Source organism: Helicoverpa zea, chromosome 13 (assembly GCF_022581195.2).
Source record: "Helicoverpa zea isolate HzStark_Cry1AcR chromosome 13, ilHelZeax1.1, whole genome shotgun sequence".
Classification (NCBI taxonomy): Eukaryota; Metazoa; Arthropoda; class Insecta; order Lepidoptera; family Noctuidae; genus Helicoverpa; species Helicoverpa zea.
In genome coordinates this window covers 11,951,461-12,190,312 of record NC_061464.1, presented here as the reverse complement: position 1 = coordinate 12,190,312, position 238,852 = coordinate 11,951,461, and the positions used below count along the sequence as shown (strand labels likewise).

The following is a 238,852-nucleotide window of genomic DNA, read 5'->3' as shown; positions in this document are numbered from 1 at the left end:
AGCCATAGACCCGACTCCCATTCACCCACAGCCAGTAGGCGCGCTCGCTCTGCAGAAGTAATTGACGTATCGATTAAACTTTTCCGTATTACTCTGCAGAGCGGCTCATCCCACTGTCTCTGGGAGGACAGGTTGGCGGGTAAGTCGGTGTTCGGGCATGCGACTTTCCAAGCATTTAAAGCCTCAGTCAGGCTTGGCACCTCAAAATTGGCCAGTGTGGTGGGTAATATTTTCCTGATCAATTTCTCAGTGCCATGGACCGAGGAAATAAAGGCTGGTAAACTTACACTGGAAATTTTACGGACGCCAAGTCCTCCCATACGGATGGGAAGAGTCGCTTGAGACCAAGCTCTGTCGTCCAAGGCCACATTTAAAATGGATGATAGTGTATGTCGTATAATTTCGTCGATTTTGTCCAAAAGGCTGGTGTGCTTCCATAAATGGGAAGCACGCAAGTTATACGTAAATTTTGGTCCAAAACAGCAGTACCGTATGATGGTGATGGCTGCATGCATATTAATTTTGAGTAGCCTTTCCGAAACATTATTAAAATTTTGAATTTTCTTCTCAATAAAATCCGAAAATGAATCTTCCAGTATAGGCGATCCAAGGAGGCAAAGAGAACTTTGGTCTATCGGTTTAATTTCAGGAGCTATTGAGAGGAAATTTTGAAGAATAGTCTGTCTGTCAGTCGAGTCGGGTATAAAAAGTTCACATTTAGAAAAGTTGAGGTCGAGGCCAATGTCGTGGAATTTATCTTTTAGGAAAACTAAGTCATTAAGAACAGTATCTCTGTTGCCTCCCAGGGTCCCGTCGTCGAGATACCACACGTTAAATTCAGAATTTAGCTGCCGAATAATTGGGTTAATCGCCAAACTAAAAATCACAGGCCCGAGTGGATCACCTTGTTGACAGCCCACAGCGGATTCTAATAGGTTGTTCCGATATAATAATTTTGTTGGGTATCTATAGCATTGCCAAAGAAAACTGTAAATTTTGGGTATTTCTTTTTTGACTTCTGCCAGCAAGGTGTCCCTATTCACCGAGTTGAAGGCGTTCTTGATGTCAACCTTCAGGATGACATCTCCTTTCCCATGATTTAGATAGGTCGACAGGGCGTGTACGGCAGCCTCGCAGCCCCCTTTCGAGCCGTAACCTAGCTGCAGGGGCTGAAATTTGTCCGAAACTTCCTCACTACAAAATTTAGAGCAGATTTTGGCTACCATACGACGGTAAGTAGTCCCCACGGCAATTGGACGAATACCGCCATCCCTTTTGCGCAGAGCACATAGATTGGCTCCGTACAAAACGTCGATGACGGTTTCGTCCACCTTGCCGGAGAGCATAAGGTTGGTCAGGGCTGTAAGCTCCTTCAAGAGCGACTCACCTGCTTCCCCGGCGCTTGGGCAGGTGAGATCCTTTAGATGTTGCGGACTCAAGCCGTCGAGGCCGCCTGCAGAGCCGCATCTGAAGGAGCCTATGGCTGTGACCAGGTGTCGACCTGTAACTGTGAGGATATCTGTGTCCGGATCAGGAGGTTCGGGAAAAGAGAGGTCATCGGCAGGGGCAGGGTGTTTACTCTCCAGAGCGGAGAGTGTCTCTGGAGAACACGGCGCCACCACATCACTGCTGAAGAGAATTCTAGCAGCCCCCCGAATGTCACCTTCACTCAACTTTGATTCCACTAGGCGTGAAATATTTGAGCATCTTTGAGTCGGTAATTTAGTATCGAAATCTGTATGCCCTAAAGTTGTACAATTGTCTTTAATTTGTTTTGTTAGTGACTTTTTGTTTGCCAAACTTTTCTGAACATGCAGAATTCTATAGGGGAAGGTGAGCAATTCCTCCCAGGCACGTTGCGAGTTCTCTCGTGCAGCCAGGCGAACACAACCTGCCAAGTGTTGAGCAACCAGAGGCCTGGCTCCACGGGGAACCCGCTTTAATACTGGGACAGAATTTTTGAATTTCGATAGCTTTTGCCAAAAAGGATCGAGAGTTGGTGTAGTTGTGATAAGAGTTGGGTTTGGCGCGGTCACATTGGTAGGCCCTGTGCACTGGGATTTATGGACCTTCCCAATGTGTACGCTCAAACCCCGCTTACCTTTAAAAAAGCGTGCCTGGGGGCATAGGGGACATCTCTTCACGGCATCCAGTGATACCGAAGATTGACCTTCACTTTCTACCACATCATTGTCGTCGTGCATCCGTTAGTTTTATTTATTTACACTTAAAACACTACTATAAACACTACAATAAATAATTATAAAAAACACAAGTAAACAAAATCAAAAGTCAGCCGGCCAGTCTATGATGGTATCACTAAGTTATTGAATGCTCCAATCTTGTTTTGTACATGAAACGTATGTACAAAACAAGATTGGAGCGTAGTACCTTTTTTATTATATTTGATTAGTCAGTATCCCGTAGCTGGTAAACAGGCTACGACATCATAGGCTACATACATTTTATTCAGGCTGTACACATACTAACGCGCGTTAGGCGTTATAAGTGTCGCCGCACACTGGCCACACGCGACCACAAACGCCGCCACATGAAGGAAGAAGCCACTCCTCAGACCAAATTATTTCGATCGAGGAGCCACTTTTACGTATATTTTTAGTTCGACTTTATTTTATACTAGCTGTTGCCCGCAACTTCGTCTGCGTGGGCAATATAGAATAGTCAAAATACTACTTATCCCGTAGGTGCATTCTTTCACGTGACAGTATAATTAGGATTATAGTTCGGCCATTCAGAGAATGCGTTCCTGACACGTCGCGATTGAACTGACGACGTAACTTTGCAATGGCGTTGCAGTTACGATAAAAATATTTTTGCTGGTTGTTTACCGTTTTAACAATTGAGGAGCATTAAAACAACATTATTATATCAATAATCAATGAATGTTATAATTTTGTGCCAAACTGAGTGTCAAATAACTTGGTAAACAATATTTTTCTAAATCTATACTGCGCTATTACAAGGTTATGTCAGCGGTTTATATTTTGTAGTGCTGTGCTAAAAATAACAGGCAAATATCGTAATCTGTTCGTATACAGTTATAATATAAAATAATACGTTTTGATTTTCTTTTTAAGAATTGGAAAATAATGGACTATAAGACTTAATTATAACGTTTATGAAATATAAAAATAAAACTATGACCAAACCGCATTTTTATACTTAGATTAAAAATGGTAACCCCAAATGGCGTTATGGGCCGCCATTTTGTGACGCTAAAACAGTCGTCCGTTGTCGTTTCGTGCGCATAGACCACGTTTTTCAAGTGTTTTCGATCTGTTTTTATTTGATTACCCGGCTTTTGTTAGACCGAGATATCAGGATTGATTCTGTTATTGATAATAATATAATTATACATGTAGGCGAAGATGATGATGAAGACACCACCTCCTCAAGCAAATCGGAGTCTGATTAATATTCTGTTCGCACATTCAATTCAATGTACTTGTAACAAAGAATAAATAAAACAATTTTATTATATGAATATTACCTTTTTTTGGTTTCCACTTAAATAACTAAAATATAAAACAAATGATTCCGCCAATTTAAAACGAAAATAATCTTAAAATAATGCGGCGGTTCATTTTGAAGGAACGGTAACGAACTCAGTGTTATGTTGTGCCCATCACTAGTCGTGACTAACTGATAGGTGTCAGGAACGCATTCTCTGAACGGCCGAAGTAGTTCGGCCATTCAGAGAATGCGTTCCTGACACGTCGCGATTGAACTGACGACGTAACTACATTCATTGATTATTGATATAATAATGTTGTTTTAATGCTCCTCAATTGTTAAAACGGTAAACAACCAGCAAAAATATTTTTATCGTAACTGCAACGCCATTGCAAAGTTACGTCGTCAGTTCAATCGCGACGTGTCAGGAACGCATTCTCTGAATGGCCGAACTATACCACTTAGCAGTCGCATAGATTCAATGATCAAGGTTGTGTTGTGGATGTGACCATTTATCTAAACAAAAGAAGTAAAGTTTGTGACGTTGTGGAAACCTCTGGATCTAGTCAGCCAATTTGGAAAATTATTACGTATGGTGCGTAAGTAATTTTCACAGGAAATAGCTATAATCTATGTCTATATCGCTTGCTTAGTATTAAAGTGACCGAATTCAAAATCAATCAATCATGAGTTAGATACACTGTCATCTTTAAAACAACGCCATCTGTGACAAACTCCAAGAAACTCTTAAAAAGTTAGAGTTATACTGCTCTTACAATGTTTCGGTCTCTTTCACACTTATGAATTTGAAGACGCCATTTTGACATTACACTGACACATTCAGTAATCGTTTAACCGGCTCAAAACGAACATCTGGTCGTTTGTCATAAAAGTGACCTATTAATATTTAGGATTGTGTAACAGTGAAATCGAAGGTAAGTTTTACTGATTATTTTTGTTGTATTTTGACCCAATACGTAATGAGTCTATTTTATATTAAATTTGTTAATTTATTGTACGATATATTACGTTTTAGGACTGTTTAAAACTAAAACTTCTAGATGATTCTACAGCACATTAATGATTAGGTCTCTTTTTGAATAAAAAACTTAGTAAATTTATTCGTACACTCTGTAGAATTCATTGTTAAGTCTGTTTATTACAAATAATGATAATGTATTTTTAGTAACATTCAGTATTTGGTCTGTACTATACTAAAAAAAAAACGGAATTTTGCTATGAATGTGCTAGGTGATTTAAGTTCAGGATTGAGTCACTTTAAAACGAAATATGGAACAAAAAAAGAAGTTTCACTTGTTGACCTATAATTATAATTAAGTATTTTTTTATTAGGATGACGTCGTCTACTTCGCGATCAAGAAAAATTCTAGATTTAATTCAAATTGAAGATAACATTATTCCAACTCAAAATGTTGATGTTCAGGTGTGTAAAAATCGTTGAATTGTCTTTATGGTGTCTTTCTTTATTTACGTCTACCTGCAATTTACTGACTAATACTTCTTTTATTGTTAACAGACGATTTGTTGTGATGCAACTAAAGAGCCCGAAAATGTTACGAATATTATTCCAACTCAAAGTGCTGATGTCCAGGTTTGTAAAAATAATTGTATTGTCAAGGTATTTTATTTATGGCTAGCTGCAATTTACTGACTTACTCACCTTTAATTGTTAACAGACGATGATATGTGACGCATCTAAAGAGCCCGAAAATGATACTGATATTGTTTCAACTCAAAGTGGTGATGTCCAGGTATGTAAAATTACTACTTAGCACTTACTTATTTATTGATACTTTATGTAGGTATGTTTAGTTAAATTTGTTTATTCACCTTTTATGTTTACTTGCAGATGTTATGTGATGTTTATAATAAACCCGAAAATCAACGACATTTGAATGCCTCTGAGTATTTCAAACATACTGAAGGCCGTAACAAGGCAGTTATAGATTATCGTGTGTCACCTGTTAATTCTGGAGAAAGCGACGCAGATTTAAGTGATGGCGATCCTACTTTCGAAACCGTACAAAAGGGCCAACAGGGTAGTCATTTGCTATTTCCCCGTACCCGTAGTTCAAGTTCGAGTAGTAGTTCTTCTTCAACTTCAGACTCAAGTTCATCATCTGATAGCTCTAACGAAGAGACTTTGGAAGAACAGTTAAATGCCAATAACACAGAAAATAGAACACCTGAGCCAACAAGAGAGTTAGACGGAGGAACAATGGAGAATCAAGATAATTTAACAGAAGACACAACTTCCGGAACACCTACAGTTTCTACTAAGCCAAAAGGTAAAAAACGCACTAGACAACCGGAAAACTGGAAGCAAACTAGAGCAAAAAAATTGAGAAATTGTGGTAAGTCATATATTAATAGTAAAAATATTATAACTAAAGCTCGTGAACTTAAACCACCATGTAATGACCAGTGCAGGCTGCAATGTTCTAGCAAGATTGATTCTGTTCAAAGGCAAAGTATTTTCGACGCATACTGGGAACTTGGAGATATTCATAATCAGCGATCTTTCATTTTGTCGTGTTTATCTGATATCACACCCAGATATAAATATACCAATGCATTGACCCCACGGCATTGTAACAAAGCTTTCCATTTTGTTGTTGCTGGTAATTCGATCAGAGTTTGTAAAACCTTTTTTACTAATACTTTGAACATATCCGATCGTATGATTCGTACTGTTAAACATAAGACTGATAAACATGGAATTTTGAAGACGGATTGTAGAGGAATAACCGGTAATCATAAATCAGATGAAGTATTAATTTCTGACATCAAAGAATTTATCAATTCTATTCCAAGAACTGATTCTCATTACACACGACAATCATCGACCCGTGAATACATAGACGGTGGAAAAACGATAGTAGATCTCTTTAAAGACTTTGAAGAAGTCCAAAAACAAAAAAATAAGCCAGCAGGAAAGTATTGCACATTTTATAAGGTTTTTAATACACAATTCAATATATCATTTTTTCGCCCAAGAAAGGATCAATGCGACACATGTTTGCAATACCAGAATTCATCGCCTGAACAAAAACTTATTATTCAAGAAAAATATGATTCCCATTTAGAAGAAAAAACCCTCAGCCGACAGGAAAAATATAATGACCGACTTAAAATTGATGACAGTAATAAAGTAATTTTGTTCGACCTCCAAGCTGTTCTTCAATCACCTAAAGGGGACACTTCAGCTTTCTATTACAAAAGTAAGCTCAATAGCTATAATTTCACTGTTGCCTCCTTAAACAAAAAAGTAGAAGGCAAAGTACAGGAATCGTACAGTAACGTGCATTGTTATTTTTGGAATGAAACTGATGCAAAAAGAGGTGCCAATGAAATAGGCTCTTGTCTACTCCATTATTTCGAACAACTTTGTATCGAATCCAGGGCTACTAATGAGGAAGGCATCAATCTTATACTGTATTCGGACAATTGCGGAGGACAAAATAAAAATAAATATATCGTTACACTTTATCTTTACGCAGTTACACATCTTAATATTAATTCCATCACACATAAATACTTAATCAAAGGGCATACGCAGAATGAAGCCGATAACATACATAGCCTTATAGAAAAAGAGGTAAAAAAGAATTTAAGATCTGGACCTATATATTCACCACACCAATATGTATCAATAATTAAAAATGCACGAAAATCAGGAAACAAATTTATAGTAAATGAGCGTACATTTCATGACTTTTATGACTTGAAAAAGTTACAAGAAGCTTGGGGATACAATTTTAATAAAACAAAGAATGGAGATAATATTGTATGGAATGACGTAAAAATGATTAAGGTGACAAAGAAAAACCCCTTTTCATTTTTTATAAAAAAATCTTATAAACAGGATTTTTTGGAAGTATGTGTAAGAAACAGGCGAACCAAAATGTTGCCTTTAAACGAGTTAACGCTAGTCAAAGCGTACACTGGAAAACAAGAGCTAAGTGAAAATAAAAAAAAAGATTTACGCGAATTATTGTCTAAGAATTTGATCCCTAACTTTTATTCTGACTTTTATAATTCCATTCTTTAATCAGTAAAGGTAAAGATGACTCCTCCGTTTTCATCTTATATTTTTAAATAATTTATGTTTTGTTAACTGATTTATACCTAGACTGCGGACCTACTAAGAATACCATAACGCTGATTAGATTCGCTAAGATCTCTTTTAATTTTGCTACGATGTTATAATTATAGTTTATAATAGTTATCATAGTTTTTTACAATACTATATACTACTTTGTATAAAAAAACTATATTTGCTTTTTGTTAATTTTGAAGGTATATGAAAATGTATACTATTTTTTTTATTATATTTCTCGTAATCATTTAAATAAAGACTTGTAATTTAAAAAGCGATAGTTAGGATAGAAGAGTGATTTTTGTGAACTGATGTAAACCTACTTAGAATACCATGAGACTGATTGATTTATTGCTTAGAAGTTAAGATCTCTTTTAATTATACAAGCTGTTGATTTGCATCCGTGCCATATTCAAGGAGGTAATTATGCTAATGATTCTCGACCCAAATCAATAAAAAAATTGGTACGTAATTTTTTTTCTTTATTTTTTTTTCGGAATTCCGTAAATGTCATCTAGCCTTATTTAAACTTGGCGCGTGTGTTAATGGCCTTAAAACCGTGCTGCACCCTCACACAAACGCAAACACAAAGCATACGCAACGATCACTCATAAATTTCATTCATAAAATTGGATTACTTCTGAAATACCACGACATTACAATGACAAAAAAAGCAGTGCATATTAGTTATTTCCCATCTACTGTAATTCCAATCGATTATATACGTATTGTATGTCCTCCTCCTGAACTATGGCACAAATGCAAATCAACAGCTTGTATTAATAAGTTCGGTATAAAAACATCTAACATCTTCTATTAATAAGTGTTAAAATGAAAATAACAGTTTTTTTATAATTTTAGTTCCTTAATGTTGATCTCTTTTTTTTAATTAAAAACCGTAACTACAAAAATGTATTTTCATTTTTATGTATTTTCGTTTAGTATTATTATGACTTAAACCTTACATATACAACCAAGTAGTATTTGAATTTAATAATAAATCAACTCAAAATTAATTAGGTCTTTATCTTTTTGGCAGACTAACTGTTACTTAGTATTATATAGACCTAAAACTACAAAAGTAATTTTGACAGCCTACAATAAACAAAATAAATAGTATTCAATTGAAATTTAAGTTTCAACCAACTATGTGGTTCATATTCTATCATTAAAAAATAAAAATAACTATGCGAGTAACATCTTGTAACATTTATGTCTAAATAAACAGCCAAAGTCCTAATTGCAAAACGTTTTTTGCGATTTGCCAAAAAACTAGTTTTTTCAATTCGGTCACTTTAATAATAAGCGTGCGATATGCTTTGAGTCTGACAAAGCTGTCATTTGTACATTTTCTGCAGCTGCTGCGACTAATCAGAAGCCAGAAAGTCTGTTAGTCTTACCATGGATATCGTCTTGTGTAGTTGACTGGATTGAAGATAGGTAGATAGGTAGTCGCTCCAAGCAAAATATTGGTACTCAAACAGATTCGGTGACTGGAAGCCCAACACCAACATAGTTGGGGAATAGCTGGATGGATGATAAAATGAGTCATCATCATCAGCAGGCGCATAGGGTAGGATAGTTTCACTACTGGGGAGAAACACTTGTATGACTTGTATGAATTAGGGATTTTCTGTGCACTTACTCACTATGGTAAGGCTGACCCCACATTAGGCGTGCGCGATCCTCGGGCGTGTGAGTAGCGCGGGCGTCGCGAGCGCGCTGCGTGAAAGTCGCGTTTTGCTGCCCTGCGGCATGTGTGAAGAGTGCAAGCGACGCGCTCGCGGCGAGCACGCGGCGCTCGAGTTGCGTTCTCACCCCTTGGCCCGCTATCCCCGCCGCCCGCTAAACGCCTTAACAGTTAAACGTCAAGTCGAGCGCGCTGCAAATGCCGCAGGGCAGCAAAACGCGACGCTCACGCAGCGTGCTCGCGACGCACGCGCTACTCACACGCCCGAGGATCGCGCACGCCTAATGTGGGGTTAGGTCTAAACCGGGAGGGACTCCACCGAAATGTTTGCATTAGTTCACAAATAGGCAAAATTTACGTATCTGTGAGAGTCCACTTCATGTGTTCGTACTTGAAACCTGCAGTTTTGCCAAGATTTTCAAAATGTACGCTCGCAATTTGTCATTTCTTGGTGGAGCCAGCAAATCAAAAGAAACAGAAGTGTTGTATACTGTGCGTCACTACCGCACACCGGGAAAATTTCGCTCTTGCGGAGGACGTTTATATACCATATTTTGTGTCACACGTAAACAGGACGACAGTAAGTATCCACCGAAACACTTTCAAAGATCTGATGAACGAACAAATCAGACCTGAGTTGGTCACCTGGGGCCAATCAGAGCTCTATGAAGCGATCATACGCTTTGGCTCCTACTGTTATTGTGGTTTCTTAAAATGTTTTCACCTCATTCAACGATGAATGTAATTCTGATGGTACTATTAAGAACACTTGCTTAGCGCAAAAGCTGACGTTGGCAGGCCGACTCTTTTGACTTCTCTAATAGGATACCATTGGTTTTTGTGCAATGCATGCTGGATTAGGATAGGATATAGGTGGATAGGATTTGCAGCAGAGAACAATTCTGTCTTTGTAATTGAATGACATCAAACGTAGTTTTATATAAAAGGTGTTTTTTTAGACTTGGCTCGGGTCTTACTGAGACTGTTCGTAATCGTGAACAGTGTATTTGCGATCAGAAGTTGAAAGTAAGCATGTCTGTGGTATGCGACGCGTAATTTGTACGTTTCCAGACGCATAAAGCATTTTACGTGTGTATGGTATTAAATCGAGAAAGCTCCCATTTCTTATCTGCATTTTGTATCTGGGCTTGTTTTTAAAGCTACAGAAGCCTACATTACCTACCTCACGCTTAGCAGCGCTTGCGAGAGATAGATCTTCCGCTCTTCTAGGATTAAGTTTACATATTTTGCATCAGAAAAAATAATTAAGGTCTACTTAATACTACTCACTCAAAGTAATTTGTTTTAAGGCCACCACATTAGTGGAAGATAAGCTAAACTATGTTTATGAAAAAATCCTGATATGAACTCCATCTGTAACTTTAAATGATAATTAATTGTTCCACTAAAGTCATCATTTTTGACATAATGTTCAAAAAATAATTTAGATGGCACCGTTTTTTTGGCTGAGAACTATTAATTTTACTTTCATCAAGGTAATAATTATAGTTGGATTTTGATGTGGTACGGCAAACTGACAAACACTATTGAAATGTCTATCGAAAAATTACACTACGTGTTAAAATATGGTGAATTACGGAAAATACACAACTCCATCTGTTGAAATAATAATCCTCTATAAAGAATGTATGGTAATTAATTGTCATTTACCACCTCGCTCCTTTGACAAATTTGATGTATTTTATTTACCACAGATGGAGCTATTTTAACCTTGGCTAAACAAAATTTTCATATTTTTTTTCTTCCGAAGTTACTTATAAAGGTGTGATTTTCTGTGTAAAGATTAATAATAGGCCGAATAACTAATATAAGTACAACATTCAAATGTACAGTTTTGACAAACAGATTGCGTGTCGTAATATTTTACATCTTGAATTCACAAAATTAATCATATCTTTTGATAGAGTGAATCGATTTCGATGAAACCAAAACTAAGTAATACCCCAAGTTACGTAGAATTTTTGTATATAAGCATTGTCTGCATTGAATTCGTAGATTTTACGTGAATCGCGAACAAACAAACAGATAAACAGACAAACAGACAAACGGACAAACAGACAAACAGACAAAAATGACAAAAATGATGGATATGGGTTCTGTTAGTTATCCTTTAACATGCCGGCTATTTTTTTTGTCAATTTCTTCAATGTACAAAAATTACTTTTCTACAGATTTATTATATGTATAGATATAGATATACGGATTGCAATTGCAATATATATAGTAGGTCTAGGGCCACCTTAACATATTCTATATTTATGGGCCAGCATCATAGCATGTACTATATAGCTAGTCTATGGCTGTCAGATGTCATTCAACCAACCACGCGTTGACATTTGTTTGTTTGCCCGCGCCGCCATCATTGACCATCGTTAATTTTATTTCTCGTTCTCGTCTCGACGCTATTACTCGTTCGTTACGGAAAAGATAGCAGCACAAGCAAATACTGTGAAAGATCAAAAGTGGCGTGGTAATTTTCTCGTTATTGTCGGTCTGTTTTCGAAAGTCAAAATGGTGTCTGTTCGTTTCGTATTGTTGTTGATAGGTGGTTTTGAATCGTATTGCCATTGTTTGCTTTATGATTGCGGGTTGCAGTCTTGAAATATTAATTGCAGTGTAGTGTCAAATTACTTTAAAAATCCTTGTTGTGCAAAATTACAAACTAATTCTCGTCTAGGCCAGTATTAAGTACTTCAGTAATTGTTTTTGAAAAAGTCAAGGTGTGCGCTCATTGTCAGAATAAATTATTTTGGTAATAACACGAGGTGTCTTGAAATTGTTCTACTGTTCTAGTGGAATGTTGCTGTGTAAATGTTGCACCCATTGCATATAAATAAAATCATATTTGTCTGGTCTAAAATGAAATCAATGAATTGTTAAGTATCTGGTCAGAGGTTGTTTTAGTCTTTTATATTGTGGGCTTGGCTGTTCTGATGTTGTATATTTTCTGGGCAATGTTGGTTAATAGTGGGATGAGCAATGCGTTCAGTACAAGCATTTGTGCTCCTCCTCTAAAGGATAACCACCAAACCAAAGACGGGAAAGCTGGAAGCATTGGTTGTCTATGGTTGCTGTGACCACAGAACATATATACCCTAAAGGGAAGAATAACGACTCCGTACAAATTTTATGAGGAAATTTTTCCTTACCGGCCGGCGCCATCTATATTCCGCCCACGAAAACTAGAGAGTAGAAGCTAGGGCGGGAGTTTCAAACTACAGTATATTCTATAGGTCATTTTTATTGCATTTTATGCACAAGTACAGGGGCCCGATTCTCCTAAGTTAATAATGTTAAAATCGAATAGAAATTGAATCGCAATATGATCGCAGTAGCAGTTTTAACCATATCGGGCATTCTGCTACTAATATAAGACCAATCGTATTCCAACGACATTCGATTGGTTTGCGATTGGTCTGCTATTTTGGTGATTTTGGTCTATACGGTAGTTTGCTCTACAATCATATTGCAATCGTAAATCATTTGCAGACAAAATGATTCATTATTGAATGACAGAAAAGGATAAAAACGTTTATTTCAAAGAAAAAATAGCGGAATGCCACATATGCTTCAATCGTAATTGAGTCGGGATTGAATCTCAGTCGAATGTGAATCGACTCGACTGAATCGTAAAATTAGGAGAATCGGGCCCCAGTGCGTTCGTCGATTATGGCTGAGCAAGATTATCACATTTTGCTCAGCAATAATCGACATGAAACACAGTGTACTTGTGCATAAATTGCTAATATTTATCTTTATAGAGCAGTGCAGCAGTGTAATAAAAGGAAGATTACAGTACAAGAGTTTTTTATTTAGCATGTTAATAATTATAATTTATTTCCAGAAATAGGGTACAAAAGGTGTTCATAAATCACAAGTATGTGCACCTATGTAATGAATTTTAAAATACATGAATTTAATCAATTTAGGTAGGTATTTCAGACATTTTCGTCCAAAATAACAAGTATGGATGGGCCTATTGCATACAATTTCAACATCAAAACATAAACAAACAAAAATTCTAGTTAGTTTTAAAGTGTTACTATTATAAAAAACAAGACTATGTTATTATACAATAAAGAATACTATCGATTTGTTTAACAAACAACAAGTTTACAGACATGGTTTAAATTATTCTATCATATTGTGTAATAAACGTTGGTGTTATTTCTTCTTTATTATAGAAATGATTAGGAAGAGAAAGACACTAGACCAATTATATTTTGATATTTACAAACATTTACTACACAACAAAAGCTATATATCAATGTATTTCGTTCCGGGCTGAAACAAATTTTTGAAAAACGATCTTGCCAAGTTTTAACATTTCAAACATTACTGCAGCCAAATCTGTTTTTCTCAAATAACTTTAAAACTGTAATAAAATATGTGTGCGTTCGTGCAGCGGAATGTTGTTGAATTTAAAGATTTTAATTATGCAGATAATTAGTGTATGACGTCCTATAATTGTGTATGGTAAAAAAAAAATTGTGTATGCAGCCATTGTGGAGAAATTCACCAAAAACTGATTCCGCTGGGCGAACGTTGTCCTGGCGAAACTTTTTTTAATCCATAGACTTTAGAAGAAAAGAGATGTGTCCAAAAATTAGTGTGTATTTGGGTGTAATTGTTTATGTATGAATGAAATCAGTGCATGCATAAACTTGGGAGAAATTCAAGTTTCCGCTTCGCGAACGTTTGGCCATTAGCTAGTTTTCATATAAAGCGCTTACATAGAGAGCTGTAGATTTTTACATACGTTGTTTTGAATTTGTTTATATTTGTTTAAAAAACAGATTTAGAAAAAGTCGCAGGGTTTAAAAGATAAAAATATAAACGTAAAATACACTTTAGAATTTTTTACCGAATCATAATTTTTAAACTCTATAAAATTATGCACTTCTTCTGGTGTTTCGGAGACTAAAATATTTTTGCAGTTATTACAAATATTTTTATATTTTTTAATTATGAAGCCACAGACATAAGCACATGCTTGTAGTTCGCTACTTCCTTCCTCCAAATTTTGTTCCAGGGAGGAAATAATATTTTCTTCAATTTCATTTTCTATAACAGACTCCGATTGTTCCGTTTCAGTGTGCATGTCTGTGGCTGGTGTCAATAATTTTTGTATGTTTTAAAGTGTATTTTACGTTTACATTTTTATCTTTTAAACCCTACGACTTTTTCTAAATCTGTTTTTTAAACAAATATAAACAAATTCAAAACAACGTATGTAAAAATCTGCAGCTCTCTATGTAAACGCTTTATATGAAAACTAGCTAATGGCCAAACGTTCGCGAAGCGGAAACTTGAATTTCTCCCAAGTTTATGCATGCACTGATTTCATTCATACATAAACAATTACACACAAATACACACTAATTTGTGGACACATCTTTTTTCTTCTAAAGTCTAAGGATTAAAAAAAGTTCCGACAGGACAACGTTTGCCCAGCGGAATCAGTTTTTAGTTAATTTCTCCACAATGGCTGCATACACAAATTTTTTTTTACCATACACAATTATAGGACGTCATACACTAATTATCTGCATAATTAAAATCTTTAAATTCAACAACATTCCGCTGCGCGAACGCACACATATAATATTAGTTAAGATATTTATTTATGCATAATTATGTTCATTTTTCTTTTTAGTGCAGATTTACATGCATCTTCGGAATAAATTTTGTTTTTTATTATGCAATATCTCTTTATATTAATATGGAAGACACTATTTATTATATAATTTATATTTAATTCTTTGTGCTCCATACAATTTTCGAGGAAGACATAATTTATAGAGTCCTTTAGTAATTGTGTTATTTTTTTTTTTATATTCTCTTTATACGCCTCTTTTTCTAAAAAAATATTAATTATGTTTGCACTTTTTTCTACACAATCTATTAAATTTTTAGAGGCGTATGTAAGAGAATTTTTTACCGAATCATAATTTTTAAACTCTATAAAATTATGCACTTCTTCTGGTGTTTCGGAGACTAAAATATTTTTACAGTTCTTACAAATATTTTTATATTTTTTAATTATGAAGCCACAGACATAAGCACATGCTTGTAGTTCGCTACTTCCTTCCTCCAAATTTTGTTCCAGGGAGGAAATAATATTTTCTTCAATTTCATTTTCTATAACAGACTCCGATTGTTCAGTTTCAGTGTGCATGTCTGTGGCTGGTGTCAATAATTTTTTAAAATTGGTAATTATGGCACTGTTGCTATCCAGCTCACAATTACCTGAGCTAGTATGTGCCATGTTGCTTATTACAGCTGTTTTTAATCCAGCAACGAATTGTGCAACTGTTGGGTTGCTATTGGATCCACAGTTGAATCGAATGCATCCAAATAAATTTTCAAGAGGATCCTGCTGGAATCTTCTCGTGGATAAACTTTTAACTGTAGTATGTTTGGCACTTAGAATTTTCCAAACCATTTCTAACCCATTGAGGGTCCAAATCCAGCCATCTTTTGATGGGGGATTACCCCTGCATCCCAAGAATTCCAGGGTTTTAAAAAAAAATTTCATTTTATCGAACATTTGGAGATGTCCTGTATTGTGTTTTATATTTGTGGAAAATATTTTTCCTCTCCTTAAGTCTGGTGTCGACGCGTTTACACCATCAAACAAATCGTCCATGCTTGAAATTAAATTAGCCGTTGCCAAGGCTTCAGTCGGCATGTCTCCTGAAAATTCACAATAAACAAATCAAATCAATATGAGTAAGCATATTACTAACTAGCTTAATAACTTCGGATATACTGGCAGCAAATGTACACATAATATACATTTATTTTATACTTTACTTTTTATAAATTGTGAAGTTTCGGCTAGTTACTTGCTCAATACAGGATTAAGTAATAATGTTAAAAGCACAATATAATTATTTGTTGGTTTTATCCTTTATCAAAGACACAACCCCAGATAACCATACTGTTGAAACAAATATAAGTATCATGCAACTATGATCTGAGGAATAAATCAGGTTTCTTACCTCCAGCTATTTTAGTATATAGTCCTGCTGCAACTGAGTGGCTTAAAACTTGTGCCGCAAGTTTTACCCTCATTTTTTGTTTGGAATTAGGCTCAAGGTGTTGTTTACTTAGGCATGGTGCAAACACAAAATTGGGATTATTATTGTCCAATTCATAAAATTGCTTGATGTGGCTCCATTTAGCGACTCCTGTAAAGTAATTATTAATAGTGTTATAATTAACTATTTTATTTATTCGTCACAAGTCAATTAAAACATAAAGTACAAAATAAATATCCAAAATTAAATATAAAGTCAACTATTCTAAGAAAATAACCCGCCTCTTATCGTTCCCGGTGTTATAATTACTTGTACAAAAAAATATTATGCTTTAAATGTACATATTTATTATTAAACAATTATTTTTCTAAAACTAAATAACAAATGACTTACCAATTCCTTGTTGGTGGTCTGATGTTATATTGGTCCTAAATCTTACATGATATTTCATGAAAAGATTTCTGAAGCACTTCAGCAGGTGTGGTGTGTCAAATAGAGTGACAATTTTGTGATTGCTCACTTCTATGAAGGGATTCTCAACAGAAGCTCCTAATTGACATAGAGCTCTCTTGTTGACTCCATCCAAGTCACAGACTGAAGCGCATATGTTTATCCCAGCATCAAAGCAACAATTTAAAACCTGAAAGTATTATAAGGGAGATTAGCAACAAATAAACTAACATCATAGTTCAGCAAAGAGTTAAATCAGCATGATCATCATTGAATATGAAGAAGCAATGCATACCTCCTTAATCAAAGCTGAAAGTCTGTCAGCTGTGACAGAACCGCTTGATAAATAATAAGCCACTGGCTGCTTAAAATGTTTCCTGACTCCAACTATCATAAATACAAGGGCATATGAAGCTGGCTGTGGAGATCTACCTTGTGTAGCATGGTCTTGAAACCCTTCAATTAAATCCGTCTTCGAATTGTACCATAAATTTTTTCTTAAGGACATTTCATCCCACAACAATATGTACTCACGTTCAGAGGGGACAAAGTGTTTTGTCGTGTTTTTTAAAATTGTGAGTATTGTTTTGTGTGTCCCCACATTCATCTTAAATTTACTTAAGAGGGATTTTAATGTGCTGGGTGCTGGTAAACAAATCATTCTCCTTAGCAATTTGTAGCTAGTTGGTGACCTCTTGTAGAGCCTCAATGCTATTATTTTAGCCTCCATGTTCCACCTGCGACCAGGCTTCTTCCTCTTATAATTCTGCAGTTCTCCTTGCAGTAACAGTGCAAATGTCGAACTCATTTTTGTATTGAGGATTTCTCGGACTGTCTCATTGTTACAAATAACATTTAAAAAAGATTCGTTTTTTAAATGTTTTACAGTTTTTTGTAATCTATACACCTTGTTCATACTACTTTTCAGTTTCCTCAACATTTTGCTTTTCTGGTCACTTTCTTGTTTTGAAGACTTGCACACAAACATTCCTGAATTGGTCGGAGTGATAATGTTTACATTATGTTCTGTTAAAGGATTCATTCTGGATGGACCGGCAACAGGTTCAAATATGGCAGATTGATCTGGCACATTAGAAGTTGTTGTATCCTGTAAATTGAAAGTTGATTATTTTAAATAAATTTAAAGATAACTCTTTAAATTTATTAGTCATAGATGAGGTAAATGTAAAAAAACATATATACAGTGTTATGGAAAAAACCAACAACCTCTTAAGAGGTCATTGTACTCATCATATATTTAATTTTTTAAATTTATATCTTGCAATTGGTTGGATAACCATTAGCAGATTTTTTGTGGGAATTCATTTATGCGAAAGTTCATTCTTCCAGTAAAGAATCTGCCTTCATATATAATTCTTACTCTGCTCTACTCAAATTCCCAATTTGGTGGCGCATAGAGCCCATGTACCTCCATAATCTTTGGGTCCAGGCCTTGTCTATGTCATTCAGAAATAGCTTTGCATAGTACAATGAACACTGAACATAATGTCTGTATTTCTGTGCTATATAAGACAGGTGTTTTAAATACACTTTCAAAATGATAATGGTACTAACCTTTTGGCATTGAACATCAGGTACAGCTGTTCTGAACAACTTCTTCTCATTAAAGCATGTGCTTTTGAAATGTTTGCTGCATAGCATCTTATGTTGTTTATGGAGTGCGTCCTGGAATTTTGGTGAAGACCAGGCTTCGTTTGGGAAGCAATACTTTGCCCATAATTCACAACTGAAAATTAAAAATATCAAAATTACACACTCATCATCAGCCTTCTAATGTTCCCACTGCTGGGACACAGCCTCCTCTCTAGGAGAGGGCTTGGGCCATAATCCACCCCGCGGGCCCAGTGCGGATTGGTGGATGTCACACGTCTTCGAATTTTTTTTTGGTTCTAGGACATGCTGGTTTCCTCACGATGTTTTCCTTCACCGTTTTGAGAGCAGTAGTGACGAAATAAATTACACAAAGTTATGCGCCAGATCGGGTTTGAACCCGCGACCTACCACTCGTAAGTTGGGGCAGTTACCACTCGGCCACCACTGCTCTCAAATTACACACTATTTTAATCATTTTCCGAGTTAAGATATTATTATATCATGTCAGTGGGTAGTCTTCGCTTTGATTGAAAGAGATGTTATATTAGATACGGGAATGGTGTAAGCAAGAAAACTTTTTATAGTAAGTACCTAATGATTTTTGGCAAGGAAAGTTGGGACTTAAGTATATAGGTATATATGTTACGTGAGTTTGTGGTAGTTAGAAGCGGAATTAACAATAAATGTGGTATTCTATGTCGTCTAAGACGAATAGCATGGAGTGTACATACCGCAGAGCATTTTTAGTGCCAGGCTTTGGAAACCGATGCAAAGTGATGCTGGGATCTTTAGAAGGTGAAGATCCACACAAGCAGCAGATTCTTGTGTTTTCTTTTTGTGAACTCATCGCGAATTAAACACAAAACAAAATCAAACAAGTCACTGTCTCAACACCGAGTCTATATCTCACAAATACACACTTAATTTCACCAAAACACAGCAACGGAGGAGCAAGCTCGACTCAACGTTATCAATGTATGTAGAATTAAATGGAAGTAGTTTATTTATTACAAATAAACATTAGTACAAGATAAAATGGTGCGCAACCGGCCGCAGACATTTTTCTTGTGACGTCAACAATGTCAAAACCAATATGGCGTCCGGACATTAGTGTTGCCACACATAATCCCCCATATATATTTTCTAATAAGTAATATTAAATTTTATATCTAATATTTCTCAACTAAGTATATTTTTTGGCATTAGAATAATAGCTAAAAGTATCTTCAAGGGTAATTTACTTTAAAAATCAATTTATACGCTCATTATTAGGGAGAATACGAAATTGTATTTTTGGTGGCAACATTATATATTTATCTCTTTTACTCTGATGTCGTTGACTCTCTCTTGTTTTCAAGCCCACCTTAATGCAATTCGTAGAACAAACTTGACAGACCCTGGCTGTGACTGTCTGTTCACAGTTCAATTTTGTTGTTCCGGTTCATTATGTTGTCTCAGTCTGTGGGTCATCTTAAGGGTGACAATCGGTTGTCTATCACCTGCATATGTTCAGAAGCCGGTGATAGTTCTTTGTTCCATGAAAAATTGACTTTGCACTGTGTGTTGTAAAAGTAAAAAAAAAGACGCTAAGGAATTGAGAACCACTCTTCCTTTTTGGGAAGTCAGTTGTAAAAATAAATGAATTCATTAAGTAAATATCTCTGATAATGTCCTGTATCAAAAATAATTTTAGATAGATTTCTGTGGATTGGATCATCTCTGTTTTCTGTTGATATCTTGGTATACGGGTGCAAAAAGGAAGAACTTGTGATTTTTGTGTATTTGGCATACAGTGCCAGTTAATTAATTGCAGATGATCCCATTAAAAATAATCAAGTAATATCGATCGGGCGATAGTGGAGTCATTTACTTACACACAATGTGTGGCACATAGGGCCAGTGGCCCTAGCCATAGTAAGGCTATGTGCGGCAGGTCTATGCGAGGCCCTTTGTCCTTCGTAAAAAGTATTTGTTGCGAAAGTAGCATCTTTTTCGATTTAGCTAAACGTCATGTTTGAAGAGAAACTATAAAGATTAATAAAATTTGTTTTCTAATATAATTAATGTTTAAAGAACCACAACATTAATAAACATTAAAATGATAAATTTTAAAACTGATGCTTGTTACTTTTCTTAAGACTAAAATATTTAATTAAAGTAGAATAATCTAATGAGCAACGTCACTTTCGATCGAAAGAATAGCAAGGGCTGAAAGTCCATCTTGTGTCATCGAATTCCTTAAATATATTTTAAGTTGGCAATAATTCTCATGACTATTTCGATAGTGGGGTAAACTTCAGTTAAATTATTTTCTATTATATATTTAAGCACCGAGATAATGTCTTCGTTTCCGTCATACACGCGGATGAACATATTCAGCTCTTCGTATAATTCATGACTGTCATAGATATTTGCAAGTGGTTGCATTGCTTCTTTTTTTTTCTTTTATTGTAATAATTAAATGCTTCTACTTGAATGGAGTCTTCAGAATCAAAGTGTTTACTGACACCGCTTAATGATTTATTTGTGGCCTTACACCAACTGAATGAAAAAAATCTGCACGTAAAGTCAAAAAAGAAGTCTATTAAATCTCTTTTATGACTTGGACAATCAATAAATTTTGTATCTGCTATTACGTGTAACAAAGTTTTAATGTAATTGTTTGTGTTTACAATATGACTTTTATTTTTTAAAACATTATAAATTACATCCTGTAAACATGAAAAAAATATTTTCATATTCACACTAGGGTATGACAAAAATTTTCTATTTTTTACAAATTCTCGACAACTTATGTACATGTTTTCTTTTTCATTATTTTCAAATAATGTTTTCTCACAGGTTTTACAATTTTTAAAGATTTTTCTGCTTTTCCTTAACAAATAACCTGTTACATACTCTAGTTGAGCCTTCAAAGTGGGATTGTTTTGTTTTTCATTATAATCAATTATGTGATCATCTAACATGATATCTTGAAAATCAATTTCATTGAAGTTCACTATCACTGATTTCCTTTCTGTCTCTTCTTTTTATATTATACATAAAACCAAATATGCTCTCATGTTGGTAAAGTGCCTCAAACCTAGGGCGGCAGCTTGCGCGCACCGAGTCGGCAATGTTTATTTTCAAAATCTCTTCTGCATTCCATTCAAGAGCTTCATCTTCCCCTTCATAATTCGTTACGTGCGTCGTCAGTGCTGTGATTATATACGTTTTGGAGTATTCATACGTATTTTAACTGTACCCCTTTTATATATTATTATATTCTTGAAATTTTGATTACCAGGCTGATGGAGAATTTTTTCATTAGTCTCACCCGTGGCTGATATTATCATACTGTTGCGGACTATCGTGGTTTGTGAATTTTCAAATGATTCTGAGGGCACCACCAAGGCATTCAAACTTGGCATTAAAACTTCACAATAAACAAATTAAACCATACAGTATGTTCCTGTCACAAATTATTTTTTTCTTGATTAAAATTCTCAACAAGTATGTGTTAAGAAAGAGGGTATTTTAAGTTTACAATCAAATTCTGACTCCCAACTAAATTGAAACAAAGTAAAAGAAAAAGTTCTTTTTAAATAATGCTTCTGACGGTGGACGGTTAACCATACCTCGGACATGATGTTGACAATGGGACGATAGTGGCGTCATTCACTTACGGCCCGTTCACACATGGGAGTCCGTTTTACTGGTACGTTTTTAACGGATACGTCATAAATTTATGCGCTGTTCACACATAGGCACCGTATAACATTCAACGAATCCGTCATTACTGGATGCGATGTGTGAACAGAAAACAACCTGCAATACTTGCAGTATTGTCTTTGTATTTATCCAGCGTCTTGTCCCAAAGGACTGGCCTATCTTCCACCAAACTAATTAACATTTCCTTGTCTATTAACTTTTCCCACTCCTTGGTTGACATGGTTGATCAGTGATTATAATAATTATTACACACAATGCACGCGCGCGTTCTCTAGGAATCTACAATAAAAAATGTAAGTCAAACAAAACCTGTCGTGTCGCATCACTCCCCCTCCTACACCCCGCACACACCGCCCGCCACGCACACAGTATCGATCTGTTAAAATTCTACGTATCCGTATATTTTTACTGTTCCGTCGTCCAGTATTCGATGACAAAACGGAATGTAATTTTTTTACGGAACGATATTTTTTACTGTATACAGAATACTGTGCCATGTGTGAAGTCACTCATACAACTACATACGCCATCGACGAAAAAAAATAAAATAAGATAAAACGGAACAGTAAAACGGAGACGTGTGAACCGGCCGTTAAGCGTGACTTGGATCTGATACTGTAATGGAGTCGAAGAGTAAAATATTCTTGATGTTTTTATATTGTTTATTTTAATGATACACTGTACTTCAAATGTACTTATTACTAATTAAAAAATAAAATATACAGAAAATGTTGTGCCCGTGCAAGCGAGCGCTGACCAAAGAGAGGGAGGGTCGGTGGAGGCGGAAGCGCTTCACAAAATATTATATAAATGTCAAATGACAGATTTTAATGTTTGGAAACACTCCGCTACAGATACTGAGTCCAAGTGACCAAACTTGCAACACTTGCGGCATTGGATTGTGGGTCTTAATTACTAATAAAAACAAAGCGAGAAAAAATTGCTTACATTAGAAGTATGTAAAGTGTTTTCTATTTCGTCGCTATATTTATTCAATTTCTCATGCTTCGTGCTCTTTTTCTGTTTACCATACCACGGACATGATGGTTATTTGTTTATTTATTATGTACTTAGTTAAGTCAGCCGCGGACTTGCGGTTGATTATTTTCTTCTCACTTGGGGATGCGATCTAATGAAATACTCGGGCACTGATACGAAATTTAATTATTCACTTCAAATTTAATACAAATTACGAAACGCAAGGGTACAATAGTGTTTGTCAGGTGGCGAGAAAGGAATCTCCGTCTGTGACACAACCTGCCTGTTTTATACTAACTTAAGGAATAGTGGCTTGGTGGGGCGGACCGCCCTTTTCGCTAGGCAGCCTGATCTTACATTGTAGTGCAGTAGGGTCGTTTCTTACAAAGTTAAGTAAATTGGAAACCTTGCTTGTTCCTTCGAATCAGACGTGACAAAAATGTTACTAGAAATATTCTTTACTTAAATAATACAATGTTGCACGGTGATTAAGGTCAAGGTGTGGTCCACAAATGTTATTAAGTATATTCTTACTGAAATGATACAATGTTGCACTGATATTACGATCTAGGTGTGGTCGTTACATGACTACTTCAACGACTTGTTCTTTTGCGGCATTGGATTGTGGAGAAAAACTTCTATCTCTTAGCCGATATACTGACTCCACGTGACCAAACTTACAGCACTTGCGGCACTGGATAGTGGGGTCTTGATTGCAATACTACGTATTAAATCGTTTTGAATATCACTCGATAGACCAAAGAACTAGAACGTAGTTTCAAATGTGAGTCCATTACGGTATCATATGTTGCTTAAATATACCAAGGTTTCGACATAGTATTGCCATATATTACGATTGTTGATTGATTGATCGATTGATTGAAACACTAATTTGGTTTACCTAACAAAATAACGGTGTCTACAAACCGTTTCATTCAATTCCTGTTTCGATTTACTTTTGTCTCATGAGTTTCGTGTGAATTAGCGAAAAATCATTCTATTCTACTACACCCGAACTGGCGTAAATCCAAACAGCTGCGAATATGCTTTTCGAATATGCTTTTTTTTAAATAATGCTTCTGACGGTGGACGGTTAACCATACCTCGGATATGATGTTGACAATGGGACGATAGTGGCGTCATTCACTTAAGCGTGACTTGGTTCTGATACTGACTCCACGTGACCAAACTTGCAACACTTGCGGCATTGGATTGTGGGTCTTAAATACTAATAAAAATAAAGCGAGAAAAAATTGCTTACATTAGAAGTATGTAAAGTGTTTTCTATTTCGTCGCTATATTTATTCAATTTCTCATGTTTCGTGCTCTTTTTCTGTTTACCATACCACGGACATGATGGTTATTTGTTATTTTTTTATGTACTTCAACTACTTGTTCACTTGCGGCATTGGATTGTTGAGAAAAACTTGGATCGCTAAGCTGATATACTGACTCCACGTGACCAAACTTGCAACACTTGCGGCATTGGATTGTGGGTCTTAAATACTAATAAAAATAAAGCGAGAAAAAATTGCTTACATTAGAAGTATGTAAAGTGTTTTCTATTTCGTCGCTATATTTATTCAATTTCTCATGTTTCGTGCTCTTTTTCTGTTTACCATACCACGGACATGATGGTTATTTGTTATTTTTTTATGTACTTCAACTACTTGTTCACTTGCGGCATTGGATTGTTGAGAAAAACTTGGATCGCTAAGCTGATATACTGACTCCACGTGACCAAACTTACAGCACTTGCGGCACTGGATAGTGGGGTCTTGATTGCAATACTACGTCTTAAATCGTTTTGAATATCACTAGATAGACCAAAAAACTAGAACGTAGTTTCAAATGTGAGTCCATTACGGTATCATATGTTGCTCAATTATAACAAGGTTTCGACATAGTATTGTCATATATTACGATTGTTGATACCTGTGGCATTGTTATTTTAATATAGTCAAACCAAGTGCCTTTGCCTCGGCTCACTTTGGATTTGGATCGGCATGGCCCTCTATTGCATACAAAAGAGCCCACCGTTTTATTTGTTGAGTATTCAATCGTCATACTTTTTTTGTGATAAAGACGCATTTTTTCTTTTTTTATTATACCTCTTTCCTCTGCAAATGCCACAGCTTGCTCAAGAGTGCCTAGTCTTTATACTTTAACTAAATTCCACATTGCACGCACTTCCGCCATAACTAATCGTCGCTTCAAAGGTGGTTCGTCCTCTGAACTGTTCGAACAGCTTGTAGATGGCCTCGGTTCGTCCTCTGGCACGGAACGGCTCGTGGATGGCCGAAGTTCGTCCTCGATCACGGAATGGGTCGTCGGTTACTGAGCCCTCAGCCTCAGAATGGCTTCATGGAAACTCCGCCATGGTTGGTAGGCAGAAAATCGGTGTCCGGGATATTCACGCGCAAGAGCCAGTCGATAAGGCAGAAAAATCGATGTCCAGTGTACGAGCGTAGGTGAGTCGTGAAGGCATCAATCCAATAAAAAAATCGGTGTACATTTTTTGTAAATTTCTGGGAAAATATCCATTACCATGTAATAAGAGTGGTACAGTCGCCGCCAGATAAGAATAAAATAAGTCATTAACACCCGTCTACCAACATATCCCATATATTTCAAATTAGTACGAAAAAATGTAGGGAATGTGTCGTTAACACGATAAATACGGGATATCGTGGTAAAGGGGCGTGTTCGACCGGTAACTCCGCATGAATCATAAACCTTTTTCCAGCCGTATTTATTTTGGAATGTTACTAGGTACTCAATTAAACTCAAATCAAACTCTCATCATTTATTTTAAATAGGTACAAGACTACAGGCAAAACGATTGTTTTATCATACTGATTCTAAAGTCTACTTAAAGAAAAATACAATTTTAAAAGGATACAATTTTAAAAATTGATTTTTTAAGTGGAGTATTCAGAATCAGTGTCCGTACTACTCGGGAAACTTTCGCTTTCTGAAGTGTCTGTTACATTTATGATAAAGCGGTCGCTTGTTTTATCTATTTGATGATCAAGTCCATTCATTTTAATTTCTTCTTTTTTGACGTCATTTAATTTGAATGTAGTGTTGTGTCGAGCAACATAACCTTTCGTGTTCGCCCATATGAGTTCAATGGGGTTGAGCTCGCAATGATGGGGCAGTAAGCGTAATATTGTTACTCCTAGACATTACATTGAATTTTTCATTGAATTAACTTTCTGCATCAAATGCCTTTTTGTGTCCTGCTCGTTGATGACGATGTCTTTTTGTTGTAGCCATTCCATTATTTGTTTTTTTCTCCACGATGACGTAGGTATTTTTTCCAATAGTCTGAAAATCAGTGTAAAAATTTTTGAATGGTGAAAAAAAGGAAAAAGCTCTAAATATGTATGTGTTCTATAAGTAAGTTGGAGGTACCTAGAATGATAGCTGACGTTATCCATAACAACAACGTCATTTGGTTGCAGCTTACTCAATGCTTTCGTAAACTATTCTTCAAAATGAACGGCATCCATGGCTTCGTGATAGTCACCAGTCTTTTTACAGACAAAGACCCATTGACAATCGTCCAAAAACCATTTTCATTGCCAATATGAACGACAATAAGTCTGCTGCCCTTTCCTGTTGGGTTTTTGGCGCCAGTCGATAGTCCTTCCAGAAATGCTTGGCGTGATAATGAAACCGTAGTTCGGCCCAAGCTTTCGCAACAGAATGACCTAAAACAAATACGGATAAATAAATAAACCAAAATGCAATGAAATAAATTGTAAGTGCCATTTGTGTAAACTAGTGACTCATAGTGTGACAATTGATTTTTACCTGCATTAACCCAAGTTTCATCCAGGTAATATATATTACGATTTTCACGCCGGTACCCTTCAATTTCTGCTAAATATTTTGTTCGCCACAGAATTATTTCGGGACGATCAATTAAGGCACTTTTCCTGTTTCTTTTTTGAAATTTGAATTTTAAATCTTAAAGAACACGCCTTAATGTTGTTTTGCTGAAGTTGGGCAAAGTGTCATCTTCATTTATTTTCTGATGAATTTTATCTATTGTAGGCAGCTCACCATCCATATAAAATTCATGTACCTTTCGCCTTATAGCGTTCTTAATATTTATTTTGTTTTTAGTGGTCCCTTTGGATTTTATTTCATGGGTATCTTTGTATTCTCTCAAAATTCCGTAAATAGAACTTTTACTAACTCCGGTCATCTCTGCAGTTTTGGTAACCATTGCCATGTTGGAGCGGTATTAATTTTCAGGCCATGTATTTTTGGTGTTTAAAAACATTTAGTACGATTGTTTTCTCCCCAACAGATAATATCGTACTTTTTCTCTTTTTAATTGGAGAATGTAATGGTTGCGACGATGATGAACCTAAAAACAAAAATTTAATAATAACACAGTGTAACTGTAAACTACAGTGTTTGAAAATTTGTAAGCAACATGATAACGTAGGTATAGAATAATAGACAGTATAATTATATGCCGTACAGCATAACGACGACAGTCTACAAACATTTTTTTTCAATTACATTAAAGTAAGCTGATAAAATTATACAATGCAACTAAAAGTTAATCAGTAAATCAATACAATCCAAAGTCAAATATTTCACAGACGCGATCAACAGAGCCAGAGCTAATGTCTATTCTATTTTTAAATTACTTTTAGATAAAATTATTGCTTATACCCTCGGCTGAAACTCTGTTAAACACACTGGCAACCACAAAATTATTTACATTAAATGACATTTTATCAGATTTTAACCACGTCTCGCAAAGACCTAATTTTATCAATAGAATATTTATCAATTAATAATTCAATATCTAAAATTTTGCCAGAAAAGCGGTTTATATTCTGATGAAAGAGAAGAAGGTTACTACAATGCTTTTCTGTTGTCTCAGGAGCTAGTTCAAATATTCAATCACCGTATTGTTAGGTAAACTAGAGTACTTGCACTGCAATTTGCGGTTGGATTGCAGTTGAAATGCGGTCCGTCTGTCTAGAGCCTTAGTGACAAAATTTTAAAGATTTTCGACAGTGTGGTAATCAATCCAACATTGACCGAGACAAATGAACTTCTGACATTTCTGGCAAATGGTGTTTACTTCTTTCCGTATTTTTTTTAAGGAGCAACGAACGCAGCGGTTTCTTTGAATTTTATTTCTCTTGCTCCCCGCTCGATCTTCTAAGGAATTTGCATAGATTGGGAAGTGATTTTCACCATCTAAGCGGAGAAGTGCAGGAGGATTTATTACACGGGGTAAGATCAAATTTGGGTATTTCTGAGCGAGTTGATCGGCCAATTTATACCTGAATTGCCTGTGGCTGAGGGGATTTGTGCTGTTCTCACGATGTATGATGAAAATGTTCAAAATGCTAACATTTATTAGCCGTTTGAACACTTTCAAGTACCATTTCATCCCCCTTTTGCGCTCCATTAAGTACATGGACAGCATTTGATCTTTTAAATCTACACCGCCCATGTACTTATTGTAGTCGTGCACAACCACAGGCTTCAGTATTTGTTGTCCTGCTCTTCTTCCAGGCAACATGTCCGCATTGTGATAAGTCGACACTGTGGTTACTAATTTAACGTCTTTCCAAGATAAGACAGATACGTCACCACAGTGTCTACTTACCACTGCTCCTTTTTGAAGTCTCCTTTCGTTGAGGGTTTGTATGTCCCCCGGTGTCGCCATTCTTCGCCTGTTCAGAGTTCCAATGACATCGGTCTTGTTCGACTTTAAAAATCGTGTCAAAGTAATTGAATTATAAAAGTTATCCATTACAAGACAGTGACCTTTGTAAAGAAATCTTTGCATGAGCCTTAGCACCACTTTTGCACTTGCGCTCGTAAAGCCATACAAGGAGTCCTCCCCAGAGTCCCCCGTCTGTGGATATTTTTTGCCCGTGTAAATTTCAAATTTCAGCAGATAGCCTGTAATCGCCTCGCAAAGTTCATAAAACTTTATACCGAATCGTGCTGCTTTTGTACGGATGCACTGGATCCATCTCAAGCGTCCTTTAAATAGAAGCAACGATTCGTCAATGCTTATTTCTCTGCGAGGCGTGTACATGCTATTAAACTTTTTATTACAATGGTCAATGATGGGCTGTATCTTAGCAACTTTACGATTGGAACCATGAATACTGATAGTATTGTTATCGACAAAGTGCAGGAAACGCATGAGGAGCCAGTACCGTTTTATACTCATAAGCCTACGAAAACCTGGCATGGCCAGGGTACCCGTGCTCCAGTATTCACTCACACGTCCTGCGACGATCAGCGACATAAAAATCATCACCGCAAAGAGCTTGTACAGCTCATCAGTAGAGGTTTCTACCCAATCGTTCAATCGAGAATGGGCCGAAATACCGTCCGGAGACTCGGATGCTTGCTATTGTTTGCCAGGCATACTCGTTGGTCTGTGCCACAATACTGTTCATTATATCGTGATCCCAAACATGAGTGAATAACTTCAGAGGATCTGTTTCTTCAATATTGGGACCGCGCTCGCTAGCCTGGGAATAAACCTCCGGTTGACCTCTAAATGTACTATAGTCGCTTGACCAATTGAAAGATTCAGACAGCCTCTCGTGTTCTTCGAAATCTTCCTCAGGATCTTCCACTGTCTCTTCCAGGGTAGCTCGGAAGCTCCTCCAGCGACATAGGATCCTCCTCTTCCTCACTGCCCGAATCCAATCTTAGATCCTCTGCTAATTGCCCACTGAGTATCTAAAAGAGTAAATCGCCATTTATTATAATTCCATTTGATAACGTGACAAATATATTCATATTAATTTATAATTAATCAGAGGGAGAATGTGCGTCTAAAAATAAAAAGTTAAAAAAAATAGTTTATATCTACCTCAGAATAAGACATATCAAGGTCATGAGGTCTCTGATTAGGCTGCCAATCATAATCGCCGTCATCCGGAAAATGCCTGCCGTGGCCCTGCAAAGATAAAAATTAAAAAATATATTTCCAAGTTAGAATTCCCTAACTAACAAAAATATTTGATACAAATATTTATTAGCTACATACCACACTTTTTGAAGTGCTGGCTTCGGGACGCCCGACGTCGTCAATATTTCGGTCTGGCTCCATTACCTGCGGTTATTTAGTATAGATTAGTTTTTTATTTATTTATTTAAATGATGACAGAGTGAAAGTAATAAAAACAGAATTTTTACCAGTTTGTCAATTATGCCATTTAATAGGTTATTGGAGTTAATTTGATTAAGAAATCAATTTTAATTTTGGAAATAAAAACATATTCTTCTGTAATGATCTGATCAATGAATTTGAAAAAAAAGAATCAAATTAAAAATAAGAATTTATGAGCAACATTCGTCTGGAGGATAGTGATCATACACACTATAACCACATTTGCACCAGAAAAATTTTGATAGTAGAAGTCGACGAATCGTACTTCTACTTATGAGGACGCGGAAGTGCCTTATCGAGTTATTATAACTTTCGTGTGGCAAATATGACAAATATTTGCCCGCAAGAAATGCGTATCCTCCCATGGCCACATACTCTCTCCCTTATAGCAGGAAATATAGTCGCGTTTATGCAAAAACCGGTCAAGATCCAGGACCACAACCATGATGATTTCCTAAAAAGAAGAGAAAACCACTTATGATTTATTGATACTTATTGACACTTCCGCTTTTATAATATTATAAAGTTAAGATAGATACTAGGAACGCGAGTGAAACCGTATGCAGAAAAATAGTTCAAACAAATATTAAAAACTTGTATGAAACGCTAGTAGTTTTACGTGAGCGAAATCGAATAACAACACCAGTTATTTTTTTATATCTTGATTGTGTATCGTATCGTTTATTAGTAAATAATATTGAATTAGTAAAATAATATTGTTTTTTCATATCCCAAAAAATGCGCAATCCATTTCATTGTCGCTTTATACATTTTACACTGTAGTTATAATGTATAGTTGAAAATATCAATAAATTCAAACAAAACAACATTCTGTACAAAAACATCAAGACTGACGTAACAAGACGCCAATCGATTGCGTCATACGTTTCACGTAAATGCAAGTCCTAAATATGAGAATGTGTGCGTGCATGACCTTCGAAAATGACAATTGTTTTTCATATTCTGATAAAAGTGTACTAAAAGTTTTACACAATTCGAAAGTTAATGAAATTTCCTTTATAATGATATATAATAACGTTATTTTTTTAAGATAAATACAAATATAAATCGGTATGAAAATCAAAACATTGACAGAAATTTTTTCGAGAGACATTTGATCATAGAAATATCATAAATCAAGTTAAGAATAGTTTGTTTTCGAATTGTTTTATGTTCTACACAATATAAACAAAAGATAAATAGACAGAAATACTTACAGATGTTTATTGTCGTAAGAATCCAGGAGAAGGAATTTCACCGGTCGCACGCGTCACCAAAATGAAATTGTTTATCCTGTCAAACGGGATTGACATGACGTAATACATTCAGTCTAATGGCCGCCCGTGACAGATTCATTCAGTACACTTTCGATGCAAAAAAAAGTCGACTAAAAAGTCCAAAGAATAGTGAACAAAATCGCATTTAAAAAGTTTGTTAGGTTTGGACGTGGATCCACGCTTAGGCACACGAGGGTAAAGATTTTTCGAACGTGGATCCACGTCTTAAACACACGAAAGGTGCGTGACTTGGATCTGATACTGACTCCAAGTGACCAAACTTGCAACACTTGCGGCATTGGATTGTGGGTCTTAAATACTAATAAAAATAAAGCGAGAAAAAATTGCTTACATTAGAAGTATGTAAAGTGTTTTCTATTTCGTCGCTATAATTATTCAATTTCTCATGCTTCGTGCTCTTTTTCTGTTTACCGTACCACGGACATGATGGTTATTTGTTTATTTCTTATGTACTTCAACGACTTGTTCTCTTGCGGCATTGCATTGTGGAGAAAAAAATCGATCGCTAAGCCGATATACTGACTCCACGTGACCAAACTTACAGCACTTGCGGCACTGGATAGTGGGGTCTTGATTGCAATACTACGTATTAAATCGTTTTGAATATCACTAGATAGACCAAAAAACTAGAACGTAGTTTCAAATGTGAGTCCATTACGGTATCATAGTTGCTCAAATATACCAAGGTTTCGACATAGTATTGTCATATATTACGATTGTTGATTGATTGATCGATTGATTGAAAAACTAATTTGGTTTACCTACCAAAATAACGGTGTCTACAAACCGTTTCATTCAAGCCCTATTTCGATTTACTTTTGTCTCATGAGTTTCGTGTGAATTAGCGAAAAATCATTCTATTCTACTACAACCGAACTGGCGTAAATCCAAACAGCTGCGAATATACTTTTCAGTTTGAATTTTTTTTTTTTTGATGTATTCAATGTTTCAGAAATCCGTAGCGACGGTGGTAGTAATTAATTACAGTGGGTTGCCAAATTATTAGGGACAGTTACAAAAACACGGTATTGGTAAAGTGTATGGTTAAAATTAATTATAAAAACACTTTTTGGCATACAAAAAGCTTTAATATGATAATGCTTGCGGTGGCCACCAATAGTTAAGTTTACACTTAGCATAAGATATAAGATTTGGTAATAACATTCATTGTAACTAGTGTAAGATTTGTTGGCTGTCCTAAATAAATAAATCAATAAATAGCACAACTAAGAATGATATAAAAAATTCAGAAAAATAAATTAATATTTTGTGACCTTTCCTTTCGCCTCAACGAGTGCTGCTAAAAGCCTGATACTTTCTATACAGTTTTTGCACTTTCTTTTATTCTTGGTTATGGTGCCACGCATTAATTAGCTTCATTAGCTCAGCAACATGTTTTTGTATGAGTGGCACCAGAATTTCTGTGGAGCGAAGATTTTCTGGGCAGACTTCCAGTCATAGATCTTCGCTCCCATCCAGGATCATTCCCAGGCTCCCGCGGCCTTCAATTCGAAGACCTGTAAGTTAAAAAAACAGATTTAGTATGGTTGCATAATTATGCCATGAACAGAATACAATGTAATTGTTAATTTGTCTAGTCATACCTTTATTATATTTCCGTTTCCCAAATTTACTTTCGTCAATTTCTACAATTTTGCCGGGACCTCCAATCTTCCCGGCAAGTGCTTTTCTCTTTTTTTGGTAGCTAACAACTGCCTCTGCAGTTGTTAAACCAATCATTTATCGTTGCGCTAGAGAGGCAGTGTTCTCCTTCTGTGTAGTCTTCTTTTTAGTGCGATCATAGTTGAATTTGTTTGCATAGGCATACATAAGCTAAAATACCTGTGGCATCGTTATTTTAATATTGTCAAACCAAGTGCCTTTGCCTCGGCTCACTTTTGATTTGGATCGGCATGGCCCTCTATTACATACAAAAGAGCCCACCGTTTTATTTGTTGAGTATTCAATCGTCATACTTTTTTTGTGATAGTGACACATTTTTTCTTTTTTTTTATCATACGTCTTTCCTCTGCAAATGCCACAGCTTGCTCACGAGTGCCTAGTCTTTGATAGACTTTAAGGCTAGCCGCTGATTACAACTTTTCGTCACCGTGTCTTATTGTCACTGTCACCTGGTGTCACCCACCATGCGCTCACTGAATCTGTTCTTGGGTGACAAATAGCGTGTTATCAGGTACTCAATTAAACTCAAATCAAACTCTCATCATTTATTTTAAATAGGTACAAGACTACAGGCAAAACGATTGTTTTATCATACTGATTCTAAAGTCTACTTAAAGAAAAATACAATTTTTAAAATTGTTTTTTTAAGTGGAGTATTCAGAATCAGTGTCCGTACTACTCGAGAAACTCACTTTCTGAAGTGTCTGTTACATTTATGATAAAACGGTTGCATGTTTTATCTATTTGATGATCAAGTCCATTCATTTTAATTTCTTCTTTTTTGACGTCATTTAATTTGAATGTAGTATTGTGTCGAGCAACGTAACCATATTTGCGACATGCTTCCTTAAAGTCGGTAAATTAAATTTAATAGTGCTTTCTTTGCAGTTGACATTTTTTCTTTAATTGTTTTGCGACACTGCTTAGTAGTATTTTTAATTATCACTGGAACTGTTTTTGTGATCCACCTTTCATATAATATAGTATCTTTGGCATCAAAATTGTTAGGTATACTCCAAAGCTTTGTTTTTGCAACCGAAACAATTATTTTTTAAGCAAGTCGCGCTCATTATATTATTACAACACAAATACTTGAGCAAGTCCGTAATACTTTTGTATGGAATGATTTTAGCATTATAAAGTGCTTGAATTATAAAAGTATTATTACAATGAATGGAACATAAACATGTGTTTCTGAGGTTGGCTTTTGGAAATAATACCCAGAATGTGTTTCGTATGATAATTATGTTGACTCCAAACTGATTTACAAAATTTTTATGTAAATTTTTTAATAAGATAATATAAAATTTTGAATAAGATTTTTAATAAGATTAAGATTTTATATTGTGATGAAAGAGAATAAGGTTACTACAATGCTTTTCTATTGTCTCAGGAGCTAGTTCAAATATTCAATCACCGTATTGTTAGGTAAATTAGTGTCAAAACAATAATTTGTCGCTATGACAACATGTCAGAGTGTACATAAAATTGTTCAAACTATGAACATACTTATTTTGTTCGTCTGAAGAGCAATCTGAATATGGTAATGCATAAAGTATGATATTCTTCAGATCTAGTTTTAGTAAGGCATTGATACCATTTGCAATGTCACTTTTCGTTAAATCAAGACTATCACCTATTAAAAGAATTATTTAATCGATAATAATCATTCCATTAATTTCAAATCGATAAGGTAGTCTCCCACCGTGTTGATCGCTCTTCGTTCGTTGCCGTTCGCAACTCTATTAACGAAGTACAAGGACAGTACGGACGAAGAAGTATTTTTGGGTTCACCATCTCCACGACTTAGATTAAACACGTTCACTGTATAAGAATGTTTCAAAATCATTACAAAAATAACACAATTAATACAGCCTCAGTAGGTACCATGGTATAAGTAATGGGTGATTTTTTAAGAGGTATAGGATTTGATTTTCAAAAAACGAATAAATGCTTCAATATTGGCTCCCAGTGCGTCAATCGCAGTCAAGTCAATCTGGTTGCTGGTTTATCCCTGTAGACATGAGCTTTAACATGGCTCCACAAGAAATAGTCCAAAGGCGTTAGATCACACGATCTAGGCGGCCAATTGACGGGCCCAAAACGTGAGATAAACTGTTCACCGAAGGCGGCTCTCAATTGGGCCATTGTTTCGCGTGCCATGTGGCATGTGGCACCGTCTTGTTGAAACCACATGTCAGGCATGTCCAATTCTTCTTGTAAGGTTTTACAACCAAATCCTTTCGCAAAATTTTCCACGTAGTGGAGTAACAGAGGCCCAATTGCTGCGAACGGCGGCGAATCGACATTTTACGGTCATCACGAACACTGGCGGATACAGCCGCAATATTTTCTTCGGTCCTCACTCTACGTATGCGTGTTCGTGGTTTAATGTCCAATAATGTAAACTGGGTTCGAAATTTAGTCACAAGCTTCCGAATAGCTGCTTCAGTAGGCCGACCAAACTGCCCATAAATTGGAAGAAGTGCGCGATGCCCTCTCTTAACCGAGCATGCATTTTGATAGTAAAATTCAATCATTTGCAGCGACAAGACATTGAATTGAAACAAAGCAATAAATTTTCAATAAAATCTTTATTAGTATGGAGTGTTACCCCCTCTAGCTCTAATTACGGCTCTTAAACGGTTTTTCATCGACCGTATTAACTTAATTATGAATTCTTGTGGTATACCGTTCCACTCTTCTTCAATGGCTGATTGCAGCGCTTGGAGATGTGTGGGAGCTGGACTTCTTGCTCGAACACGCGTTTTCAGCTCATCCATACATGCTCCGTATACATGCTCGATAGGATTTAGATCAGGGCTACGAGCTGGCCACTCCATCACGTTAATACTGGCGTCTTCCAAGTAATCGCGAACTGCCCTAGCAACATGTGGCCTGGCATTATAATGCATAAGTAGGAATTCTACCCCATAAGCCACGAAATCGGCCTAACATGATGTTCGAGGACTTCTTCCATGTATCGCTGGACTGTTAATCCTCTCGATCTAGGGCCAGAATTGGCCTCAGTAATGAAGAAAATGTCGATTTTATAATCGAGCATTATGCCACCCCAAAACATACACGATCCATCGCCATATGCGACACGATCGCTAATGCAGCATTGTGAAAATCGCTCTGATGACCTTCTATGGACTCTTGAGCGTCCATCGTGGCCGTGTAAAGTCATTCTACACTCATCGGAAAACATAACTCCATTACTCCACTGATCGAACGTCCAATTTAAATGCTCTCGGGCAAATTGAAGCCGGGCTTGTCGGTGGTCTGTGGTCAATTTCGGACCATTTGCGGGTCGATGTGCAGTCAACCCAGCTTCAGACAATCGTCTTCTGACTGTCCACGGTCTTCTCGAAGCTGTTGTCCTAGCTCAACCGCGTTCAGCTGTCGATTTCGCAAAGATCTTGTCACTAGAAAGCTGTCATCACGGTCTGATGTAGTAGGGTGGCGGCCTGATCCTGGTCGCCGAATATAGCCACCAGTTTCTCGAAACCTCTGGTATACACGTCGAACTGAAAATCGACTTAAATTGAAATGTCGAGCGACTTGACTTTGATTTTGCCCAGCTTCCAACAAGGCTATAACTTGAGCAGCCTCTGCAGGTGTGGTGTCCATGTTTTTCAAAGTTTTCCGTATGTATGCACAAGAGGGGTTGTCACGTCTGATCCTTTTATACCTGCGAGAAGGGGCGCAAGTAGTGCCTACCTAAAAGGAGTTAATTCGAGGAATTTTGTTGTTTTGATGTTTTTTGCGCGTAACTTCCAGGAAAATGATTTTTTTACATGACATTTTAAACAAAGTGTGTATTTTTATTGAAAATACATTTCGTTTACTTAAACCAAAGAGTTTTAAGAATATCCACTGTTTTTGGTCAAAATCTAGGGAGTGCGATTTTTATATATGGCACGAGTTTTATAACATGTTCTTTATTCTCAAAACTTAACCTAAGAAAACTAGGTTCGTAAAGCAAGCTTCTGTGAGATAGCTGTACATCGACTTCCTTCATTCAACCTCAAATTTAAAGCCTTGTACCTCCAGTCACCACCCCGCGATGCGTGGATTTAAATCTCGCTTCGACCAGGTCCAGCGTAGAGCGTTACAGTCCGTGACTAAAGTGAACTTAACACCACTTACATACACCCTAAACTTCTGTAAACTCATTACTACTGGCATGGTCTCGAGTTTGAAACTATGGTAAGATGCAAATCGTCTACTTACTAAAATACCTAATTTCAACGTAGGTATACTCTATTTTCACTACACAATACAAGCACAAACTAATTTCCAATTGATGCATTCACTACTAAATTCTATTAGTAAAACGAACAAATTGCAAATTATTAAAAACAAAACAAAAGCAATTATGTCAATAACATAATACGCAAGAGAGTAATGAGAGTGCATTTATGACTAATTTGTTTGTTTACATTTGAGCGCTGACGTTCACTTGCGTAAAAGTGATTTATTGATCGTTTGAAGTAAGGCGCGTCTGAGACTGGCCCGTAGGCACGTGCAGTGGCGCACCGCGTCATGGCTGTAAAAAAACATGGTGGCAATACGGTTAGTTCTACGGCTATCTTGCCTTGCTGTGTGCTCTTTATCTTGCAGTCATCGTTCCTACATTCCAACTCGCACACCTCAGTCTTTCTTCTCCCACACTGAGCTCGCGTCTTACGTCGCACCGGCCCGTTTTTATGCAACAACCATTGTCCATTTTTCACAGGAACTCACATTGTTAAATACACAATAATATAATAGATACTCATAATATGCTCAATTAAAATATTTACTCGACACATGAAAGTTCAGACTCCGCACACACTGCGGTCAACGGTGGCTGGTGCCTTGTTGCCGCCCTGTGCAACTGTTGATAGCTACGGGTGGTCGAGCTTTCAATTCATCTCGTTTGGCATCCAGCTCAGAGCATGCTTCAAAATCATAGACTTTGGGTTTTACGCGGCTTTGTCAGTTTTTGCGGTTGGATGCCAGATTCTCATTTGTTAAAAAATAATGTCAAGCGCTCACGTCACTGTCACTTAAATACCCTATTCCTGGAATCAATTTAAAATTACTACCTGAGCTGGTGGAAGAAGTCAAGAAGTCACTGACGTAAATCGATTTTTTTACATTTCCGCATAATTTTGACCATTCATTGGTGTTCATCAGTTCCAATTTTCCTGTATTAGGTCCATTATATGGGACAAATTCTATTTTATATTTTTACTGGCTACATAGCTTTTGATTAAGGTCTGGGTGATAGGGCGGCAATCGCAGAACACTCTATGGTTGTATTCTGCCAGTATTTGGTCAATACTAAATTTTTTGTGTTGATTTTTATATAATTGAATTAATTTGTATAATTGGGGTCTGAGCATAGTGTCTTGGAATGCTATGCCCTTTTCCGACGGCCAACTTTGCATGTCGGTTTTATTGGCATTCGATGTAGGTTCTGGAGCTTATTGTGGTACGAAGCGTTGTCGACAATTAACACAGAATTTGGCGGCAGGTTTGGTATCAGCTGGTTGCGAAGCCAATTCGTATAATTATCAAAATTCATGTTGTCTTGATAATCTCCCGACTTTGCTCCAGCCTTAAATAGGAGTAGCGCATTGGGGACGAATCCAGCTTCAAATCCAGCATGCACTATGACTACACGCTGCCCTTTCGAAATTGGCTTTTTAAGCCCCTTCAAAGATCCATCTGACCTTGTTTTAGAACCTGTAATAAGAGGTATGATGAATATTTTTCATTAGTTTATGTCCAGACCATTTTACAGCATACAAACAAGCGAGAAAAAAGGATAATAATGATTACATACCTGAATGAGTCATCTGTGTAAACAATAGGTCTACTTTCTTCTCTATATTTCATCAGAGTCTTAGGAAATTCTATTCTTAGCAACCTGATATTCGTTTTTTCTAATAAAAGTCGCCTATTATTTTCGGCTTTTTTCCACCTGAAACCTAAATTATTTTAAATCCTGCGCAGACTGCGCTCAGAACCATTAAAATGTATGTCTTCTTTTAGTTTTTTTCTCAGTTTTTTAACTGTTGGTAACATAACAGGGTGTTTGGCGCATGGACCGACACAATTTTTCCAGAGATTTGGGAGATCATTAGCTAGGTTCTACCCATGGATCCTTTGTCCCAACTGTCACGGTTGGTTACATGTTTTTTTTTTAATGAAAAAATTGCTCAAAATGTTTCTTTTAATTTGAAATAACTTTTTTGTTTGTGGATGTTAACACACAAAACAAATTTTGTTGCATTTTCAGAAATTAGTAATGTTTTAAATTTATTGTTAGTATCAATTATTAACTATTTTGTCCCCGCCACAGTATTAATTAAACTCCTCTAGCCACACGTCCACTGTCTAAATCACTGATTGAGTTCTGGTTTCCTCGTTGTATTGTCCGTGTCAATGTCACTTCTTGTCACTGTAAATGAGCTGGTAATTCGACTGGAGGAACGCCAGCTCGATTGCATAAATATGTTATGTAACACACAACAGGGGCAACAGGCTTTAATAATTTTTCCCACCATCTCTGGATCATAATGAAGAACACGATGAACCAATAAACACCTAAAACGGTCTTTAAGTATGCCTATGGTTTGTTCTGTTGTATTTCTTGCAGTGGCATGCAGGTTATTGTAATATTCTTCCCTTGATCCGGGCTCAGGGTTGCTACAGGGAACCATCATATATGGTCTTAGAGCGAACCCGGAGTCCCCTAAAATAAATAAGAACTCAATGTGATGCCTCCCACCAACGCGCTCTGCACTAACAATATCGCGGTCGTCTAGGCTGATCCCCAGCTTGTGACCGATGACCTTAATTATATGGGCAGGGTTCTCCGCCTTTCCCTCCGGTAGGTTAGACACCTCGATGTCGTTGGCAAGCAGATCCTTATGTCTGTCGTTGAGCTCTCGCATTAGGTCCTCCACTATCCCAACCACGTTCGAGTTCGAGGGGCTAGAGGTGTCGAGCTTTTCAAGGGCATCCACCCTTGTTTCCAAGCCGTCAATGCGTGTGCCGCAGGTGTTCAAGATGGTTTTCAGCTCAACCATTTCCGCCTCCATTTCCTTTCTAAACACCTGTATCTCCGCACGGACCGCCCTCAGCTCGTCAAGTATGACCTGCAAGTCAGTGCAGGGTGCAGGCGGTTGCTTTTGGATTGTAGTGTAGGCAATAGACTCTTCAGACGCCGGGGAAGTTGGGATGGAACTTATTTGTTGCACTGCCACACTTGCCACTTGCCACACTTGGCGAGCCCGCTATTGACTTGATTGACAATATTCCTGCAACATCACTAGGAGGGCTTTGCATGATGCCTCTGACCGGGGTTTCATTCCTGTTATCCCTAGCAACGTTCTTCTTGCACTCGAGACAACGCCACTTGGAAGAAACTCTGGTATTCGCAGAGATCCCTGAACATATTCTGAAGTACAATAGGTTGCATTTGCCACACTTAGCGCCATCTAGCGCTGAGGCAAAGCGCGCGCACCCTCCGCATTTGACGCCCGGCATCGCTTCAAACTAAGTGCTTACTAGCTTCAAAGGAGGTACCGAAGAAACAAACTAGATGGCGTGTCAGGGGATTCACTGCGCAAATCGATAGTTTTCCTTACACGACGAGATAGATGGCGCTGTGTGGACGTAAGAAGTCCTCAAGATTTATTTTCTTTTATGGCAAGTATGTCAACGATTCTGCCACTGACGTCTAACTTGTTTTATTAACTTTGGCGGGTAGCTGTATAAACAAGTTAAAATACTTATTTTTATATTGTCCTATTACAGCCCACAAACGCACTATTTAGCGCTCACTGCATTGTATGTAATTCCGTGTATCACTTAGTTCACTGATTATACTGTTTCAAACCACTTTGTCTATTATTTCTGTTGTTTTAGAAAAAAACGTAAAAACGTAAAAAGTTGCACATATGACTTGCCAAAACAGACGTCAAACGTCATTTTTATAAGAAGAGAAGTCACAATAATAAGAAAAACTGAATTTATTATTAATATTTCAATACAATTGGAAACAGGTATAATTACAATGGTTGAAGTAAAGAAAAAATATTAAATGCGTAGTTGCCAAGCAAATACACTGTCTCTCCTGTATTATTGAGATGCTCCGAATGCGTTTTTATGACAGAGTTATTAAATACAAAGCTGTTATGTGTTGCACCTCCAAATGTTACATCCACATGCATTATGTTTAAGTCTGGATCATTTATCTGAAAAAACAAAATGAAACATCAAAATATGCTTAAAATAACAGCATTTCGAGCATGATATACCTTTCTACAATAGTACCTTTCCTCATGTTCTTTGGGCCGAACCATTGATACCAAGGTTCCATCAATACAACCAATGGTTCCAGGCAATTTGAACTTTCATAAAATATAATTAAAAGATAAACAATTTCAAAATGTGGGAGCTTGCCTTTCATTAGTATTTTGAGGAAATCTAATGTACTCGTTAACCATATCTAGGTGGTTGATAGATCTATAACATTTATGAGAAATGTTTATGTCCAGACCATTTTACAGCATACAAACAAGCGAGAAAAAAGGATAATAATGATTACATACCTGAATGAGTCATCTGTGTAAACAATAGGTCTGCCTTCTTCTCTATATTTCATCAGAGTCTTAGGAAATTCTATTCTTAGCAACCTGATATTCGTTTTTTCTAATAAAAGTCGCCTATTGTTTTCGGCTTTTTTTCACCTGAAACCTAAATTATTTTAAATCCTGCGCAGACTGCTCTCCGAACCATTAAAATTCGTTTAGTGTTATCTTTTAGTGTTTTTCTCAGTTTTTTAACTGTTGGTAACACTTAATTATACAGGGTGTTTGGCGCATGGACCGTCACAATTTTTCCAGGGATTTGGGAAGTCATTAGCTAGGTTCTACCCATACACCCCTTGTCCCAAGTGTTACGGTTGGTTACATATGTTTTTTTTTTTTTATGAAAAAATTGTTCAAAATGTTTCTTTTAATTTGAAACAAATTTTATTGCATTCTTACAAATTAGTAATGTTTTAAATCTATTGTTAGTATCAATTATTAACTATTTTGTTCCCGCCACAGTATTAATTAAACTACCTCTAGCCACACGTCTACTGTCTAAATCACTGATTTAGTTCTGGTTTCTCGTTGTATTGTCCGTGTCAATGTCACTTCTTGTCTCTGTAAATGAGCTGGTAATTCTACTGGAGGAACGCCAGCTCGATTACATATGTTATGTAACACACAACAGGTTTTAATTATTTTTCCCACCATCTCTGGATCATAATGAAGAACACGATAAACCAATAAGTAGCTATAACGGTCTTTAAGTATGCCTATGGTTTTTTCTGCTGTATTTCTTGCAGTGACATGCAGGTTATTGTAATATTCTTCCCTTGATCCAGGCTCAGGGTTGCTACAGGGAACCATCATAATATATGGCCTTAGAGCGAACCCGGAGTCCCCTAAAATAAATAAGAACTCAATGTGATTTGACAATAATAATAAAAAAAAACTGAATTTATTATTAATATTTCAATACACTTGGAAACAGGTATAATTACAATGGTTGAAGTAAAGAAAAAATATTAAATGCGTAGTTGCCAAGCAAATACACTGTCTCTCCTGTATTATTGAGATGCTCCGAATGCGTTTTTATGACAGAGTTATTAAATACAAAGCTGTTATGTGTTGCACCTCCAAATGTTACATCCACATGCATTATGTTTAAGTCTGGATCATTTATCTGAAAAAACAAAATGAAACATCAAAATATGCTTAAAATAACAGCATTTCGAGCATGATATACCTTTCTACAATAGTACCTTTCCTCATGTTCTTTGGGCCGAACCATTGATACCAAGGTTCCATCAATACAACCAATGGTTCCAGGCAATTTGAACTTTCATAAAATATAATTAAAAGATAAACAATTTCAAAATGTGGGAGCTTGCCTTTCATTAGTATTTTGAGGAAATCTAATGTACTTGTTAACCATATCTAGGTGGTTGATGGATCTATAACATTTATGAGAAATGTTTATGTCCAGACCATTTTACAGCATACAAACAAGCGAGAAAAAAGGATAATAATGATTACATACCTGAATGAGTCATCTGTGTAAACAATAGGTCTGCCTTCTTCTCTATATTTCATCAGAGTCTTAGGAAATTCTATTCTTAGCAACCTGATATTCGTTTTTTCTAATAAAAGTCGCCTATTGTTTTCGGCTTTTTTTCACCTGAAACCTAAATTATTTTAAATCCTGCGCAGACTGCTCTCCGAACCATTAAAATTCGTTTAGTGTTATCTTTTAGTGTTTTTCTCAGTTTTTTAACTGTTGGTAACACTTAATTATACAGGGTGTTTGGCGCATGGACCGTCACAATTTTTCCAGGGATTTGGGAAGTCATTAGCTAGGTTCTACCCATACACCCCTTGTCCCAAGTGTTACGGTTGGTTACATATGTTTTTTTTTTTTATGAAAAATTTGTTCAAAATGTTTCTTTTAATTTGAAACAAATTTTATTGCATTCTTACAAATTAGTAATGTTTTAAATCTATTGTTAGTATCAATTATTAACTATTTTGTTCCCGCCACAGTATTAATTAAACTACCTCTAGCCACACGTCTACTGTCTAAATCACTGATTTAGTTCTGGTTTCTCGATGTATTGTCCGTGTCAATGTCACTTCTTGTCTCTGTAAATGAGCTGGTAATTCTACTGGAGGAACGCCAGCTCGATTACATATGTTATGTAACACACAACAGGTTTTAATTATTTTTCCCACCATCTCTGGATCATAATGAAGAACACGATAAACCAATAAGTAGCTATAACGGTCTTTAAGTATGCCTATGGTTTTTTCTGCTGTATTTCTTGCAGTGACATGCAGGTTATTGTAATATTCTTCCCTTGATCCAGGCTCAGGGTTGCTACAGGGAACCATCATAATATATGGCCTTAGAGCGAACCCGGAGTCCCCTAAAATAAATAAGAACTCAATGTGATTTGACAATAATAATAAAAAAAAACTGAATTTATTATTAATATTTCAATACACTTGGAAACAGGTATAATTATAATGGTTGAAGTAAAGAAAAAATATTAAATGCGTAGTTGCCAAGCAAATACAGTCTCTCCTGTATTATTGAGATGCTCCAAATGCGTTTTTATGACAGAGTTATTAAATACAAAGCTGTCATGTGTTGCACCTCCAAATGTTACATCCACATGCATTATATTTAAGTCTGGATCATTATCTGAAAAAGCAAAATGAAACATCAAAATATGCTTAAAATGGATAATATATATATGTTCCTACAATAATTTTAATGAAAAGAAAAATACACTTACAATAACAGCATTTCGAGCATGATATATTTTTCTACAATAGTACCTTCCCTCATGTTCTTTGGGCCGAACCATTGATACCAAGGTTCCATCAATACAACCAATGGTTGTATTTTGAACTTTTCATAAAATCTAATTAAAAGATAAACAATTTCAAAATGTAATATGACACCTACTTTTCTTTGAGAGCTTGCTTGCCTTTCATTAGTATTTTGAGGAAATCTAATGTACTTGTTAACCATATCTGGGTGGTTGATGGATCTATAACATTTCTCATAGCCCTCGAGGCAGATGCTTGCGAGATATATGTCTTTGTATTCTCACATATCATTTTTTGGTAACTCCCACTAGCAAGAAATTCGAGAGTGTATAGAATCTGAAAGCATATCAAGTTTTAGACATTTGTCAATTATATGGTGATTTAAATTACCATTGCAATACTTATTAATTCAGTGTAAAAGGTACCTTAGTTCGGTTGCTAATTCCTCCTCGACGTTTTGCTTTTGTTAAAAATGGGGAAATTTCTTTTTCTAATTGTGCAATCAGTTCTTCAGTCAACCTGTATACCTTAATTACAATTCATTTCTGGAAATAAAGAAATTCAAACATGAATAAATAACTTGTGAAACAAAATCAACTTGACGAAATAACTAGTCATTGAAAATTGAAACAGGTTAAAACGGGTATTTTTTTTACATTAATAAAAGAGCTGGTGTTATTTACCTTGAACAGGGGTGTAATGAAGTGCATGCCTCTCATCTGCCCGAACCACCGCCCAGACTTTCCATATTGATAAGTTAAGTGTTGCAGCAAAAATTAGTTTGCTTGTTGTAGGTTCCTCATCAAAAGCTTGAAGAATCATTTCATCTAGGGCTACACTGTGTTGCACGGCACTCACTCGAGGTTCTTGATTATGTATATTTCCTGTCTCTCTCAAACGTTGATAGGTTGTAGTGAAAGGTTTCGTGGTGTGGTATACGTCGATCAGGATATAGCTCCTGATAAATTCTTCGCGCTTCGCAGTTAGCCCTGCCATATGCGAGTAGCATGTCAGCATACTCTTCGTTACTGAAGGTAGGTATTTTACTATCAACACCGAAAATAAACACAACAATAAAACAGTTTAAATGCGGAAATAACAATAACAAGATTTAACAAAAAAGTAAGAGAAGAATGTGAAACTCACGGGCACTTCCAACAGCAGAGATAGTCAGACCTCCACTGACTGCACCATACCTGTCACATCCCGAACTTCCAACCCAATGTAAGACAAAGACAAACATCTTTTTACATGTGCAAGAAAGAGACGAACTTTTTACCTGCGCTTACATTGTTACGATCAAACTGGTTACATTGTTGTGTGCTGTTCGGTCGTGGCATAGTTGTATCCCTATTTTTACAACATAATAAATAATTTCTATGACATGAAGCATACCGTTAGAAAGGGTATCTTAGAACTTTTTTAAATAAAGCTAAGTTCAAAATGGCTTTTAGTTTTGGTGGTGCAGTATTGGTACAACACCGGTGGGCTGTAACGAAGGACCGTAACGGGTGCGGAAAAATAACTTGGTCGGTGATTAGGCGAACCGAGACAGTATGAGTGAAGCTAAAGGGTTTTGTGATAGGAAAAGGACTTAATTGTGCTGGATGGTGGACGTGCACGTTGTCGCAGGTCTGCGAAGCTGTTTCCTCTACGCGTAGGTTAAATACACTGTCACTCACGATTAGTTCTTGTGTGCCGGCTACTACACTAACACTGATTTATGCGGTTTTGAGATGAAGCGGTGCGGTTAATTAATTTTATTTTCACATAAAAATGCGGAGCGGTGTTGCGGTGATTCGAAAAGTTTTTGGAACACAACGGCGCACAGTAGATCGACGCCATACAAGCGTTGGGACATAGGATATTTAAATATCCAAATGTCAATTTTTGAAAAACGAGTTATGCCATCGTATTTGTCTTCTTATTAGCTGTTAAAAATGTTACTAGCATTTTCTGATTGGACTCTTACATCGAGAGCTATAGCGCAAAATGTGATTTAAATGTATGGGAAGTGACTTAAAAACTGATGTATCTCGAGATTCCCTTCGCCTTTCGACTTGATTTTTTTATATGGTAATAAGACATATATTTGGCACATTTTCTTCAAACAAACATGGTGCGATAAATGTGCCCGTTTTAAGATACAAGTATAGACCGATTTTTGCAATATCATCTACATATTTATTTATAAGTTTCACATATTTTATCTCTGAATCTCACTTCAGTGGTGACTCACTGATATGGTCAGGCCATAACTCATTGGTGCACCGATAATATAATCTCTGGAAATAATTATATACTACTAATGAGGTAATTTGTTAATTTTTGGTAATTTGTTATTACCTAAATTTTAATGAGGTGATTAGCTATTTTTTTGGAAAATTAGCTAATTACTTATAAAAGACCTTTTTATTGTTTACAATAAGAACTCGAATCGATTTTTAACATACCTACCCTCATAAGTGCCAATTTTGGAAACCATATAAATAGGTGCATGGTTGACTGAAATTAAATTAAATAAAAGCAGTCGTTTTTTATGAAAAACAAAAAAATATTTTATTGTCACGCTTAGTTACTAAAAAAATAATAAATTACAAATAATAAAATATGTAAAAACATCAAAATATACCTACAATTCTATTACTATATAAGATATTTATTGAAGTACTTAACTACAATTTACTAATAACTAATTTCATAATGATAAAGTAAGGACAAAATTTTAAATTGGTTGACACTAATATTTAGACATGATAAAAACAGTAAAAACAAATATTCAATATAACAAACAAAACGAAGAACAGCATCATAAAGCATCATAAAAATCAATAGTCTAAAAGAAAGTGTTAGTCACAGAAAATATCATCATCAGATTCTATTTCAGATTCTTCAGAATCGCTATCAGATATTAAATTCATAACGTCACAAAATTCTACTTGATTTTCTTCTGTGACTATCATTTCATAAACTTCTTTAAACATATTTCTCTTTACGTTACGATCCAATTTTGGTCGTATGGTTGTCAAAAAAGGATCTGAAGTGAGAAGCAGGTTATGAAGTACATCTTCATTACAATTAATACTACTACTTTTTCTCGAGTGAGACTCTCTAAATTTACGAAAATCTTTGTTTCTCGCTTCAGATGCTTCTTCTGACAAAAAACCGATTGGCACTATAGACAAATGCTCAATTATATGAGCTCCATGAATAAGCAACTTATGAATACTCACAGGCATATAATACCATGGATAAAGATTGGTAAACATTTTTGCAGTATCTATACAGAATTCATTAAAGGACAATGGGCAAAAATATATGGGACCTGGTATACCCCACCAATAGCAATGTCATATATATCATTGGATAGGCATTTTTATGTAGAACAACATTTACTATGACAGCTTTGCTGAAATGTTTGTCCGTTTTGAGATAAAAATCAAAAACTGTGCAAAAGTTAGAACTAAGTAATCTATCGATAACTCAAGTTTTTAAAGGAAAATCTAAGTACTACTAAGTGTAAGTGTTCTAAGTACTACCTACTGTACCCGTTAGGGACCATAATTGTTACTATTATTAAGCATTTCAACCTAATACTGTACCTACTGGATATTGGGCGTAATGATAAATCCCACCAATAGCAGAGTCATGTATATCGTTGGATAGGTCTTCTTAAATGGAATAATATTTACTATGACAGCATTGTTCTTATCTTTGTCCGTTCTGAGATATAGACCAAAAACAATTTTAAACAATTTTATTTCTAATCACTAAGTATTACAATCGAATTTCCTTTGAAAAAATAACACCAATGTAGTTGATGTGTTGTTGTTTCTGAAAGGCAGCTACATCCGGTAAGACTAGAAGCCGACCGCATGATAGCTCGGAAAAGGCTAGGCTCATACTATATTATTTTAATGCACATCTAAAATAATGTCATTTAAAAATGTGGCCGGTGCGGAGAATCCTTCGTGAACCGCAAATGCTAAATACCATATAATTGATATTATATGCGCACATGTACCCATAGTGCGTCGTCCTGACAAACACGTACAATAGTGTTGTACTATGTTATTTCTGCCTTCGATGAGATTATTTGAATTGTTTATTAAGATGTAGCAGTAATATAGCCGTGCTCTGACGTGTCGGGACTGTATGCGTCCACGTAACAGCCACACGTCTTCCTGGATTCCATAATCCGGTAAATCATCCAATAGATTTTCTCGGTAGGTTTCTATTAGATACAAACCGTTTCGAAAATGTTCGCCACAGTATGATCTAGCCAGTTTCAACTGGTATGTACCCAAAGCCAGGACAATTATTTCACTTTCAGTGAGCCTCGGGAAGTTTTCCATGTTATTAGCTTCTAACCTTTGAAAATCAGCCCTCCGACTATTCAAACGCTTCCTTTCGACATAGGTATATAAAATATTCTGTAAATCAGCTGTTGCTCTTATGCGATTCCAGAACTGCTCTGCATGTATACTGTCTACTATTGGTGTGTGAAACGTATTTATTAGTGATGCAGCAATTCGGAAGTCGACGATCATGTGTGGTACAGCCCTATTAAAATAATTTTGACGCAGCAGTTTATAATCCCTCTTGAATCTCCCGTTCACCACTTCCACTACCCATCTGCATAGTGTAACAGCTCGGGATTCATTTGCTTGCTCAGTAGAGAGCTGTGAATCTCCACGATCTTTGGTTGGAGGTACATAGCACTCGTAGCCACAGGCTTCGATTGCGTCCAAGCTGTCTCTAAATCCACGGTCCAATATAAATGCATCATTTTGCTGTAGAAAAACATGCATCGGATGTTCTTCAGTGCCCATGATGTCAAGCATTATTTGTGCATCAGTCTTTGTGGCAGCGTACGGCCCAAAGACATCAATGATGTAACCATCTGATGATACTATCAAAAATGGCTTCAGGAGGTTACAAAACTTGTGCAGGCTATAAGATTGCCGCTGAAATAAAAAGTTACTGCTTTTGTTGATGTAGATGTAGGTTCCGTCACATATTATTAACGCTTTGGTGTTTTCCGAAGTGCCGAAAAGTTTTTTTGGAATAAATTGATTTCTCTCCAAAACATTTCTCCGATCGATATGATCCAGTCCCAAGTGGAGTGGCACGTATTCATTTGTGAGACATTCACGAGCAATACCAAAACGGCGTTCGAGTGTTCTCCTTGATATATTAAACAACGTTGCAAGCCTCTCATCGGAATCACCTGTACGCAGTTTACATAAGTACATTCCTAAAACCGTTCTGGGATTGTTACATCTCTGGCTGAGTGAAGGTGTTTGCTCCAAAATGGCATCGAATTGATCGTCATTTAATCCAACCCAAAAATGCATTTCCTCCTGACTCATGGAACCGCGTTCTCTAAAATTCAACCTTGATCCGCGTTGAACAGCTACTCGTAGTATGTCACAAACATCCGTAAAGTGGGCTGCAGTAAAATAATTACTGGTGTTACAATAATCCGGCAGCTCGTCCCAATTGTTCCCTGTAAGATGTTCGTGGCAAACTCGGGCACCATCGGGGATATATATCTTATATTCACAGAGGATGTGGACCTTAATTGCCTCTGGTATTCGATGTCGGGTGTCATTACCACAGATGTTGAAAATGCAATGAGATGGAGTGTTAGACGCTCTCTTATATTCCGGAACATGAATTTCATTTGGATTTGGCCTACTAGGGTCATTACCTTGACCTTCTGGGACAGCCGGTGGCCTAACGGCATTATTCGCTCTCTGCCAACATCGATGGCATACACGTCTTGTAGTGTCGAACACCACCTAATAATGGCAGACAAGAAAATCAAATATCGTTGGTCACTTAAAACAAAAGAAGATCTAAATAACCAATTATTGGGAAATCGTTTTATCGCTTTATCGCTTACGAAACCGAACGTTGTTTAAACTACATGATCAATTCTAGTACATGTTTTGAGTATCTGCGGGGACAGTATGAATAAGTTTCAAATCTATTAAATAGTCATACTTATACCTCCAATACTGCATTTTCTTGTATATATGCAGCAAGCTCTGGTTGCGCTCTTGGAATATGGTCAGTCAAAATGTGTGCTTGGTACCTCCCGCGATAGAGGCCTCGTCTGCACATAGCACAGTTATTAAGTAAGTTTTCCATATGAATAAGTTATAGGTATCTAGAATCCAAGTGAACAATATTTAAAGGAAATATTATTTTCATAGTCTTAAAAACCAGAAGCAGGTTTGTTTAACGAGGAAATTAGTTTTAACATGAAAAATCAACTAAGAATAATTGGTCAAGAACGCGGCAAAATCGCATCCTGTCAAACTATAACATGTCTTGTCATAATGACGTTCGAAAAAAGAATCCTCCAATCATAGATGCACGGCTGAATGGCGAGGTGTCTATGGTCGCTTGTCTCTGCTGCCCTCTTTGTAACTACTGGCAGCTAACAATATATTATTTTTATTTAGTATTACTTAGATTTTCCTTTAAAAACTTGAGTTATCGATAGATTACTTAGTTCTAACTTTTGCACAGTTTTTGATCCATATCTCAGAACGGACAAACATTTCAGCAAAGCTGTCATAGTAAATGTTGTTCTACATAAAAATGCCTATCCAATGATATATATGACATTGCTATTGGTGGGGTATACCAATCTGCCCATTGTCCTTTGTTTACAATAATTTTTTCACCAGAAGAAATACATTGTAGGATCACACCAAGTCTTTGCACTAAAGCAACGTCTAGTCCAGTTATATCAGCAGTTTTGGCTGGATCTTGAAAGAACCTTCTAGCTGAGTTTCCGTTGTTTGTCGTCCCACTGCCTTGTTTTACAACGTCTAATAATAAACCAGTTTCTTTTCTGAATCTGTCTTGAATGTTCTTTTTTCTTTCATCTACAGATTTTTTGGCATCGTCTCCTCTTGATTGCCAAGATTTAATGTCTAATCTATATGCTATATGAAGCAAACATTCCATGGCACGGATCCATGCATGAAGACTGCTTAATCCATATTTATACATATCTTCGTCCACTGGTTTTTTCTGAACCAATTCTATATTGTTCATTTCCTTCGGACGCGCCTTACACAAATCGCAAACTGCTGTAGAAGTGCCAGAGATATAGGATGCCACTTTTCCATCTATCATTGTCAAGAGCAATTTATGCTTGATAGTTGCATTTTCACATTTCGTTGGATTTAAACTTTCTATTTCTGTTTCTATATTAGTCATTTCGTTTTTAACATTTAACTCCGTTTCTTTCATGAACTTCCACATAATGGGTCGGCAGAAAGACGTTGATGAAGGCCGTTGGTTTTGCCAAATAATACATCCATCTTGAGTTGTGAGCTTCAATGGCACAAGACTCGCCATGAACACGCTTTGTAGTTCTTGATTTGAACAATCCGACTTTTGTTGATGTACACTTTGATTTGAGGCTCCATCAAACCCCCATTTGCTTATTAGCAGGAGTTCATCTTTGTTATGTCCAAACACTGAATAAGTCTATTTACAGTTAAATCTAACAGAGCTTGAAGTTTAATCTTAACAGAAGTTTCTGTTATTGTTACAGCACTGTTGTCAGGGTAGTACTTTTTCTTCTCTTCTTGAAGTTTATAATATCTAGGGTATTTACAAATTCCTTCCTTTTCACTGAAATCTCTTAGTGTTATGTATCGAAACTTTGATAGTCTTAAAGTGACATATAATGCCAAAGCTTTTTGGGATGATATTTCTTTCATTTCTCCAAATTGAATAAACTGCTTTACTTTAGAGACTTGCTCTGGATTTTCTAAAAAGTACTGCAGGATTTCAGCCACATCTTTTTTTTCCAGATGATTTGAGGCTCGTTTGAGCAGAGAAGACGATTTCTTCCGTGCTATAGGAGCTGCAACTCGATTCTGTGCGTCTTCTTTTTTGTTTGTTCGATAATTCTTCAAAAGGTTTGCGGCTTTCTATCGAAGTAGATGTAGATGCGTCGGAATCCCGACATTCCGGATTCATCACAACATTTGTGAAAGAATCGGATGTTGTCGCTGTTGGTTCTTCAGATGCCTCGTCTATTTCTTCTTCGGGTATAATAACATTCTCTTTCCAATTTTCTGGCCATTTGATATCTGCTTGCAACCAGGAGGAATACTTCCGCATAAATGCTTCTTGATTTCTTGAAGATTTCATCCATTTAGCATAGATCCGATAACAAAATCTACGACACCATTCTTTAAGTTCTTTTTCAACTGCGTCTCTTAACTGAAAATCACTATTGGTTTTCAGAGACGTAAATAATTGATTATAGTCCCGAATATCACCACCTTCACGTAGAGAAATGTAAAGGTCGAGGTAAGTACCGAAACCGTGAAAAGACATAATGACAACACTCGGATGAGGATGAAATTACAACTAATGCTCTTCAAGTAATGCACCTATTTATATGGTTTCCAAAATTGGCACTAATGAGGGTAGGTATGTTAAAAATCGATTCGAGTTCTTATTGTAAACAATAAAAAGGTCTTTTATAAGTAATTAGCTAATTTTTCAAAAAAATAGCTAATCACCTCATTAAAATTTAGGTAATAACAAATTACCAAAAATTAACAAATTATCTCATTAGTAGTATATAATTATTTCCAGAGATTATATTATCGGTGCACCAATGAGTTATGGCCTGACCATATCAGTGAGTCACCACTGAAGTGAGATTCAGAGATAAAATATGTGAAACTTATAAATAAATATGTAGATGATATTGCAAAAATCGGTCTATACTTGTATCTTAAAACGGGCACATTTATCGCACCATGTTTGTTTGAAGAAAATGTGCCAAATATATGTCTTATTACCATATAAAAAAATCAAGTCGAAAGGCGAAGGGAATCTCGAGATACATCAGTTTTTAAGTCACTTCCCATACATTTAAATCACATTTTGCGCTATAGCTCTCGATGTAAGAGTCCAATCAGAAAATGCTAGTAACATTTTTAACAGCTAATAAGAAGACAAATACGATGGCATAACTCGTTTTTCAAAAATTGACATTTGGATATTTAAATATCCTATGTCCCAACGCTTGTATGGCGTCGATCTACTGTGCGGCGGGAGCGTTGCGGCGCTAGGCGCGCTGAGAGTTGGTGCGCGCGGCGCATCTTCCTTCTCTTTCTGGTAAATTGTAGCGGGATAGGAGGGAAAGGGAAGGATAGCCAACTCATACTGTGCGGTTGCGGAACTATAAAATGTTAGAACAGATACGTTCGGAAATTGATTTAGAAATAATATAGTTAATCAAATTAATATGTAAAACTTGCGCGAGCATTCTCCCCGGCTTTGAGGATATGTAATATTCTCAAAAGGAAATGAAAGTAATTGAAATTAAGTAAACTAAAGCTAACATTAAATTTGAATTACGCGGTATTATTATATAAATGTATGTCTCTTCCAGACCTCGGGACTATAGAGTCCCGGATCTATGAGGGTAGCCATATTTGGAATCCATTTTCCAATATAGTTAATAAGCCCTAAAAAGCTTTGTAGTTCCGAAATATTATTCGGGGTTGTAAAATCTTTTATAGCCGATAAATATTTATCTAATGGTCGAACTCCTTCATCAGACAATTCGTGTCCTAGAAATTGGACTTTCGTTGTTGCGTAGATACATTTATTTTCCCTCATCATTATGTAATTTGCCTTTAGTGTTTCTAATCTTTTTTGTAATCGTCTGTCATGTTCTTGCTTGTCCTTTCCATAAACTAAAATTTATTATTATTATAAATGTATGTCGCTTCCAGACCTCGGAACTATAGAGTCCCGGATTTTTGGGAGGCGAACGTGGGGCCGAAGCCAACACGCTGAAGCCTTTTTGAGACAACTTTAATGAAATGGTGACACAAAACCGACGATTATCCCTGTATACACTATAGAAATGTACCCAAGGACAATCCCCGGTTCTGTGCTAAACTATTGTTAACTATGGATGAAAACTACTTGGGCTATTGTGATGAGATGCTAATGGACTAGGAATGGGGAAACTTCGGGAACTATGGCACCTGCCGATGACAATGTATTAAATACATGTTAAAATGGCAGGTGGAGACTCGCCAACTCACTTACTGGGCCCCCGGGAATCAGTCACTGAAAAGCAACAAAAGGGCAACAGGGATTAATATTATTATAATTGATCTAGTACTTCGGTTATCTGTGGAATGGGGTAAGTTTCCCCTATTGTTATATCATTTATTTTTTCTGTAGTCGATAACGACTCTCCATTTGCATTGTCCTGAAGCATCCAGTTTTTTGGGGACTACCCAAATAGGCGAAGACCAGGGTGAGTTCGAAGGTATAATTATTTTTTGATCTAGCCTTTTATTAATTTGACTCTCCAATTCCTTTTTATGACATTCGGGCATGCGCCTAACAAAAATAGATTAGCAAGTTGACAGTTCAATACAAAACCTGTCATATTAACTTATGTATGCTAACTTGCTAATATATTTTTGTTAGGCGCAAAAACTCATTTTTTTTTATATCTTTTTATCCACGGAATCGATTTGGTCTAAAATTTAATTCTGGAGGGTAGCAATTAGGTAGCAACTCTGGGTGAAAAAAAAAGTCAATACTTTTGCGCCGTTTCTTCACACTGGGAAAAGTGACAGCCATCCTGATATCAGAATGGCTGTCACCTTAGGATGCTGAATATCTTCAAAACCACGAGGCTAACAATTGGTAGCAACTAAGGGTAGCTGGTAGCAATTAGGTAACAACTCTCTATATGTATTTCGAGAGGATCGGTGATTTATGACGGCAGTCCTGACGCAGACGATTTAGTGCTAAATTCACAAGCTTAGCGCTACGCTGTTTTTTGCCATCTCCCATTTTATAATAATATTGTTGTAGATTGGAATTTCATTACTGTACTTTTCTCTGTAATTTTGCAATTTTCGATTCATACATTTTTTGAATGGAGCCAAAATTAGTTGTGACTTCTCTCTTTAAGTCATTCGTAAGAATTTTGATGTCGTTTTTTAATAAATTCGGCTGACACTCAAGGCTTATGTCCTTTTATCATTTGAACGTTGTCACTTTCATTTATCAATTTAACTGCACCACCACACTGGCCATGTCTTTTATTCACACACACTAGAGTTTTGATTTTTTCTATGAATATTTTACGCAAATCCGGCGTGCAACAATTTTTTTTCATTAAGTCTATTTTTAACTATGTATATCGTAATTATTCCGCACGAGCCCTTGCGAGGGACCTTAGCTCGTCATTGTGAGATGTAGTTTATTATAAATGTATATTATATATATGTTACCGTAAGATTACAAACATCGTTAGATTACAATCTATCTCGAGAGATTGTAAACTGTCGAATTATTGTGAACCGTAACATCTGATTGCAATTTAACGCATTATTTTTCGCTATATTATAATCTATCGATGAGAAATTGTCAAATTGTCAACTGTCCGAAAGCTCTCTCTGATTGGTCAGTCTTTTTGTAAGATCGACCAATCACGACCAGCCGTTCTGTTCCCATGGAGTTCCCGTAGAGTTAGGAATGAAATAGAGGTGTCAGTTAAATAAAATAAATGCTCTTCAAAAATTCTTCAAGTATTAAATTTATATAAAAATAACTCTTATAAAAATACAGTTAGGTATTTTGTCTTCAAATACAAACTAATATTTAAAAATAAAATAAAAGGGGTGCTAATTAAACAGGCTTCTTTTTAATATCATTATTCGCCCCCAAAAATGTATGTTGCCTTCTAAATTACTAAGTCAGCCACAATTAATAAACCGTCGAGCATCTAAATAATACTATCTTAGCCACGAGTTATCTTCCACTCTAAATACAACTCAGCATGATGGTTATTTTTTTGCATCTAAATTTGTAGCATGCAATCTAACAGTAAACTTCTTAAATACTATTAAATGACATCATAAAAATATTTATTTACCTTCTAATTTTTTAACTCGTACCTACTGAGTTTTTTGTTTAAAATATAACACATCCCATATTAATTGACCCAGCATGGAAGTAAGCATGCAACATGCAGCAAGCATAACTTCTGTCACGGCTCCGGCGCTGCGGGGCTCCGGCGGTCCCATGCGAGCTTATCGTCGCAGATGGTTTTCACGCTCACCACCGCAGCTTCGGCTTGCTGGCCGGCTCCGCCGGCCAGCCTCAGCCGCGGCGGCGAGCGCTGAAACTACCTGCGCCTCAGCTCGCAGGCCGCCTCGCCCCTCTGCGCCTACGCGGTTTTGAATTGCACTCTAGGGGTAGGGCAGACAAGACTACGTGGAGTCGGTTTTGCAGCGATTCGTTTTCGTCACTAACTTCAATTTTTAATACAATTTTTAATTGTGTGTAATTTGAGTCTTAAAAATTAAGTACAATTTTTGATTTAAACCGTCACTTATTTTTGCACGTCAAAGAGCTGTGACACCGGGAGTTGCAAAGAACATTGTCTTTTTTGACGTTCTACCAATCAGCGCGCAAGATGCATTCCGTTCTACGCCAGTTGACAATTTGACCGCTCTACATCGCTCTCGATCTTACAAAAAGACTGACCAATCAGGGAGAGCTTTCGGACAGTTGACAATTTGACAATTTCTCATCGATAGATTATAATATAGCGAAAAATAATGCGTTAAATTGCAATCAGGTGTTACGGTTTACAATAATTCGACAGTTTATAATCTCTCGAGATAGATTGTAATCTAACGATGTTTGTAATCTTACGGTGACATATATAAGTCTTTTTGATTTTTTGGATGTTTGTACATAATAAATTTGAAAATTTTAAGCTACCAATATCTATCCCAACAATATCCTAAAAGTCTGCTTCTTAGTCCTAGTGCTTTAGCTGTGGAGAAAAACCAGCTAAGTACGAGGCAGCCTAACATTTAAGTACCTATTTCAAGATCAGTCTCTTAAACACAGCTATATAAAAATCTCTTATTCTATTTAATCGGAAATAATCAGTCGGAAATATCTAGAATCTAGAAAATAATATCGTACGTCGATCCGTAATATAGACATTATACCCTTGCACCAATATCGCCCAGACCTACTCATCTTCTAAAGTCTTCATAATTTCTTCAGAATTATTAAAGTAATTTAAACTCATTTCCGAACCTCTTCGGCTTGGGATCGGAGCTGCATTTGGAGTAAAACACAGTTTGGATTTTTTTATTGTGCACACCATATTTTTATCATCTGTCTTTTTTTTCTTTGTAAGAATACGATTCGATGTAACTCTTTCATCAGATAATATTTTGACATTGAACTCCTTTTTAGCCTCTTGCTTGATTACTTGTTGAATCTTTGTTCTAACATATTTGTCTACATTTGTGTGTTGTTCCGTTTCTGTCTGTTCTATCAAAATTTCTTCTCTTTCAACAAATAGATCATCCTCTTAAACAACAAGCATCGATTCTATATCCTTGTCATGAATCACATCCATAGTGGAAGTGCTAGCACTACTTATTGATGGATTCAGAGGTATTTGAGTATTTAGGGACAAAGGAATGAAGTTTTCAATAATGCGACTGTTTGAAGATTGCGGTTTGGATTTTTTACCTGATCCTTTTTTTTCGGAATTGATACAATATTGCTTGTAGTTTGTTGCTTATCTTCTTCGGATCTATTTTCATTATTTAATTCATCCGGACACACACTTCTACCAGCTACACAACATTTAATTTCTTTTTCTTCTTTGGTTCAGTAGCCCCACTCTGTCACAACCCTGGCCACTCAATTTGAAGAATGTTCGGACAAGGTTACGAGTGTGAGTAATAGTAAAATAACATATATTTTTTATAAAGGGAGTGCTTTAGACTATCGAAACTCGGTATACTGTCTATTAGATCGTAACCTCTGTCTCTCAACTTTGCCTCGTGTCTGTTGTATAATTGTGGCATCGGGACATCTGTGCTTGCTGCCTCATTTTTTTAAACTTAAAACTGTTTCGGCTATTTCGTTTTTCTCGAAGTTAGGTTGGCAAGAGTGCTCTTTTTCTTTCATTATTTGCATGTCCTGATAAAAATAATATAAAAAATGATATAGCAAATATTATTAACAATTTTATTTTATTTTTTTTTGCCCATAGGGCAGGCAAAAGTCTTTCGACCATACTGCCTAGTCTTTCGTAGGTATTTATTTCTTTCGTAATATTTTTTAAAAAAATTTGTCATACGTGTTTAATTCATGTCAAATCAATAATTTTTTGTCAAGTCATTGTCTTCTTTTATTAATCCAGGTTTTTTTCCTAATCCAGCCGTTAAAGGCATAATTTCATGTCAAGTCATATCAATTTTTTTTTTTTAGACAGTGTCAACGTATTTTTTACGTCAAGTTGATGTTATTTAAAGGTTTCACCTTTTTCCCCTATTCATATGCTATTATTTATTTATATACACCATAAATTAGACAAATATAATAGAATATTTTAAAAAACTATATATAAATTATATATACAAAGGTAGTGCTAACTTTTATGAACATTTAAATGTCATTAACTGTTTCCAATATGAATCTGTACAAATATATATAAGTTGAAGCATTCATAAGCAACTCCTGTAGGCTAAGCGGGACCATTTCAGGATTTTTGTAAATTTTTAAAAGCTCATCCGACAACACAAGGCGCTGAATGTTGAAAGACGAACACTCAAAAAAGATGTGATGTAGTGTTTGAACCTTTTGCAATTGACAATAATCACAATATGCTGAGCTGACCATTTTGAGACGATAAAGGTGATAATTTAATCTGCAATGACCAAAACGCATACGACAAATAATTGAATAAAATTTCCTATTTAAAAAACTGTTATTTTTACAGAACCAAGGTACAGTATTAACTTGGACATCGAGAGTATTAAACCATGAACCCACATTTTCATTGTGCACACAATTATATGAATGTCTCCCCCACGCTTCACACATGCGTTGCATTAAGAGACTAACTACATCTGTGTAAGGTATGGAAACACTTTTATCGCTGCTGGGAATTGAATCCTCTAGTTCGACAATTTTTTTGGCGAGATAGTCTGCTTTTTCATTTCCTTTAACGCCAATATCAGATGGTACCCATACAAATTGAACTTCAATATTTGACTCAATCAATTGTACCCACATTTCCTTAATCAAATGAATAATGTAGTTAGTGTTAGCATGGAATTTATTATTTGCTATATTTTGTAGGACACTCATGCTATCACTTATTATGACCCATTTACTAGACTCTAAATTGGATTTTTTTATATGTTTCAGTGCACTCAAGATTGCAACAGCTTCAGCTGTAAAAATACTGGCATTTTTGTCAATTTTCATGCCTATACCGATATTAGAAGTAGGCTCATAAATAGCAAAAGAAGCCGCTCTATCATTCTTGGAACCATCAGTATATACAAATTTGTGATCTGACCACTCTGACAACATATTATACACATCCTCTTTAGAAGACAATTCTTTTCTCTTCTTTATAATGACAGTTATAGCTGGAAATTTACTACTAAATGAACCTTCATAACAAGGCAGGATATGTTTTGATTGATGAATGTTAATATTTTCAATAAAAGCTTTAAATTTTTTAAGACTTTGTAATATATAAAAAGGTTTTAAAGTAGTATGTGTAGCTAAATGTACAAGATTGTTTAAAAGACTATTACCAGAAACACTATAAAGCTTCAGAAAGAATCTTTCCAATAAGAAATCAAAACGAATAGCTAGAGGTGCAACATTACATTCAATCTGCAAAGCGTTCACAGGAGTACTTCTGAATGCCCCAGTAATAACCCGCAAACATTTGTTTTGCAAAATATTTAAACTATTTACATGTTTTGAATCTGCAGCAAAGCAATAAAAACCATATTCAAAGTGACTACGTACTAAAGATTTATATAATAATAATAATATTTTTGGGTCTGCTCCCCAGTAAGTTCCACTCAAGGATTTTAAAACATTAAAACCTCTATTTGCTTTGGCAACAATATTCCTAATGTAATTACTCCAGGACAAATTGTGTGTAAATATAACTCCCAAAAATCTAACTTCAAGAGAGCTGGGTAATGCACAATTATGATACAACACAGCGGGTAAATTATGATTCCGCTTACCGAAAACGACTACTTTGGACTTTAATGGATTGATAGTGAGATCAAGGTAAGAGAAGTAATTGTGCAAATGTGTTAATGCAACATTGACTGTCTCAACTACTTGCGAAATGTTCTTCCCAGATGAATAAACCACAAGATCATCTGCAAACTGTAGATTTTTAACTTGAGCCCCTAAAATTAAATTTAATCTATGTATATACAATATAAATATTAAAGGTGACAATATTCCACCTTGACAAACTCCCTTAGCCGATAGTCTAGGACCATAAAGGTGCCTATTAAATTTTACGAATACTTCCCTATTATTAAGGAAATTTGATAGCCAATTAATGATTTTTCCCGGAATCCCTATCTGTGATAACCCATCACATAGAATATCTATATTTACACTATTAAATGCACCTGCAACATCAAAGAACACTCCAACCAGATTTTCATTTGCTGTTATGGATTTATAAATATCAAGCTGCAGTTGACAAATACTTTCACGAGCGGAACGATTCCTACGAAAACCAAATTGATTTGATGGTAAGATACTATTTTTTTCTATATAAAATTCTAAGCGTTGTTTTAACAGTTGTTCAAACAATTTACCAACACAAGAAGTAAGAGCTATGGGGCGATAAGAATCGGGACACATCTTAGTTTTATCAGGTTTTAGAATGGGTACTAGGCAATCAACCTTCCAATTATGGGGTATAATATCATTTTCCCATAACAAATTCAAAATTTGTAGAAATAATTTTAAACCTGAAATATTAAGTTTTTTGAAAAGTATATACGGCATTCCGTCAAGACCACATGTGGTATCTCTTCTGGAAGTTATAGCCGCCATCAACTCTTGCAATGTAAAGGGATCAAGCATGTAGCAATTACTAGAATTACAACCAGAAGTGAAAATTTTTTCACTTGATGGAACAAAATCTGGTGTAGGTATATTTTTTAAGAAAATCTAAAATCCATGTATCGTCTTCATGACCACTGACATTGTATGTTTTATTATATTTGCGCATAAATTTCCATATTATTGATATCGGTGTAGATCTATTAAAAGTTTCACAAAGGGAAAACCAACTTTTTTGCCTTTCCGTTTTTAAAACCAGTTTTTTAACTGCCCGTAACCTTTTAAATTGCAAATAAGTTTCTTCGGATGGATTATTTTTAAATTCCACATATGCGTTTCTGAAGTTTATTACAGCTTCCGCGCACTTTTGATTCCACCAAGGAAGCGAAGGTCGCTTATTACTTCTAATGCAACAAGATCTATTGGAAGAATGTGCAGAACTGACTATAGAATTGGCGGCTGCTGTACGCAAAATGCTACAAAATCTAAGATATGTGTCAGTAATACATAAACTGTCGATTTCAAAATCATATAGCAATTCATCAACACTACTGGTATATCTCTTCCAATCTACCAATTTGTAATTTGGATAAACAGGCAAATGCTCAACATTAGAAGAATAATGACTGTTGTTAATGTAACTATTATTGCTAATCACTGCTTTTATGATTACAGGGATGTGATAACTGCTACCAAGAGGACAATCATGTACGTTCCATTCACAATTCAGCGCTAAAGATGATGAAACTAATGTCAAATCCAACGCATTAGGACGCCAAGTCAAGGAGCCAACAGTAGTTGGTTGACCATCATTGAGCAGAACCAAATTATTATCATCAATAACCTGTAGAATACTGCGCCCACGCACAGAGTCCGAGCCACAGCCCCAAGATGTGTGATGAGCATTAAAATCACAGCCAATATGAAAGGTTCAGGAATAGATTTTATTAATAGATCCAATTTTTCCTTTGAGAATTGCGGATTACAATTCAAAGGACTATATAGACTGACTATACATAACTCTTTGTTATTTACTTTTATTTTAACACAAATATTTTGTAATGAGTTATCACAGAAGGTTTTAATTTGAGTATAATTAATACTTTTATGAATAATTATTGCAACACCATTATGTTTGTTACCAATATCATTTCTTTCAATATTATAATGTTTAATTTTAAAATCGTGTTGCGGTTTTAACCACGTTTCACTAATGATTGCCAGATGAATATTGTGTCTATAAAGAAAGTCAATAAATATATGTTTGTTACTATTTAAGCTTTGTGCATTCCATTGGACAATATTTAATTCCGAAATATCCATTAACAGGCAGAAGAAAATTTATCACATAAAGTTGATTTGAGAGCCTCTTTAATCGACATTGAATTAATTTGTGTTTGTTTATTGCTTAATATTTTCGTAAGTGTTTCCACTAATGTATTTATAAATTTGTCTGATTTCATAAGATTATTTATTTGCGTGTAAATATTGCGTGCCGTTAGAGCTGGGAATGAATTCACATTAAAAAGGTCTGAATAAGTGGCGTTTCGAGATTTTATTTTATTTTCCTCTACCTGCTGTTTTTTAATTGGACAAGCTGAAGATATTGCAATGTGATTGCCCTTGCAATTTGCACATTTGGCATCCTGCGGAGCAACGTTACATTTTTTAAAATTGTGTTGCTCAGAACAGATCGAGCAGACTTCCGAGTTTTTACAAAATTTGGCGATATGCCCATATCGCATGCATTTAAGGCATTGCTTAACAGGAGGGATATATTTATTTACCTCATGCCGCCAAGAATCCAAATATATGTACTGCGGTAAGATGGTTGAGGCAAAAGTAACCGCTACTGCCTGCGTAGGAACGAAAGAGAACTTACCTCCATCACCTCTTACCCTGCGCATGAAACGCCTGACCTGGATGACATTTTTTGAACTACCAATCAACGAAAAAATTTCTTTATTTGCCATATCAACTGGTACTGAGGTGAGTACTCCAGTGACCTCAGTATCACCAGCAGGAATAGACGCTCTGAGCGATAATTGCTCCAGCAGTTTTTTGTTCTTCAGGAACATATTTGCGTTGTTCGGTAAGTCGAAAGTGACGCCAACCTTGTATCTATGAATGCTTCGCAAGTGCATCACCCCAGACACACCATGCTCCCGTATGCCCTTAGATAGAGCCATACGATCTTTGTCAGTAAATGTCCTGCCTTCGTCAATATGGTTTAAGAAGACAACCAACTCCGCCTTCTTAGGCCCTGTTCCCACTACGCCGGACCGGCAGACCTGCCGGAAACCGGACACCGGACAGAGTGTTCACATTACATCGGATCCCGGAAGAAATTCAGACAGTCAAGTACTTACCTCAGTTGAATTTGGACCTGCGCGCACAATGGACGACGAAATTGTTGTGTTGTGGTGGTATCTTAATAGAAGGCAAAATAAAAGAAAACATTGGGTACACCCTATTTTACGGGAAAGATTTTCACTTGGAACATTTGAAACATTAATGGGTGAACTTAGAAGAGACGAATCAAAGTTCTTCAATTATTTTCGAATGACAGCAACCACTTTTGACGATTTACTGGGACGACTAGACATAAGAGTACGAGATACAAGTTTCAGAGAATGTATTTGCCCAGAACAAAGATTAGCCATATGTCTAAGGTAAGATTATTTTATGCACTAGATTGCGTAATAATAGTTTTGACGTAGGTACCTACTTAAGACTGAATTAATGAATGAATGTTTGCTATGTATGTTTGTTTGATGAATGTGAATATATATAATGTGTGTGTGTGGGAGGGTGTATGTATTTGATAATCATTATGAATTAAAAATGCAAATAACTTATTTATGTATTTATTTGTACTCAAACTTAAAACCCTTCAAAATCTAAGTAATCTGAGTCTTGGGAATGTATGGAATGATTACTAGATGCTGATGGCGAAGCTGGAATCGGATTCGATGACTGAGATGAAGTTGATGGTATAGATGTTGTTGCCTGTTGATTGCTACTATTATATTGCGTAGAGTATCCAGGGTGGTGTTGATCTTGCGTAGGTGTTGCCTGTTGATTGACGCTATTATGTGTGTAGTATCCAGAATACTGATCTGGTCCGGTCATCTGATTATATGAATCACGCCAATGTCCGTAATTTGGTCTCTCATTATTCCTACTTTTAATTTTTTGCAACATTGTCATGACGCTAGCTTGAAATTCTAAAGTCTCTTCGATAGTTAAAGTGTTCAAGATTGGTATAATGCCTTTGAAGAAAGACAGATGATGGTTTTCCTTTTCTGGGTTTATTCTGGAGTCCAAAAACTTTACCATCCTGTCATTTACCTCTTTATTATCAATTTTTCTTTTATCTTTAATTAAAGGTGAACGAAAATCTGATTCCATGCCTACTTCAGTCTCGGTTCTTGCTTTTTTTGAAACTGACTCATGTGGTGGTCGAGGTTCGGAGACTTTTTTCAAAAACATTAATTGCTCGTGATATAAATAATTTCGTGTCTTTTTGGCCGAAGATCCAGATTTAGACTCATCTTTTTGTTTCTTTACTGTCTTAAGCCACGAATCTCGTATATTATTCCATTTAGTTGAAACCTGTTTTCCTGAAATCAATAAAAAAATATCATAAAACAATACAATTTGTTTCTTGGTGACGTATAAAGTAATAATGTATTAACAAAAAATACTTTTTTTTTCAGATATTTAGCTTCAGGATGTTCATTCAAAGAAATACATTACTCATACAGAGTAGGCGTTTCGACAATAAGTAAACTAATAAAAGAAATGACCCACGTCATTTGGGAAAACCTAAAGACAGATTTCCTTAAGCTGCCTGATACTGAGAGAGAATGGGAGGACATCGTTTCAGGATTCGAAAGAAAAGCCAACTTTCCTCACTGTCTTGGAGCAGTAGATGGCAAACATATCAGAATTTTGAAACCAGCCAAGAGTGGTTCTATGTTCTTTAATTACAAGGAGTATTATTCTTTTGTATTAATGGCAGTTGTCGATTCAGAGTACCGATTTATTTTTATTAGTGTGGGCTCATATGGCAAGGAATGCGATTCTACTATATTAAAGGATAGTACATTTTGGCAAAAGATCAATGATGGTACTTTAAATGTACCAAAGCCTAGACCGCTTCATGAAAACTTGCACGAAGAATTACCGTTTATACTTATTGGCGATGAAGGCTTTGCTTTAACACCTAATCTCCTACGTCCATATGGAGGTACACATTTGAATACTGATAAAAAGATTTTTAACTATAGACTAAGTCGAGCAAGAAGGTATGTTGAGTGCGCTTTTGGTATTCTGGCAAATAAGTGGCGAATAATCCATCGAGCTATAGATCTGAACGTAGACACAGCAATTCAAGTAATTAAAGCTTGTACAGTCTTACATAATTTTGTAAGAGAAAAAGATGGTATAAATTTTGAAAGTTACCAAAATATAGAACATAGACAAGAACAAGAAACGACACCCATGAATCGGAATGTGTCAAGTCGAGGTGGCCCTAATGCCAACGCTATACGGACATCATTTACTAATTATTTTGTTTCGGATATTGGTTCCGTTCCGTGGCAGGCAGCAGCTATAAAATAAAATTTATCAATGCATTTACATTTTATCAATAAAACATTAAAAACTCACCGTACTGTTTTCTTTCTTTTTCATCCAGTTCATCGAAGTTTGGTTTCAGTATTAAACATACTTCACGCCATGCTGCTAACTTTAAGTTTTTGTCTTTATAGACGTCTTCGGTCTTATCCCACAGAACAGGTCTCTCTTGGACAAGCGTAATTAAAGTTTCTGCTTGAATATCCATGCTAAACGTCTACTTTTACCAGAAAATGCGAGCCGAATGACGTGAGTGGAACACGGGCGGGGCGAGGGGAGCACGAGCGGGGCGAGCGGGGGACAGATACCGGCACAAACTCGTTCACATTACTCCGGGCCCGGTCGTTCTGCCGGCAATTCGTAGTGACAAAACGCTCGGTAAAAATGCCGGGCTCGGCAAAAATGCCGGACCCGGGATAATGTGAATAGCTTCATATAAATTGTACAGCCACTAGCCCTTCCGGCAGATTTACCGGCGCGGCAGATCTGCCGGTCCGGCGTAGTGGGAACCGGGCCTTACAGTCTTCCGGATACTTCCGTGCGTAGCCTTTTACTTTATAAATGGCATATTTATCTTTAGACTCCTCGACTTTCGAGTTGGAGCATGCCGACACCACCGAAAGTTCAGAGTCCGAATCTGTGGACTCAGGCCGATTCACATCTGGAGGGACATCTATGAGATTATCCTTCCGCCGCCTCTTCTTCCCCATATTTACAACTATTTATTTATTTAAAACTATTTATTTACACTGTATTCACACTATTATTTACAAATATAGTCCCGAAAAAACCTAAAATTTTAATTTTAATTTGCTTCAAAATTAAAAAGCGCGCCTTTCCACTTCAATGGTTTTCCCGCCTTTCTATTATCAACAATAAAGTAAAGCATACATAGACAATTTCAATAAGTACTTATAAGGGTGAGTCTCCACTGACGTTAAGTTGGGGGATGGAGTGCAGAGTCTTTTCATTGAAGCAGAGTGGAGCGGAGCTGAGTTCCACTCTCACTCTAAAATGTAGTATATCAGTACATTTAGTCACATTAATGTGAAACAGAGGGAGATTACGAGCACTATGATTGACCAATTCACGGTCCACTCCTCTGCACTCCACACAGCGCCGCGTCAGTGGAAACGCACACTAATACTATTCATACAATCGTACCTTATTAACTGTAACAGATCCATAACATTTGAGTTTTTTTAATTTAATATTATAACATTTACTATACCCACAAACAAATCTACAAACGGAGAAAAAAGTAATCGACACATAGGTATAATGACCCATATTCCATTTTTTTATGTACACTGCTGTGTTTTCTAAATAAACCACTGAAAAACTCACTTTTCCTAGGCTAAAAGCACTAGGAACAAAACTTTTTGCAGTTGTTAAAAGTTTTTCACGCGTCTCGCGCGAATCACAAGAATGCAATGGCGCCGGTTGAAAATTTGGCGGTAAAGTATGACAGACAGCCTTGTGGTGACAGAAATTGGGAGGATATTCTCGATTTGTATACAGATATGACTGATATTCTCGATATTTTCACAGTATCATAGGACTGCTTCTTCACATCATTGCTGTGTTTTCGAAGACATATAATAAGTTCTAGCAGAAGCATGGCGGGACTTTATTTTTGCACGAAGCAACATTGGGTTTATTCCCTCTAAGCCATGTACTCTCTCTCGATGCACCTCTAATGTATATACTCCATGAAAGCGAAAATGCTCACCCACATATGAGCGAGCCTGGCGAATTTGGTATGTACCACAAGCAAATAATGTTAGTTCCTCTATGGATAGCCGCGGAAAGGAGAGGGTTGTCACGTCTATGGGTACAGACCAGACACTGCGCCTGTTTAAATTATGTATTCGTTAAAAAAGGCGCTCAAATATGATTGTAACAAACTGCTCTGCATGTATATTTTCTGTAAAGGGCGGAGTAAACGCATTCAGCAGAGAAGCTGTTATTTTAAAATCTGCCTTTAAATTGCGAGATCCACGGCCAAAATATTTATGGCATTATATTTTAAAGTCTCTCTTGAAACGGCCATTCATAGCTTCTACTACCCACCTGTTAATAGTGACACAGCGTGAACGGTTGGCATCAAGAGGAGCTGTAATTGGCCGTCTTCTCTGGTTTCAGGCATATGACCTATGTATCCTTTCTGATGCAGACTATCCATGCAGTCACGAAAACCTCTAACTACAATAAAGATATCATTTTCGTTATAAAAAAATCATTAAATTCAGTTTCGTTCAATAAATCATTCATTATGGTGGCATCATTTGTAGTGGCACTATATGGTCCGCGTGCATACATGTATTATATCCATGAGAGGCACAGAGGATAAATGGCTTTATTAAATTCCTATATTTATGAAGGGAAAATCCTTTTGGAACTAGTAATTACTACTTTTTTGTGTATATGTTGCATCAGCTATTGTGATTGCAGGTTTTTGATCAGCTGGTGCATTAGGCTCACAAAAAAGGGATCGGCAATGTATGAATTTCTTGCTGCCACTTGCTCCCTTCTTAAATGAGAAAAACCAAGAAATTGTGGAACATAATCAGTTAGCAAAATATTTCTTGTTACAGACATTAATGTCTCTAGAGTCCTTCTCGGAACTTGAAACAGACATGACAAACATACAAAAAAACAGTACAATTGGCGGTCTTATCGCTAAATAGCGATTTCTTCCAGACAACCTTTTTTTTTAACAGCTTCCCCTTCAATCCAAACATAACAGTGGCCGTTGTTGTCGGAGCCTGGATGTATGCCGCAATAATAAAGCCAGAGTTGGCGTTTATAAAAGATTATGCTCGTAGGGATTCGGGGCAGTGGGAGGGTTTTTTCTAAGTCAAACGTTAAACATTCAAAATTTTCATCAGTTTTTGCTTAAATCCTCAGCTCGCTTTAAGTGTTTCGTTTTCTCTTCAATTAATTTTGTCTGTTCTTCACCAGTACTTGTTTTAATTTTGATGTTAAATGCGTCACATTTACTACAAGTATCTTTTTTCAGACCCTTGCACCGTGGGTTAAAGTATCTATAAAATATGCTTTTTAGCTTAGATAATGAGACGGGATCTTTTGTCTTCAACTATGGTCTGCGTCTTGTGTCGTCGTCTTATTAATGTCAGCACTTGTCCAGTCGTCTTTGATTTAATATTCAAACGTCGGCTTTCAGTCGTTAAGTCAATTTGTCTATGTCTCCTGAATAAATCTTCCGCCAATACAGTACGGATCTGACGATGTGATATTTTCCGGTGAAAACTGGAAAATATCACAAAACAGTTAAATATTGCTGCATTATACAATAGGTGAAAGAGTTTTTTATACCATATTCTGTTGTTGTGTGTTGTTCTGTTGTCTCGCCATACCAGAATTGCCAAATCGGATCAGTGCGTGGCGACTACTTCACCTTGTCGAAGTTCTGTCTTTGTCAGTCTTGATCGAATCAGGTACGAATTCTCGGTTAAATCTTCGTGTTCTAAAACAGTCAGTCTTTTGTTTTTTCAGGCTACGCTATGATAATGGACTATTATATAAAAAATCCATAATTACAGTATTATAGTCATAAACAATTTTGGCAGTAGCGTTCGTGGGACGGTCTCCACTATCACCAGTCATTAGTCTATTAGTTCGTCCGTCATTATCGGGTCTGTCATTTGTCTCAAAATCAGTAAATCTAGTCGCCTCGTCCCCGACTTGTCTGTGAATTCTGTACGTCAGTGTTGTCAGTAGTCGAGGTTGCTTTGTCTTTTCCACTCCCGTGCCACTTTAAAAGAGATTCGTCAATGACTATCTCTTGTGAAGGCATGTATAGGCTGGATTTTTATTATTAAAATAGTCAACAAGAGGTCGTATTTTACTAAGTCTAGTCGTGTCCCGGCAAGTCCTACTGTCGACGAAATGGAGAAATGATTTTAACAATAAAAACTGTTATAAGGCATAATTTTAGAAAAGTATGGCATAGTACCAAAACCATTCTACGTGAATTAGGCCTTTTCCTCTGGTAAACTGTAAACCTTGAGAGAGAAGAGACCTTGTAAAATGATTATAGCTAAAAAGCTAACCATTTCGTCCCTGTCAGTGGTAGACCAACGGTGAAATCGAGAATGCGGAGCTATTTTGTTTTGCTCACGCATCAATGCAATTTTTTGCTCCGCGTTCCTATTAGTCTCAACACACAGATGGTCAATAAAGTCAGTGTCAAAAGTCTTGTCGAAAACGTCAATAGCTCGAGTCTGGTCAGTCACCTCAAATGTTGGTCCTGAGGTCCCCTTGAATGTCTCACGGCGGCGTCCCAAAAAAATCGTCCTGTCCTTACTTCAAGCGGAAGTGTGTGTCGTCAGTCGCAATGTCACGAAAAGCTTGGTCATTCGCGTCGTCCTCCCTCCGCACAGACAGGTATTTGGTCCTAAAAGTTGGCCAAAAATATTTGGTACGCCTAATGGCTGTCAAACGATGTTTTATTTTAGTTTTAGCTTGGAAAAGGTAAAAAAAAAGCGTATGTAACATATACAAGCATTTATTCTTCATTTTCATCGTCTTCATCAAAACTTAAATTTAAAACGTCACTTTCTAGTAACAAATTTAAAACATCAGCCGAAAGTGACAGATTTTTTTTATTCTTCCTCTTCCTCATGCCCGTCAGGACAGGGTCGGAAGTTAAGAGGAGCCTGTTAAAAACATCTACATTGCAGGCTACCCGGGAAAATTTTCGGGCATAGTTGAGCCGGAACATCCTAATGTGTTTGTTGCGAGCTTCTGCCGCTTCTTCGGACAGTTGTCCAATGGGAAGAATAGCTTCCCTTACCACTGAAGCCCCATGACGCAACACTTTATGCAATGTCGGAGACATTGGGTAAAACTTATATAAAGAAACGTACAACTTTGCCGTTTCTTGGCAATATCTTTCAAACATCTCGCAGTTTATTTTTAAACCACAGCACAATGTGTCCAAAATCTCTTTTAATCTATAAATTAAACTTACGTCTATCCCTGTAATTATAGCTGACACTTCGAAATTTTCAAAAAAACGTCTGCTAGTGTTTCCGTCATTGGTATTTCCAAAGTTGGCTTTTGGTATATCCACCAACAGACCGAGTTTCTCCCGGAACTTATCTTGGATTTCTTTTTTTTTATTTTCCACTGCTTGCTTTTCCTCGATAGTAAGGCGAACGTTCCATTTTTTTACGGGCAATCTATAGGCCACATGTAAAATGCTCTCAAAAAATCTTATCCGAGCATGCAACAAAGATAAGCCGAATTCTAGGTTTTCTTTTTTGCATGGTCTCTCCTTCTCCAAATCATTAAACTGTAATGACGTGGCGCCGCATATGTAGCATCTCATGGTTGATTTAGTATGCGTAGCAGCATTGCATACTTTTCCATCAATCATGGTGAAAAGCATTTTATGCTTAATAGAAAAGCCATTGACTTCGCTTTTAGTGAGCGCTGTTATTTGCGATTTAATATAGTCAATCTCTTCATTTGTTACATCTGTAGTTTCTTTTATGAATCTTATTCTTATAGGCCGACAATACCGTGGTGAAGATGGGGTAGGATTTTGCCACAGTATTTTTCTTTCCGGTCCGTAAATCAACTGAAGCGGTACCATGGAACTTTGGAATATGTTTGCGTCCGAATCGGCTTCATTTTCAAATTTCATTTTGTACTGCATCTGTTGAGATCCATCGCAGCCCCATTTACTTATTAATACTAATGATTGTTTTTCTGCTTCACTCAATTGTTCCACTGCCTCACCAAGATGTAAAATCAGTCGTTGTGCCGTGTGATCCATGAGATTTTGAACCTGTACTTCAGCGCACGTTTCAGTTACTCTGTGGATTTCAGGATAGCACTCTTTTTTTAACTTTTTCAAAATCGAATAGCACGGATAAAAACTTGGATTAGTTTCTCGCACTACTTCGTATTGGGCCTGTGTTAATCCCGCTTCAACGAACATAAACAATGCACGTGAATGTGCTAATCTCTTTGATTTCTCCTGATCTTCTTCGCAAGTGCTTTTTTTCATAGCTACCGCGTATTTCCTTGCTCTTCTGGGACTTTTTGTTAAATCTTTTACTATTTTAGATGCATCTACTTTGCCCGTCTCCCGTAATTTCATCTGTGTTGCATACGTCAATTCATCTGTGTCAGATGATCTTAGTTCTTTAGTTTTACGTCTTTTGCTTCTTTCACTCAACTCTAAGAACGATTTTTGAGGTCGACCGGGACTTTCTCCTACAACAAAAAACAATAGATGTACTCAAACAAATACTTTATATTACTACCTCTAAAATTAAAAATTTAAGTTAAAAACTACTTATTGTGCGGGTAAACAAAATACTTCAAAGCATAAAAATACAATAGAGTTAATGGAATTTGAGTATCACCTACCTGCTTTCGGTAGCGATATGCATCCTTTAAGCCACTCGGCATTGTTTTCTAGGAATCTCGCCTTTGTTTTGCGAGCAGCTAACCATTTTTGTTTAAATTGATGTCTGATGATCGATAGTTTTTGCTTTACATTGGCAATATTTTGGTCATTTTCTGCATATTGATTGAGCAGTTCCCGCTCCATACTTTGCAACTTTTCATCAAAAGTTGAGGTATTTGAACGTTCCATTATATTGAACAAATCATTTCGAGTCATGACTCTCATTCCAGAAGAGCCTATAACAAAAATTCACCAAATATAAGTAAAACTTCAATGACTGAGTATCGAGCGTGTCTAGGGAAAAAAATCACCAAAAATAGAGGGGCACTTTGGGGCGGCTATTTCGTACTTAATTACATCCTAAAAGGTCTATTCTAAAGTTAATCATTACAATTTTGGCTTAGAAATGATGAGAAATATATTAAAACTCCCTTTGATCTTCCAAAATGTGTTTTTTAAAAGCAGTTTCTTGGGGCTTACTTCTCATGGGTATAAATTAAGAAAAGCTATAGATTACTTGTTAAAAGTAAGTGTCAAATAAAATACATACCTGGTTGTGCACAATCCATAATGAAAACCAACACAAAATTGTTCAGTCACAAGATGGCAAATATTTTAAAACAACGAAATCTGAGCGCATCGAACAATCACACGAACACTTTTGGCGAACGGTAACTTCCGACTGAGCCCACGAAGTACTGGAAGGGGCTAGCCCTTTGTATTTTTTGCTATTGTTTGGAGCGGTTATCCTTGTTTTTGGAAACAATGGCTTAGAGGGAGTAGAACTAATATAAAAAAATCGATTTTGGCCAGCTTTTAGGGCCAAATACCTGTCTGTGCTCCGTAACACTTCCGCTTGAAATTGCGTCAAGTCACGGTCACGGGATAAGGCATTCATCAACGTCAATGTCTATGTCGTCGTCATTGTCTGATAAGTCAGCCACATTCGACCATTCGTTTATAAAATCCTCGAATTTTTCGTCGTTTGCACCTGGAATTCAAAAATACTTTACAAATTCTTATGATATGCAGAAACGGATATGGATAAGTGTTCTGTCGTTCATTATTACCAATTTTCAAGGATAAAGAGATATGAGTCGAGGATGATGTGGTCACGACAACTTCTGAACCAATGTCTAGAAAAAAAAACAGAATAGTAGTTACAATTATTTATTTAAACCTATATAAATTAAATTATTTCTCCGATTCGGAAGAGCTTTTCGGGTATGGTATTTTTTTAGTTCTCATCTGTTCATCGTTTCATTCTGTAACTCATCATCAGCCTATCGCAGTCCACTGCTGGACCTCTTTAGGCCTCTCCAAGTGCACGCCACTGAGATCGATTTTCGGCTTAGCACAACTCACTATTTGTATATTATCATTAAAATTTTAACATGAGATTGCAGAATACGTTAGACCCGCGGCCTGATGCGCGGCGGGCACTGCGGTGTTGCCAGGGAGCGCGTACCGTGCTTCCCCAGACTTTGACTATTGATTGCTGTATAACTATATCAGTTTGGAGTAATAAATAAAAATACCTATTGATTATTTCACTTTTTATTGGCCACTGGCCTAAACAATAATAAAAAAATTTACACCAATCTTTCCGTTGCATTGTCTTAAGCATCAAATTATGTAACTCTTGTTTCCTGATTTCTTCATTTCGAAGGTGTGTCATTTCCAACTCGTGCTCTTGTTCAACAAAATAATGTTCTTTTTTTCTATCTCTTGTTGAAGACGCACAAGTTCTAGTCTTGCAGCACTTAATTCGTCTATTTTTGCAATAACGCCGGCCTTAGTTGGTTTTAAAACCGGGTTAATTTTACTTTTCAATGCTTTTGGGTTCCATCTGCCCCATTTGTTATAAGAATCTGTAAAAAGTAATAAAAGGTTTAATATATGTATTATGTAGTACTTATATTTTGTGAACTTTGTCCATGTTTGTAGGTAGGTATATGATGTACTACATAACATAATATTATCCGCTTACCATCAGGCGGGCCGTATGCTTTATTGCCACCATAGTGGTAAAAAGAAAAAGAAGATCTGACTATACAAGGTGTATAGTTGAATTATTATTATATTATTCAACTAACAATCAGTCACATAAAAGAGATCAAAAATCAACTCTAATCCAATTTTTTTTAACATTTCGTAGATCATCCTTCTGTTTCATTGTGCCCCAGGTCTGGGGTTCATTGTAACACCCCCTGGGGCACAGTGAAACACAAGGGGCACAGTGAAACATGCATCGTAATACGTCTAGAATTCTAGATAATGCGTAAACACAACATAATATAAAAAAATATTCGAGGACATATAACGTCCACTAGCCCAAATAATATTCCAAATAATATGGCCCCCGTTGTAAGAAAACAGCCCCGGTATATTCGCGCGACAAGACCACCAAGCTGACTGATCCCTCAGAAGTTCTTCTTCGATGGGCGGAGCATTTCAACGAAGTGCTCAATCCTGGAAGTCAAGGAGCGGATCTAAATTACATCAATTCTCTTGATGCATTGCCGATTTCATCCGATCTCGAAACTCCACCATCCTATGAGGAATTCCATAATGCTCTAAACCGTTTAAAGAATGGCAAATCTCCAGGTTATGACAGTCTTCCATCAGAAGTTTACAAATATGGCGGGAAAAATATTAAGACCAGACTGTTTGAACTTGTGTTGCAAATATGGGACGCAGAAATAGTTCCGCAGGACTGGAAGGATGCTCTTATAAGCAAACTCTACAAGGGCAAAGGTGACCTTTCCGACTGTAGTTGCTACAGAGGTATCGCCCTGCTATCTGCGGCTGGCAAGGTACTGGCGCATGTCATCAATAGCCGCCTCGTCAAGCTAGCTGAGAGCTTCCTGCCAGAAAGCCAGTGTGGTTTTCGCCCAAATAGAGGCACGGTTGATGCTATTTTTGTGTTAAAACAGCTTCAGGAAAAGTGCCTTGAACAGCATCGTGACCTCTATTTGTGTTTTGTGGATCTAGAGAAAGCTTTTGACCGGGTTCCAAGGTCCGCTTTATGGGTTGTCCTTGAAAAACGTGGGTGTCCACCAAAATTTGTTAACTTAGTACGCCAATTTCACGAAGGCATGTTTGCACGCGTACGCCACGAGGACAAACTTACGGAACAGTTCCCGGTCACAAGCGGCGTCAAGCAAGGCTGTGTCATGGCACCGACACTCTTTGCCATTTATTTCTCTGCGGTAATGAGCGATGCTCTAGTTAAATGTAGGAATAAGATCATCCTCAATGTCCGCATGGACAAGAGCGTCTTTGACATCTCACGCTTCCGAGCAAAACGCAGGATCTCCACGGTTCCTGTTGCGGAGATTCAATATGCTGATGATGTCTGCCTTATGGCCAGCAGTGTCCAGGATCTTCAAGAATGTCTTGACTATCTGGACGAATCGTGTCACAAATTTGGCTTGGTAATCAGCGCATCAAAGACTCAGATTCTTAAACAGCCTGCAAGAAAAACATCTGCAGACGACACGCCTGTTTACCTAAGCGGGAAACCTCTGGAGGAAGTGGGATCCTTTCGATACCTTGGCAGTCTCGTACGCAGCGACAACCGTCTCGAGTCTGATATATCTGCAAGGATCGCTAAGGCTGCAGCAGCATTTGGCGGACTTAATCACCGTGTATGGAAGTCCCATGATCTCAAATTAGTCACTAAGCTAGCTGTATACAAAGCCATTATACTCCCTTTGCTTTTGTATGCCTCGGAGACTTGGTGCCTTTACAAAGGTGACATCAAACGCCTCGACGTCTTCCATCTTAAATGTCTCCGAGCTATTCTTCGCATTCGCTGGCAAGATCGGATTTCCAACACGGAGGTTCTCCGTCGATCGTCTATGTCAGGTATAGAGAGTTTCCTGATGAAGGGACAATTGCGCTGGTGCGGTCACCTTGTGCGTATGGAGTCCTCCAGATTGCCTAAGACCGTTTTTTACTCTGAGCTTAGTACTGGCAAACGCCAATCTGGAGGGCAATATTTGCGATACAGGGACGTACTAAAGCGCCACCTAAGATCAGTTGGCTTATCGCCAACTTCATGGGAACAACTAGCGACCCAAAGACCTGAGTGGCGCAGAACTGTTCATAAGAGCGTACAGGATTTTGAACAGCGGCGTCTTGAAGCCCTAGACGCTAAACGCCAGCTCCAAAAATCCCGCCCTAAGCCCTCCTATAACTACACCTACAATGCGCAAGGGCAACTCTACTGCGCTATTTGTGACCGCGTGTTCAAGGCAAAGTTTGGTTTCGCTAGTCATGTACGAGCCCATGAACGAAACCAAACTGCCGATATATGCCAGGATGTCGCCGTCGACGGAAACGTCTAGGAGGACATCATCATCATCATTCCTTCAAAATATTCTGTGGAAATGTGTGAATATCAGTCTGTCTTTTAGTCTTTCCGGTAAGACTCGGTGACGGTGAAACCAATTCTTCCAAATCCAGAGCTTCTTGGACAACTTTTCCCGCGGCTAGAAGTTCGGGGGGATTTTGGCGTCGGCGAATTGTTTATGAACATTTAACCTGGTACGGTTTATTTCTTACAAACGATTTAGCAGAAGCCAACTTTAAATATCAAATACAATTTCGATGATTAAATAAGTTCGTGACATCTTTATCGTCCGTCATCCTTCCACCCGTCATAACTTCTTCTATACCAGCCCGGTCAGTCCAGGATGGTAGCAAGGAGGATTCATATCTAACAATATATAAACAGAGTAAGACGACCTGGTACCACAAGCAGCACGCGCATAACGCGAGGATCGCACATTTTTGAGGGAGGGAGGCGACCCGACCGCCCGCCGACGCTACCGCAAGCAGTGCCGTCTAGATTATACGTCCAAAGTTGGCGTTTGTTAAATATCATACCTGTCTTAAGACAAGGAGTGGGTAAGCATTGCTGCAAATCGAATGTCTAAACGTGTTGATTCTTTTGCATAATTTTTACCAATTTTTACCTTAAATATAGCCTGGAGATCGTAGACTGCTGTTACATTGTCCTTTCCAGAAGCTGCAATCACCCTAGTAGCCGCATAGCCTTTCACTCCATTTTTGTCTTTGTGTATTTCGGCTTTTCGAAAGACCCATGTCTTTCGAAAAGCCGGTTTCGTCCAAATTCCAGATCGCGTGTGGTTTATCTTGCAAATTTAATTCTTTTACAGTTTTTTCTAAAAGATCAAAGTATGGTAAAACTATATACGGATCTATTGCAGTTTTACGAGCATACTCAACCGCTTGCGGTTTTTTAATAGATAAATGATGGCGTTTTGAAAATGAAACAAACTAATCTTTTCCTGGTACCCCATTTTTAAACGATGATGGAATATTATTTTCATATATTTTTATATATCGACCTATCCGTAGAATAAAGTTACTTTTGCATAATTGTGACTTTAGAGGAGAGCGATTTGAAATTTGCCAAAAACAAAATCAGTCATAACATTTTTTTTAATTGTTCTATTTGAATAATTATTTTTCTAAACATGTAAAATACTATTTAGCATTGTTTTTCATAACAATATCAGATAAAAAACTGTTTTTTTTGGCATTTGCAGTGTTTATGTTCATATGTGACTATTTAATATGGAAATGCCTGCGTCGTATGTATACATATAACTTTATTCTTGGTAAAACTGATAGCCACATGTGTACGTGTAACTTTGTTTTATGTACATAAGTATTGTGTTCATAAGTTATATGTGATAACATGTGATAAATATATTAATAAAAAACAAAATTTTTAGTTAAACATTTATTTTTTAGAATGCAATGTAGCCGTGTCACTATATTAGAGTAACATAATTATATTTTCTTATAATAATTAGAAAAGTACCCGTTTTATTTAGGAACTATATAAACATATCAATAAAGAGTATACAACTTTATAAACAATTAACAAAGTAGGCAGTAAGCTCAAAAAACTCAAACTCAATTTTTTTTAAATTTATAATTGGTTAAAAAACTTTACTTCTTTTGTTTAGATAAATAGTCACACATCGTCGACACCACCTTGAATGTTCAACCCGTGCTGCTGCTAAGTAGTAATCCTAATTATACTGTTATGTAAAAGAATACGCCTACGGCATAAGTAGTATTTTGACAATTCCAAATTGCCCACGCAGACGAAGTCGCGGGCAACAGCTAGTGAACTAATTTAGAGCTCGATGCGTCGGTAGCATTAGTTGATACATTATTTTGTACAGGACATAATTGAGGTAACTGATTGTCTGTGACCTTGTCATCAGTAGATCCAAACACGTCTTCCCATACTTCGGAGTCCAAGGAGAAGGTCCAGTCTGATGAAGTCTACGCTCCGACCTACTCGGTCCCATATTCAAAACTCGGAAAGCTTTTAACTCGAGCTCTCTAATCGCTTTGCTTGCCTCGAGAACTTAGTGTCAGTGGACGAGATCAACGACGGACTAGTGGAAACTGTCCGCACGGTAGGGTCTAAGTTTTTTCGACCCTGCCGTAAAGATAGACCTCAAAAACTAACCGAGCAAACCTTAAACCTCATGGCTGAACGACGCTTGCTACAGTTGCAGTCTTCCCATGATGCGAAGTCATATAGGCAGCTCAATAGACGAATATCCAAGTCCTTGCGACACGATCTGCGTTTCTTTAATACGAATCGTGTTAAAGAGACCATACAGCGAAACCAAGGCTCCAAAGTGTTCGCAAAGGACAAGTCTATTGGGCAAAGCCAGATGACTAAGCTGAAACGGGAGGATGGCAGCATAGCGCCGACCAAGGCAGAAGTTTTAGGCGAGATCGAGAGGTTCTATGGACAGTTATACACTTCGGTCGCAACGGTACTTAAAGTCCTCCAGAAGCTCTTTAACTCCGTCCTGTCCGAGGGCAAAACGCCTGAAGCATGGAGCAGGGGTGGGGTGGTGTTTTTCTTCAAAAAAGGTGACAACAGCCTATTGAAGAACTACAGACCCATCACACTTCTAAGCCATGTTTATTACGAACCGTCTCGAGCCCAGGCTTGATGACTTCCAGCCTCCCGAACAAGCCGGTTTCCAAAGAGGCTTTACTACCATAGACCACATCCATTCGCTGCGGCAAGTTATACAGAAGACCGAGGAGTATAACTTGCCATTATGCTTAGCGTTTGTGGACTATGAGAAAGCCTTCGATTCGGTGGAAACATGGGCGGTACTTGAGTCACTCCAACGATGCCATATTGACTATTGGTACATCGAGGTGTTGAAGTGTTTGTATAATAACGCCACCATGTCGGTCCGAGTACAGGAGCATAGCACGAAGCCGATTCCATTGAGAAAAGGCGTAAGACAGGGGGACGTAATCTCCCCGAAACTATTTACCGCCGCAATGGAAGACGCCTTCAAGCTCCTGGAATGGCAAGGACTTGGCATCAACATCAACGGCGAATACATCACTCACCTTCGGTTTGCCGACGACATCGTAGTCATGGCAAAGTCGAGGAGGAACTCAGTATGATGCTCGAGGGCCTCGACCGATATAGCCCACCGGATTATAGTTCGGCCATTCAGAGAATGCGTTCCTGACACGTCGCGATTGAACTGACGACGTAACTACATTCATTGATTATTGATATAATAATGTTGTTTTAATGCTCCTCAATTGTTAAAACGGTAAACAACCAGCAAAAATATTTTTATCGTAACTGCAACGCCATTGCAAAGTTACGTCGTCAGTTCAATCGCGACGTGTCAGGAACGCATTCTCTGAATGGCCGAACTATAGGAAGTTGAAGTGGCAATGGGCAGGCCATATTGCTCGCAGAGCAGATGGCAGATGGGGCCAAAAAGTGCTAGAGTGGAGACCACGGACTAGCAAGCGCAGCGTAGGACGTCCACCAACGAGGTGGACAGACGACCTTATAAAGGTCGCCGGAAGACGCTGGATGCAGGTCGCTTCCAACAGGTATCTGTGGAGATCTAAGGGGGAGGCCTATGTTCAGCAGTGGACGTCCTATGGCTGAGATGATGATGATGATGATACTTCGGAGAGATCTTTTTGAATGTTTTCAGCTCCTTCTGGCACTGGTGACGTTGCTAAAACTTCATGATTGCCCGTTTCGGTTTCTAAAAACAAATAATATATTTTCGTAATATAACAAAAGTCAATAAAATGAAATGGCGTGAAATTGTTGTAAAAAGGTCTGCATAAACTAAAAATAGAAAAATAATTTACATATTGTTAGGTTAGGTTAGGTTAGGTTAGGTTAGGCTCAAAATTTCCATGAAAGCATGGAAATTTTGAGTTGGAAAAAAGGTATATCTCTGTATCAAACAAAGAAAAAAGTTACATTTACACATATACCTCATAAGTTTTGAACCGATTCCATCGAAAAAAGTAACATTTGCACATGGAACCCAAGTTTTTGGCATAGTTTCCGAGTAATATAGTAGTAAGTTAAGAAGTGTGTGCTAAATTAATGGTTGATATACTATTAACACGATTACTTTGAATACGAAAATTGTTTCAAAATATCGATAATTATTGTTTTTAAATATTTTGAAACAATTGTTAAAACTCCATAGAAAAAAGACACATAAAAACTTGGAACCACTAATTTTAATTATTTCGCGTTAGAAGCTTCAAGTTAAAAAAAAAGTTTATAAAAACATTAAAAGGGCTAAAGCTTTATTTAAAATAACTTAACATAACACAAGGTTTTGCTTGCTTACCTGGAATATCCATATTTTCATTATTTACCGCAGTGGAGTCGGACATAGCGCTATTAGTTTTATTAAGTGTACGCTCTGATACAAGACTTAACATATATTTAGATCGCGCGTTTTTTATTTTGAAATCATAAAACATCAACTTTAATAAAAATACGTATTTATAATTGCCGTTTCAACAAAGGCGTGCGCACGGGTCGCCTCGCCGAGAACAACGGCACAACTGCCGATGCGTCCCCCCGCGCGCTTTGCGTCCGCCTCGATCTAGACGGCGAGTATAGGTACTTTTACTTATATTGCCATAATCTTTGGAGAAATAAACCACATGTAGCTTTATTCGACTGGTAACTTCGAAACTACATAACATAAAGAAAAAACGATTTTACCAATATAATATATAGGTCAGCTTAGCTTTATAAATACGATAAAAACGATTTGGTATCATAATCACATATAACTTTGTTCTTCGTATAGGTCGATATTCTCCCACCATATCTAATACTTCTGCCCTTGTCAAACCAAAGCCGTATGTTTCCATAGTATGAAGACGAGATGCAAGATTAATTTCAACTAAATATATAGTCACTCTATCTTCCGTATTAAAAAATCTATTAATTTATGCTAAAAACTTAAAATCAAGAAGTAACAAAATAATTGTTTTTGTATATATCTTGAGGGATCTTTGTTTTAAATTATTACTTAATATATAATTTATTATGTCTTGCATGTGGGAGACACATTCTAAATAATCCGAGTTAGGACTGGAAAGCCAACGACGACTGGCAAATTCCCTTCTTTTAATGTAATCATTTGCAATTTCGCTATAGAGATTACTTTTACAAATTTCACTGCACCAACATTTTTTTTTCCGGAAACATATTGAAGGGGTCCCATTATTTGGGGCTGCCTTTTTTCCTCTATATGTGTAAAAGTTATCTCATTTCCTCAGTCGTCGCAGCTTCCGTATTTTTTTTTAACTATAAGAGCATGTAGTGCATTGCATTGGTCCTCTTCACAATTTGCTCCAGGGGCATGGACACTGGCCAGGCTATTGACCAGCAGGGTTGTAAGTGCGGATTCAAATCCTTCTGGGGTTGGATTTGTGTTACGGCACCCATGGGTTCTTTATAGCCCTAAAGAAATTCTCAATGGGGTTTAGGAGCTGCATCCAAATTGAAGTTATGGTGTGGTCAATAGCCAGTAATTAATGCTAGGTACAGATGCAATTTTATTTTTTCGTGATAAAGAAGAACGGTCACGTCCCGTATAAAAAAAAAAACCGACAGAAAAGTGACGTACAACATTCAACTTAGGATTATTTTTTTAAGGTGGTTTAAAATCATCTAATGACATCTCTCGCCCTTGGGTGGAGCGAGAGGGCGTGTCAGACTCTTACTGACTAAAAAATTCCACCCCTTTCCTTTTTGCCTCTGGTACTGGGGTCAGAGCATGCCCTTCTGGATTCGCCTTTAACTTAAGATTAATTAAAATCGTCATATTCGATGATTCAGATCGGATTATTCCACTAATTCGTTGACGCCAGTTCGAGCTTATATCGGTGATTAGAGAACTAAAAAGTTCATTAATCACCGTTACGATAACAGGTATTCGTATTTTTATTTTTAACGCAGTCGGTATTAGTGGAATAATCAAAAAGAATGATCTGATCGTAGATCAGTGATTTAGCTATCAACGGGGTTCTACCAAAAATAAAACCAATATGTCGAAATAAAGTTTTATTGTATTTCTATGTCCCTTAAAACATAATCCATACCCAGTGCGGGGTGGTCAAAGTGATCTCGATGTCTAGCCCACCCTACGTAATATACAACACAAATGATGTGTGCGCAACTTCCCAATGTCCTTTTGCCATGGTAGCAGGAGCAGTAATATTCTGTAATTGCGTTTATTACATTTATATTTTCATCAAACATAATATAAGTATAATATATTTTTGTTGTAATGTGAATGAATTCTGCACCTGATTAAAATATTATTATTTCTGCCTTCTTTTGCACATGATATGTACCAATTGAGAATTTAATGATGTCTTCAATTTAATAGTTGGGGAAAATGTTCAAATTCGGGATCATTTGCAGTCATTCTGCGAAACGTCACTCTATGTCTATTCAGATTGTTCTCCTCCACATACTCGGCCAGTAGATTAGCGCGTTGTATGTTCCGATTAATTATTTCAATGAAATCTGTGTACGGACTGTCTACAAATCCTAAAATCCTCAAATATATGCGGCACATGTTTGTTGAATACTTTGTTTCTGAAGATCTTGAAGTCTCGCTTGAATCTTCCGTTTATAGTTTCTATGACCCAGCGCACCATTATGATGAGTCTTGATTTATAAGCTTGATCGGTGCTTAATTGCGAGTCTTGCCTTCTTTTGCTTGGCGGCATATGAGCATCATAGCCATATGTTTCAATAAAGGGAATTGAGTCTCGAAAGCCTCGGTCCAAAATAAATACGTCTCCTTGATGAAAAAAATAATGAAACGGTCCATCTTCAATGGGTTCATCGTGGTTTTCTAATATCATCTTCATTATGTCAGCATCTGTTGTCCGTGCTGAGTATTTTTATTGACTAATTAAATATGAAAAATCTATTAATTTATTTCTATGATCAGTACATGCTAAAAACTTAAAATCTAGAAGTAACAAAATAATTGTTTTTGTATATATCTTGAGGGATCTTTGTTTTAAATTACACTGCGTTACAAATTAAAAAAAAATTGAGTACCCGCTTTGAAATGTCATGATTTTTTATTTATACGTATCGTTTAATAAACATACATACAAATTATCTTTCCATCACGTGTCATTTTTTTTCCGCAAGAAAGTGCCAGATTATATTAGAAATTAAAACGTCAAAACATATTTGAAAGAAATCTTATAAAATCAACCAAATTTTTTTACATTAATGAAGTCTAATTTTATCATTTAAGTAAAAAAAAGTCAACAAAAATATTACCTATGAATTTTTTTTTTTTAAATATCGTGAAACTTCAACTCTTTCTTTTGTGCTTCGAATGATCTTCTCGTTTTAAACGCCAACAGTAATCACCTAGCATAGTTGTGTCCCAACGGCCTTGAAATCGTTCTTCAAGCTTCTTTACGTCCTGGTGAAACCTCTCACCGTGCTCATCACTGACCGCACCAAGATTAGATTACGCTAAACTAAATTTTGTCGTGTCGGGGGACCGCTCTAATTTATTAGCCTAACGTTAGAAGTAACTAAGTATATACTACTTATAACTATGTATATAATTTTGTTTTATACGAATGTTGTAATTAGCTAGGTATCATTTGATTTATGTAAGTATTTTTGAAGGTAAAAGCGGTCCCCCGACACGTCAAAATTTAGTTTAGTCTGACATGCTTTAGTTGGTACTTACGTAGTGTTAAAAGTTATTTTTTGCTTTTTATAGGGTTTAGCGTTTTTAACCTTTTGTCATACTAATTGCGTACTTTTTTTGGGTCGGGGGTTTTTTTAAATTTATAATTTAATTTTATTTCATGCTTTTTGAAGGAGCTCCTTAATTTTTCCTTCTTTCAGTTAATTTCTTTTATTTTAAGATGGGGTCGCTCTATGCGATCTCGGCCAAAGGATGCTGTTTAACAATCCTCATAACATACTGGCTCTGGGAGAATTGCACAGATTGAGGAAACATAAACCTTTGGTAATTCTAGATTTTCAGCGAAGATATAAATCGGTTTATCCGTTTCATTCCGGCATTCCAGGGTTTCATCCGCCACATCCCATTTCCAGTATCAGGTTCTCGTCAATTGAAGAGAACTAGTCAAGACAAATTCAACGAGCCCAAACTCGATGGGTTTACTAAAAGGCAGTTCAGGGTTACGTCTCCTACCTTCGTGCCCTAACAGCAGACCAGCTCAGTGGTTCCAGAAGACATTAGTGTTTCAAATTTCAGATCCCACACATGCTTGCAAGTAAACTGAGCGTGTAACATTCCTCTCACACCTAACAAACGAGCTGATGACCTTGAAGACCTGAACCGATTTCCACCAAACATAGCTAAGAACACTCCCGAATGACACTCCTTTTACACAAAAAAAACCGCATTACAATCGGATCATCCGTTTGGGAGCTACGATGCCACATACACACACACACACACACACAGACACGTCAAACTTATAACACCCCGTCGTTTTTGCGTCGGGGGTTAAAAATAATTTGAACAAGAATTTTTGTTTGTGATTTCACTATATACTGTCCGCAAACGTAACAAAACTTATTTGGTACATTTAAACAGTTGCGACGACCAGTTAGTCCAGTATCCATATTGGTTTTTCAAACAAATATGTGCAAAGATGTTGGCGTTATCGAATATAAACGATTACTAAACAAAACAAAAAAATAAAAAGGTACAATACATCAAAAACGGTAACGGTCTTTTACGCCTAAAGTGAGGGTAGTAGAAAATAATAATTGACATGTACCTCGAAAACTAGACGTGATGGACACCACATATGAGGGGTATAGTATCAAAACCCACCAAAACGTATTTTTCAAAAATATCACAGGATACAAAAAATTGTTTAAGCTAAATCAATACAACTTACTGGGATTTTTTTATGCTAATCATTTAGTTTATGACATGGCAAAACTAATTTAAGCAGGGCAAAGAAAAAATATGAAGCTATGAAACCGTTAAAAGCATTTAAAAGTTCGTTTTAGAGGAAATTGAAATTAACCTGCCGTTATAGCGGGTTTTGAAAATGAATTGTCATATTTTGGCGGGTTTTGCAACCAAGAATAAAACTTCGGGTGGATGGCGTTATGCAAAATTTCTTAGGGCCAGATGAGTTGGATTAGTTCTACGTAACTAGGTAGGTACTATAACGTACGTAAAATAAAAACATCGGATCTTTTCAATGGCAATTATTTATTAATAAAAGAGTTATCACTAATAATCAATACGAGCTTAACACTATAATCAATGCGCAGATAGCTACTACTTTATACATTTATGGCAACTTCTTCAAAGCCTGGCTCACATAAACCATTACATTCATCATCGTCGCGTTCGTTATCTTGAGAATCATTATTCCCAATGCCCTCCAAATCTTTGTAATATTGCAAACACTCCAAATTTTTCCATTCGTCCCCAAAATGTTTTTTAAGGAGGCCATGAACATCGTTCAATTTCGATGCTTTTGGTACGATTGTGTTAGGTTGAATAACCTGTGGAGCAATCATTATAATTTTTTTATTTTTTTTCGTTACTATCTTTTTTGTGTTTCGCTCCATTCTATAAGCCTCTTCACCCTGTACTAAAACATTTTCCGTTATGGTCCGAGTGATAAAAAAGCGTTTCGATTTCATGAACGGGAAGTGCCAGGATGTCGTCGGTTTAATGATGGAAGCATAAGCTGTCTTCCAGTCATAAACTGGAATCGATGCTAGGTCTACGCATGATCCATGTTCTTGTAACACAGCTGCATATTCCGATGGAGATGTTACAACTTCTTTTGTCTTCAGCGTCTTTTCAATTTTAGCGAACACACGATCAGGCGGTATGAACGAATGCCCAACAATTGGGAAAATCAATTCAATTTTTTTTAGATGTCTTGGGGCTTCAACATAAAGCCATTTACCTAGCATGCTGATCATACCAGTGTTTTTATTTTGGCCCGAACAACCATCACATACTATACGAAGAACTTTTATATTTTCTGAGATCTCTACATTCTGTAGAAAATGGTAAACCGCACTTATAATTTCATTGCCTCCTTTGGCGTGAGTTGTTTCATTCCAATAGTAAGAATGTACGTTTTCTTTTCCGAGCTTAGCTTTCGAGTTGCCCTCCACTATAGCAAAATGGTAAAAATTAAACTGCCTGCTGAAATAGGCAGATTGATCAGGCAATTTTGGCAGAGGCTGATTTTTTTGACAGTCAAAGCTTATCGTTTTTGTGTCTTGGCTATCTTCCTTCAATATGCTGTAAAACGCTTTGTATTTAAGACCGTGGATTCTTTTCTGAATCATTAACTCGTTTCTTTTCGTTACATCTTTTTCAACTTTTAGTTGTTCCTGCAACGATATACAAGTAGAACATACGTCTGTTCTCGGGGTGCCGAACCCGATGTTATAGTACCTGTTAAATATACTCCGAAAAAAACTTTGTTTTACTTTTAGTTCAGCATCTCTTGAGTCATTATAGATCCGCCACATTTTTCTAATATTCAATCCGGCTGGCAGGTATAGTCTTTTTGTTTGTGATCTGCAGTAATGGCTTTCCTGCCCTTTAAATTTTTCTATGAACCATTGTACTGAGAGTTTTTTTGCTTCATACAGATGTGATTTTCGATTGCCTCCTCTTGTTTCTTTAATGGGAGAGCCTTCGCTGTTATAAAATCTGGTCATTACCCCTTGGACCCGATCTTTTTTTATTTGTAAAGCATTCAAAAATGTGTCTCGGCATACGGGAACAAGCAATCCGTCTTTAGAGCATAATATAGTATATTTTATGGCTAATTTCCTCTGGCTATTCGGCTTGGACTTCACCGCTTGCTTGATACTGCAATATCTCAGAATAAAATTATCTTGCTGAAGTTTCGTCTTACATTTATAAAAGTTTTTGTGAAACTTTCTTATATCTTGACATGTAAGTAAGGTACAGCGAAAAGCCTTTTGATTGTGCTCACATCTTGGAAATGTTGGCAATTTCTTGGCTTCGTAGCTGAAAAAATATTAATAATAAAATAAAAATCAAAAGGCACACAAACGACAAACACAGTAGTTAGGAATAAGTATTACGCGGGAATCGTAACGAATCGGTTCAGGACTACGTTTTTTGCTTTTTAATTTAACTTTTCGCGACAATTATTGGGATTAGTAGTAAAACACAATGTAGTGAAATAAAAATAAATAATAATCGCTCTGCTAAATACCTAATTTCGAATGGGCTGGATGCATCTTGCATAAAACTTTTTTGGAAGAAGTTTGAACACAATAATGACAAAGTTTTACATACCGTTTCTTGCGCTCCACTTCACGCTTCCACGAAGATGGATCGCGTGGTCGTTTCCTACTATGTTTAGGATCACATTTTTTAACAAATTGCGCTAATTCATCCATATTTTCACATTAAATTCGTTAAAAAACCACACACAAGTTTTCGCCGGCACTCAACAATCGCCATACTGTTTTATTGATCACGTGACGCAAATGCGGTGCTGTTATTGGTCGATTCAATTATGGAGGATTTTGTTACTGGTATGCACTGTTATAGGGGCTTTTGATTTTGAATCTATTTTTGGTGGGCAGATTTTTGTAGTTTTAGCGGGTTCTGGTACGAAACTAGCCAAGCATTTTAAAGCAATTTTTACGAGGTTTCCAACGGTGCTACTAACTCAAATTTGGTCCATAAGCATTATAGCGGATTTTGATTTTATACCCCTCATATGTTTGGAACATTTAATCTATGACTCATTACCTATTAATTCCAGCTAACAGTTAAGAGGGTACCAAAATCGTGTAACGCAGTGTTATTACTTAATATAAAATTTATTATGTCTTGCATGTGGGAGACACATTCTAAAAAATCCGAGTTAGGACTGGAAAGCCAACGACGACTGGCAAATTCCCTTCTTTTAATGTAATCATTTGCAATTTCGCTATACAGATTACTTTTACAAATTTCACAGCACCAAAATATTTTTTTTTTTTATTAAATATCCGGAAACATATTGATCATATCATATGTCCCATTATTTCGGGCTGCCTTTTTTCCTCTATATGTGTAAAAGTAATCTCATTTACTATGTATATGTAATATGTTGTTTGCCGTTGAAACAAAAAACTAAAGTTGTTGCTCTGTAAAGAGGAATTTAATTTTAAGAACATCAGAAAATCACAATTACAAACACAACTTAATTTTACATGGAAAAAATATAAATGTTATTACTAACCTGTAAAGAGAAACAACATTAAAAGCTATTGCTTCAGATATTAACTCTTTAACAATGGTATTAATTGATATTATTTGAATTATTTCTAATGAACCTCGCTAAGCAATTGTAAAAAACCTCCATATTGAACATAGAGGAAAAAGTGCTGTCACCACAGGTAATACTTTAAAGTATGTCTAGCCAGTATGCGCGGGAAATTCAAATTAAATGAAGTGTGAAAGGGCTTCATTTACATATATCTAAAGGGATTCCCTCATCTTCCTTAGCATGTAGTGCATTGCATTGGTCCTCTTCACAATTTGTTCCAGGGGCATGGACACTGGTCAGGCTATTGACCAACAGGGTTGTAAGAGCGGATTCAAAACCTTCTGTAAGTGGTGTGTCCTTTAAGTGGTCTAGTCGTAATTTAGATAAATTGTCTGTCAATAATGAGTCAATCTCAACGTCTGTCAAGTCAGTTATGGTATTTAATATACACTCATCATTATAGAATTTGGTAACTATGAAAGGAGCTGTGATGGTTAATTTCATTCCAAGGTCAGTTGTGTTCTGTATGACAGTGGAGGCAAAATAGTTTTCACATTTAACTATTACAGCTGGCATTCGAACACCATCCTGAAACTGTTTGTAATCTAAAACTGCAAGGCCATCTTTCTGATTTACAGGAAGTCTCACTCGATGTTCCGTGCGCGGATCTAACTGAAATTCAAGGTCAGCGTTATATACTATGGGGATGTTAACGCCGTTTGTTTTTAGTATCTTGTCCTTGAAACATATGTCAGCGTTAAGTCGAGACATAAGGTCCATTCCAATCAGTCCGTCATATCTACTGTTAACATTGTATATATAAAACTTATGGTAGCCACTATCGTTAAAAATCGAGAAAAGAGGAACGTTAGCCACTTCATAATAAATAATAGAAGCATGTGTACTTGTGACTGTAAATGGTTCATATTGTTTTAATTCAGCGAAATATTCTTCAGCTTTTTGGGGCTTATGAAGGACCTCGTGCTTCCTGTATCCAACATAAATTTACTATCTATATCGGGGATATATACATATATGAGGATGTCTTAAGCTAGTGTCATAATGAAGCTCTATCATTTCTGGTCTAATTGGATCGAATTTATTTGAAAATTTTGCGTATCATTTGAATCTTTGTTACTTTCAGTAGATTGCGGAATATCTACGTCTTCAGCGTATTCCGCGTCGGGGTACTGATTTGCACAACCATCGCTAGAATACATGTTTGTATAATCGTAGTCATTGTCAGTCGTCATATTATAATAAGTGTATTAATTGTAAGCATCGTTTAAATTATAATATTGTTGCTCATCACCGGAATAGAGCTCATTTACAGAGAAACCTTGTTGTGGCTTCGCCGGTGCTGGGGCTGTTCTCATGGTCACGTCACGATCGTTCAAGAGAGCCTTGGGTGACTGGTAGCCTGAAGGTTGAGGGTGTCTGTAACCAAACTGTCCTATCTGGGGTCTATACCCAAATTGAACCGAAGGCCTGTATCCAAACTGTTTAAATTGAGGTTGACTTGAGGCCTGAAATTATTATTATATTGCAATGGAGGCTGTGTTAAAATAGGTTTCGGATTTGTTGAATTAAAAACAAAGCCTTTATCGCATGATGGTAATAACAAACTTTGCGGACGGTGTTGCAACATCTTACTGCTCAAATTATATTGTTCCTGAAAGTTAACCTCTTCAAGAACATGTTTTAATGCCGCTTCCAATGAATCGGGGTTTTTAATTCGAACAATCCGTACCATATGTTCTGGTAAATTATACAAGAAGACATTAAGTGAAGTATTATTATAAATCACACGCTTAGCTTCCCTTAATGATAAAGAGCTATTTTGATTAACTTTCGACATTAATATCGCACGAATATCCTGTATACGACTGCAAAATTCTGATTTTACATATGAAAATTTGTGTTTTATTTCATTTATTTGCTGTACGGTCTACGTACATTGACCTTACTGCCATACCGCTGACAACGCGAATCGACAAGTTCACCTGTCGCGACTAATATTTCTATATACTTAGTGTGCAACTTACCAACACGTTGAACAGACATACATGTAGAAATCACCAACCTTTTACAGTGTACGATACTAGTAAATAAACAAATTGGGTTACTACTTGAAGTGTTTTACATGTTGGACACACTCACTAACTAACACGCAACAATTATAGTGTACAGTGCAGGAACTAAACTGTCCCGTACATTAAATGGTCCTTCGAGTTCTTTAACCGTTAGGTGTGATTGTATCTCTTGAAACGACAGCGAATCGGGTTGGCTGGCCTTCCACAAGCGGATCTCACCAGTCAAGTTGAGAAGGCGCGCATATTCGTGGAAAGAGTACAAGAGCTCTATATAACAAGCAACGAAGGGTGATTCTTGGAAACTTTTTCCTGGATCAAGTGGATAAACAAGACTCAACTACGTCAACAAGCCAACTACTACTGCGGCTACAACTAGTACTACCACGAAACTTAAGGTACGTGACTACTAGACTTACTTACCCTAAGTACAACTTAAAACTACTAACTTACAATGGCACTACTTACTAAACAAGTCGGCATCTTTGAAGACATCAAAACGTTGTGCACCAACTACAAAAAGGACAGCATAACAAGGAAAAACGTTGAGTACCTAGAGAAACGTTTGAAGAACTTAGAGGAGCTATGGGGTGTCTTTGAAAAGCAGCATAAAATACTGGTGGAGACCACTGAACATAAAAACATCGGATACTTTAACAATGATGTTTACACGAAAACAAAGACTATGTACGAGTCAACTAAAAGGCATATTCTGGATCTAATGGCTTCTCAAAACAAACAACCAAAACAAGACCTAAACTTTGATCTCTCTGGGCTAATAGATGAAGAAACTGAGGACGGCGTTAAGAAGCTCATCACTCAGCAAGAACGCAATTTCAAGGCTTTAACTAAAGCAATGTCGAAGATAGACATCGACTTCATAACCGAAAATTGGGAGTTCGAAGAACATCTAGCAACATTAAAAGCAAAGTGGCAATCAATCGACAAGATACACTGGGAACTTGATGATGAGCTGAAGGGGTCCAGTCTGAATGAAGATTACAATGAGAAGTACGAAACCATTGAACAAAAGTACGACAACTTGAAAAGGGACCTAAACAGCAAGATTTGGTCAAAAATCCATTTACAAAAATCGACACCTAAAATTGAAATCCCGGAATTTACCGGCAAATATGTTCAATGGATTACTTTCAAGGACATTTTCCTTGAAACGATACACAACAATCCGAGTATTCCCAAAGCGCAGAAGATGCAACACCTAAAGACAAAACTAAGAGGTGAAGCAGAACGTCTCGTACAGCATCTGTCAATCAGTGCAGATAACTATGATTCCTGTTGGGAAATACTATCTCATCGCTATGACAACCGCCGACTTCAGTTCACCTCGTTCATGAGCACTATGCAGCACTTACCTACTATTCAGCAACCCAACGCCAACAACCTGAAAAGGATGCATGACGTAATAACCGAGTGCCTAAATGGTCTCGGGAACATGGGAGTTGAAGTGAGCAGTTGGGGCCCGATGATTGTTTACATGATGTCACAAAAATTGGATCCCACAACACTTAACGAGTATACCAAGGAAACGCAAAATAATAGGGAATTGCCCGACCTAGACGAGTTCCTTAAGTTCCTGGAGCTCAGCTTCCTCGCGCACGAAACGGCAAAGAGCTGTTTAAAGGACTCGGGTGAGAACAAAACACCTCCTAGACCAATGAATAAGAGCTGGAACCATAACTACAGGTTTAAAAGCAATTTTAAGAAGCCAGAAGAGCAAACGAAAGTGGGACACTCCAAAATATTTCATGCATCGTTCGGAAAATGCCCTCTCTGCAATAACGATCACGTGCTGATGCAATGTGATAAGTTTATTAACATGGATATTTTGCAACGGAATAAAACAGTAGCGAAATTAAAACTTTGCAAAAATTGTTTGTACAGCCATGGCAACAATAATTGCAACTCAAGAAAAACGTGTCGCGAATGTAACTCAAAACATCATACATTACTGCATACAAAACCCTCTGACTCTGAACCGACTGCAGAAAGGAGGGATGACTCAACCAACTCACGTCCGTCAACATCAACACAACCAGCAGCTCACCACGTGACAACCGAATATACTGAAATCTTACTGACTACAGTCCTGGTCAAAGTTAAATCAGCTGATGGAACTTACGTAACACTACGGGGTCTCCTAGATCAGGGATCTCAGATAAACTTAATAACAGAGAATGCCGCTCAACTATTGCGCTTACCTCGTAAAAAACTGGACGCAGCTGTGACCTGAATAGGTTCTACGTCACGAACTTGTAGAGGGCTCCTACATCTCGAATGTCAATCGATACATTCCAGCTATAAATTCAACGTGCAAGCATTGATTCTGCCAAACTTAACAAATAAGCTGCCTAGCTGTAGCTTCCAGAGTGCTGGCTGGACGCATCTTCAGAATTTAAAGCTGGCCGATCCTAACTACAATGTGTCAAGCTCAATAGATCTACTACTTGGAGCTGACGTTTACGCAGACATTGTTCTAGACGGAGTTCTGAAAGGCGATCAGCAATCACCTATCGCTCAGCAAACTCATTTGGGATGGATTCTGTGTGGGAAACTCAAAACCTTTAACTGTCACTTCACTTTATTCGATACAACGAATCTGACGAAGTATTGGGAGAGCGAAGACATTGCTCCAAGTGTGGAAGACATACAGCGAAGCGATCAATGTGAACTTTACTACCAAGAAACGACCAAACGAGGCTCAGATGGCAAATACATAGTAAAAATGCCTATGAACCATAACTATGACAAAGATCTTGGAAGTTCGAAATCAGCTGCTATAGCGCAATTCTTACAACAAGAAAAAAGATTATGTAAAAACGAAAAACTATCAACAATGTACAAAAACTTTATTCGCGAGTACTTAGAATTGCAACATATGAAGCCTGCGGGTCAAATTACATCCAACCAACTTGAATGTTATTTACCTCACCACGGTGTTCTAAGGGAACAATCAACAACTACAAAACTAAGGGTGGTTTTTAACGCGGCACAAAAAACTTCTAGTGGCAAAAGTTTGAACAGCCTCATGGAAAAAGGGCCTAACCTACAAAGGGATATTCAAACCCTTATCATGAAATGGCGAACCTATAAATACGTAATAACTGCTGATATCGAGAAAATGTTTAGATGCATCTGGATATCCGAGGACCAACAGCATCTCCTGAAAATCATATGGAGAAACTCCCCGGATGAGCAACTGCAAGAATATGCCTTAAGGACTGTAACATACGGTACAAAATGCGCGCCATGGTTAGCCATGCGAACTTTAAAACAATTGGCTATCGACGACGGTCACTTATATCCTGACGCAGCAAAAATACTGAAAAACGAGTTCTATGTCGATGACCTAGTTAGCGGCAGCAACTCTCTTGAAACGGCTAGGCAATTACAGAATGACCTTATACAATTATTACAGCGAGGAGGTATGAACCTAAGGAAGTGGTCCAGCAATTGTACCAAATTACTTGAACATCTGCGAGAAGATCAAATCTCTAAAAGCAACTTTGATTTTAAACAAGAAGACTGCATGAAAACACTTGGTCTTGGCTGGAACCCGACATCGGATACATTTACGTTCAACTGGAACCTGGATAAATACTCGAAAAAAGTACTGACTAAGCGAGCCCTGCTGTCTCAGATTTCACAACTATACGACCCACTTGGTTGGGTTTCACCGATCACTATACGAGCCAAGCTAATTTTTCAAAGTGTCTGGATGCAAAACTTAACCTGGGATGAACCGGTACCCAGTGGCATACAAGAAGAGTGGCTGAAACTGAAAGATCAAGTGGATGAATTGAAAACAATAACAATAAATCGCTGGATTGGAACCATCCACAACAAAATTGAACTATTTGCATTTTGCGACGCGAGCGAGAAAGCGTATTCATGCGTCATCTATACGCGAGCGCTCAATGAAACCGGAGAACCAAAGTTAAGCCTGCTTGCTGCAAAGACTAGGGTTGCCCCGCTCGCAAATAAACTATCTTTGCCAAGACTTGAGCTCAGCGGGGCACTACTTCTATCACAACTAGTAAGCAAAGTCATCGAGTCGCTAACAGAGCACACCATAACTACATGGGCTTGGTGCGATTCAAAAGTGGTGCTGGCTTGGTTGCAAGGAGCGACATCCAAATGGGAAAAGTATGTGGAAAACCGAGTCATCAAGATCAAACAAGTGGTACCAGCATCCAATTGGTTTTACATCGAATCAAAAAACAACCCTGCAGATTGTGCAACCAGAGGGTTATATCCAAAACAATTGGTGAATTTCCACTTATGGTGGAATGGACCTGCAACTCTGAGAACGTTTCCAGACAAACCCGAAGAGCAACCTAGTTGTCTACTTACAACTACGATGGAACAAAAAAGCACTGCGCCAACCCTAAGCCAACCAGAAAATATAATAATCAACTTAATAAATAATTACAGCAATTTAAACTGGGTGACGCGTATTATAGCTTGGATTGTGCGATTCCGAACAAATTCACTTTGTAAAGCAAAACAAGTGAAGAAATTTGACGCCGGTCGACAGAAACAACACAATGACCTAACGCTTACGGCCAATGAACTTAATTGCGCTACGAACATAATAACAAGAAACGTTCAACGATTAGAATTTAGCAGCGAATATGATCTACTACTAAAAAATGAACATGTTCCCACTAAAAGCAAAATTTGCAAATTATCGCCTTACCTAGACAAGGAGGGTATCTTACGTGTCGGAGGGCGTCTAAACAAAACTAACTTACCGCCGGGTATGAAAAACCCCGCAATTCTACCGAGAAAGCATAGACTTACTGAACTACTGATAAGCCAAGCACATATCGCAACTTTGCACGGTGGCGCCCGGTTGACGCTCGCCTACATCCGTCAACATTATTGGATAATAGGAGGAAACAGAGCAGTTAAAACTCAGTTGCGACAGTGCATACGGTGCCATCGAATCAAACCTACAGAAAACTATCAGTTCATGGCTGACCTGCCCCCACAGCGTGTGACACCGTCCCGCCCATTTACTCACACCGGGGTGGATTTCACGGGTCACGTAGACGTCAAATTGAACAAAGGACGAGGCGTTAAGACATCCAAAGGATACATCGCAATCTTCGTTTGTTTATCAACAAAGGCAGTTCACATCGAGCTGGTTTCAGACTTGAGCACTGAAACTTTTATGGGTGCTTTCCAGAGGATGTGCTCAAGACGTGGAACACCAAGTCATGTTTATTCAGACTGTGGAACAAACTTCATTGGAGCCTCAAAATTGCTGAACAGTGAGTTCGAAACGTTCAGTATGGAATTGTCCTCTGAGTTCTTTAACGAAATAGGCAGAATGAAAGTGGAGTGGCACTTCAACGCCCCTGCGTGGCCAACAGCGGGAGGACTCTGGGAGGCGGCGGTGCGCTCTATGAAACATCACTTACGTCGAGTTTTAGGCGAGCAGAAACTCACCTATGAAGAATTTTCGACCTTACTGACAAAAATAGAAGCATGCATGAATTCCAGACCATTTTGCCCCCTCACAGAAGACCCCGACGAATACTACAACTGCCTAACGCCTGGACATTTTCTGACGGGTAGTCCAACTATGACTCTTCCGCTAGCCAGCTATGAAGATGACCGAAACCTAGATCTACGAAAAAGGTGGCAGTTAACTGAAAACATGTTCCACCAGTTCTGGAAGCGCTGGTCCTCCGATTACTTAACAACGCTACAGGCGCGCAGTAAATGGTTGAAACCTACGCCTAACATTAAACCAGATGATGTTGTATTGATAAAGGAAAACAACCTCCCACCTGGGAAGTGGGCCCTAGGACGCATAATTGAAGTGCATCCCGGCAGCGACGGATATGTCCGAGTAGCAACTATAAAAACGCAAGGTGGCACATTGAAGCGCCCTATTACAAAATTGTCACCGTTGCCAATTGAAACCCGACACTAACTTAATGAATAAATACAAACAACAAGTCACTGAACACTCACTTGCTTATTGAAACCGCAACATAATACGCTAAAATAAATCGGAAAGGAAACAGTCTTAAGGTCACCATGTTCACCACACTACCACTCGTCTACTTGATGACCAGCATACAAGCCAGTGTCATCCCACAAGAATCGTCAGGTGTTCAAATAACAACTTTAGGAAGTGATCGCCCTATATACTACGACACTATTGGGAAAGTACAGCTGATTCACGACGAATGGAGATTGCTGATGTACTACAACTTATCTACCTACTGGAGCGGAGTTCAAAAGTTCGAAAATTATTTACAAGACATTGCGGCTCTCTGCAACAAGTTGGAACCAAGATTTTGTCAAACTACGATTCGTCAACTTTCGCACGAAATGGACATTCTGCACTATTACAACGAGGTACTACTGGCACCACATAAACACTTGTCGTGTCGCAGCAAACGAGGCCTGATCGATGGAGTGGGATATGTGGCAAACAGTCTCTTCGGGATTCTGGACCAGAGATTTGCAGACGAATATCATAAAGATATTCAGAATGTGCAGCAGAATGAAGATTACATTTTACGACTTGTAAAGAACCAGACCTCTATAGTCGAAATTGAAAACGATATCTTGAAGAAAAACGAAGACAACATCAATCGGCAGTTTACATTAATCAACAATTTTATGAACGAAACTGACATAAGATTAGCAAAGATTGAATCAGGGATAGAGATAGCCATGGCGACGAGCTTTCTCACCTCGACAGCGCTAGCTGCACATTTATTGTTGGAAAACTTGAAAACCATTCAAGAAACCTTTTTCAACACGTTCTTGGACGTCTATAAAGGACGCATGGATGTTCACTTAATAACTCCAGTCAATTTAATTCAACAGCTGACGATTATCTCAGGCAAGCTACCGAAGACTTTAACCTTACCGATAGACAACATACAAGAAGACACAAAAGATATATACAATTTAATTTACGTGAAGGCACGTGTAACAGATACCTACTTCTTGTACGAGCTGCATATTCCACTGGCAAGCGACGAGGATTTTACTGTATACCAGATTATTCCGCTGCCCATGAAAAACCCACAAAAACAAGACGAAACGACAGTTATTTCTGTGTCGTTCAAGTACATCGCAGCAAATCTGGAGAAAAATACTTACATCAGACTTAACGAAAATGAACTAAACCGCTGCATCCAGAGGCGACCCGAAAATTTCGTCTGCATTAGAAACTTGCCTATTTTTAGTTTACAAAACGCAAAAGCACCGTGCGAAGCCACACTTCTAGGTCAGCATTCAACCTTGCCATGCACTGCAGAACCAACGCAATGCGAAACTGCCTGGATCGAATTACACAACACGAACACATGGCTAGTGACATGTTGCAACTCCTGCACAATACGTACTGTATGCCACGATAACGTCAGATCGCACGTCATCAATACGTCATCTATATTGTCGCTGAAGCAAGGATGTCTGCTGCAAACAAAGGAGTTGAAAATTCACTCCCACAACAATTACGACAGCAACGCTAAATTGGATTACGACATCCAGGTCCCTACCTTGGACAAAACCATAAACAGCATCGTAGATACTCATACAACACCTCTGCTGCAAGTAAAGCCCAATAAAGACATCGCTGCCGTCGAAGAAAGACTGCGGTACTTGAAAAGTATTGAACAGCTACCAACCACAATAACAACACACGATATACATCAGTACGTCATTTCCTACGTACTGCTGACTGTAATCGGAGTAGCAATAATTGCATGGTTGGCTAAAAGGCGCGGTTATTGTACGAAGAAAACAGATGATGTGAATCATCATACTCGACACAGTACCGACGTCGAAATGCAGTCCAAGAAGCCGCCTGCGAAGAAGGCACGAGATGGGGCCGATCGGATGGCGAGCGGAACCCTCTACCTACAAGGCGTACTTTGGATTCCAACCCCGACATTGAATTTAAGTTTTAAGAATCTAAATATTTTGATGTTTATTGACTTTTATTGTTTTTTACTTTCTAATGTGTTTTACTTTTACTATTTTTACTATGGGTTACTTTATATACTTTTTACATTTTATACTTTGATAATTTCTTGCTTTGTACTGGTGATTCTTACATGGTCATGGTCTCCTCATCCTTTGCTTGGGTTAGGAGCATGTACGGTCTACGTACATTGACCTTACTGCCATACCGCTGACAACGCGAATCGACAAGTTCACCTGTCGCGACTAATATTTCTATATACTTAGTGTGCAACTTACCAACACGTTGAACAGACATACATGTAGAAATCACCAACCTTTTACAGTGTACGATACTAGTAAATAAACAAATTGGGTTACTACTTGAAGTGTTTTACATGTTGGACACACTCACTAACTAACACGCAACAATTATAGTGTACAGTGCAGGAACTAAACTGTCCCGTACATTTGCTCTGGGGAGTATTGGTCCAAATTTACTAGGTAATTCTCCATAAAGTCGAGTTTTTTATTGAAATCAGGTAGGTCTTGGTCTTGCATTTTCTCAAAAATGTATTTTCTGGTTATTAGTCTTACATTTGAGGGACCTGAAATAAAAAAAAAAACAAGAGTTCAATTAAATTATAACATATTTGGATATTCACATTTGAAACTATAAACCACACTTTAAGGGACCCATTCTTTCCCGTGATAAATAAAAAGTGATCTCAATTACTCTCTGAAAAGACCCCAAACTATCAGTGAAAGTCCCCTCAAAATCAGTTCAGTTTTTTCAAAGGTTAGCCCGGACAAACATAAAAACCCTTATATTTGATTTATTTCTATACTATATTACTTTATAACATGTAACGATATTTTATGAAATCGGACTAAGTCGGAACAGATTATTACTTTTCTAGAAAATAGAGACAGGGGGCTACCAATATACGTTCAAAAGAGAGCCGGGACGCACCCTGATATATAACTAATCCTCCAATCTTTGTAAAAGATTGTTAAGAATCCTAACTAATATTATAAATACGAAAGTAACTCTGTCTGTCTGTCTGTCTGTCTGTCCTTTCTTCACGCCTAAACTACGGAACTGATTTGTTTGAAATTTGGTACAGACACAGTTTGGAACTTGAGAAAGGACATAGGATAGATTTTATTTCAAAAAAAAAAATAGGAAAATAAATTTTATTCCGGACGTATAGCGCCATCTATTGGTCAAACCTAAAATCTGCCGAAAGTCACTATTCCACGCGAACAAAGTCGCGGGCAAAAGCTAGTTTCTAATAAATTTCTCTTAACAGTTAAATAAAAAAAAATTGGAACAAACGTGATGATAAAAGTAATACTAATATATTTTTACATACCTGCTTCTTCCGTATTCATCACAAAATCTTTCAGGAAAGTGACACAAATTATAAAAAACAACTTTGAAAATGTAGAAAAATAACTTGCGAATGATACAAGCGCGCACTCAGACGATCGAGAGTCGACCACAGAACACAGAGTCGACTGTCGTTACAGGCGGTCGCGCGGGTGGGGGGGCGCGCATACGCATTCTTTGTGTGGCCCAGTCATTGTATTTTGTAACACAGGTATACTTTTGTGCGGATTTCACTATTTTGGAATTTGATGAATGGCCAGCTAGATCGCCTAAATACCCCTTGCTAATTTCTTCTGATTCAAAATCTCTAACAGTGGCTGCGATCACAGCATTCATGTTGATTGTTTCAGTTTTTTTTCTTGATATAGGTCCGTCCATCACAACCCGGCGCCAAAAAGTATTCATGTCTCTTTTGATCGCGACCAGAAACTGTAATGTTTCCGAATCAATTTTTTGGCTATTCGGGCATTCCATGCCTCTACATAATTATTGGTGCGATGATGTTCTCTAAAGCAGTTCCATATGTTTGGTAAGGTAAGCAATAATACATTTTAATAACCGACTTCGGAAAGGAGGTTCTCAATTAGATCCGTATTTACCGAAATCGCGAAAACTTCCAAACCTGGCAGCACTGGCTGACGGAAAACATTTTATAAGGCATTATATTGTGACCCAACTTTTTATTTGGAATTTATTTATTTTAAGTGTCCGTGGAATACTAAAATATGTTTCAAACAATATAAAAATAAATGAAAATTGTAGTATAATTTATATTCACATCGGTTTTACAACGTCCTTTGTGATATTACAAAAAACATATACTTATTTCGATATAGTGATGATGGCGAATCATACAAGCTGTTGATTTGCATCCGTGCCATAGTCAAGGACGTAAATATGCTAATGATTCTCGACCCAAATCAACGAAAAAATGGGTAGGTAATTTTTTCATGTTTTTTTCTTATTTACGTATATCCGTCAGTGTAACCCAGCCGTACTTTAATTCGGCGCGTGTGTTACTAGCCTTACTACCGCGCTGCGCACTCACACAAACGCAAACGATACATGCACAAAGCATACGCAACGATCGTTCAATAAAAATCGTAGATCATCCAGCCTACCCAAATTCACCCAATCACAGTGCGAGTACTCCCACACACTCGCCTCGCCGCTCCCCGCGTGCCCTTGAAGCCGGAACAAACAAGCGCCGACGGCAAGCAGTGTGTTTGATGTCGCCGCCGCTGCTGCGTACGTGCGCTTTGAATTCCGCGACGTGTAGGTACAAAGTGCGAGATGACGGAAAACTACACGAACACGAGTTGGTGGCGATGGTCCGCCTGTATGCGATCAGTGACAACAGTGTACTAACAGCCATCCATCCTCCGAGCCTTTTCCCAATCATGTTGGGGTCGGCTTCCAGTCTAACCGGATTCAGCTGAGTACCAGTGCTTTACAAGAAGCGACTGCCTATCTGACCTCCTCAACCCAGTTACCCGGGCAACCCGATACCCCTTGGTTAGACTGGTGTCAGACTTACTGGCTTCTGACTACCCGTTACGACTGCCAAGGATGTGCAATGACAGCCGTACATACCTACCTATGTTCCGGGAAATGTTTACCGACCGGGAACCCTCATCACGGAGGGTCATGCTGGTCATGTGACAGACTTATGTGCTAGGACCGTTAACTTAGTGCTTTCGACACATTAAAAACGAATGTGATAGTGTTATGTTAGCTGAAGGACAACCAGCTACTTCGTCGTGCTCGATTGTGCCAAGAGTGTGAAGGTGACAGCTTTGAACAGTACCTCCGGGTAACTAAACTAGGTAATTTATTTATTTGTACATTTTGTAAATACGTAGTCAGCTTATTCAATTTTATTAGTGTAAATAAGTTGATTTCTTAACCACGCCAATAATACCTACGAGCCGAAAGAATCACCTCGTGCCTACACTTAACTAACACATCTTTCAGTAATTTAATCGAAAAGTAAAAACAAAATTACTACGAAATCTTTACGCTGAATGTTAAAGCAAACCGAAAATGTTATCAATCAGCTGTTAACAGGTCAGTGAACTTTCCTTTAGCGCACTAGTATTACGTCATTAATAAGATTTCCGTGTTCCAAGGTCCTAAGACCGTTAAGAAGGAAGCAAAATTTCTAATTATTAACCAATTTAATTCAAAAATAAAAACTAAATCACTGCGAAAACTTTATGCTGAAAGATAAAGCAAAACGAACATTTTATCAATCAGCTGTTAACATGTTAGTGAACTTTCTTTCGCGCACTAGTATTGCTTATTACTGTAGTTAATAAGATATCTGTGTTAAATTTATGCTCAAAAATTAGTAAGTAAAGTAAATCGAAGTTAATGACAATAATGAAGGTGATTTTCGAAACTTTAGATAAAATGATTGCTATCGCGTATCACTCGGTCTCGCTCGCTCGCGCGCTCGCGCTGTCATGTCGTAGATAAGACACTCACACATCGACACTCACGCACACACGTAGACATTAGTTTTCTCTGTCTACGCACACATAGCTGCCATCACGCACACACTGTGGCCGCGGGGCAATTCTGTTATGATTTGTGTTTAACCGTGGGCTAAATTCTGAAATACCATGAAATTACAACATCAAAAAAAGCAGCGCATATTAGCTTTTTCCCACCTACCGTAATTCAAATCGATTATTTACGTATTTAATTTTAACCTCCTTGACTATGGCACGGATGCAAATCAACAGCTTGTATAAGAGAGATTACTTTCAATAACGTACTGAATTACGGGGCACCAAGTGAGCCCAAATAGCAGGAGCGTCATGCCGCAAGCAATCACTAACTGTGCAATAAGTCATAGGAGTAACAACACCGGAAGTTAAATTGTGTGTGTACGCCACAGACGTGTGTAAAGACACTTGTTGGCGACTACCACCGAAATGGAAAGCTTGGATTTCTTCGAAAAAATGAAAAACGCTATTTTTATTAAATATAGTTTATTTTCGAAAAAGTATTCGGACTGGACAAGTTTAATCCTCCTTTCCTAAGAATCACCCTACCAAATGGTCAGTTGTAGCCGCAACACTGTGACTAAACAGCTGTGTTGCTAGTGTAACCCGCATCTTTGTGTTCCTCCGTTAGTTTATTCAGGAGTCGCAACTCTCCTTTTGCCTTATCAGCGTCGTATACCATATGGTAATAGTCCCACTTTACTGTTTTGCGTTCATTGTTTTTTCTGTATATTAAATTGTTTTCTTTCTTTTCTTCGTAAAATGGTAACACTGGTGGCTGTGGACCTTAAATATTACTTCATGAAGCCATTCTTTGCCTAAACGCATATATAATGTTTTCCTTTCATTTACCATTTCTGTTATAGCACCAACATTAACTGGGCTTTGATCACAAACAGTGTTAAGTACTACACTGTTAAAACAATGCTGTTTTAAAAATCTAATTTAGTAAGACCATTGGTAAAATAATACGCAATAGGCATGATGACAAATTTTTAAATTCCTTTGTATGATGTAGGTATACGTCTATTTTATATGAAAAATTATTTATTTTAAGAAAATGCGAAGTTTTTTTATCAAATAATTGCATTTTTCTCTGTCCACTTTGAATCCGGCGCGAAAACGCTTGTCAGTGTCATGTCGTCGCTTGTGACGTCACGACTGAAATTACAAGACGCAAGTAAACAACGCTCGTGCAATAATTAAGTTTTTTGTGTTATTAAATATGAATTTGAAAGGGCATAGGTGTTGTGGGGTCCCCCAGTGTAAGAACACATCCAAAACAACTCCTGATAAGTTATTTGTGTACGTTCCTCACAATAAAAAAATACGAAACAAGTGGCTTAAACTTGCAAGGCGAGATTCAAAAGCAATATTGCCCAGGGTACAACTTTATTTTTGTGAAGATCACTTTGATGCAAGTTATTACATAGTTCTCTAGATTCTAGCATAGTTTATAATGTAAATAACTATTTCGAGGTTAGGTTTCATCTCTCATTGTTTTTTAATTAAACTAGTATACTTACATGGAAGTTTTAACATTTCTAAATTCAGCTGAACAAAAATCTTTATTTGATGCCAAAAACTTTCCTTGCCTTGATAAATCCGGGCTCCATAACTCGTGTTATAAACAATTAATTAATTAAAAACAAAGATCGCAGTGGAAGTTCACAATAACGAAATGTGACGTTCGCGCGCTTTCGCGCGAGTTGTTTTGAGAGATGACGTCACGAGCTCTGATTGGTGTTCAAGATATCATGGCGGATTGCCTTATTTCGTAATTTTATTTCATAAAAATACATATTAATCACATTATTAATTAAGAAAACAATGCGCGTTTTATATTCCAAGCTTCAAGTTTAATTTAATAAATATATTATTTTAATGATTTTTGATTACTGTCATCATGCCTATTGGCCGCTTAAAATTGTTTTTGACGCCTTTTACCATGAAAACTAGAACATGATCAGCAAACACATTTTTAGAGTTACTAGTAGTAAAATCTTCTAATTGATCTTTATGGGCCGCATAAAAAATTTGCGGGTTTAAAGACATCTCATCAAAAGTCAGACTACATAGCCTATCTGGAACTTCCTTGGACTCCATTGTGTCTTAAATATTTTTAAAACATATATTATTTATTCCAGGGGTTAGTTTTATCTGATTCAATAACCTTTTCAACGCTTTACTGGCAGGGAGTGTAAAATATTTATAAAAATGACCATTAGCTTTAGGGTTCTTCTTAAACAATGAAAGACTTAAGATCTTCTCATCAATAGAAAATCGTCTTACTTTCGGTTTCTTCCTTGCTTGTAGAGGTAATTGCATATTCATAAAAATTTGAGCTGGCTTAGTCATTTTTTGGGGGCGCCCTAAAGGCAAGTACATACTGGGCGCTCGGCGTTGCGTTGAGCGCGCGTTGGTCGCGTACACACACCGCGCTTAGCACGGCGTTCAACGAGCGTTAGTAGGGCGAACATACTTTTGGCTCAGTTCGAAAATGGACGTCGAAGAGATTGCTTGTGTGTGGCTCCTCTACCGTCGCTATAAAAGACGACGACAAAGACAAAGAGAATATTGGGTGCACCCTATACTGAGAGATAGACTGACGCATGGGTCGTTTGTTACATTATATCCAAAATTAAGACAATATGGACCTAAGTTCTTTAATTATTTAAGAATGTCTGTGAAATATTTGATGAATTACTGAGTATTATAAAAACTGACATAACGGGTAATTCAACAATATTAAGAGACTCAGTTTCACCAGAAGAAAAACTCGTTATAACGTTAAGGTAAGTAAAGGAGATTGCCCGTTTTGTAAGGGAAGTTGGGTCCCAGTGAAAAATGTTTGTGCCCTGAAGATTTTTATTTTAACTAATAGGAAAAACATTGCATTTTCATAATCAGAAACCTTTTTTCATTTATTCACCCTGGTTCAAGAGATATCATTATTTTTCTGTTTTAAGAATATAGGTTATAATTAGAAATTGACATGGACTATAGATCACTATGAGCATAGAAATATGTACTGTAAATAGCAGTACCATGGAATTATGTCTCTATTTATGCATAAAGTAATGGAATTGTTATTATGTGTTTCCCGCGGTTACACCCGCGTCCCCGGGAACACCTTTCCATACCCGGATAAATTATAGCCTACCTAATCAAATCTTTCCTCTTTATAATATTAGTATAGACTCATAATTACCGTTATTGATAGTTATTATTATTTTAGTAATAGCAAGGGAAATAAAAAAAAAACAAAACATGAATAAACTATTTATTCTTCATAAAATATTTCGTCCAAAGATTGAGCTGGAGCACTCACATTGTTGAAGCGGCCCCAGCTTAAATACCACAATACTGTCATAGTATGAGCACAACACCCTACCGTACGGTTACCCACTAGACAGTTACAATAGTAAGCAATGATACTTTCTAAAGAATTTGCCCGATCTTCATCTCTACTTATCAACAAATAAGAGTAATATGTTTTATGGCTCACATGGCGGGACTTAATTCTAGTCCTAATTAAATAATTATTTTGACCCAATATTAAGGGCAAATCCTCTTCCAAGACATCATTGCTTACTTCAACATTATAAGTACCATTACTTCTTATGTGCTCCCCATAATAGGATCTAGCCTGTTTTAATTGGTAAGATCCCAATGCAAATCTTCTTAAATCATCTAAAGTTAATCTTGGAAAATGATCTAAATGGGGAGCATTGCTGTCTATGTTTTGGAAAACCGTACGTCTCCTATTGATGTTATCCCTTCGAATAAATTCCCCCAAATAATTACTACTGTTTAATCTCGCCTGAGCAATTTGCACATACTCTGCAGCGTCAGGTCTATCTTCAATTGTTGGGTGGAATTTATTCAAAAGGGCACAAACAATTTTAAAATCATCCATAAGGTGTGTTGATGCTCTGTTAAAATATTCTTGTCGAAACAGTTTGTAGTCTCTTTTGATGCGACCATTTACAATTTCAACTACCCATCTACACATAGTCACACACCTAGACTTGTTTGCTTGGTCAGTGGTCAATTGAAATTCACCTTCCAATAATGACTCAGGCATGTATGTTTTATAATTATAGCTTTGGAGTTCAGGGATCACGTCTCTAAATCCCCTATCCAATATAAAGACATCCCCCTGTCTAAAAAATGAGCGCATTGGACCACTTTCATTACGAAATAGATCACTCATGATTGTCGAGTCATTTTTTGTTGCTTCATATGGTCCAATGCACTCTAAAATATATCCATCACAACATGTGATTAAAAAGGGTTTAACCAAATTATTAAACTGCATCTCTGTAAGTCCCAGCCAATAATGGCGTAAATGTGCATCCATTGCTGCAATATTATTAAAATCTAAACTTCTTTGAGAAGCTCTTTCCAGTATGGAAAATATATCATCAACTTGAAAGCTAGTAAAGTCATTTAGGTTGGTAGTCAGTTCATCCCACTGATTGCTATATAAATGGTGATGACAGATTCTAGCATTTAAAGGTATATATATATTGTACTGCAATAACAACAGTTCCTTTATAGTCATAGGTACTAAAAGACGTTCATCATTATCACAGCCTACAAACATACAGTGACGAGAAGCTGCAGCAACTCGTTTATACTTTTGTGAGTTAATCTTAGATTGAACTCGTAATGCTTGTTGTGGTTGAGATGTTGGAGCTGGCATTGGAGGTGGTTCAGGTATCTCGGGGTCTTCTAATGAAGATAGAGCTGCATCCATGACCCTTGCAGGTCTGTTTGAATCTTGAACCTCCAAACGTCTCGTCTCCCGAGTTGCTGCTAACCAGCAAGGAATGCACACTTTTTGTAAATGTGGAACCTAAAATGAAATAGTTGGTATTAGTGAATATCAGAATAGGTACCAAACCCTATATTGTTATTGTGCAAGCATATGAATAAAAATAGCATCAATTAGAAATAAACTATGCAGCATTTTTTCTGAAACATTATTTAGAAAATGTTAAACACAATTGCAGGGTATGAGATCTCAGGTTCAGTTCCAGGATTGGGTTTCTGGGTATTTCCATTAAGATTTCATGAGTAGTAACCAGAAGAGCCTGGAATACTGGGTTTGTGCCTGGTTGATTGCATGGTCTCACCGTTATTACTTAGAACATAACTGACAAAATGTATTGTGTACTGTTAGGTACACCTCTGCCTAATCGTCGTCACGCTTGTGATTGGGGATTATAGGCGTGATGATACAGAATGTTATTAAATAATACTCACCAGATGTGCTAAAGTCCATCTTAAAATCATGCTACGTTGTGGACAGTCTAACTCAACTCTGTGGGTTCTCCGACTTGCAACAGAGATACCACATCCATAACAAACATTTAAGTGACCATATGCAGGTGATATATCCTCGTGGGATCCAGTTATATTTGACAATATCCTTTCTTGCAACAGCAAATAACATTCAATACATAGGATATCATCTGACGTTACCTGGAAAAGATTATATTCTATACTATTCTATATTTATAACTGCTTAAACTTGTAAATACATAAACTCTCATAAAGAACTAAGTTTACAGTGCTAAGTTTACTCTAATCAAATGTTATTTTGAGTTTGCATAATGCATTTAACCACTATATTTATATTGTCCACAATAATTATTATTGTTTATGCACACGATAACTTACAGGTGTAGGCGTTGTCCAAGTTCGTAGAAGAACTGTCATTTGCTCGTTCAACTCCTCAACTGTATACCGGCGTAAATTAGACGCTAGTAAAAGGGAACAGTTAATACAGCGTCGGTAAGACAGGCGGTGTGCCCGACTTCTGGCTGGGGTAGACATAGTTCTGACAAAAACAGTTCGGGAGTTCAATATCACACAAGGATTTCACTAAGAGTCAAATTGTTCTCCAAGAATAGCACTTTATCTCACAAAGAACAGCACAAACAAGAGTCAAGCACTTAGAGTCAATATCTCACAAAGAGGAGTCAATTATCTCACAAAACATAAAGTAAGTACGCGAGGAACTTATTAGCTCAACTCGGTGGTAGCAGAAAGGCACGTATCGTAAATAATAACTAAGTAAATACGGAATTCAAAACTCAACGTATTATACAAAGCAATCACGAACACACAACGAACGAACGTCAAAGTGATGTGACATGCGCAAGTAAATGTTGCCAGAGCAATTATATTTAATCATTAATAAATCGATTTAAGTTTTTAAATTACGTAAGGCTTTTATTTTAATTTAAAATCGCTCTTATCTTATCTATCTTATCTTATCTGTTCAACAATATAGACTTATCATGAATATAGTTAGAATAATAATTAAAAATAATTGTATAATAGTTATTTGATATCTGGCAACTTTTTTTTGTTTACCAATCAAACGGATGTCGACGTAATGTTTAACTATTAATTAATTTTAACTTTATTCCCAGGGTGAAAGAAATTGTATAAAAAATAATTTGGAAACAAAAAAATAAACAATATTTTTAGGTTATTATTCCATTCAGGCACACGATACCACAAAAGGGACCTGCCCCGTGGCAATCTCCTTTAGGGCCGATTTTTCAATGGTCAGATAAAGGGAAAGATAAGGTTTATTCCACAGTTAGCGAGAATCTCAATTTTTCAATTGACAGATAGGCCCTAACGGTCAGGTAAACTCTCTATCCAGCCGATAAATTTATCTGGCCCTTTACGGGCCAGGTAGCGCGCTAACGGTCAGATAACTCAGATATTTTGTCATTTCTGCAATCACGCGCGTTCGTTTTTGTAGGTTATACTTGTGTTCTTGCTTCCTAAATTATAAAATAATGGATATTTTTGATTCTATCGACGACGAAACAATCGAGGAAGATGATATAGTGCTAAATTATTTAGAGTCAGAGAGAAGAGAAAGAGTTATTAGAGAGAGACCTGATAATATGTCTCTATGGGATGATAAGAAATTTCATAGGAGATTTCGTCTCGAAAAAAGTACTGTGCAATTTTTATTAACCCTCATTGAAAGTAAAATCGCCAACGTAACAAACAGGTAAGAATTATTTTCTATATAAATAATAAAAACGAGATTTTTGTATATTGACTACGATCTAGGTAACATTGAAAGATACCTATATATTATTTTTTTATTTTTCAGAAACAATTCTGTTCCAGCTTTACAACAATTACTTCTGACTTTGCGGTTCTATGCGTGTGGTAGTTTCTACATTACGATAGGTGATTTTGCTGGAATACACAACTCAACTGCGAGCAAAATTATAAGAAAAGTTACTGAAGCAATTGCCTCTCTTCGCCAGGAATTTGTTACATTGCCAGCTAACAGAGAAGAAATATTATTAGTACAGGAAGGATTTTTTAATATTGCCCGATTTCCGAGGGTTATAGCGGCATTGGATTGTACTCACATCAAGATAATTTCACCAGGTGGCAATACTGCAGAAGACTACAGAAATCGAAAAGGTTTCTTCTCATTGAATGTGCAAGCTATGTGTACTAGCGACTTAAAATTTGAAGATATAGTAACACGATGGCCAGGTTCAACACATGACAGTTTGATATTCTCAAACTCTGCAGCAAAGTTTCAGTTTGATACTAATAGATTTCAGAATGGACTGGTCCTAGGTGACAGTGGTTATTTCTTAAATCATTATTTACTAACTCCGTTAAGTGATCCTCGAACAGAAGCCGAAAGACTATATAATGAGTCTCATATTCGTACTCGAAATGTAATTGAGAGATGTTTCGGGGTTTGGAAAAGGAGATTTCCTGTGTTAAGTATAGGAATGCGGTGCCGAATCCCTCTCGCTCAAGACATTATTGTAGCAACAGCAATTTTACATAATCTTGCAAGAATTAGAAATGAAAGCGAACCACCTGTGGATCCTGAAGTCCACATACCACAACAACCACAATTTGAAACTCTCATTGCTGACCAGCCAGGACACCAACACAATAGTACAAGGGACTCTATGTTAGAATATTTTGAAAGTCTAATCAACTAGTAATGATATATTAATAAACACAATTTTATAACTACAATGTGTTCTTTTTATTATACCTCCACTTTACAGTAATCATATTGTTATAATCAAATAATTTGTGGTGAGGTATTCACTGCTTTTGAATAGGATTATTAGAATTTAACAGTCTGGGTTTGTAGTGATAAAAAATTAATTTATTGGAACTAAACACACACATTACAATAAAAAATGGTCAAAGACTAAAGAGATCCTTGTTTTGTTGAATAGGTAAATGAAAAAAAAAAAACATTTTATAAATCTTTATTTATTATTTCTAAAGGACTTGTTCCATAATTTACACCAGTACGGAGCTTACTTAATAGTACTTCATGCATTTCCTGCTTCCTTCTTTCATCATTATGCAGGTTCTGCATTTTTAATAAGTGTGCCTGTTTGACAAACTCATGCTCTTTTATGGCAATTTCCTTCTGGAGCTTCACTAGCTCTAAGCGAGATTCAGTTAAATGGTCCAGTTTTGCAGTCACTCCAACTTTAGTAATTTTTTGATTACTTTTCAAGTATGGACTAATCTTAGTTTTTAAAGCCTTTGGCTTCCATGAAGACCACTTATTCTCTGAAAATAATGATAAGTTTTAATTAATGTTATTTTATACAATGTAAATAAATGAACTGGAAAATTGATAAAGACATACCTTTTTCAGTTTGATCCACTTCCATATCCTGTATCTCTATAGATTGAAAGTCATCAAAGGCCTTGTCTGAAAACAAATTAATTTACTATTATATTTTATTACACTATTATACTATGTACTTTTTTTTCAATAAATTAAAATACCATTTCCAATTTCACTGTTAACTTTCTCCTTTAAATCCTGTTGCGGGCAAAACTCTTCTTGATCTAAAACAAAAAAATATATTCAGGTCCTTGTTTTTCATTTTACATTAAATAAATATATATAGGTTGAACATTCTGTAAAAAAATCAGTGGCCATCATGTGATCATAAATCTATCAAGGATATGAGTAAAAATCAAACATTTATTCTTTTCCATTCTGCAGCCAGAGATTAATTACAGCACATGTTTAGTTATTTTCTAAAGTTATTTATTATTATTGAATTAGATATTTTACCTAAAGTACACGGAATATCGTCATCACATGGTACAATTACTAAATTATTTTCTAATGATTGCAGTGGCAACGATAGCGGGTCAACTTTAGCAGTCTCTTCCAGTTCTAAAGGTTCTGAAAAAAAAAAACAACAATACACAAACTGCTTAGAAAGATGCTAAAGATAAATGTAGTGCGTTATTACTTTTGTTTTCATAAACACTATATCAATTCCCATGGTAACATCAACAAAAAATATTTTAAAATATTTGACTTCATACCTGGAATTTTGTCGCTGTCATTTCGAGCATCCAGCCCATTGATATTCGAACATATCGCGATAACCCTCTCCTGTATATCTGTAACCTCTGGGGCTGAAGAGGGCCCGCCACCAGTTTTGTACAGCTCTTGCCGATGTTTGGCCAATGTTTTTTTGGTTTCCTTTTTTATGCCTTCATATTTAAGCTTCAGGCTCTTGGTACTCCTCGCTGTAAATCCCGTAGCCGCATTAAATAATGAACTGATTTTTATCCACGCTGCTTCCTTTTCTTTATTGGTTACGGCGTCTGTCTGCTTATTTTCAATTATAGTACGGTGTTTTGCCACCAATTCAGTCAATAATCTTATTTCGCTTTTGTTAAAATTCGTGGAACGTTCACGTTTTACGATATTTTCCATGATTACACACAACACACAAACAGCAAACAATAAATTCGAACGGAAAATAAATATTAACACGAAGACGAGTCGTCAAAGTTTAAGGTTATGTTATGATTCCCTCTAAAATGTGACAACCGCTGTCATTAAGTTGAAAATTGTTTGTCTCTTTCTTAGATCTGTAAATGTTCATAAGCGCGTCTCGCTCACACAGATGTAGTGTGAAGCTAGTCACAAAAAAAGGTCAGGTAGTAAACTGACTGGTAACTATGCTTTGAAAAATTGAAACTCTTTATTGGTTCGTTAAAGAATCAGATAAAGTTATTGATCAGTTAGCTACTTGACGTTTTATCTGGCTCTTGAAAAATCAGCCCTTATTCAAATAAATGAAGACTGTCCGAATCTTGGCTTGAAGGTGACGGCACCCACGTCGACGTTGGCGGTGGTGGTGCCGGTGCCGGTGGTGTCGCAGACCACTGTTGTGATGGTGTTGAGGACCTAGCAGTAGTGTATCCGGAATAAGACGGTGTAGAATATGCGTATTGATATTGGTACTGTTTTGTTTGTTGTGGTAATGCTGGATTCTGTGCTTTTTGAATTACATTGAGCAATTCAATCTTTGTTGACAGCCGTCGATTCTCAGGTACCTTCTTGAGCTCAGTGTACAATGATAAACAGAATAATTTATCATCATCTTCATTAGTTAGTTGTGCTGTTTGAAGCTGTTGTCTTGCGTGCAAACTTTTTTCTAAAATATCAACAATTTGTTTATCCACTGCATTTATTTTTTGTTTCTTCCTTGTCCCTTCAGTTTGTTCTTTTGGAGGTGGTATTAAGTCTTCATTGTCCGCATTGTTTAAATCAGAATTTGTTACGGCAGGAGTTTCAAAGTTGTTCTCTGTATCCTTATTTACTACGGAACTCTCGAGAAATTTTAGTTTTGCGAAGTATAGGGGAAGATGGGGGACAGTGAATCATTTTTTTTTCGAAGCGCCTGTATTACGGAATTTTAAGCTATAAGTACTGCGTTTTTGAATGATTCAGCTATAAATATATCTGTCTATTGAAAAAAAACGTCAACGGCCATATTACACAATAAATTAATGAGATATAACCGTTTTTTTTTAAAGTGGTAATTGATTCACTGTGACCCATATTTGGGATACAGTGAATCATTGGGTTGGGCACACTGGATCATATGGGGTACACAGGATCATCATTATTATAATAGTAATAAAACACAATTATAGACACAATATTTATTATTTATTGCGTAATGAGATCAAATAATACTTTCAGTTGAGCAACACTATTGTTGCAAGTCAAAATCAAATGAAGAACTCCCTCTAAATAAAAATTAAACTCTAAGTAAATTAAACTAGGTAACTACCGTTTTTGAACAAAAAGACAACAAAAATTAAATTCTAAAATAGTGCTTCACATTGAATCACTGAACAATGATATTCAATATTTAATTAGGTAAACATTTTATACTTTGAAAGTAATGAAATAAACTAACTATGAGTAGGTAGACTAGATCCGTCAAAATACCCTTAAGGAACACTTTATAATAAGCAATTTGTTAGCCACTTTGACATAAAATTCAAATTTTAATAAAGAAAACTCAACAATAACATCCTATGAGTAGATAATCAACATAAAAAAATATTAACGCAGATCTATTCTACAAACATTTAACATCTTATGAGTAGAAAAGAAAACTAATTAACGTAGATCTATTCTAGAGAAGTCCATATCAAATTGGTACAACCCTTGTACTCTTTTAGTACTCCCACTAAATCCAGGCTGAGGCAACACTAGTTTACAAACAAAATTTATTTGGATTCTTTGCAGACTTTCTAAGAAAGCTAACTTCTACATCTTCATTAATTATTCCTATAACTTTTGCTACATAATAGACTTTTTTCCCTCTCACTTGAAATTCGACCAGTACAAATCTTCCCTCTTCTGGCAAATTTTGTAATAAAGGAAAGTTATTAGGATCCACAACATCAATTTTATCATCGTCTTCATCAAAAGTAGGCTCTTCCTCTGAATAAAGACTCATACGCTCCTCTTCTTCACTATCACTGTCGCTTTCTAAGATTTTTCTTTTTACTACGTTAACAGACTTCTTTTTATTTTTTTGTTTATTTTTTTCTTCAGCTCTCTGTTCTATTTCATTTTTATAAGGTGTATCTGTTGCGATCATACTTTTACCTCTACGTATAACAGATTTTCCTTTCTTTCGTGGTCCTGCTTTGGGTAATCCCTTAAATTCGAATGGACTAATGAATTTTTTAACACTGGGTGTTCTTTTGCTGCATGCTGGAGAGGAAACCTCCGAATTTATCGACTTTTTTTGCGGTAAATTATGAGGGGAGGGAGGAAGAGAACATAAAGATGAGGATGGAATCGGACTGGGATTTTTGGATGGTGTGCGATGAAATTTTGTTATGTCAATTGTGATATTCAAAGGTGCTGGACTAGTTCTGGTAGAGGAAACTGCTTGCAATGCGAGCTGGGAAAGTCGGTTTGGTTGGATAGAAATGTGTTCTTCAGAAGGATATTCACTCGTTATATTACCGGACAGTAAAACTGCTTGAGACAGTAAATTCACTGAAGAACTTGGGGTGTCAATAGAGTGTAATATTGTATCATTATGTATTATTGATGGAGATGGGGTCCTTGTTCTCACATCATTCTCATTGTTTAATCTTTCTTCTTCTGGTGGCACTATATTTTCTTTTTCTAATAGTCTGTTTGTTACCTCACTGGGCGCGAAATCATCATCAGAAAATATGTCTCTGTTAAAGGGGACAATCCCGGTTGCCTTAAAGGCATTACATATGTTATTTGGGGTCATTGCTTTCATATGTGCTTCTCTAACACACGCAGCTACTTCATAAATGGAGAAGGTCTTCCCGGGGTTCCGCATCATCCAGCTGTCAACAGCTTTGTTATATGCCGTTTTAAAAGGGCCAAAAACGCCAACATCTAATGGTTGTATCTTACCTGTTGTGTGTGGTGGAACAGTGAGTATAGTAACACCATTATCTTTGGCTAAATTAAGAGCTTCAATGCTGATGTGTGACTCATGGTTGTCTAAAATCAAGAGACTAGGGTTGTCTTTTCTGCTATTTGTGTGTGTAATAAAGTGTTTCATTGTTTTGACAAATAGTTCCTTATTCATCCATCCACTTTGCGTGGCCAATCCTAGTGTTCCAGTTGGTGCACCATTCAGCATATGATTTTTGAAGTGCACTCGCGGAAAAATCATTACTGGCGGTAACGTATTTCCTAACGCGTTGATTATATAACATGTTGTTACCAGAGTCCCTCTTTCTGCGCTTGTGACTTTTGACACCTGTTTTTGTCCCTTTAATGCCAAAACTTTAGCCGATTTTTGAACAGTCATAGTATTTGTCTCGTCAAGGTTATACACTCTAGTTCCATTCCCAAACATTTCGTGTCGAGACATTGCAGTTTCTAGGTTGTCATAAAACATAGTGACATTATGTCTATTGAACGATGTAGCCCGACTAAGGCTACACCCCTCAGGTGTCCTTAAAGTGATGTTTGGATACCTTTTTCGAAAACCATATAGCCATTCAACTCCTGCCTGCTTTGTATCATGCCATTTCTGAGGTACTTCTATATTATTAACGACAGCGGTTTCGTAAACAATTTTGCGAGCATCTAAAGTAGATAAACCATAAAATACTTTGCAACATTCTGCTATATATTCAGCCAGAACTTCTTCTTGGTCTGTAGTAAATATTTTACGCACACTGTAATTAGGTGTTAGCTTTTCCGAACTTAACGGATCTTCGTTGGTTGATTTTTTTATTTTTTCGTTGTATCTGTATAAAGTTGTGAAAGGGATGTTAGTGATTCTTGCAACAGCTCTTATTTTTTGCCCATTTTGTATCATTTGTAGGGCATTCCGCATTTCTTCTTCAGTGGTTAGACCTATACTGGTCTTTCTTTTCTTGTATCTCGGCATCTTTACCTTAAAAATACAATTCCATTAATAATAAATTATTCTGATTCACTGTGCCACAAAGGCATGAAAAAAACAATTGTATTTATGTAAGTACCTTACTGTAATTTTAAACATTTCGTAAAAACAATGTTTACAGTTAATTTTAATTTTGATTTCTACATAATTCTTTGGGTTTCGCTTATGATCCATTGTGCCCCCCTGATTTCTTCATTTGGGGAACAGTGGATCTCGATCCACTGTTTCCCAATTCAAAATGATTCAGTGAAACCCAAAGATACCTTCATCAAAAAAACAACCTTAAAAAAGTTTTTGTTGCGTATATCACAAGCATCTATTTACAAAATAACATCATAAACATTAAAGAGCAAGGCCTTAAGACAAAAATCCAGCTAATTTAATTTAATATGTTTAAAACACGTGTTCAAAAATAACCTTAAAATTTATTATCGTACTTACCTAGTCTCGAGATATTCGCCGCGCGGCCTCCCGCTTCGAAACACTGCGAGCAACTAGTTAGGCGCGGGGGGCACCGCTAGGTCATCAAACACACAAGCGCGTGAGTGTGTGCGTGCAATACATACAAAGTTATGCAAAGTGATTCACTGTGACCCACGATCCACTGTTACCCATCTTCCCCTACATATGGTACATGTTTGGAGGATCCAGACCCAGATGGAAGATTTTTTTGCCGTTTAGACTCCCTTATGTAATTGTCTCGAATACTTTTCCATTTTCTTGTTAGTGTAGAACCTGAAAAGAAATAATATAATGCTATTTTTATTTTTGACAGATACTTGGCTACAGGCTGTTCGTTCGCAGAATTACACTATGGATATCGTCTTGGAAAATCGACTATTATACAGATAGTGGAACAAGTTTGCAAAGTGCTGTGGAGCAAATTAAAATCTATGTGCATGCCTGAAATGACTACCGAAAAATGGAAAGACGTAGAAAAAGGTTTTATGAAATACGCCAACTTCCCAAACTGTATCGGCGCAATTGATGGGAAGCACATTGAAATAATACAACCGGAACATACAGGCTCGCTTTATTTTAATTATAAAGTTTATTTCTCTTCGGTCTTGCTAGCAGTGTGTGACGCAAATTATTGTTTTATATACGTTGATATCGGATCTTATGGTAAAAGCAGTGATTCAGCGATTTTTCAACACTCCGAATTTTATAAGAGAATGATGGATGGTAAATTAAATATTCCCAACCCGAAGCCAATATCAAATATCGATAGAACACCATTGCCTCACGTGTTTGTAAGCGATGAAGCCTTTGCAATCATGTCAAACGTGATGCGCCCTTACAGTGGAAAACAACTCACACACACAAAAAGAGTTTTCAATTACCGATTATCGAGAGCAAGGCGCTACATCGAATGCACTTTCGGAATATTGAGCAACAAATGGCAAATATTCCATAGAAAATTCTAAATATTGAGTTTGCGGAAAATATCATCAAAGCATGCACCGTACTACATAATTACGTGCGCACACGCGACGGTTATAGATTTGAAGATACGCTTTATCATTCACCTTTACAATCTATAAGTCCAGAAGATATACCACGCGGCAGTTTGACTGCTAGGACTGCTAGAGACAAAGAAGACGGATCATAATCCATACAAAATTGCCCCACGTCCTATAACTTTGTGACGTATCTCAAAAAAAAGATAAAAATTTAAAAAAAAATATGGCATACTCTTTAACTTATTTTTTTTACACCTTCATACGAAAAAAATGCTTTGAAAATTGTTCAGGCGCTGTTATAAAAACATCGTTCATAAGACTATTTATGGACCATTTTTTAAAATTATTTTTTTGTTTGACACGGTATACCTCACAGGTGGTCCCATAATCATCAGGTCAGGATCTGATAATGGAAACCCTGAGAAACCCAGGGCAACTTTGAAAGTTGAAGGCATGCGCGGGGGAAAACTTAACACTGAGGTGTATGTCTGGTAACACTATACAACAGTGTAGATTTGGAGCTGACCTGATCATGGAGACGAGAGAAGGTCGAGGGAACTCGACAACTGAATATGTAAACTACCTCATGTTTGGGCTTATATCATTTGTATTGAATAGACCTTTGTAACAGTGAAGGTTAGGAGCTGACCTGATCATGGAGACGAGAGAAGGTCGAGGGAACTCGGCAACGGTACATGTTAACTACGTCATGTTTGGGCTTATATTATTTGTATTGAATAGACCTTTGTAACAGTGAAGGTTAGGAGCTGACCTGATCATGGAGACGAGAGAAGGTCGAGGGAACTCGGCAACGGTACATGCTAACTACCTCGTGTTTGGGCTTGTATTATTCGTATTGATGAGAACTTTCAGTGCAGATAGTGACAACTATGCTTGTCACTGAAAAGCTAAAAATATATTGAAAAAAAACTTACAAAAAAAACCGACTCCCAAAAACACTATCATTAGGTGCACCTATATTTTTTTTTTGGCTTTTTAATTTTCTAAATCCCTTAAAACATTATTCAAAAAATCTGCCGGGTGGTTCATTTCTTCGGGCTGGTTCCTCATCCAGCCCAAATAATATATTACACTCATAACATGTGCGCATAACCCCAATGTCCTGCGTCCATGTATACAAGAACAACAGTATTCAGTTATGGCGTTCCTGCCCTCATTTTGTCTGTTATAAAGCACATAGGTGTAGTACTCTTTTCTTCGGATATGCCGTGATTGAATCCTGCATCTCAACAGGACGTTGTTTTGTATATCATCAACATTGATATTAATTATATCTTGATGTCTGTATATGTCTATATGATATACGCCTGTTTCATTTACATGTTCGCTGCAATACGAGCGTGCGACTCTGGGATGGTAAGTCCCAATAGATAGCAATATTAAATCATTGTATGTCAATCTTGGAAAGTCGCTTACTTCTTCGCTGTTTGAAGTAAGTCTTGCGAAGGCCACTCTCCGTTGATTTAGATTGTTTTCTTCAACAAACTCTGCTAAAAGATTTGGTTTATTTATGTTACGGTTTATCGTATCTATGAAGTCTTCCGTATATTCACTGTCAGTGAATGGCTGTTGGGAGCAGTTTATCATTGCACCTGCTATTTTAAAGTCTTCGAAAATGTGTGGCAAATCACGATTAAAAGTACGGTGCCGAAACACTTTAAAATCTCTTTTGAGGCGGCCATTGACTGCTTCCACGACCCATCGGCATATAGTAACGAGCCTTGATTTGTTCGACGCTGCTGTGCTTAATTGCCTTTCACCTCGAACAGTTGACGGAGGCACCTGCACTGCAAAACCGCATTCTTCTGCAACTGGGACAGCGTCACGGAAGCCTCTGTCTAGCACCAAAACGTCATTTTCTAGAAAATATTCTCGCCAAACATTGTCATTTGTCAAAAGATGCCTTAATATGTCTGCATCTGTAGTGGTAGCTGCGTAAGGTCCGGCTATGTCAATAATATGACCATCTGCGCATACAATCATAAATGGCTTAACTAAGTTACGGTACTTATGGAGACTATAACTCTGGCGTTGAAATAAAAAGTTAGTACTTTTTTCCACAAAAAGGTAAGTGCCGTCAAGAATAACGATTGCTTTAGGATGTTCTTCGCTTCCAAATATGTGTTGAGGTAGTAACCTATTCCTACTCACAACTTCACCCCGGGTTATGTGCTGGAATCCCATGTGCAGCGGCACAAAATCTGTCATTAGACAGGACCTTGCTCTTTTTATTTTACGAGCTACGGTGGATTTCGAAAATCCAAATATAGTGCCGATTCTTGTGTTAGGTTCTCCATTTCTGATTTTGCACAAATACACACCTAAATCTTGTTTCGGAGTTGAAGACCCTTCTTGGAGTGATGGAACTGCATTTAATAAAACGTTGAAGTTTTCATGATTTAGGCCTGTCCAAAACTTGAGGTCATTTTCTGATATTTCACCTACATTTTCGAAATCAAGTTTGCATCTATTCTGTCGATCTCTTACGAAGGTATTAATTATATCCTGCACATATTCAGCAGTGATTTCAGTTTGATTATGAACTATCCGCTCACTCAACTCTCCAATAGAAAGTGATCTTATGTGTTCCTGGCAGATTCGGGCTCGTGAAGGTATGAACAGATTGTAGTAACTTAGGAGATGCACTTTTATGACGTTTGACATAACGCTAAGTTGTTGGTTGTTGCAGTTAGCAATCATGCATCGACGGGAGGTATTGGCGGCTCTAGTTAATCCAGGGACTACTATAGAAGCCGAAGCTTGTACTGGTTGAGCAGGTGGAGGTCTATTTAGCGTGACTTCAATTCGCACCCAACATGTATGGCACACAAATCTTGTGCCATCAAACGCAATCTGTAAAATAAGTAATTCGGGATAGTTTCTTGCTGAAAGAATACCTATAGTCATATTAACTAAAGTAAAATGAAAAATATATTTATACGAACAGCTTTAGGATTTCGCGATTATTATTACAAAGGCACATTTTACGTCTTAATTATTTATCACATTGTCTACCTACTAAAATAATAGTTTTGCTATTAATTGCCGAGATAAGTTCATTTAATCAATGATTATGTTTATAAAGTAGAAAAGATACCTCTTGTGGTGGTTGTATGTTGCGTAAGATATGTTCTGCAATGTTTCGTCGTTCTTCCAAAATATGAGCGTTAAGAACATGTCTTTGACGTCCTCGTGGTATTGGATGCTGACATGAAACACAATAATTGTGCGCTTCTATGTTATGAGCAATAGCTGCTTCACCCGCTTGACGGGCTATACGATGGCTAATCAAGTGCCAACAAGAATTGCAAAGCGATCTCGTTCCGTCAAACGGTACCTGTAAAAGACTGCCTCGTTGATCTAGTCGCAAACATGACTGCTATGACTGAGGTGTCGGGTTCGATTCCCGGGTCGAGCCGCTTTGTGAGTTTTATAAACTTTCACAAAGCAGCCCGTAATCTAGAAGTTGGTGATTGATTCAGCCGTGCATTGGGGAGCAGTTAATGTCGGTCCTGCGCCTGATGTCTCCCAGGTTGAGACGGATTACCGTCCCATCGGGTTATGAGGGTGAAAGAATAGTGAGTGCAGATGTCCTATCTCTGATCTCCTTATATGAGAACAGCCGCCGTGGTCGAAATCGGCCTTGGACGTGTTATTATCGTTATTACCTGTTATTATATTAATATTATAACATTAATTTTAATAACATTGCACACATCGCAGTTCTGCGTTTCAAGAGTAGTCCATGGCAGAAGTAAAAATAGTAGAAATATTGGTAAAACAGAATACAACACCGCTTGGTCTATATGTCCACGGAAGTCCGGTTGTGATAATAAGAATTCTGCATTCAATATATGTCTATGACGCCGCCGCTGCCGTAGCGAGTGCTCACATACAACACAGTTGTCCTCCATTCTACCAGTATTTTATACAAGTACGGACACAGCAACAGAAACCAAATCACTAGGCAATTAACAGGTCGGGTAAGAGTAAGCTTTGTCGTTAAAAATCTCAGGAAAAACAGAAAAGAAAACGCGAAGATGTAGCACACCCAGGAGGAGTGACAGGTTCATTCGATTGTTTTATCATGTCAATTTCATTGTTTCAATGAAACAACCTCTGTCGACCACTTCCTCGAGCCTTTCGAACAAAAAGAATATTAAAACGTCTCCCAAAAACAATGTAAAAGTTTTTTTTTATTTTTAGCTTTTCAGTGACAAGCATAGTTGTAACTATCTGCGTTAGTGGAAAGTCCTTATCAAAAGAAATAATATAAGCCCAAACATGACGTAGTTAACATGTACCGTTGCCGAGTTCCCTCGACCTTCTCTCGTCTCCATGATCAGGTCAGCTCCTAACCTTCACTGTTACAAAGGTCTATTCAATACAAATAATATAAGCCCAAACATGACGTAGTTAGCATGTACCGTTGCCGAGTTCCCTCGACCTTCTCTCGTCTCCATGATCAGGTCAGCTCCTAACCTTCACTGTTACAAAGGTCTATTCAATACAAATAATATAAGCCCAAACATGACGTAGTTAACATGTACCGTTGCCGAGTTCCCTCGACCTTCTCTCGTCTCCATGATCAGGTCAGCTCCTAACCTTCACTGTTACAAAGGTCTATTCAATACAAATGATATAAGCCCAAACATGAGGTAGTTTACATATTCAGTTGTCGAGTTCCCTCGACCTTCTCTCGTCTCCATGATCAGGTCAGCTCCAAATCTACACTGTTGTATAGTGTTACCAGACATACACCTCAGTGTTAAGTTTTCCCCCGCGCATGCCTTCAACTTTCAAAGTTGCCCTGGGTTTCTCAGGGTTTCCATTATCAGATCCTGACCTGATGATTATGGGACCACCTGTGAGGTATACCGTGTCAAACAAAAAAATAATTTTAAAAAATGGTCCATAAATAGTCTTATGAACGATGTTTTTATAACAGCGCCTGAACAATTTTCAAAGCATTTTTTTCGTATGAAGGTGTAAAAAAAATAAGTTAAAGAGTATGCCATATTTTTTTTTTAATTTTTATCTTTTTTTTGAGATACGTCACAAAGTTATAGGACGTGGGGCAATTTTGATCCATCTTCTTTGCCCGTTATTTTGTAAACGAGGGAAAACTTCACTGGCAAGACAATATGATATAAGTACTTTCCTAACACGTTATTGTAAACAAGAATTCAATAAAATAATCACTCACCCAACAGTTTCTTTTTCTCTAAACTATCTCCAGCGTCACAAAATATTTCTACAAGCTCCTCCCAGTAACGTTTTTTAATCACTTTATTCTTATAATCGGGACTTTCCATATCCCAGATCGCTGGTCGTTTTTGAATTTCATCTATAAACAAATCTGAATCGAAATGCTCGGTCTCCATTTTCGTCGTCCCGTGCGTCCACTCTACACGAAAGCGCGCGATCAAATGTACAACAAAATGGCGGCTCATGTATCTCGAAGCGCGCGGCTGTCGCCCTCCCAACGCGCGTTTGAACGAAAATATCAAAGCGCGCGTTCGACGCGCGCTTCATCCGAAACGCGCGTTTGCATGTGTACACCTAAATAAGAACTACTGGTTCTCAAAACGCGCGTTATCAAAGCGCGCGCTTCAAAACGCCTAATGTGTACTCGCTCTAAGGGTAGGTTCAGATGACAAGCGCTCAACGCGCGTTGAACGCGCGTTGAATTTTTGTATAGTGTTCACATGGTGCGCGCTTGTCAGGCGTTAAACGCGCGTTGTTGCGGCCAGTTTGAGTTCTACATTTGTCGAAGATGGACGTAGAAACAGTTTTATCGGTGATTTTATACAAACGGCAGAAACGACACAACAGAAGACGGAGATATTGGGTTCACCCAATTTTGTCAACCAGGCTGACTGAAAGTCAGTACATTATTTTATATCCTAAGTTAAGGCAATTTGAGCCCAAATTCTTTAACTACTTCAGAATGTCCATCAAGTCATTTGATGACTTACTGACTCTCATAAACGATGAACTCGTAGCAGATAAAAACGCTGTGCGATATAGCATTTCACCGGAAGAAAAACTCATAATTACATTGAGGTAAGTTTTTTAATAATCAACATAATCTATAAGGGCCGATTTTTCAATCATCAGATAAAATGCCTAATAACTATTCTAAGGAATAACGTTATTGGACTGTTTATACAGACGAATAGATGCTCGTCGATTTTTCATTAGTAATTTATTGCATGAATAACGTTTTGATCCAATATTTCAACTCTAGCATTTTAAGCTTTTGAGAAGTGAAACAAATATATCGCTAAGCAATGCATTAGACAGAGACAGACTTTTTTCTATCCTGTCAAATTATCCGTCTATAATTTTTAGGTTAAAAATAGCCAGTTCAGTTTGAGTTGTTTTTGATTTTGTGAAAAACATAAAGTAAAATAATGGAAAACAAAAAACGAGAGCGCTCAGCCAATTTTGATTCTGCTGAAATTCAGCTCCTAATTAATTTAGTGGCAAAATTTAAAAATATTGTTGAAAATAAAAAAACTGATGCCGTTACTAATAAGGATAAGGAGGCAGCCTGGAGGCAAATAGAAGAGAATTTTAACTCCTGTGGAGTGTCCACAAATGCCCGATCGTGGAAGACCCTCAAATTGAAATACGAGGGTATAAAAAAAAACACAAAAAAGAAATCTTCTCTGCAAAGGCAAGAGATGTACAAAACTGGAGGAGGGCCTTCAAAAGCTCCAGAATTCAGTGAAATCGATGAAAAGGTGCTTAGCATCTGCTCGAACATAACAGGACTTGAGCCACGTCACGACAGTGACACTATTTCAAGTAAGTATTGGCATGTTTTTGGTTACCAGTTACTATTTAAAGTGCAAAAGCTCACATGTAATAATATTTTTCAGAATCTACTCCTCTGGAAGAAGTTGAAGATAGTAATATTATTTTTGAAATAGAAGAAATACCAGAAAATTCATTCCAACCCCATCCAGTAGTTGATTTGGCCATCGGGGAAATTGTTGAGGACAATCAAAAAGGTATATGTCTATAAAAGTCAGATGTTCTTAAATTCAGTTATTTTATTTTAAGGAGCATTCTATGAGGCCATAATTTATAATTTATGCTTGCAGGCAGGTTGTAAGATTATAGTAGGGTACTACAGATTGTGTTTTGATATCTAATAATAAACCAAACAAATGAAACATGTTATGTTTAATTAGCCCATAAGCCCATACTAAATGTAGGTATACTTTCATGTAATGTATTGTATGTAATTGTTGTTGTATTACTTTCAGAAAATAATTGGGACAAATGGCACCCAAAGGCTTTAAAATCAAGGGTGTCCAATGTATTAAAACCAAATGTCTCCAAAGCTAGTGTCACCGCCAAACTAGACAAATTAAGCGAAGCTCGACTGGAGCTAGTACAGCTCCAAATGAAGACTGCCAAACTTGAGCACCAGTTTATGGAGGAGGAGCATAAACTGAAAATGTTGCATTTAGCTAATGATGAGAGAAGAAAAGAAGAATTACACTCATTACAATTAAAACAAAATGGGTGTAATTGTGGAGCAGTTCCAAATACCATGACTTAGATTTTTGTTCATTATTTTGAAAAATAAAAACTTGACTTTAATAAAATACCAATGTTTTTATTATGTAACATTAATTGAAAAAGAAATTGCACATATGATAAACATAAATTTCTATTGAATGAATATAAAGATTATATGTAGTAAAACTGTTGAAAAATTGAGCTTGGCTGCCCTAGATTATTCAGTAGGTAAGGCATGAAAATAATTTATTAAGATTAAGTTCCTAGTATGGCACCTTTCATCACCAGTAAAATCGGCTATAGCGGGTGGAAATATAGGCTGTGGTGGAATATGCAATTCTGGGTCCACTGGAGGTTCCTCCTCATTTTTTGATCTTGCCAAGTTGTGTAGTACAGCACAGGCTACAATCACATCTTGTGCAAGCGGCAGCCTACACCTTAATCCTATACTTAGGACTGGAAACCGTCTTTTCCAAACTCCAAAGCACCTTTCAATAACATTCCGTGTTCGAATTTGTGATTCATTATATAAAGTCTTAGTTGGTGTGTCTGGATTTTGAAAAGGAGTGAGTAGGTAATTAGTTAGTTCATAACCACTATCTCCAAGTATAATTCCATTGCCAAATTCACCATTCTCAAAGTGGTATTTCACATGTGAATTGGCAAATATCATGCAATCATGGGTAGAGCCAGGCCAACGTGCAACTATATCTTGAAACATCAAGTCTGCTGAACACATTGCTTGAACATTAAACGAAAAGAATCCTTTTCTATTCCTGAATTCTTCTGCAGTGTTACCACCAGGCGACTGAATCCTAATATGGGTGCCATCTATAGCCGATACTACTCTAGGGAATCTGGCTATTTTATAAAATTCTAGTTGAGTGCTTCTGATGTCTTCGTCACTTCTTGGCAAGTTTATGAATATTGTTCTTAAAGATGCTATAGCTTCAGTAACTTTTTTAATAATACGGCACATAGTGGAACTATGAATACCACCAAAATCACCAACAGTTATGTAAAAACTTCCAGTGGCATAAAATCGCAGTGCAATTAATAACTGCAACATGGGTGAAATACACTGATTTCTGAAACAAATAAAAGCCCTTATTTTAACTGATATTGTAAGTACATACATAGGTAAGCACTATCTTACATCACGGAAAGTGCGATATAACAGCTTACCGCTTACGTACCTTTCTGTTTGGTGCTTGATTTTATTTTCAATTAGGGAAAGTAAATATTGCACCGACTCTTTCCGAAGTCTGAATCTGCGATGAAATTCTTTTGAATCCCAAATCCTAAAGTGATCAGGCCTTGGGCGGATTATTCTTTCTTTTCTTTCGGGTGGATTTATATATTCATTTATTATAGTCTCTTCTTCGATAGCCAAGTCATCAATATTATCGAAAATATCCATAATAAATTGTTAATAGCGCAAGAAATAACTTTCAGGCCTTGGGCGGATTATTCTTTCTTTTCTTTCGGGTGGATTTATATATTCATTTATTAAAGTCTCTTCTTCGATAGCCAAGTCATCAATATTATCGAAAATATCCATAATAAATTGATAAATTGTTAATAGCGCAAGAAATAACTTCAAACTAAAACGTCATCTGCGTCAAATTATCAATCGAATAGTACTTACCTGGCGGTCAAGGCGGCAAATAAATTAATTCCTCAGATAAGGATTTATTCGTCCAATAGGTCTTACTCGACCATTGAAAAATTCATCAACTTCGCTATCTCTCGAATATACCCTATCTGTTTGTTTATCTGACAATTGAAAAATCGGCCCTAAATCAAATAAATCAAATCAACTTGTTTAGGAACAATTTTTTTAAAGAAAAAATAACATTTTGTTACTCGCAGAATAACTCTAACTCTGATTCATTGCTGACATTAGTTGGTGCTGGCGATGGAGTAGGTGTTACTGGCGATGGAGACCCCATTGCTGTAGTATAACCATAATGTGCAAAATTATTTGACACACTAGACTGCTGTGATCTATAATCATGATAACGAAAGCCTTCAACAGAAGCTGATGACTGATGACGCTGCTCTTGTGATGAATAATTTCTTCGTTGTGATACCGGGTAATTTTGATTTTCTTATGTCTGTTGTTGTGGTCCTTGAAATTCATTTTGGTTTTGCAAAATTAAATTATAAATGGCAATTTTAGTTTGAAGTCGCCTATATTCCGGAATTTTTTTAATCTCTTTAACGAGTGACAAACAAAACAGCTTGTCTTCATCGTCATCTTCTTTTGGATGAGACACATTTTTCTGTGCTAAACTCTGCTCTAATGTTGTTTTTGTTTTTTTCTTGAAGTAGATTTAGGACTCTTAAAGCCAGAACTTATTTCTACTTCAGCAACCTCTGACGAAGTTGATGCATTATCTGCATCGAAACTACTTTCTGTATCTTTGTTGGCAATTGATGCCTGTAGAAATCGTAGTCTATTATAATGAATATATGTCGAAGTTTTGGAAGCTCCTGATCCAGATTTGACAGTCTTTATTTTCTTCACCTCTCTCATATAATTATCCCGTAAACTCTTCCACTTTTTTTGCAGGGCTGACGCTGAAAAAAAAACAGTATTTAGTAATAGTTTATGTTTGTTTCCAGATATTTGGCCATTGGATGTTCATTTGGGACATTAAGCTACGACTATAGAATTGGAAAATCTACTGTGGCTACTATAATACCACATGTATGTGAAACTATTTGGAAAAAATTAAGGCCCGTTGTTATGAGTGAACCAACGAAAGAAAAGTGGTGTGAAATATCCACGATATTTGAAAAGAACTCAAAGTTTCCCAATTGTTTGGGAGCCTTGGACGGGAAACATATACGGTTAATCCAGCCTGAACACACGGGTTCTATGTATTATAACTATAAAAATTATTTTTCGCTAGTTTTATTGGCGCTAGCGGATGCAAACTATTGTTTTGTGTGGGTTGACATAGGTGCCTACGGTAAAAACAGTGACTCAGGTATATTCAAGAATTCTTCATTGTACAAAAAGCTGACAGAAAGGTCATTAGATCTACCTGAGCCAAAGGCATTGTTAATACAAAATAGACCGACAACGTTGCCATATGTGATAGTGGCTGATGAGGCTTTTGGCATGATGGAGAATTTAATGCGTCCATATGGGGGAAGGTCACTAACTTATGCTAAAAAAATATTTAATTACCGTTTGACATTAGCACGCCGGTGTTGAATGTACTTTTGGCATAATGTGCAATAAATGGCGCATTTTACACAGGCCGTTAGATGTTAACATCGGTTTTGCAGAAAAGATCGTAAAAGCGATATGTACACTAAATAATTATGTCAGAATCAGGGATGGCTATAATTTTGAAGACACACTTTATACGCCACCCCTGGAAAATCTAGCCTCACATTATACCGGACGTGCTGTGCGACAGGCGGATAATGTTCGAGTACATTTAACAAACTATTTCATTAATGAAGGAGAAGTAGATTGGCAGGATCGTTATATTTAACTTGTAACACAAACCGATTGTAAATGTAAATAAATATATATACTCACATAATATTTTCTTCTTTTCTTCATTGTCATGTCCTTCACAAAATATAAGGACGAGTTCTCCCCAAGCCCGTCTTCTCAAATTATTATCTGAATAATCGCTACTTGTCATGTCCCATATCGCAGGACGTTTCTCTATTTCACCAATTAATAATTCCGTATTAAAAGCTTCGGTTTCCATTTCGGACGATTTTCGGACGAACTTGACGAACCCTAAAATACGTCTATCCGCGTCGAAAGCGCGCGCTCAACTGAACGGAAACATAGAAAACCAATGATCTCAAAGCGCGCGTTAACGCGCGTTGACGCGCGCTGACAACAGTCGAGCGCTAGCGCAGCGTTGAACGCGCGCGTTACTAAAACGCGCGTTAGCATGTGTACGGCCTGAATAAAATGTATGTAGTTGTAAACGCGCGTTATCAAAACGCGCGTTGAGCGCTTGTCATTTGAACCTACCCTAAGTCTCGGGGTTTTTTACAAAAATGAAACCACAATAAATATTAACATTTTTCATTTATTAAATGAATAATTCACAACATTTATTAATCCCTCAAAAGGATCACCATTTTTCTTTTCTACTTCTCTTCTCCATAGAAATTCATAGAGCAAATCGTCAATATTTGAACGATTATTATAATTGTCTTTACTAAAAAAAACGTTTAAAAATACGCCACTGTGATTCAATCCGCTGCGTATGTGTCTCATCCTCAGCAACAAAGGGGTTATCTGGATGTCTGTGATTCACCTTGTGGTGGATGTATCCATGGTCACCCAGACAATCATAGGCCCGCCAATAATCGGTATGAATTATTGTGCCCTCAGCAACATGCTCACCTCCAATCTTCCCGGCAAGTGCTTCTCTATTTTTTTGGTAGCTAACAACTGCCCCTCTGGAGTAGTTAAACCAATCATTTATCGTTGCGCTAGAGAGGCAGTGTTCTCCTTCTGTGTAGTCTTCTTTTTTAGTGCGATTATAGTTGAATTTGTTTGCATAGGCATACATACATAAGCTAAAATACCTGTGGCATCGTTATTTTAATATTTTCAAACCAAGTGCCTTTGCCTCGGCTCACTTTAGATTTAGATCGGCATGGCCCTCTATTACATACAAAAGAGCCCACCGTTTTATTTGTTGAGTATTCAATTTTGATTAAAATGACTAGTGTCATTTACGGGATTCTGTGTTTTCTGAGACCGATGACGACGTTGACGTTGATGCAGCTGATAAGTTGCTAACTGAAGGTAAGGCACCTTCTTCTTCCGACTCATAGTTATTTAGATCATCTTCTGATTCATTTCCGTCAGGGACATTCACTAATTCAATAATTTTCGCAATTCTTAGAGGTATTTGACGTGGGATTGCGGCGGCATCTAAAAAAATAAATAAATTCGGGCATTAGCAACTACATAAATATTTTGACGAATATTTACGATTCAGAAAACCAGCTAGTTATTTGTTTTTCGGTTACAGCTTCTCTAGATGTTGTCAAGTTTTAAGAAAGCCTTTCAGACACTTCAGGGTGACGTTTAAGAAACGCTTGGTACCATCTGCGCCCTGGTCTACCATCGGTAAAAGGTGTCTGTTTATTCTTTTATTTAAAAATCTCCTTTCTGACAAAGCGAATAACCATTTTACCAAAATGTTTTCTTCTTCTTTCGTCAATATTAACGATGGGCGCATAGATTATACTGCCCATGTCTGGCTCGACGACTTAAGTCTTTGGGCTTTGCCTGTGTAGGGACTTTGCGGACAGACCGCAAACTTGTCCCGCAGGCTCTAAACAGCCTCACTAAAAGGAACATGCGACAGGGCCAGATCACTGGTCTCACCTCAGGGGACGTCCACGTCATGGTTGGTAACAAACAGCCAGACAGTCCACCAAACCCATCATGATATTGTAATCCAATATCAAGTCAAGGGCGGGGTGGTTAAAAAAGACCAGCTTCTGGCCATGTACCCTGTTGAAAGAAAATGAACAAAGGTGTGGTACAAAAAAAAATTAAGCGCCTTCTTAACGTATCTGTATTAAATGTATATATAATCTATCGACACAGTTCTTCTGACTCTCATAGAAATTTTCAAATAAATCTTATAAAATCTCTTCCATATAAACATTCCACCCCTCCGCAGATTCCGCCAGCAGCGAACACCACACAGAACAAAGCGGACGTAAGCCACCGTTTGTCTGTGTATCCCAAAGGACACATCAGCACTTGCGGCGGTCTTGCTCGGTACGTTGGTAACGCATAACTCAATTTAATCCAGTTTGCTTTAAAGCAATTGGCTTCGCCCCGTGCCATTTCGACCCACACATAGATGTGAGATATTCTATAAAAAATAACGAGGAAATAATAAATATTTTATTGACACAACAACACATTTACATGAACATTTTTTTTTTGAACATTTTATTTATTACTATAGATATTAAAAAAGACATTCATGAATCATTGTATGCGTTTGTAATTATATTGCTGCTTTAGCAGGCACGGTTACTTATATTTGTACGGCTATTTGTATTTGGTTTCCAAGATTTTCTTGTACTCTTTTATTTTCTTCTGGGATACGTATATAAATCGGAGGCTTATATGTAACAGTACTATTTTGATTAGGGACGTATTGCGGGGATGTAGTTGGGGTATATTGATATGGCACTGAATAGATTGTAGAGGCACTTGATGGTCGCTCTTCAGAATAAGGGTTATCCAAAAGAAGACTCTCAATTTTGTACATGATACTGTTCCGCATTCTATCTGGATATTTCCTTAACTTTTTCCCTAACAATGAAGCATATATTTCTGCCTCTACTTTTGCTGCAGTACGTTGTAAAATCAATACCAAAATAGACGAGCTACTACAAAAGGATATAATAGAAAAGATAAAAGGACCGTTAGAGTGCATATCTCCGGTAGTGACGATTTTAAAAGCAGATGGTGATGTCCGACTCTGTATCGACATGAGACGCGCAAATTTGGCAATCAAGCGGGAAAATCACCCATTACCAACGATGGAACAGCTGCTATCCAAAACTTATTTTTTTTTAACAAATTTGATATACAGGATGCTTTTTATCATTTGGAGCTGATGCCCGACTCACGAAACATTACTACATTTATTTCTGGCAAAGGATTATAGCGTTTTAAAAGATTAACGTTTGAAATAACCAGTGCGCCGGAAATGTTTAAAAAACCACTCGAAAGAGTATTATATAATAGAATGTGAAGAGGTTTTTAATTTCATCGACTACATTTTAGTTTATGGAAAGGACAAGCAAGAACATGACAGACGATTACAAAAAAGAATAGAAACACTAAAGGCAAATTACATAGTGATGAGGGAAAATAAATGTATCTACGCAACAACGAAAGTCCAATTTCTAGGACACGAATTGTCTGATGAAGGAGTTCGACCACTAGATAAATATTTATCGGCTATAAAAGATTTTACAACCCGAATAATATTTCGGAACTACAAAGCTTTTTAGGGCTACTACCTATACTAACTATATTGGAAAATGGATTCCAAATATGGCTACCCTCATAGAGCCATTGAAGCAATTGCTTCGCCAAGGATCAGCCAGAAACGCTGATATTAGGGATTCTTGGGGGGAAATTAAGTTCTATACTTATATATGGAATCGTTAATGTTACAAATCTTATCAATGTACGTTGATAAGTAATACAGATATTTTTGTTGGAAGATCATTTCAGAGGTAAGTTTACAATTTTGTATCGAGAAAACTTCGAGAACGTGTTTTGAAATCAACAGGGTTCTCAGAAATATGTTCAAGATTAACATATATTTTTTTCGCCGTCAAAACTGTATAGATTTGGCCAAAAAATTGTTTGAAACAAGCCAATTTCGGCATTCAGAGCCCTTAAGAGCCGACAATATTGAAGGATATACTACAGTTACCTTTTGTTAACTTCCTAATGGTCTCTGCACACAGCGGGCGCGGCGCGGCGGGACGGGACGGCGACGCGACACTGAGCAGTTGTAATGTACTAGATATTACGGACGACATCACACAGAGCCGTCCCGCTCGGCGCGACGTGACGCGACAATCTAGTACATAGTGTCGCGTCGCCGTCCCGTACCGCCGCGCCGCGCCCGCTGTGTGCAGAGACCATAAACCGATCGAGTATAGTGACATAATCCTACTTATATTATAAATGTGACAGTTTGTGAGAATGTATGGATGTATGTTTGTTATTCAATCACGCAAAAACGGCTGGACCGATTTGATTGAAATTTGGTGTGTAGAGAGGTGATAACCTGGATTAACACATAGGCTACTTTTTATCAACACACCACGCGGGCGAAGCCGCTGGCGGAAGCTAGTATAAAATAAAGTGTCTAAAATCAGTTTACCTCTTCTTAAAAAAAAGATAATTAAAAAAATTACAACATTACTATTTAACTTAAATTTTTCGGAAACAAGTGTTTGATGTTTATTTTCAAAATCATCAACTCCTTATCAGTTTCCATTACTCGTCGTTTTCTATTATTTATAAATATACCTATTTCGGACTGTTGAATCCGATAATAATCAAAGTACTCTCCTTCTCGTTTTAAAACATCAAGGAACTGAAGTAGGTTTGGTTTCCTTGTTGACATTTTATTGTTGAGTCTTATGGCAAGATTCAGCGCTATTAATTGCTCTATGGCGAGCTCGGTAACAGCTCCAAATTCCTTTAAAATTATTGTTGTCTAACCACGTAGAATTTGTGAGTATTGGTGTCTAATGGATGTCCCTAAGTTAATTTTGCGACCGCTTCTTGGCCAATGCACCTTAAATTGCTGTGATGCATGACTGACAGCCAGATGGAGTGAGCAAACGCATCTTATCAGAATTAAATTGGGTAAATTGTACTGCGTTCGCAATATTTCGGAAACGCTATTGTGCCGTCCCGTCATTATTGCAGCATAATCGGTTCCTATACCGTAACTTATGTGACTGTAAACATTTTACTAATGATACAAGGCCGCTTGCATCTGCTCGCTCTACTGGTTCCAGTGAGAGAAAGGCAGACACAATAGCATCCCGAGTATAACTAAAATATCTGATAACAATTCCCATGAATTTAGTCACACTGATGTCTGTAGATTCATCTAAGATGATGCTATACTTCTGGTTGCCTTTTTCTTTAGAAGGTTTTCCCTAAAGTATGGTGCTAGTATCTACCTGATTTATAATCTGTGTGCATTTGGTTCAATGCAGCCTTAGGTCGGATGATTTCGAATCTGCAAATACATCTTTGCACAAATCCATTAAATGGTCTATTTAAGAAATAGAACCATGTTCCGCAATGAATAAAGCAAGTTTACCTTCAGCCATTTGGACAAATCTATTTTCTTTGGGAGCTGGTAAAAAACTTATTTACTGATTTTTTGACACTGTTTCACTTTTCTGCTTATGTTTCTTTGTATCTGTGTGTTTTCTTATATACGAGGGGAGGTCAATAAGTTCGCGGAATGAGAGGGAAGGAGGTTGAAATTAAACACCAAATTATTTTTCCTTTTCAATATATTCTCCTTTAACCCTAATACATTTTTCGGATCTCTCAAATAGCTTGTTTATACCATCGAAAAAAAATGATTTGTCTTTGGTGTCAAAATAGGCCGAAATTGCCGACTTAATTCTTTCCACGCAGCTCTTTCTTCATTTTTGGAAATAAATAATAGTCACTGGGGGCCAAGTCTGGACTGTATGGTGGGTGGTTTAATTGTTCAAAGCCGCATCGGTGAATGGCAGCGGTCGCAACATGGCACGTGTGAACGGGTGCATTGTCGTGCAAAAGCAGCACACCTTTTGACAGTTTTCCTCTTCTTTTTTCCTTAATGGCTTCTTTCAATCTTTCCAGTAAAGAAGCGTAGTACTGTCCCGTTATAGTCGCACCACGTTCTTTATAATCGATCAGTAAAATACCTTCTGTATCCCAAAAGATAGTCGCCATGATCTGTGACACTTTGAACCTCTTTGGAGGAGGTGTGCCTTTTTTATGCCACTGCATCGACTCTTGCTTCGACTCAGGTTCATAGTGGTGAACCCAGGTTTCATCTCCAGTAACAATGCGGTTCATAACTTCTTCCTTTCTCTCTCCACAGAGCTCCAAAAACTGGTGAGAGCACTCGACACGCTCGCGTTTTTGAAGTGGCGTGAGCATTCTCGGAACCCATCTTGCACTGACTTTAGTCATCCCAAGATGATGATGTAGGATGTTTAAAATACTTGAATCGGATACTCCAACCATTGCTGCAAGTTGCTTCTTCTTCAGTCGGGCATCTTCCAATACAAGTTTTTCTACTTTTTCGACGATTTCCGGTGTGGTGGCCTCAATTGGCCGTCCGGAGCGGGGGTCGTCTTCAATGGACTCCCTTCCTTGTTTGAAAAGACCATGCCACTTGTAAACCATGGTTTTACCAGGAGCAGAGTCCGCGTAAACCGCTAACAGCTCTTGAAAAATCGTCTGAGCGGATTTTCCTTGCTTGGTAAGGAACTTAATAACGGCACGGTGTTCAATTTTCTCCATACTGGCTGACTTCTTCCCGATTTAGTTGTTTGCAGGTCGATAACTCAAAAGTTAATGACCCGATTAGGTTCAAACTTGGTATATATACTTTTAATGAGGTGCTTAACTAGTGCCTAGCCTGGACGGGTAAATTTATCCCCACCAACCCCTCCATTCCGCGAACTTATTGACCTCCCCTCGTAGGTTATTGTAGCAGAAAACACACAATGGTAAATATACAAAAGGCTTTAGTGGGATCATTTACAACAGGTTTTATAACCAGTTTCTAACTCTTGTTGATGTTTCCACTCAGTTCTGAATTTCTGATCATATGCCTTCTTTTTAAAGGCACATGCATTTCAGAAACTCTAATCAAACTTGAAAACAAAACGATAAACCGATTCACTCAGATACTATCAAAACATTGGAGAACTATGGACCAAATAAACTATATAATACTTCACTATACTTTAAACATTATACATTAAGATAGCAATATATTTTACTCATGATAGAGCGAGCGAATCAATCATAGCAAGTACTCTGTACTTGTATACAGCATCATAGTGTAATACTCCATCTTTCTTGGAACGCCTATTAACTGGGAGAACGGAGATCCAATCCACTTAAATAGCTGTTTTGGGCATCCACAGGCTGGACCGGGTTCATGACTCGATAATTTTAATTTTAACATCAGACATCCGACCGTGTGACTTCTTCTTTTTTGTAGTCTTATAAACATAGTTTTCATCACAATCACTACTATTCTTGTCCATTTTGGTATAAACAAGCAAAAAATTAATGCACAATCAACCGCGTCGTAAAATTTCTGAAGGTAAGCCTAGCTGACAGCACTGTCACTTGTATGCCATTTTTTTTTTGGGGGAATTTAATGATCTGGTAACTAAGACCTTTAAGTCAAGTCATATTTTATTACATTGAAACTTTATCACTTCACTACTCTTTTAAATTGTTTTAATAGTATTTTTAATGTATTTATAGATAGGTTTGTAAGTGTTCTTGTCTTTGAATAACTGTTCAAGTGGCGGCGGGCGGGATAAACAATCACACTTAATTTTCACTTCACATAGTTCACTAGGCAACACTAATCTGTCAAGTAAGAAGTTTTGACAGTCAAAAATAAGATGCTCCATGGTTCTAGAGATGGGTTAGTACCGATATTTTCCAATATTAGTTAATATGAATATATTCATGAAGTAATATCATTCGTCCGATTCGCTTTAGGAGGTAGACGTGTCGTCCCCTATTAACTAACAAACGTTCTGTTCGGTTACGCTGATTAGTGCCGTCGTGTTAACAAATAAGTATCATACTCCAGTGTCACAGTATTATTTTTTGTGGAAAAAACCTCGGCGCGAGTGCATAACTGCATACAGCGTGCGCGCGGGGACGTGCCGCACCTCCCCCGCGATAAGAGACAACTGCAATTTTTCGTCCCTGTCATCGCCGCTCCAGTGCGCGTGCACCGAGTAAACATGAGTAAATGTTGTGCTTTCTGTTCTGACTTAGCAGAAAAGGATTATTTAGAATGCCAGCGTTGTACTAACAATTATCATTATTCATGCCTCGATATCTCACCCGAAGAAGGAAATAACTTTCTAGATGCAAACCAGAAGTGGATATGTCTCAGTTGCAGTAGCAAACAGCCCAAAGGTAAAGATCCCGTTCGCCCGTCGACACCAACAAACCTGGCTGAGAGAACATTTAATGTAACGCGTCGCAAGTTCAATAACAAGCCGGAATCCTTACAAGCATACATTAATGATATGCCAGACAGTGTATCGCGCTCCGATATGCAGGCTTATGATACGCGACGAAATGCGGCTCGTGATGGATGAGTATATGGAAAAATTTAGAAACACCCTAAATGTTGAAATACGGGAACTAAGAGATCAAATAACTAGCTTTAAGGATTCCCTCAGTTTCTTGAGTGCACAATATGACAGTATAAATAGCGATATGGTTCTTCAAAATTCCACAATTAAACAACTGAAAACGGAAAACCAGCAGCTGCGATCGGAAGTCAACGTGCTGTCCAATCGCGTAAGGCAGATGGATCAGTTGTCTAGGTCTGCAAACTTGGAACTTCAGTGCGTTCCCGAGCACAAGGCTGAAAATGTACTGAGCATTGTCAAACAACTCGGCCAAGTTGTAAAGTGTCCCATTAATGATAGCGACATATCTTACTGTTCACGCGTTGCCAAGTCTAACCCCAAATCTTCTCGCCCGCGTACAATCCTGGTGAAGTTCAACACCCCACGCACCCGGGATTCCCTGCTGGCAGCTACCATACAACACAATAAGCTCCACCCAGACGAAAAGCTGAATACCAGTATACTAGGCCTGGATGATAAGAAGATCGCGCTATTTGTCACTGAAAATCTCACAGTGGAAAATAAAAACCTACACGCCGCAGCCCGACTTCGAGCCAAAGAACTAAATTATAAATTTGTGTGGGTACGCGGAGGACGAGTTTATATGCGTAAATCGGTTGATGCGGAAACGGTATTTATTCGCAATATGGACTCAATTAACAATTTAACTTGATTTACTTTTATTTTATTTTTACGCTTTCGTTTTAAAAGGTAATTTACTTGGAACAATATTTAACTATTTTCATTCGCTAATGTAATTAAATGTTATTATCAAAACGTGAGAGGTTTGAGAACCAAAACTATAGATTTTTACTTGAATGTGTTAACATGTAATTTTGATATAATTGTATTGAGTGAGACATGGTTAGCGCACGACATACTGGATTCCGAATTATTTTGCAGCCGATATCTGGTCTACCGACGTGATCGCGGGTCTAGTGGTTTTCATAACAAAAAAACCGGTGGCGGTGTGTTAGTGGCAGTGTCTAAAAGGTTAAGTTCATGTCGAGTGACTAAATGGGAGAGTAAATGTGAAGATGTATGGGTGTGTGTAGACGTTTGCTTAAACAAACGACCGACAAAACTTTTGATCTGTGCGGTGTACATTCCTCCTCCAGTACAAAATCATATTTTGGAACATTTTATTGATAATGCCAATAATGCCTTAGTAAACTATAATGCTACGTTAGTATTGGGTGATTTCAACTTAAGCAGCATTGAATGGAAGGGCCCGCCAGACTTGCCACTTAGATTTTCTTTAAATAAAAATGGAATTTATGAGCAGAGACTTTTGGACTTTATTTCTTTAAATAACTTATCTCAGTATAATTATGTATATTACCATAAAAATAAGATTCTAGATCTAGTGTTGTCTGACATTGCGGTAAATCATCTAGGTAGGTCCGACAGTCCTCTTAGTAACATAGATTCGTACCATCCGCCCCTGGAATTCGAACTGCTGTGTAACTTGCATGAGGAAACCTTACGTCCTAACCAGCAGCCCATATTTAAATTCTATAAAGCTGACTACAGTAAGATTATTCAAGAACTAAGTGAAATATCTTGGCAAGGCTTATTCTCACAATGTTGCGACGTCGACGCAATGGTAGATACATTTTACAAAGTTATTCATGACCTTATTGAGAAATACGTACCTAAGACTAAACCTAAAACTTCCAAATATCCCGTTTGGTTTAGCAGGAACCTTGTACGACTTTTACATGAAAAAAATAAGTATCATACACGGTATTCGAAATTTAAAAACCCTCTAGATAAAATCTCATATATTACGCTAAAAGACAGAGCTTCCAAATTAATGAACGTTAACTATAGGCTATATATCAAGTCGATTGAATCTTCGATCACTTATAACCCTAAGCTCTTCTGGTCATTTCTTAAGCATAAACGTAACGGAAATAGTACTTACCCTTCCTCAATTCATCACGACGACCTCAAGGGGCGTAATGGAGCAGAGAATTGCAACATATTTGCTTCATGTTTTGCATCTGCTTACAATCCTCATAACATCAACAATGTTAATGTTACGTCTAAACATGTAGCTGCGCAATGGCAGAATACCGATTTCCCGACCCAATTGACATTAACCACGGATACTGTTATTAAAGCGTTAAAAAGACTTGACCCTTATAAGGGGCCAGGGCCCGACGGACTGCCCTCCATTTTTGTAATAAAATGTTGTGACGCCTTGGGAAAACCTCTCTCTGTGATTTATAATAAATCGCTAAGCACAGGTTGTTTTCCGAAGGCTTGGAAAGAAGCGCGAGTAGTACCAATTTTTAAGGCTGGTGACAAGTCCGCTGCGAACAACTATAGGCCAGTGTCTATTTTGTCTATTTTTGGAAAGGTGTTCGAAGCTTTAGTATTTCCTATACTATCGTGGCATGTAAAACAAATATTGATGCCTGAACAACACGGTTTCATGAAGGGCCGCTCGACTGGAACCAATCTTGCGTGCTTTATTTCAGATTTAGTGGACGCCGTAGATCGTGGATCACCTGTAGACGTATTCTACACTGATTTTAGCAAGGCGTTTGACAGGGTGGATCACAAATTGTTAATCAACAAGTTACAAGCGATCGGAATTGCAGGAAAGTTGTTGCAATGGTGTGAGTCGTACCTTGTTAAACGCACGGCTAAAGTTGTGGTTAATGGTTATTCGTCGAACACGTATCTCACTCCATCAGGTGTACCCCAAGGCTCCCATTTGGGCCCGTTATTTTTCAATATATTCATAAACGACGTGGCGTCTTGTTTTGTACACTCGAAAATATACCTATACGCGGACGATCTAAAAATCATTAAACGAATAGATGGCACTCAAGATCATCATAAACTTCAGGAAGACTTAGATCGTTTTTCCATATGGTGTTTAGATAATAATATGATACTTAATGCTGAAAAATGTAATCACGTACACTTTTCGAGGAAAAAAGGACCGTACTTTTGTAGTTACAATATCAATGGCCAAATTATATGCGAGAAAGAAGTTATCCGTGATTTGGGTGTTTATATTGACAACAAGCTTCGCTTTAACGTTCATGTTGATAAAATTGCTACTAAAGGTTTTAAAATGTTGGGTTTTATACTTCGCAACTGCAAAAATTTCAAACGCGCCTCAACTAAAATTGCAATATTTAACTCAATAGTCAGGTCAGGCTTGGAATATTGCAGTATAGCTTGGACTCCATTCTACGAGATACATAAACAACGTTTAGAATCAGTGCAAAAAAGATTTCTTTGGCACTTGTCATATCACTGCAATATAGGCAGAAACAAATCTAGCTACGGTTCACGTTTGAAACACTTCAAACTTCTGAGTCTAGAAAATCGCCGTATAATCCTAGATCATCTGTTCCTGTATAAAATAATAAATACTCACATTGATTGTCCACGGTTACTGGATCAAATAAATATTAACGTGCCTTACAAAATCGCTCGAAAGTCTCGATATCGGTTGTTTAGCGCTAAGAACTTTAAGACCAATCTGGGCCATTTTTCTACTGTAAATAGAATGCAGGTACAATTTAGTCGTCTGTCAAGCTCACCCAACGTAGATATCGACATGTCTTACTCTTTACATAAATTCAAGTCTACCCTGCACGGGGCATTATCATAACGGTAAAATTGGTAAATTATTGTTGTTGTTTTTTTTATTATTGTTGTTTTTTTTATATAAGACTTTTTTATATAAGACTTTGAAACTTATAAAATGTTTAGGTTTTGTTTTTCCTTTCTGTGATTAATTGTTGGATGGCACAAGTCAGCACAATATTCTTAGCTAGTAACATGGCAAATGATTTTTTTATTGTTTTTTTTTCTTACTCCTATGTTTAATGCATGCCGTGGCAGCCTTTAATTAAGGCTACACTACAAAATGTAATTATTATGTAAGTGCTATAACATGTTCTTTCTGGTGTATGCTTTGTTGGTTGTCCTTAAATAAATAAATAAATAAAATAAATAAATATTTAATCTAATAAATAGATATCAGTGATATCGCATATTATTAAACGAGACATAGTGATTAAAAGAAAACTCTTTCACACGGCACTGAAGTAGCAAGCACACAGCAATGCCGTTTAAAAACCTTGCTTAAATTAGGGTATAAAAAATAGTTTTTTCACCACCAATCGTTGGGGTTTCCAGTACGAGGTAACAATTTGTCATTTAAAAACCGCTGCACTTCGCTGTTGCTATAGTTGTGGGCGACTCAAGTGTGTGCGTATCTACAACTTCTAAGTCCGCCCAAATTTCAATTACTTTATATGGTTTAACCTCTTGTATGCCGCTAATTACAGAACAATAGAAAATTAATTGTGTCTCGCGTATATCTGCACAGCGGCATTCAAGGGATTAAGAGTAGGCTCTTCAACCATTACAGTTCGAGGGTCAGGTGACGACGGACATTCCGGATTTGGTCCTCGAGCTTGATCCTCTTGCTCTATTACTCTTTTTTTTTGCGGTTTCAGCTTTGGATGAATCCATAAAATATGCCATTTTATACCGTGGATCCAAAAACGTTGCCACGGCAAAATTAGACTATTTTCCGTATTTTTTAGGCGAGTTACCAATCCATGTACAATTCTGTTGCACACATCTATAGCATTGTCATGCAATGTATGGTCATGTGCTATATTAATCGTGTAAACATTGTTTAATTGCCTGTTAAAAATTATAACCAAACTTCCCGTTAGGTATTTTTCACCACTTATCTGCACAGTCACTTGTTCCAGCGGTTTTAAAACTGTGCATAAATCTTTGCACATTTTCCACTCATCAGCAGTTATATTTTCAATGTTGGTACTGCTCGATGAGTCTAAAATGGCTAATGTACTTGCCATGGCTTCTTTTAATAAAAATGCTCTTTCGAGTATGTGGAACGTAGAGTTCCATCTAGTCGTGACGTCAATAAATCATTTTTTTAGGATTTTTAATATTATTATTAAGTTGATATTTTTTTTAAGTAGGATCGGTATCGGAGTCATCTATAAAATCTTCCTCGTTGCTATGTTCAGATAAAAAAGAAGCAGGTACCTCCCTATCGTGTACTAAGTGTACTTCATCGACTGATGCCTCCACCGCTTACGTACCAGCGGTCGATGCCGCCACCGCTGAAGTATCACCGGTCGATGCTGCACACGATTTATTTTCGGTTTCATTTCCCCGCTGCCTTGTTGAATAGAAGATGTGGTTTCTTCTGTAATTACTTTCATTGCCTTCTTCACTAACAAAAGACATCGGCCCTTCATTATCTGCGAAATAACAATGACAATTTAGATTTATTCAACAACAGTGCATTATTTCGAAAAAAGTATTTTATCTAGTTGTAAATATATATAGTACAAAACAAATTAGAATTATATTACTTTTAAATTATTATAGAAGTAACAAGTATATAAAATATTTAATATGTTTTTTTTTAACAAAATGAGGTAATTATTTAAATCTACCATCAATACTGCATTATTTCACTGATTTTCACTTTTTACGAACAATACTGAACCATTTTCGAACAATACCAAAAAATTACGGTAGGGATCAGAGAGAGAGACTCGAGATCAGAGGTTGCAACAAAGTTAGGAACCTGTATTACAGCTGGCCTGTTCCTGACGGTCATTTTTGTGTTGTTTGCTGGTGTAATAAGTCGCCTTCTCAATGTTTGCTCACGCGGTAACGCATCTGTATCGATGCTTTCTTCGCCAATTGCTGGTGATTTTGCGTAGTGCGGCTCAAACAACATCGCAAACTCTATCAGACACATGTTGTTGAAATTATAGTCGGGATGCTCAGTTGGTCGCTTTTCGTATTGTTCAAACTTTTCGCACAATAACCAGCTGCTTGACCGCCTTCAGTAAACTTCAACACTTTATAACGTTGCTCCGGTTTGCGGGTATTGAGGAAGACTGTTTTTCTCGAGCTGTCACGCATATTTAAGTGGCAATTAAAAAGCTTACGTGAGACATCAGTTTCTTCTCTCCTAATTTGCTGGATAGCTCGAGTAACTTCACCATCAAGATTCGTACGTTCCGATTTGGACACGTATTTTGCGATGTAATACGCAATGGACTCATTAGTGCCACAGAGTTGCATGTCCATATTAGCTTTCCACATTTTAAGCAAAGCAGGACTATAATTATTTACCCAACAATCTTCGCTTTTTCTTTTGAGAACGCAAATGCGACCACCATTATATATAAATTCGTTAGATGAAGGATCGATAATATGTGTTTCTGTACATTCCGAGCGAGGAAAGTTGAACTGACATAGTGTATTTGTATTGTTAAAAATAAATATAGGTTTGAGTTTCTTGGAATGCGGCAATTGACTCGATGATGCCATCTTTCTAGGGCAGTCTTTCCCAAAGTGGGCGATAACGCCCCCTTGTGGGCGCTGCAGGTCTCAAGGGGGGCGGTAAGAGACCCAGAAAGAAAATGGGGGCGTTGTGTAGAGGCTTGGGGGGTCATTTGTAATTTTATTTACTCTCAACAACAACTTGTGAACATCAACTAATATGAATTAAAAGATTGATCAAACTCGGAAAGTTGGAGCGCCGAAGAAACAAACACATACAGCTGCTGACTGTCGATCCAGTCAGGGTTTCTTTTAGTTTGTGTTTAATTCCGCGTTAAATTTGAGAAATTCTCGAACAAACACTACTTTTATGTTCCAAAACTCAAACATTTTCGCGCTCGCTTCGCTCGCGGTTTCTCTACTTTACACTTGATTTTTTATCACATATAGCTACTTTTAATGTCCCATTACTCAAAAAAATTCGCGTTCCCTTCGCTCGCGGCTTCTTCATTTCACAGTTGCCTTTTGTTATATATGTTTAGGACTTTTAGTGATCCAAAACTCAAAAATTTTCGGGTTTGCTTCACTTTACAGTTGTTTTTAATTTAAAAAAATGTTTAGTCTACCTTAGCAAAAAGGTAGCGTCGTTTTTAAGTTCTTTTATTAATAAGAAAGTAACTTCTAGTTTCCATATGAACTTTCTTATTTACGGTAGGTACTACTTTAAGTCCCAAAATTTTAATACATAGGCGCCAACATCAACAAAGAGTTATGTACGTTTGGGCTACATTTTAATTAATTTTTGTTTTGAGTTCTAAAATATAACAAAAATGTTCACGCAATCAGAAACTCTGTTCCCGTGTTTTTGCATTCACCAACCAGCAATAACTTATGTACGATTGGGCTACATTTTACGCAATTTTTGCTTTGACTTGTTAACTATAAAAAAAAAATCGCGCTCGCTTCGCTCGCGCTATCGGTAACTACGTACAGGAATGAATTTTAAGCAGTGCACAAAAAAAACTGGTGGTCCAGAATCATTAACAGAACATATCTGCATCATCAGTAAAAAAAAATTTTTAACTCTTTTGTCCGCCCTAAAATCAGCAAAATATGGATACCAACTATTCTAACGCGCTTGGAGCAGCGCTCGCGTCAGTAAACCGGTTTCGCGTTGCCGCGCCGTGCCTACTGTGATGACTGTGACGGTACTATCGGTTACAAAATAAACATCTTTCGATATCAATAACTTTTCTTTTTTGTACTAAAACACAACAAAATAAAAATATACGTATCTTTAAAACTTATTTAACTATAAGTTGACAAAGTTTGCGCACTGGATAAAATTCATTCCTGTATATACTGTTTTTCGTATGGGTTTGAATTGCAGTTGGAGGGCACCATAGAAATCTTGCCCAGGGCGCTGGTAGAGTTAAAACCGGCACTGAATATATCATCTGTGAAAATTTCAACTCTCTAACTATCACGGTTCATGAGATACAGTCTCGTGACAGACGGACGGACGCACGGACGGACAGAGGAGCGAAAACAATAGGGTCCCGTTTTACCCCTTGGGTACGGAACCCTAAAAAATGGGGGCGCTAAAAAAATATTTATTCTCAAAGTGGGCATTAGATAAAATAAGTTTGGGAACCACTGTTCTAGGGCATTTGTCGTTCTGTGACGCTGTCCTGCAGTGCTTAATAACTCAGGAGATTTTTTAGGGTACCATTGATTTTCAAAGTATCGACGAAAACGCCTCATTTCTTCAGATTCCGGAGCCTCGTCTAAAATAAACCTCCACGCAGCAGGTATGTAATTAGCTGGTAATAATGGAATCATCGCACAATTCCTAGTCGTATTTCGCCCTTCCCTAGTTTTGTCTAAACCAATTTTTTTTGGACTGTTTCCAAACAGCGTCACTTTGGTGAGGCGACGGGCGAAGCATGCCCGTGCTGCAGCATTGCGGAGTAGTCAGGCAGCTCACGCCCGTACAGCGGCGGTGGCGTTGAGGCCGGGGCGCCGGCGGACGCAGGGCGTCCTGCCAGCGATGGCGTTGACGATCGCACGTCAACGAAAAACGCGCCTCCATCCGTATTCGACGGCATCGCACCGTCCAGCTGCTCACTAGGCGCAGAGTACGTCTCTGCTGGCTGCTGCATTACCCGCGAAGCACTATTTGCGCGTGACCGCGTAAGCACCATGGCTAGTATCTTTTTTGGAACAAAATTTTCAATAAAAATACAGAACTAGCACGAAACGCCACTGTCACTTTTTTTTGTTTTTCACAGTGAAGTATGAACTCGAAATCGGCCTCGACGTAACTTTTTTATCAACGCGGTAAATGTTGATGATAACAATAAAATAAAGCCATGTATTCACTGAGAAACAATTGTTTCAGAAACATATAATTTTGTTTCTGTGGACGATGTGGACGGCAGAATTTCCGAAACATTGTTGCTGTAAACATCTACGTGATGTTTCAGAAACTGTGTATCTGAAACATTGTTTCCCAGTGAATACGTGGCTTTAAAGCCATCAGTGAATACATGGCTTACGTGATGATAACAACCAGTCACTTTGGTGTCCGGAAACACCGACGAAACGGCATTAATAATGGCAGGATGTATATGAGACTGTCTATGAGACAGTTTTTCAGTTCTTCTACAACCGTAGTATCTAAATCTAATATCTAAACATGTGTTTTTCTAAAAATGTTTTAATTATTGACTTAATTAAAAGTAACTTATGGTTAGTATTGTTGTTTGATAAGCATATATTTGTTTTAATTTAATCGTTTATTATAATCGTATACAATTTTAGAGAGACAAAATAAAAAAGCGAAAAAAAATTTACCTCGATGACAAATGTGACAGAATGAAGTTCAAGCGGTGCGTGCAGCGCGTCGCAGGTTCACATGGCGTCGTTTACTTGGCGGTAACAATTGTGATTGGGATCACAGTCCGCATGAAAAAAAGTATTAGATAATTTCATAAAATTCACACATAAATTTAAAAATAATACACTTCAGGTTTAATTTTAGAATCTAAATGAGTTTTAACGAGTTTCTCTGACTTTTTAATGATATCTATGACGCTACAAGAATGTTCTATTCAACATAATACACAACTCTGAGGGCTCAGTGTTTTAGGACTTACACCTTCTGTTGTTAAAATTAATAAAAGCTGAATTATAAAAGTGGATATTATATCGATACAGTTATGACAACTGTACAGCACTATGCCAATATGACAGGTAATGGTAAACAACATTTATTTCTAAATATATCTTTTTATACAGAAATAAACTTAAATATAACTTTCACCATCAATTCATGTTTCCGTAACATATTTTTTATCCAATGTGAATTAGTTTATGTAGAATCTAGCAAAAACTGGTTACTAACCTGTGTAAAGACAATCCAGCTTGATTCTTGTGCTTACTTGCACCACACTTCACGATACCTACAACACATAGGCATATTCGTTGATTATTTCACTATTGAAATAATAAAGTCTTAAAAGTAAACACGAGTGGTTTTCTATAAAATAGCAAAAATAAGTCACGAAGAGCACCTATTTGACAGCACAACTACCTTGAAAATGGCGGATATGGCCAGATATGGCACGCACCTACAAACAGGAGGATATCAAAAGTAAATGTTACCATTTTACGCAACCACAAAAATATTGTTGTCCCTGTAAAAAATTCACTCATATTTATATAACTATAGATACGTCTACACCGCTATTTTTTAATTAGTGCACATACTTAAAGGGCTCATTTAAAAAGTTCTTAGTATTATCTATGCAAAGTTTCAAAAACTAATATTCATAATCAGCAAAGTTATTAGCGATAAGTTATATCCAAAAATTTCACTCAATTCATGGAAACATTGTACAAGTTATTCCAGGTCATTCATAGTAGTATTCATTAATAATATTCTGTCGCTCTCGCATTCGCGTGCTCTCGCTCGAACTTGCCCCGCGTCCAACAGCTGATAACGAATGTAGGTAACTAAATCGCATAGATGCGTTACGATTAAAAACTAAGGAAAAGTAAAATAAAAGGTGTACGGAAAATAAACTTTTATTCAATTCAAACTTTTCCTTCATACTTTATTTGGGCTTAGGACCAACAAAATTACCAACTTTTTCAAAATGAATTATTAAGAAATTAGGTGACTAAATTAAAAGATTAGGTGGTAAAAAGAAATCAAATAAGTTGTAAAACTTGTGAAAATAAGTAATTTTGGCGTATTTAAAAAGTTTGAATCAGCTGATATTTACAATAATTATGTTATGTCACCTTAGAATTTACGTACCTACTTATTTACAAAAAAAACTTACAGATATTTTAGCTGTGCTTCAAAATGTCCACCACCATTTTCAATACAAACACGAGCACGTTTAATTAAATTGTTTTTTAATGATAAAAGTATGTCTCGTTTACTTTTTACTTCGTCAAACGCGTCCAGTATGCGCTGTTTTAATTGTTCTACACTTGTAGGCTCACTAACGTACACTCGTCGTTTAATTTCACTCCACAAAAAAAAGTCCAATGGCGTGAGATCAGGAGATCGTGGCGGCCATGCCACGGGGCCGCCTCGACCGATCCACCGACTCCCGAACTACTCGTTTAAGTACTCACGCACTGCGCTGTGGTAGTGCGGAGGCGCGCCGTCTTGCTGAAACCAGACATCTCTTAAATTGGCTAATGGAATCTCTTCCAGCATTTCAGACACCATATTCCGCAGCAAAGCTAAATAAGTTTCGCCAGTAAGGCGCCCTTCTATGAAATACGGGCCAACAATGTTGTCGTTGAGAATTCCTGCCCAGACGTTAATGGAAAACCTGTGTTGGAAAGAGTTCTCCCTTGTTAACATTGGATTGCGTATTGACCACCAGTGTTCATTGTGTTGATTGAACAATCCGACACGCGTAAACATGCACTCGTCTGAGAAGAGGATATTTGCTTCTGTGTTGTCGAGTATCCATCTGCACAATGTCATCCTTTGTTCGTAATCCACAGTGGTCAATTCTTGACCTTTTCTGTAGTGGTATGGATGATATCCATACGAACTAATTATTTTCCATGCACAGGACTGGCTGATGTTAAAATGACGAGCTGCGTCATTTGTACTTCGCCGGGGATCTTCTTCGAAGTAGTCCACGACATCGTCGTACAGATCCTGCGAATACGCCGGTCTTCCACGTCCTTGGCTATGAGCCGGTGCTCGGTATGATCCGTGGTCGAGTAAACGCTGGTAGGCATTTACCACAGTCCGAACGTTCGGCTGGCGAGCATTTGGGTACAATTCTCTGTACATACGTACTGCGGCTCTCGCGTTCTCACCACACAAAAAGTATGCTCGTATCATCGCCGTATACTCCCGAGATGTAAATTGATAAGACATCGCGACAGTAAAAACGTAAACAATTGTAAAAAATAAAAACGCGCGCACCCTTCCGCTAATAAATTAGCACTGTCTGTTTCTCGCTCGCTTGAAAAGGGATCGCTGGCGCAGAAGGGGGCGTGGCTTGACCTTAGACGCGAGTTTGCTGGGATCTATGAATGGCATTCAAAACGAGTAGCACTGCGCGTGGTATTTTCTAGTAGCAATTGTTATGAATGATTGATTCAATTATGAATTTACCAAATATGTCGAATTTTCCTGGACAATTTTGGGATTTCGTTTTTTTTAGTTTTGATTACACAAATATGATCAGTAACGGGTACAGATAGAGCCCTATTTTTTTGTGTACTAATTAAAAAATATTCGTGTATAACAACACGGCTCCTCCATATACTTCCTATCTCGATGATTTTTATCCACCCTTATGACATACAGACCTCAGCACGTTTTAACTTATTACCTAATCGCTTTTTTTTATCTGTCTTTCAAAATCTTGGACACGACTACTCATTAGACTACTCTACCTCACCTAATACGCCATTTTGTAACGACTTCCATCTTGGATTTGAAATATTGTCATAATCACAGTATTCTACTTGTTTTTCATTTGATACCCATATTGAATGTGAAAAAATATGTAATCCGCCATTTTGTACCTGCGGCCATCTTAGATTTACTATGTTATTGATATTACTATATTGCATTGTCATCAGAATCAAAGGTGTATACCAAATTTCAGATAAATCTGACAACAGGAAGGTACTTATGCCGTACGGGTCGAGCTAAATAAAACCGTTTAAAAACGAAGTAAATGGTACGGTTTATTCAAAAAAGGTAAAATTGTCAATGAGCTCCTTTTTTTCCTGTGCCTTTCATTTATATTCGTAGTCCACGTGTCCAAGTGTCCACACACTTGATTGAAATGTATGTATTTAATAGGTAAGAAATAAAACACCTTACAAAAGTAAATCATATTTATTGAAATTGAAATAATTAATGATAAATGAATCTTTAAAATACATTTATATACAAACTTACTATTCTACTTCTAATACTATATTTACAAACTAAATTATTACGTACGATCAGGAATAAAAATAAAAAAGGGTATAGAAAATAACAAAACAAAACCAAAAAACCAGCTGAGGGTTAGGGTACACTTTCTAAATACCTTCAAAGAAATGTAATTTATTTATTTTCTGTCTCTTTAAAAAGTTTTTTAATTCGGGGTTATTTTTATGTGCGGAATGTAGACGAATATTTGTGTATTTATGAATTATGGTTTTAATCAAATGTACGCGATGATGTGTAGAATGTTCGATCAGTGAGTCAAAAGCATTAGAATTCAAAAACATTTTTAAAATACGACACTTTAATTTGTTAACGTGTTCATTGCTAGCAAAATGTACTCCTTTTTCATCAAATAAGATTTTATTACGAATTCGGGTTTTAAACACACAGCAAATAGACTTTCTGATGCATAGCACGAGCATCCCATGTCTCTAATTTTTACTAATTTGTGGAACCACAATTTTTGATTTGTGAACAACGCGTCGACACAGGGATCACACTTAATAATTTTTATCAATTTTCGGGCAATCCAGCCAAATCCAATATATATGTTACAGCCAAAGTAATAATTCCGCATATTATACATATTATCTAGCTATTATTTATAATATCTACTCAATTTGGATAAAGTGATAAATGACACAGAATTAATCACATTAACTAGCAATTTTACATAATATCTCTATAGACTTAGATAATGTAATAAAACAAGTAGGTAAAGATTATTATTTCATGTTAACTAACTAAAGTGCCTGGTATCTGACCTAAATATACTTAATTCGAAAAAGGCTAGTTAGCACAGTGCAGGGTACCCCATAATAGTAGCGAAAAGTCCCCTATTTGAAGTGTGGCTCGGGCCACTGTACGGACGGCCCGGAGTGTACCCTGCCCGGGAAGGGCACCGCCGTGTCCTCGTCGAGGCAGTCGGCAGCGGCGACCTCTCGCGCCCGGCCCTGGTCCAAGCCAAGGTCCGGGGCGAGAGGTACTGGGATGCCATCGTCTTCTTCTGTTTGGTCAAGAGACGACTCCCAGCCACCGTAGACGTGGGCCTGTGCGATGAGTTCGGGTGCCTTATCGGCCTTCCGTCTCCTGGGAGACACGGACCCGTCTCGGCGGCACGCGTTGTTCAACGGGTGGGTTTAAGCCACTAACAGTCTGACCTCACGCTGATCGCTCACGCTTACGCTCTCTGAGTCCCTCACGCTGCTCTCCCGTAGTGGGAGGAATCATTTGATGATTTATCATAAAAAGAGTCGATAATAACTTGAGCCGTTTCTAAGAATTAGTAAGTAGTCAGACGATTATACCATATTTATTACTTTGGCTAACTTTGACCAGCTATTATGAATTAGATCCAGAAAAAGTGATTAATCTATCACACTGTCTAGTCAATTAGGGTATTATATACAATGACCAGTGATTATGTATAATATATATTTAATCACTTTGGCTGTAACATATATACAATTATTTGTTTTATGGATTCTGAACAATTTTCGTTATTGAGTATTTCAGATAGAATACTAGCATTATTTTCAGCACTGTGATCACTAGGTGTAGTATGATCTGATTCTTCTTCATCTAAATCAATTGTACGAAGACTTGAAGAAGAGTTAATATTTAAAATTCCAGAAGATGAGCAAGTGAGAATAGGAAATTATGCTCTAATGGAATACAATTGCCACTGAAGGAACTCCGTAATTCCAAAAGATTAAAATTTTGTTTGTACAATGCTTTGAATTGTATAGTATTCGGGTTATTATTATATCCACCTTGACGCCGAATGATACTTCTATACTCTTTTAATTCTTCGGTTGCCATAGTTGACAGCACATTTGTAACAATAGCTTGAGACTTTGTACGTGTACACATCAAAATTTTTGCTCAAAACATGCTTGAATTAAAGGAGAAGAACAAGACATTTGAGCGAAAACTGTGATTATGTTGTACGATGTGAAACGCCCACGTACCCTCAGCTGCAGCTATATCCAAATCCTTAGAAGTCGGCGACTCAGTTTTCTTAAAAAAACTAAGCATTAACAAGCTTGAAGCAGCGACTTCATCGGCAAGCCGAGATTTTCTGATTTTAAATGTTTTTCTATATCACTGGCATCACCGTGTCCAACACTAAAATCAGTACGATACTTTTCACATGTAACGTCTGCATCATCTTTTCTTTTTTTTATAAATAAATAGTTCTGTTGCAAACTAATATTAAAGGAACACTTGCGTTTAAGCATTATTGTTTTGTTACAAATCAATACTTGAACTAAAACAAAACACAACATGCAGTCGTCGTCGTATCTTATGCCGGCCATACACTCTACGGTCTACCGGAAAAGTAATCTGTGCAGGTCAACCAAACATTGGTAGCGTGTATGGGGACGTTCCGGTGTATCGGAGCGGTCTTCAGTTCTTTTTGCGATGGCATCGAATGTGGACGATGACACGCTGGCATTGCTACACTGAAAAAAGTTTTGAGTAACAAATAACAAACAATTGAGTAACCTGTAACATTAAAAATAGTGACTACATAACTGTAGTTCTTATTAGACAAATTCAGTTTTGTTATTAGAGATCTGTTATTAGTAGCTCGACAAAAATGATAACTTATTCACGTTGTACCAAAGTGTTCTAGAATAAATCCAAACTAATATTATAAATGCGAAAGTAACTCTGTCTGTCTGTCTGTCTTTCTGTCTGTCTGTCTGTCTTTTCTTCACGCCTAAACTACTGAACCGATTGAACTATTGAAATTTGGTACAGACATAGTTTGAAACTTGAGAAAGGACATAGGATAGTTTTTATTACAAAAAATAAAAATAAAAAATAAAATTTATTACGGACATACAGTGCCATCTATTCGTCAAATGTCGAGCTGTTCCTATGCTCCGTAGATAGATGGCGTTAATCGCGCAATGGTGTCATTACACGTGTTCGGTTCATGTTATTGTTTTAATTCATCGGAAAAATGTAAATAAACAGTAAAAAGGTGTAAAAAAATTAATATTAATATAATAAAAGTTTTACTACAAAGAAAATGCTCTAACGGAGTATAGATAATTCTATTAGTACTACGCGCAATGGTGTCGATCGTTACACGAGTTCGGTTCATGTTGTTTTAATTTGGTACAGACATAGTTTGGAACTCGAGAAAGGACATAGGATAGTTTTTATCCCAAAAATCCTGCGGGAGCGGGAACTTCTCAAAAATCCCGCGAGATCGGGAACTATGTGGGTAAAACCAAAAATCTGCCGGAAGTCACTATTCCACGCGAACGAAGTCGCGGGCAAAAGCTAGTAACTTAATATGTGCATTATAAAACAAAAGTGTTGTGTAAAAATAGCCACGTTTTATTGTTAGCGCGTACAAATCCGTTTGGTTAAAACTTGGTCATGGGTTTGGTATAGTTCAGTTATTAGTTACATCATTATAATATTATTTTAACCAAACTATTTTGTTATTTGTAACTGAACTTTTCGGTTAAAAGTAACATAACTTTTTAGTTAGTGACTGCTCCGATCAGCCCGCGAAATTCAAATTTTGAATGCAAATTCGAAATGCAAATTGCAAAAAACAAGGAGAAAATTTGAATTTCGCGGGCTACCCTGTAGCATCAGCCTGAAGTGTTTTTTTTTTCTTGTAGATTTTCATTTACCTACCTATAAGAAGTTTTAGCAAGATATATCCTTCCCCAAATCTTACCTATTATGGTATTCATTTCGGTTACAAACTTGAGATAGAATAAGAAAAACAACTTTGTTTTTTACAATTATATTTATTTATTAAGTATCAAATCAATTAATTTTAGTAGGAACTTATAATTAATTCAGACAAAGAGCTAGCACACTATACTAGCCAAACCTAGCTACATACACTAAAATAGTATTTAAAATTCGATCATTTCCACTAGTTTCATTGAAGTTAAAAAATGAAACTAATGCAAACTACTTTTTTCATTCCATTTAATTTTTGCTAAATGCTGTAAACATCTATACATACATCATCACAAACTTTCTATTTCTATTTTCTAGTAGGTAGCATTTACCAAAAAATGACTACAATGGAAATAGTGGAAATAAATAGTTGCACTAGTTCCGTTGTGTAGTCCAATGGAAATAGTGGGATCAAAGTAGTTGCATTAGTTCTATGGTGGAACAGTTCAACGGAACTAGTAGGAATGATTTCCATAGGCAAACTGCCCCTGATAGGAACCTATATCGTAACCTATGGTATATTTTAGAGGGTACTAATAGTAGTAGTAGTTCATTGAATAGACAATTAGCTCTGTATAAGATACGGAGCTAATTGTCTAACTGAGGAGCTATTTAAAAAAAAAGTGTCTGGGGGCGACGTTTTTAAAGTAATACAAGCTGTTGATTTGCATCCGTGCCATATTCAAGGAGGTAATTATGCTAATGATTCTCGACCCAAATCAATAAAAAAATTGGTACGTAATTTTTTTTCCTTAATTTTTTTTCGGAATTCCGTAAATGTCATCTAGCCTTATTTAAACTTGGCGCGTATGTTACTGGCGTTAAAACCGTGCTGCACCCTCACACAAACGCAAACACAAAGCATACGCAACGATCACTCATAAATTTCATTCATAAAATTGGATTACTTCGGAAATACCACGACATTACAATGACAAAAAAAGCAGTGCATATTAGTTATTTCCCATCTACTGTAATTCCAATCGATTATTTACGTAGAGGAAGTGAAGCATATTTGGAATACCAGTTTGTTTTTTGAAAATAAATTGAAGGAGAAACGGGATAGCTCAATAAAAAATACATTAAATTATTGTCAAAATATTAAACTTTAATAATGAGAACAATCAAATATAAAAAATACCAGATATATTATCAAAATGCCTATCAAACTAAAAATACTCCAAAAACGTGATTTGACTTAGGGTGCAGATAATTTGGAATATAATTTGGAATATAGTATTCCAAATTATATTCATTTTTTTTTCTTTGAAAATTGCTAACACTTTTTCTTAGAAACTAATAGAATTCTAAATGTTTTATAGTCATTGGCTCTTTACAAAAAAAGAAACTTTTACAAAAAAATAAAACCGACTCCCAAAAAACTGAAAAGCAAAAAAAACACGGTATTCCAAATTAACAACACGCCAACTTAACTTAAAGTTGCATGTCAAATTTTTAATTCTAGAAATATTCACAAAATCATAGTAATATCTTAAACTAACAAGGTCACTCCGCAATTAAAATAATTACAATAAAGATTTAGAGTATTACAGCAAATGATTACCACTGATTGCATTCTTACCGAAAAAGTTTTCAAATCAGGCTTTTCGTTCGCTGGGGGCTGGTAGCCGAAATGTCAAGATAGCGTCCTGTTTTTAATGCTGTATGGCTTTGTGTATCGTTTGACGTTATGTTTACGGCATAAAAACTCAGATGGCGTTTATATATATTTAGATATCGAAGTATTCCAAGTTACCTGCAGTATTCCAAATATGCTGCAGTTCCTCTATTGTATGTCCTCCTCCTGAACTATGGCACAAATGCAAATCAACACCTTGTATATCTGTTGATTGCCCTTGTTTCGAACACCACCTGAGGCAAATAGGAATGATTACCCACCAAGCAGGAGCAACTGGGAATATAGGATAAACTTCAAGGGCAAACTACTAACATGACTTACCAAATATATTCCACCGGATAGATTGATAGCCTTATATTTTGTGAAATAATTTGAAATCGTCATATTTTTAGAAGCAAGATCGTTTAACCTTTCTTTAGTAGTAACTTCCCAATATGATTCTACCATTTGCCATGGATCATAGTTGTTCTGAAGCCATAATAACTTCTCTGAGATGTCAACACTTTTGCTTCCTTCGAGGTGACTAATAGCTTCCTGTGCACTTGTACTGGGCCGGGGGGAATATTGCTCATTTGAGCTTGAACTGCTTGAGGAGCAACGAAATCTTTCAAAACTTTTAATAATTCCTGATTTGATAAAATCTCGGCGACGTTGTCGATATTGGTCTAGTAATTTTCCTTTTGCCGAAGTCTTTTGCAGCGGGCTGAAGCTTGCATATGGTATAAAATATACCGATGAACTTTTCTGTTTGAAGATTTTGCTTATTTCATATGCCAGTTGATAAAACCTTGAACTAGGATTTTTTTCTCTGCATCGTTTTTCAGCTCGTGTGTAATTATTAGATTGCAAAGTCTTCGCCTGGCTGCATTATTCAAGAGACCCTTTTCTTGGTATTGCAGCAAAAGACCTTTGCCTTCATTTGATGAACTTAGGATTCCTTATAATTCCTAGAAACATTTATATAATTAATAATAGAAAGAAAAAAAAACATAAAAATGTAAGGCTTTGACCCCCCTGAAATGTCTGAATCAAGTAATGAAATAGAAGAGGACAAGCCGGAATATGATTGCGTTAGTTATTTTGTCATTCTTTTTAGGATTTTGCTAAGATTTTTTAATTCTAGGTGTTGGGGAGGAAAGAGGAACATTCGATCTTGCGCCGGTTGCCTGCGCAGGTTCAAAAACTGCACAGGTCTATTCCCACACACATTCCGGTCTACCTGCGCAGGCATACCTGCACAGGTGGACCTTTCCGGTAGACCGTAGCGTGTATGGCCGACTTTAGATAATAAACCCCTTCCATCCGCACTTACGCGTCACAGGCCGAGCGGTGTCGCGCTGTCTCCGTGTCGTGCCGTGCCACACATTTCGAGCGAGAAAAATACATTTTAAATTATTGTTTGGTGTGTTTGCAAAAGCGGGACAATTTCAACCTCGCGGGGAACACCGGGACAGACTGCCTGAAAGCGGGACGTATGGTCATGTAAGTTTTGGCAAATTCGTGCATTTATCCTTGTACCTGACGAATAGTCGCAGTGAGAATGAACCCATTATTTTACTACTGGCCGCTGGAGGGAATAAAACGCAATGTATACAGAGAGCGCCTTTCAGTTTGGCTGAATATGCCAGCCACGGAGCATATTCCGCGAGCCAGGAACAGGGCCGTAGCTAGGGTCGAATTTGAGGTAGGGCAGCATTAGTTACAGGTAGGGCGGAAGTAAAAAAATTATCATAATTGATCTGCCGTCGAAACACGGGCTCCTAAATCAATCACCATGTATATCACCATCATGTGAATAGTTATTCGTAGACAAATAATTACTGTGACAGTGCATGAGCATGGATCTAAGAACTATTAAATCCTCAATGATGAAGAACAAGTGAATAAGATGGTTGAACTTCCAGATTTGGATGTAGAGATCCACGTCTGAGTGAGAGTGAGGTAATAATTAATTATTGGGTGGGGTGATACGAGTAAATAGAAACGACCAAAAATACCATTAAGATCACATTGTTTTTGCGTACTTATTATAATAATTAACTAACATAATAATAAAAAACATTTAAAACAGCTGAATTCTACGATTCGCCATGTTATTAAAAATGCGAAGAACTTCGTTCAGATCAACTGATTTTGTTCTTTTTTTTTCAAAGGCCAGAAATACCATACCAGCCATTCTCTCGTGACCCATTGACAGCCTTTGAGGCCTATTGATTGCAGTTAAAGTTGAAAACGTAGATTCACACACTGCAGTGCTACATCCTATGGTCGCCACAGACGCAAAAAGTTCATATGTATCTTTGAACGCCTCTCGTTGCCTGTACAAAACTTGCAATGTATTTTCCATTATATCCTCGTTACGACTCAAGTAAGCTTTAACCACACTAGCCTCTTCTCTTGATGGAATTTTCAGACCTGAAAAATTAGTTAAAATTGTAAATTGAACATGACAATTTTTTTGAATTTTTTTTTTTTAAACTTACCCAAATTTTTCAGTGGAACCATTTTATCTACATCCAACTCATCAAGACTTGCAATCGAATTAATTAAATCATCGTTGTCCGAAAACCTTCTTTGTAATTCAGCAATTAAAATGTCCAACGTTTCGAAATACTCAGACTTAAATGGCTCGTCGTTCTCATCTATATTTTGTCTGGCGGAGGAACAGGGGGTGTACGTCAAATAGTCATCCATCCGATTTGGTTTTTTTACTTGCCTCTTCGAGGTCTGTGTCCTATTTTCAGATTCGCCGCAGTCATTGCTTGTTAAAGACTTAGCTTCTTCCAGAATTTGATTATACATTTGATTTGATCTTAATTTAATAATTTCATCTTTGACACACTTTATGATTGTTATGGCATCTTTTAATCCTGCGCTTCGGGCTTGCAAAGCTTTGTCTGCAGGTTGTAGCGTGGATAAGATTTTTTTGGCCACAACCATGGCTATTCGGAATTCCAGATCAAGCATGACTTTTTTAATACCTATACTCTTGGCGACGTCATCACCGTTGAATCTGCCATTTTTAATTTCTTTCAAAGTCTGCAAAATCGATGAATAATTATCGTATACAACTTTTGTAACTGCTAAATGTCCAGACCAGCGTTGTTCGAGGAGTCGGCCAATCCTTTTTCCATCATATAAGGCAGCTATTTTGCCATGATGAAAGAATTCATGTAACATGATGCATTGGTCAAAAAATAAACGAATAAAAGTCATTTCTGAGATAGTCCTGATGACTATTAAGTGCAAGCGATGGTTATAGCAGTGGACGTAAGGAATTTTTCGGCCCAATTTATTTTCTATTCTAGTCGCAACTCCTGAAACTTTCCCACTCATTACACTTGCGCCATCATAGCATTGGCTAAGCATACAAGAGGGGTCAATGTTATTTTCCGTGAGAGTATTTAACGTTAATTCCGTGAAAGTGGCTGCATCAAGATTTTCAGTAGTCTTAACCATCAGCAACGACTCATTGACGACACCATCCTTGACGTAGCGTATTGCTAATGCAATATTTTCGCGGTTATTTTTATCTCTCGTCCCATCTTCCATTAGAGTAAACCATTTCACGTCAGATTCATTAATATCTTTGACAATGGAACTTCGTACCGCTTGAACCATTGCTTGAATTATTTGATTTTGAATTTCGGGTGAACGATATGTTGCGTTTTGTGGTATATGAGTGAGAACCTCGTTCAAATTTGGATCTTTCATACATGTGTATTCAAATAAATTCTGAAATAATCCTTGTTCTTTTTCTTCTTCCAAAATATAATTTCCACGCAAAGCTAATTCGTTGACAATTAGAAATTGTATTACTTCCATGATAGACTTTACATAATACCTATATTTTTCTAATACTTTTTGATTTATTAACGTTTCAACACTGCTAGATGTAGATATTCTTTGTAATTTCTCCTGCCACATCGACATAGCTTGAATATGAGAAATTGATTTTTCATGTTTTGGAAAACCAGTTTTAGAATCAGTGGCATTTTTCCAGTTTCTAAATCCTGTGGAAGTGTACGAAGTCTGTTTGCTTCCATGAGGTAAAAATTGCTGGCATGGATAGCAAAAAGCAGCATCTTTCTCGACAGAATACTGCAACCATTTATAACGCTTGAACCAATCGGAAACAAAGGCCCTGTTGTGTTGTTTTGGATATGTGTCTAAAACAACTTGTTTTATTGGTTCTCCGATTTGTGCAATATCAGACGGAATACCATAGCTAACGTTACCTGTTGCTACGGAACTAGGAGTAGCGATTGTATTTGGTGCTTCCACCTGTTTTGAACAGTTAGGTTTTTCGTGGTCAATTTGCTCCTCAAGTCTTCGTTTTTTTCCAAAGAAAGCCCGTATATCCATCGCGAAATAAATGAATCTTCAATTTATAGCAATACAAATAACAATTGTATCGATTTTTGTCTAAAGCACTCTTCACCGTACACTTCACTTAACCAAACTACAAACAATCATAATCAATCTTTAGGTCAGGTTTAAAAGGGGATTCCCCGTACCATAGATTGCAATATAGCCCATATTGCAGTCTATGGTACGGGGATTCCCTCTGCATCACACAGATATTGGCGCCCAGTACACGCTCAATCTGGATCACGATCCAGATCTTGCCTTCTCGCTCTTAGATAAGACGGTGTCCCTTTCAGACTCCTACGTGAAAGGGACATAATTCAGTTGAATCTTCAACTGTTGACAATTGTAAACAATTGAAAAGGTGGCTAAAATGTCATGGGCGTCCGCAAAAAGGGAAAAAAAATTAGCTGATTGAGAGGTTAGTCATCGAATATTCGTATTCTAATTCTTTGTATAAACCCATCGCTTCATGAGATGGCGCTTCGAATGCCATCTATACACAGAACAAAGAATTATTATAATATGAAATGAATGTCACAATCTGTGGTAGGTAAGTATTTTCGGAAAAACTTAGATACCTATCGCTACATTTTTTTTCTCAAACTATGAACAAACAATTTAATTATAATAATTTATCTTAGTTTTAGATATTTTTAAGGTAGGGCATTGTGGTTTCAAGGTAGGGCATTGCCCCACAATGCCCCCCCCTAGCTACGGCCATGGCCAGGAATGCTTAAATTTTCTTTTTCGAAGTACTGCATCCTTTCCAAAGTCGTAACTTGGAGGAGGTACCCAACAGTTTTTTTTTTAAGATTTCAAGTTTTTGTGCTGTGCTCATATAGAATGAGCGACTGAGGAAATTTCCCACGTCATTTTCGGCGTATGTCTCTTGCTGTAGGTACTTGTTGTATTGCTGACGTTTGCGTAGAAGTTGTAGGTACAGTAGCGCTAGTACTAGCTATGGCAGCGTCATCGTTAGCCACTGCTAAATCCTTTTGTCTCAACTTTTCTCCATCGCTAAAATCAGTATCACTTTCGCCACTGCTTTTTTCAGGTTTCTTGCTTTTCTGGCTCGCTGAAAATCTAGAAACGGAACCTCAGTACCTAATAAATAGAATAGATAATGATTATCAATTATAACTATCATTAATTTACTTAATTTTACGAATATTTATTTAAATCGTAAAAACTGTAGGTAAATAGGTAGGTACCTATAACTATAAGCACTATGATTTTCGTGATGGTAACCGAAGTAATAATTGGCATTGAAAAAGACATTTTTTTAGGTTAGACACAAGCAATTTATTCATATATGTTATCATATCGACTACTTTTTTCTGTAACGTAACAGATATGAACGGTTAAGGTTTGTTCACAGTGTACGTACCAAGCTAAAAAGGTATTTAATCTAATAATAAGGTATAGTTAAGGTATTTTACGAAAATTCGACATGGAATTGAATTGAATAAAAATCAATCCACAAATAAAATATAAAATTTGAAAATGTATTCTACCGATATACAATCGAAATTTGCGGGTAACATCATAGGTAAAATGTATTATAATGGGATAAGTTTGAGATAATTGAGAAAAATAAATATACCTACTTACCTACCTAGGGATGGCTTTAGTTCGGGTATAAGAATTGCTGTGGGGTTTGTTTTAGAATATTTAATATTTATGTATTAAGGTTTTTTTTCTTTACAGGCAATATGCCACTAACACCAGCTGAACGACAGCGAAATTATAGAGAACGAATGAAAGCTATAGTTCGGCCATTCAGAGAATGCGTTCCTGACACGTCGCGATTGAACTGACGACGTAACTACATTCATTGATTATTGATATAATAATGTTGTTTTAATGCTCCTCAATTGTTAAAACGGTAAACAACCAGCAAAAATATTTTTATCGTAACTGCAACGCCATTGCAAAGTTACGTCGTCAGTTCAATCGCGACGTGTCAGGAACGCATTCTCTGAATGGCCGAACTATAATAAACCTGAAATATGGGAAGAACGAAAAAAGAAAGAAGCTGAAGAGAAACGGAGAAAATACCTGAAGATTTCGCAATTATCTGAGCGAGACAAAGAAAAAAGACGTAAGCTAAAAAAATAAGTCTAGCAAGGAACCTGTTAAAACAAAAGACGAGAGCCGTCAAAGCTATAAGAAGAAACATTATAGATTATCAAAAGAAAATAAAAATCTTAAGGCGAAAGTAGAAACATTGAAGAGAAAAGTTAATGCTCTGAAGAAAAAGGTATATAGATATAAATTGTTGTTAGATTGTCAATTTAATGAGTGTGATAAGGAAAATGCTAACTCCCCATTATCGAAAACGGGATATTTCATTAAAAGCTTAAACCTTAGAGCCACTGATAAAAAAGTATTGAAGCATACTATATTAGAGAAAAATATTATTATTGCTTCACTTCAAAGTACATATCGCTTGCTTAGTATTAAAGTGACCGAATTCAAAATCAATCAATCATGAGTTAGATACACTGTCATCTTTAAAACAACGCCATCTGTGACAAACTCCAAGAAACTCTTAAAAAGTTAGAGTTATACTGCTCTTACAATGTTTCGGTCTCTTTCACACTTATGAATTTGAAGACGCCATTTTGACATTACACTGACACATTCAGTAATCGTTTAACCGGCTCAAAACGAACATCTGGTCGTTTGTCATAAAAGTGACCTATTAATATTTAGGATTGTGTAACAGTGAAATCGAAGGTAAGTTTTACTGATTATTTTTGTTGTATTTTGACCCAATACGTAATGAGTCTATTTTATATTAAATTTGTTAATTTATTGTACGATATATTACGTTTTAGGACTGTTTAAAACTAAAACTTCTAGATGATTCTACAGCACATTAATGATTAGGTCTCTTTTTGAATAAAAAACTTAGTAAATTTATTCGTACACTCTGTAGAATTCATTGTTAAGTCTGTTTATTACAAATAATGATAATGTATTTTTAGTAACATTCAGTATTTGGTCTGTACTATACTAAAAAAAAAACGGAATTTTGCTATGAATGTGCTAGGTGATTTAAGTTCAGGATTGAGTCACTTTAAAACGAAATATGGAACAAAAAAAGAAGTTTCACTTGTTGACCTATAATTATAATTAAGTATTTTTTTATTAGGATGACGTCGTCTACTTCGCGATCAAGAAAAATTCTAGATTTAATTCAAATTGAAGATAACATTATTCCAACTCAAAATGTTGATGTTCAGGTGTGTAAAAATCGTTGAATTGTCTTTATGGTGTCTTTCTTTATTTACGTCTACCTGCAATTTACTGACTAATACTTCTTTTATTGTTAACAGACGATTTGTTGTGATGCAACTAAAGAGCCCGAAAATGTTACGAATATTATTCCAACTCAAAGTGCTGATGTCCAGGTTTGTAAAAATAATTGTATTGTCAAGGTATTTTATTTATGGCTAGCTGCAATTTACTGACTTACTCACCTTTAATTGTTAACAGACGATGATATGTGACGCATCTAAAGAGCCCGAAAATGATACTGATATTGTTTCAACTCAAAGTGGTGATGTCCAGGTATGTAAAATTACTACTTAGCACTTACTTATTTATTGATACTTTATGTAGGTATGTTTAGTTAAATTTGTTTATTCACCTTTTATGTTTACTTGCAGATGTTATGTGATGTTTATAATAAACCCGAAAATCAACGACATTTGAATGCCTCTGAGTATTTCAAACATACTGAAGGCCGTAACAAGGCAGTTATAGATTATCGTGTGTCACCTGTTAATTCTGGAGAAAGCGACGCAGATTTAAGTGATGGCGATCCTACTTTCGAAACCGTACAAAAGGGCCAACAGGGTAGTCATTTGCTATTTCCCCGTACCCGTAGTTCAAGTTCGAGTAGTAGTTCTTCTTCAACTTCAGACTCAAGTTCATCATCTGATAGCTCTAACGAAGAGACTTTGGAAGAACAGTTAAATGCCAATAACACAGAAAATAGAACACCTGAGCCAACAAGAGAGTTAGACGGAGGAACAATGGAGAATCAAGATAATTTAACAGAAGACACAACTTCCGGAACACCTACAGTTTCTACTAAGCCAAAAGGTAAAAAACGCACTAGACAACCGGAAAACTGGAAGCAAACTAGAGCAAAAAAATTGAGAAATTGTGGTAAGTCATATATTAATAGTAAAAATATTATAACTAAAGCTCGTGAACTTAAACCACCATGTAATGACCAGTGCAGGCTGCAATATTCTAGCAAGATTGATTCTGTTCAAAGGCAAAGTATTTTCGACGCATACTGGGAACTTGGAGATATTCATAATCAGCGATCTTTCATTTTGTCGTGTTTATCTGATATCACACCCAGATATAAATATACCAATGCATTGACCCCACGGCATTGTAACAAAGCTTTCCATTTTGTTGTTGCTGGTAATTCGATCAGAGTTTGTAAAACCTTTTTTACTAATACTTTGAACATATCCGATCGTATGATTCGTACTGTTAAACATAAGACTGATAAACATGGAATTTTGAAGACGGATTGTAGAGGAATAACCGGTAATCATAAATCAGATGAAGTATTAATTTCTGACATCAAAGAATTTATCAATTCTATTCCAAGAACTGATTCTCATTACACACGACAATCATCGACCCGTGAATACATAGACGGTGGAAAAACGATAGTAGATCTCTTTAAAGACTTTGAAGAAGTCCAAAAACAAAAAAATAAGCCAGCAGGAAAGTATTGCACATTTTATAAGGTTTTTAATACACAATTCAATATATCATTTTTTCGCCCAAGAAAGGATCAATGCGACACATGTTTGCAATACCAGAATTCATCGCCTGAACAAAAACTTATTATTCAAGAAAAATATGATTCCCATTTAGAAGAAAAAACCCTCAGCCGACAGGAAAAATATAATGACCGACTTAAAATTGATGACAGTAATAAAGTAATTTTGTTCGACCTCCAAGCTGTTCTTCAATCACCTAAAGGGGACACTTCAGCTTTCTATTACAAAAGTAAGCTCAATAGCTATAATTTCACTGTTGCCTCCTTAAACAAAAAAGTAGAAGGCAAAGTACAGGAATCGTACAGTAACGTGCATTGTTATTTTTGGAATGAAACTGATGCAAAAAGAGGTGCCAATGAAATAGGCTCTTGTCTACTCCATTATTTCGAACAACTTTGTATCGAATCCAGGGCTACTAATGAGGAAGGCATCAATCTTATACTGTATTCGGACAATTGCGGAGGACAAAATAAAAATAAATATATCGTTACACTTTATCTTTACGCAGTTACACATCTTAATATTAATTCCATCACACATAAATACTTAATCAAAGGGCATACGCAGAATGAAGCCGATAACATACATAGCCTTATAGAAAAAGAGGTAAAAAAGAATTTAAGATCTGGACCTATATATTCACCACACCAATATGTATCAATAATTAAAAATGCACGAAAATCAGGAAACAAATTTATAGTAAATGAGCGTACATTTCATGACTTTTATGACTTGAAAAAGTTACAAGAAGCTTGGGGATACAATTTTAATAAAACAAAGAATGGAGATAATATTGTATGGAATGACGTAAAACTGATTAAGGTGACAAAGAAAAACCCCTTTTCATTTTTTATAAAAAAATCTTATAAACAGGATTTTTTGGAAGTATGTGTAAGAAACAGGCGAACCAAAATGTTGCCTTTAAACGAGTTAACGCTAGTCAAAGCGTACACTGGAAAACAAGAGCTAAGTGAAAATAAAAAAAAAGATTTACGCGAATTATTGTCTAAGAATTTGATCCCTAACTTTTATTCTGACTTTTATAATTCCATTCTTTAATCAGTAAAGGTAAAGATGACTCCTCCGTTTTCATCTTATATTTTTAAATAATTTATGTTTTGTTAACTGATTTATACCTAGACTGCGGACCTACTAAGAATACCATAACGCTGATTAGATTCGCTAAGATCTCTTTTAATTTTGCTACGATGTTATAATTATAGTTTATAATAGTTATCATAGTTTTTTACAATACTATATACTACTTTGTATAAAAAAACTATATTTGCTTTTTGTTAATTTTGAAGGTATATGAAAATGTATACTATTTTTTTTATTATATTTCTCGTAATCATTTAAATAAAGACTTGTAATTTAAAAAGCGATAGTTAGGATAGAAGAGTGATTTTTGTGAACTGATGTAAACCTACTTAGAATACCATGAGACTGATTGATTTATTGCTTAGAAGTTAAGATCTCTTTTAATTATATTAATAAGTTCGGTATAAAAACATCTAACATCTTCTATTAATAAGTGTTAAAATGAAAATAACAGTTTTTTTATAATTTTAGTTCCTTAATGTTGATCTCTTTTTTTTAATTAAAAACCGTAACTACAAAAATGTATTTTCATTTTTATGTATTTTCGTTTAGTATTATTATGACTTAAACCTTACATATACAACCAAGTAGTATTTGAATTTAATAATAAATCAACTCAAAATTAATTAGGTCTTTATCTTTTTGGCAGACTAACTGTTACTTAGTATTATATAGACCTAAAACTACAAAAGTAATTTTGACAGCCTACAATAAACAAAATAAATAGTATTCAATTGAAATTTAAGTTTCAACCAACTATGTGGTTCATATTCTATCATTAAAAAATAAAAATAACTATGCGAGTAACATCTTGTAACATTTATGTCTAAATAAACAGCCAAAGTCCTAATTGCAAAACGTTTTTTGCGATTTGCCAAAAAACTAGTTTTTTCAATTCGGTCACTTTAATAATAAGCGTGCGATATCATTCTTCCACTTGTAACCAAGAACGGCGTGTCCTAAAAAAATTATAAACAACTCTTTGGCGCGACAATATAAAATGAAAACTCGCTTAAGTTCGTTAATGGGTTTGAGAGGAGCGATACGGACATCAGAACACCACAGAAAACCAAATAGCTTAGGTGCTATTATTGAAAACTTTTATTTACGCGATGACGTGTCCAGAGCTACAGCAGGTAAGAAGGAGACCAAAACATTTCACAAAGAAAAAATGCAAAAGAGATATCTCTTGGCGTATTTAACAGATATTTATAAAAAATTTAAAGAAGAGACAGGAATAAACGTTTCATACACAACATTTGTTAGATATAAACCTTTTTTCGTTCTTCGGCCAAAGATTTCAGACCGTGATACTTGCGTATGCAGAAAGCATGCTAATATTGAGTTTAAATTTTTAGCTCTAAAAAAACTCCAAGTTTTAAAGGAATATAATAAACTGGACGATCTCGTTGATGCATTAGTATGTGATGTAAAATCTCAGCAGTGCATGTATTCAAAATGTGCGACTTGTGAAAGGAATTGTATCAATTATGATTTTTCTACGACAAAAAGAAATGATGAAGTATCTTGGCTTGAGTGGTCAGCCATTAATGTAGAATACAAGAAACATGAAGGCACTAAAGTGTCCAAAAGAATGACAAAGGTAACAAAGACAGCAAATTTACAAAATTTAATACTAGCTTTTGAAGCAGAACTAAAAATCTTTAAAACTCACACCTTTAACATTATGCATCAGTTCAATATGTACAAATATACAAAAGATAATCTACAGGCTAACGAAATAATTATACATTGCGATTTCTCCGAAAATTACACGTGCAAAATGTATGAAGAAATTCAAGCCGTCCATTTTGGAGCGTCTCAATACCAAATTTCCCTGCATACCAGTGTCGTGTATAAGAAAGGCAAAAAAGCCCAATGCTTCTGTACTTTATCTGATTCTACAGAACATTCGCCTGAAGCGATTTGGGCACACCTAAACCCAATTTTGACGTATATAGCCCGTGAATATGAAGATGTTAATACTGTACATGTGTTTTCGGATGGACCTGTAACACAATACAGACAAAAAAGAATTTCTTTTTGTTTAATACAATTATTCAACAGTTTGGCTTTATGGGTACATGGAATTTTTTTGAGGCTTCGCATGGTAAAGGCGCAGCAGACGGCGTAGGCGGTGTAGTGTACTGTGTTATCACCGATATCTGTCGTCTCGTTGTCGCATAGACGCGGAGAGTGCACACTATACTCTATGGCCAGTTGGCGGGAAACCGGGAGAATGTGTGGCACGGGAGTAAGACGTTATGTGGGCAAGCGAGCCGATATCCTAATTATCGGATGGTAATTACAGAGACACAGGTAGGGCGAACACTACATTTGGCGACGAGTGAAAATATTATATTGGCGGCGTGTCTGTAAGTAGCGAACATCATTTCTTTTGAATTGAAAAGAAAGGAAGGGGCAGGTATGGTAAGTTCAGTTTGCGGATTAGAAGTCCCCCTAAACAGCCGAAATCTGAACAAATTGGCCGTCTGTCCAAAGAACGTGCAAGTTAAAGTATCTAGTAAGGATGCTAGTATGTTATCCAGTCACCGACTCGACTATAAATTATTGTAGGTATGAGACTTTAAAGAATTGTCACACCAGTGCTCATGTCTAGGTTTTACTTGGAAAGTTTAATTGTGTGTTCTTTGAAGCATATAAGTAAGTTGTACGTTAGTAATTGTACTGTATATTCATCACATAAGGGTTTTCCAGAAAGCCTGTATCATAATATCACATTGCGTATGAAATTCATGTATTTTTCACCAATGGAACATAGAACATTCATTTGTTTTAAGATTGGTGCGAATCAGTAAATCGTTTTAATGCTGTGATGCTACATGATGGCTATGATTACAGCATACAGCCAAACATCTGTTGTGGGAGTAATTTCCTTTATGAAAGATAAATTACATTGTGTTCCTAGTTCCTATCATAAAGTAAATAATCTTTGGTTCCCATTGACTATAAAAGTGTGAAAAGTAATAACTGGGAATGCAATTATGACTGAAAGTTTCAAATTAATTTGTAACTTGTAATATAGTGAAATATTTGGTGAACTGAGTGCATAATATTATAAGTACCTACCTTGAGTTTGTAAGCGACTCCCTACTACAATAATTAAGTAGTTATTTCTACTAAATAATCTGTTTTGAATTGAGTAATTTTAAGTATTTGAAAGTTAATCTGGACGAGTACCTTCTTTAAATCTTGATTAATTTCAGATTTTCTGTGCTGGTGGTTTGGATAATATAAGCTTCCAAACCTAGCTTCCCTCCCAGAGTCTAGTTAACTACTTACTTGCTACATTGTTCTGGTACCAACTTACTTCAAGAGACTTGCTTACAATATAGTGGATATTACAAGAACAAACTGGTGGTTTTGTACCTTTAGTCAACTGTTCTATAAATGACAAACATGTGCTAGGTATTTAGTTAAACAAATAGCACATTGAAGGACCATTGTAAGTTGGACTATGTATGTTGAAGTACTTACCCAGCTATACTGGTATGTATGCACATATGTACAACATTCCAACCCGTCAACGCTTCCAGTGGGTTGCCTATCTAGTTAATGTTAATTATAACGGTTGCTCAGTCACCCTGAATATAATTCTAATCCTTTTAATTTAGTTTGTTTTGCAGTATTAAAGAGGTTGTTATGTTACAACAGAGATATCTCAGAAGATGCAGAACAGGAAAACAGTACCAAACAGCAATATTAGATGGAAAATGTGGATCAAAACTTTTGGTATTCAATAGATAGAATCTTTGGTAAACATCCTAACTCATAATCCTAATTTGAGTATTTTAGGTGAATATGAAACTCTTAGACCAAAAGTTTAAGGAACTAAGCAATGGAGCATTTTTGTACTTTAATTAATTCCCATTAAGATTTGTTGGGACAATGCTGCTTTATTTACCTAACTGGGGTTTCACATCTGTGACAAAATCTTAAAAGAATGAAACATGGAAGGAGTTTCAATATAGATACTTACTCTGGGTACTGTCTAATGATTTAGATTTCATAATTTGGTGATTGCTTGTGCTTCTAAAATATAACCTTCAAGATTCAGGCTTGAGTGGATTTTAATTGGTATCACAATTGACTGACATTGGTGCAGTTTAACAGAGTAGCCCTCATTGTAATATTGCTATTTATTTGTAAATTATACTTTACAGTATTGCAGTGCCCAACAAGAATTATAAGTGTAAACTAAATAAACTTACATAGAAAGTTGTTGGGAGAATAACATAACCAAGACATGAAATAGAATCCATTTATTGATTTGAGATTAATACATCTATCTTTTGAAGTAGGTACAATGTGTAGCCTTCTCAGTTGTTGGATACAAATGTTCTTGGCATACTGATTGTTGTTGTTGCTTTGCCACCCACTTGTGAAACCTGGAGATGCCTGCTGACCGAACAGTTTTTTGAAATTTTCAAAGCAGCGGCACCGAGCTGCCTGGGTCCTGTGGCACCTGCATTTTATCTGCGGCGCTTGGTTGTTCACTAAGTAGGTACCTACTTCATAGGTTCTAGGTTTCTATTCGGCGTTGCTGGGCGCATGAATTGGGAATCCTGCGGCCAATCTATAGGTGGACGGACGTTGTAGAGGGGTCGGCGATCGTTTCTACAGGGGGAATTGTGCATCGACGGGAGCGCTGTTTGTGAGTTGCTGTTCACTTTGATGAAAGGAGGAGGAACGGTAGTTGAGAGTCTCTATTGATGGATTCTATTCTATGTTAAGGTGTTTGTTTGTGTTTTGTAGTTTCACTGAATGTCACAGCTACAGATTACAAAGCTGATGACATCTGTCAAAGCGCGTTTCGTTGCACGACGTAGTTGTTAACTAAAATCCTAAAAAGCTGATAAGTTAAACGTAACTATAAAGCAACGGCTTTATAGGTGCCTACGTTGTAATCGTAACGTACACATAGCACTAAAGTTAAATTTGTAGAATTGCGCCCCTGGACACTCATTGATGTAGAACGCTCGAAGCTTAGGTATATCAGAATTCTTTTAGAGAGTGTATCTGCAGAAGCATGCAAGTGCCAGTGCTGATCCATACGGTTGAAAACCGGATTACTTGTTGCAATGCTGAGATAAGGAATTAAGCTTTGAAATATTCCACTCTCAATTAATAAAAGGAAACTGTTACCAAAATTAGTTGAGTTTGATTCATATTATGCTTTAAGCATTTGCTATTAATTTCATTTGTAATAATTTAAATAATTTTGCAATGGGGTGTCAAATTAAATGTGAACGGTGGCTGGTCCAAGCGATCTGTAACTATGTAAACATGATTGCTAGGTAGGTTGGTTCCGAGTCTAATAGGAATACCTACCTTTACTTAACACATTAGTAGTGCACTAAACTGTTAGTGCTCTGTTGTCATCGAGATTAAATGTAATTCCCCTAGTAGTACAATTTTTAGAATAGTTAACGATACAACATGAGTAAACGAGATATCTTTTCCGTCAGGAGAGCTGCGTTTCGACCGTTTAAGTTTTAAACATTGTATAATAGGTATACTGGCACTTAGACACGTTGAAAAGCAGATTGGAAATACAAAGGTATTTCATTTGTAGACACAATTTACCACTTAGGTACAACCGTATAAATTATTGTGTTATGTTGTTATCAATAAAAAAAAAACTACTGAAATATTAAATTAAATTCTACTTTTAGTCATTATGTATGTGTAAGTACTGGCAGAAATCTGCTAGTTCACGAGCCCACTGCGGAAGTCAACCGGGTACGTACGTTTGTGTGATCATAATTACTATGTATTTATGTACCTACATGTTTGAAAAACTAGAGATCGTACGGCAGTACTAAATAGTAGAACTATTATATTTGTATTCGTAAAGCTTTGCGAGGCACGTTCCACTGTTGCTAACAGTAAGGTCCGTGAGAAATCGTAAAGTTGCGCGAAAGTATTAAATAGTAGAACTATTATATTTATATTCGTAAAGCTTTGCGAGGCACGTTCCACTGTTGCTAACAGTAAGGTCCGTGAGAAATCGTAAAGTTGCGCGAAAGTATTAAATAGTAGAACTATTATATTTATATTCGTAAAGCTTTGCGAGGCACGTTCCACTGTTGCTAACAGTAAGGTCCGTGAGAAATCGTAAGGTTGCGCGAAGGTATTAGATAGTAGAACTATCATATGTACCTATAGACCTATATGCCTGAGAGGCGAGAACTTGTACAGCTTTACGAGGTGCGACCTGCAAGGTTCGCGAGGATTCGTATATGTTGTGTGCAAGTCTTGTACAGCTTTACGAGGTGCGACCTGCAAGGTTCGCGAGGATTCGTATATGTTGTGTGCAAGTCTTGTACAGCTTTACGAGGTGCGACCTGCAAGGTTCGCGAGGATTCGTATATGTTGTGTGCAAGTCTTGTACAGCTTTACGAGGTGCGACCTGCAAGGTTCGCGAGGATTCGTATATGTTGTGTGCAAGTCTTGTACAGCTTTACGAGGTGTGAACAGCAAGGTTCGCGAGGATTCGTATATGTTGTGTGCAAGTCTTGTACAGCTTTACGAGGTGCGAACAGCAAGGTTCGCGAGGATTCGTATATGTTGTGTGCAAGTATAAAATGGCAGGGCCTGGCATGGACTTGAAAGTCACGTTCCACTGTCGTGGAGTCCTTGAGTAACACTCAAAGGTTTGCTTTAAACGGCGCGGCGGTAACTTGTTGGTAAGGTTATTGAAAGTGGTAATGGTAAGGTAATGTGTGAGTAAAAGGTAAAGGTAATAATTTCCATAAATCGTCAGTGTAAAACGATTCGACTGTAGTGACATTTCAAAGTTGTCCGGTTGTTTATAAAACACTAGCAAACGTACGCTACGCTAGTAAAATGCACGTAAAAGTCATTACGGGGCTTTAATCGCAAGTACGAAGCGTCAGGAAAAACTTCATTTCATCATTATTGTTTCAACTCTGAAGCTAGAAATAAAATTCTTACATTGGGACAATGCATTCTGAAACTGTTTTTCAAGTAAGTGAAGTAAAATTATTCAGTCAAAGCCCGACAAGGACAAAGGCAATACTTGGTCATTTGAAGGGAAAGGGAAAGGAGTAGGTAGCTAGAGTAAAATGTGAGGAAACCACTGGGAGTATGAAGATTTATTATATTCCATTAATAGGCAGGTACAGTTTGGTTTTATCTATTTTTATATTCATTTTGATTTTGCCGCTAGTGGATCTCAAGTGTTCGTAATTGTTTCGAGCATGAGATACCTACCTGAATATGTCATTGCCTAGATATATAAGTAGATGATTTCGATAATAAACTGTTTGAATCGGACCAAGCAAGATGAGTGCTCGTTGGCTGAACGTGCAGCAATATTTGAGACTGTTTGATTCCACATGGACTAACAGGCGGGATATCGGTGTCCATCGACTGATCACCAGACTGGTTATTGATGTCGGCAAAGTGACGGAGTTTAATTTGCTTTTACTAAACAAAGGAAGGGATGTAGTGTACTGTATTATCACCGATATCTGTCGTCTCGTTGTCGCATAGACGCGGAGAGTGCACACTATACTCTATGGCCAGTTGGCGGGAAACCGGGAGAGTGTGTGGCACGGGAGTAAGACGTTATGTGGGCAAGCGAGCCGATATCCTAATTATCGGATGGTAATTACAGAGACACAGGTAGGGCGAACACTACAGTCATAAATAAAAGACTACTTACTTCTCGTGGGATAATAGCTCGAATAATGTATTGAACAGTATTCGGATGTTCGTTTTGGAGACCACGAGTAATAGTATATCTCCTCATTCTCTCTACAGAACGACTGCAGAGTAAACATACTTGTAACCTTCGAAACATGGTTGGATGTATGGTAATATTCAGATGAATAAACCACACTTTAAACGAGAGTGACAAAAGTACAAGTAAAGAGTAATAGATCCTGATAGATATCAAGAAAGTATTTCTCAATAAAATCGCACAGTAACGACGTACAAGGTGACGTGAGACTGCAAAGAATCCATAGAATGTTTTTTTCTCTTGCCGAATTTTATTTCGAGAAAAGAGGTTGTTAGGTTTGTGGCTGCTTAAAATGGCTTGCTAACAATGGCTGGCTAACATTAGAAACGGTTTTTCTCGGGACCTCTGGGACCGATTTCCAAAATATTTGGATTCCGCGTTAAGAGAGAAGCAAAAAACCTATTTTAACCATTCCCACTACTGGGCAAATGGCTCAGGCTTTGTAAAGTGACTATCTATGGAGAACATTTGATCCGATTTTTCTCGGGACCTCTGGGACCGATTTGAAAAATATTTGGATTCCGTGTTAAGAGTGAAGTAAAGAACCTATTTTAACCATTCCCACTATTGGGCAAATGGCTCAGGCTTTGTAAAGTGACTATCTATGGAGAACATTTGATCCGATTTTTCTCGGGACCTCTGGGACCGATTTGAAAAATATTTGGATTCCGTGTTAAGAGTGAAGTAAAGAACCTATTTTAACCATTCCCACTATTGGGCAAATGGCTCAGGCTTTGTAAAGTGACTATCTATGGAGAACATTTGATCCGATTTTTCTCGGGACCTCTGGGACCGATTTGAAAAATATTTGGATTCCGTGTTAAGAGTGAAGTAAAGAACCTATTTTAACCATTCCCACTATTGGGCAAATGGCTCAGGCTTTGTAAAGTGACTATCTATGGAGAACATTTGATCCGATTTTTCTCGGGACCTCTGGGACCGATTTGAAAAATATTTGGATTCCGTGTTAAGAGTGAAGTAAAGAACCTATTTTAACCATTCCCACTATTGGGCAAATGGCTCAGGCTTTGTAAAGTGACTATCTATGGAGAACTTTTGATCCGATTTTTCTCGGGACCTCTGGGACCGATTTGAAAAATATTTGGATTCCGTGTTAAGAGTGAAGTAAAGAACCTATTTTAACCATTACCACTATTGGGCAAATGGCTCAGGCTTTGTAAAGTGACTATCTATGGAGAACATTTGATCCGATTTTTCTCGGGACCTCTGGGACCGATTTCCAAAATATTTGGATTCCGTGTTAAGAGTGAAGTAAAGAACCTATTTTAACCATTACCACTACTGGGCAAATGGCTCAGGCTTTGTAAAATGACGATCTATGAAGAACATTTGAACCGGTTTTTCTCGGGACCTCTGGGACCGATTTCAAAAATATTTGAATTACGTGTTCAGAGTGCACTATGGAACCCCCTGGAACTACTCCCACTGCTGGGCAAACTCTGAGCCCAGACCCTGGCATTGTCCTTTCACAGCACCAACATTTTTTTTCCGGAAACATATTGAAGGGGTCCCATTATTTGGGGCTGCCTTTTTTCCTCTATATGTGTAAAAGTTATCTCATTTCCTCAGTCGTCGCAGCTTCCGTATTTTTTTTTAACTATAAGAGCATGTAGTGCATTGCATTGGTCCTTTGCATTTGGTTTTCTTGGTTCTTGGTCTTTGGTTGCATGGACACTGGCCAGGCTATTGACCAACAGGGTTTTAAGTGCGGATTCAAATCCTTCTGGGGTTGGATTTGTGTTACGGCACCCATGGGTTCTTTATAGCCCTAAAGAAATTCTCAATGGGGTTTAGGTGCTGCATCCAAATTGAAGTTATGGTGTGGTCAATAGCCAGTAATTAATGCTAGGTACAGATGCAATTTTATTTTTTCGTGATAAAGAAGAACGGTCACGTCCCGTATAAAAAAAAAAACCGACAGAAAAGTGACGTACAACATTCAACTTAGGATTATTTTTTTAAGGTGGTTTAAAATCATCTAATGACATCTCTCGCCCTTGGGTGGAGCGAGAGGGCGTGTCAGACTCTTACTGACTAAAAAATTCCACCCCTTTCCTTTTTGCCTCTGGTACTGGGGTCAGAGCATGCCCTTCTTCCTTTAACTTAAGATTAATTAAAATCGTCATATTCGATGATTCAGATCGGATTATTCCACTAATTCGTTGACGCCAGTTCGAGCTTATATCGGTGATTAGAGAACTAAAAAGTTCATTAATCACCGTTACGATAACAGGTATTCGTATTTTTATTTTTAACGCAGCCGGTATTAGTGGAATAATCAAAAAGAATGATCTGATCGTAGATCAGTGATTTAGCTATCAACGGGGTTCTACCAAAAATAAAACCAATATGTCGAAATAAAGTTTTATTGTATTTCTATGTCCCTTAAAACATAATCCATACCCAGTGCGGGGTGGTCAAAGTGATCTCGATGTCTAGCCCACCCTACGTAATATACAACACTAATGATGTGTGCGCAACTTCCCAATGTCCTTTTGCCATGGTAGCAGGAGCAGTAATATTCTGTAATTGCGTTTATTACATTTATATTTTCATCAAACATAATATAAGTATAATATATTTTTGTTGTAATGTGAATGAATTCTGCACCTGATTAAAATATTATTATTTCTGCCTTCTTTTGCACATGATATGTACCAATTGAGAATTTAATGATGTCTTCAATTGTTAGTTGGGGAAAAGGTTCAAATTCGGGATCATTTGCAGTCATTCTGCGAAACGTCACTCTATGTCTATTCAGATTGTTCTCCTCCACATACTCGGCCAGTAGATTAGCGCGTTGTATGTTCCGATTAATTATTTCAATGAAATCTGTGTACGGACTGTCTCCGTACGGATCTTGAAAATAATTGATCGAAGCTGCAGAAATTCTAAAATCCTCAAATATATGCGGCACGTGTTTGTTGAATACTTTGTTTCTGAAGATCTTGAAGTCTCGCTTGAATCTTCCGTTTATAGTTTCTACGACCCAGCGCACCATTATGATGAGTCTTGATTTATAAGCTTGATCGGTGCTTAATTGCGAGTCTTGCCTTCTTTTGCTTGGCGGCATATGAGCATCATAGCCATATGTTTCAATTAAGGGAATTGAGTCTCGAAAGCCTCGGTCCAAAATAAATAGAAAGAAGAAAGAAAGAAGAAAGAAAAACCATTTTATTTAACACACAAATGACGCAGAAAACAAACACACACAAAAACAAACAAATATAACAATGGACAAAACAAACAGTGAAACAAAAAAGAAAAGCGCTGCAGCTGCGTCACTTATGCGTGAAAAGGGGCAACGCTCAGCATAATGCTGTGTCTCGCACACGCAGGCACAAGACAACAGCGCTGGTTTTCAGCGCTGACCCACCACATGACTTGCCTCGGGACTATACAATCAAGACGCCGTTTCGGCACGAATCCAGTAAATTAATAAATATATATATATATAATTAGTAAAATAACAGAAAAGTAGTAAAAGTTAATAGTAACAATGAATACAAAACAAACCATAGACAAAACAAAACACAATACGAGAATATCAAGAAAAGACATAGACAAAAACTTGTGAATATTATATAGATAGTGAGCGGCTCAGACCATAGACAGCGCGGCAAGTAAAATGTCAGAAATGTCAAAGATCTAGGTTAACCGGCCAATTGCACGAGAGATATTTTGTTATGCAATTATGATGGCGGAAATTGTATCGAGTGATGTAATATGTGTATTGTGTTGTGATGTTGTGAGTGGATATGTTTATTGTGTGAATCATGAGTATTAGTGTGGTGTGGGGCGAACACGTCAAAGCTAACCCATAGCGGATGTCCATGCGATACATATTTATGAGATGCTTTCCAAGGATAATTCAAGGTAAGAACAAAATAGAAAATAGGAAACAATGTCAAGACAATTAAATCAATTAAAACAAATATTGTGAAAATAAAATAATGTAAAGTTGAATTTAAAAGTAAGAATTTGTAGTGATACCATCTTTTGCCTATGAACAGGTCCAGAAGTGATACTACTTAGGATGAATATGGAGTGAAGCAGACAGGAGGCAGCCAAACCACTCCACAACACTGCTGGGGAACCCCCAAGGACTGTGGGCCATAACTCATAAGGTATGTGAATATCTATTGTTGAGAATATTGCTCGAGTAATAATTTCTTTTTTAGATGGAGTTTAAAAGTTTTTATTGTTTTCAGGCCCCTTATAGGTGGAGGAAGGTCATTCCAGCAGTGTGTGGCTGCAAATCTGAAGCTACCCCTGAAGGCTGCAGTTTTGTGAAGTGGGACCCTCAGCGGAGCAACTATGGAGCGAAGACCATGTCTGTAGCATGTTTCTTTCCATATAAGTTTTTCAAATAAGTAGTGCGGCTTGTGGGTTGAAACGATTCCAAACATCAGGCTGGCAAGATGCAGTTTTCGCCTGGCAGCCATTTTTAACATTTTGATTTGGTTGATGAAATACGTCTCCTTGATGAAAAAAATAATGAAACGGTCCATCTTCAATGGGTTCATCGTGGTTTTCTAATATCATCTTCATTATGTCAGCATCTGTTGTCCGTGCTGAGTATTTTTATTGACTAATTAAATATGAAAAATCTATTAATTTATTTCTATGATCAGTACATGCTAAAAACTTAAAATCTAGAAGTAACAAAATAATTGTTTTTGTATATATCTTGAGGGATCTTTGTTTTAAATTACACTGCGTTACAAATTAAAAAAAAAATTGAGTACCCGCTTTGAAATGTCATGATTTTTTATTTATACGTATCGTTTAATAAACATACATACAAATTATCTTTCCATCACGTGTCATTTTTTTTCCGCAAGAAAGTGCCAGATTATATTAGAAATTAAAACGTCAAAACATATTTGAAAGAAATCTTATAAAATCAACCAAATTTTTTTACATTAATGAAGTCTAATTTTATCATTTAAGTAAAAAAAAGTCAACAAAAATATTACCTATGAATTTTTTTTTTTAAAATATCGTGAATCTTCAACTCTTTCTTTTGTGCTTCGAATGATCTTCTCGTTTTAAACGCCAACAGTAATCACCTAGCATAGTTGTGTCCCAACGGCCTTGAAATCGTTCTTCAAGCTTCTTTACATCCTGGTGAAACCTCTCACCGTGCTCATCACTGACCGCACCAAGATTAGATGGAAAAAAAGAAAAATGAGAATGAAGAAAGTGAATTTTTAATGACATTCTGCAACCCAACTTTTCGTATGCTTTTAACATGTCGTTCACTAGCTGCTCCGCATTTTCGGCTCTGTGGTTCCCTAAAAACCCTTTTATAACTGCTTTCAGTGACAACCAGGCGTCAAGTTCCGTATTAGTAAGCTTTTTGTCAAAATTTGGGTCTTTCATCAAAGTACGTGTTTGTGGTCCCACAAATATTCCTTCTTTGGGTTTGGCATCACTTAACTTTGAAAATACTGTCTTCAAATATAAAAAGCCATCTCCCTCTTTATTCATAGCCTTCACAAAATTTTTCATCAAACCAAGTTTTATGTGGAGTGGTGGTAAAATGACATTTTTAGGATCTATCAATGGTACATGTTTCACATTCGATTTTCCGCATACAAACTCTTGACCTTTCTGGCCATACTTTTGTAATGTAGTGTTTTTCTGTGGCTCTGCTGTCCCACATACAAAGAAAACAATTTGAACAAGAATTTTTGTTTGTGATTTCACTATATACTGTCCGCAAACGTAACAAAACTTATTTGGTACATTTAAACAGTTGCGACGACCAGTTAGTCCAGTATCCATATTGGTTTTTCAAACAAATATGTGCAAAGATGTTGGCGTTATCGAATATAAACGATTACTAAACAAAACAAAAAAATAAAACGCGCTGGACGCGCGTGGGTCAGCGCTGAAAACCAGCGCTGTTGTCTCGTGCCTGCGTGTGCGAGACACAGCATTATGCTGAGCGTTGCCCCTTTTCACGCATAAGTGACGCAGCTGCAGCGCTTTTCTTTTTTGTTTCACTGTTTGTTTTGTCCATTGTTATATTTGTTTGTATTTGTGTGTGTTTGTTTTCTGCGTCATTTGTGTGTTAAATAAAATGGTTTTTCTTTCTTTCTTTCTAAAAAGGTACAATACATCAAAAACGGTAACGGTCTTTTACGCCTAAAGTGAGGGTAGTAGAAAATAATAATTGACATGTACCTCGAAAACTAGACGTGATGGACACCACATATGTTTGGAACATTTAATCTATGACTCATTACCTATTAATTCCAGCTAACAGTTAAGAGGGTACCAAAATCGTGTAACGCAGTGTTATTACTTAATATATAATTTATTATGTCTTGCATGTGGGAGACACATTCTAAAAAATCCGAGTTAGGACTGGAAAGCCAACGACGACTGGCAAATTCCCTTCTTTTAATGTAATCATTTGCAATTTCGCTATACAGATTACTTTTACAAATTTCACAGCACCAAAATATATTTTTTTTTATTAAATATCCGGAAACATATTGATCATATCATATGTCCCATTATTTCGGGCTGCCTTTTTTCCTCTATATGTGTAAAAGTAATCTCATTTACTATGTATATCGTCGCCCAGCAGTGAAAACCACGTAAGTGTTTATAACAAAATTTTACAGGAGGAAGAAAAAACTGTCTACTGAAAAAAAATGTATGAGTGGGGAAGATATTACCTTTTGTTTTTTTTTTAGATTTTGTGCATTCCTTAGGTACGTATCATATGGTTTCTATATCGTGTGCCTAAATAAGTTTGATGTGACTTACAAGGTTTTCATCATAACTTAATATTTTTTTGAAAGATTATGTAAGGTTTTCAAATTAAAACAATGTACAGTTTTGGGAATCAGTTTGTATTTTCTTGCCATGTTTACAAAAAAAACAATAGTATTACGTAAGGGAACAATAAAACACACCATAAAATTTAAATTTAAAGGCGTTATTAAAGAAAAGACTTCTTCCAAAAGTATAAACTTGTACAAACAAAACAAAATAAGAAAGATTTTTTTAATTTCTTGATTTAAATGTCGTAATAGGTACTTAATCTAGCAAAGATTTTAATGTGTAATTTAGTTTAAATAATTTACGCAATTTATTTAAACTAAATAAGTAAAATGTTTAGGAAAAACACGATAAAAAATAAAACTTTGAACAAAACGAAAACTAGTTAATATTAGTTAGTTAGTACTACTTAATAATTAGTTAATAGTGAGATCCATTCATGTTTCTTAATTAAATCAGTCAATAGCACGAACTAGTATTAATCTCAAATAATCAGTCTTAATTAAGCAGTCTCATTGCACAAAATAGTACTCATTGTTAATTATATTTTAAGACTCTTCGCTCAAAATATTTTTTCTGCACGTGCAGATATTTCCATTTCTCCCATTACCTGGACATTCATGGGGTAAACTGTCATAAAATAAATGAACGTCTTGGGGTAGAACTTCCTTAAGTTCCTGCAAATGGATGTATTTAGTTCGAGGTATAGGAATCCTTGCGTCATACAGACGAGGCATTGAGTCTGAGTCTCTTGGTTTTTTAATTTTTCTGCGTAATTGTTCAAATTCTTCGGAGAACTCTTGTTTTATGTAAATAGTTCCGTCAGTTCTGTACTCAATGCAACGCAAATCAAACACAGTTGCTTCTCCTGCTTTCTTGCCCGGTCTTATAGAGTTTAAATATGGCATTGAGCTAAACTTTCGGAAAATGCTGTGGTCTAAATAATTTACAACATAGGGTTTATTCAAACGTGCATTTCGACAGACATCTATGTATTGGGCCGGGGAGTAAATTTCTCGATTTCTTAGTTGTCGTTCTATTGTGGAATGCATAGAATCTGCCTCCATTTGAGTGTGTCCCTTTTCAAGGTATTTTTGGGTAATCGTAATTTCTTTTTGGACAGCGATTTGCAGTAAAGCATTTGCAAGTATAGCATTTCGATTCTGATTCGTGCATCCATCGCTCCAAAAAATAATCTTCTTGACGTTTTGTGGAATGTAATGCTTAATAAAGTGCTGCAATATACTGCAAAATTCGTTTGCAGAAAGACCACCTTCACATTCATGCCAAATATAACAATACCCGTCATTATTTTTTATATTGAACAAAGTAAAGTTGTGTACTTTGAGTTTTGTTTTATAATAAAGTGCAGATGCTTTTAATGAGGGTGATAGAAGCACTGCTTGTAAATCAAAAGTAAATACCATTGTCTCAGGATCGGGATTATTTTTGTCTGCGGTTTTTTCTTGTCTTGCTCTTTCTTTTTTCTCTCTATGTGCTGTATATACCTCTTCTGCAATGTTCCCGACTTTGAAGGCACAGCACAAGTCACATTGGTCTTTTTTTGGTGAAAATAGTGACAGATTCATAGCATCGAATTCTTGAAAGAAAATCTTCTGTGAAACTTTATATTCATTAATGCCTTTGTCTAAAAGCTGCTTCACGTATTCTCTGTATAGCTGTTCTTTGCTTTGCCATATCTGTTCTAAATAAAGTTTGCTTGTCGTCTTCCTGCAGTAGTGCGACTCTAATTTTGGTAAATTATTTAAAAATTCTATTGCATGATTTCTTCCAATGTTTTCAAACGCTTTTACGCTGTTATTTCTGTGGGTTTTGTCAGACTCCGACGCCACTTCATCTCTGTCTTCATTTTTGGCCCAGTTATGTACAGACCATTCGCCAATATTCAATGTATTTAAGTACATTTTTTTGCAAACTTTGTATTTTTCTCCCAACACATTAAATGAGTACTTGAAAGTATTACCTCTGCGAAAACTGTTTCCGCTACACTTCCGCTTGGAAACACCTAGTTTTTGAACAGTTTGTTGTACCCAAATTTTTTTTGTATCCCAGGATAGCTTCCAGTAATTCTTAATTTCTTAACATATTTCGATCTTCTTCTGTTAATTTGTAGCAATCAAAATATTTGCAAGAATCATTATGATCACAACGAGGCTGAACACTACGCTCATTTTTTTCAAGATCGAACACAATTTTGCCGTCTTCTGTTTTTCTCCTCCCACTGTAACTCTCTCCCTTCATTCTTTTAATTTTATTTTGATTATAAGTCCAGTTTTCTTTATTTGCTTTGCCTCGCTTGGCCCGTTTTCGCTTCACTCTTGTCTCATCAACTGGTTCTAGGGTCAACGATTCATTTGAAGTATGTGATGTATTTAACTGTTCACTTGGTTGATAGTCGGGATCCCCATCGTCAGGAGAAAAATCACTATTCCACGGATCATCAAAGTTGAAGGAAGGACGTGGAGACACCGAATCAGCTCTACTGGTAGAAGGTATAGGACAGCTTTGTTTTTCAACCGTTGGTAATAAGTCCTTTGAAGAGTGCACTAGCAAAGTTAAGGACTCCTTTGAAATTACTGCAAGCGATAGTGAAATAAGCGATGACGGCGTGTGAAAAGTTGAAGAAACTGGCGGTATTGGCATTTTTCCTTCACATGCAGGTAAATGTTGATGGTTATTGTTGATGTTATCCTGAGTGATATATTCTTTCATGCTTAAATCTAAGGGAAGTTCATCAACAACCACGTCAAAACTACTGTTTCGCGGGGCATTTAGAGTAATTATTGAAATTGGTATGGGAGTGGATGATCTGTGATATTTTTTTTCTGGTTGTGGTGTACTATTATTAGTGTCTGTCATGTGATAGTCGGTGTCATGCTGTTTTTCAATCAAAGCTCGTGACTGCGAAGATTTTGTATGATCTTGTATTTCTAGATCAGGTGAACGAGATTTGTGGGATGTATTCGTAGGTTTTATTTGAATAGTGCACTGTTTTTTTGCGGGTATTATTTCAGGTGAAGTTATGACTGGTCCTTTACTGTCTAAAACTAAGTCCTTTGGTGCAGAAACATTCGAAGAATGACAATCTACTTTATTTAGTTGCGCTTGTAGCTGCAGCTGCTGCAGTGGCTCATTTTCTGGAGCCATCTGATTAGATGTGGGTTTCTTTGTGCGACGACGACGCCGTCGTGGATTTGGTACAATTTCTGGAGAATATTTTCCAAGATCATAATTAGAACAGGTAGTCAACTTGCAAGCTGCATTTAGCATGGGATCTTGTGAAAATGGTAATATTTCGCCAGAAATTGGCGAATCAGTACGACTTGAAGAAATAAAACATGCTGAACCTAAGATGGGCTCTGGAAGTTGGAACTGCATTAAATCTTGCTGAATTAATGTATTGATAGAAGGTTCCTTGCCCGAGTCTTTCAAATATGTAACATCGTCTCCAACAATGTAGGAATTCTGATCATTTTCTTCACTTTCTATTTCAGACTCTTGCATTCTGTAATGAAAAAATAAGAAATCAGAACTCAGATGTGTATAAGTGAATGATAATATTAAACACGCATTTGCCCATACGAAAATTTAATTTGCGTGATTTTATATTAAGAAATTACGTATAGGTATACCTATACGAGGTTTGTGAAAAAAATCCGGAAGTGTGAATAACTTGTTAAGGCATATACATGGTTGCATTTAAAATGAAAACCTCGTAAAGAGTCATACAAGATTATATCTACAAGTGTGAATACCTTGTTAAGTCTTACACGTGGTTATAGATGGTTGCATTCAAAGTGAAAACCTCGTAAAGGGTCATACAAGATTATATCTATAAGTGTGAATAACTTGTTAAGGCTTAAACGTGGTTATAGATGGTTGCATTCAAAGTGAAAACCTCGTAAAGGTTCATACGAGATTATCTATAAGTGGTATGATGGCAGTGAAAAACCCGTCACCCAGTTTACAAGCTTTTCATATGTATAATACAACGAGTACGAGGCTAGCAATACATTTCAAGACAAAATCGTTAGAAATAGTAGTAAATTCTTTATAAAACTTATTAAATCATAAAGAGTACTTACTTTTCGATGTATTTTGACACTTTACAACACAAATTGGGCACTTTTTACACACTTTCTTCAATTTTTAATCCGGAACAACGTTAGTATCAACCGCACTGGCGAGTTTCTCAGACGAAAATGGTGGATCCTATTTTGATACAAGGTTCTCATAGCACGTCATAGATGGCGCTAGGAGTATCTGATTCGAAAGTTTGTTAGAGTAATCTGTGCTTATCGAGTTTATCAATCCAAAGAAAAAATAAAAAAAAAAATGAGGAAATGAGACATCCGAGGTTTTCACTGCCGGGCGACGATATGTAATATGTTGTTTGCCGTTGAAACAAAAAACTAAAGTTGTTGCTCTGTAAAGAGGAATTTAATTTTAAGAACATCAGAAAATCACAATTACAAACACAACTTAATTTTACATGGAAAAAATATAAATGTTATTACTAACCTGTAAAGAGAAACAACATTAAAAGCTATTGCTTCAGATATTAACTCTTTAACAATGGTATTAATTGATATTATTTGAATTATTTCTAATGAACCTCGCTAAGGCTGCAATTGTAAAAAACCTCCATATTGAACATAGAGGAAAAAGTGCTGTCACCACAGGTAATACTTTAAAGTATGTCTAGCCAGTATGCGCGGGAAATTCAAATTAAATGAAGTGTGAAAGGGCTTCATTTACATATATCTAAAGGGATTCCCTCATCTTCCTTAGCATGTAGTGCATTGCATTGGTCCTCTTCACAATTTGTTCCAGGGGCATGGACACTGGTCAGGCTATTGACCAACAGGGTTGTAAGAGCGGATTCAAAACCTTCTGTAAGTGGTGTGTCCTTTAAGTGGTCTAGTCGTAATTTAGATAAATTGTCTGTCAATAATGAGTCAATCTCAACGTCTGTCAAGTCAGTTATGGTATTTAATATACACTCATCATTATAGAATTTGGTAACTATGAAAGGAGCTGTGATGGTTAATTTCATTCCAAGGTCAGTTGTGTTCTGTATGACAGTGGAGGCAAAATAGTTTTCACATTTAACTATTGCAGCTGGCATTCGAACACCATCCTGAAACTGTTTGTAATCTAAAACTGCAAGGCCATCTTTCTGATTTACAGGAAGTCTCACTCGATGTTCCGTGCGCGGATCTAACTGAAATTCAAGGTCAGCGTTATATACTATGGGGATGTTAACGCCGTTTGTTTTTAGTATCTTGTCCTTGAAACATATGTCAGCGTTAAGTCGAGACATAAGGTCCATTCCAATCAGTCCGTCATATCTACTGTTAACATTGTATATATAAAACTTATGGTAGCCACTATCGTTAAAAATCGAGAAAAGAGGAACGTTAGCCACTTCATAATAAATAATAGAAGCATGTGTACTTGTGACTGTAAATGGTTCATATTGTTTTAATTCAGCGAAATATTCTTCAGCTTTTTGGGGCTTATGAAGGACCTCGTGCTTCCTGTATCCAACATAAATTTACTATCTATATCGGAGATATATACATATATGAGGATGTCTTAAGCTAGTGTCATAATGAAGCTCTATCATTTCTGGTCTAATTGGATCGAATTTATTTGAAAATTTTGCGTATCATTTGAATCTTTGTTACTTTCAGTAGATTGCGGAATATCTACGTCTTCAGCGTATTCCGCGTCGGGGTACTGATTTGCACAACCATCGCTAGAATACATGTTTGTATAATCGTAGTCATTGTCAGTCGTCATATTATAATAAGTGTATTAATTGTAAGCATCGTTTAAATTATAATATTGTTGCTCATCACCGGAATAGAGCTCATTTACAGAGAAACCTTGTTGTGGCTTCGCCGGTGCTGGGGCTGTTCTCATGGTCACGTCACGATCGTTCAAGAGAGCCTTGGGTGACTGGTAGCCTGAAGGTTGAGGGTGTCTGTAACCAAACTGTCCTATCTGGGGTCTATACCCAAATTGAACCGAAGGCCTGTATCCAAACTGTTTAAATTGAGGTTGACTTGAGGCCTGAAATTATTATTATATTGCAATGGAGGCTGTGTTAAAATAGGTTTCGGATTTGTTGAATTAAAAACAAAGCCTTTATCGCATGATGGTAATAACAAACTTTGCGGACGGTGTTGCAACATCTTACTGCTCAAATTATATTGTTCCTGAAAGTTAACCTCTTCAAGAACATGTTTTAATGCCGCTTCCAATGAATCGGGGTTTTTAATTCGAACAATCCGTACCATATGTTCTGGTAAATTATACAAGAAGACATTAAGTGAAGTATTATTATAAATCACACGCTTAGCTTCCCTTAATGATAAAGAGCTATTTTGATTAACTTTCGACATTAATATCGCACGAATATCCTGTATACGACTGCAAAATTCTGATTTTACATATGAAAATTTGTGTTTTATTTCATTTATTTGCTCTGGGGAGTATTGGTCCAAATTTACTAGGTAATTCTCCATAAAGTCGAGTTTTTTATTGAAATCAGGTAGGTCTTGGTCTTGCATTTTCTCAAAAATGTATTTTCTGGTTATTAGTCTTACATTTGAGGGACCTGAAATAAAAAAAAAACAAGAGTTCAATTAAATTATAACATATTTGGATATTCACATTTGAAACTATAAACCACACTTTAAGGGACCCATTCTTTCCCGTGATAAATAAAAAGTGATCTCAATTACTCTCTGAAAAGACCCCAAACTATCAGTGAAAGTCCCCTCAAAATCAGTTCAGTTTTTTCAAAGGTTAGCCCGGACAAACATAAAAACCCTTATATTTGATTTATTTCTATACTATATTACTTTATAACATGTAACGATATTTTATGAAATCGGACTAAGTCGGAACAGATTATTACTTTTCTAGAAAATAGAGACAGGGGGCTACCAATATACGTTCAAAAGAGAGCCGGGACGCACCCTGATATATAACTAATCCTCCAATCTTTGTAAAAGATTGTTAAGAATCCTAACTAATATTATAAATACGAAAGTAACTCTGTCTGTCTGTCTGTCTGTCTGTCCTTTCTTCACGCCTAAACTACGGAACTGATTTGTTTGAAATTTGGTACAGACACAGTTTGGAACTTGAGAAAGGACATAGGATAGATTTTATTTCAAAAAAAAAATAGGAAAATAAATTTTATTCCGGACGTATAGCGCCATCTATTGGTCAAACCTAAAATCTGCCGAAAGTCACTATTCCACGCGAACAAAGTCGCGGGCAAAAGCTAGTTTCTAATAAATTTCTCTTAACAGTTAAATAAAAAAAAATTGGAACAAACGTGATGATAAAAGTAATACTAATATATTTTTACATACCTGCTTCTTCCGTATTTATCACAAAATCTTTCAGGAAAGTGACACAAATTATAAAAAACAACTTTGAAAATGTAGAAAAATAACTTGCGAATGATACAAGCGCGCACTCAGACGATCGAGAGTCGACCACAGAACACAGAGTCGACTGTCGTTACAGGCGGTCGCGCGGGTGGGGGGGCGCGCATACGCATTCTTTGTGTGGCCCAGTCATTGTATTTTGTAACACAGGTATACTTTTGTGCGGATTTCACTATTTTGGAATTTGATGAATGGCCAGCTAGATCGCCTAAATACCCCTTGCTAATTTCTTCTGATTCAAAATCTCTAACAGTGGCTGCGATCACAGCATTCATGTTGATTGTTTCAGTTTTTTTTCTTGATATAGGTCCGTCCATCACAACCCGGCGCCAAAAAGTATTCATGTCTCTTTTGATCGCGACCAGAAACTGTAATGTTTCCGAATCAATTTTTTGGCTATTCGGGCATTCCATGCCTCTACATAATTATTGGTGCGATGATGTTCTCTAAAGCAGTTCCATATGTTTGGTAAGGTAAGCAATAATACATTTTAATAACCGACTTCGGAAAGGAGGTTCTCAATTAGATCCGTATTTACCGAAATCGCGAAAACTTCCAAACCTGGCAGCACTGGCTGACGGAAAACATTTTATAAGGCATTATATTGTGACCCAACTTTTTATTTGGAATTTATTTATTTTAAGTGTCCGTGGAATACTAAAATATGTTTCAAACAATATAAAAATAAATGAAAATTGTAGTATAATTTATATTCACATCGGTTTTACAACGTCCTTTGTGATATTACAAAAAACATATACTTATTTCGATATAGTGATGATGGCGAATCATATAAGAGAGATTACTTTCAATAACGTACTGAATTACGGGGCACCAAGTGAGCCCAAATAGCAGGAGCGTCATGCCGCAAGCAATCACTAACTGTGCAATAAGTCATAGGAGTAACAACACCGGAAGTTAAATTGTGTGTGTACGCCACAGACGTGTGTAAAGACACTTGTTGGCGACTACCACCGAAATGGAAAGCTTGGATTTCTTCGAAAAAATGAAAAACGCTATTTTTATTAAATATAGTTTATTTTCGAAAAAGTATTCGGACTGGACAAGTTTAATCCTCCTTTCCTAAGAATCACCCTACCAAATGGTCAGTTGTAGCCGCAACACTGTGACTAAACAGCTGTGTTGCTAGTGTAACCCGCATCTTTGTGTTCCTCCGTTAGTTTATTCAGGAGTCGCAACTCTCCTTTTGCCTTATCAGCGTCGTATACCATATGGTAATAGTCCCACTTTACTGTTTTACGTTCATTGTTTTTTCTGTATATTAAATTGTTTTCTTTCTTTTCTTCGTAAAATGGTAACACTGGTGGCTGTGGACCTTAAATATTACTTCATGAAGCCATTCTTTGCCTAAACGCATATATAATGTTTTCCTTTCATTTACTATTTCTGTTATAGCACCAACATTAACTGGGCTTTGATCACAAACAGTGTTAAGTACTACACTGTTAAAACAATGCTGTTTTAAAAATCTAATTTAGTAAGACCATTGGTAAAATAATACGCAATTGGCCGCTTAAAATTGTTTTTGACGCCTTTTACCATGAAAACTAGAACATGATCAGCAAACACATTTTTAGAGTTACTAGTAGTAAAATCTTCTAATTGATCTTTATGGGCCGCATAAAAAATTTGCGGGTTTAAAGACATCTCATCAAAAGTCAGACTACATAGCCTATCTGGAACTTCCTTGGACTCCATTGTGTCTTAAATATTTTTAAAACATATATTATTTATTCCAGGGGTTAGTTTTATCTGATTCAATAACCTTTTCAACGCTTTACTGGCAGGGAGTGTAAAATATTTATAAAAATGACCATTAGCTTTAGGGTTCTTCTTAAACAATGAAAGACTTAAGATCTTCTCATCAATAGAAAATCGTCTTACTTTCGGTTTCTTCCTTGCTTGTAGAGGTAATTGCATATTCATAAAAATTTGAGCTGGCTTAGTCATTTTTTGGGGGCGCCCTAAAGGCAAGTACATACTGGGCGCTCGGCGTTGCGTTGAGCGCGCGTTGGTCGCGTACACACACCGCGCTTAGCACGGCGTTCAACGAGCGTTAGTAGGGCGAACATACTTTTGGCTCAGTTCGAAAATGGACGTCGAAGAGATTGCTTGTGTGTGGCTCCTCTACCGTCGCTATAAAAGACGACGACAAAGACAAAGAGAATATTGGGTGCACCCTATACTGAGAGATAGACTGACGCATGGGTCGTTTGTTACATTATATCCAAAATTAAGACAATATGGACCTAAGTTCTTTAATTATTTAAGAATGTCTGTGAAATATTTGATGAATTACTGAGTATTATAAAAACTGACATAACGGGTAATTCAACAATATTAAGAGACTCAGTTTCACCAGAAGAAAAACTCGTTATAACGTTAAGGTAAGTAAATTTATTCAAATAAATGAAGACTGTCCGAATCTTGGCTTGAAGGTGACGGCACCCACGTCGACGTTGGCGGTGGTGGTGCCGGTGCCGGTGGTGTCGCAGACCACTGTTGTGATGGTGTTGAGGACCTAGCAGTAGTGTATCCGGAATAAGACGGTGTAGAATATGCGTATTGATATTGGTACTGATTTGTTTGTTGTGGTAATGCTGGATTCTGTGCTTTTTGAATTACATTGAGCAATTCAATCTTTGTTGACAGCCGTCGATTCTCAGGTACCTTCTTGAGCTCAGTGTACAATGATAAACAGAATAATTTATCATCATCTTCATTAGTTAGTTGTGCTGTTTGAAGCTGTTGTCTTGCGTGCAAACTTTTTTCTAAAATATCAACAATTTGTTTATCCACTGCATTTATTTTTTGTTTCTTCCTTGTCCCTTCAGTTTGTTCTTTTGGAGGTGGTATTAAGTCTTCATTGTCCGCATTGTTTAAATCAGAATTTGTTACGGCAGGAGTTTCAAAGTTGTTCTCTGTATCCTTATTTACTACGGAACTCTCGAGAAATTTTAGTTTTGCGAAGTATACATATGGTACATGTTTGGAGGATCCAGACCCAGATGGAAGATTTTTTTGCCGTTTAGACTCCCTTATGTAATTGTCTCGAATACTTTTCCATTTTCTTGTTAGTGTAGAACCTGAAAAGAAATAATATAATGCTATTTTTATTTTTGACAGATACTTGGCTACAGGCTGTTCGTTCGCAGAATTACACTATGGATATCGTCTTGGAAAATCGACTATTATACAGATAGTGGAACAAGTTTGCAAAGTGCTGTGGAGCAAATTAAAATCTATGTGCATGCCTGAAATGACTACCGAAAAATGGAAAGACGTAGAAAAAGGTTTTATGAAATACGCCAACTTCCCAAACTGTATCGGCGCAATTGATGGGAAGCACATTGAAATAATACAACCGGAACATACAGGCTCGCTTTATTTTAATTATAAAGTTTATTTCTCTTCGGTCTTGCTAGCAGTGTGTGACGCAAATTATTGTTTTATATACGTTGATATCGGATCTTATGGTAAAAGCAGTGATTCAGCGATTTTTCAACACTCCGAATTTTATAAGAGAATGATGGATGGTAAATTAAATATTCCCAACCCGAAGCCAATATCAAATATCGATAGAACACCATTGCCTCACGTGTTTGTAAGCGATGAAGCCTTTGCAATCATGTCAAACGTGATGCGCCCTTACAGTGGAAAACAACTCACACACACAAAAAGAGTTTTCAATTACCAATTATCGAGAGCAAGGCGCTACATCGAATGCACTTTCGGAATATTGAGCAACAAATGGCAAATATTCCATAGAAAATTCTAAATATTGAGTTCGCGGAAAATATCATCAAAGCATGCACCGTACTACATAATTACGTGCGCACACGCGACGGTTATAGATTTGAAGATACGCTTTATCATTCACCTTTACAATCTATAAGTCCAGAAGATATACCACGCGGCAGTTTGACTGCTAGGACTGCTAGAGACAAATTTGCCCGTTATTTTGTAAACGAGGGAAAACTTCACTGGCAAGACAATATGATATAAGTACTTTCCTAACACGTTATTGTAAACAAGAATTCAATAAAATAATCACTCACCCAACAGTTTCTTTTTCTCTAAACTATCTCCAGCGTCACAAAATATTTCTACAAGCTCCTCCCAGTAACGTTTTTTAATCACTTTATTCTTATAATCGGGACTTTCCATATCCCAGATCGCTGGTCGTTTTTGAATTTCATCTATAAACAAATCTGAATCGAAATGCTCGGTCTCCATTTTCGTCGTCCCGTGCGTCCACTCTACACGAAAGCGCGCGATCAAATGTACAACAAAATGGCGGCTCATGTATCTCGAAGCGCGCGGCTGTCGCCCTCCCAACGCGCGTTTGAACGAAAATATCAAAGCGCGCGTTCGACGCGCGCTTCATCCGAAACGCGCGTTTGCATGTGTACACCTAAATAAGAACTACTGGTTCTCAAAACGCGCGTTATCAAAGCGCGCGCTTCAAAACGCCTAATGTGTACTCGCTCTAAGGGTAGGTTCAGATGACAAGCGCTCAACGCGCGTTGAACGCGCGTTGAATTTTTGTATAGTGTTCACATGGTGCGCGCTTGTCAGGCGTTAAACGCGCGTTGTTGCGGCCAGTTTGAGTTCTACATTTGTCGAAGATGGACGTAGAAACAGTTTTATCGGTGATTTTATACAAACGGCAGAAACGACACAACAGAAGACGGAGATATTGGGTTCACCCAATTTTGTCAACCAGGCTGACTGAAAGTCAGTACATTATTTTATATCCTAAGTTAAGGCAATTTGAGCCCAAATTCTTTAACTACTTCAGAATGTCCATCAAGTCATTTGATGACTTACTGACTCTCATAAACGATGAACTCGTAGCAGATAAAAACGCTGTGCAATATAGCATTTCACCGGAAGAAAAACTCATAATTACATTGAGGTAAGTTTTTTAATAATCAACATAATCTATAAATCAAATAAATCAAATCAACTTGTTTAGGAACAATTTTTTTAAAGAAAAAATAACATTTTGTTACTCGCAGAATAACTCTAACTCTGATTCATTGCTGACATTAGTTGGTGCTGGCGATGGAGTAGGTGTTACTGGCGATGGAGACCCCATTGCTGTAGTATAACCATAATGTGCAAAATTATTTGACACACTAGACTGCTGTGATCTATAATCATGATAACGAAAGCCTTCAACAGAAGCTGATGACTGATGACGCTGCTCTTGTGATGAATAATTTCTTCGTTGTGATACCGGGTAATTTTGATTTTCTTATGTCTGTTGTTGTGGTCCTTGAAATTCATTTTGGTTTTGCAAAATTAAATTATAAATGGCAATTTTAGTTTGAAGTCGCCTATATTCCGGAATTTTTTTAATCTCTTTAACGAGTGACAAACAAAACAGCTTGTCTTCATCGTCATCTTCTTTTGGATGAGACACATTTTTCTGTGCTAAACTCTGCTCTAATGTTGTTTTTGTTTTTTTCTTGAAGTAGATTTAGGACTCTTAAAGCCAGAACTTATTTCTACTTTAGCAACCTCTGACGAAGTTGATGCATTATCTGCATCGAAACTACTTTCTGTATCTTTGTTGGCAATTGATGCCTGTAGAAATCGTAGTCTATTATAATGAATATATGTCGAAGTTTTGGAAGCTCCTGATCCAGATTTGACAGTCTTTATTTTCTTCACCTCTCTCATATAATTATCCCGTAAACTCTTCCACTTTTTTTGCAGGGCTGACGCTGAAAAAAAAACAGTATTTAGTAATAGTTTATGTTTGTTTCCAGATATTTGGCCATTGGATGTTCATTTGGGACATTAAGCTACGACTATAGAATTGGAAAATCTACTGTGGCTACTATAATACCACATGTATGTGAAACTATTTGGAAAAAATTAAGGCCCGTTGTTATGAGTGAACCAACGAAAGAAAAGTGGTGTGAAATATCCACGATATTTGAAAAGAACTCAAAGTTTCCCAATTGTTTGGGAGCCTTGGACGGGAAACATATACGGTTAATCCAGCCTGAACACACGGGTTCTATGTATTATAACTATAAAAATTATTTTTCGCTAGTTTTATTGGCGCTAGCGGATGCAAACTATTGTTTTGTGTGGGTTGACATAGGTGCCTACGGTAAAAACAGTGACTCAGGTATATTCAAGAATTCTTCATTGTACAAAAAGCTGACAGAAAGGTCATTAGATCTACCTGAGCCAAAGGCATTGTTAATACAAAATAGACCGACAACGTTGCCATATGTGATAGTGGCTGATGAGGCTTTTGGCATGATGGAGAATTTAATGCGTCCATATGGGGGAAGGTCACTAACTTATGCTAAAAAAATATTTAATTACCGTTTGACATTAGCACGCCGGTGTTGAATGTACTTTTGGCATAATGTGCAATAAATGGCGCATTTTACACAGGCCGTTAGATGTTAACATCGGTTTTGCAGAAAAGATCGTAAAAGCGATATGTACACTAAATAATTATGTCAGAATCAGGGATGGCTATAATTTTGAAGACACACTTTATACGCCACCCCTGGAAAATCTAGCCTCACATTATACCGGACGTGCTGTGCGACAGGCGGATAATGTTCGAGTACATTTAACAAACTATTTCATTAATGAAGGAGAAGTAGATTGGCAGGATCGTTATATTTAACTTGTAACACAAACCGATTGTAAATGTAAATAAATATATATACTCACATAATATTTTCTTCTTTTCTTCATTGTCATGTCCTTCACAAAATATAAGGACGAGTTCTCCCCAAGCCCGTCTTCTCAAATTATTATCTGAATAATCGCTACTTGTCATGTCCCATATCGCAGGACGTTTCTCTATTTCACCAATTAATAATTCCGTATTAAAAGCTTCGGTTTCCATTTCGGACGATTTTCGGACGAACTTGACGAACCCTAAAATACGTCTATCCGCGTCGAAAGCGCGCGCTCAACTGAACGGAAACATAGAAAACCAATGATCTCAAAGCGCGCGTTAACGCGCGTTGACGCGCGCTGACAACAGTCGAGCGCTAGCGCAGCGTTGAACGCGCGCGTTACTAAAACGCGCGTTAGCATGTGTACGGCCTGAATAAAATGTATGTAGTTGTAAACGCGCGTTATCAAAACGCGCGTTGAGCGCTTGTCATTTGAACCTACCCTAAGTCTCGGGGTTTTTTACAAAAATGAAACCACAATAAATATTAACATTTTTCATTTATTAAATGAATAATTCACAACATTTATTAATCCCTCAAAAGGATCACCATTTTTCTTTTCTACTTCTCTTCTCCATAGAAATTCATAGAGCAAATCGTCAATATTTGAACGATTATTATAATTGTCTTTACTAAAAAAAACGTTTAAAAATACGCCACTGTGATTCAATCCGCTGCGTATGTGTCTCATCCTCAGCAACAAAGGGGTTATCTGGATGTCTGTGATTCACCTTGTGGTGGATGTATCCATGGTCACCCAGACAATCATAGGCCCGCCAATAATCGGTATGAATTATTGTGCCCTCAGCAACATGCTCACCTCCAATCTTCCCGGCAAGTGCTTCTCTATTTTTTTGGTAGCTAACAACTGCCCCTCTGGAGTAGTTAAACCAATCATTTATCGTTGCGCTAGAGAGGCAGTGTTCTCCTTCTGTGTAGTCTTCTTTTTTAGTGCGATTATAGTTGAATTTGTTTGCATAGGCATACATACATAAGCTAAAATACCTGTGGCATCGTTATTTTAATATTTTCAAACCAAGTGCCTTTGCCTCGGCTCACTTTAGATTTAGATCGGCATGGCCCTCTATTACATACAAAAGAGCCCACCGTTTTATTTGTTGAGTATTCAATTTTGATTAAAATGACTAGTGTCATTTACGGGATTCTGTGTTTTCTGAGACCGATGACGACGTTGACGTTGATGCAGCTGATAAGTTGCTAACTGAAGGTAAGGCACCTTCTTCTTCCGACTCATAGTTATTTAGATCATCTTCTGATTCATTTCCGTCAGGGACATTCACTAATTTAATAATTTTCGCAATTCTTAGGGGTATTTGACGTGGGATTGCGGCGGCATCTAAAAAAATAAATAAATTCGGGCATTAGCAACTACATAAATATTTTGACGAATATTTACGATTCAGAAAACCAGCTAGTTATTTGTTTTTCGGTTACAGCTTCTCTAGATGTTGTCAAGTTTTAAGAAAGCCTTTCAGACACTTCAGGGTGACGTTTAAGAAACGCTTGGTACCATCTGCGCCCTGGTCTACCATCGGTAAAAGGTGTCTGTTTATTCTTTTATTTAAAAATCTCCTTTCTGACAAAGCGAATAACCATTTTACCAAAATGTTTTCTTCTTCTTTCGTCAATATTAACGATGGGCGCATAGATTATACTGCCCATGTCTGGCTCGACGACTTAAGTCTTTGGGCTTTGCCTGTGTAGGGACTTTGCGGACAGACCGCAAACTTGTCCCGCAGGCTCTAAACAGCCTCACTAAAAGGAACATGCGACAGGGCCAGATCACTGGTCTCACCTCAGGGGACGTCCACGTCATGGTTGGTAACAAACAGCCAGACAGTCCACCAAACCCATCATGATATTGTAATCCAATATCAAGTCAAGGGCGGGGTGGTTAAAAAAGACCAGCTTCTGGCCATGTACCCTGTTGAAAGAAAATGAACAAAGGTGTGGTACAAAAAAAAATTAAGCGCCTTCTTAACGTATCTGTATTAAATGTATATATAATCTGTAGTGTATGCAGGTACATGTGCATCATTGTATAGGTTATGTCATTATTATGACGCCTCGTGCGCATACGTCACTCGGTTATAAATACCGGATCGAGCGGTGGGGAGTCAGTCGTTGTCAGACTGTCGACCTGTGTGGTGGTGCGTTGGCGAGTCGATTAACATAATAAAATGAGCGTACAATACATTGGCGACGAGGATAAAACCGTGAGTGTTTGGACCAACAGTTACCTATTATCTAATTTTTTAATTTTGAACTACCTATTAGTTCTGTGATCCAGAAAAATATTTGATATACAAGGTTATACTAAATAATTTGTCCTATTCATGCCTATACCAAATTAATGTATGCTAAATAAGCTTTGACAACAAGTAACCTCTGACCGATGTTAATATTCAATCATATTAAAAAGAGCAAAAGGAAAGAAGGAAGGGAAGAGAGTAGAATGACAAAGTATACATAACTTTTATGTTCATGTATGTATCACCCGAATTGCAAACAAATTTTAACCTTTTTACGTAATTCTTTGTTTAAGTTTACCTTGTTACAATTCTAATGGAAGTAGCAATATTTATTGCAGGTGTTAATATTTATCAAATGAGTAATTAATAATACAAAATCATTACTTGGTGATCAGTTTACTCATTCTTAAACCTGCATCAAAGTTTATTCAATAATAGGCATTTATTGGAAGCAATATAAAGTTGCTGGTTGTTGAATTGTCGTCAAGACGACTTTAGCAGTGGTGGGATTTCCTAGAGGATATAATACAATAACCTATTTGCCTTATAATCAATTGTGTTTAATAATTGTTGTGCTTGCATGCCAACAAGGCGGAATGTACACGGATCTTATTATGTTGTTTACAATCCTATTTTGTAAGTGCCTGCATTCTAAGCAAATAAAGACCTATTCTATTCCAAAAATCTGCTGGTCATTAAATTGACAGCTTGACGGTTAGCAGTAGTGTATATCTACTGGTCATTAGATTGACAGCTTGGCAGTTGGCAGTAGCGTGTATCTACTGGTCATTAGATTGACAGCTTGGCAGTTGGCAGTAGTGTGTTTCTACTGGTCATTAAATTGACAGCCTGATTGTTGGCAGTAGTCTATATCTACTGGTCATTGAATTGACAGCTTGATGGTTGGCAGTAGTGTGTATCTACTGGTCATTAAATTGACAGCCTGATTGTTGGCAGTAGTCTATATCTACTGGGCATTGAATTGACAGCTTGATGGTTGGCAGTAGTGTATATCTACTGGTCATTAAATTGACAGCTTGGCAGTTGGCAGTAGTCTATATCTACTGGTCATTAAATTGACAGCTTGATGGTTGGCAGTAGTGTATATCTACTGGTCATTAAATTGACAGCTTGGCAGTTGGCAGTAGTCTATATCTACTGGTCATTAAATTGACAGCTTGACAGTTGGCAGTAGTCTATATCTACTGGTCATTAAATTGACAGCTTAACAGTTGGCAGTAGTCTATATCTACTGGTCATTAAATTGACAGCTTGACAGTTGGCAGTAGTCTATATCTACTGGTCATTAAATTGACAGCTTGACAGTTGGCAGTAGTCTATATCTACTGGTCATTAAAGTGACAGCTTGACAGTTAACGGTAGTGAACGTCTACTGGTCATTCAATTGACTGTACACGCATAAATTATCTGGCGATAGTTGTCAACTACTGCAACAACTAAATAGTAAATCTTGATAATTTTTATATTTTCTGTGTCCGGTGATTTGGATCATAAAAAGCTTCCAAACTTAACTTCTCAGAGTCTAGTCAACAACTTATACCTGCTATATTGTTCTGGTACTTAACTAACTTAATTCAAGTGCTTGCAATATAGAGGATATTACAAGAACAAACTGGTGGGTTATATACTCAACGGTTCTACAAATGACAAACATGTGCTAGGTATCTAGTTAAACAAACAGCACATTGAGGGACCGTAGTGGGTTGGCCATGGATGTTGAAGAACTCGCCCAGCTATACTGGTATGTATTCACCTATGCACAACATCCAAGTCCATCAACACCTCTAGTGGGTTGCCTACCCATAATAGTGTTAATTATAACAGTTGCTCAGTCACCCTAGGTATAATTTCAATACTTTTACTTTATTTTGCTGTATTAAAGAGGTTGTTATACAACAGAGATATTCCAGAAGATACAGAACAGTAGAACAGCATACAAGCAGCAATACTAGCTGGAAAATGTGGATCAAAATTTCGGTATTCAATAGATAGAATCTTTGGTAAACATGCTAGCTCACAATTGTAATTTCAGTACTTTAGGTTGATATAAAACTCTTAGATCAAAAGAATATGGAACTAAGCATTGGAGCAATCTGTGATTTATTTGACAATGCTACTTTATCTACCCAACTGCCTCGTTGGTCTATATTGCCTCGTTTTTTATAGCTGTCGCAAGCGCGGCTGATGAGTTGGTGATTGATACACCCGTGCATCGGAAAGCACGTAAATGTCGGTCCTGCGCCGGATCTCTTTCCGGTCGTGTCGGATTGCCGTCCCATCGGGTTATGAGAGTGAAGGAACAGTGAGTGCACCTGTGTCTGCGCAAATGCTTGTGCACTATAATATGTCCTGCGCAGTTGGCTAATCCCCTTACGTGAGTACAGCCGCCGTAGCCGATAATCGGCTAGGAGGACATCATCATCATTTACCCAACTGGGCCTTCTCATCTGTGACAAAAAATCTTTTAAGGGTGATACCTGGAAGGAGTTCCAATGTAGATACTTACTCTGGGAACTGTCTAATGATGATTAGCTCATGGATGATTGTTGCAATCAAGTTCTCAAAAGTTGATGATTGCGTGTGCTTTTAAAACCTTCAAGATTCAGGCTTGAATGAATTTTAATTGGTATCTTAGCCTCTTTTTTATTGATTTACATTGGTGTTTACAAATAGTTTAACAAAGTGGCCCTCATTATAATATTGTTATTTGCAAATTATGTTTTACAGTATTGCAGTACCAATAAGCAGTATAAGTACATTGAGAGTTGTGGAAGAATATGCTTCCATAGGGGCGAATAACATAACCATATATGAACGTATATGAAATAGAATCCATTTATTGATCTCAAGTTAATAAATCATCACATTAATATATTCTTGAAGTGCACACCTACTTGTAATATAAAGTTGTGTAATTTCCTCAACCCATCCCATAAGATGAGATCCATATGGGTGGTGGGATGGATATCTATTAACAAAATAATGTCTTGTGTCCATAGCGTTAGGGTTAATAATAATTGATCTTAGAACACCAATCTTAGGTTACCGTAAGACAATTGGACTCGCACGAGAGGTAAAGAACTTTATCACTATTTACATTTATCGACATTTATTACTCTTTTGTGCTAATTAAACTACACAGTTGCGTCGACATTTGGTTAATAATAACTAAAATATTATTAAGTTCCTAAGTCCTACTGCAATATATAATCTGAGTAAGTGTTCCTTAAAGTATAGGAAGTAAAATTGCCCTTAGTCACCAAATCGTTTAAAAATTTACTGGGGTGCTGTCCCTATAAAAGATAATAATATTTTTATATTCTGGTTGTCTAACTAAAACAACGTAGATAAAGTCAGCTGCAATAAAGGGTAAGCGCTTTTGAACGAAACTATAAACATACTTATGCAGCCAACTATACTTACATAAAAACAAAAAAAAATATTACGTTACCTATACGCGGTCATGAAATTGGAAAAGCGTAAAATATTAAAAATGGAAGCAGCACAAAGCTGATCATCAAATTGATGAGGTCAAGTATGACATGAGAGCAGCATAGCTGCTCATGAAATTGAGATATAGAATTAGAATCCCACATTTATCTATGTGTAGACAAATGTTTTAGAAAGGTTAGCGGTTGTTTTGCAAAAGGAAAATTGCATCGACTAGAAAACTGTTTGTGAGCTGCTGTCACCTTGTTGAAAGGAAGAAGAGCATGAGTTGAGGGTCAGGGACTCTTCTATTTTATGGTGATGCAGAATGTCACAGCTTCAAAATATATAGTGCAAAGTTAGTGACACCTGTTAAAGTGCGTTCGTTGCATAACATGGTTCTAATTAGTTAAAATCTGATTCGTAATGTTACTTTACACCTTCGTTATAATCAATATGTAACCATGACACTAAAAAGCTTACCATCAAAGCATAATAATTCTTTGACTACTTAAATTTTTGAAAACCACATTAGGAAAAGCAAACAAACATTACAGAACGCAATGTCCGGTGATAATAGTGTTCTTGGATGCCTAACCGAAATATAAGTATTCCTATCGCACTATTATATGCAGTATGGTATTCATATGTTGGGTGTTGAATGCTAAGAAGCTTACAGTTTCTTGACTAGATATTGGACATACATTGATGTAGGGTATTTAAAGCCTATATCAGAATTTCAGCGAGTGTACTAGCAGAAACGTGCAAAGTACCAGCGCTGATCAATAGGGTTGAAGACCAGATTGTTTGTTACATTGCTGAGATAATGATAGGCTTTGATATTCCACTCTCAAATTAAAAACTACATATTACCAAAATTAGTTGAGTTAGCATTCTCTTGCTTACAAGGCACACAAAGTACTTAACTCGTACATAGAACTACAATTTAAACCATTAAATTGGAGACAAAGTATGTGGTCACCATTAAATGGGTGACAAAGTATGGAGTCACCATTAAATTGGAGACAAAGTATGTGGTCACCATTAAATGGGTGACAAAGTATATGGTCATCATCAAATTGGAAACAGTCCATCTAGGTCACCATTCAATTGGGACGATCTTATGTGATTACTTTCCTCGTACGGCTCGTACGGTTTTGAATGAGTGAAAAGCATTGATGAGGTACCCTAATGCCGATCTTTTACCTTGGAACAATGCATTCTGTATCAGTTTTAAGTGAAGTCGAACCAAGCAAGATGAGTGCTCATTATCTGAAGGTACAGCAATATTTGAGATTTGCTTGATTTCACATGGACTGATTGGCGGGATGTCTGCCAAATGGACGGATCATCTCTAGTGTAGATATAATACAGGGCCGGAACAGCGGCTACAAAACCTGAAGTTAAACTTGCCGGCCTGATATCACTGCTACGAATTTGTCTTGTTGAGCCTGAAGCAGATGCTGGTATGTTACCGTCTGCAAAGGGACGGATTTTTATTTATGTTTATTTCACAAGGGAAGGGATGTAGTGTCCCGCAGTATCACCGATATCTGTCGTCTCCTTAAATGGAAAGGGAAATGAAATGGAAACGGAACAAAGTAAATCAGTTTGATGGCAGTGTGATCGGTGGACTGATCTGATAGCGTGGTTTTGTTGTGCTGCAGGTGTTTGATAGATCTTTAAGAAATTACCAAAATATTTATGAGTTTGATTGTTGAACTTTTTGAAACAAGGTTAAAATCAAAACAACAAGGGAGAGATGTAGTGTATGCAGGTACATGTGCATCATTGTATAGGTTATGTCATTATTATGACGCCTCGTGCGCATACGTCACTCGGTTATAAATACCGGATCGAGCGGTGGGGAGTCAGTCGTTGTCAGACTGTCGACCTGTGTGGTGGTGCGTTGGCGAGTCGATTAACATAATAAAATGAGCGTACAATACATAATCTATCGACACAGTTCTTCTGACTCTCATAGAAATTTTCAAATAAATCTTATAAAATCTCTTCCATATAAACATTCCACCCCTCCGCAGATTCCGCCAGCAGCGAACACCACACAGAACAAAGCGGACGTAAGCCACCGTTTGTCTGTGTATCCCAAAGGAAACATCAGCACTTGCGGCGGTCTTGCTCGGTACGTTGGTAACGCATAACTCAATCCAGTTTGCTTTAAAGCAATTGGCTTCGCCCCGTGCCATTTCGACCCACACATAGATGTGAGATATTTTATAAAAAATAACGAGGAAATAATAAATATTTTATTGACACAACAACACATTTACATGAACATTTTTTTTTTGAACATTTTATTTATTACTATAGATATTAAAAAAGACATTCATGAATCATTGTATGCGTTTGTAATTATATTGCTGCTTTAGCAGGCACGGTTACTTATATTTGTACGGCTATTTGTATTTGGTTTCCAAGATTTTCTTGTACTCTTTTATTTTCTTCTGGGATACGTGTATAAATCGGAGGCTTATATGTAACAGTACTATTTTGATTAGGGACGTATTGCGGGGATGTAGTTGGGGTATATTGATATGGCACTGAATAGATTGTAGAGGCACTTGATGGTCGCTCTTCAGAATAAGGGTTATCCAAAAGAAGACTCTCAATTTTGTACATGATACTGTTCCGCATTCTATCTGGATATTTCCTTAACTTTTTCCCTAACAATGAAGCATATATTTCTGCCTCTACTTTTGCTGCAGTACGTTGTAAAATCAATACCAAAATAGACGAGCTACTACAAAAGGATATAATAGAAAAGATAAAAGGACCGTTAGAGTGCATATCTCCGGTAGTGACGATTTTAAAAGCAGATGGTGATGTCCGACTCTGTATCGACATGAGACGCGCAAATTTGGCAATCAAGCGGGAAAATCACCCATTACCAACGATGGAACAGCTGCTATCCAAAACTTATTTTTTTTTAACAAATTTGATATACAGGATGCTTTTTATCATTTGGAGCTGATGCCCGACTCACGAAACATTACTACATTTATTTCTGGCAAAGGATTATAGCGTTTTAAAAGATTAACGTTTGAAATAACCAGTGCGCCGGAAATGTTTAAAAAACCACTCGAAAGAGTATTAATAGAATGTGAAGAGGTTTTTAATTTCATCGACTACATTTTAGTTTATGGAAAGGACAAGCAAGAACATGACAGACGATTACAAAAAAGAATAGAAACACTAAAGGCAAATTACATAGTGATGAGGGAAAATAAATGTATCTACAACGAAAGTCCAATTTCTAGGACACGAATTGTCTGATGAAGGAGTTCGACCACTAGATAAATATTTATCGGCTATAAAAGATTTTACAACCCGAATAATATTTCGGAACTACAAAGCTTTTTAGGGCTTATTAACTATATTGGAAAATGGATTCCAAATATGGCTACCCTCATAGAGCCATTGAAGCAATTGCTTCGCCAAGGATCAGCCAGAAACGCTGATATTAGGGATTCTTGGGGGGAAATTAAGTTCTATACTTATATATGGAATCGTTAATGTTACAAATCTTATCAATGTACGTTGATAAGTAATACAGATATTTTTGTTGGAAGATCATTTCAGAGGTAAGTTTACAATTTTGTATCGAGAAAACTTCGAGAACGTGTTTTGAAATCAACAGGGTTCTCAGAAATATGTTCAAGATTAACATATATTTTTTTCGCCGTCAAAACTGTATAGATTTGGCCAAAAAATTGTTTGAAACAAGCCAATTTCGGCATTCAGAGCCCTTAAGAGCCGACAATATTGAAGGATATACTACAGTTACCTTTTGTTAACTTCCTAATGGTCTCTGCACACAGCGGGCGCGGCGCGGCGGGACGGGACGGCGACGCGACACTGAGCAGTTGTAATGTACTAGATATTACGGACGACATCACACAGAGCCGTCCCGCTCGGCGCGACGTGACGCGACAATCTAGTACATAGTGTCGCGTCGCCGTCCCGTACCGCCGCGCCGCGCCCGCTGTGTGCAGAGACCATAAACCGATCGAGTATAGTGACATAATCCTACTTATATTATAAATGTGACAGTTTGTGAGAATGTATGGATGTATGTTTGTTATTCAATCACGCAAAAACGGCTGGACCGATTTGATTGAAATTTGGTGTGTAGAGAGGTTATCAACCTGGATTAACACATAGGCTACTTTTTATCAACACACCACGCGGGCGAAGCCGCTGGCGGAAGCTAGTATAAAATAAAGTGTCTAAAATCAGTTTACCTCTTCTTAAAAAAAAGATAATTAAAAAAATTACAACATTACTATTTAACTTAAATTTTTCGGAAGCAAGTGTTTGATGTTTATTTTCAAAATCATCAACTCCTTATCAGTTTCCATTACTCGTCGTTTTCTATTATTTATAAATATACCTATTTCGGACTGTTGAATCCGATAATAATCAAAGTACTCTCCTTCTCGTTTTAAAACATCAAGGAACTGAAGTAGGTTTGGTTTCCTTGTTGACATTTTATTGTTGAGTCTTATGGCAAGATTCAGCGCTATTAATTGCTCTATGGCGAGCTCGGTAACAGCTCCAAATTCCTTTAAAATTATTGTTGTCTAACCACGTAGAATTTGTGAGTATTGGTGTCTAATGGATGTCCCTAAGTTAATTTTGCGACCGCTTCTTGGCCAATGCACCTTAAATTGCTGTGATGCATGACTGACAGCCAGATGGAGTGAGCAAACGCATCTTATCAGAATTAAATTGGGTAAATTGTACTGCGTTCGCAATATTTCGGAAACGCTATTGTGCCGTCCCGTCATTATTGCAGCATAATCGGTTCCTATACCGTAACTTATGTGACTGTAAACATTTTACTAATGATACAAGGCCGCTTGCATCTGCTCGCTCTACTGGTTCCAGTGAGAGAAAGGCAGACACAATAGCATCCCGAGTATAACTAAAATATCTGATAACAATTCCCATGAATTTAGTCACACTGATGTCTGTAGATTCATCTAAGATGATGCTATACTTCTGGTTGCCTTTTTCTTTAGAAGGTTTTCCCTAAAGTATGGTGCTAGTATCTACCTGATTTATAATCTGTGTGCATTTGGTTCAATGCAGCCTTAGGTCGGATAATTTCGAATCTGCAAATACATCTTTGCACAAATCCATTAAATGGTCTATTTAAGAAATAGAACCATGTTCCGCAATGAATAAAGCAAGTTTACCTTCAGCCATTTGGACAAATCTATTTTCTTTGGGAGCTGGTAAAAAACTTATTTACTGATTTTTTGACACTGTTTCACTTTTCTGCTTATGTTTCTTTGTATCTGTGTGTTTTCTTATATACGAGGGGAGGTCAATAAGTTCGCGGAATGAGAGGGAAGGAGGTTGAAATTAAACACCAAATTATTTTTCCTTTTCAATATATTCTCCTTTAACCCTAATACATTTTTCGGATCTCTCAAATAGCTTGTTTATACCATCGAAAAAAAATGATTTGTCTTTGGTGTCAAAATAGGCCGAAATTGCCGACTTAATTCTTTCCACGCAGCTCTTTCTTCATTTTTGGAAATAAATAATAGTCACTGGGGGCCAAGTCTGGACTGTATGGTGGGTGGTTTAATTGTTCAAAGCCGCATCGGTGAATGGCAGCGGTCGCAACATGGCACGTGTGAACGGGTGCATTGTCGTGCAAAAGGAGCACACCTTTTGACAGTTTTCCTCTTCTTTTTTCCTTAATGGCTTCTTTCAATCTTTCCAGTAAAGAAGCGTAGTACTGTCCCGTTATAGTCGCACCACGTTCTTTATAATCGATCAGTAAAATACCTTCTGTATCCCAAAAGATAGTCGCCATGATCTTTCCGGCCGATTATGACACTTTGAACTTCTTTGGAGGAGGTGTGCCTTTTTTATGCCACTGCATCGACTCTTGCTTCGACTCAGGTTCATAGTGGTGAACCCAGGTTTCATCTCCAGTAACAATGCGGTTCATAACTTCTTCCTTTCTCTCTCCACAGAGCTCCAAAAACTGGTGAGAGCACTCGACACGCTCGCGTTTTTGAAGTGGCGTGAGCATTCTCGGAACCCATCTTGCACTGACTTTAGTCATCCCAAGATGATGATGTAGGATGTTTAAAATACTTGAATCGGATACTCCAACCATTGCTGCAAGTTGCTTCTTCTTCAGTCGGGCATCTTCCAATACAAGTTTTTCTACTTTTTCGACGATTTCCGGTGTGGTGGCCTCAATTGGCCGTCCGGAGCGGGGGTCGTCTTCAATGGACTCCCTTCCTTGTTTGAAAAGACCATGCCACTTGTAAACCATGGTTTTACCAGGAGCAGAGTCCGCGTAAACCGCTAACAGCTCTTGAAAAATCGTCTGAGCGGATTTTCCTTGCTTGGTAAGGAACTTAATAACGGCACGGTGTTCAATTTTCTCCATACTGGCTGACTTCTTCCCGATTTAGTTGTTTGCAGGTCGATAACTCAAAAGTTAATGACCCGATTAGGTTCAAACTTGGTATATATACTTTTAATGAGGTGCTTAACTAGTGCCTAGCCTGGACGGGTAAATTTATCCCCACCAACCCCTCCATTCCGCGAACTTATTGACCTCCCCTCGTAGGTTATTGTAGCAGAAAACACACAATGGTAAATATACAAAAGGCTTTAGTGGGATCATTTACAACGGGTTTTATAACCAGTTTCTAACTCTTGTTGATGTTTCCACTCAGTTCTGAATTTCTGATCATATGCCTTCTTTTTAAAGGCACATGCATTTCAGAAACTCTAATCAAACTTGAAAACAAAACGATAAACCGATTCACTCAGATACTATCAAAACATTGGAGAACTATGGACCAAATAAACTATATAATACTTCACTATACTTTAAACATTATACATTAAGATAGCAATATATTTTACTCATGATAGAGCGAGCGAATCAATCATAGCAAGTACTCTGTACTTGTATACAGCATCATAGTGTAATACTCCATCTTTCTTGGAACGCCTATTAACTGGGAGAACGGAGATCAATCCACTTAAATAGCTGTTTTGGGCATCCACAGGCTGGACCGGGTTCATGACTCGATAATTTTAATTTTAACATCAGACATCCGACCGTGTGACTTCTTCTTTTTTGTAGTCTTATAAACATAGTTTTCATCACAATCACTACTATTCTTGTCCATTTTGGTATAAACAAGCAAAAAATTAATGCACAATCAACCGCGTCGTAAAATTTCTGAAGGTAAGCCTAGCTGACAGCACTGTCACTTGTATGCCATTTTTTTTTAGGGGAATTTAATGATCTGGTAACTAAGACCTTTAAGTCAAGTCATATTTTATTACATTGAAACTTTATCACTTCACTACTCTTTTAAATTGTTTTAATAGTATTTTTAATGTATTTATAGATAGGTTTGTAAGTGTTCTTGTCTTTGAATAACTGTTCAAGTGGCGGCGGGCGGGATAAACAATCACACTTAATTTTCACTTCACATAGTTCACTAGGCAACACTAATCTGTCAAGTAAGAAGTTTTGACAGTCAAAAATAAGATGCTCCATGGTTCTAAAGATGGGTTAATACCGATATTTTCCAATATTAGTTAATATGAATATATTCATGAAGTAATATTATGATATTTAAACTAATAAATAGATATCAGTGATATCGCATATTATTAAACGAGACATAGTGATTAAAAGAAAACTCTTTCACACGGCACTGAAGTAGCAAGCACACAGCAATGCCGTTTAAAAACCTTGCTTAAATTAGGGTATAAAAAATAGTTTTTTCACCACCAATCGTTGGGGTTTCCAGTACGAGGTAACAATTTGTCATTTAAAAACCGCTGCACTTCGCTGTTGCTATAGTTGTGGGCGACTCAAGTGTGTGCGTATCTACAACTTCTAAGTCCGCCCAAATTTCAATTACTTTATATGGTTTAACCTCTTGTATGCCGCTAATTACAGAACAATAGAAAATTAATTGTGTCTCGCGTATATCTGCACAGCGGCATTCAAGGGATTAAGAGTAGGCTCTTCAACCATTACAGTTCGAGGGTCAGGTGACGACGGACATTCCGGATTTGGTCCTCGAGCTTGATCCTCTTGCTCTATTACTCTTTTTTTTTGCGGTTTCAGCTTTGGATGAATCCATAAAATATGCCATTTTATACCGTGGATCCAAAAACGTTGCCACGGCAAAAGTTAGACTATTTTCCGTATTTTTTAGGCGAGTTACCAATCCATGTACAATTCTGTTGCACACATCTATAGCATTGTCATGCAATGTATGGTCATGTGCTATATTAATCGTGTAAACATTGTTTAATTGCCTGTTAAAAATTATAACCAAACTTCCCGTGGTATTTTTCACCACTTATCTGCACAGTCACTTGTTCCAGCGGTTTTAAAACTGTGCATAAATCTTTGCACATTTTCCACTCATCAGCAGTTATATTTTCAATGTTGGTACTGCTCGATGAGTCTAAAATGGCTAATGTACTTGTCATGGCTTCTTTTAATAAAAATGCTCTTTCGAGTATGTGGAACGTAGAGTTCCATCTAGTCGTGACGTCAATAAATCATTTTTTTAGGATTTTTAATATTATTATTAAGTTGTTATTTTTTTTAAGTAGGATCGGTATCGGAGTCATCTATAAAATCTTCCTCGTTGCTATGTTCAGATAAAAAAGAAGCAGGTACCTCCCTATCGTGTACTAAGTGTACTTCATCGACTGATGCCTCCACCGCTTACGTACCAGCGGTCGATGCCGCCACCGCTGAAGTATCACCGGTCGATGCTGCACACGATTTATTTTCGGTTTCATTTCCCCGCTGCCTTGTTGAATAGAAGATGTGGTTTCTTCTGTAATTACTTTCACTGCCTTCTTCACTAACAAAAGACATCGGCCCTTCATTATCTGCGAAATAACAATGACAATTTAGATTTATTCAACAACAGTGCATTATTTCGAAAAAAGTATTTTATCTAGTTGTAAATATATATAGTACAAAACAAATTAGAATTATATTACTTTTAAATTATTATAGAAGTAACAAGTATATAAAATATTTAATATGTTTTTTTTTTTTAACAAAATGAGGTAATTATTTAAATCTACCATCAATACTGCATTATTTCACTGATTTTCACTTTTTACGAACAATACTGAACCATTTTCGAACAATACCAAAAAATTACGGTAGGGATCAGAGAGAGAGACTCGAGATCAGAGATTGCAACAAAGTTAGGAACCTGTATTACAGCTGGCCTGTTCCTGATGGTCATTTTTGTGTTGTTTGCTGGTGTAATAAGTCGCCTTCTCAATGTTTGCTCACGCGGTAACGCATCTGTATCGATGCTTTCTTCGCCAATTGCTGGTGATTTTGCGTAGTGCGGCTCAAACAACATCGCAAACTCTATCAGACACATGTTGTTGAAATTATAGTCGGGATGCTCAGTTGGTCGCTTTTCGTATTGTTCAAACTTTTCGCACAATAACCAGCTGCTTGACCGCCTTCAGTAAACTTCAACACTTTATAACGTTGCTCCGGTTTGCGGGTATTGAGGAAGACTGTTTTTCTCGAGCTGTCACGCATATTTAAGTGGCAATTAAAAAGCTTACGTGAGACATCAGTTTCTTCTCTCCTAATTTGCTGGATAGCTCGAGTAACTTCACCATCAAGATTCGTACGTTCCGATTTGGACACGTATTTTGCGATGTAATACGCAATGGACTCATTAGTGCCACAGAGTTGCATGTCCATATTAGCTTTCCACATTTTAAGCAAAGCAGGACTATAATTATTTACCCAACAATCTTCGCTTTTTCTTTTGAGAACGCAAATGCGACCACCATTATATATAAATTCGTTAGATGAAGGATCGATAATATGTGTTTCTGTACATTCCGAGCGAGGAAAGTTGAACTGACATAGTGTATTTGTATTGTTAAAAATAAATATAGGTTTGAGTTTCTTGGAATGCGGCAATTGACTCGATGATGCCATCTTTCTAGGGCAGTCTTTCCCAAAGTGGGCGATAACGCCCCCTTGTGGGCGCTGCAGGTCTCAAGGGGGGCGGTAAGAGACCCAGAAAGAAAATGGGGGCGTTGTGTAGAGGCTTGGGGGGTCATTTGTAATTTTATTTACTCTCAACAACAACTTGTGAACATCAACTAATATGAATTAAAAGATTGATCAAACTCGGAAAGTTGGAGCGCCGAAGAAACAAACACATACAGCTGCTGACTGTCGATCCAGTCAGGGTTTCTTTTAGTTTGTGTTTAATTCCGCGTTAAATTTGAGAAATTCTCGAACAAACACTACTTTTATGTTCCAAAACTCAAACATTTTCGCGCTCGCTTCGCTCGCGGTTTCTCTACTTTACACTTGATTTTTTATCACATATAGCTACTTTTAATGTCCCATTACTCAAAAAAATTCGCGTTCCCTTCGCTCGCGGCTTCTTCATTTCACAGTTGCCTTTTGTTATATATGTTTAGGACTTTTAGTGATCCAAAACTCAAAAATTTTCGGGTTTGCTTCACTTTACAGTTGTTTTTAATTTTAAAAAATTTTTAGTCTACCTTAGCAAAAAGGTAGCGTCGTTTTTAAGTTCTTTTATTAATAAGAAAGTAACTTCTAGTTTCCATATGAACTTTCTTATTTACGGTAGGTACTACTTTAAGTCCCAAAATTTTAATACATAGGCGCCAACATCAACAAAGAGTTATGTACGTTTGGGCTACATTTTAATTAATTTTTGTTTTGAGTTCTAAAATATAACAAAAATGTTCACGCAATCAGAAACTCTGTTCCCGTGTTTTTGCATTCACCAACCAGCAATAACTTATGTACGATTGGGCTACATTTTACGCAATTTTTGCTTTGACTTGTTAACTATAAAAAAAAATCGCGCTCGCTTCGCTCGCGCTATCGGTAACTACGTACAGGAATGAATTTTAAGCAGTGCACAAAAAAAACTGGTGGTCCAGAATCATTAACAGAACATATCTGCATCATCAGTAAAAAAAATTTTTTAACTCTTTTGTCCGCCCTAAAATCAGCAAAATATGGATACCAACTATTCTAACGCGCTTGGAGCAGCGCTCGCGTCAGTAAACCGGTTTCGCGTTGCCGCGCCGTGCCTACTGTGACGACTGTGACGGTACTATCGGTTACAAAATAAACATCTTTCGATATCAATAACTTTTCTTTTTTGTACTAAAACACAACAAAATAAAAATATACGTATCTTTAAAACTTATTTAACTATAAGTTGACAAAGTTTGCGCACTGGATAAAATTCATTCCTGTATATACTGTTTTTCGTATGGGTTTGAATTGCAGTTGGAGGGCACCATAGAAATCTTGCCTAGGGCGCTGGTAGAGTTAAAACCGGCACTGAATATATCATCTGTGAAAATTTCAACTCTCTAACTATCACGGTTCATGAGATACAGTCTCGTGACAGACGGACGGACGCACGGACGGACAGAGGAGCGAAAACAATAGGGTCCCGTTTTACCCCTTGGGTACGGAACCCTAAAAAATGGGGGCACTAAAAAAATATTTATTCTCAAAGTGGGCATTAGATAAAATAAGTTTGGGAACCACTGTTCTAGGGCATTTGTCGTTCTGTGACGCTGTCCTGCAGTGCTTAATAACTCAGGAGATTTTTTAGGGTACCATTGATTTTCAAAGTATCGACGAAAACGCCTCATTTCTTCAGATTCCGGAGCCTCGTCTAAAATAAACCTCCACGCAGCAGGTATGTAATTAGCTGGTAATAATGGAATCATCGCACAATTCCTAGTCGTATTTCGCCCTTCCCTAGTTTGGTCTAAACCAATTTTTTTTGGACTGTTTCCAAACAGCGTCACTTTGGTGAGGCGACGGGCGGAGCATGCCCGTGCTGCAGCATTGCGGAGTAGTCAGGCAGCTCACGCCCGTACAGCGGCGGTGGCGATGAGGCCGGGGCGCCGGCGGACGCAGGGCGTCCTGCCAGCGATGGCGTTGACGATCGCACGTCAACGAAAAACGCGCCTCCATCCGTATTCGACGGCATCGCACCGTCCAGCTGCTCACTAGGCGCAGAGTACGTCTCTGCTGGCTGCTGCATTACCCGCGAAGCACTATTTGCGCGTGACCGCGTAAGCACCATGGCTAGTATCTTTTTTGGAACAAAATTTTCAATAAAAATACAGAACTAGCACGAAACGCCACTGTCACTTTTTTTTGTTTTTCACAGTGAAGTATGAACTCGAAATCGGCCTCGACGTAACTTTTTTATCAACGCGGTAAATGTTGATGATAACAATAAAATAAAGCCATGTATTCACTGAGAAACAATTGTTTCAGAAACATATAATTTTGTTTCTGTGGACGATGTGGACGGCAGAATTTCCGAAACATTGTTGCTGTAAACATCTACGTGATGTTTCAGAAACTGTGTATCTGAAACATTGTTTCCCAGTGAATACGTGGCTTTAAAGCCATCAGTGAATACATGGCTTACGTGATGATAACAACCAGTCACTTTGGTGTCCGGAAACACCGACGAAACGGCATTAATAATGGCAGGATGTATATGAGACTGTCTATGAGACAGTTTTTCAGTTCTTCTACAACCGTAGTATCTAAATCTAATATCTAAACATGTGTTTTCCTAAAAATGTTTTAATTATTGACTTAATTAAAAGTAACTTATGGTTAGTATTGTTGTTTGATAAGCATATATTTGTTTTAATTTAATCGTTTATTATAATCGTATACAATTTAAGAGAGACAAAATAAAAAAGCGAAAGAAAAATTTTCCTCGATGACAAATGTGACAGAATGAAGTTCAAGCGGTGCGTGCAGCGCGTCGCAGGTTCACATGGCGTCGTTTACTTGGCGGTAACAATTGTGATTGGGATCACAGTCCGCATGAAAAAAAGTATTAGATAATTTCATAAAATTCACACATAAATTTAAAAATAATACACTTCAGGTTTAATTTTAGAATCTAAATGAGTTTTAACGAGTTTCTCTGACTTTTTAATGATATCTATGACGCTACAAGAATGTTCTATTCAACATAATACACAACTCTGAGGGCTCAGTGTTTTAGGACTTACACCTTCTGTTGTTAAAATTAATAAAAGCTGAATTATAAAAGTGGATATTATATCGATACAGTTATGACAACTGTACAGCACTATGCCAATATGACATGTAATGGTAAACAACATTTATTTCTAAATATATCTTTTTATACAGAAATAAACTTAAATATAACTTTCACCATCAATTCATGTTTCCGTAACATATTTTTTATCCAATGTGAATTAGTTTATGTAGAATCTAGCAAAAACTGGTTACTAACCTGTGTAAAGACAATCCAGCTTGATTCTTGTGCTTACTTGCACCACACTTCACGATACCTACAACACATAGGCATATTCGTTGATTATTTCACTATTGAAATAATAAAGTCTTAAAAGTAAACACGAGTGGTTTTCTATAAAATAGCAAAAATAAGTCACGAAGAGCACCTATTTGACAGCACAACTACCTTGAAAATGGCGGATATGGCCAGATATGGCACGCACCTACAAACAGGAGGATATCAAAAGTAAATGTTACCATTTTACGCAACCACAAAAATATTGTTGTCCCTGTAAAAATTTCACTCATATTTATATAACTATAGATACGTCTATAACAACACGGCTCCTCCATATACTTCCTATCTCGATGATTTTTATCCACCCTTATGACATACAGACCTCAGCACGTTTTAACTTATTACCTAATCGCTTTTTTTTATCTGTCTTTCAAAATCTTGGACACGACTACTCATAAGACTACTCTACCTCACCTAATACGCCATTTTGTAACGACTTCCATCTTGGATTTGAAATATTGTCATAATCACAGTATTCTACTTGTTTTTCATTTGATACCCATATTGAATGTGAAAAAATATGTAATCCGCCATTTTGTACCTGCGGCCATCTTAGATTTACTATGTTATTGATATTACTATATTGCATTGTCATCAGAATCAAAGGTGTATACCAAATTTCAGATAAATCTGACAACAGGAAGGTACTTATGCCGTACGGGTCGAGCTAAATAAAACCGTTTAAAAACGAAGTAAATGGTACGGTTTATTCAAAAAAGGTAAAATTGTCAATGAGCTCCTTTTTTTCCTGTGCCTTTCATTTATATTCGTAGTCCACGTGTCCAAGTGTCCACACACTTGATTGAAATGTATGTATTTAATAGGTAAGAAATAAAACACCTTACAAAAGTAAATCATATTTATTGAAATTGAAATAATTAATGATAAATGAATCTTTAAAATACATTTATATACAAACTTACTATTCTACTTCTAATACTATATTTACAAACTAAATTATTACGTAGGTACGATCAGGAATAAAAATAAAAAAGGGTATAGAAAATAACAAAACAAAACCAAAAAACCAGCTGAGGGTTAGGGTACACTTTCTAAATACCTTCAAAGAAATGTAATTTATTTATTTTCTGTCTCTTTAAAAAGTTTTTTAATTCGGGGTTATTTTTATGTGCGGAATGTAGACGAATATTTGTGTATTTATGAATTATGGTTTTAATCAAATGTACGCGATGATGTGTAGAATGTTCGATCAGTGAGTCAAAAGCATTAGAATTCAAAAACATTTTTAAAATACGACACTTTAATTTGTTAACGTGTTCATTGCTAGCAAAATGTACTCCTTTTTCATTCAAATAAGATTTTATTACGAATTCGGGTTTTAAACACACAGCAAATAGACTTTCTGAGGGTGCGTCCACATCTGGCGAATGCGCCGCGAATGCGCAGCACGCGAGCAGATCGCGAGCTGTCTGCGAGCTGCGCGCGTGCAGTCACTGCAATAGTTCGGTGCGCCTCTTTAGCGCAACTCACGCAAGGCTCGTATAGAGCGCGCGAGCGGCGCGCGATCTGCGCGCAATCAGTTCTCGCCCTTACAGTTCCGTATATTGGCTCAGTACTATCGAAGATGGCAGACGTCGCGCGCCGCCTGCGCGCCGCTCGCGTGCGGCGCTTAGGTCGCGCGCGAGCTGCGCGCGTGCGGCGCAGAAGCGGCGCACGAACAAGAATGCACGCGCGCAGCTCGCGGACAGCTCGCGATCGGCTCGCGTGCTGCGCATTCGCGGCGCATTCGCCAGATGTGGACGCACCCTTATGCATAGCACGAGCATCCCATGTCTCTAATTGTTACTAATTTGTGGAACCACAATTTTTGATTTGTGGAACCACAATTTTTGATTTGTGAACAACGCGTCGACACAGGGATCACACTTAATAATTTTTATCAATTTTCGGGCAATCCAGCCAAATCCAATATATATGTTACAGCCAAAGTAATAAGTCCGCATATTATACATATTATCTAGCTATTATTTATAATATCTACTCAATTTGGATAAAGTGATAAATGACACAGAATTAATCACATTAACTAGCAATTTTACATAATATCTCTATAGACTTAGATAATGTAATAAAACAAGTAGGTAAAGATTATTATACCATATTTATTACTTTGGCTAACTTTGACCAGCTATTATGAATTAGATCCAGAAAAAGTGATTAATCTATCACACTGTCTAGTCAATTAGGGTATTATATACAATGACCAGTGATTATGTATAATATATATTTAATCACTTTGGCTGTAACATATATACAATTATTTGTTTTATGGATTCTGAACAATTTTCGTTATTGAGTATTTCAGATAGAATACTAGCATTATTTTCAGCACTGTGATCACTAGGTGTAGTATGATCTGATTCTTCTTCATCTAAATCAATTGTACGAAGACTTGAAGAAGAGTTAATATTTAAAATTCCAGAAGATGAGCAAGTGAGAATAGGAAATTATGCTCTAATGGAATACAATTGCCACTGAAGGAACTCCGTAATTCCAAAAGATTAAAAATTTGTTTGTACAATGCTTTGAATTGTATGGTATTCGGGTTATTATTATATCCACCTTGACGCCGAATGATACTTCTATACTCTTTTAATTCTTCGGTTGCCATAGTTGACAGCACATTTGTAACAATAGCTTGAGACTTTGTACGTGTACACATCAAAATTTTTGCTCAAAACATGCTTGAATTAAAGGAGAAGAACAAGACATTTGAGCGAAAACTGTGATTATGTTGTACGATGTGAAACGCCCACGTACCCTCAGCTGCAGCTATATCCAAATCCTTAGAAGTCGGCGACTCAGTTTTCTTAAAAAAACTAAGCATTAACAAGCTTGAAGCAGCGACTTCATCGGCAAGCCGAGATTTTCTGATTTTAAATGTTTTTCTATATCACTGGCATCACCGTGTCCAACACTAAAATCAGTACGATACTTTTCACATGTAACGTCTGCATCATCTTTTCTTTTTTTTATAAATAAATAGTTCTGTTGCAAACTAATATTAAAGGAACACTTGCGTTTAAGCATTATTGTTTTGTTACAAATCAATACTTGAACTAAAACAAAACACAACATGCAGTCGTCGTCGTATCTTATGCCGGCCATACACTCTACGGTCTACCGGAAAAGTAATCTGTGCAGGTCAACCAAACATTGGTAGCGTGTATGGGGACGTTCCGGTGTATCGGAGCGGTCTTCAGTTCTTTTTGCGATGGCATCGAATGTGGACGATGACACGCTGGCATTGCTACACTGAAAAAAGTTTTGAGTAACAAATAACAAACAATTGAGTAACCTGTAACATTAAAAATAGTGACTACATAACTGTAGTTCTTATTAGACAAATTCAGTTTTGTTATTAGAGATCTGTTATTAGTAGCTCGACAAAAATGATAACTTATTCACGTTGTACCAAAGTGTTCTAGAATAAATCCAAACTAATATTATAAATGCGAAAGTAACTCTGTCTGTCTGTCTGTCTTTCTGTCTGTCTGTCTGTCTTTTCTTCACGCCTAAACTACTGAACCGATTGAACTATTGAAATTTGGTACAGACATAGTTTGAAACTTGAGAAAGGACATAGGATAGTTTTTATTACAAAAAATAAAAATAAAAAATAAAATTTATTACGGACATACAGTGCCATCTATTCGTCAAATGTCGAGCTGTTCCTATGCTCCGTAGATAGATGGCGTTAATCGCGCAATGGTGTCATTACACGTGTTCGGTTCATGTTATTGTTTTAATTCATCGGAAAAATGTAAATAAACAGTAAAAAGGTGTAAAAAAATTAATATTAATATAATAAAAGTTTTACTACAAAGAAAATGCTCTAACGGAGTATAGATAATTCTATTAGTACTACGCGCAATGGTGTCGATCGTTACACGAGTTCGGTTCATGTTGTTTTAATTTGGTACAGACATAGTTTGGAACTCGAGAAAGGACATAGGATAGTTTTTATCCCAAAAATCCTGCGGGAGCGGGAACTTCTCAAAAATCCCGCGAGATCGGGAACTATGTGGGTAAAACCAAAAATCTGCCGGAAGTCACTATTCCACGCGAACGAAGTCGCGGGCAAAAGCTAGTAACTTAATATGTGCATTATAAAACAAAAGTGTTGTGTAAAAATAGCCACGTTTTATTGTTAGCGCGTACAAATCCGTTTGGTTAAAACTTGGTCATGGGTTTGGTATAGTTCAGTTATTAGTTACATCATTATAATATTATTTTAACCAAACTATTTTGTTATCTGTAAATGAACTTGTTGAATTATTTATGGCTGCCCCTCGTATTACTTTCAACAGTACGGAATTGTTATCTGTAACTTAACTTTTCGGTTAAAAGTAACATCACTATAATATTATTGTAACCAAACTATTTTGTTATTTGTAACTGAACTTTTCGGTTAAAAGTAACATAACTTTTTAGTTAGTGACTGCTCCGATCAGCCCGCGAAATTCAAATTTTGAATGCAAATTCGAAATGCAAATTGCAAAAAACGTAAGAAAATTTGAATTTCGCGGGCTACCCTGTAGCATCAGTCTGAAGTGTTTTTTTTTTTCTTGTAGATTTTCATTTACCTACCTATAAGAAGTTTTAGCAAGATATATCCTTCCCCAAATCTTACCTATTATGGTATTCATTTCGGTTACAAACTTGAGATAGAATAAGAAAAACAACTTTGTTTTTTACAATTATATTTATTTATTAAGTATCAAATCAATTAATTTTAGTAGGAACTTATAATTAATTCAGACAAAGAGCTAGCACACTATACTAGCCAAACCTAGCTACATACACTAAAATAGTATTTAAAATTCGATCATTTCCACTAGTTTCATTGAAGTTAAAAAATGAAACTAATGCAAACTACTTTTTTCATTCCATTTAATTTTTGCTAAATGCTGTAAACAACTATACATACATCCTCACAAACTTTCTATTTCTATTTTCTAGTAGGTAGCATTTACCAAAAAATGACTACAATGGAAATAGTGGAAATAAATAGTTGCACTAGTTCCGTTGTGTAGTCCAATGGAACTAGTGGGATCAAAGTAGTTGCATTAGTTCTATGGTGGAACAGTTCAACGGAACTAGTAGGAATGATTTCCATAGGCAAACTGCCCCTGATAGGAACCTATATCGTAACCTATGGTATATTTTAGAGGGTACTAATAGTAGTAGTAGTTCATTGAATAGACAATTAGCTCTGTATAAGATACGGAGCTAATTGTCTAACTGAGGAGCTATTTAAAAAAAAAGTGTCTGGGGGCGACGTTTTTAAAGTAATACAAGCTGTTGATTTGCATCCGTGCCATATTCAAGGAGGTAATTATGCTAATGATTCTCGACCCAAATCAATAAAAAAATTGGTACGTAATTTTTCCTTAATTTTTTTTCGGAATTCCGTAAATGTCACCTAGCCTTATTTAAACTTGGCGCGTATGTTACTGGCGTTAAAACTGTGCTGCACCCTCACACAAACGCAAACACAAAGCATACGCAACGATCACTCATAAATTTCATTCATAAAATTGGATTACTTCGGAAATACCACGACATTACAATGACAAAAAAAGCAGTGCATATTAGTTATTTCCCATCTACTGTAATTCCGTATTCCGTTCGTAAGACGGGGACGTAATCTCCCCGAAACTGTTTACTGCCGCAATGGAAGTCGCCTTCAAGCTCCTGGAATGGCAAGGACTTGGCATCAACATCAACGGCGAATACATCACTCACCTTCGGTTTGCCGACGACATCGTAGTCATGGCAAAGTCGATGGAGGAACTCAGTATGATGCTCGAGGGCCTCGACCGAGTTTCACAACGGGTGGGCCTGAAAATGAACATGGACAAGACGAAAATTATGTCAAATGTCCATGTTCAGCCCACCCCAGTCTCTGTTGGAAGCTCGGTACTCGAAGTTGTTGACTCATATATCTACCTAGGACAAGTAGTCCAATTAGGTAGGTCCAACTTCGAGAAAGAGGTCAACCGCCGAATCCAACTCGGCTGGGCAGCGTTCGGGAAACTACGCAATGTCTTTTCGTCCGACATACCTCAGTGCCTCAAGACGAAAGTCTTCAACCAATGTGTGTTACCAGTGATGACTTACGGCACCGAAACGTGGTCTCTCACTATCGGCCTCATCTCAAAGCTCAAAGTCGCTCAACGAGCTATGGAGAGGGCTATGCTCGGTGTTTCTCTACGTGATCGAATCCGAAACGAGGAGATCCGTAGACGAACCAAAGTGACCGATATAGCCCACCGGATTAGCAAGTTGAAGTGGCAATGGGCAGGCCATATTGCTCGCAGAGCAGATGGCAGATGGGGCCGAAAAGTGCTGGAGTGGAGACCACGGACTAGCAAGCGCAGCGTAGGACGTCCACCAACGAGGTGGACAGACGACCTTATAAAGGTCGCTGGAAGACGCTGGATGCAGGTCGCTTCCAACAGGTATCTGTGGAGATCAAAGGGCGAGGCCTATGTTCAGCAGTGGACGTCCTATGGCTGAGATGATGATGATGATGACTGTAATTCCAATCGATTATTTACGTATTGTATGTCCTCCTCCTGAACTATGGCACAAATGCAAATCAACACCTTGTATATCTCTGTTGATTGCCCTTGTTTCGAACACCACCTGAGGCAAATAGGAATGATTACCCACAAAGCAGGAGCAACTGGGAATATAGGATAAACTTCAAGGGCAAACTACTAACATGACTTACCAAATATATTCCACCGGATAGATTGATAGCCTTATATTTTGTGAAATAATTTGAAATCGTCATATTTTTAGAAGCAAGATCGTTTAACCTTTCTTTAGTAGTAACTTCCCAATATGATTCTACCATTTGCCATGGATCACAGTTGTTCTGAAGCCATAATAACTTCTCTGAGATGTCAACACTTTTGCTTCCTTCGAGGTGACTAATAGCTTCCTGTGCACTTGTACTGGGCCGGGGGGAATATTGCTGATTTGAGCTTGAACTGCTTGAGGAGCAACGAAATCTTTCAAAACTTTTAATAATTCCTGATTTGATAAAATCTCGGCGACGTTGTCGATATTGGTCTAGTAATTTTCCTTTTGCCGAAGTCTTTTGCAGCGGGTTGAAGCTTGCATATGGTATAAAATATACCGATGAACTTTCCTGTTTGAAGATTTTGCTTATTTCATATGCCAGTTGATAAAACCTTGAACTAGGATTCTTTTTCTCTGCATCGTTTTTCAGCTCGTGTGTAATTATTAGATTGCAAAGTTTTCGCCTGGCTGCATTATTCAAGAGACCCTTTTCTTGGTATTGCAGCAAAAGACCTTTGCCTTCATTTGATGAACTTAGGATTCCATATAATTCCTAGAAACATTTATATAATTAATAATAGAAAGAAAAAAAAACATAAAAATGTAAGGCTTTGACCCCCCTGAAATGTCTGAAACAAGTAATGAAATAGAAGAGGACAAGCCGGAATATGATTGCGTTAGTTATTTTGACATTCTTTTTAGGATTTTGCTAAGATTTTTTAATTCTAGGTGTTGGGGAGGAAAGAGGAACATTCGATCTTGCGCCGGTTGCCTGCGCAGGTTCAAAAACTGCACAGGTCTATTCCCACACACATTCCGGTCTACCTGCGCAGGCATACCTGCACAGGTGGACCTTTCCGGTAGACCGTAGCGTGTATGGCCGACTTTAGATAATAAACCCCTTCCACCCGCACTTACGCGTCACACGCCGAGCGGTGTCGCGCTGTCTCCGTGTCGTGCCGTGCCACACATTTCGAGCGAGAAAAATACATTTTAAATTATTGTTTGGTGTGTTTGCAAAAGCGGGACAATTTCAACCTCGCGGGGAACACCGGGACAGACTGCCTGAAAGCGGGACGTATGGTCACGTAAGTTTTGGCAAATTCGTGCATTTATCCTTGTACCTGACGAATAGTCGCAGTGAGAATGAACCCATTATTTTACTACTGGCCGCTGGAGGGAATAAAACGCAATGTATACAGAGAGCGCCTTTCAGTTTGGCTGAATATGCCAGCCACGGAGCATATTCCGCGAGCCAGGAATGCTTAAATTTTCTTTTTCGAAGTACTGCATCCTTTCCAAAGTCGTAACTTGGAGGAGGTACCCAACAGTTTTTTTTTATAAGATTTCAAGTTTTTGTGCTGTGCTCATATAGAATGAGCGACTGAGGAAATTTCCCACGTCATTTTCGGCGTATGTCTCTTGCTGTAGGTACTTGTTGTATTGCTGACGTTTGCGTAGAAGTTGTAGGTACAGTAGCGCTAGTACTAGCTATGGCAGCGTCATCGTTAGCCACTGCTAAATCCTTTTGTCTCAACTTTTCTCCATCGCTAAAATCAGTATCACTTTCGCCACTGCTTTTTTCAGGTTTCTTCCTTTTCTGGCTCGCTGAAAATCTAGAAACGGAACCTCAGTACCTAATAAATAGAATAGATAATGATTATCAATTATAACTATCATTAATTTACTTAATTTTACGAATATTTATTTAAATCGTAAAAACTGTAGGTAAATAGGTAGGTACCTATAACTATAAGCACTATGATTTTCGTGATGGTAACCGAACCGGGCGCCAGAAGTCAGGTAGGTAATATAACAAACGTGTATCTTTAAATGCCCAAAATCTCTGACACCCCAAACGATTTCTAATTTTCTAAGTAATTTTTGAGTGAGTTATGATATGATTTTTTTTAAGTTTCTGGTAGGACGCGGCCGGGCAATGACCTCGCGCGAGAACTGTAGACGCTTTAAAACCGCATTCAGATTTTCTAGGTGTTCCCGTCGGTTTTTACCCGTGACTAAAATATCGTCAAGCATACAGACAACTCCCTTTAACCCAGCTAATACCCTTTTCATCCCACCATCTCGGAAAGAGTAGTTTTACCCTTTGATATCTGAGCGCAAAAGCCGTTTTTATCCCCTAGATCGGCAAAGTGATTTCAATTTAGAACATCGTGTGCAAATACTCCGTTTGTGACAATCTTGATAAGACTTTTCAAACAAATACATATAAAAAAAAAAATACTGTAAGTAATTTTCTCGATGAAGTGGGATGAAATTAATATTTTTTATTGTTTTGAGGTCGATTTGAAACCTCATTTAATTTGCCACATTTTTTATTTTTATTTGTTATTAAATTAAATTAAATATTGTTTATTTCAGGTAATTACCCATAACATACACTAGATACTTACAGACTAACACAAAAATCATGACTTAAACTTTGAAATACATAATAATAAAATAAAATAACAAAATTAAAAACTTAACCTATATGTAATTAAAAATTAATAACAGTCAGTTATGGGTCATATTCAAAAAAAATGTATATTAAAACGTCCAACAGAGTTATTCTTTATTAAAGAATAGCTGCAGGCTATTACTCTAAAAAACAGATTATACATTTGTTTCAGTACAATGAAAAACAAAAATAACGCTCCATAATCCTTAATTAATTATTAATTTTAAAAGAAAACTACTACGTAGAACATTTGTTTTCATGGAAGCAATACGTGTCCACATTCCTGGCGCGACATTTAAAAAACATTTTATTATTTAATATTAGTCTTTTAACTGACAAGTATTTTATTTCTTAGCAGAGCATTGTGTAATCTCAAGGAATTTGCTAAATATATCATGAAGTACAACACGTAAATTTCAGGAATAATTAATTAATGCACGTCTGAATTTCACTTATTTCTGTTATTCCTCTCTGTTACGTTATTTTTTTAATCTTTGTACAGTAGTTATCAAAAATATTTTACTGGCAACATTAGCAACTGAACTGTCATAAGAATTGACGAATCAGAAATGTTCGGCCATTTTGTGGAGCGCAACAAGCACGATATATTGTGGCACGAAATAATTCGACAATTAAAAGTTATTAATTACTGTGAGACTTTTAAATTATCGGTAAGTACTTTTACGGTTTTATAACTCAGCTTAGAATAAGTGTGTATTGACACTATCACTGTAATATAGAAGTTTCCTATAAAGTAATAATTGGCATTGAAAAAGACATTTTTTTAGGTTAGACACAAGCAATTTATTCATATATGTTATCATATCGACTACTTTTTTCTGTAACGTAACAGATATGAACGGTTAAGGTTTGTTCACAGTGTACGTACCAAGCTAAAAAGGTATTTAATCTAATAATAAGGTGTTGAGTATGTGTGCGTGTACCTACGCACAGCGCGCGACAAGCGCGACCTCTGAAAAATAAAGCAGTGCGTTGCTAGCAAGCGAGCGTTTCACTTGTCGTTCCCATAATAACCTAACATTGGCGACGAGGAACTATTTACGCAGTACAATAAAATGGCCGGCACAGTTTTCGGAATTCTTACCACATTTGACCACAACGAGCAGTCGTGGGAGACATATAAATGTCGAATTAAACAGTGGTTCGTGGCAAACGATATTACTGCAACAAGTGACCCGGCGGGAATAAAGCGACGAGCCGTGTTGCTGAGCGCACTCGCAGATGGTACACATAAATTGGCGGCCGATTTAGTGTTACCCAAGCAGTTGACGGATGTTCCCTATGAGGATGTGTTACGAATATTAGACGAGCACTTCACTCCGAAAAGGTGCGGCTTCGGGGAAAGATACAATTTCTACGCTGCTGCGCAGCGGGAGGGCGAGACGTATGCTCAGTGGGCTGCCAGGTTACGCGGCCTGACTGCGCATTGTGGGTTCTCCAACGTGGAAGAGGCTCTGCGTGACAGATTCGTCATGGGTATGTTGCCGGGACCAGACAGGGAGAAACTCTTCACCAAGGACCTCGCGGGCCTGACTTTGGCAAAGGCCATGGAGTTCGCCGAGAACGCGCTAAGGGCACGAGTAGCAGCGGCGGCCGCGACGGGCGCCGGCAGCGGCGGTGCACAAGCCGCGCCGCACGCGTTATTCAAGATCACGCGAGCGGAGGCGCCGGCGAGAGCGGGCTCGGCGAAGCGGGAACTTGCGTCTGGTGCGGGAAAAGTGCAGTGTCAAGTGTGCGGGTATTACAACCACGAGACATCTCAGTGCCGTTTCACTAAGGCAAAGTGTAGGAAATGTAATGTCACGGGACATCTGCGTCGGATGTGCACTAAAATTAAGTACGTGGAGTCGGGAGCCGTGGAGGAAAGCGATGACGACGGTGAGGTTTTTAGCATTAGGTCTGTTCAAGGAGAACCGTTGACCGAGACGGTTTCTATAGCCGGAATAGAATTGAAATTCGAGATAGATAGTGGTTCGGCCGTCACGGCGATCTCAGAAATAACATACAAAAAATATTTTAGCCATATTCCATTGTCATCGACGAAAAAACGATTATTTTCGTATACAGGCGGTAAAATTGTTTGTGTAGGTATAGCACAGTTACCGGTGAGTTACGCGGGCGCATCGCACTCGCTTTGTGTTTACGTGGTGCGCGAGGGCGGTCCACCTATTCTTGGTCGGGACTTTATTGCAAAGTTTAGGTTAGAATTATTACCGATTCAATATTGTAAACAATCGGATGAACATGATTTGATCGTTAGGTTGCAGTCGTGTTACCCATCGCTATTTTCAAATAAGCTGGGCTTATTTAACAAATTTAAGGTAAAATTGCAACGCAAGGAAGATGCTAAGCCGGTTTTTGTAAGGGCCCGACCAGTGGCGTTCGCATTAAAGAAAAAAGTAGATAAGGAGATAGATCGTTTAGTTGGTATAGGAATTTTAGAACCGGTTGACCATGCTCAGTATGCGTCACCGATCGTACCGGTATTAAAACAAAATGGGTCTATCCGGATATGCGCAGATTTCTCTACAGGTGTAAATAAACAGCTGGTTGTCGATCAGTACCCCTTACCGACGGTAACTGAACTTTTTGCTAAGTTGTGTGGTGGACAACAATTTACTAAATTAGACCTGTCTAATGCGTATAACCAGTTTTTGTTGGATGACGAATCACAAGAATTAACGTGCATAAATACGCATCGAGGAATTTTCAAACAAACGCGTCTTTGTTTTGGCATCGCGAGCGCGCCAGCCATCTTCCAGCGCGCGATGGAGGGCGTGCTGGCTGGCGTGCCCGGCACCCTTTGCATGCTGGATGATATCTTAATTACCGGAAAAACTAGAGCCGAACATTTAGGGCCGATTTTTCAATGGTCAGATAAAGGGAAAGATAAGGTTTATTCCACAGTTAGCGAGAATCTCAATTTTTCAATTGACAGATAGGCCCTAACGGTCAGGTAAACTCTCTATCCAGCCGATAAATTTATCTGGCCCTTTACGGGCCAGGTAGCGCGCTAACGGTCAGATAACTCAGATATTTTGTCATTTCTGCAATCACGCGCGTTCGTTTTTGTAGGTTATACTTGTGTTCTTGCTTCCTAAATTATAAAATAATGGATATTTTTGATTCTATCGACGACGAAACAATCGAGGAAGATGATATAGTGCTAAATTATTTAGAGTCAGAGAGAAGAGAAAGAGTTATTAGAGAGAGACCTGATAATATGTCTCTATGGGATGATAAGAAATTTCATAGGAGATTTCGTCTCGAAAAAAGTACTGTGCAATTTTTATTAACCCTCATTGAAAGTAAAATCGCCAACGTAACAAACAGGTAAGAATTATTTTCTATATAAATAATAAAAACGAGATTTTTGTATATTGACTACGATCTAGGTAACATTGAAAGATACCTATATATTATTTTTTTATTTTTCAGAAACAATTCTGTTCCAGCTTTACAACAATTACTTCTGACTTTGCGGTTCTATGCGTGTGGTAGTTTCTACATTACGATAGGTGATTTTGCTGGAATACACAACTCAACTGCGAGCAAAATTATAAGAAAAGTTACTGAAGCAATTGCCTCTCTTCGCCAGGAATTTGTTACATTGCCAGCTAACAGAGAAGAAATATTATTAGTACAGGAAGGATTTTTTAATATTGCCCGATTTCCGAGGGTTATAGCGGCATTGGATTGTACTCACATCAAGATAATTTCACCAGGTGGCAATACTGCAGAAGACTACAGAAATCGAAAAGGTTTCTTCTCATTGAATGTGCAAGCTATGTGTACTAGCGACTTAAAATTTGAAGATATAGTAACACGATGGCCAGGTTCAACACATGACAGTTTGATATTCTCAAACTCTGCAGCAAAGTTTCAGTTTGATACTAATAGATTTCAGAATGGACTGGTCCTAGGTGACAGTGGTTATTTCTTAAATCATTATTTACTAACTCCGTTAAGTGATCCTCGAACAGAAGCCGAAAGACTATATAATGAGTCTCATATTCGTACTCGAAATGTAATTGAGAGATGTTTCGGGGTTTGGAAAAGGAGATTTCCTGTGTTAAGTATAGGAATGCGGTGCCGAATCCCTCTCGCTCAAGACATTATTGTAGCAACAGCAATTTTACATAATCTTGCAAGAATTAGAAATGAAAGCGAACCACCTGTGGATCCTGAAGTCCACATACAACATACAACAACCACAATTTGAAACTCTCATTGCTGACCAGCCAGGACACCAACACAATAGTACAAGGGACTCTATGTTAGAATATTTTGAAAGTCTAATCAACTAGTAATGATATATTAATAAACACAATTTTATAACTACAATGTGTTCTTTTTATTATACCTCCACTTTACAGTAATCATATTGTTATAATCAAATAATTTGTGGTGAGGTATTCACTGCTTTTGAATAGGATTATTAGAATTTAACAGTCTGGGTTTGTAGTGATAAAAAATTAATTTATTGGAACTAAACACACACATTACAATAAAAAATGGTCAAAGACTAAAGAGATCCTTGTTTTGTTGAATAGGTAAATGAAAAAAAAAAAACATTTTATAAATCTTTATTTATTATTTCTAAAGGACTTGTTCCATAATTTACACCAGTACGGAGCTTACTTAATAGTACTTCATGCATTTCCTGCTTCCTTCTTTCATCATTATGCAGGTTCTGCATTTTTAATAAGTGTGCCTGTTTGACAAACTCATGCTCTTTTATGGCAATTTCCTTCTGGAGCTTCACTAGCTCTAAGCGAGATTCAGTTAAATGGTCCAGTTTTGCAGTCACTCCAACTTTAGTAATTTTTTGATTACTTTTCAAGTATGGACTAATCTTAGTTTTTAAAGCCTTTGGCTTCCATGAAGACCACTTATTCTCTGAAAATAATGATAAGTTTTAATTAATGTTATTTTATACAATGTAAATAAATGAACTGGAAAATTGATAAAGACATACCTTTTTCAGTTTGATCCACTTCCATATCCTGTATCTCTATAGATTGAAAGTCATCAAAGGCCTTGTCTGAAAACAAATTAATTTACTATTATATTTTATTACACTATTATACTATGTACTTTTTTTTCAATAAATTAAAATACCATTTCCAATTTCACTGTTAACTTTCTCCTTTAAATCCTGTTGCGGGCAAAACTCTTCTTGATCTAAAACAAAAAAATATATTCAGGTCCTTGTTTTTCATTTTACATTAAATAAATATATATAGGTTGAACATTCTGTAAAAAAATCAGTGGCCATCATGTGATCATAAATCTATCAAGGATATGAGTAAAAATCAAACATTTATTCTTTTCCATTCTGCAGCCAGAGATTAATTACAGCACATGTTTAGTTATTTTCTAAAGTTATTTATTATTATTGAATTAGATATTTTACCTAAAGTACACGGAATATCGTCATCACATGGTACAATTACTAAATTATTTTCTAATGATTGCAGTGGCAACGATAGCGGGTCAACTTTAGCAGTCTCTTCCAGTTCTAAAGGTTCTGAAAAAAAAAAACAACAATACACAAACTGCTTAGAAAGATGCTAAAGATAAATGTAGTGCGTTATTACTTTTGTTTTCATAAACACTATATCAATTCCCATGGTAACATCAACAAAAAATATTTTAAAATATTTGACTTCATACCTGGAATTTTGTCGCTGTCATTTCGAGCATCCAGCCCATTGATATTCGAACATATCGCGATAACCCTCTCCTGTATATCTGTAACCTCTGGGGCTGAAGAGGGCCCGCCACCAGTTTTGTACAGCTCTTGCCGATGTTTGGCCAATGTTTTTTTGGTTTCCTTTTTTATGCCTTCATATTTAAGCTTCAGGCTCTTGGTACTCCTCGCTGTAAATCCCGTAGCCGCATTAAATAATGAACTGATTTTTATCCACGCTGCTTCCTTTTCTTTATTGGTTACGGCGTCTGTCTGCTTATTTTCAATTATAGTACGGTGTTTTGCCACCAATTCAGTCAATAATCTTATTTCGCTTTTGTTAAAATTCGTGGAACGTTCACGTTTTACGATATTTTCCATGATTACACACAACACACAAACAGCAAACAATAAATTCGAACGGAAAATAAATATTAACACGAAGACGAGCAGTGTTGCCACCTTGGATTTTTATAAAGCGCTAGGTCAAAAGTAAAATGTCGCCAGATTTTACAAACTTGGAAAACGAAAAAAACACCAAATAACGCTATATTATTGCATTGAAATTATCACATTCAAGAAAATTTTTAACGAAGGAGTATGTTGTATGTACGTGCCAAAATTCGACAAAAATATAATATTCTCTACAGCACAAAATTTATTTTAAAAATTATATTTAGTACATAATCTAGAAGCAATGAAATAAAACAACATAACTATGTTGATTTGTTATTAATTTGTAAATAATCAGTACAATATGAATTAAGACTTAAGAGGAACAAATAATACAATTAAAATTAAAATTCAAGGTTATCAAATGTTATATCTTCCATAACATCATCATAATTCACAGAGGCCGAAACTACTGCCGATGACGTCGACGTGGATGCAAATGTTGTTGCTTGTGGTTGATTTTTAAAAGTGTACTTAGTGTTTTTTCCAATAGCTGCAATGACATCGCTTGGTAATTCGTAATTGTAACATTTTGCATCAGTAACTTTTAATCTATTTCTGATAAAAATTATCGCATTTAGAAGAGGACCAGCCATCTTGTTCCGTAGTTTATTTTTTACGATGTTCATGACACTGAAAATTCTTTCGATACCTGCATTAGATTGGGGTAAAGATAACGATGATATGGCAAGATCAACTAGTTCTGCAAAGTCATTTATACCCGCTGCGTTTCGGTAATCATCTGCCTCAACCCAAAATTTTATAACATCGTTTGTATTTTTCCATTGGACAAAACAGATATTGTGCCACTGATTCAATATCTTGTCAATGTCACTAGCAGTATAGCCAAGTTCTTTAGCTAGTTCTGAAATGGAATTATCCTTACCTTGGCGGAGTATTATCTCTGGGTCTAATTTTGACATCGATTCCAGCACATTGTAATTGGTCGGCAGTCTTTGTTGAATTTCCTTGGCTAGCTTTACATTAAACTCAATACAGCGACGTTTTATGACTAATATAGTGTCAGCTGTTAACGATGTTTTTCCTTGCTCCGATTCAAAGAGGTAGCCCATGTATGGGACCGGGTTAAGGTGTCGGTCGATATCAATATTTAAAAAATCCTTATCTGTAATAGCTGCATTCGGTAACAGAATCCTGTTGCAAACTGAACGTAATAGTGTAATCAGCACATTTAATAATTTAAGAGGATTTGCACTTTCGCTTTCAAAGCTTTTCAATGCGATCTGCACATCGTTTAGTACACTTTTCAAAAATAGCAAATATAAATAACTTGATTCATCCTTGTATATAGAATATAATAGATCTGCAGTGTAACATCGATCTCTCATAAGCCCAAAATGTAAAGTCAGTTCTTTCCACTGTGCCAGAATTCTTTGCACCGCTGGTTCAATGGATAACCAGCGTGTGTCACATACCTGCAAAATTTTTAAAGGTGCTTCACCACAATTAATAGTTTCGTAAATTTCATGATATTCATTTTTACGTTTTGTTGAGTGGGCAAACCAATTGTACGTTTCTCTAATCAAGAATTCAATATTTCTTGGTAGCGTATGTTCTGAAGCGTGAGATACAGCAAGTTGTAAAGAGTGGCAAGTGCATCTGATAAGAATTAAATTAGGTATATCATTTTTCAGGATTTTATACACTCCATTATTAATTCCAGTCATGACTGACGCATTGTCTGTTCCCAATCCAATCATTTTATTTTTATTTAATCCATATTTTTGTAAGCAAGAAAGAAGGGCTTTAACAATACCAACTGCATCGCTGGTTTCAAGTTGTTCTAGAGCCAGAAACGAAGAAACTACTTTTTTTAGTTTTCTACTGAAATACCTGATTACAATACCAAGTTGCTTGCTCGTGCTGATGTCAGTTGATTCATCAATGATAAGACTATATTTTTGCTGTCCTATATCCTTTATTAGTTCTTCAGTAAAATGTGGTGCCAAGACATTTTTTATAACTTCAGTACACTTAGTACGATGCATTTTTAAGTCGTCCGTTGCTTTTGAGTCAGGGAAAGCCAATTTCACTAAATCTGTTAGATGATCAATACAGGAAACTGAGCTATGTTCAGTAATGTAAAGCGCGAGCATTCCTTCAGCTTTGCGCGATTTTAGGTTGGAAATCTTCTCACTATCGGGCTTGAATTGTAAAATCTGGTTGCCAGATATCACTTGCATTTTTTGTTTGTGCTTCTTTGTTTCAGCATGTCTTCTCAAGTCTACCAATTTTGCTAATAATTCTGCCTTACAATATGTGCAAAAAGCCTTCGTATCATCACCAGGTAAAGGTTTAAGCCAGGATTTGAATTCGTCATGAGATTCCCACTCCTTTCTATATTTTTGTGCATAGTTTTTTTTCTTGGATGGAAATTCCATTATTGGATATTATTGAGCGTCACGACTTCACACACTGTGACCTTTTAAAAACGACTTGATCAAACTTTTCGCGTTTTCGACAGCGCGAACTAAATTCAAGACATAGAATGACAAGATTCACAGAAAACATTAGCAAACGACTGCGCTAAGGGATTCCCCGGTCAAAGAGTAAGCATAGAACAATATGAAATTCTGACTGTGCTTAGGGATTTCCCGGCCATAGAGTAAGTAGAGAATAATGGTGGGTAAAAATGTGTTGCCAGATTTCGTACTGAAAAAACCCCTAAAAACCACTAAAAAGAATAAAAACGCCATGGTTTTTAAAAATACCACTAAAGGCTTTCAAAAACCGCTAGTTCTGGTGGAAAAACCACCAAGGTGGCAACACTGAAGACGAGTCGTCAAAGTTTAAGGTTATGTTATGATTCCCTCTAAAATGTGACAACCGCTGTCATTAAGTTGAAAATTGTTTGTCTCTTTCTTAGATCTGTAAATGTTCATAAGCGCGTCTCGCTCACACAGATGTAGTGTGAAGCTAGTCACAAAAAAAGGTCAGGTAGTAAACTGACTGGTAACTATGCTTTGAAAAATTGAAACTCTTTATTGGTTCGTTAAAGAATCAGATAAAGTTATTGATCAGTTAGCTACTTGACGTTTTATCTGGCTCTTGAAAAATCAGCCCTTAGAGAGACTACATCAAGTATTATTAAAATTACAAGACGCGGGACTTGTCTTGCAGAAAGAAAAGTGCGTATTTTTCAAGGACGAAGTAAATTATTTAGGTTACGTAATTGATAAGAATGGGTTGCATAAATCGCCACAGAAAATTAAAGCTATGTTAGAAGCACCGGTACCGACAAATATTAACCAATTGCAGTCATTTCTAGGACTTGTTAATTATTATAGGAACTTTGTACCTAACGCGTCATCCATTTTATGTCCCTTATATGAATTATTGAGAAAGGATAAGAAGTGGTGTTGGACACGGGAACATGATGAAGCATTCACCATTATTAAAAAATGTTTAGCATCAGAGCAAGTTTTGGCTCATTTTAACCCGGACGCGACTATAATATTGACGGTAGATGCGTCACCAACGGGACTTTGTGCAATATTATCGCAGGTGGAATCCGATAAGTCGGAAAGACCGATTTCGTTTGCCTCGCGGACACTTAATGCGGCTGAGAAGCGTTACTCTCAGATTCAAAAGGAAGCGACTGCAATCATTTTCGGTGTAAGGCGTTTCCATCAATATTTATATGGGCGGTCGGTTCCGTTTATTCTGCGCACCGATCATAAGCCTTTATTGTCGATTTTTGGTCCGCACCGTGGTATACCGGAAGTCTCAGCAAACAGATTACAACGCTATGCATTATTTCTTAGCGGTTATAATTATAAAATCGAATATGTGAGTAGTGCTAATAATAGTGCAGATTTCTTATCGCGCGCCTGTCTACCCGAGGAGGCGGAGAGCGCGCGAGACGGGGAGGCGTCGACACCCGATCTCGATCGAGCTTCGTACATTAATTTTGTGTTGGAGGATAGTTTACCAGTGACGTTCAAAATGTTGCGTGAGTCGACGGATGCAGATGTAACTTTACGTAAGGTAGCCTATTTTGTGCTAAAAGGATGGCCTAGAAAGGTTTCAGACGAACGTTTAAAACCGTATCACGCATGTAGGACTCAACTATCGGTTGAAAATGGGTACATTATGAGAGGACACAAAGTAGTTATACCAGATTCACTGCGGAGTAACATTTTATCGGAATTACATCAATCACTTTTAGGTATTGTTAAGACAAAGGCAGAGGCGCGAGCGAGGTTTTGGTACCCGGGGATAGACGCGGCGTTGGAACGTTTGATAGCATCATGTGACGTGTGCATGAAATTACGACCATCACCGGCACGGGCACCGATCGCCCACTGGGAATTTCCACCAACACCATTTTACCGAGTCCACATAGATTTTTTAGGACCAATTAACGGTCAAACTTTTTTGGTAGTCGTAGACGCATATACGAAATGGGTTGAAGTTTATAATATGAAGGGCGGTACGTCTACTACTGCGACAATTGGCAAGTTGTACGAGTTTATGTCAAGATTCGGTATCCCACATACGTTAGTCAGTGACAATGGTACAGCATTCACATCGCATGAATTTGAGGTTTTCTGTAGGTCAAATGGAATTTCTCACGTGACATCTCCGGCATATCATGCACCCAGCAACGGTCAGGCAGAAAGCTATGTAAAGATAGTTAAAAAGGGTATTAAAGCCAGCTTACTAAGTGTCAATGGGGTTCAAAACGTTAGTAATAAACTGTTAAAGTATTTGTTTGATTATAGGAATTCCGTTCACTCTATAACTGGGGTTTCTCCTGCGGAACTGGTCTATGGTCGGAAGCTTAGAACCCGTCTTGATTTAGTAAAACCTACATGGCGGTCGCTCTCATCCACGGCTCTGACTAATATCGTTCAAAACAAACAGTGTTCGCAAAATAAGAAAGGTGGACGCAATGCTCAAGTCTTTTGTAAAGGCGACACCGTATGTTACAAAAATTATATAAATAATGGTAAATACTCTTGGTCAAGAGGAACAATCCTAAAAAAGATCGGCAGAGTTGTGTACTTAATAAAAGATATACTAACTTTAAGGACTGCAAGGAAACATAAGAATCAGATTTTCTTGTATAAAGGTGACGATTGCGGTAACAAAAATGCGGACATAGATCTAGAAGATTTTGGTGATAGCTCTCCAGCAGAAACCATCAGCACCAATCAGCACCATGATGATGTGGTAACATCGGACGCAAGGGATCAGAGTGAAAGCACTTCTGGCGTGGAAGATGTCTACGACCTTGCAGAAGCAGAGGTTCCTCCAGGCTTTGTTTCACAATCAGTTGCATCAAATTACCCAGGGGAGGAGGAGGAGTTCCAGGAGGCTTTGACTGATTACCCTATACCTGAACGAACTGGAGAAGTACCAGAGCATTTACAAGAGGCAGGGGAGCTAGAACCCACATCACGGTCTAAACGCAATCGGCCTAGGGTTAATTATAAGCAGTTAGCTGGCGGCCGCTAACTAGCAGCTAGTTAGCGGTGTACGATACTTATAAGTGTTTTTTCAAGTCTATGTATACAAGTAGAAAAGTGTTAAATATAATAGGGTATAGCTTAAATGTTTATGTACGTGTAAACTAAGGGGAGGGATGTTGAGTATGTGTGCGTGTACCTACGCACAGCGCGCGACAAGCGCGACCTCTGAAAAATAAAGCAGTGCGTTGCTAGCACAGAGTACTTTTTATATTATGAAATAGAGGTCCAACTCGACTACCAAACTAAGTAAGACAAGTGGCGCCTTCTGAACGCAGGTTTAAGAAACTATTTGTCAATATATATACATATAGCTACATAAAGCAGTGGTTACTGGGTCTAGGTAGATTTTTGTTTCTTTTTGTTTAATATTTATAAGATGTTTTTCAATAAATAAAACACTGATAACCTTTAATATAATTTATTTTTTTCTTTTAAAACATTTCATGTATAATTTTTTCGCTTTTAGCTTATAGGAATCCGTATCATCATCACACTCTCTCCTATTTATTAATATTTTATTAATATCTTTACAGTAATTGTAAATAAAGAATCTGCAGGATATATTGATTAAAAAGTCTATTAATTTTTCTTTATGAATTTCACATTTTATGAAATCGAATTTCAAATGTATAAATATTAATGTTTTGATGAAATCTTTTAAATATTTTTTTTCCAAACATTTTTTAATTATTGTGTAATTTATATCCTGCAGATTCGAAACACAATTTAAGAGAGAGTCGCTGGGACTGCAAAGCCATTTTTTATTAGCATACTCTCTATATTTTAAATAATCGTGTTCCTGATCGGACATTAAATTTTTTTTACATTCACTACAACCCTTGAAGACTTTCTTCTTAGCGGTTTTAATAAAATAACCGCTAACATATTGTAGCCCCCCAATTATACGGGGGTCGCTTTTGTCTTCAAGGGCTGTAAATTCAATGTCCGGAATCTCAGAGAGCTCACAATTTATTTGTTCTTTGCAGGCCCCGCTTGTGATGAGAACTTCATGCAAAGCGTGGCAATTATCTGCCTCACAATTTGTCCCTGGGGCATGGACACTAGATAGGCTGTTTATTAAAAGGCTGCTAAATGCTGCTTCAAATCCATCTGGAGTAGGGTTTACGTTGCGGCATCCTTGACTCCTTATCGATCCAAAAAAATTTTCTATTGGATCCTGATTCAGATGCCGCAACCAAACCGATGTCACTCCGTACTTCGCAGCAATTTTTTTTAAAAGCAGTTCTATTCCTTCTAGTGTCCATACCCAGTTACTTAAGGTGGGAACATACTCCACATTCGAGGTTTTTACATTCACAAATTTCATATTTTTTAAAAATATTTTTGCCTCCATCCATGTTTTGTGATGTATTGAGTTCGGCGTCGCAGGTCCCAGCAGTGGTTTACTGTGCTTCCTTTTCCCGAAGCTTCCGTTAATGGAGTCAAAAAGTTTGTCAAAAAACAAGATGACGTCCGCTGTATTTTGCGCATCTTGAGAGATTATTCCTTTTTCTGCAAAAAAATAAGAAAAAAAATATTAATAAATATTCCTCACACGTTCTTACAACGCAATCTAGTCCCAAACAAAGCATTGCTTGCTTGTAATTTGGGTACAGCAGACAACCAATAAATGAACTTATATAAATATAAATATTTTATAAATAACATAACATAGTGTACATATGTAGAAACACCCACACACATAAATGTTTGACTTATGCGGGAATCGAACCCGCGACCTCCTGTGGCAGGCAGATACACTGGCTACTATGGCATCTAGTCATCAATAAGAAACTTGTTATTATTAAATCTGAACTGGGAGCAGTTTTTAATTTGTGAAAACTTTTACTATACAATCTTCCGCCCGCGGTTCTACCGCATCCCGTGAAAGCTACTTCGCGCACCCAGATTAAAAGTCACTTTTAGTCTTCCTCAATAAATGAGCTATCTAACGGTGAAAGATTATTTCAAATTAGACCTGATCGACCTTGGTGATTGGATTGGTTCTTCAGATTAGCATGGTTAAGAAAACATACAAACAAAAAAATCTTCAGCTTTATAATATATAAGTATCGATAAAATAATGCAATGTGAAAACATTATGTAATAAAGTTTATTTACCTGCTAGGTAGCCCATATTTGATGCTACAGTTTGGCTGAATAGTTGCGTAGCAAATTTAACTTTCATCCGTGGAATTTTACTGGGAATGCAGTGGGAGTCTGTTAATTTTGGCACCAGTCTTATGCCTTTGTAGCCTGGGTTTTCTTGGTGCAGTGCAGTTATGTGTTCCCACTTTGCCATTAGCATTTTGTTGTCTTTTTTATATAGTAGATTTTTCGTTATTAAATTATTTCTTATACATTTCATTAAGTGAGGTGGGTCATACAAGGGAATGATTTCCTGTTTATTTATTAAAATAATATTTCCCTCAGGTTCTTCTGATTTTCTTAACAGAATACCTCTTGTTTCTTGTAACAAGAATTTAATGCAGTTAACATTATTTGTTCCTTGGTCGCACACTGTTGCTACCACATTAAGACCAGCATTTTGTAGTTCTGTGATGACAGCCTTTAATTGTTTTGCCAGTTCTGGTCCCTTTGTGGCAGACTGAGAAAATGTGTATGCAACGGGTTGCTTATAATTTTTTATAAGTCCTCTTATCATAAATACCTGCGCATGATCTGCATACTCAGGCAGTGTCTCTTGCCCATTGGTTACAAACCCACTCACTCTGTCCTTCCTTTCATTGTATGCCACATTCGGTTTTAGTGACATTTCGTCAAAAAGAACCACACATAATTTGTGCTCTGGTTTCATTTTAAGTGTGGCTTTTTTTATTTGTGCCATCAAATTTTTATTGATACCAGCATTTATATCTGCCATATTAATTAATTTTATTAAAATTTGGCGTGATGGCAGGATAAAGATTTTCCTCAGGAATCTGTATCCTTTTGGGCTTTGCTTGAGGATAGTCAAAGCTACAATTTTTTCCTCTAATGTGAAACGCCGGCCTTTTTTTTCCTTTTTGTGCTCCCTGAACTGCAGCAAAGTTAAAATTTTTGATGTGCTAGACATTTTGTCTAGAGTTTCTAAAAATTGAGGGTTTGTAGTAATATTTTGCAGGGCCTTGATCTTGATTGCCTGCTTTTTAACCTTGCTACGGCATTTGCTGAGTTTCACACCAACTTGCAGCATTTTCTGATACAGAGCACGCTCAGTTTTCGTAACAGCAACCTGTTTTACCGCCTTCTTACTAACACATTTAACTTTGCGATGCACTGAAAAAATAATAAGAATCATATGAATAAAAAT

General features: G+C 37.0%; 15 protein-coding genes and 4 long non-coding RNA genes across 24 annotated transcripts; 8 read left to right on the top strand and 11 right to left on the bottom strand.

Annotated features, from left to right (window-relative positions):
• Nucleotides 1-4,118: 4,118 nt before the first annotated feature.
• On the top strand, nucleotides 4,119-167,086 carry LOC124635622. 5 transcript variants are annotated; one of them, XM_047171556.1, is made up of 7 exons: nucleotides 4,119-4,409; nucleotides 4,828-4,918; nucleotides 5,012-5,086; nucleotides 163,805-163,895; nucleotides 163,989-164,063; nucleotides 164,149-164,223; nucleotides 164,322-167,086. In XM_047171556.1, exons 2-7 carry the CDS (start codon nucleotides 4,905-4,907, stop codon nucleotides 166,521-166,523), a joined length of 2,532 nt encoding a protein of 843 aa, XP_047027512.1. In that variant the 5' UTR covers nucleotides 4,119-4,409; nucleotides 4,828-4,904; the 3' UTR covers nucleotides 166,524-167,086. The 5 variants fall into 5 exon arrangements, with proteins under 5 accessions (XP_047027512.1, XP_047027511.1, XP_047027510.1 ...); XM_047171555.1 differs by having other exon boundaries at nucleotides 4,119-4,918; XM_047171554.1 differs by having other exon boundaries at nucleotides 4,119-5,086.
• LOC124635624 lies at nucleotides 14,069-19,806 on the bottom strand. 2 transcript variants are annotated; one of them, XM_047171560.1, is made up of 7 exons: nucleotides 19,144-19,805; nucleotides 18,374-18,545; nucleotides 17,094-17,906; nucleotides 16,742-16,988; nucleotides 16,310-16,498; nucleotides 15,444-16,001; nucleotides 14,069-14,366 (listed from the first exon to the last, which is right to left on the bottom strand). In XM_047171560.1, the coding sequence occupies exons 1-7, from the start codon at nucleotides 19,257-19,259 to the stop codon at nucleotides 14,104-14,106; spliced, it is 2,358 nt and encodes a 785-aa protein (XP_047027516.1). In that variant the 5' UTR covers nucleotides 19,260-19,805; the 3' UTR covers nucleotides 14,069-14,103. The 2 variants fall into 2 exon arrangements, with proteins under 2 accessions (XP_047027516.1, XP_047027515.1); XM_047171559.1 differs by lacking the exon at nucleotides 14,069-14,366 and having other exon boundaries at nucleotides 14,842-16,001; nucleotides 19,144-19,806.
• On the bottom strand, nucleotides 44,828-45,801 carry LOC124635635. The gene is made up of 3 exons (XR_006985045.1): nucleotides 45,369-45,801; nucleotides 45,111-45,230; nucleotides 44,828-45,021 (listed from the first exon to the last, which is right to left on the bottom strand). It is a non-coding gene; the product is annotated as an uncharacterized LOC124635635 (long non-coding RNA).
• On the bottom strand, nucleotides 64,499-66,797 carry LOC124635631. The gene is made up of 2 exons (XM_047171566.1): nucleotides 66,322-66,797; nucleotides 64,499-65,270 (listed from the first exon to the last, which is right to left on the bottom strand). Exons 1-2 carry the CDS (start codon nucleotides 66,494-66,496, stop codon nucleotides 64,531-64,533), a joined length of 915 nt encoding a protein of 304 aa, XP_047027522.1. The 5' UTR covers nucleotides 66,497-66,797; the 3' UTR covers nucleotides 64,499-64,530.
• Nucleotides 91,785-93,756, top strand: LOC124635626. Its single transcript, XM_047171562.1, has one exon. The coding sequence runs from the start codon at nucleotides 91,955-91,957 to the stop codon at nucleotides 93,749-93,751; it is 1,797 nt and encodes a 598-aa protein (XP_047027518.1). The 5' UTR covers nucleotides 91,785-91,954; the 3' UTR covers nucleotides 93,752-93,756.
• On the bottom strand, nucleotides 107,871-109,667 carry LOC124635634. Its single transcript, XR_006985044.1, has 2 exons — nucleotides 109,045-109,667; nucleotides 107,871-108,846 (listed from the first exon to the last, which is right to left on the bottom strand). It is a non-coding gene; the product is annotated as an uncharacterized LOC124635634 (long non-coding RNA).
• On the top strand, nucleotides 109,927-111,408 carry LOC124635628 (putative nuclease HARBI1). Its single transcript, XM_047171564.1, has 2 exons — nucleotides 109,927-110,401; nucleotides 110,507-111,408. Exons 1-2 carry the CDS (start codon nucleotides 110,181-110,183, stop codon nucleotides 111,369-111,371), a joined length of 1,086 nt encoding a protein of 361 aa, XP_047027520.1. The 5' UTR covers nucleotides 109,927-110,180; the 3' UTR covers nucleotides 111,372-111,408.
• LOC124635630 lies at nucleotides 111,635-113,482 on the bottom strand. Its single transcript, XM_047171565.1, has 5 exons — nucleotides 112,741-113,482; nucleotides 112,481-112,594; nucleotides 112,186-112,248; nucleotides 112,043-112,108; nucleotides 111,635-111,963 (listed from the first exon to the last, which is right to left on the bottom strand). The coding sequence occupies exons 1-5, from the start codon at nucleotides 113,135-113,137 to the stop codon at nucleotides 111,641-111,643; spliced, it is 963 nt and encodes a 320-aa protein (XP_047027521.1). The 5' UTR covers nucleotides 113,138-113,482; the 3' UTR covers nucleotides 111,635-111,640.
• Nucleotides 124,265-129,720, top strand: LOC124635632. The gene is made up of 2 exons (XM_047171567.1): nucleotides 124,265-124,687; nucleotides 128,786-129,720. The coding sequence occupies exons 1-2, from the start codon at nucleotides 124,398-124,400 to the stop codon at nucleotides 129,381-129,383; spliced, it is 888 nt and encodes a 295-aa protein (XP_047027523.1). The 5' UTR covers nucleotides 124,265-124,397; the 3' UTR covers nucleotides 129,384-129,720.
• On the top strand, nucleotides 124,717-126,243 carry LOC124635633. Its single transcript, XM_047171568.1, has 3 exons — nucleotides 124,717-125,434; nucleotides 125,509-125,640; nucleotides 125,899-126,243. The coding sequence occupies exons 1-3, from the start codon at nucleotides 125,038-125,040 to the stop codon at nucleotides 126,195-126,197; spliced, it is 828 nt and encodes a 275-aa protein (XP_047027524.1). The 5' UTR covers nucleotides 124,717-125,037; the 3' UTR covers nucleotides 126,198-126,243.
• Nucleotides 126,234-127,936, bottom strand: LOC124635627 (putative nuclease HARBI1). The gene is made up of 2 exons (XM_047171563.1): nucleotides 127,354-127,936; nucleotides 126,234-127,245 (listed from the first exon to the last, which is right to left on the bottom strand). Exons 1-2 carry the CDS (start codon nucleotides 127,575-127,577, stop codon nucleotides 126,375-126,377), a joined length of 1,095 nt encoding a protein of 364 aa, XP_047027519.1. The 5' UTR covers nucleotides 127,578-127,936; the 3' UTR covers nucleotides 126,234-126,374.
• On the bottom strand, nucleotides 158,271-161,370 carry LOC124635625 (zinc finger MYM-type protein 1-like). The gene is made up of 2 exons (XM_047171561.1): nucleotides 158,760-161,370; nucleotides 158,271-158,691 (listed from the first exon to the last, which is right to left on the bottom strand). The coding sequence occupies exons 1-2, from the start codon at nucleotides 160,639-160,641 to the stop codon at nucleotides 158,339-158,341; spliced, it is 2,235 nt and encodes a 744-aa protein (XP_047027517.1). The 5' UTR covers nucleotides 160,642-161,370; the 3' UTR covers nucleotides 158,271-158,338.
• Nucleotides 167,087-177,998: 10,912 nt separating the features above from the next.
• Nucleotides 177,999-178,832, top strand: LOC124635935. The gene is made up of 3 exons (XR_006985081.1): nucleotides 177,999-178,251; nucleotides 178,389-178,502; nucleotides 178,587-178,832. It is a non-coding gene; the product is annotated as an uncharacterized LOC124635935 (long non-coding RNA).
• A 4,432-nt stretch (nucleotides 178,833-183,264) lies between these two features.
• On the bottom strand, nucleotides 183,265-185,558 carry LOC124636081. The gene is made up of 2 exons (XM_047172033.1): nucleotides 185,280-185,558; nucleotides 183,265-184,699 (listed from the first exon to the last, which is right to left on the bottom strand). Exon 2 carries the CDS (start codon nucleotides 184,696-184,698, stop codon nucleotides 183,265-183,267), a length of 1,434 nt encoding a protein of 477 aa, XP_047027989.1. The 5' UTR covers nucleotide 184,699; nucleotides 185,280-185,558.
• Nucleotides 185,559-191,061: 5,503 nt separating this feature from the next.
• LOC124635741 lies at nucleotides 191,062-192,961 on the bottom strand. The gene is made up of 2 exons (XM_047171694.1): nucleotides 192,743-192,961; nucleotides 191,062-191,770 (listed from the first exon to the last, which is right to left on the bottom strand). The coding sequence occupies exons 1-2, from the start codon at nucleotides 192,918-192,920 to the stop codon at nucleotides 191,082-191,084; spliced, it is 867 nt and encodes a 288-aa protein (XP_047027650.1). The 5' UTR covers nucleotides 192,921-192,961; the 3' UTR covers nucleotides 191,062-191,081.
• A 218-nt stretch (nucleotides 192,962-193,179) lies between these two features.
• LOC124636093 lies at nucleotides 193,180-195,396 on the top strand. Its single transcript, XR_006985097.1, has 2 exons — nucleotides 193,180-193,929; nucleotides 194,462-195,396. It is a non-coding gene; the product is annotated as an uncharacterized LOC124636093 (long non-coding RNA).
• Nucleotides 195,397-206,989: 11,593 nt separating this feature from the next.
• On the bottom strand, nucleotides 206,990-207,562 carry LOC124636080 (protein GVQW3-like). Its single transcript, XM_047172032.1, has one exon. The coding sequence runs from the start codon at nucleotides 207,560-207,562 to the stop codon at nucleotides 206,990-206,992; it is 573 nt and encodes a 190-aa protein (XP_047027988.1).
• A 19,199-nt stretch (nucleotides 207,563-226,761) lies between these two features.
• Nucleotides 226,762-228,243, top strand: LOC124635982 (putative nuclease HARBI1). The gene is made up of 2 exons (XM_047171943.1): nucleotides 226,762-227,232; nucleotides 227,338-228,243. The coding sequence occupies exons 1-2, from the start codon at nucleotides 227,012-227,014 to the stop codon at nucleotides 228,119-228,121; spliced, it is 1,005 nt and encodes a 334-aa protein (XP_047027899.1). The 5' UTR covers nucleotides 226,762-227,011; the 3' UTR covers nucleotides 228,122-228,243.
• A 226-nt stretch (nucleotides 228,244-228,469) lies between these two features.
• Nucleotides 228,470-230,035, bottom strand: LOC124635983. The gene is made up of 5 exons (XM_047171944.1): nucleotides 229,576-230,035; nucleotides 229,316-229,429; nucleotides 229,021-229,083; nucleotides 228,878-228,943; nucleotides 228,470-228,798 (listed from the first exon to the last, which is right to left on the bottom strand). The coding sequence occupies exons 1-5, from the start codon at nucleotides 229,970-229,972 to the stop codon at nucleotides 228,476-228,478; spliced, it is 963 nt and encodes a 320-aa protein (XP_047027900.1). The 5' UTR covers nucleotides 229,973-230,035; the 3' UTR covers nucleotides 228,470-228,475.
• Between the last annotated feature and the right edge of the window lie 8,817 nt (nucleotides 230,036-238,852).

Excerpts from the sequence above, each read along its gene's own strand:
- LOC124635622 (XM_047171554.1), top strand. The coding sequence starts at position 4,905 with ATGTTGATGTTCAGGTGTGTAAAAATCGTTGAATTGTCTTTATGGTGT. Across the intron at positions 163,896-163,988 it reads CTCAAAATGTTGATGTTCAG|ACGATTTGTTGTGATGCAAC; the intron begins GTGTGTAAAAAT and ends TATTGTTAACAG. Across the intron at positions 164,224-164,321 it reads CTCAAAGTGGTGATGTCCAG|ATGTTATGTGATGTTTATAA; the intron begins GTATGTAAAATT and ends GTTTACTTGCAG.
- LOC124635624 (XM_047171559.1), bottom strand. The coding sequence starts at position 19,259 with ATGAGTTCACAAAAAGAAAACACAAGAATCTGCTGCTTGTGTGGATCT. Across the intron at positions 17,907-18,373 it reads CTGATGTTCAATGCCAAAAG|GATACAACAACTTCTAATGT; the intron begins GTTAGTACCATT and ends TTCAATTTACAG. Across the intron at positions 16,989-17,093 it reads TTTCAGCTTTGATTAAGGAG|GTTTTAAATTGTTGCTTTGA; the intron begins GTATGCATTGCT and ends TAATACTTTCAG.
- LOC124635631 (XM_047171566.1), bottom strand. The coding sequence starts at position 66,496 with ATGGATATTCAAGCAGAAACTTTAATTACGCTTGTCCAAGAGAGACCT. Across the intron at positions 65,271-66,321 it reads AAAAGAAAGAAAACAGTACG|GAAAACAGGTTTCAACTAAA; the intron begins GTGAGTTTTTAA and ends TATTGATTTCAG.
- LOC124635626 (XM_047171562.1), top strand. The coding sequence starts at position 91,955 with ATGGCACTACTTACTAAACAAGTCGGCATCTTTGAAGACATCAAAACG.
- LOC124635628 (XM_047171564.1), top strand. The coding sequence starts at position 110,181 with ATGGATATTTTTGATTCTATCGACGACGAAACAATCGAGGAAGATGAT. Across the intron at positions 110,402-110,506 it reads ATCGCCAACGTAACAAACAG|AAACAATTCTGTTCCAGCTT; the intron begins GTAAGAATTATT and ends TTTATTTTTCAG.
- LOC124635630 (XM_047171565.1), bottom strand. The coding sequence starts at position 113,137 with ATGGAAAATATCGTAAAACGTGAACGTTCCACGAATTTTAACAAAAGC. Across the intron at positions 112,595-112,740 it reads TGACAGCGACAAAATTCCAG|AACCTTTAGAACTGGAAGAG; the intron begins GTATGAAGTCAA and ends TTTTTTTTTCAG. Across the intron at positions 112,249-112,480 it reads CGATATTCCGTGTACTTTAG|ATCAAGAAGAGTTTTGCCCG; the intron begins GTAAAATATCTA and ends TTTTTGTTTTAG.
- LOC124635632 (XM_047171567.1), top strand. The coding sequence starts at position 124,398 with ATGGACGTAGAAACAGTTTTATCGGTGATTTTATACAAACGGCAGAAA. Across the intron at positions 124,688-128,785 it reads AAACTCATAATTACATTGAG|ATATTTGGCCATTGGATGTT; the intron begins GTAAGTTTTTTA and ends GTTTGTTTCCAG.
- LOC124635633 (XM_047171568.1), top strand. The coding sequence starts at position 125,038 with ATGGAAAACAAAAAACGAGAGCGCTCAGCCAATTTTGATTCTGCTGAA. Across the intron at positions 125,435-125,508 it reads CGACAGTGACACTATTTCAA|AATCTACTCCTCTGGAAGAA; the intron begins GTAAGTATTGGC and ends AATATTTTTCAG. Across the intron at positions 125,641-125,898 it reads TGTTGAGGACAATCAAAAAG|AAAATAATTGGGACAAATGG; the intron begins GTATATGTCTAT and ends TATTACTTTCAG.
- LOC124635627 (XM_047171563.1), bottom strand. The coding sequence starts at position 127,577 with ATGGATATTTTCGATAATATTGATGACTTGGCTATCGAAGAAGAGACT. Across the intron at positions 127,246-127,353 it reads ATCAAGCACCAAACAGAAAG|AAATCAGTGTATTTCACCCA; the intron begins GTACGTAAGCGG and ends TATTTGTTTCAG.
- LOC124635625 (XM_047171561.1), bottom strand. The coding sequence starts at position 160,641 with ATGGATATACGGGCTTTCTTTGGAAAAAAACGAAGACTTGAGGAGCAA. Across the intron at positions 158,692-158,759 it reads GGTTCCACTGAAAAATTTGG|GTCTGAAAATTCCATCAAGA; the intron begins GTAAGTTTAAAA and ends CTAATTTTTCAG.
- LOC124636081 (XM_047172033.1), bottom strand. The coding sequence starts at position 184,698 with ATGCAAGAGTCTGAAATAGAAAGTGAAGAAAATGATCAGAATTCCTAC.
- LOC124635741 (XM_047171694.1), bottom strand. The coding sequence starts at position 192,920 with ATGGAGACCGAGCATTTCGATTCAGATTTGTTTATAGATGAAATTCAA. Across the intron at positions 191,771-192,742 it reads AGAGAAAAAGAAACTGTTGG|GTTCTACACTAACAAGAAAA; the intron begins GTGAGTGATTAT and ends ATTTCTTTTCAG.
- LOC124636080 (XM_047172032.1), bottom strand. The coding sequence starts at position 207,562 with ATGGAGAAAATTGAACACCGTGCCGTTATTAAGTTCCTTACCAAGCAA.
- LOC124635982 (XM_047171943.1), top strand. The coding sequence starts at position 227,012 with ATGGATATTTTTGATTCTATCGACGACGAAACAATCGAGGAAGATGAT. Across the intron at positions 227,233-227,337 it reads ATCGCCAACGTAACAAACAG|AAACAATTCTGTTCCAGCTT; the intron begins GTAAGAATTATT and ends TTTATTTTTCAG.
- LOC124635983 (XM_047171944.1), bottom strand. The coding sequence starts at position 229,972 with ATGGAAAATATCGTAAAACGTGAACGTTCCACGAATTTTAACAAAAGC. Across the intron at positions 228,944-229,020 it reads TAACAGTGAAATTGGAAATG|ACAAGGCCTTTGATGACTTT; the intron begins GTATTTTAATTT and ends ATTTGTTTTCAG. Across the intron at positions 228,799-228,877 it reads AGTGGATCAAACTGAAAAAG|AGAATAAGTGGTCTTCATGG; the intron begins GTATGTCTTTAT and ends CATTATTTTCAG.